Source organism: Sinohyriopsis cumingii, chromosome 6 (assembly GCF_028554795.1).
Source record: "Sinohyriopsis cumingii isolate HCF-2022 chromosome 6, ASM2855479v2, whole genome shotgun sequence".
NCBI classification, from domain to species: Eukaryota; Metazoa; Mollusca; class Bivalvia; order Unionida; family Unionidae; genus Sinohyriopsis; species Sinohyriopsis cumingii.
The window spans coordinates 116749977-116993769 of NC_142966.1; the positions used below are offsets into that span (position 1 = coordinate 116749977).

The 243793-nt window shown below is 35.0% G+C and overlaps 3 protein-coding genes across 12 annotated transcripts; 1 reads left to right on the plus strand and 2 right to left on the minus strand.

Moving 5' to 3' along the window:
• Window positions 1-16372: 16372 nt before the first annotated feature.
• Window positions 16373-44387, minus strand: LOC149797804 (trafficking protein particle complex subunit 2-like). Of its 2 annotated transcripts, XM_089962779.1 has the most exons (6): window positions 44294-44378; window positions 42811-43002; window positions 35899-36013; window positions 35474-35621; window positions 33455-33540; window positions 16373-19311 (listed from the first exon to the last, which is right to left on the minus strand). In XM_089962779.1, the coding sequence occupies exons 3-6, from the start codon at window positions 35992-35994 to the stop codon at window positions 19213-19215; spliced, it is 429 nt and encodes a 142-aa protein (XP_089818905.1). In that variant the 5' UTR covers window positions 35995-36013; window positions 42811-43002; window positions 44294-44378; the 3' UTR covers window positions 16373-19212. The 2 variants fall into 2 exon arrangements, with proteins under 2 accessions (XP_089818905.1, XP_089818904.1); XM_089962778.1 differs by lacking the exon at window positions 42811-43002 and having other exon boundaries at window positions 44294-44387.
• A 197-nt stretch (window positions 44388-44584) lies between these two features.
• LOC149797805 (pericentriolar material 1 protein-like) lies at window positions 44585-179914 on the plus strand. 8 transcript variants are annotated; one of them, XM_089962781.1, is made up of 39 exons: window positions 44585-44720; window positions 48311-48468; window positions 52746-52982; window positions 55843-56028; window positions 56846-56944; window positions 69376-69468; window positions 73948-74043; window positions 82745-82882; window positions 87382-87570; window positions 89846-89950; window positions 93103-93196; window positions 93886-94055; window positions 97766-97973; window positions 98765-98927; window positions 100045-100209; window positions 102501-102698; window positions 111267-111500; window positions 112219-112342; window positions 115755-115875; window positions 117130-117307; window positions 120194-120321; window positions 123189-123377; window positions 125910-126013; window positions 127326-127473; window positions 128972-129635; window positions 134637-134686; window positions 138311-138497; window positions 142419-142653; window positions 146584-146682; window positions 148229-148429; window positions 155054-155230; window positions 156232-156470; window positions 157199-157334; window positions 163735-163872; window positions 164968-165095; window positions 172332-172617; window positions 174379-174447; window positions 177010-177130; window positions 178477-179914. In XM_089962781.1, the coding sequence occupies exons 2-39, from the start codon at window positions 48313-48315 to the stop codon at window positions 178491-178493; spliced, it is 6270 nt and encodes a 2089-aa protein (XP_089818907.1). In that variant the 5' UTR covers window positions 44585-44720; window positions 48311-48312; the 3' UTR covers window positions 178494-179914. The 8 variants fall into 8 exon arrangements, with proteins under 8 accessions (XP_089818907.1, XP_089818909.1, XP_089818910.1 ...); XM_089962783.1 differs by having other exon boundaries at window positions 142422-142653; XM_089962784.1 differs by having other exon boundaries at window positions 55843-55974.
• A 557-nt stretch (window positions 179915-180471) lies between these two features.
• LOC149797806 (serine/threonine-protein kinase PLK4-like) lies at window positions 180472-238718 on the minus strand. 2 transcript variants are annotated; one of them, XM_089962789.1, is made up of 19 exons: window positions 238559-238718; window positions 233400-233495; window positions 231663-231758; window positions 221275-221389; window positions 218644-218756; window positions 217480-217568; window positions 215366-215598; window positions 212985-213046; window positions 211861-212132; window positions 207684-208803; window positions 204544-204683; window positions 200354-200469; window positions 198970-199029; window positions 191789-191922; window positions 190683-190777; window positions 190002-190113; window positions 189179-189424; window positions 187694-187800; window positions 180472-183828 (listed from the first exon to the last, which is right to left on the minus strand). In XM_089962789.1, the coding sequence occupies exons 1-19, from the start codon at window positions 238583-238585 to the stop codon at window positions 183702-183704; spliced, it is 3360 nt and encodes a 1119-aa protein (XP_089818915.1). In that variant the 5' UTR covers window positions 238586-238718; the 3' UTR covers window positions 180472-183701. The 2 variants fall into 2 exon arrangements, with proteins under 2 accessions (XP_089818915.1, XP_089818916.1); XM_089962790.1 differs by lacking the exon at window positions 198970-199029.
• Window positions 238719-243793: the final 5075 nt, after the last annotated feature.

Below are 243793 nucleotides of genomic sequence, written 5' to 3' on the forward strand. Positions count from 1 at the left end.
CTGTCTGTGTTACTCTCACCCCGCTGCGATGGTGCCATCGTCACAGGATTCAACTCACCGTTCTCAAGCATTATCAGATAAAGAGAAGAACCAGCCTTTTAGTTTACTCTTCTTTCTTATTCTGGGCATCGAGAGCTGCTGTCTCTTGTATTGCATCCATGACCGGTTCTTACACGACGCATGTTCCAGGTGCACCTGAAGCTCCACGAGTTTGTGTAGTATACTCATTCTTCCTTTTTGGTCAACGATGGGCAGCCAGACTGAGTCTGACTGATTGAGCATGGATTATAGTAGTTTGCGCTCATTCGGCATGTAGGAATTTTAGTGACCTTGTATGTGTGCTAGACGAGTTGGAATCAATCCACACACGTATTCATCTACAACTAAGTCTCTGTACTGCAGCATACGACGTCTGGCGGGAATAAAATCACACACGTGACGACACCCGGGTTCCGTGCATACACGCTTTTCAGGGCATTTGGTTGCTAGATGAGTGGGAATCGGTCCACACATTCGTCTTTGTGTTTCCGAGAATGAAAGAGAGGAAGAGGACTCGATAAAAGGCTCCAAACTCCAGTTGGAACGTTCCTGGAACGTCCGAGAAGTAATATAAGTCGTATTCTGCTCAGTTATTTAAATCCGGCTATTCCTTAGTGCCAGTTTTGTGTTAAACACATTCGTAAGTCACGCTATGTAGTTGTAAATGTTCCTACGAATTGCATTTTTTAAGTTCGTGTTCAAAGTGTACTTTCCATATTCTGAACATTTTGAAAAATAAAAGGTTTAAGTGACGGATTGAACTTTGTTCAACCATGTTAGGTGGAAAAGAGATTTTAATTTTAAGCGGTGGATAAGGGATCTTTTTTGATTTTGTACAGTTTTATCGAATTTGGGTTTTCAATCTAAGGTGAAGACCCATAATGTAAGAGGCAATTTGATTCATAGCCGTTAAAAGGGCTGAGATTATATCTCTGATAGCGGGAAACGCAACGGCAGCAGGTGTTTAGATTGCATGAACTTCTGTCTCTCCCGTCTCTTGTATTGTGTAAACAAAATGAGGTCTCCCAGGATCATACATTCCCATTGATCATGATGCTTTATTGGTGGTGACTGGATGTTATGGACTTTATAGAGCTCGTTGATCATCAGTACAAGAAGAGGTAATGTGGGTAATTAACGACCCAGTGTACTGATGTTACTCATGTTAATTCTTGCCTGTTTAAATATTATATATTATTTTCCTTCTATTTGCTCATTTTACTCGCATAGCTAATTCTGCTTAATATTTCCAGGATGGTTCTCAAATCGTGTTATGTTGTAGTGTTGTCTCGTAGTCATTTAATAGGGGAGTCAAGCTCCAGTTCTCAATTTGGTGGAAGATGTGATCGACTATAGCTGATCTTTGCTGCATATATACTGCAGTATCATCAATGTTTGTGGGGGACCAATTTTCGTGGTTTTCGTTGTTGCTCCAAACCACGAATTTAAAAACCCAACTCCCAACGAAAAATGAGCCACGTAGGATGATGACCCTCCTCCCGTGTTCATAGTGTTTCATTCCTCGAGATTAACACACCTACTAGTATTTGATAAATCAAGGTGAATACTGTAATCTGGTAATTAAATATTAGCTTTTACATGTGTTTGTTTTATTTTTATTTTAACCTCTTGAAACAAGAATTATAAATCATTTCATATTGTTTCTATGCATACGTTCGATAAGGTATCAGATAGCTGTAATTTTACACTCACTACCTTAAACCAATATGTGAGGTAAGTAAGGATAGAGAGAAATTAGAGAAAAAGCATAAGATATTCAAACAATAATAATACTGAAAATGAAAGAAAAAATAATACAAAATAACAGTATATGAAAATTTAGTTTAATGCTTATTCAATTTGATCCTTCATTCGAGTACAACCTGAAACGTTTAAACCTTTTTGAAAGCACATTTCATTTTATCCATGCATTTTAATGTGAAAGAACATCAATCCTGTAAAATACTATAACTATTTCTTGAAACAGTATTATTAATTAAATGCTATGTATATATACTAATTACAGCAGAGTATTAAAGCTCACACTCCACAGAGTTTTGGACAAAGCCATTGTATCAACATCGTGTCAATCAAGTCTCATGGTACTGTGAGGTTGCAAGGTTTACTAATAACTGTGCACTCACTGATCGTCACCAGTAACATCGTTTTCCGTAATGTCGTCCATTACCTGTTTAGCACACACTCGTGGAAGCGTGACTTTAATTCTTCTTTGTACTTTTTATTTACTGTCAAGTCTAGTGGTTTAAGGCGGTCTGCACAAACATTAGCTGCCTGGTAAGCAAGCGCCTGAGTCGTGTTCGCAGCTTCTGACGGGTTAGGAAGTCCAGGAACCGTGAGGAGGGTCTAAGCTGAATTTTACCACTCTTAAGCCACTGTGTTAACGCTATGATCATCAAAAAGTCCTGATGGTGCAACTTGATGGACAGTCGTTTAAGTAAGAGATCATTCATATGTACTTTAAAAACCGATTAGCCTAGTGTTGTTGGCTGCGTCGACTTTCTTTGAATTTGGACAATGAAACGAAAACATGGCGAAAGTGATTACGCTTGACAGGCGTTTTATTTGTGCTCACAGAGATGAAAATATTGTTTTAGTGTTGTTGGCTGCGTCGGCTTCGACTGGTGTTATTCATTTGGTTGAAAACACGGTGTACGTATTGAACTTGCCAGGTCTTTGATTTGTGCTCATACAGGTGTTAATATTGGTTTAAACATTAAAGTGACCACCGTTTGCGTCGACATAGTTTCAATCTTTTGTATTCTTTAATTTAGATATTTGTAGAGGTTAAACTATAAAATGAAATACCTACTAGCATGCAAACTTTGACAAGCAAACCCACGAATTTAAGTACCCACGAAAATGCCTTTTTTGTACAAAACCGCGAAAATTGAGCCCAACGAAAATAAATGATACTACACACATCCCACTCTTTTTTACTGTGACCCAGGGTTCTAAAGAAATATCCATATAAGACTTTGATTTGAAAGCCTTTCTGGAAGATTGAACAGTTGTCATAAAACTACTGAAAATTCTTTTGTTGACGTTGCTGTCGTTGAACCTATTGCTGTTGTTACTGGTCTCCCTTTTGCTGGTTCTTTTCCTTCTTTTAATGTTGTTTGCTGTTGTTATTATTGTTGAAGCTATTGCATCTGCTGATGTTACTGCTATATTAGGTGATGGATTTCCTTTTTGTGGTTCTTTCTCTATTAATTATTGTTGGTGATGTTGCTATTGATGTTGCTGCTGCTATTTGTGGCGACACTTTTACTAGTTTTGACTCCTTTGTCTTTCCCTGTATCTTGGTTGCCTCTATTGCCGCACATCCCGTTTCATCCTGTTGTTTGATTTTCTTCTCCTCACTGGCCCTTTGATATATCTCCGTATGAGCTACTCACTGTAGAGGTTGATGTTGCTGGCAGTGGTAAAGTGGGACTTGCTTCCGTTGTTATAGTGGTGGCAGAAGGTTGTATATCTCTTGGAGGGGCGATGACAGTGCCGACGTTTGGGGCTGATCGGGTATGCGAAAAGTTCATACGCTCCCTCTGCTGCTCGTCGAATTATTTTCCTTGCGTCTGTCTTCTCTTAGGGGCCGCTTCTCCAGCTATTACTATTTGGACTTGTTTCCCAGATTAAAAAAAGCGTTGTCCGCCTTGCCAGAGTTTATAGGCTCCACCCTGAAGCGACAATGAGGCCTAACCCCATTAACACGTTCAGGGTCTGCTCCAGGATTAGTACTTCCATCTCTGACTATGTTGTGTTGATCGCTACTCTCCTAGTCTGGAACTAAGAAAGACTGGCTGTTTGTCTTTTGGATTAAGGTCGACGGGTAGCGGACGAATTAATGCGGCTACCAGTCACTTTAATGTACGATTAGCGTGCTACTTAGTTTGTCGTCGGGTGGGAAAGATATCCTGGTACTGTGAAAGCACGTACTTCAGGGATATTACGAAATCGTTCCACTCATTCGTTCCTATTTTTCATGTCTGTTCGAGACCCTGGAGGCAAAGTATCAACAAAGTCTTGCGCAATCACAGGTTGGGTCAGCTTCTTCATGGGACCGTGTGGCCTAAATTGTCGCCTTTCACGGAATTTTGAATAGCTAGGACATGTGCTGTTATTATTTTAACTTAATTTAACGAAGAGGTGGTATTCTTTTCCAGCCCCCAATCTGTGCACCTTATCTTAATATGTTTATTATATTATGTGCCACCTTGTGAGGCGGGACCTGATTTAACCACCTTATATTATCTAATAGAGTTTAAGGGGGAAATTAATTGTGCTGTTAATTGGTGCTTGCGTGTTGTACCTTTTATAAACATTACCTGATGGATTGGACGTAAGCCCACCTATTACTATTAATGGAGGAATATATAAGCTATGTTTGTTAATTCAGTAGTTTGTTTCCATAAAGCTGTCACCTTGTGCAGCTGGTCCTGATAACATTGGGTTTTAGACCATCTTATAGCTCCAAGTTTTAGAGTCAAATTTCAACTTTTATCTTTCTAATTTCGTATGTTCCATCTTTACCGCCTTTTGCGGCTGGTCATGATGATCTGAAGCCAGACTGACTAACTTTATTGCATTAATGTCGCTTTCGCCCATGTGGGCATGTATTAGTTGCTAACTCCAGCACCCCTGGATTCTTAATTTATCGCACGGGTTAGATATATATTCTCCTACCAGTGCGCTTTTATGTATGAACTGCATGATAACTATTTAAGAAACGTCAGCCCTTTGCACTAATTAATTACGTGATGGGTGAGCGTTAGTCCACCCAACGGCAACCACAACTCGGCATGCAGCGCATGCTCATTCTGGGATTAAAAATTAATTAAAATTCGTCGTCACTGCGTGAGGAACGGCCAACCACCTAGCGACACACAGTCCAGCGTGAACAAATACGGATCTTGGGCTATTCTTTGTGTGTATCTCACACCACAGGAACAAGGATGTCTGGGACCAGACAGAGAGGGAAAGTCCGGTCGGGAGCCCCAAACGTCCAATCGAACTTTATGAAAAACCAGGCATGAAATATAGTAAAATCTGCCCAGTCTTATTGATTCTGGCGTTCCCTATCAACCAGTTACATGTTAGCCTCATATTTAGTTTGGGCAATACCTTAAGTTAAAAAAATGTTCTAATATTGTCGGTTTAGATTTTTGTGTACACTATTTCATTTTGTTTTTGAAACTACTAAAAATCTAAAGGCCCTTTTGAGTCATGATAAATATTGAGGAAATTTAGACAGGTGGCCTCATGGATCACATTAGAGTTGCAAAACAACATTATCAAAACTGGTTTCCTTGCCAAAATGGAAACATTAAAATATGAGGCAATTTGGTAAGAAGCCATGAGAAAGGCTATTAATTTGGCAAAATAAATGTTATGCGGCGGATCTCCTCTTCCTATATCTACGCTGCACACAAGAATTCTTCAGATAGCTGCTCAGGGAATACTTCGAACCCATATATTTTAGTCAGCTGCTCTGCTGCCTCCACCAGAATAGAAAGGGACTGGTCTTAGTATGCTGACTGAGAGAATTTGCTCAAAATGCGTGCCCCGAACTGCCATTGTTGTAGTCTAGGTTTTCTAGTTTTAAGAGACCTCAAGGCAATGCAATTAGAGGTACTGATGAAATGGATGGCTTGTTTTGAGTCATCAAGTGCCTGTTGGAGCCCTATGTTCAAGAGACATCGTTTGTTTTTATCTGGTTAGCATTCATCTTCCTCCACTTCCTCTGTTTCTTTTTCAGCTAGTTGCTATGCACCATCCTCTTTAGACCGTTGAGATGATTCACTAGCGTGGTATGATGCATTGTCCGGTTGAGATACATCAGTTTATATTTCTTGGTCGATGGTGGTAGTGCGCCGTTGTGTAATGTTGGAATGGATTAAGGAAGTCCTGGTTATAATTGTCGGTTTGGTAACTAAAAATTGGTATCGTTTTATGGTCAGGATCATCTTAGTGGTTCGAAGAGTGTTTGAGAGCTCGTAGTCATGCTTCATTCCTCATCTTTGCTCTTAGCCTATTTTTCCGTGATCTAGACACCTCCCACGTCCCCGCCATTTCTATTCCAGCATCTTCTTCTATTTTGGTGTCCAAAACCAGAAATAATGTTGTTCTATTTTGCCTGTCACCAGGCTCCAGCCGGTAACCAGGGCTATACCTAGGGCCGTAAAGGCACGCATTGGAATTATAGCATTTCTGGTAACCCAAGAGCTACTTCACGTTCATTAGCTATGCTGATTTGCTCTACTCGCTGCATTCACCGCAACTTGAAGATAGACTGATACGTTACGTTGTTGTATTAACGTCGCTTTCACACTTTGTACCTTTTCGACGAGTTTATTCCCAAGTGTCGGGATAATTAATTAATCATGGGGAAGGAGGAAAAAGCATCACACAAGGTGTGCTTTTCAATGAAGTCCGATTTCAGGACCATCAAGTCCCACGGGACATACGATGAGCGGGAATAGTTACTCTTACTCATCCTTGGTAGTCTGTACTGGAAGCGAGGAAGGAACACGGAAGGGGGCGTAAGCTCACCTGTGCATCCTGAAACGCCTAATATCAAATTCTTCTCAGTCCCTAATTTCCTTATACCAATTTTGTGTTAGCCACAATCGTAATTGGAGGCACGCATTAATAGTTGTAAATTTTCATATCTTTTAATTTGGAATTTGGTGTACAAAGTGTACATCCAGATTCGTGAACCGGCGTTTATATTCATGAAACACGGACGTGAAGGAAACATTCCTCACACAAACTACATTTCACAGTTTCTTTTGTACAAAACTATTCTACAACACAAAATATTATATACACATTTAATACTATACTTTTCCAAAGAAAAAGAAAAAAAAAAAGGACATACATCACACAAGCAAGGGCAGCAACTGTTTATAGACACACTACTTTACCCTCACATGCAAACACGCATTAGAGAAGGGAAATCATCTTTTGTATGAGAATAAAGACAAACGCATACAAACACAAATCATTTTTTGTGTGAAAAAAATTAGTATGTTCTAGAGATCTATGTAGCCCTGAAAAGGGTTGTTTTGATTTGACAACCCTTTAATTTATGAGACGACGAGACGTCTTTCTGAAGGCTTTACCACAGTGTAAGGTCTGCTTCTTCGGATGGAGAAAGAGAAATCCTCTGGATCCATGCAACTGTCTACATCATCTCCCTGCTGTTGCTGTTCCCTCTTTTGTTGCAGCTGCTGTATTATCTGCTGCTGATTATGTCTCTCAGTCCACTCTTCTCTGTTCTTGTCGATTTCTTTTACGAAAGACCTCTTCCAAACAGATTTTACGCAGTTTTTTTTAGAACATAGTGTTCTACCTTTCGCTCGGCTTCTGAATTAGGTCTTGTCTGATTCTGTGCAAATGCAAGCTGACCTCATTCAGTTTAGCAGTCTTGGAAAACTTGTTTACTTGTTCAAGGATGAGTAGCAAGACTGTCTGGCTGATATTGGATTATATTCGTGAGCCACCATTTGGGGATGAACGACTTGTTAATGCCCACAGCGTGCGCTACTTAATTTATCATACGAGACGGAATAAGAGCCATACTCCTGTATGGGTTTATGTATACACCGTATACTATTTAATTAGTCGTCTTGAGTGTAAAGGTTCCAACCACATCACGTCACCCAGAATGCAAACGCGGCACCTGTGCTTTTCTTTGAAGATCCATCTCAGTGGCGTTTTGTCGAGGGGCAATAAATCCCCAATCGACTTTGCATGTGTGCTAGACCAACGAGAATCGATCCACACGCACACTCGTCTGCAGTTACGTCTGTACTGTAGCATAAGACGTCTGGTGGGAATATAAACACTCCCCGGTTCCGTGCATATACGCTCTTCAGGCAGTTGGTTACTAGAGGAATGGGAATCAGCCCACACACTCGCCTTTGTGTTTCCGAGAATGAAAGGGGGGGGGGGGAGGGGAGAAGAGGTCTAGGCAGAACGTCAGTTGGAACCTTCCTGAAACACCCGAGAAGTACTAAGAGTCACATTCTGTCCAGTTATCAAGTACGGGCTATTCGCTATTGCCAATATTGTGTTAACCGCATTTGTGATTAGATTCATGCTGTAAAGTTCTCAATTTCTTACGTGTTTTAACTTTGAATTTCGTGTACAGAGTGCGTTCCATGTCCTAATAATAAATTAAAAATAACGGTCTAAGTGTCCAATAGAATACTGTTAAATAACCATGTCCATCTCGGCATCATGCCGGTCTCTTTAACGTTTTCTTCTGTAGTTTTTTCTCTCTTCTTGTTCCGGTTCAAAGACATCCTCGAAACCCATCTCCAAACATGCATCGTATTCCTAAGATGGTTCATATTGTTTCATAGATTCCTATAGTCTAGAGTCACTTCTCTGAAGATGTTGATTTTCAGGGTATTATCAAATTCTGCATACAAGATTACGTTCTGCAAACTAAGACTCCACACGAAGTAGACTGGATTTTATAGGGTGGAAATGTCCCTCGTCGCTGGCTTGGTCTGGATTGAAATCCAAGACCAATAAAGCATATCCTCCTGCATAGTCGTCATACAAAATACCGTGGTTGCTGTTGGTGCCTAACTCCTTCGTGGTATCATACAGGGACAAATAAGATCTTATGTAATGTTTCTAGTCAAAGTTAAGTTCCAAGGGTCTGATATGTAAGGTCTGTACATCTCAGCTGACGTATATCTTGGATACTTTGTAGTGTTTAAACTTGAAAGGATTTTGATCGATAGCTCCGTTCAGGAATGCTTTGCTTTCGACGACAATGAGTAAACGCTTGGATAAGTGTCCTTGGAAAAGATGATTTTCCATCTTGAATAGGAGTCCGGCTGCAATGCTGAAGGTTTACACTTCCACTCGTCGTATCAGATAATTGGCTGTCGCTCTGCTCAAAGTTTGACTGTTGTCGTTTCCCACTTTGGGTATCATTTAAACATGACGCACGTATAGTCGGGCTTCTTCGATGATGGTTTTGTACTCGTTGGCATTAGCTATCAAATAGAAAACAGTACTGTTTCGATTCAGTCGCATGCGTACATCCACACCTTTTAACAGACACTTGTCTTGTAACCACATGTCCAAATTGAAGCGATCCGTCATTTTTAAACTGCGCATTCTTTGATTTTGTTTAAACTGTAGTTAAATCACACATTGTGAGGTTCGTTAGCTTCTGTCAAGGCTGTGTCAATCAAGGCCTTCATGGTGTCAGGTTTCCATACCACGGATGTATCCTGGTGCGTGTTCTTGGCTTCTTTTCCGTATGTCAAGAGATTTTCTAGGAATACTCGGTAAGGGTAAGTATCTAGGCTGCTGCTCAGAGTAGTAAAAGTTTGATTTATTGCTGAATTATGCATTTATATGTGTTCTTTTGTTTTGAAATTCCCTTCACCTGTTCTCGTCACAAGATGTGGACAAACGTAGATTCATCTACTCTCGTATCGTCAATGCTGTTCCGTTAGGTACAAGTAACCGTTATTCAGATCGATGTAATCTTCGGTCTGTTCTTTGATTTCATGTTCGAATGGAGCTGAGATACTCAAAGTCGACAGGCATGAAATGTTAACCTTTGGGGTTACTGCATCATCATCATGGTAAGTGGCATGGCGAACAGATTGAGTTCTGACTTGGAACATTCGCATCTCGGTTCATCATTTTCTGTTAGTAATCAGTTCTGCCTGTTCTTGTTTTCTTAGTCTTTCTCACAACCTGTGGATTTGCTTTGAAGCAGTTTCGACGTCTCTTCCTGTCTTGTCCTTGTTGTAGCATGGAAGATGAAGGAATGCCTTGTCCAGCAGCGTTCAGCGCATTTATAGGGGTCTCGCGACAAACCAAAAAATCTTTTTTTTTTCGGTTTGAAGCAATACTTATTTTACTGCTCTGACCAAGGCTTCTTTGGCGGTTTAAGTGTAGTTTCACCGTGACTTTTCGTTTTTAGCGATTCCACCCAACATGCTATAAAACTCAGGTCAAAAGGTAATGGTCAGGGTTTTTGGTATCTTTAAAATATATGTCCAGATGATGATAAATTTTATGGCATTCGTTTTTGGCAGTTTTGTTCGTTTTCTTCAGGCGTTCGTCGAACTCAGAGGCAATCGTTTCCACCGGATGTTGAGCATTAAAATAATACCTCAGGAATTCTGAAGGTATAGGTAGTGAATTGAGGGTTCTCTGATGATGGTATTTTGAATTCGTACACGAGAGGATCACTTTTGCACGCCAGTCCTTGCACTTGAGGATTTCGAACACAAATGTGTTTTGATTTTCGTTGATATTTAGGACTTGCATGGAATGAATGATTTTTACAAAAGCTACTTCCCAATGCGCTTAGTGACTCCAAGTCAAAGGAAAATGCGTTTTCAACGGTCCCAAAATTAGACTGTTGCTGCTTCTGCTGTTTTGGGGGTAGATGGCTTTGATCGCAACGTTCCCGTTGTTACCGCTGGTAGACTATTTCAAGGAAGGATTGGGAAGAACGTAACCTATGCAACTGCTCAATGAAATATTCCACAACTGTTTGTCTCATTGCTGCAAACTCAAACTGGTGATGGTGGCTCCGATCACAAAACACCACACAGATGTTGCAGGAAAAGACGATTTGCGCTTTAGGCACAAGTTCTCCACACCACACCCATAGAGGCCACGTTTGTAGATCTTGAAAAGAATGAAAAGAAAAACTGTGAGAAGGCGTGGTAGCTGGAGTGTTGAACGGCATGATGGTCACTTCTTTGTATAGTCGATGACTTGCGAAGTGACAATACAAGAATCAAAACTTGGCGAATATTCTTTCCAACGCACTTTCACTTCTTCGACACAGTGTTTGACTACTTTACGAGTTTTTCGATCGAGAATGTATTTTCGATGTCGTACACTTCGTCTTCTGTTTTGGACTCGTTGTAACTCGGGCGAGTAAAACTTTCCTCTCAACAGTTCACCGTTCATGTATTCCAGTTTACAGACGAGGGGATGGCGACCATGTACTCTTCACGTGACATGAACAAATTCGGTGGTTCAGTTAGGTAAATAAATTTTGTTGAAGGTGCGTTTGATTTTCCCAATGCACACACAATGTCCCGTTGTTAACTGTCTGCATTTCTTGGGGGCAGTAATGGATGTGCCAAACAAGCGATCAAACACGGTCACTTTGTAGTGGTGGGTGACTTCTTCAGAGAAGCAACGATGCTCCGATGGCAAGATTGGTTGTAAGCTTTAACCAGACGCGGTAACACGTCAATATACTTGAGTGTGTTGATGTACACAATATTTCCACATGTTCTCTTAAAGTGCGTTGAAAACGATCATTGACGCTGACTTTGGTTTCGGGATTCTTGGAGGTGAAAAAAATGGATGTCTCTTTTCTTCAGTTCCCTTTGGAAAGCTTGGTTCAGAATGTTTTGTCTGTTTGCCACTGGCGAGAGTACAACCGCTTTGTTTTAACATCAGTTTTAAAGTATGCACTAACGGCGCTTGCTTTTGAAGTCAAATGTACGACCCAAGCGAATTTGGAAATAAAATCACGCGTGTGCAGCAATATACACATATCTTTTTGGTTATACAGTAAATCACCCTAAACAAATATGCAGGGATAGTAGAGTTATGAAGATGATAGAGCCTATCCGGTGTATGGGATACTTATGCTGACGATAAAAGAACATCCCTGGTGTATGTTTTAATTATTTACACTGATATTCGTCGTCTGTGATGTCATCCAAATAAGGAAAAGATAATCAATTTGTGATGAATTTTTTCCCCCGGAGCTATCTTCAACTGCTCATAACTTGAAAACTGCCTGATAAATTCTGATAATGTCCTTCACAAAGATACTTAGCTCCCATTTCCTCAGCCAATAATGTGTTCATAGTGCCTTTAATTTTTGTAATTTATCACAGTTCTTAAGTTTCTTTACTTTAGTCGGTATCTTCATGTGTATTTGTTTTTGTTACTGACACATTTAACGAGGCAGTGCATCTGTCAATACACCTCTCAAATATAAAGGGGTCAACATATTTCCATACAATTCAATATTAACTCTAAATAAAAATAAAAATAAAAAACTAACAAAATGGTCTATTTGATTTTGGCTTTAAAAGAAATGACATAGTGTACTTGATTGACTGGATGGCATCATATACTAGTAGTACATTACTCACTAAATCGCAACATTTTATTGCATTGCGACGACTACCTCTTGGAACAGAAATTAGTTTTCATTTATTTTTACCATTCGTTTCGTTATCTTCAACGATGTCCTCGTTTTGCTTTAAGTTGAAATATAGGTTTTTCTTTTAAAAATACCTTGAAAATATGAGATCCTAAGTGTCCTCAGAAATCTGGAGTAAAATATTAATTTGAAAACAAATCGCAAAAGTATATAGCTTGGAAATCTATGAATTACATTGCATTGATAAACATACGAAATCCTCTTAATTTTCCCCATTTATCAAACATAAAAATCACGGTTTATTGTCATTTATGACACGTTCCCATCTGACCAGTAATAATAACGGGTTTCGCTTTGATTTGCCTCGCGCCTGGCGCGCGATTGCTAGAAAAACTGCCCCATGCTGCCCCGCCTACCTCGGATTTATTTGCATACGATTAAGGGAAAAATTTCCCTCGCACAGCACCCGTGGCGATTCATAGATCATGCAGAGAAAAAGAATCAATCATACAAAAAGGAAATTAGAGAAATACTCAAGGGTCACTGAAAGAAGCGATTAATCAAAACGCAGAGCAAAATGGTTGTGTTAAGTTCAATTAGAAATATGCTTCTAACACCTTTTGCCATAAAATTCGTACACTCGTTACTTTCATACCAGCGGCAGTGGAAGTAAAGGTTGTCGACAATTTTTGCACTTGCTTTTAGCACCTTAATGAATAGTCCAAAAAACAAACTGATACTGCATTTTTACCAAATTAAATCCATTGTCTGTTTAAAAGATAATACGAATAAATATATCAATCTTGCACAATAAACAAAGAGAACTTCTCAAGTATGTTGATTTTAAAGTACAGACCTCGCATGGATTCAAAACGAATACTTGACTCAAATTGGCAGCAGCAGCAGTAGTAGTAGTATTAGTAGTTATAAAATAAATCAGTAAAGAAAACATCGTTACCCTAATTCCTCTTGATTACACTAAAAGTGAAACAAATTGTTCAACACATTTCAAAGATTGATAAAGGTCTTTCGACATGTATTTGAACCATACAACTAAAACAATTAAAATGTATGTGATTTTAGAGATATATTTCAAATTCAAGAAGAAATGTTATTTCTTTGGAGAAATAATCACCATTGTTGTAAGCCACACAGTGAAATTGGATCGTGTATGGTTTGCGCCAAATTTCATTTAAACATTTACAAGTTAAAAAGACATTTTAATTTTTGTCGGGTAAAATATATTCCTGACACAAATATTAGACCGCTATCCGTATACAAAAATTCAACCATCGAAACGTAGGTAAAAGTTACATGATATAATTTAGCAACGGTGAGAGAAAGGATGGGGAGGGACCAGTGACGTAACAACTGTGGTAGTAGGTACAGCCGTGATGTGGGCCCCGGCCCAACCATATTTTTTTTAAAGAAAAATGACAGTAAAGGTGGGGGGGCGTACAAAAAGTTTGCTGTGGGTCCGGTGGTGAGATAGTTATGCCGCTACGAGGGACATGTTGAATAACTCAAGTTGCTGCGTAGACGACTAAAACCGATGCACAGGAAACCAGATAGAATAGAATAAAATATAATCAGTCAATAGATCATATATATATATATATATATATATATATATATATATATATATATATATATATATATATATATATATATATATATATATATATATATATATATATATACTGACTGACTTTGATTTAGGAAAAGCATGGAAAGGAATCACCGAGTTTAATATGACCACTATATCTAAAACTTCTAACATGTTTTGATAAAAGGGGCATTAACAAATAAAATTTGTTGTTGCAAGTCAATTTCCCAAAAACTGAGAGCTGATACAGACTCAAAGAGACAAGTAAATGATGACCAACGATTTGTTCCACTGGATATATTAATCAATATTCATCGATACTGTCATATAGTGTGAAATGTACACCTCGCGACTAGGCCCCGGGTTACCGTCCATCTGTGATCAATTATCTGTTACCACTTCGCGAGCCTCAGTAACTGCCAAATGACTATCACCTGGGAAAAGGAAGGTTATTGGATCCACACATGTATTAGAACGAAGAAAGCTGACGGCAGGCCTAGAATTTAACATAAATTTCTTTGTAGCCAGAAGGACTATTACGGTACATAATTTAACTTGTCCTCTTGAATCTTCACTAGTCCTTCCCCATGACTATAACTGGGGAAAATGACGGTTATTGGATCCACACATGAATCAAAACAAAGTAAATTGACTGCAGGCCTAGAATTTTATATCAAAATGTCTGTTAAGCCGGAAGGGCTATTGCGGTACATAATTTAACTATTCCCTTGAATCTTCACTAGTCCTTCCCACAAAAAAAAAAAAAAAATCCAAACACGTATCGAGAATTACTATCCTTGCTTGAAATTGTGAAGAAAAAAATAAGCTATTAGCGGACTACCGTTAATTTTGACACCTGGAAAAATGGTTTCACTAAAGACTTTTAAGTCCCGTTTTTAGAACGGTGTATTATGGATAATACATATATCTTAAACAAGGCTGCTTCCGTCCGGAAATATTTTAAATCCATTATTAAGGTTTCCATACAAAAAGGTTGGAGAGCAGAGAAGCAAACGAAAGAACTGACGTCTGAGCCTAGTGGAACACAATGGAGATAACGCTTGCACTCTCGTGAAAGTAGACCCAGCAGGATCTTGTCCCTTTTCGTCTTGCAAGCAAGAACTTTTGCGAGTCAAAATATAACGAATCGTAAAGCAATCGTGATATCGACTCGGAAAGCTTTTCTTAGCAAGATGGTAAGATACGCAAGATATGCAAGTTATACTACTATGATCTCAAGTTTGCTGTATTGTAACTTGAGGAAAAAGGCAACAAAGGATCATAACAGGCAACTTTGATTTCACTGGAATCCTATGACGGACATGTAGGAAATAATGCGGGAGAACGAAGTGTTACTATTTTAAGATTCAATCTTCAACACCAATAATAGCCACTAAAATTGGTTTTCAAGATCAAGACACCGCTATAAAAAAGAAGGTTCCGACCTTGCGGTAGCCCAGATTTATCAGTCAGTAAGGGAAGTTGCTTCTTATCATGATAAGATTGGCTGTTTGACCAAGTTTCAATTATGTACTTGCACAGCAACTGAGAGGTGAATTGAATAATTATCCATGTCAATTGGCATTAGGCAGTGTCTGTGTACAACTGCGTGGAGGTAACTAGTTAGCCTACAATTCCATGCACAATTATATCCACTATCCAATGATTTCAAGTAGCGCGTGTTCTGATGTTCGTACCTTGCTTGATACAGATTTCATGTACTTGACCCTGACCTATGAACATGTACTTGACCTCCTCCATGCACCACCTACCAATTTAGAATAGCCCTATCAAGCAGTTTCAAAACTTATTTTTTAAAGGAAGGTATTTCTTGTGAAGTCTGGGTGCTAGAGAAGAAAATTTGTAACCATAGTAATTATCTCCCCACATACCCAATCAAGACAGGTTTTCTAGGTGGAATGCACATGCAGAGGATCTTTATTCTACCTTGTTTGACTGTTATTCATTTGACATTATCATTGACATATTATTACAACGGCACGACTAGTAATACCATAATAACCTTGAAAATCTCTCTTCATACATGATATCTACTAAGAACCTCTATAAACAGCATAGAACATCCCCCCTCCTTTTAGAACATTTTGAAGAAGAAAAAAAAAAAAATCTCAAAAAAAAAAACCAAAAAAAAAACCACCAGGCAAATGCAACAAGAAACCAGCGATGTAAAGCAAGCAGGACCGTTCCCGAGCTCTCCTTCTCACTAATGACAGCCAACCATTCAACTGTAGGGACCTTTATGGACCCACAGATTGAGGCCAAACTATCAGGGTTCCTTGAATCCATAAAAGCCTGGGGGAGGTGGCACCATCCCCTTCCCCAGGAACAACTAGCAGGCTGTGGTGCAGTCAGAAAAAAGTGGCACATGCACAATTGTGCAAACACTACTATAATTAAACTCAACAACAAAAAATTACAACAGCATGACTGTTATGCATTATTACATGCATGACATACCATCATCTGCTATTTTCTATCCACTGAATTTAATATTTAAAAAAACAACATTCAATTGTCTGTGATTTAATCTCATTTCTGAATTTACATTAAATGCTTCTGCACAAACTAAATCTTTTACACTCTTTCTAAGATCCAAAATCCAAAAACGGTTTTAGCAATTCATTCTTAAAATTAATGCTTTAACCATATCAACTGGGTTCCATTTTGTTAGAACCCACTTTTGTGACCACTGTATGTGATAAAATTAAGCAATGTATATTGGCATGGGACAGGAAAATCCCCTACTTGTGCTCATGGGCAAGAATTTGACAGAATCTCATATATATATGTGTGTGTGTATATATATATATATATATATATATATATATATATATGTGATAGATTCCATTAGTTTGCCCCCTAGTGTGATGGAGACTAAGAGAATCTATGTTGGGGTTTGCACCAAGACAAGGAAATCACAGTCAAAGGGTTACATTATTTGTCTCCCCAGGAGCCTCTGCCAATGGGGGAGATAAAAAAAAATACAACTCTACAACTGTGATTTCCTTGTCGTGGTATTAACACTGACATAATTATTTTTCTCACCCAATTTTTTCCCCATTTAAATTAATATAACCTTGCACTTTTGCAGTCTAGTTAGCAGATTCAAAACACTGTATTCATTAGGTCCTATTATTGCCCCTCACTCTGATTAAAGGTGATCAGTTTGTATACTCTTTTATGAAATTCGAAATAATTATCTAATTAGAATCTAGTTATTTGTGATTCTTTTGGAAAAGAAAAAAATTCAAGAAAAAAGTTATAATTGATACGTACTGCAATACTGCACCCTGAGCGTCTCGAGCCACATGCTTTTATTTTTGTAAAAGCACATTAATATGATTATGTTAATGAGGGCAATGGGGTGCAAGTCGAGTCTAAGTACACAAGTTCTATGCATCAGAAATTAGAAACATAAAATCAGTTTATGTTATTACTATATTATCACATTTAATTGATGGATGTCATGTGAAAATAACAATATGTAGTTCATATCTTTTATATGGATAACTTTGAACTTTCATCAGTTCTAATTTAGAAAAGTTCTATGGTTGGCAACGGCATGATAAAGTGTGTAAGGATTGTGAGGAGATTTCTAATTCATAATATTCTTGGAAATTTATATTTCTGTCCAAGAAATAAGACAAGTATTGCTATTACTGTTGCAATTATATGCTACATGGAAATTTTTTTGTGGAATTGCATGTGGACTGATGGACGAACCACTCTGTTTTCTACCTGCAAGAGTTTTCATTTGTTTACAATGTTTAAATCAACTGGGGCTTGTTGGGGGTGTTTGACAAAGTTTGAAGAATGCATGTCTGACATAGCACATTTCTGGTTGTTGCCAGCCTTGTGGATGCTCCTGAGAGAATTTGGATTTTTGTATAGACAGTGATGTGTATTGCCTGTATGTCTAGAACAGTGTTATAGTTTGATCAACACAGCATCACAAATGTCATCCTAATTGTAGCTCCGTAAACAAAAATTAAACAATTCATTTCACACAAATTATTTAGAACTAATGACATACTTTTAGCTACAATCAATGATGCTGACCTGAAAATGTACTAAGTTGCAGAGAGGAGAAAATTTACCACGCTGCGTGTAGTTACTAGCATAATACCAAATAACTCAACTTCATGTGCGTGTGTCTTTTTCTCTCAAAATGTTTTGAACAGTGAGTATTCAAAGATGGAGAGACCTTAAGTTGCTTTAGGAGTTAATTTATTTTTGTTGTGTATCTGTATATCTGTTGCTGGATTTTATAACAACTACATCAGCCACAGCAGTAGACAACAAGGGTTTCTTCTTTATAAAAATAGTTTCTAGTGGACACTATGACTGAGATGACCTGAGACAACCTGACTGAGATTTGAAAAGTAACTTTAGCAAAACAGCTAGATTTCTCTGTTGCATGGGTGGGGAAATAGGGATCACACATCATCATGTTGTTTTTGTAGACATCAGATATGATCAAGTTTAATGTTAACCTTAAATGACAAAGTATTTCCACCTTTCATACCATGAATTGTTTATGGTTGGAAAATGTTTGAATTCATGTATTAGGTCAAAAAGGGTGATACCAGATATATGTGTGTGTGTGTGTGTGTGTGTGTTGCACTTCACAAATTTATCAAATAATCCTTTCAGATAAAATGAAGTAAAAACCACAGCATACTGAATGAAAATGGTACATATATAAGTGTATATCAGACACTATATTCTTTGCTTTTAAAAGTATACTTTATCTTAACCATTCAAGTTTCATAGATTAAAAGAAAACCAGGATGTATTTCTTAAATTCTGTCTTAAAAAATGTGCTTCTAACTTGACATTATTCATTATCAACCAGCAAATATGAATAAAATGGATAACCTATGGACATAAAGATGACTAAATTTAGCAATGTTTGGCTTACATGTAATTACATGTCTAGAGTAACCAAAACTCGAGAGGAAAATAAATATTGACAAAAACAGAGTCAAGCCAGGGTTGAGGTGGCTGCCTGATTACTAACATGTTGTTTAAGTTGTTCAGAAGTCTACTAATAGTACATCCTTTACTGTTCTGCTTTTTCTCTCTCGAAACACGACAAAATATATTTCACAAAGGAGAATGAATATATTGCTCATAAAAAGGAAATGTAGTTCTTAAAGCCACCATGATTTCATTTTGAAATTGAAGAATATCAAATAAGTGTCTATTACACTATGTATTTCTTATGCTGATATCTGAAATCATGATACTTTTATCTACAGGGACTGTTTCTTACAACTTTTAATGTACTTAAAAAACATTTGAAAAATGGTCCAACTTTTGTCCATGCGGTTAAATTTCCATCATATCATCCTGTAAGATGTTTCTTTCCAAAGAACTGTGATTTTCTTTCAAATCCTTTGGATACAATAGGCTTGTTAATCTCGTAGAATGGATTCATTGCAAACTGAAAAAAAGTAGTAAGTGCAACTGATTTTACAATCAATATATTTTCTAAGATATGTATATACTAATCTATTGTTGCTACTGCTGAATTGAACATTACTTAATCAAAAAATTTAGCAGCCTTGTTCTCAGCAATCAGTAAATGAACGAAATAAAATGGTCTTTCAACTAAATGCAAGAATATGAAACAAAAGGTTTTTTTTTGTTAAAACATCAATGTATTTATTATATAAAGAGGTTCCATATCTATCATGTAACACTGAAAATTTGGGTAAATAAACAGTGGATGTTTTCATTTCCAACATTATTACTGGATATTGTTAGGCATGATAAACATTTTAACAAGTTACAATGTCTTTTTTGGTGTTATTTTTGCACCGCAAGATGAAGTCTCTCTCTTTCTCTTTATATAAACATATGAAACAAAACTTTTCTTTTTATTATATTCCCAACTTGTTTCCAAAGGAAGCTTTTACAATTAATCCACTCTTCAGCAAGTGTCAGATTGAGTGATACAGCAAACCCGATTTGTTGTATTATTGTCAAAACTGTTAAAGGGACATAACTTTGTAAAGAAGCAAATTAGATATCATAAGCAAAATATAATTTCCATGCTAAAGAAGTAATTCTGTTTTCATTTACTGCTCAAGCTCACAAAATGCTCATTTATCTTGTTGCAGTGTAACTTTATAGGCACACAATCAAGCATCACATCACATGATGGGAAATCATATTTTCGCATGTGAAAATACAAGTATATATTTTTCATATTTGATGATACAGGAATCTGAAGAGTATGAAAAATAATTAATCAATAATTTCTCGATTTCACACTTAAATAAATAATAAAAGAAATAACCACTTGCAAAGTTATGATGTCAAACTGATTACAAAGTTGGCAAGTTGTGACTTATTTACACGAAGAACGGTTTTAAATACAATAGTGCACAAATATTTCATGAAAAGAAAGTCAGGGCCTGTATACTGAACACAAGTGATAAATGTTAACCATTGCATTAATACAAGTTGAGGATAGTGCTGACCACTGCTGTTGCTTGTATTTCAGTAGCATAGGTTCATTAAGAATTAGATGTTTAAACCATGGATGATAACTTCCAGTCTCAGTAAAATCTATTATAAATGGAAGACTACTTTAAATATCTCACTATCCCATTTCACATGTGTTTTGATTAATACATGCATTTTTTGCAACATTTTAGCCTAAGCCAATAAAATGTGAAATACAGGTCAATGTGACCTATTTTTGGTGAATGTAGTATTGCGGAAAATGTCAACATGAAACATTCATTGAAATTTTAAATATAGGTCACAGTCAAAAAATTAAACTACATGTATTAAGATGAGGGTATGCATATTCTCACCAAGTTTCATGACTTGAGGTACAACAGTAGTACACAGTAGATACATGTGGTCATGAGCTAAATGCAAAACTTAATATAATTAGTATGATGTTAAATGTAGGTCACAATGATCTTTTGTTCTAAGGATGTGGTACTAATATGGTTGCATACAATCACCTAGTTTGAAGAATACTGACATGGACAATGCTTGAGACTAAACCAGGGTTCATCATATGGGTCATAGTGAACTACTTTAGTGATACAGATATAGTGCTTGTTAAAATACACTCTTACCAAATCGCATGAACATTGGTATAACAGTATGTAAATAAGGTGCTAAAATACATATCTGGTTATAAGCTACATACAAAACTCCAGCCAAGTGAGTATAATGTAATGTAGGTCACAATGACATTCTTTAGTGGTAAGGGTGTGGTACTAACAGAGATGCATACAATCATCAAATCTAATAATTCAAGCATCGAGACTGAAAAATATACTTAAAACAATTAATTCATTTACCCAACTGCCAATTAAGCACAAAATATAGGTCACAATAACCTACTTCTGTGTTAATAGTGTAGTATTCATCAATATATATGGTCATGGCATTACAAACCCCTACTTCTTATGCTTATCTACACACACACCCTTTACAAAAAAAATGACATCCTTATGCTATAATACAAATTAATATGAAAGAACACAATCAAAATGTTGAATATATTGCATCAGTAAATGTAAATGTATTGTTTTAACCTAAAAACTTAATTTGAAAATTAAAAATTGCTCAATAAAGTAGGAAAGTGAGTGTGAAAATCATGTCCTAATTCAAGTAGTACGAAGACTTCAAAATTACACATGTCATTTTGTGATTTTTTGACCAATGCCTTTTCATAATGCCAATAAATACAATTGTGACATTTTGTCTTGTGACTTTCTATCCTTCACCTCTTCCAAATGAGAACTTTCTGTCAGTGACTTTATGCCCATGACCTTCTGCCATATAATTGCTTGAGGCAAGCCAAAATTTGCAAGAAGGGCAGAGAAATCTTTATTTTGGCTTGTATCCTTCCTTACATGAATACAAAACATATCTGATATATTTTGGAAAAGTAGCTGATAATTTTTAATGGGAGATAACTTCTCCTTGGGAAGCACAGAAAGATGTGGTATTGAAACTTCAACTGTGGGGGATTTCTTTGGATATTGTTCATATGGAAATTGTACATAATCTAAGCTCAGTTAACCAAAATGACTGTTCCCATGTGTGCAAAAAAATCATCCTGAATTAGTCTAAAGTACACTATATTTAGCAGTTATCAAAACAGGGAAAAGAATTTTACCAGACTTGACAATACTGGCTTCGGAAAGTGCAATGAATGAATTATAAAATATATTAAATGGAAAAAAGTTATCAGCTTCTTTTTTCCCTCCAAGTCCAGGATGTGAAAAGTACCAAGTGGAGCTAGCATTTTTTGATAGGTTAACTTATGACATAATACACAGCAGTATACTCTATAACCCAAATTACACCCATCAATCTTACACAACAAAGAGGGAATTAAAACTACTTTAAGCAATAATGAACATATAGTAGGTAATTTTTAAATAGCCAGTGAAAACAGTGAGGAAATCTGGAAAATTCTTTCTCTTAAAATAACTAATCCTATGCAAAATGTGAAACTGTCAAGAACCACCTGAGAGATGAACTCACTTGACTGTGAGGAAACTTTTAATTCTGCTCTTAGACTACCAAAGTGGTAGGCTGTCATGCCAAAGAAATTCTTTAATGAATTTATTCAGAGATGATTCTCCAGAAGGCTTGTTTGATATGAGGAGTGCACATTTTCAACATCTCTGGAATCAGATGGGTTGTCCTAGAAATTTCTAACTAACTACGAGGTGAGTCATCATTAGTTGGCAGTGTGATTCATTCTGTTCTGCAAGACTTGGGAATCTGAGGAATAAGGGGAAAGGTGTGCTTAGCAAGACATTTTAGGAAAAGGACATTAACTACATAGGTTTATGAATCTGCAGCTAGTGAGATGAGGGTCTGAACCATGTTCCACATCAATGCAAATGTGGCCGCAGTGGGCATACATTTGATTTAAGATGAGACTGAAAAAAGCATACAATGTGGTTTGAGGATGCCACTATAAAAAAATTCCAAACATGATTTGATACATAAATATCATTGCCGGTACATAAATTGACGCAACGCAATGTTATGTTTTGCTGATTAAAACAAAAGAAACGTTTGGTCTAAAAATCATCGCCACTAAGTAAATTGATGCACACCAGTATTATGTTTTGCTGATTAACACAAAATAAAGGTTTGTTATAACTACTTTATTGGCTAAATTACAACTCTCCCAAACAGGGAAAAGACACGCACATCAGTTTCTTACGTAATGTTATCATAATACATAGGGTTACAACTGAGTGTGGAGCCTGGAGCTAACCTTATGTGACCTGTAACTGTCACATCATTTGTAACAACAGGATGTTAGAATGGTAAAATCACCACACACAAGAAAGAGGTGGAAAATAAACACATGATTTTAAAGTGATTCTCACGAGAAACTATTATTTTATGTGAATCCTTGTCAGGCAACAAAGCAACAATTTCCATTCGCTCAATTGTTTGCTTTGCGCTGTTCCAAGATACTGTCAGCATTCAAATGAAAATGACGTCCAAGGCAAAAAAATGAAAAAAGTTCCGAAACTAATGTAATTATCATTTGGACCACATTTACAACTGACCAATGATAATATTATTATCGAATCAGTGGAGATTTCTTCATCTAAAGATGAGGTAATGGTTGCTCATAAGATAAAACGTATTTTTGTGCAGCAATAGTTGAAAACATACAACTGGCTATGTTTTCAAAAAGTCAAGTGAAGAACATGACAGTGAAGATGCTTTTATGTTTTACCACATATGTATAAAGGCAAAAAACCCAAATCAATGACCATATGTGCAAAAAGCAATAACTTTCAGAACATCACACTATCAATGCATGCTTGGTTGCCAGAACACAAACTGCTGATTGAAGGTGCCCAACACCAGGCAGATTTGAATGCAGTTTCACAAAAACATTATTCCAAGCAAGACATAGCAGTGAAAGTGCTACTAAAGTGTGTACATTGGCTGAGTGTAGAAGACATCCCATTTTAAAATACAAATCTCTTCTTAATTTAATACATGACTTAATGGCTTAAGAAATGTATGTCATTGGCATTTTGAAGAATTCCACCATTACCTGTTCAGAGTTAGGGTAATCTGGTCATATTGTGATATCGACAACTTCATCATTGAAGATGACTACTGTGTACCTAACTATGATATGAGTAGCAGTCAATAGTGCTTCTTGCAACAAATTTCATTATTCAAAAAGCACATAATTTGAGTTCTTCTTACTGAAAAGTGATTTTATTATGACTATACATGCAGGACGTAAATCCGACCATGTTGAGGCTTATTCCAACCTCTGATATGTGTAATTCCGACCACCATATGTGGACCATACATGTACAAGTTTCATCTATAAAATAGAAATATTTTGTTTATCTTGACAGAATTGAAAGCTTTAAATTTTTGGGTTTTGTTTGGATAGAGAGACAGAAAGTGATACTGTTATATATATAATTGTGGGTGTTGTTATAGAGATAATTGTGGAGAGAATTAAAATGTTATTTTAATTTATATTTACACCTTTAATTTTTTGTATTTATTTATTTTTCATTACATATTTATTCCTGTTTTTTTCTTCACTATTCAATACAAACTAATCATAATTCTACATTTTCTTTAAGCTTGTGGTCTTGGTTGGAACTGCCCTCTTATGATAAAGAACCTGGGGTAAATCCAGCCATTATACAGAACATTGCATACTGTTGTTATTTGTCATAAAACTGGTGTAATTTTTACAGCATTTTTTTAAAGCTATGATAATATAACTAGTATGTTATTGAAAGCTATACAAATATTGGATGATTAATGCCTAACTAGGGTCCTCAATAAATATTTGTTTATGAATGCTACTTCTGAAGTTGCGCAGATGAGAAAATACTGAGGTGATTATGTCATTTCGTCATGCAATGCCATCATCGCCTGGAAACATCTTTGCTAATTTGCATACGCATGTGCACAAAGAAAGACAAAGAACACAGGAAGTAATCTGCATATCTTTGTTGTAAACAGCAAGACATACATCCACAGTTGGAATTACCCTACTGGTTGGCCATTTGAACCTATTGGAGAGCCTATCAAACATTGCTGACAATAGTCCTATATGTGACCTGCAAAATTCATCATTTATGACCACAATGCAGATGAAAGCGCTGACATAGCTAACAATAAATGCCTTGTCATATACGCTCAGATTATATCTGATGACATGAAACCATCAACAAGATGTATTGGCCTTAGTCACATTGTATAAATAATATTTTTGTAGTGTATTTGAACAATATAATTATTTTAACTGCTGAAGACTGATCATTGGCTTGAATACAACTCATAGGTTTGAATTTTGACTCCCTGTTTTTGGGGTTGAGGCAAATGACTTACATGAAGCCATTTGTAGATAAAACACCGGTGTCTGTGCAGATCCTGATGTTTTCAGTGTTTAATCTTTAAGCTAGATACCATGAAAAATGACAGGTCCTCTCAACATCAGTGATGGCATCTCATATAATCCAAAACTCTGATCACTAGGCTTGAAAAGCATAGTTCTGACCACTACTGAAGATTAGGCTTCTGAAATATTGCTATTGATACCCAAACATGCAGCTAATTTTTAGGTTGTTATGTTGAAACAGTTTGCTCAGCCATGTACAAAGAGCAAAGTTTTAACATTCCCTGAATTGCTATTTGATTTTTGACACATCAGACTTCAGTGTAAATGACAAGCATTGCTTCTTTTAAACACTGGGTTAAATTTTATGGGAATCATTGTTGCAAAAAGGTATGTTGACACCTGGGTCTTGAAACTACCTTTCAAAGCAATGCAAAATGTCAGTGACTCAACATAACTGTAGAAAGTGTTTTATAAAAGGATGAACTTATTTTTGTCATGGTTTTATGAGATTGATGGATACAGGAATTTTGTATGAGACGATTGACAAAGCAGGAGACAGGAGACAGAAGCCAAATGACTATTTTTGTCACTGTACAGAAGACTGAGTCTTCAAAGAACAACATCAAATCAAGGAAGGAAGATGGTGCTCATCAGCTCTGTCTTGGATGATGAACAAATCTGCAAATAAATTAAGGATAAAAGTTCGGGGCTGTTACCATGTGTTGGGTACAAGGCCACATTGGAGTCAGCATGGGTGATAGACCTGTCAGCATCATGCTTCCACAGATCCAGTACTTGACAGTGGAGAAAGAACCTTTCTTGGTAGGTGAACCACCTAATCAATCTAGTATCAGCTAATCTGGGCATCCACAATGCAGTTGGGACTGCAGAAGATGTGTCCAGGAACTGGATGCTGTATTTTGGGACTGGGTATACTGGAAAGACAGATCACCATACCCTGTCCCAATGATTGATTGCAAAGATCAAGGGTGTGGTTGCACTGGAGACTATTGTTGGAATGATTACCATAATAGATGCCAGGGTCTATATACCGGTAAGGTAATGGAATGTCCAAACCATACCCTGTCTCGATGGTAGAAGGCAGACTGAAGCTGCAGTGATGCTGGAGAGAATCATCACTATAATCAGCAACAGGGTTGTATAAGGTCAAGGAATGTCTAACCCGTATTATGTCCTGATGGTAGATGGCACAGACTGAGGTTGTTGTGATGCTGGAGACTAATGCAGGAACAAACACCATATTCAGGGTTTGTATAAGGTGATGGAACATCCAGGAATTATTCCAGTAGTATTTGTCAATGTAACAGACAAAGCCAGTGTTTAATTAATCAGGTCTCATGACAGTTTTGAATCTCAAAGTCTATGCAACACATTATATACATGACACTAGCCAGCATGTGCAGATTATCCCTTAAGTTGGAGTTGTTAACACTACACTAGGAAAGGCTATTTTAAATTTAAATGAGAAAAAAATGTAAAATAAAACAAAATGAGAGATCTCTTCCAAGACAGCCTACACCCAAGACCAATATGGAAAATAATGGCAGATCTGCTGACAAGACAGTTGCTGTCCTAATCTCTGATCATATACTGCATTGCTCTATAATTTTCTTGAGCTAGACAGTTGTGAGATGGTTGTCCACATGTCCCCAGATCATCATGAACATGTCACATGCCTGAATTGCATCCTATACAATTGTAACAGATAAAGCAATTGTCTTCAACCAGCTTGAACTGAATGCACCCAAACACTAAATCCATTATTTTGACACATGTAGACTGCAAGAACTGAACGATGGCACATATAGTGAAATCAATCAAGGGTTGCATTGAAATTACTGTGAAGGGAACATTATGAATAACTAGAATAACAGATCGATTACTTTACATAATTTAGGGTTGGTGGTTCTTCCTGGGGGTATTCTGGGTTCTTCCTCCACCAAACATACTGGCTGCCATGCATTGCCTATCATATGCTTAAAAATGGCATTAAACCCACAACAACACAAACAAGGTCAAATAATGTGTTCAACTCACAGTAATAAGGAATATAGGCAGGTGATCAAGATGATCCCAGTAAACTTACTGGATGAAGTTTGACCACTTATGTGCAAAATATGTATCTACAATGAAGACAGTGTGAAACAGACAGCTAGATAGACGGAGTGTACATTCCTGAGGTGAAGAAACTCCAAAGAGTCATTCAAATAATGAAATGGCACAACTGAATTTGGTATTTGCAAGGCCTTGAGAAAGTGTGTGCTTCAAAGTATGAGTGGAAGTGGCAACTGATGATTGGAGGAAGTCCAATCTGGCAAACAGCATTTCTGTCACAAGCCAAAAGACATGGCAAAAACCATAGGTTTAGCCCAAAAGAGTTGGATTTGGATACATAGTGGATGTACTCCTAGCATGCTATTACTGGGTAATGTATCTGAAGATACATGTGGCACACCAATGACAGTGAGAAATAATAATAATAACAATAAGGACTCTGTATAGTGCCTAATCTTTAGAAGTTCTAAGTGCTTTACAACATTAGGCAACACCTATGGCATAAAAAACATATAATGATATGATTACAAACACAAACACCATGAAATTAGAAAACATAGAAGAAAAAAAAACATGCTGAGAATATTTAAGGTAGGAAACATTATTAGGTCTTTAAGTTTGTTATTGCAGTCGAAATAAGTGGGTTTTGAGAGCACTCTTGAATGTGATCACTGTGTCTTTGTGTCTAAATTCAGTGGGCAATTCATTCCACGTTGTTGGGCCCTGCAAAAGAACGCTGTCATATGACTTTGTTTTCATAGTGGGAATAATGAGTATACGATTGTCAGAAAAGGAGCATTAGTATCTTGCTGGTGTGTAAACATGGGTGAGGTCGGATAGGTATGTTGGACTAGAGTCCGTCAGTGAAACGCAGCTCAGAGAACAAATTTTGTGTTTGATTCTGGATTGAATGGATAGCCAGTTTAGGGTACAGAGCAGCGGGCATGTGTGCTCTGATCGTGGTACTCTAAGTATGATCTGAGCAGCTGTGTTTTGAACTTTCTGAAGTTTCTGGAGTAGATATTGAGATGAACCAGACAGAATTTAGTTACAATAGTCCTGTCTTGAAAGTACTAATGAACACACGTGTTTTAGTGGCATCAACTGAAAGATATTTGCAAATGGAACTGATGCATCTCTGCTCAAGATATGCATCCTTGCATGTGTTCATGACATGTTGGTGCAATGTGAGAGTACTGTCCAGAGTAACACCAAGGTTTTGTACTGATTGTGTGAATTTAATTTTGTTGTTGCTGATATTTATTGTTTGAGGTAAAGGATGTGAAAGAGAAAGTTTGTGTTCTAATCAGAATGGCCTCAGTTTTATCATCATTCATCTGCAGATTGTTACATGTCATCCATGATTTCACATCAGTAATGTGCCTCTCTACACCTTGGATGGTAGCATCAACTTCAGTTGGGTGGCTAGATTTGTATATTTGGGTGTCATCAGCGTACAACTGGTGAGATACTGGATGATGACCTATGATACTTGAGAGCGACTGAGTGTACAGAATGAAGACAACGGGTCCAAGAACAGACCCTTGTGGAACACCACAACATAGATCAACTGGGCTGAGTGTATTCCATCTGCAGACACAATTTGTGTCCTGTTGACCAAGTAGGACTTGAACCACAGTAAGGCTGTACCATGAATGCCAAATACATGCTGGAGACGGTGAAGTAATATATCATGGTCTATTGTGCAAAATGCTGCAGACAAATCAAGGAGGGTGAGGACTGTAATCTTTCCACTATCCAAAGCAGAGAGAATGTCAGTAATTACTTTTAGAAGAGTAGTTTCAGTACTGTGGCAAGGGTATATGCAGATTGTACATTGCTAAAAAGACTGTTTGAATTTAGATGAGATACAAGCTAGGATAGAACCTTTTCTAAGATTTTTTATATGAATGGGAGATTAGAAACTGGGCAGTAGTTCTTTAAATCGTTATGGTCTAGTGTTGGTTTCTTCAGCAGAGGCTTTACAATGGCAGTTTTGAAAAATGATTGGAATTCCCCTGATGAGAGAGAGAGAGAGAGGTATTAATAACATCAGTTAGTGAAGGCAATACTGGATCTAAGCATTCAAGCAGCAGTGATGTTGGAATTGGATCAAGTTCACATGACTTTGGTACACTCTTCATCACGACTGTATGTACAAAATCCATAGAGACATGTTCAAATGCTGCTAATGGTTGCCGCTCAAAGTCTGTATCCCAAGTGTATGGTGAAGACGAGTCAATTGAAATTGTGGTGTCAAGCTTATCTCTAATAGTTTGTACTTTCTCACGGAAGAAATTTGCAAACATGTCCGGATGGTCAACTGGAGAGAAGGTAGTTGGAAGTGGTGCACATTTGTTCCTTGACATTAGCTTGTTAGTAATCTCGAACAGCTCTTTGCAGCTGGAACTTTCCATGATCTTAGTAGTGTAGTGGGCTGATTTTGCTGCATGGACTATATTTATGACATTCTTCTTAGCGGCTTGATAGATTTGCTTATGAATAGTGAGTCTGGTGGAAAGCCAAAGCCTCTCAGCTTTACCGCGGTCTCTTTTAGCAGTTTGAAGCGGGTCCCTAACACTGCTATACCAAGGAGAACACTTTTGAATTGATACTCTGCACTTGGTAGCTGGGGCATTTTTGTTGAGCAATGACCACAGGCAGTTATCGAGTTGTTCTGCTGAAGGAGGTAAGCAAGTTGTTAGGTTTGCTTTGATGTCATGCATTAGTTTGGTTCTATTTATCATATGGAGATTTCGCTTAGTAGCAGATAAAGGGTTAGGGACTGATATGTCAAGATGGCATATAATGCAGAGGTGATCTGATGCAAGGTCATGGAATACCAGGGAGGACCGTAGAATGTTATCATCAGGTCTATGAAGAATCCAGTCTAAAATGTGACCATGTTTATGGGTGGGTTGGTTAACGGACTGTTTGAGGTTGAAAACATTAATGGAATCTATGGGTTTTGATGTGTTTGGGTTTTCGTGACAGTCAAAGTGAAAGTTGAAATCTCCAAGAATAATCAGGTTGCTACCTATCGAATTTCCATACTCTAGGAGATTCGGTAACTGCTTCAAAAAGAGAGATTCAGTCAGTTTGTTTTTTCTATTAGGAGGAGGGTGGTATAGGCAGAAAATATGGACTGACCTTTGCTCCAGTGTGAGTACGGTTTGGACTAGTTCAAACGATGTGTGGTCGAAATTGAATGCTGTGGTGTGGTTAAGACGGTTGATCATGGAGTTCTTTGTGATGACAGGAATTCCACCTCTGCGAGAGTTACGGGGGAACGACTCTGATGAAGTAACCAGTGGGTGTTAGATCCGCACACTTGGGCTCATCGCCTGATATTTTTAGCCATGTTTCTGTCACAGAAAAAAATGTCAATATTCTGGTCGTTGATAAAATTAACTATTTCTGTGCGCTTTTCCGGTGGTCCTAATGATTAGGCATTGAATAATGCAATAAGCAGTGGTATCTCTTGGATATTTGACATGAAGGTTGACGAATTAATAGGGATTTGAATTAGGTTATGTAAATTAACGGTCAAATTTTTAAACTGTCGAGCCGGAAAGGGCATAAGGGAGATAACTGGAATTCTTCCTGTTCTACGCTGGCCAGCTTTGAAACATTTCTTTTTTAGCTTCTGTTTACATTTAGGTAATGACGAATGTAGTCCCAGTTCGTTTAGTCTAGAGCAAAATTAAGTGTGGACAGCCAAGGAGTGGTCATTAAAGCAATTAATGAGGTCCATCATGGCATAAATGGGTTGACTGGCAAGTATCATGTGTTGGCGGTTTGTTCAAATGGAAGTTGTAGCAGTGGAGCAAGACAGATGAGAAAAAGTCTAATTGTTCTCATTTCCAAAACATGGAGATGAAGAAACACATACGAACTGAACAACCAATACATAATGAACACAAAAATGTAGACAAAGACAGGCAACAAGCACAAATATCATGAAAACGACACAAAAAATGGAACAGCTTCATTAAGCCAGTTAAGCAATAGCAGCCATATTGTAATCTTGTAGCAGATATTCATCTGGACCAGTTTTCTTGTCTAATGATTTCTTAAAACACATGGACCACTGTTGTGACTGGCTGAGACATGAAGCTGCGACTAAAGCTATACCGATTAATCACCCATACTCCTAATCGGGCCGATTATTAGAACTGTCGATATAATCAGTATCGTCAGAAATAATCGGTGCCAATGTAAACAAATTTCCAAAATATAAATTCAATCATAACATTCATCTTGACATGACTTGAATTTTAAATCAGAATTAAATAGTGGAAATTAAGGAATACAAATTTGATTTGGGGGTTAATTGAAAGACAATATATTCTTAAAAGTAAATACTTTTTAACACACTTGCTGTAAACTACTGCTGATTGTCTGCACACAACAAATTATCAATACCATTGATGCACTCATCCCAATCACAGCAGCCAACCAGCCAATAAGGCCTCGTGTGGCTGTTGAACTTCCAGCACACACATTAGCTGACAGCTAGGTAGATTAAATAGCTAGCAAAATTTCCAACTACTACGAAACTATGATTCACTATAATAGTTAATCTATTCTTTAGCCAGTCCTGCAATACTGCTAATCAAATAACGGTCACACGCTGAAGCAGCTGAATGCTGACATTCAAATATGCGTGTGTGTGTGCAATTTGGATTTTTAATGTAGCTTTACAAAAATTCAGTATATTGCTACGATGTTTGCAGTGTGACAGTTTTTAGTGATGTCTAGCACTGGCGTATCATGCCGCAGCCACGTAGCATGATGTCCCACCCAGTCACATTATCCCGACACCAGGCCCGACCAGTCCTAACACTAAATGCTTAATGCTGAGCACCCAGCCAGTCAGCTGTCAGTACCATTTTTGTAAGTCTTTGGCATGACTCAGCCGGGGATCAAACCCACGACCTCCCTCATCTGAGGCAGACGCTCTAACCACTGGGCCACTGGAGCGGTTGTCAATCACAATACACATTCCAATTCTCATAAACAAGCTCAATGACAATTGACACTCCAATTATGCAGCATTGATACTGGTATGCAGGCACCAGCAACGTTACCTCAGCTGCTGAGCTGCTTCAGTGCGCAACACGCAGCGTGGTTCGTGCATCCAGCCAGCCACATGGACAACTTAGTAGTAACTTACTTGATAAAAATATTATTTTAAAAGCACGAATTGATTGGATTATTAATAATCCCTAGCAATTGTAAACTATTAAATATACTACCAAGCCTATGCATAATGTCGATCTCGAAAGACTCAAGTTTAGTCTGGAATTACTTCAAAGTAAATGCAGTCTTTGATACTTGACATGTATAAGGCAATACAATGCAAGGCGAATGATTTAATTTCTGTCCAGTCTGACCTTAGTTTAATCTCTGATTTAGACCCACTCATCAGCATAGCCTTTTTGAGTCTTGCGGCACACTGGCTAATGGAAGACTTCAGCGGAAATAGGTGATATTAGCAGCAATGCCTCTCAATGAATCACACACAGGAGAATATCTGGCGAGCGAACTGGACAAATTATGCGAAGAATACAACATTCCCAAAACTCATATCTATATTCTTCTGTGTGACGGAGGTGCAAACATGGTTAAAGTAATGCGTTTGGCTGAACTTGACAGCATCAATATTTTTGCACATTCTGAGTGATGACATTCTGTCGCAATAAGCCATCAAAGATGTTCTGGCAATCTCGCAATCCATAGTCAGCAAGTTCCGGCACTCCATTCTGGCACAACAGCAGCTCGAAGCGCATCAGGAAACATTTGGCACTGCCCATAAGAAACTCATCCTGGATGTCCAGACATGCTGAAATTCTGCATACAATATGTTAGTTTCGTTATATGAACAAACACAACTCTTGTAGGCTTACGCTACTCTCTGAGACCTGCCTAGTCTAACCGCCCAACAGTGGGTCTTGATTAACAACATTATGGACATGTTAGGCCCATTCACAGACATTGCCAAGCATCACTATCCTTCATTCTTCCTATGCTGAAAATGCTCTGAATGTTGCTGGCTCAAGAGCATGAGGAGAATCAAAGTATTCAGACAATGCGCCATGATATGTTGATGTGATCTTACCTTAATATATGTTTCATACATTTCAGTGAAAAAATTCTTTATGCCATCTTCATTCTTCACATCATGAAGCATAATGAACCTCATACCTTAGAAATGTTAAAGAAAACAAACAACTTCAACCGTAACCAGATGCATCTTTTCCAGCACTTCAAACATACATGTGTACACACATACATGAATGAAAGCAGTTTCACACAGGCTAGATCTTGAGAAGTAACACATGCATTTTTCACATCTGTTTGCTATCTCTAATAGTCTAAATGCTACTGGGACATGTCTTTTCATTTGGACATGTAATTTCAATGAAATCTGCATTTTCACTGTGACATATTTTCAATGGAATATGTATTTTTCATAACCTGTGTTTTATCTTAACTGCACCTAAAAGGTACAAAATGACAGATTTTCTGATTCTCAGAAAGGCATTTATTATAATCTGTAAATACTGAACTTCTTCAGATTTTTTAAAATTTAAATCATTGTTGCCAAGAAATATACTATTATGCTGATCACGCTCTAAAGAATGAATAAACAAACTCTGCTCCTTTACTTTCTCACTTTTATGGTCTCATTTCCTCTCAATAACCGTATCAACTAAAAATAATACAGATAAAGCGAGTTGTATGATTTATCTATTGTTTATGGAGATCTCATCTTTAAAATCCAACTAGACTGTCAAGTTTGGTCTATTTTTTTATAGTCAGAGGGATATTCATATACTATGAATTCAACACTTTTTTCAGGTATAAATTTGTCATGGATTTTGTTGGGTATAAATTTAAAGCACAGAACTCCTGTCCCAATTCATCAATTTAAGCACCAACAAAATACTGTTAATTTCTAAAAAATATTAAAATCAATACCAGATTATAAAATTGGTACCCAAGTAAATAAATGAATTCACAGTATAAAAAACAGAGTATTTGAAAGAGCATTGAAAATATACTTGGAATTTTCTATCAATTTGGTTCAATCCTTAAGAGTATATTACTCAGGGTACAGACTAAATCCTCCTAGGACGAAATCCCAACAAAATCAAAGTAGGACATAATCCCCTCCCCGAGTCTTAAGTTTTCAAGCAATTTAAAATGTCACAAATATACTGGTCTATTTTGAAATGGGATAAGGAAAAAAGAAGAAATGTCATATATCATCAATATACCCCATATTTAATTTAATTATGGAATTTCATGTTTATCCAATAAAATTATGGCTGAGCTTTTAAGTACTTCCCAAAATATAACAATAATGGTCAAATACATGCAAATAAGTAATTATCAATGCTAGGTGACAAAACACATGTACATGCAATTAGTCCTAAGATCAAAACAATCATTAGGCATCTTAATCTCCTTATCTGTTAAGATCTAACATCTAACCTGCACACTATATGTCTTTTATCTGCTAAAAGGAAAACAACACAAAACTTCATCAAACATAGGATTTTCTTGCTATAATGAATGCAGCTTGAAAGGAAGCAAATATAAAATTGCACATATTAGACATCTGATTGCCTGACATCATTTGTGACACCTTCAAAATGGCATTCCCTGTGTAGGTGATTGTTGTTGTTGTTGTAGGGTTTAATGCCATTTTTCAGCACATGATAGGCTATACATGGCGGCCAGTATCAATGGTGGAGGAAGAACCCGGGAAAGCCCTGGAAAGAACCACTGACCCTCAAGAAGCTACTGGCAAGCTTTCTCACATACTCACATTGGCCGAATCTGAGACTCGAACCCATGCAGACAGAGGTGAGATGGCAGTGATCCGTAACGGAGAGCGCTTTAGACCACTCAGCCCCCCCCCCCCTTGTAGATGAATTATGATCATTTATGTCATCATGTCATAATAACGTTGGAACCTTGTGCCAATCCATTGTCTGTATTTTTACAAAATTATTTCCTTGGAAGAACTAGAGATCAATGTGAAAAACTATTTTCACGATATTGTAAAAAATAGTTTGTAGCTCTGATATTAAAATTTTTAACTATAATTTTAAAAACATTTGAAGGATACGTCCAGCAGTGACAAAGGCAGAGACAAACCATTCATTGAATTTATCCACCACCTTTAGATACATATTATTTGTCAACCACATCTGTTCATCAACAAGATCAAGTGCTTCATGTGCCACAAATTGATTCAGGTGCCGGTGATCCTCTTTCTGAAACAAATCATCAAATCATTTATAATTATGCAGTGAGCTTTTATTTAAAAATCTGATTGTTATATTTTCATGATAAGCAAACAGAAGCTTTTTTTTTTGCTTTTTCTGCAAGAAGATAGATAGATAGATAGATAGATAGATAGATAGATAGATAGATAGATAGATAGATAGACAGACAGACAGACATAGATAGATAGATAGATAGATAGATAGATAGATATATTAAAGAAAATAAGAGTTAAAAAAGAGCAAACTAACTAGCTTTAACATATACCTTTGGATCATTTGTCTTATTCTGGGGAAAGAATTCCATTTCAAATACAGGATTGTCCTGATGGCCTACAATCACAAAATAGTAATTTCCTGACATCTCTGTAGGTAGCTCAGGTCTGTAAAGAAAATGATTTTATAAAGTACTGATAGTATTAAAGTTTAACTAACAAATGCACTGAAATGCATTTACCTTGACAGTACCATAAAAACATTGGAGTTCACTCTTCAAGTCTGATACTGTCTGTAAAGTATTTGCTTATAAAATTAAACGGCTTCATAGACTAACTGACAAAACAAAAGCTGTGTGGAATTATGTCCATCAGTGTTGTTTCAACAAAATTTATTTTGCTGATATTTACTGTGTGAAGCTCACCGTCATGCTATAGACCTTTTTACAATAGGTTTAATCTTAATTCATCACAATGTTTGAACAAATCAGAAGCAATCAGACAATAAAATCAGTTGTAATTAATATCTGCTGCTTTAGTGCTTTTGGTGCACTACACAATTATTGTTTATAATACAATTAGAGACAAGAGTTTTTCATAGAATATGTTTTTCATGATGCCAGTATCCAATATGAAGCATGTTCAAATCAGAACCACTCAGACAAGCAAGAATTTTTGCTCTAAAATTTTATGTATGCAATGTGTTGTGAAAATGATGTAGTTCATTAATAACATTTAAGCAGTAGCTATTATCTTGGCTGCTTTTCTTGTCTGAGTGTCCCTGATATCTTACAACCCTTCGATCAGTTGTTACGATCAGCAGACACAAAAAACAACTATCCAAAAGTCCCATTTATTTCACTTGCTGTGACAGAATGGTGTGCTTTGTGTATAAATTTTTTTAAACTATTTTTAATAAGGAAAAACATTATAGCCCAGAAAGTAAAAACTAGTGAAATTATGAAGAAATTGAGTTTTACAATAGTTTACACTGAAAATAAATGGAACGACTCACACTGGTGCAGTAAGATTTAAACTGGAATATGATTTGTCACAATGTTGGACATTGAATAAAAGGTGCCAATAATTATCCTATACATATATTTGGTCATTATGTTCTTCCAATTGTTTCAACATTCTAAAGCTATTAAGTGTGAGACAAAAGGTGTGAAAGTTTATCACCTACACTTATAAAAAGTCTAAACTTTTTTTCTCTGGGTCTGTACTACACATCAGTCCCTCCCATCTGTGCTTTTTGACTATATTATTTGGTAGTGTGCCCATTACATATCCCACCTTGCGAACAAAATGCATAGCCTGTGCCATAATTAAATGAAAGAAGAAGAAAAAACCAGCAATTACGTTTTATTATCTTTTTCCTGGCCTTTTCTGAGGGCCTAGTGAAATAAAATAACTACAACTGGACATTACTGGAAATGCTTGTTAAGTAAGTGATGAATTTTCAAATCAGCTTCATGTCAATTAACAAAAATAACTGATAAAAAACATAATATTCCTGGGTGAAATTCTATAGGATAGTTTTCTATACAAAAAAACACGATGTGATCAATGATGACTTTGATAACCTAAGTGAAGCTTTTAGTAGTTTTAAAGTTCCCTGATAACTTGTGAATGTAAGTTTCAATATTATCATTATAAATGTGACAAACCCTCTTTTATTTAAATGTGAAAAAGTCATCAGTTACAGCTATGCCACTAGAACTTTCTTGAAATCGTAATTAAGTACAGCTAAGCTCGATTTATTTGAATACAGCTGAGAATTTAATTTTCCTTTGGTATGATAATACAAACTAATTTGCACATTGTCTAAGCCCATTACAAAAGATGTCAACATCTCAGTAACATCTATAAAGCCAGTCTATTTTCTTCTTAAAATCACATGCCGTAGACAACTCCTATGTTGCTACTTTTGCCGTATCGGTCTTGTCATTAGACTCTTTTTCTGACTTGCAGTAATGTATTCGAAAATAAATTTAAAGTTCAAATAACATAAACACATTTTCTGTCTTTCCCATTTCTTTCAGTTAATTTTGTTTCTCCCATCTACCAAATGTTTTAGTGACAAACATAGACATTTACTATCAACAATGTGACATTTAAAATCACTATCTTAGGAAAAACCAGTGCAAACATAATAATGGGTTTGGCGCCATCTGTTTATGAAGCTAATTCTAGCTTTGAAGCTTCATTTTGTTTGTATTTGTTTACACTGAATACACATGCTCTGACCACAAAAGGGAAGCAATTCAAGCATTAATGATATTCAAATTTATGTGTAAAGATGCCAACGGGTATCCAGGTACTCAGGTATCAGTTTCTTGATAATAAATTGGATAATAAAATGAGCCACAGGGTACCCATTTACCACATACAAGTTTTCTGCCAGTGCTTATAAAGGCAGCACTCGCTTTGTTTTCAAGTGGACAATCCTATTGACTGAGCCACAAATGTGTACTTTTTCAGTGCCAAGCAAAGGTCAGCCTCCTCCAGTAAATAACTGAGCTCAAGCCCACAGGTTGTTTTCACATGTGACAACTGTTTGATAGAGCCACGAGTGTGGTACAGTGGCAACTTAGGAGGGTTATTTGATCTTGCTGTGCAAATGACACGAGTTCAGTTGCAACCTTGAATAGATTTCACAAACTGTACGATCAAAATGTTACTTACAAGGCTCAATCTCAGTCTAATAAGCATCTGCAGATGACAGTGAGGCAAAGTATAGTCTGATGATATTTATCAGGGATCGTCCTGGGCTTCGCCAATGTCGCAAATTGCGATTTTTTTTCCTTATTGGCGACGAAAATATCCCATCTGGCGATTTTTTTGGCGACAGACTTTTTGGTTATTTAATTTGTACATACAATCAAGGATTTGGACTGGATACATTAAAAGGGAGAACGAAAGGAAGCCACAAACTTGATTAAGCAATGCATTGAAATCAATCTGTTACACAAACGATCCTTTGTTCGTATTAACAACCCCATCTTTACAGTGTATTGTTACATCATAATCTGCTATGCTGACATCTGGGCTGAGTACTGTATGCTGTGATACTGTCAGTCATGCTACCGAACTATACCTACAACTGACTGACTTCTGAAGACGCGAATAGAACAGATACAATTAATTGAATGGCTAATCCTTCTGTTGCTTTTTTTTTTTTACATATACCAATATAATAGTTTTGCTGAACCTTCATAGAAAACATAACGTTTGAAGTACCGACTACTGCGTATAAATACAAAGCAAATGGAAAAAAATCTCAGTCACAATTATATCTGTCGCCAGTGCAGCATTTTACTCATTGGTCTTTTCCTTTTGCCATCAATCCATGTTACGGCTGCAGAGACTTAAACTCCGCAACAAGAAATAGCACAAAAAAACCAGTTTTGCATAATTAATAACAATTATTTATTTCTCAAAATACAGGAGTGAAAGAATCCCTAAATTGGGTGTGAATTTATGCTTATATATACAGTTTAATATTGCCAGGTGTTGACTCATGTAAGTTTCATTCGTGGGAATGGAGATCATATTTTGCTTGTCGAGAAAATTTATACAGCATTCAGTGATCATTCTTGGGAATTAGGAAGCAATTCACTACAAGCTTTGTGAAGCTAGCCATAAGGGGAGGGGGGCTGCTGAGAGACTACTGGTGTCACCTGTCAGCACTGTAGACTGTGAACGTGGATTCAGTAAGATGAACCTCATAAAAACTAACATCAGAAATAAACTCTGCATCTCATCTCTCGAGAATTTAATGAGAATCAGCATGTACAGGTGTGAAAAATTAGACTTTGAAACTGCCTTCAGCAAGTGGGCAGCCCTATAATCGCGACGGATCTTCATGTAACACTGTGTAACATTTTGTTAATGCTTGTTGTAATTAGAGTATTAACTACACATCTTTTGTAATTTTCATTGCCTGTTACATTAATAGACTAAATTAACACTTGAACAAATGTACACTACTTGATCTGGCGACACTTTTTGAAAATTGGCGACCAAATATTGAGGTTGGCGATATTTTTGGTGACAGCTTTTTAAAAGCCAGGACCATCCCTGTTTATGATGACTAAGCTAAGACAATTTACATGATGACGATTGAGGATTTCAGAACTTTATCAGACAATGAGGATGAATTCTTGCACATTGTACCAGATCATCCAGAAGACATTACAATATTTATAGAATACTGTAAATAAAATAAATTAGGAATTAACTTCAGGTTTGTACACGGTACAATTTCCCTTTGATTGAGTACATGGATAGCCGATTATTAAGATCAATGGGTTCTGGGTAGAAGTTTTCTAAAATTTTGAGCACTGCATGTCAACTAGCTACATTTTAAAAGTCTTCCATCAACTTTTGTACTTTAATTGACTTCTTAAGTTCTAATGATCATAATTTTTAAAATCCATTAAATGAATACTTGTGTAGGACTATTAAAATTGTAAAGTGTGAGTGAAAGTTGCTAGCAATCCATTTTCCCCAAACTGTTACCCAAAGTTTAGTCTCTCATTTCCTAGCACCCTCACCAAAGCATATGCAGTGATCAATGTATACAGACCTGTTGCTCATGGGTTATAGACAGAGAAGTGCACACACATAAAGTATGTATATACATGACTGGGAATCAAACTCATGAGCCTTGGATTAAGTCTAATGCTCAACCTGCTGAACTACCATGACTCCCTAGGATGTACATAACATAGAAGAATCTATGTGGTCTTAAATACAAATTCTTAACCGATGTTAGAAAAGCATAAAATATATGTCATAGTTTCATTGGTTGTAAGAGTGTAGTACTAACAGAGATGCATCCAACTATAATGTTTTAAAAGTGGAACATATAAAACTCCCAATGAATGAACCCTGTGCACATAATTTAATCAAACTCACTGAAACAAGAAATACAGGTCATACAGTTGTATCCCAAAATCCTTAGCCATTATAAATCCATTAGATCAGTAAATAGTTCTACCAGGCACTATCATAAGTTATCAAGTGGTCTTGTATCGGATGTGTCCAATAAAACATAGGATTGTGATCAAAAGCTATATGCAACACCCCAAACCATTAAAATGTGAAATGTAGGTCATAGTGAACTTCTTTTATTGTAATGGGGTTGTACTAGCATAGATACATAAAATCATGTAATCTGAGGATTCTGGCATGACTAAGGTTTGAGACTGAACCCAAATCATAGCTACCAACCCGAGTACAAAAATACTGACCGCTTATGACAAAATACTGATTTTCAGAAACAAATACAGATTTTTAAAACTTTAATGCATATGTAACTATTTACAACATCTACAGCCATCAGTAAAGCAGGAAATTAACATAATTATTTAATGTCAAAGATACATGTGTTTCTTGCACCTTCTGAATAGGCACCCTGTTCCATTCAGAAGGTGCAAGAGTGCGACACACACTCAGACACAGGCTATTTATAGGAACCTTTTCCACACTTTGTTCTTTTTTCCAATCTATATCAATTCCAATGTACCATCTTACCCTGATGATCAGAAATCTGCGTGATTTTCTTGCTGATCTGATTCAAGCACAATTTTTAATGATTGTACTGTCTGGAAAGTATGCAAAATAAATCACCTGCAACATCAGTAATTGAAAGAGGAAGGTTCATTTCTAAAAGAAATTTAGTAAACCAAACTCTGATCGAATTACATTAAGATTCTCTTTGGTATTTATAAACATAGTAAGCTCAGGATGAGTTGTTGATGATGAAGCAGCAAGCTGATGTTTATTAGCTTCATAATGCTACTGTATTGTCATGGGTGCCTGCATGACCAATAGCAAAACTGCATTACACAATTTTCAAAATGCAAAGTTTTCTGCTTTACGTGATGGTTTCACAAATCTAAACATGATGGCATAATTGTCCTTCCAGTTCTATTTTGTTTTCTTCACTGGAGAAAATTCTGAATCATCTGCTTTCCTTGTCAACACGACTAGATGTTGAATATTACAAAGATGAGATACAGTGATAGCCAATCAATATGGTGCTTAAAGACTGACACAGTAGCCTTAATTTCGAATGAACCAAACTCATTTTAGAACTCGATATTCTTATATATGAAATGGAACAAGGTGCCTGTTCTAAACAGAAAATTGCAAGAAAATTTTAATTTTTAAAAATAAAAAACGGATTTTTAACAAGAAAAATATACACCCTTATTCACGTCAAAAATATGTGACAAATATGGGAAAAACAAAGGACACCTGGCAGCTATGCCAAGTTATTGAGTACAGAAATATTGGTCACTTTTCTTAACGAGGTGTAGTATTCAACAAGATGCATCTCTCTACCATGTTTCATGATTCCTGTGAAAATATTACACGATGCACAGTATGAATAAAGATTACTTTATATTGTACCAGAAAACCCTCAAAAACTCATATGCCAGCAAAAACTGGAAGATCTTTCCCTAGATTCATACTGCTTTGTATTCCTTTGATGGTTTAGGTAGGTAGTTTTTAGTCTCAATAAGAGTTCAATGCGCAGAACAAATTTAAAAAATCCACATACCTATTATAATATTACCTATTTTAATATCAAATTAGAAGGTTTAGGCATCATATGCATCTATTATAGACTTCATTGCTTTTCATAAAATAAGCAAATATCTCTCTATTCAACACTTACTCAATAGTATTCTGCCATCCAGGTAACAAGTGATCATATTAAGAAATGCTCAAAACAGCCATTAGGCCTGAAGACTATGTAAACCTAATGTGATGTGATGTGATTTTGATTTTTAACGTAGCTTTAACAATTTTTCAGTCATATCGCTACGATGTCTGCAATGTGGCAGTTTATAGTGATGTCTAGCACTGGGAAATCATGCCGCAGACATGTAGCATGATGCCCCACCCAGTCACATTATCCTGACACCGGGCCGACCAGTCCTAAAACTAACCTCTTAATGCTGTGCACCAAGCGAGGCAGCTGTTAGTACCGTTTTTGTAAGTCTTTGGTATGACTCGGCCGGGGATCGAACCCACGACCTCCCGCATCCAAGGCGGACGCTCTAACCACTAGGCCACCGGGGCAGTACTATGTAAACCTAATGAGGATCAAGTGCACATCTATATGTAACTTCAAGCAAGATCTGAAACAGAAATATGTAGGTGGGTATAATAAAGAGAAAAGACTAAGATCACACTGTGCTTTTGTTTTTATTTTTCTGTGTGGTAAAGTGATTGTAAAAGTTGCTGCACAAGAAACAGTTATCGCACTTGAGCACATCCAACAGATTCTATTCTAAAACTGCAAATTTTCAAAGAGAAATTTGCCACTCAAATTGAAATATATGAAATTTATCAATGAAATAAAGGTAGGGTTTAAAAATATGTTTCATGCACAACTGCTGTCTTTTTGGTGCTAAAAAATGAGAATAACATAGCTGTGCATATTAGAAGACACCCTCCTTTACAACTGTTATTTTTTATTCTGGCTTATTCTTGTTAGTAAGAAAGAAATTTAAATATTAAATTTATTTAAAAAAACAAACCAAAAACAAACAATTTTCAATTTAATGAAGACATTAATAATTTGATTCTGTCTCCATCAAACTGGTGTTTACTTTGCAAATAAATGTCGGAATATATTCTCTCAAGGGGCTTCTATAATTAAGTGACCAAAGAATATCTTCAACTTTAATAATCGAAAATAAGCTGTTTATCTAGCATTTTACAGATTATATGCTCTGATGCAGCATCAACGGATTGCTAAGTTTCACAGCCTATTCTAATTCTTCATTACTTTCTAATTCTTCATTGCTGTTTGTATCAAGGGATCTTTAGATGCCAATGTAAAGAAAAAATGTAGCATTCAAAATTCTGGATCATGTGAGATAAAATATTGTTATTTCTGAGAAAACATATCATATTTTTTTATTGATTTCATGCTGGGTGGGTTCAATGTAAAGTCGCTTAACATTGCTAGGCCCTATTGTAAGCGGTTATCTTATGTGTGGTTTCTGTTAATTCCAGCTCATTAACAGGAATGCGCTGACCTCACAGCCGTCATCATAGCCCTACAATGAAAAACGGTTCCCCTGATAAGTATTTTTTTGGGTCACTGTCCACATAAGGAACACAAGACGAAAAATGTCGGACGCGACTCGTGACCACTCTGACCCATGCAAGTGAACCAGTGTCTTTGATTACCAATCGGATTGGAAACCTTAATTACATATTTGAATAATACACGACAATTATTAAAAAAGGGATACATCCGTAGTTTTGCTTATGAAGGTGCTCCGCTCCGGTTTCCCTTTTATACTAAACTGATTATATGTGGGCTTTAGTGAACTGAAGTCTACATAAGAAAAACACGATTATGATCAGGAATTTAAAATAGCCTGCGATCTTGTTTTAATTCCGTTTGTGTTTTGTTACCATAGCAAACTGTATCGTTAAAATCAAGCAAGGGGTGTTTGGTGTTGGCAGACGATTGTCATCCGGAAATAGCGGGAACCTAGAGAAATATCACAACTTCCGTAAAGCGTCATATATCGCTGAAGAAAACAAATCCATTAGAAATTTTAGATCATGTTAAACGTTTTATTGATTAACCCAAAAATTGTATTCATAAATTTTGATTAAAAATATTTAGAAATCTTGAAAAGAGTTATAAAAATGATTCTTACTTCTATCTGATTATATTTATTTACCTCTTTTTATATTCTTACGCAGCGTCAAAATGGAGGCTACATTTTGATCAGAAAACAAGTCCGAAAAAACTTTATTTCATTTTCGTCAACATAAGTGTATCACGCTTAGTTTAATTATATCAGGAAACTAGGTCAGGATTTTGAAGACGCATGTAAGGTCACAATTATGCATTATCAGTATGGAAGTTTAGCTGCTTATTAGGTGTGTACGTGAAAATTAATCCATCGGATCCCCCTTCTCCCCTTCCCCCCTTAACTACGGTAACATGAGTATATTGTCGTTGAATAGGCAATTGGATGCAAATTGTCAGTTTTCGTTGGGTATCATAACCGTAATGTGCTAAAGATTGCATAATACTGGCGTTTTTTCTGCAGTAATGTAATTGGTATGGTAAGATTTAACCAATAATTTTGACTGATTTCAGTCTGCATAACAATGCGTGTAGTTTTGATTTTGGACGCACGAGACTTCCAATAGTTAATTGCACAGTACTCAGGTTTTTTTTTGGTTTTTTTTTTTGCTTTGTAAGAACTTGTATTTGATCCATTTTTTGCAATGCTAGTATCAATTGTGTAATGTTCATTTGATGGTAAAGGGATTGGATAAAGCCGTATGTGTGCCAATTCTTAGCAAATGAGAAGATTAAAACTGCTGTTAATTGATGGTCGGTACCAAATTATTGTCTTAATCAAAAGTCTAAGGACATGTGTATGTGCTCTGACACTCTGCACACACTTAATCCATCATATTTATATCCTGTGAAGTGAGGAATAATTAGATTTTATTGTAAACTGTATTTAGAAAATAATACCAAGATTTTGGGACTTATTTAATTTGTCATAGGAGTACAAGCATCCATATTGTCATAAGTCATAAAATCAGCTTTTTTGTTTGTTGGTGTAGTGTGCTTAAAATTTTGATTATTATGATGTGTACTTTTTTGATGGCAACTTGAAAATAATGTCTTTGATGTCAAGCAAAAAAGCACCTATAATACAAAACAAGTAAAACAGACTACAGTGGTACATTATGTTATGAAAGTACCTACACCAGTAAAACATTTATCAAGTATACTCTTTGCCAGTTTTGTAGGTTAAAAGAATTTACAAATTTACATTTATAAAGAATAAGCAATAGGTTCACACACCAAGGATGACTCATACTGATTATTACATACTTGGTTACACTTTGTTTTTATAGTTTTAACAAAATTTCACTCTGCACGTATATTGTTTGCTTAAGGTTCAGTCTTTGTTGTTAAATTGGCCAGTGTGGGACCTATTCTTTTACAGCATTGCTATCCAAAATAAAATTCTGTGTCTGTTTAGCTGATGATTTTATCTTTTTTTTAATTGTAAGAATTGTACTGCACCCATGAAGCATGGGAACTAGTAGAAATGCTTCAAAAAGAGTTGAAATCTATATTTTCCCCCTGTTCCCATTCTGACATATTTCTGCAACTACCCTCATATGGAGATTTAAGTTAGTATAATTATTTGCTTTTCTCAAAACAAAATTGAAGAAAATCTAGCTGCTAAATTTGCTTAATTTTACCTTAAGTATTTTTACTTTTTTTCACTTTCAGACTCACATTATCTCGTACCTACTGAAAGCATAAATAAAACAGATTCAGACATGATTCAGTAGATCAAATGACTGGATTCAAATTTTATTTAGAAATGTAACATGGTGCAGAATACAAAACTGGCAGTGGAACGTTTTTATTGTGAATCATTTGCAACTTTTGCAATATCAATTTTAGATCTGTTACATGAAACCGGTGTTGGAATTTTATTATAAAGTGAATGATTATTAAAGTCCCTCTCAGTGACACAGCAAAAATGGTGTCCACTTACCAGTATAGACCACATAGTGCCTGTTCAGTGCTTTTTTTTTTTGTAGCACTGAAATTTGCTTCTACATGTTTTAATTTGCAAATATAAAATAGTAACTTGTTTGATTGATGTATGTCTTATTTATTACTTGACCACATCAGGATTCTGCATAACTTTTGCAATAGTTTTACAGTTATCAATTTCTTCAAAACAATATACTTGAATAAACTAGTAACAGATATCATGAGACAACATAGAAAAATGAACTTGAATTTCAGCAGAATCAGGTACATGGTACTAGTCATTATTACAGTCAGAGTGGGCATTGGCTTGAGACCCAGAGTCACTGCCTGAGCCAGAGTTTGTTAGTATAGCATCAAATGTCAGTTAAGGCTGATCTTTCTCATCGTCAGATGACCGAGTTGGAGGATTGTCATCAGCAGTTGAAAGGACATCAAAGGATTGCTTCATGGGTTCCTTTCTACATCTACATTTCCTTTGTATGTGCCTCACTGTTTTAGCAGAAGACAACTACAGGGTTATGGGGTGGGGTGGTAGGAGCAGGTTCAGAGATATGCACAGAAGTTTGTATATTTGAGGCTCTTATTTGATCAGCCAGTGAATCTTGATTCATATAACATCTGAGCTTTTGTCTTGATCTTCATTCATAACGGAGAAACTTCTCTCACACTTAGCTGTGCTTTGAGACAAGGTAGGCATAATCTCTACCTGAAGTTAAGTATAGTCCAGACTTTCTGGATTAGCCTCTAGCATTGATACATATGGCTTCATGCCTCTCTGTTAAACCCCAGTTTCAACTCCAGCCACTGCTTATGTATTTTCTCAACTCCACAGTATGCTTATGACATAATCATTAGAAGATGTGTTGTGACCTGTAATGTTTGTCCTGTCTTCAAAGTCAACATCACAGGTCTGTATTTTAGCTTTTCCATCACATTTTCTATTTAGTGCCAGTTCAGCTTTAGAGATGAAAGTTTCGATACCGACACATTATCAATAGAATAATTTCATGCACCATATTGAGGGTTGTTTCTTCAAGGTCATAGTCATAGGTCATTATTTTAAATTTTCCCTCATACTTTCCTTATTATAATTAAAGATCTGTTTCAAATTAAGCATTAAAAGTTTGTATACTGACACATCACCATTAACAGGTGTGTTGTATACAACATTGTGGGTCCTATCATCAAAGTCTTAGATGAATGTTGTCAGCTTTCAGTCATACTTTCTTTTACATTGTATAAAATTCATACAAGATTAAGGGATTAAACTTGGTATATTTGTAATGTGTCAAATTGGGCATTCTGCACAAAAGTTTCAGTTTGCTACTACCTTCACCAAAGTTTGTGGTTGACTTGCAAATTTGCTAAGAAAAGAAGCTGATTGATTTTGGGTCAAAGACCAAGGTCACTGTAATTGAAAGAGAAAAAAATGTTTTTGCATACTAACTATAATTCTAGAGCATATACACTGACCAAAGTTTGTGGTGGGCTTGCTCTTAAAAATATTGTAGAGGCCTGTTGATTTTTGGGGAAGGTCAAGGTTACTGGCTCACAAAAAGGGGCTTTGTGAAAATAGATCTCTTTCTTGAGTAAGTTTCTTGACCAACATTTGTGGATGACTTGCAGTTGAGGTAATAATGACATTTATAGATTATATCAGAGGTAAGAGTCATCATCTGATAAGAAAATAATGATTTATATACATTAAGTCATGAATGCTTACCATGACACAAAGTTGGGTCATTGAAACCTGTTGGTCAATAATTTTAAGAGTCAGTGATACGCTACTATAGCCTAAATAGAGGACTGTTAAACACAGGGTGGACATATAATACGCCTTCTCTGTGTTTTTACCTTTTTTGGTTTCTTTCTAATTTTGACAGGTATGATGGCAACCGGGGGTCGTGGTCACTCCAAGCCAAGGACATCGGCCTCTGAGTCACGTCAAAGAAGTAGCTGGCAGAGATCCACCAGTGCATCAGACAAGGAGGACAACCTTAGCATTCATAGCATACCAAATGATCTTAGACCAAATAACTGGGTACAATTCACTGATGTCCTGATAGAAACTATTACATAACAAATTAGTGCCACATTATTTGCATAGATAAAGTAATAGTCTTTATCAGCTTCTTGCCTAATTAAGAGCTGACAAGTGATAACTGTTTTAAATTTTTCAGTCTTTCCTCAGTTGTCTGATGATAAAGAAACATGGCACCATATTTTGGATAATTCACTTTTAAACTAGATTCATATTTCAACTTGAATCTTAATATTTGACATGCATGGATGCCTCAAAGTTCTTTTTTTTAAAAGCTAAATTATTTGTGTTCTGTGTATTCTAGGACTATGTAATTGTGCTTTTAATGTTTTCAAGGGTATCGTATATACTGGCTTATACGTTGAGTCTAAGTGCACACTGCAGAGACCAGATCTATCATCTCATAATGCACCATCTGAGTTTCTGAGTAATCAGTATGAGAAATAACATAGACCCTGATCTTCAGGCAGATTATGTGATAGCAGATCATGGTCTATGTTGTTTGGACTTGGACTAGACTTGTAAGTAATATTTACAGCAACCACACAGAAGCAAAATGTTTAAACTGAATTATCAGGACAACCTGATTTAAAGTTTATCTAACTAGAGATTTTGTCTATTTTAACACCTAGCCTACATTTTACTCTGAAAAAAATGTATACTTTTCATCACTAGCTTTTGTGTAATCTCACCAGTAGTTAATCCTATTTTCAAATATTAACACAGCTCTGCTGTTAATAAATTATCACATATCCAGGATAAAGTTTGTGAGAAAATCTGGGTCCATGATATTCATGAATAGTCAGTATATAAAAAATAAAATAAGACAAAGAATATTACCCAGTGAGTATTCAGAATAAGTGTCATCTACCAACATAGTTTAAGAAAATTTAAATTGTTGATTATTTAAATTAATGTTTTTCTTAGGTAAATAATCATATTAATCACAGCTTGAAAGTTTTCACCAATTAACATATTTTTCTGTTGTGTGCTCATTATCTAACCTAATAAAACAGATTTTGTTGATTGTATAATTTTTGATAAATTGTACAGTATTGACAAATATTTGCATAAAGTTTGCAGTTTTCACTGGATTAAAATTTAAACAGGTCTTGTATAAATTGTAATTTTACAATTTGTTTTACAGAGTGGTACGTGATAATTTTGGTGTGCTGTACTATTAATTTCATCCATGATATACTTTTCTTCCATTGATCCATCATCAAAAGCTTCAAAAACTTTGCAATAGAAGTCTTAGCATATTAGTGTGTACAGTGCTAGTAGTCAACAGTGACCAATGCTTTTACACTTTTTTTTAGATTTCTCCCCAAATTGAGTTTTTTAATATCCTTATGGTATGTAGTATGGCAAAAATTTTACTAATGCTCAATCTGTCTGTCTGTTCTTAAACATTTCTGTTTCCACAGATTAATTCTCAAACCATTCATATTTTTTCAATCAAACTTGGTACACTTGTCAAGCACGTTTTGTCATTGTACCTTTTGATTACTAGAACTGTCCACCGAGTGGCTGAGTGGTCTAAAGCGCTCTCCGTTATGGATAACTGCCATCTCACCTCTGTCTCCGTGGGTTCGAGTCTCAGATTCGGCTAATATGGGTATGTGAGAAAGCTTGCCAGTAGCTTCTCATGGGTCGGTGGTTCTTTCCGTGGTTTTCCTCCACCATTAATACTGGCCACCATGTATAGCCTATCGTGTGCTGAAAATGGTATTAAACCCTACAACAACAACAACAACATGCAACAACAAGAACTGTCCACATTCATTGTTGTTACTATGGAACCAAAGTGTAGCAGAAGTATTAAAATATATTAAGAGTACTACAATATAAGATACTAGTGTAAGTAGCGTACAAATTGAGAGTGATGGATGATAAAATGCTTCAAGTAGGAGTCTATACATAAGATGGGGATGGGAGAAGGATAGATGGCAAATAATATTGTAACTGCAGTGCTTCTGCTTTCCTTACAATGTCCTAGCCGTCCTAGCATCTGTTAAAGGAAAGTGACGATTGAGTAAATGATTAAGGATAGAAGATGCAACAAAGTTTTTGAAAGATGCATTGTATTGATTTGAAAATTAGTAAAATGATCAAATTTCTGATTAATATATGACCTCGGCCTTGTGTAATTTTCGTCAATACAAGAAAATTCTGGGGTCAGTAATTAATCAGATCACAATTTGTGGGGAAAATCTATTAAAAATGTATCAAACCTGGGTATAATGTATTGCCATTTAAGACATTTAGCAGAATCATAATTAATATTCCAGATATTTGATCAGTTACTTATTCATTTTGTAAACTGATCTTTTTTTTGAAGTTTGCCTTAGAATCTCTTGTCATTCATCTTCTAGTAGACATAAAAACAGCATCTCTACATTTTCTCATTTGGTTATAATTTATGAAGTTTGCCTTAGAATCTCTTGTCATTCATCTTCTAGTAGACATAAAAACAGCATCTCTACATTTTCTTATTTGGTTATAATTTATAACTTGATTATTGACTGCAAAATTAATAACTTCATAAAAGATTTTTATTTTGTCAAAATGCATTAATTATACTTGCCTTTTCAATGTATTAGGGCAGAAATAGCCAGACAGATTAATTATTGGTGCTGGATAGTCTTTATATTAACAACATCTTAAGATGCTTTTAAATCAGTAGCGGTTTTAATGAATTCAAGGTGGAGAAGATTCATCTTGTCCCTTTGTTTTTTCTTAGGGAAATTTAACAAAACAAATATGTATATTCTTTGCATATCCAAATACATTACTGTTTTTAAAAAAACCTGGATTTCTTATTTGGATCATATAGGCAAAAGCGCTGTATGCAAGGTTTATTCTGGCATGCTGAACTGCAGAATTCCTGCTAATTCCTGAATCATCTTTTAGTCTGCATTCTTTACAAAAATTATTTCTACATGTGTACATGGTTTACAATAATTGAATGCTGTTTGATCCAAATAATTAGAAACTCAACCATCCTCATCATCTGCTCATAAAGCAGATGATAGCTAATATAATCTGCATACCATACCTTGGTCATCTTGTAATTGTTTCATTTGCTTTACGTCTTTATCTTTTTCTTTTTTTGCTGTAGATTGCATTCAGTTTGTAAGACACATCTTTTTGAATATCTGACATTTAATTAAAATATCACTTGGATTGTCATAATATTGTTTCATAGTGTTACATATGTGTATATGATGAAAAAATTGATAATGAAACTGCAGTAGTGACCCAAAGATGCACTTGGAATGCTTTTGTAGGATCCAAAATGGCTTAGAAATGATGCAGTGGGTTGCAGACCTGAAATTTTAGTTCTTTAAAATAAAATGTTACTAATTGAAGATAGCATATTGATTAAAGTAACTAATGTAGTTTAAAGACATTGTTTTCAGCATCGTCACTACATCAGCCTGTTGTGTAATGTGTGTTATAACAAGTTTGCATCAGTTTTAGCTTTTTATAGCAATGCCACATTAGATACGAATGTCACAGATACACACTTTAAATAAAAGGAATTAACGGAAAAATCAATCAATCTTCGAGGCGGAAATGTGGAAATATATGATTTAATTAGAAAGAGTAGTTCCTGTGTCAGTGACAATCACATGCATGTTTGTTTAACTGTTTACTGATTTTTGAAATGTTTACAGTTACTAAACTAAAGTAAACCATTTGCACATGTAATTGTTGCAGCCTTAATCATCATGCCAAAAATAATCAACCATATGCAAAACAAATCATAAACCTGTTTTATTTTGTTTTGTTAAATCTCTTTTGTATTTAGCCCCCCCCCACCAATTTTTCTTCAAATTATGGTAGGGGTGATTTTCTCCATACATTTTTAGCTCTAGAATAGACTGCTTAGATGATAGGGCTTTATTTTTAGGAGACAAGAATTAGTTTACACTTAATACGTGTTATCCTTATTAAGTCCTGTACTAGGTAACATTTATCTAAAGATAACTCATGCTTATTGATTTGCCATGAAAGCATCTTCATTCCATTACTATTGCAAAACTAGTATTCAAAAAGGATTTCTTGTGTTTTTCTTTCCATCTGTTTTGCAAACACATGCATACCTCATTTTGTCACAGTATTCGTACAAACACATGCACACTTGAATGTGAACCTGAAAGGAGCACGGTTGTGGTAAAGAAGCTTTTGTGGATGGATTGAAAAAGTAATCAAGAAGTGTGCCTTTCCAGTCTCCCCTAACATCTATTGTTCAACCATCACTCATTTGACAGGATTTCTCTGACTGGAGACCCAGTGCTCACTTTGATCAAACTAAGAGGAGAAAGAAAGGAAACCCTGAGTGGGAACGTGAGCAATCCCTTTCTCAAGATTCCCCTCCATCTTCTGAACGTCAGCATGGAACCCCAAGGACTTATCCTCGGACTAAGATCACTCCAAACACTCCCACATCACAAAGAGTAGCTTTAGAAAATCTCAAGCAACATATGACTTTCAGTGATCTTGAAGATGTAAGGAATTCTGTCAGTCATTTTTTTGCACAGTCTTATATGCAATCATGTGTTTTGTTCATGTAATTTGGAATCCTCAGAGTAATGAAAATGCACTTCAATACATAATCCTGTAGTTATCATTAATTCATGGTATATATCAATAATAGAGAGCTTACATTGCCATCCCATGTTGTTTTCATGCACTTGTTGTTACACCCTCATTTTTGTTAAGACTGCCTTGGTGGAAGTTCAGCAATCATTTTGTTATCCACATGTACATAACTGTGTCCATGTGCACGGTATAATAACTTTAATGTTTTTTTAGTTCACCAGGCTGCAAGGCCAAGTAAGCTATGGAATGGTCCAGCATTTGATGCCTGTTGTATGTCCATCAACAGTTGCTTATTACCACTCTGGTGTCCGTATTTCTGATCTGATTTCAGACTTGGAATATGGACTTGTACAGTAGAACCTGTCTTGAAAGACCACCCCTTATTCCTTAAGGTCTCTTTAGACAGACATAAGGTCTCATGATGGGTCATAACTGTGTAATTAATAATCTTTGTATTGAAAATCTGTTCTGTCAGGACTGGTAGTCTTTCACAGCAGTGGTCTTTCAAGACAGGTTTACTGTATCAGCAAAATCAAGGACAAATTTGGTGTAGAGTAAAATTCAGACATATAAATAAGGTGATTAAAAAGGTGATCTTGCAACTGTTTGGCTAACCTTGTTACCATTCTGAAGGCCATATTTCAGGTCCAATTTTGATTGAACTTGAAACATGGGCTTGTATCATTAATATACTAGACATGTTTGATAATAGGTGAGATACATGCATACTAATGAAGTGATTTTACATCTAATGGCTTAGCTTGTGAATACTTCAGAAGTCATATTTCTTAACTGATTTTGATCAGACTTGCATTAGGTTTATATTGTTGAGATCATTAATGGGTTTAATAGTGAGCAAGATCTGTGCATCTTATTGAAGTAATTGTGCATTTTGATTTTTTGAGCTACTTTTCTGATCTGATCTATATATTATAAAACTGTGAATATATGCCTATTTTATCAAGATCTAGGATGTGTTCAGTATTGAGATGTGTGCAAAATAATGAGGTACCTCTGATTTAGCTTGGTTTGTTATCACTTTGGAGGCCCAATTTCTGATCCAGTTTGATTGAACAATATTATTGCTTTAATTTTAGAAATAAATTTTTACTAAGATATAATAAAATAAGTAAAATCAACATGATATAAGTAAAATCCACTTGAATGGGAGTTGGGGTTTTATTTCATCTACAGACTTGCTAAACCGTACGATTTTACTGTAATGCTTATAGACACAACCCTTATATTATGGATTTATGGAACAGTAATCAAAAATATGATCATTGTAGTCAGATCCAGTTATTGGCTTGTCTGGGTTTGCTCCAGATTCATTTGGTTGGTCATTATGTCATTTGAGAGAGAGAGTTTACACAAGTCGTGTTCTTCAGTGCTACATAAACCTGTTTATTGAAACTTTTTGTTTATGTAAGCCAGGTGAGATGTATCAGGCCCACATAGGCCTTTTGTTTTAATTTCCTTTTATGTATGCTTCAAACTAAACACAAGGTGGGCTTAACAAAAAGGAGGTCTCTTGTTATGCTTTTGAAGGGTCGTTAATACATTTTTCCCATGCCAGGACCATATAAAACCCACACATGCATGTCATTAGCTTTGTTGATACAAATTTTGTTCTTCAGTTCCCAGCATAGTTTTGTGTGCTATCATAATTATAAGCACTTGAATGGGAGTTATTTCATTTTATTTCATCTGCAGACTTGCTAAACCGTACGATTTTACTGTAATGCTTATAGACACAACCCTTATATTATGGAGTTATGGAACAGTAATCAAAAATATGATCGTTGTAGTCAGATCCAGCTATTGGCTTGTCTGGGTTTGCTCCAGATTCATTTGGTTGGTCATTATGTCATTTCACTTTGAGAATTGCCCATAGAGTGCGAGATGACTACTTCTGCTACGTAAATTTAAAAAATATAAAGATTTCGTAGGGTTTAGAGATATAGCAGAAGTAATTGACCTCTATGGAGTTATGAACTGCATTTTCTGAAACTGACCTAGACTTCATTAAGGCCCATAAGTACTTCACAAACTTTCTAGTTGAACATAATGTTGCTTTCACTGAATCAGACCACATTTCTCAACTTTTCGAATGCACATTTCATTGCTGACAATAGCAGTATATGATATTTTGATACACCGAAGTGAAACATTGTTGAACTTGTGAAACAAATATTTACTGCCTTACAGATAAGGTCCGTTAAGGGTTGGCAAGTCTGTGTCTGTATCCCACCATATCCTAATACTTTGTTTTCCTGTGACAATTTCTTTACACCTATTTCATAGTATTAACAAATTAATAGTAGTTTTTCACTTTTTTCTGTCTCAACTGCTTATAATATAACAGAAAGTACAGTGATACAATTAAAAATGTATGTGAAATCCAAAAAGTACTTTTTATGGCTCCCTTTTTATCCACTGGTGAGTCTTCACCAGACATGAAGAAATCTCATTATTGATATATAGTAGTAATTAGCTCTGCGTTTTGAGAGAAATTTGACAATATTTTGAGTTTATAGAGTGTTTAATGAATTGCAGAAACAGAAAGACAACACACACTTAGTGACATATCTCTTGATTGTCCAAAACAGAAATAATGTAGTCACCTTTGAAAGAAGCTTCTGCAACATCTATTAATTTTTTGGCAAAGAAACAGTGTCAGACCATATGTGTCCATTTTAGGATGATCATGCCACAGCTGCCGAAAACAAATTCATAAATTCCAGATAGTTTCTCTTCAAATTTCAGCAACTGAGCACAGATGGAGAGAAGAATAATGAAAGGAATGTGGTCATCAAACGGGAGAATCCTCCCAATTACACCCGTCAGGATACATCTAGCCCAGGTGACAGACAGCCCCAGATCATGGCAAATGGCCAGGTAAACAGGAGGAACCGCAATAACAACAGGGAAGAGAATTTAAGAGATGGGGCTGTAAGTGCAGTTGAAGTCTGTGCTAGGATGTTGTTAAAGGTCAAGAAATATTGAATTGGGCCAAGAGGTTATAAATAAAACTTTAAGTTTGAGACTGTACCCTTGCATTTGTAAATGCAGTGTAAATAACAGTATACCTGTCCAAAGTTTAAATCTGTCTGGAAATAAGTGTGTGCATATGTGTGTGTGAAGGGGCAGGAGGATAGCACCTTGCCACATTTCCTGGACACAACCAGTATAAAGGAATTATTTAAAATAGAAAGAAAGAAACAGGAAAATAGGTTCAGATGACACATGCTATAAAACAATTAGTGTGTGTTCCACATGGTTCTGAAAGGCATCAGTGTAACATTCCTAGGAAAATTGATTTGCTGTACCATTTTTTTTCAGAGAGTGAAATCAAAGTTGCATTTTTACACTTAAGTTTGAGAACTACAGGGGAAAATATTTGGATCATTGACAGTGAAAAATACATTAAGTGCAGTTAAAAGATTTTTTAAAAACTGCATTTTACAAACATTTTAACACTAAAGTCACTGTGTGAGGGTATCAGTAATAAGCATTTACCTGGTTAATATTGATAGGCTTGCTGTGAGGCTATTAATAATAAGCATTTATCTGGTTAATATTGACACGCATGCTTGTGAGGCTGTTGGTAAGAAGCATTTACCTGGTTAATATTGACACACATGCTTGTGAGGCTATCAGTAATAAGGTTTTACCTGGTTAATATGATTTAGAAAGATGGTACATGTTGTATTAAACTTGCTGAAGATTTCAGCAGCTTTGACATTTTTTGTACAAATTTATATTTCAGCCTGACTCCAATCAGATTGTGGCACGATTGATGCAGGTTCGTGATTACATCAAACAAGCAACTTCCTTGATGGATTCACTGCAGAAATCAGGGGATCGGGTAGGTTTTTAATTAAATACACATTAGAAGCTTTTATTTTCCCAAATATTTATGATCAGCATTTGAATTTATAATCTTTCTATTATTTTGATATTTATTAAATCTAATTTTTTGAACAACATAGTAGTATAGAATTCTGACACTATACATGGTCTCATTTCAAATGAGATCTAGCTCACCTGGTCTGGCATCTGTCATCCATCCATCAACAGTTTCTTGTTACCACACTGGAAGACATATTTCTCATTTGGTTTTGATCAAGCATGGAATATGGTCTAGTATAACCATTTTCAGAAAGACATTTAATAATGAACGAAATCCAAGCAAATTAAGAATTCAGTATGATCTTGTGTCTGAATTACTGGGTTTGTGATCATTATAGAGGCCATATATTTCATCCGGTTGTGGTCAGACTTGAAATATAGGCTTATATTATCAAGACATCAGGCAAGTTTGATGAGTAAGATCCACACACGTTGAGTAGGTGATCTTGCTTCTGATGGATGGAACTTGTTACCACTCTTGAGGCCATTTTTTTAAAATTCTGTTTTGATTAACTTGGACAGTTTTGATTAACTTGGACTAAAAGCATTAGGATCTTGGAAAAAGTTTGGTAATGATGGAATTTGTACATATATTATTGGCAAGGATGATTCCAACAATAAAATGTTTGACCCTCCATTCTAAGAATTGTGAAGTTTTCATTGCAAAATGATTATTTTGGGGGATTTTGTAATATATAGCTTATGGTTTACTGTTTCTAACCTCCTACCCTCATAACTCATTAAGTTTTGTTGCAATTTTTGTATGTCCCTTTACAGCAGATTAAAAGATTAATATTAAACCAAAAATTATTTGCTTAATTTTGTTATAAGTTGATTATTTAAATAGTAGAATGATTGTTGATATTCTTGAAATAAAAACACAGCCTTTTTATAACAAGTCTTTAATATGAAACATGTCTGTTGATTCCTGTAACATAAAATAAATTTTGACTGCATTATAATAATACCATTTGTAATTGGTGTTGTTTGGAATAAAGGTGCTTTATGATCAGATGGCACCACTAGTTTGTTTCACATCAGGTTAAAGTTCTGCGTTCTAAATGATAGGAATATTGCAGCATATTTACCATCTACACACAAGACAACAATCTAAATACTGACCACTGTTTATAATTCATTACCAGTATGTACATTCAACTATCCAAAGAGGGGAGAAAAAAAACATAATTAAGAAAGGCCGACATATCCATCGTTCTGAAAATGGGGAACTGTCTGCTTCGGTTTTCTTTTCAGCAATGTTGGTGGATCCTATTACTTAGGGCTGTTCCAGTAAAACATATATCCCCCCCCCCCCCCCCCCCCCCCCCCCCCCGGGGACGGCACTTCAAAAAAACTTCTGTAGGAGGTTGTGTTTCGAAGTATTTTAATTCTGACAATGGAAGGTTGGTTAGGAAAATCACTTCTGTTGTGGGTTGTGCTAACAAAATGAGAAATCGCTGGTGGGTTTGTCAGAAAGAAAAAAGAAAAAAAACGAATATATATTTAAAATCGCATCTACCCCCCCCCCCCCATCGGTCTAACGTGAATAAAACATTGGGTCAGAAAATGATGCCAGTACCTACCCCCCCCCCCCCCAATCGGTCTAACGTGAATAAAACAATGGGTCAGAAAATGATGCCAGTACACGCGAGTACACGTACTTTGTACGAATTCGCGTACTTTTAAAGCAGTGATACGCATTCGGCAAATTACGTCAACGCCGCGGATATAAAAAATGTTCTTTGCACAGTATGCAATTTTTATTAAACTTTTAACTTTAACTTAAAAAGTGCATTTCGCGACGTAATTCGCGCTGCCGCAGCTGTCTCACAACGCTTGATGCGACATCCAGATATCAGGATACTTTGGTTCGACATGAATGGCTGTTAAACGAAACTTGATTCGTTCATTGGCCCTGGAACAGGCATTTTATGGAGTTTTAGCCTTACTTTTCATTGTGGAAGTTTTACAAATGCGTGTTTCCAATAAGGGCCACACAGGAAACCAAAATGGTTGAATCACAACACGGTTTGTCTTCAGACGACGTTTTTCAGTCGGCAAATACTGGCTGGTGATAGCTATGATGACAATGAATTTCATGTATATCGGTCTGTTGGACATTGGAAAAATGTCACTGGAAATACCAGTGTGTGATTTTGAGCCCAAAATTGATGTTGAGTGCGAGTCCGATGTACGTGTTGGATGGACAATATGCTGGTTATATTTATTAAATATACCCATGTCTAAACAAGCATACTATGTTGGACTTAAAACCCCAATACAGCATTATGGAAGTGAAAAATCTGGCATAATAGGCAGCAAAACACTGATTCAAGGAAGTGAAACTTTGGCAGGGTTCATGTTAGTGAAAACTGACAGAGGTCTTGGAAACGCTTAAAATCATGCATATCTGGACGCCAATTTTTTTTATTTAGGCGGGTGGTAAAATTCAAATACTTGCCAGTCCTGCTTCAGTCACCTGCATAGTGGAAAAATGTGTTGATCAGTTAGCTGTGATGATATTTACAATGACAGAATTTAGTGGTTGAAAGCCCCCTGTCGTCACCATTATAAGAGTACATCAGAAGAACATGCTGTAATAGCTAAGCGGCGAGATCAAAGGCTTTGACTAGCAGCTGGGTGGGAAAATCTACTGATATTTACAGTGCTTGAATTTAGAGGCAGAAATACCCAGAGATGTACATGTGGTCATTTATAACAGTACATCAAATAAACAACTTTAGCTTTCATTCTAGTGTTCATTTCCGAGTGTAACAGAATAAGCAGTGCACATGACCTCGGAATCATGACATGTTGAGACATAGACTTGAATGAGTATTTTGGGGTTCAACGGCAAACTGACGAAGATTGTGAGATTCAGGAGAGGGCTACAGTTGCTAGAACTGATAATTTGAAAGGGACATTAGCCAAGTGTATGAAAGTGTGTGATACCTAGCTTAGTGCTTTGAATAAGACCTTCCTTGGATCGAAAAAATTCAGACTCACTCTGATGGACAAGCAAGAGCTATGTCAGTGTTATAAATATGTCAGTGTTATAAAGAATGAAGAAATTAAACTCTATGGCAACCAGTAGTTACTATAATTGGCATAGTTTTCTGAGAGGGGACTGCAACTTTTCCTGATGGAACTCATATTTTTACCAAAATGGGAGCCATGGACTCCTAGTTTTAAAATCCTTATGAGACCTCTGGTTCAAAACTTTTCTTTCTGGGACAGAGATATCCAAGAGAGAATACCCATGGGGCCATACATGTGAGATGTTGAAAATTGCACAACAATAAAGAACAGTAACTTGTTCAAGCTAGTTATGCATATGCGTTTCAGACAGCAGGCAATGAAAGGAGTTCACAGCACAGAATAATATTTGTACATCGAGGAGGAGGATCATATTAAATTCAGAAACAATTAACAGATTAATGCTCATAAGGAACATCAGAGAATCCCCATACAACATAATTAAGTGTGTGTAGATCTCAAGTTGGCAGAACCACTGAGCAACAAAAGAATAAAAAGACAAACTTTTGAATCATATGCATATGAATGACCAAATGATGTACATGCTCTCTATGTGCAAAAATTAAATGACATTAAACATGAGAGACTGACTGATCTGTGTAAACTCAAAGCAAGATGGATAAAATTTTACCTGTTTATGTTCGGTTCTTCCATATATATAGATCATGGTGGTATTTTCTGCAGACCTTTTGGCACTTAGTTCCAAGCCATCATTTGGTATTTGTATTGCAAAATGGATAACTAAAGAAGTATATTATCTAGTATAATACATTTTTAAGCAGTATCATTAACTGATGATGAAATTGATGAAAAAATACTTGATGTCATTCTGATATATGGATTTTTTACTACACTACTAATCAGTTCATCCTGATTCTTTTCTTTTTTTTACCAAATCCTTTAGTCTTACTGGTACCAGTGTTTTTAATAAAATTGTAACTTCTATTTTCTTGCAATCTAAATATTTATAATGATGTGTTATTGTCAAAAGGTAAAATCTGCTTAGTGTTGTAAAATCTGAAACTATTAATTAGCAAGGGATTAAAGTAAAAAGTGGACAGAAGTTACTGCCATATTACAGTGCTGTTAGAAACAACAGAATAGTTGTACAAGATGTATTTTGCACAAAGTTGTAGAACTAGTGCTCGTATTGTCACCACATATTCTACTTAAATAATTATATCATTATTTCTGTATATTCCTATCAGTATTTTCCCAGTGGTAGTAGTTTTCTGATCTGATGTTCATTTCTTGGGCAATTTTTACACATCAAGACTTCTCACCGTATCATTAAAAAACAATGTAATCTGCACCAAATTTAGTTGTTTGAGAAGAAATTAATTTTTTTAACCCAAAAATCACTGAAGTTACAAGTTCTTGCATTAAAGTCTCACATTAAATAACATTTGAAGTAACCACAATAGTAGTTTAGGATGCAACTGTATCAATTTCACCTTTGGTATGTCCAAATCTTGAATGTGATGGAGGAAAATAGCTCCAAAATAAACACATCAATATTAGAACCTGTTCACTGACTATGAATCAAGTATCCGAGTCCAACGGAATTGCTAGAAATTTTTTAATTCTTTTGACAACATCATAATTAGCTGTCAAATATGGAGTAAGCCTATAGTCTTTATGCCATCCCAACCATGACCCCACCACAACCGCGTGACCATGCCCAATGACCTCACAGTAATAATCGCTATACAACTAGAGATGACATCTCTTCGAGAATTTTGATTTCGGTAGAGCTGTAACAGAGTGGAACAGTAAGAAAGAGTGACAGATATTTAAGTGTTAGGGAGATATTTAACTGGCTATTCCCACCACCACCACTTCCTCATTGGAGATCACACACACACAAAACTTAGAGTACATCCTGAAATCCTGGCAGCATCCCTGCAGAGGAGATAACTTGACTATTCAATTTTATTGGTCTCTGGTTATCCCATGGTATTTCTGTTACTTGAACATTATCTTACAGTGTGTCCATTCAGCATGGTCGAAAAAGGCTTACAACCATTGAGTTGTTCAAGGACTCTCATTACTACAAATGTGAAAGAACGAGAACCATACTGTAAATCAGTGGAGATAAAGTATATATGTGTTTGACTGTCCCTGATTGGTTGATAATGAAAGTAAGATGTTAGTAAAAACAATCTTTTGAGAGATTGTCCTACTTGTAACTGAAAAAAGTGAGGGACATTGTTTTATTAACATAATTTCCATCCCTTTACAGACCCGAGTTTGGATGACTCATTACTGAAATCAGCAGCTGACTCTTTGGTGCAGTATTGAAAGCACACATTTCAAATTTGTATAGATCCAGAAAATGATGCGGCTGTTATGGGTTTTTTTCTTCACAAAAGCTGTCATTATAGATGTGTTATATTGATATAAATTTGATCATGAGCACTCAGAATTTTAAGTTACTAAATTTTAATATCGTGGTGTTTGCACAAATTTACAGTGGGAACTGAATTAGTGCAGAGTCCTGAACTCTTGAGTTTTGTGCAGAAATATGGAATCCAAGCAGAATATATCCAGAAATGTAGAGGTTTTTAATCTTGAATTTAGTCTCCCCATTGTGTTTCACACTGATATGCATATTCACAGAACATTTGTATAGTAGTAGGAAAAGTAAGTGACAAATTTAGATACATATCATAAACAAGACAAACAGTATGTGGGGGTAGAAGATCATTAGAACAGGCTGGAATGGAGAAGTATAATAAAAACAATAATGAGTAGAAGTGTGCCTCCTTTTTTATGTGTGCAACATTATTTTTTTAGCTTCAGTAAGAAATTTAATCAAAAGGAAGACAATAAATGGTGTACAGTTAACTAAACCAATATGAATTTAGCTACTTAAAAGCTGTATCAAATTGATTTTAACCTTCTGGTCTGTTTCTGTCCATTCTGGTGATATGTCCACTGAATCAGTATGGTTGATAAAAATATTTGGCAAATTTAAAAAATTAAAAATCTTTTGGCAGATTATGATTATACCCTACTTCTGCCCAAGAGATGTGAATAATTTTATTTCTTGGTTTGTTTATTGTAGTTGTTGCTCAATTCAATGCATCACTGAAAAACATTGATGCATTCTCATACTTTTTTTCAAATATTTATTACAGATGCATATCATCAGATATTGGTGAATATAGCTTGAATAAGTTATAACAGTTCTAGTTGGAACAATGAACATTGTTAAGAGAAAATTTAAGTGAGCTAAAATGTAAACTTTTTGGCAGTGTTTGATGCAGGATTGCTCAAGACTTTTCCATCTCGTATTCTCACCATGAAAAATCCATTTGCACCAAATGATGATGACTTTTAGGTAACTGTCAGAAAGGCATAATTGACGATATTCTATAGTCTACAAAAATTACTGGAGTCAAAAGTTGTAAACTCGTACAGCTGTGGCAAAAATGATTGACTAGTACCTTTGCTGCTGTTGCTACGATTGATTAGTTGGTTGATTCAGTGTGGTTTGATTTTCGTTTATTTGGTGATTTTTTTACAGTATATTAGGTGGAGGAAGGACCCCAAAAGACCACCAACCTAAATTGGTTGATCTGTGACACAAACTCACTCTGTGAGATGTTTAAGTGATGTAAAAGCAGGCACCTTAGTACACTTGGGCACATGGAGCCTCTGTTGATTTGACGTTTATCTCCAACAGCTGAAGTCATTTAGACATGAGCTCTCGGGGTTTCAGTAGATCAGTATGGCCTTACACCATTTTCAGATGAAGAGAATCTATATATGGCAACCAATTTTACTGCTGAAGAAAATCCATATCTTTTTGAGACACCAAACACCACTTACGTAGAACCACTGACCTTCCACAAGTAACTGGCAACATTCTTATTTACACATTGGAGGTAAGTAATCACATGACAAGCATCTTGTACCACTGCCATGGAAGCCCCTCAGATCTGTATCACAAGACAAGCATCTTATACCACTCTGCCATGAAAGCCCCTCAGGCCATAGGTATAAGTCTCATATGAAAGACTAGAAGTGGGAGATAGAACCTGTGACAACTGGATTGAAAGTGCATAATGTTACTGCTTGGCAATCAGTGATGATGATGCTGTTGACAATGCAGTTAACTGCAATGACATTGATTTTATGAGTGCTCTGAGAAAAATGATTCCTTGACTTTCATCCATTTTTTTTTAATCTATGATATAAAAATGTTTGACTTGATATATTTTGTTATAACTTTATATTAGTCTTGTAACAAGGCGTAAAAATAAAATAAGACATCGGTAACTGAAAAAGATGTTCTTACAAGAAATGATATAGTGTAAAAGTAGACAAATGGTGCAACATCACTTCCACAGGCATCATTGTTTTTTTTATCTGACAAATCATAAAAGTTTACCAAAACATTTATTGGAAAAAATAATAACAATGAATCATAGAATCTGACCACACATTTAAAGCAATACAAGATTTAACTATTATTCTAATCAAAAGCAGCAAGCCTGAGAACAAAGAAAAATAGCAAGACATATTGATCACTTTAGGAAACACTGAGTTTAGTAAGGATACAAATTCATGATTTCTGTATTAGAATGAAAATATCTATTATAAAATCTGTATTCGTGGATGTTAAATTAGTAGGTATTAAGGGACTGATCAATGACATCTACAAATAATAAGCCACCATGAAAATCTGTGATTTCACAGTGTCAGAGACATACTTGGCTGACAGAAAAACAAACAAAAGGACAAAAGACTGATTATAATGAATGAATATAAATAAAAATATGCAGTGGATTATATGATGTATATGAATTCAATAGATTACCTCCAGCCAGCTGTCATTTAAATCGCTTCTGTCCCCAACCCAATATTAAAATCGCTTCTACCACCCACTAACCCATAGCCAGAAATTAAGTTAAAAAATATACTTCTGTAGGGGGCAGTGATTCTCAATTAAAACACATCTGACGGTGGATCATAATTTTTTTAAATTGCTTCTGTTGTGGGTTGGTTGAATTTGAAAGTGCCTTCCCCCCGGGGGTATATGTTTTACTGGAACAGCTCTTACAGGGTCCATCCTAGAGGTGATTTCAGATGAAATAGTCACTTCAGTGTCTGACATTTCACCTAAACAGGCCCAAGGCGATGTTCATTTTGCTTTGCATTGATTTCATTCTACATTTACCCCATTGATGTTTCAATACAATAAAAGTAAAAGTTGACTATCGTGTCTATTTTCCCTTCAGTGAAGTTGGTAGAAAGAAAGAAAGGTTGTATGTTCTGTACACATTTTTGGTGCTAATTTGATGATCATAAATGACAGAAATTAATATTGCTATGTACATAAATCGTGCCTAAAAGTTATGTATAATCCTTGAAAAACAAGTCAAAAATTGACTTCTGTATCCCAGTTTAAAGCAAACTGAAACTTGGTGGACATATCCAGGTCGGTTACTAACAAAACTAATTATGTTATCCAATATTTTACCATATTGACATATGAAAGGATTTCTGTTGCAGAAAAGGTTGCAAGTTTTCATCTGTAACCTATTTTCAAGGTTGCCATTGTCTGTTATACAGCATATTTGTTGAAACAAAATAAGACAATTTTAATATTTTGACATTTAATATTTCATTTTCATTTTAATAATCTGACAGGAAAATATGCCAAAAAAATACTTTATGGTGACTAAAAACTTTCTTCACCCACTTCTCGCTATTTTATTTGATTTTGCCCTACTGTGGCTGAAGAGGTGTAATTTTGCCCAGATTTTGTATACAGTTTGGGCCTGTAATTAATTTGATAAATGTACTTGAAAGCCATGTCAAGCATTTGTTTGATTAAGATTAAATCTGGTGAGATAAGCTAAAAAATTATGCTTCAGATCTAGTAACACCTGTTACAGATATGAAAGGAATGAGCAGAAAATGTTCCGGCTAGCCAGACTTGCTAACTTTTGATAGGGGTATTTCAAATAAATAATTTTGTGGCCTCCAGAGAAAAGTGGGGCCGCCAGGTGACCATAAGTAATGAATCAGAATTAGATTATTGTGCATCTGTTTGAGCTTCTTTTCACTTATGGGCATGTATGACCTGATTTGGATCATCTTGGTAAATAGACTAATATTAGATGTTTGATGATTTTTTATATATATAATGAAGATGACCTAAGCATATTAATGTGGTGATCTTGCATCTGATTTGCTGAACTTGTTATCACACCACTGTTACCACTCTAGAGGTGATTTTGATCAAAATGATCTCAGGTGAATATGATTATTATCAAAAGTCATGTATATTTATAGGTGATATGCTTGGCTGAACTTGTTAATGTTATAGTAACTTTATTTTCAATAAGATTTTGTTCAGTCTTGTTTAACACTCTTGTGTCATCAAGAGGTTGAATGGGTTTGATTACAAGCAAGATCACTTTATGTTCCTTCATTCCATGTTATACATAAAATTGTCTCATTTGCTAATGAAACTTGAGAATTGAAACTGTGCATTAAATTATACATGCTATTTTTTTGTTGATGGCACAACACATGGTATACATGTTTAAGTGACTATTTCAATTGACTTTGTAATCCACAAATTACAGCTTTACCTGTAAATTTAACTTGAAAGATCTTCACTAACTTTGATTGTAGGCAAGAGACTATATATAACAGGTATGCCTTTATCTTTGCAAAGAATTTTTGTCTGACGATAGTAAAATAGGTAAAACCATGCTATAAAATTTGGGTGATAGTATGCATAGGTTTTGTTCTTCCAGTACTACATCAGCCTGCTTAGTGGTATAGACAACTGATAAATTTCTTTCATCCTTGGGATGGATCAAAGATAGTTTTTTTGCACAACTTGGGTCAAGGTCACAGTCTTGAAAATTTGCATTAATGTTTTAGTTACAGTTTTATATGCGGGTCATAAGATGGAGTGTATTTTGTTGTGATGGTTTGCATTGGTCTAACAGACCATCCACCTATCTGCTGCTCAATAACTAGAGTTGTTTACCATCTACAGGTAGCAGATGTTTTTAATTAGCTTGCACATGGATAAAGAAGAAACATATCAATTTAGTGCACACTGCTTAAAGTCACTGTGACTGAAAGAAGAAAATGTTGTCTGCACAATACCATCTACGGTTAACCAAACTTACGACTGGCTTGTACTTAAGTAAAGAAGAACATGAAGGGTCAGGGTTGGTGTGATGGAAATAATCTGCATGTTTTATTACTCCAAATAATACTCTATTTACATTTTAATTATATTTCCTCAATAAGTAGAATTTTTCACCTGATCATTATTGCATTTGTATGCTGACCCAATAGATTTATTATTTATCTGACTCTCCTAAAGGCATTTAAAATAGTGAACATAGAAGTGTACAACTAATAGATTTATTCCATAACACAAGTGATGTTAGGCAAACAAGGACTTGCTTGTATATATTATGGTTTATTTTTGTATTAGAATATTAGTAGAGATTGTATTGAAGACAATCATAATGTTATGTTATGTATCATTGTACAACATGGTTGTTGATAACCAGGTTTTAGAGGGACAAGACTACCAGGTACTTTTTCATCTGGTGAAGAACAGATTAACTTGTCAGCTCTGACCAGTTTATTTAATTTGTCAGTACCACAACCATTACTCCAACAAACTGGAGAAAATTAAAAGAAGAAGGAAATAAAAGAGGGTCCATTGTCAGTAGAACTGCAATTTAGAAAATAAATCACCAGCATCATGTTCAATGCTTTAGATCCAAACTACATTGGACTTTGGAAAAGGTCTGCTTAGAGGTCATCCTCAGTGATGAATTAAAAATTTTAGGTATATACACAAATAGGTATACTTGCAGGAAATCAAACAAAAACTATGTAGGCCAGAGTTCATTGGCAGGTTTATTATTCACTCTCCCTACTCCAGGATAAAGATGATGTTTGATGGACAATGGTGCAGGAAGACATTAGATTGAAGCATCAATTCCAGGAGTTGAACATTATTGAAAATATATGGAAAACAGTTCAAATCAAACTTGACAGTTCTTGATTTTCATTTTAAACATGTGAAAAACTTACATAAATCAGCTTCACACTTATTTTGAGCTGAAGAATATACAAAGGTAAGATGTGGAGTTTTAGTATCTTAAGAATAATAACTTTAAAATTTCGTATCATGTTAATGACGTGATGCTGACATCTTTAATGAGCACTGTTTTATATCCACACACACTACAGAATTCTTTTTATAGCTTCTATAGGGGTGGAGGTAAATAGGAATCACTGTGTCCATTAGCCTATTACAATCTTGTGAATGCAGAGTTCTTAGTCCCCCAGTTTTTTATGGATTGTCGTGAAAAACATGAATATTATGGTCATTTTTTTCTCTTGTGATTTTTGTAAGAGTTGTTATTTTTTTAAACTTAAAACTCAGTGGAACATTTGATAGAATTTTGTCAAATTTTTTGCAATTATCTGTGGATTGCTGTGAAACTTAGTATATACTGTGGTCATCATCATCATTAGATATGCTTTGTGACATATTGTATTCACAATATTTTCTTGGAAGAGTTTGAAGTACTTTTTACTTTAGACTCATCTCTGTCATTGGGGTAGTGGTATGTTGTGGGCGAGGTAGGGGTTATGTTTTTGTTAGCATTCCTTGTTACAGAATTCATGCATGTCATATTATTTACAATGTAGTCATGATTTTATTGTTTATCCAGTGATATAAATTTGTTCTGTATGATAACATTTCCACATCTGCCTCCTTTTTTTTAAATGTTGATTTAAAAAAAAATCTTTGTAAGATAATAAGGTCACATCTTCACATCTGTTTTTGTAAAATTAATTGGCTGACCTTCTGGTGTAATCATGAGAGAAATACTATAAATTGTTGGCCGTTTGTGTTATTCTCAGACTAGATATATTGGTATACCAGATGTGGATTTTCGCTCTTGCCCATATTCTTTGTAGAGGGCATGAAGTTTGATTTCTGTTCTTCCATCTGATATGTCCTGTATGTCACAAATATTGTTTTTTCTCAACAACTTTCCAAAATTTCCATGGATTGGAAACAAACTTAGCGTAAAGCTTAAAATGAAGACTTGATCAAGTTAAATGTTTAGCTTTTAATATTTGATCAAGTTTTGGCCAATTCTTGAGAACTTTGCCTTTTCGGATCAGAGTTTTTCATATTTTAGTAGGACCATCCCTCTCATATAGATATATTTTTGTCTCGAGTAAATTTTGGTTAAAAGGCAGATGTTTACTTTTAATGTTGAATTTTCAGTTGTTTTGACTTCCAGAGCGTGTCTGTAATACTCTGTTGTTTTCCTGATATAGATGGAGAGAGATAAGTCTTCTAAATTAAAGCAAGTCATACTATCCCTGAAGGAGCAGGAGCAAAATTATCTGGAACTGCTACAGAAACTGTGGGTCAGTGGATTGTTATTTGCATGCCATCTGACTGGTTATATTACATGTAGTTCTGGGATGGATTGTGTAGTAAAACACTCAATTATTGATGAAAAATATTTCGTTTCTGATTTCACCAACATAGGTCTGAAAAATTAGTCTTGACTTGATATCTGATTAGTCAGTTTTAAAAAAGGCCTGAATTTTGGCCAATCAGAGTGTAGGATTCCAGACTTCAAAGTCCAGACTCGATTGTGTTGTTGAAATCTAGGCTTGGTCTGGGTAGTTCATGGTTTGCTTATAATGATAGATCACAACATTTACATTGTCTTGCTGAAAATCAGAACGTTTATATGTAATTCTTTTGCCTGCTGCTGACAATTAATTTTGTCTTTTTTTTCACATCTAGTGCATACCTGCCATATTCCCAGACAATGTTTTTTTTTTCACTCAGTGTCACTCAGTGTTTTGAAGTCCTCTGTGGTCAGTGCATATGACCAAGAAATGCAACATCATCCAATTGAAAATAAGCTATATTTATATATAAGCCTATAGAAAAAGTAATGGAAATTTAGATTTGATCAAAAAGAAAATAACAATGTTTTGTCTGTAGCAGTTAATACACTTAAAAATTAAGCATAGAATATTTAGCATTGTCCAATATCATCACCACACACATACACATATGCACCCACACTAACAGAAACACAACCACACAGACATTAAATAATAAAGAAAAATGCCAAGTTTCTATCTGTTGATATTTGCAATCATTAGAGACTGTGTGATGCTGTTGTTCAGACTTCCTCGAAGATCTTGCTGAATTTTTCTCAGCATAGAAAATGATCTTTCTGCATCTGTTTTGCTGTGAGGTAGTGTCAAATATGCTGTGTGGTGTTGCTGTGTCAATGGATCTTGTACACTCTTGAATGACTAATATTGATATGATGTGTACAGTGTGTGTAAAATATAGAATGCTTCCTGTTGTTGTTGTTGTAGGGTTTAACGCCATTTTGCAGCACACTATACGCTATACATGGCGACCAGTATTAATGGTGGAGGAAGAACCCGGGAAAACCCTGGAAAGAACCACCGACCCACAAGAAGCTACTGGCAAGCTTTCTCACATACCCACATTGGCTGAATCCGAGACTCAAACCCACGCAGACAGGTGAGATGGCAGTGATCCGTAACGGAGAGCACTTTCGGCCACTCGGGGCCCCGAATGCTTCCTGTTGCAGTCCTAGTTTCCTCTGACCCATCCCACCCTATTTTCAGAGAAAACTTGGACTAATCCTTCCCAAATTACAGCTGTGTTTTGAAATAGTGCCATCATAAATATATTGCACCTGTACACCATTACAACTGCGGAAATAATCATGTTTTGCTTTTTAGTTAGAATGAAATTCAGTTTCAAATAAATGTTGTTGCTGATCATGAACTTGTCACTAATGTTGAATGGCTTCAATATTCTCATTCAATGCAGTGATGTGTAATAACTTTTGTTCTTTACTAGGCATCTCTATTATTTACCTAACTTCAAATGAATTGGGTTTCTCCACTTAGTTTACTTTACACAAATTAGTTTTATGGACTTTTCCACTGCAGTGTTCAAAAGACCTGACCGGGCATTTCCCTATCTATTCATGGACAGTTATGTAATTTGTGAAATGTTGATTGCTCATCTCTATCTTACCTTTTAAATGCCCCTGATAATCAGCTGTATAAACTGCCCAGAGGATAGTTTTACATGGGTATTAAGCAGGACAGTTTATTATGTATACTGACTACATGCTGCAGGCATGTATAGTAGTGGTCCAACAATATATCTTTTTTTTTCTCCTTCAGATTATTGAAAATCTTGTTTTTCTAAACAATTGTCAGGTATTTAGGAGTTTTGCCACACATTTTGTTATGGCAGGTATGCTAATGCAGTCTATTTAATGTAGAAGTTATACATTTTTATATGCGAGTATATGCAGTACAACCATGAAATCAGATAATGCTTTAAATCATTATGAAAGTCAAAATGAATGCTTTGGTTTAACAAATTCATCCATTCATATGTTCATTTTGTGTGAGCTATTTCAACAGATGTGACAGAAGTATATTGTTAAGGACAATATAAAAAGGATGATTGTTATGATTCAGTAAGTGGCATCAGTGTTTTGAAGATGAACTTGCTTCAGTACTCTGTCATCCTTTGAAATGGCTTTTTGTTAACTCTGTTGATTGGTGCTCAGAAATATTATCTTTTGCTTGTTTTGTATTTGATACAATGCACGTGTGTGTACTTAGTTTCATATATTATTTTAATGAAAACAGTTTGTGTAGAATGACATTACTTTTTCAGTTCTTTGTAAAATGATATTACATTTTCAAGTGAGAGCATAAACATCGAGTGCAAATAATGCTTATTTTACAAATGAACCTTAGGTCCACCCCACCCCCAAAGTTTTGTGCTTCCGTCAGCCAGCCATCCTTGTTTTTTGTGTGCCTACCCTAGCACTTTTCCCTCCAGGGTAACATACCCTTCCCCCAACAAAACAAATTTAAAAATTGAATATGAATATATATATATATATATATATATATATATATATATATATATATATATATATATATATATACACTTTAAAAATAGCCTTCCTGCTTTAATTTTAAAACCATCGCAATAGGAAACACATTTATTTCTTTGGCCATATTGCAGTGTTAAGATTTAGTCCATTAGCAGAGTTTTTTAAATTTTAAATAAGGTAAAAGCCTAATGAAGATGTCCTGTGATCAGGATTCTTATGATCTTTGGAGGTCTTTGATAGTTTTGAGAAAAATGAGGTAGCATTTTGAAGGCCTTGAAAGTTTTGGGAAAATCAAGCAGATTACCCTGAGGTCTTTAAAAGTCTTTGAAAATGGAAATAAAACCCAAACATTTTAATTTCTTTCCATAATCACAAATCAAATTGTTACAGATTGTTATATTCGGATGTAGTCTAGTTTTCCTGGTTTCTTTTTTTTGATTAATTATAGTTTGAATTTCATCATTAAACCATTAAACAATGTTGTAGTATTTTGCATTTGTTGTTTTCTCATATAACATGACTTGTATACAAAATGTTAGTTAAAATAGGTCTTGGAAATCAATGTTTGTGGTCTTTGGAAGTTTGGGAAAAGTCATTGAATATATCATTCAGAATTCTGTCTGAACCCTGTCATAGCAGCAACTAAAAACAGTCACAATAAGAACAAGTTATAACATTTGTTTTTTTTTTTGGGTAAAGATGATATTGAATTCTGATGTTCAAATGATACAACTTTGAAGCTTTATTTGTATCAGCTGTTCAGGATCTTTACATTATATTTTCTAATGTACATTGAAAGTTATTACAGTATATTCATGTTAATGCAGCGATTATATGATGCTGCATGAGCATACTTATATGCATGTCACATACAAATATTAAGTCTGGTCCAGCTGCAAACAACATAGTCCCAGATCTGCTGATGCATAATTTGTATGCAGATTACGGCCTGTGTTGTTTGTCCAGCCAGTACCCAGATCTGCTGATGCATTTTTTTCCCCATCCTATTTGGATGGAGTTCGCAATGTTGAAGACTTTTCAGGGTTAAAGCTAAAAATAACTGAAAAATGTACTGGAATGTGTAGAGGTGCTGCAGAATTCTTCCTAGTCTAGTAAATAAAATTACCTTTGTTTACTGAAATCCATAATGTTTATTGTTTGCTTTGAAACTATAGAGTTTTAAATGGCATGCAATAATTTACAATGAGAATTTTATGAATATGTATATGAAGTCTGTGCATCATTTGTGTGGATAAGGAATTGCTTTAAACAGCTGGTTCTAGACTGTTTTACAAAGATTTTTAATTATTTATTCAATGCAAATCTACTTGGTGATAATGTAGACACTCTTTTGATACACATTATGAAATTAACAGCAGTATCCCATCACTTTTTGACATGAACAATGTTGATAGTCATCAGAGACAATTTACATAGATGAAATTAATACTTTTGTTATCATAATACACAGCAAATGTCTTGTTACTTGTTAAGAAAGCTTACATGTAGTTTGAATTTCTCTGGGTTTTTTTCCATTTGAGAGATGCTGTAAAACACACTTTCAGATTTGTTGCTTTCAGTACATTGTAGGAATTACAGTCTGGTTGTTTCAACAGGGCTCATATATATTGTCGTACTTGTATAAAACCATTTAAATTGTGCTGACAGGGGTGTATGTAGTTTTTATTTTCTTTCTTTTTTTTCTTCATTATTATTTTTATATCTTTTAATTTGAGTATTCTTCCTTTTGTTGACATTTTGAACATTGATTTCTAGTTACCATTTGGAATTATGTTAGGTCTAATTTGCACAAGACAAAGATTTTCATTATATACATGTAAAGTACTTTTCAGCAGTGAAGTTAATGAATTTTGTTTACATGTTGAATTAATGAATTTGTTTGTAACCCATACCTTTGTAGCCTGGCCCCAGGGATGAAGTAGAGAGATTACAGTCTTTGATTGAGCATCTGAAAGAACAGGAGAAGGGCTATACAGCTCTACTACAGAGAGTTTTGGTAAGTTAAGACAATTAATTTAGAATGGCCCTGATTTTTCAAGGAGACAGACAACCCATAATGGAAAGGCATCTGTAAGCCCTTGTAATGGATAGATGTAGTTGTGTCACAGTGTCTTTGTCTTTTATTTAAACAGTGTGACTACTATTTTTATTGCAGTCTTGACTTCAAAGAACATTAATAAAAAATATTTAAAAAATGAAAATAATTTGGAATGATGTTGTTTCTTTCTTTGTTGGTTTCAAATAATTTGTTAATATTATTATTATTGTTAATTTGTTAATAAAGTTTATATGTAGTCAAGTTTTGTATTCAGTAGCATTTTGTATATTTAGCCAATTTTTCCCCAGATTCTTTGAAGTTGTTCTGTTGAAAATAAATCATTAGAACTGAATAACTTACATTGCATTTTAAATTTAGAATATATGTGAGAATATATGTTACTTAAATATTTTCCCAAAATAATAAATAGTGACCTCCACACGCATTTGTATCCCAATCATGGGAAAATTATTACATATAGTCTTTGTAGGGTTCAAGATTGATTGATTATAAAAGTAAGCAAGCTTATTTCATGATTCATGCTGTAAAAGTTGGAATGGAGCTAAAAAGTCCCCTCCCTTATTTCTAATGAGTTGCCCACTGGGCTTGTAAAGCTGTGTCATCTAATTTTCCAGAAAATATTCTTTAATGCACTAATGATTTGTGGCATTTTCATTTTGAAACTGTTAAGAGACACTGGTAAACTAATGTATGAAACTGAAGCTACTGTTTTTACTGGTTGAGGTCGTCAAAAGACCAGTGCCTTCATTTCTGTTTTCAACTTTGGTTGAGAATATGTGATAATTTTTTCAGCATTCAGACAGGATGCAGAGAAAATATTGATTGTAACAAAATAAAATTAAATAAAAAATTTATAAGACAGTCACAACATTTTTTGTAAATACACCATATTGAGAGGCAGTACACACAGATAATTAGTCAGTTTTATATATTTTAGTTAAAGTATAGTCATTTTAACAGTCAAAACAATAGTACAAAAATATATCCCTGTCTAATAGTTTTTGAAAGCCACTTGACCAAAACCTGTGTCAGAAAAAATTTCATTGAACACTGATAGAGGGCTTGTCTGTTGATATTTGTCACTGTTTTAAATAGTAACCTATTCTATATGTTACCATCTTTTGCAAAACAGTAATAGAACAGTTCTGCTTGATCCAACTAAGAATTTGTCATACATTTTTCTAAAGCTTAATGACTATTTCTTTACTTCTAGCTCACCTCACCATAAGGTAATGTGAGCTCATGGTATGACCATTGTGCAATTGCTTTTTACCACACTGGAGTTCATATTTCTGATCCAGTTTCATTCAGACTTGGAACTTGGGTATATATCATCAAAATCTTTTGACAAGTTTGATGATGAGTGAGATCCATGCATAGTAATGAAGTAATGATTAGTTAACCTTGTTACCATTCTTGAAACCCAATTTCTCTTCTAATTTTGATCAAACTTAGATTGCTTGTGTCATTAAGATCTTGGACAGTTTGACAATAAGCAAGATCTGCACACGCTAATGAGCTGATCTTGCATCTAATGAGCTTGTTAACACTCAGGAGGCCGCATTTCAGATTTAGTTTTAATTAAACTTGGAATATGTACTTATATAGATCTTGGATGAGTTTGACAATGACCGAAATATACACAAATTAATTAGGTGATATCTGACTTGCTGGGCTTGTTTAACCCCTTTGGCAGTCATATTTCTGATCAGATACTTGTCATTCTTGAAATATGGACTTGGATTGATAATGAGTGAGATCAACGTACATTAATGAGGTAATCTTGCATCTGATTGACTGAGATATTTACACTCTAGAAGCCAAATTTAGGATTCAATTTTTATCAAGCTTGGAATAAGTAACCCTCAACAACTTACTTCTGTAATGACCTTTGTGCTGAGATTGTATTAAAACTCAAACAAGTTGCATTGGAATAAATAGTATATTTTGTACTGGTAAAATTACAGTCATTTACAATGTAAACAGTGATCGTATTAACATTAAATATATGAATGATTAAAATTATTAATAAGCAGTCGGATGCTATAAATAAAGGATTTAGATTTTGCTGCCTCAACTTTGTCAATCTTGTGGGAGAACTTTTTCCTAAAGATAATATGGTCTTTTGACAGGTATTTTGTTGATGAAGATAAGCAGTAAATAGAATAGAGTAGTTGTACTTGTTTCTTCTCTTTATTTTGCATCAAAATCGGGTGAGGCATAAAAATAAATAAAATTGATGTAATGCATAGTTTGTGCAGTTGGTCATGCAAGGATTATGTGCTATACTGCCACATTTAAATAATCCAAATTACTTAAAAAGGGACTATAACACAGTTTACTTTAATTATGTGCCTTTGTGTATACAAACACACACACACACCCACACATACACAGAATATGCTATTGGTGTTTTCACTTAAGTTCTCTATGTGTTTAATGTTGCTACTGAAGAGCTCTGGTTCAGATACGATGATTTCTGTTGTATGATACTGAACAGTCTTTTTTGTAGTCAGGTTGATTGAAGTGTTCAGAAGATAGGGTCTCCTTCTTGCAGATACCCTTTTGTTGCTTGACAATTTTTGATAGTATATTTTGTAGTTTCTTGATAGAAAGGGACTAAGTGGGAGTAGCAAACACTTGGCTTGTTGACATTCTCAAACTGTCTCACCCAGTTTTCTTTTTCTGGTGGTGATCAAATTTCTTCATAACTGTTGAGATGGAAAAGCTGGATAGAAGCACTGATACACTTCTGTAGATACATATTAGGGTCTCAGTGGATTTAGGATCGATAAAAATTGTCTTCTCAGAGGGATGCTTTCACTTCTGAGTATGTTACAACTAGAGGAGGGTACTTCACAAATGGATATGGAGTGTTACCTCCCATCTGCAGGGGTATTCTGGTCACCCCTGGTTTCATTATGTTTGTACGTCATCAGAGGAAAAGTTCTCCTTGATTTGTTTTGTTAAACTGAATTAGTCCCTAACACTTTGTGCATTGTAACAATCAGGGAATATGTCAGCACAGATTGGATGTTAAGAGCAAAATGTGTGTGCAGCTTAGGCCCACATTAGATAGAAAAAAGGTACTATTACCAGCAACTAATTTTTAGTATTATCCAACATATATTTGAAAAGCACCATCAAGTTGGTTTTGTGTATTTTCAATCTTGTAAGTTTGGTTGTTCCCAGAAATTAAAAACTTAAAAACAGTTGAGTGACATATAATGCTTTTGTGCATGAAATTCTAGTTTTTGGTTTTATCACACAAAAAATCATTTTAATATTAGTAATAATTACCTACTGTTACTGTGTTGCTATCTTTTCTCATGGCACAAATCGTCAGTCTAAGGTGAAAATTCCATCCAATTAATAAGTGTTGGCATAGAATAGAACAATATAGTCCAGTGCTTTAGTCCCATCCAATCAATCAGAGAATATTGTTCTTCTTTTTCTTGGACTTTAAATATCTAGGCTGCTTGAAATTTTTTTGTCAATCTAAATGTCTTTTGCCATTAATTCACTTAGTAGTATTTTTCTTATTTCAGTTGACCTTTCAAATCCTAAGTCTTTGAGTTTTAATCCATTATCAGTATTGGTTTTGGTCATTTAATAGATTTTGATCTCATCTTCTGCATAAATGTAATCCCAGTTGATAACCAGTGTTATGGATAGTATTACCCTTGACATTTATTCCAGTTTCTTTTGTTTTTTTGACAGTTTCTTTCAACATTTTAGCAATGCTACAGTAAGTTGGTCACAAGAAGGCATTATATAAACCCCCCCCCAGTTTAGTATTTTCTAAGAGGGTAGGGGCCAATTTTTATGTACAAATTTAATGCCGCAGTCAGCGACCTAGTATAAAAAGAAAATCATAAAAAATCAAATACACAAGTGAGTTCAAAAAGGTCCATATTTTTGGATTCCTCTATTAAAACAAAGAATAAGAATATAATCCACTTAACCAAAGAAGTCAATGGCAGTTCATAGCAGAAGAAGTTTATGCACCCCACCCCCAAATTTGTACCTGCAATTTTCATGTCTGAAGGTCATTTTTAACACCATGTGATGCTCACAGTGCAAACACAAGCCCTTTTCCTAGATGACAGTTCTGCAAAACAGTGTGTATTAAACAGGCTGATGCAACTTAAAATGTTGTCATCCAAGCCGTTTTTGAGATATTCTACTTGCCCCAAACCCATGTGTTTACTGCTGTGGAAGGCTAGCTCTTCTTCCATAGCCTTAAGAAATTTGCCATGGGGCCAATTTACGAAACTGGACCCTGCCACCTAAGAGGGAGTGTTTACATGGATGCCGCTTCTGTACCTTGTGGACAGATTATATATTTTGATGTATTAAAATTTAAGAGAAAGCCATTGTTCTAGTTAACAGAAAAAGATTGAAATGTATTCTTTTTTCTCTTCATGGTTGCTTCCATTTCAGAGACTGGTCACTTGCACTTTCTAGGAGGGATCATTGGTACTCTCTAGCAAGTTGCAGTCATTTGAGAAGTCCTGACCTTCTGGCATAAGGAGAGAGTTGTCTTCTTTAGAGTTGCTGATCCAGTCTGTCTAGACCTTGTATTGTTTATAGTTTGGGCATTGGGTATGAGACTTCTCAACAGTTTTCATCGCTGAACCAAACTTTGATTATTGGGCTGGTCTCCAGGTATTAGGTGCCCAGTCAAGCCATTGTGCACAAGGCACTGAGCACTGCTACAGATACTAGTCACTGGGCACTGATCAAAGTGACACATACTAGGTACAAGCCATTGGGCATGATTTACTGGGTGTTGATTAGCAGAGCATCCTACATCCTAGAGGGGAAGGGACCAAGCTGATACCAACCCATTTTCTATATTTCTCTTCAAGCTGTGTGAGGTATGGGTATCCTGACTACTTGTTCGTGAGACTAGATCTTATAATTTAGTTTTTCTTGGCTACATTGGCCAGTGGATAGGGTGGGTTATAGGCCCTCAATGTACCACTTTTCAGCTTCAATGTAGAAGGAAATAGGGTAGGCCCACCACTCATCTTGTAGACTGAGAAGGGATTCCCATTGCACTTCTCTCAGGAGAGAGAGGAGCAGACAGTTTGGTCTTGCACAGATCAGGATGATGAACTGTTCATTTTTAGTTCACTCAAATGAGTTAGAGGAGAAACCATTTGAGTCTCCCAATCTTGATCCCACTTGGGACAAATGAGAGAATATGATGTTTTTACTTTTGACAAGCTGGTCAGTGAAGTTTACTGCATTCTTTCTCTGGAGCGATGTTTGAAAAATTTCCAATCTTCAGACATGAGAATTTATATAGTTTGGAGACACTCTCGTGAACACAAGAAAACTAATCTTATATTTAATCCCCATTTGATGATGGTTTGCTTGGAGGTAGGCACAATGTCATGAAGCAGTCAGAAGGCAGAAGGGTAGATGTCAACAGACTAACTCTTCCAATTTGTCATTTAAGCATCCTGGGCTGGACGTATCTCAGGTGAGTATTTCGATAGGGACCTTTCCTGGCATTCCTGTTAAGATGCTTGAGGTTGTGGAGCTTAAGCCACACACCCTGTTCACCAGAGCTTCACATGCAAACCATTTCTCAATAGCCTCCTTTAACCTTTCACAGCCTTTGTTTTCAGCAACCTTGTAGCTAGCCTTATCCTGAGAAGTTAGTGTTTCCCTAGCTTAAAAGCTTGAAGCAGATGTTCAAATGAAACAACTAGACTCCCTTTAGAACTCTCACCTCTACTTTGAAAAATGGAGCAGTTGTAAGGGCCAGGACATGAAGTCTATGGACACGTTTTCCATTAAGGAGGAAGATATTGTGCACAAGAGAGTCACTTCTATCAATTATCACTTTTTCTGATGTCTCAGTAGGTGCCAGGCTGAGTCACTTTTAAGAGTACTGGTTGGACCTTATGGACAATGCATAGGTCCATGCCTGTCAAGGACCCTCATTTATTTTCACCAGACTGATCTGAAATCTTCAAGGGAGAAGGAGTAAACCCTTGCAAGGAGGGTGTTAGTAAAGGGGATGTTAAGCACTCCAGGTTCAGAATTCCATTTCCAGACCTTCCTGGTTTCCAAGAAAGGGGAAAAAAGCCTACATGCTTTTCATCAATCTTTTCCCCAGTAACAAGTTTATTTGGGAAGAGCTATTTAAGAAGGAGATGGGCAGTCTCCTTTGACCTCCAGGATATATACATTCACTTCCACATCTTTTCATCCTACAAAAAATTCCAGTGGAACTGTCTTGACAAGGATGTTATTAAATTTCAGGCTCTTCTTTTGGTTTAACTTTCTCTAGGGCTGTAGTACAGCCCTCATTAATTCTCTTAACTTTTTGGTGTGTTTATGTATCATGTATTCTCTGGTAGTTATCTAAACCTCCTCCTTTCCTTAACATTGGATTGGAGAAAGAGTATTATATGTAAGATGTATAGGTAGAAGAGGGTTGCCTTCTTTGCAGTGTAGGTACAGCTCAGTCTCTCTTTTTTGCCAATCTGGTTTTGTGGTCTGGAATTTTCTGCATTTGGTTGCTTCCAAACCGATTTAAATATTTAGTCTCAGTTGTGTTTGTGCCATGGATGATCAAGATGGACTTCTTTGTCAGGCGGGAGCTTTGTTTTTTTGTTGTTGTTGCTAAATCAAAAGGAAAAGGAGTGGTAAGAAACATCACTATTTCTCACAAAGGTACTTGTGATGTCCAAGTGGTCACCATTACTAGGAGAATTAGTTTGACTATCAAACATATCAGTCTCTCACTAAGAGAAATCTTTCCTTTTTGAGAATCAATGCCCATGAAGCTCAGGATGTTGCTACATCTTGACATTCCTCTCCAGATGATATTATGAAATTAGCCTTTTGGCATTGTCACTCCACTTTGCCTTTGTTCTACCCACATGAAGATTACATGCAAGCAGTAGGTCTTGTTGTCAGCAAGTCATCTCCTGGTCCGCAGTAGGATCCAGATTGGAGGAGGTAAGTTTTTCCTAACTGCTATTTGGAAGGGGGGTGGCATCAGCCTCCCACAGAAAAAAAGTATTAATAGGTAATGTGTTATTGATATTAATAGGTAATGTATTACTGATGTTAATAGGTAATATATTACTGATATTAATAGGTAGGTAATGTATTACTGATGTTAATAGGTAATATATTACTGATATTAATAGGTAATGTATTACTGATGTTAATAGGTAATGTATTACTGATAATAGGTAATGTATTACTGATGTTAATAGGTAATGTATTACTGATATTAATAGGTAGGTAATGTATTACTGATGTTAGTAGGTAATATATTACTGATATTAATAGGTAGGTAATGTATTACTGATGTTAATAGGTAATATATTACTGATATTAATAGGTAGGTAATGTATTACTGATGTTAATAGGTAATATATTACTGATATTAATAGGTAGGTAATGTATTACTGATGTTAGTAGGTAATATATTACTGATATTAATAGGTAGGTAATGTATTACTGATGTTAATAGGTAATATATTACTGATATTAATAGGTAATGTATTACTGATGTTAATAGGTAATGTATTACTGATAATAGGTAATGTATTACTGATGTTAATAGGTAATGTATTACTGATATTAATAGGTAGGTAATGTATTACTGATGTTAGTAGGTAATATATTACTGATATTAATAGGTAGGTAATGTATTACTGATGTTAATAGGTAATATATTACTGATATTAATAGGTAGGTAATGTATTACTGATGTTAATAGGTAATATATTACTGATATTAATAGGTAATGTATTACTGATATTAATAGGTAGGTAATGTATTACTGATGTTAATAGGTAATATATTACTGATTTTAATAGGTAATGTATTACTGATAAAGAGTAAAATTATGGGGAAACCATTTTTTTAAATTGGTTAATACTTACCTGTTAATATTACCATATTCCTACACCCCTCCATGCACCAAAATCATTTAGTCTTGGTCCAAAGAAAAGAAGGATGATATTTTGATTGATTGGAAGTGACTAAGTCACCCGACTGGAACTGTGTCCTTTTATTCTAGATCTAATTTGAGAAAGGAATTTTCACTTTGGACTGGGAACTAGTGTTATGTTAAAAGATAGCAACATAATTAATAACAGTGGAACTTCATTTTTAATAGTTTTACAGAAAACTATTGTTGTGTAGCATGATCATATTAAAACTGAAGCAACAGCTAATCCATAACTGAAAATGTACACCTAATGATGAAGTAATTAAAAAAATTGTAACAACTTTACAAATGTTTTTATAATACTTTCCACAAATATTTGATTGCTGTGTCAATATTCATGGACAAATGTCAAGAACAATTGGAATTTGGTCATCCCTGATACACAAGAACATGCACACACACACATACGTAAAGCTCCAGTGATTGGGAAAAGTAGATCTCTTTGAAGTTTATTCCATCACATGGTGTAGAGTTTCAATGAAGAACAGTGCAGTCTTGTTAATTCACTGCACACTGTTGCCATGGAAGTCATTGCATGAACTACATATGCAGATTTACATGATTAATTGATGTAGGTTAAAGTTTGAATTTGATGAAAGTGGGACAAGTTAGATGAGACTTCATTGTCTTATGTTTTCTTATATATTAAAGTCCTTTCGAGATGAAGTTCCACATCGTGTGGCAGTGAATGGCATCAACAGTCGTGATCCCACCCCAAATATGGAGTCGGTGGATGACACCCAGTCTCTTGATCTAGATGTCAGGTCAGAAACATCAGAACCAGCCTCAGTAAGTTGTTGCATGAAAACTTTTTAGTAAAGCTGTCTTGTATGGCTTGAAAGGGGCTTTTCATTCCCTGTACTGGTTCAGATTAAATCCATTACTTGTATGCTCAGTAGGTGTTGAGTGGACCCCAGCAAAAAATTAAAGGGAATATAACAAGATGAATGTGGAAAATTGGTGTCATACTGAAATTTGTTAGCTGAGTTGACTGATTATTTTTACAAGCATAGTCAAGCTTCTTTTAATCTCCAAGCTTGAGAAATTCTTCAGCTGAGTTAAGATATTCCTTTGAAACATTATCTAGTTTAATTTAATATCCATGCTTGAAATGAAAATTAAAGGTATACAACTTGGTTTTGCCACTGTTCAGTATGAAGTTAATTGAAGGAGTAGAGATGGTTAAACTCAAATACTTTGCATTTGTTCATTGTTTATTTTTAGTGCTAATTAAAGGTCTTCGTTACTTTTTTAAATGATTCTTTAGTTTATGATTCTCTATGATTCTTTAGTTTGTGAGTCACCATGATTTCAGATGTGTTTGTTAGTTCCATTGCACGTTTTGTTTTGTGGTCTTCATAATGTTATTTTTCTCTTTGCTTACACTTGCTTGCTTCCTTTACATAAGTTTTGAAAAAGTTTTGAATCTGTTCTTGTTAGGACAAGTAAGTTGTGTCCAGTCCAGGTATATAAATAGCTTTTATTGAGAAACTGTTTATTGTGGGTTGAGGCCTCTGTCTTCCATATTTTTTCAAATTGGATAGTTTTTGCTAAGTTCTCCAATAAAAGGCATTTTAGTGTGCATTGTCAAATTCACAGTGGAGCTGAGATGATGCTTCAGTGATGATTAAAAAAAAAATGAATGGTAGAGGATACAGTTCACAGATAATTTTTATTCTGAATATTAGGGAAATAATAAAGAAATGAAGCCAGAAAAGTAAAATAAAATTTTATTGTAAAACTTTTGGTTTCTGTTTTTTTTTGTCTTTTTGACCTTAAACGTTTATATTTTGGAAAGGGTATAAACTTCATATCATATCCATATGAAATGTATTTGATAGCAATAATACATTACTTGTTGTACTTATGTTGCTGTTATCTTTTCCTGTTGCTAGTTTCCAGTTTAAGGAGGTTAATAATCCGAGATCTAGAATTTTGTTAAAAACTTGATTCAATCTTATACCTTAATCAACTTAAGAAAATTGGAATGTCGTTATTCTTTTCCTTGGACTTTGTGAAATTCTTGTATGTCTCTTGGTTGCTCAATGTTTTCATCTGTTGGCCTTTCTACTGTCTATCATATACTTTTCTGAGTTGTATTTGTTAGTTTCTCACAAGTCTTTGTACAGGTTTCATGTACCTGTGTCCCTTTTAATTGAATTTGAGGGTTTTGAGTGCCTCTCTAGCAAAGTGTTGCTTCTTCATTTTCTATGCCTCTGGAAAAATGGAAAAACGGGTATGTTAGTCTCATTCCCCCACCCCACCCCCTTGATGCGCAGAGACAGGATGATGAACCTTAAGTCCCCTTCTCCAGGAAGGAAGATGAGATGGGATGTCTCACCTATGCAACACAGAATTGTACATTTTGCTAACCTTACTTTTCTTATCTCAGGCTGGTTGTCTCAGACAGTTCATCTCAGTCAAGATGTTCATGCTTTAGGAACTACGTTTACAAAAGAAACCCTTGTTTTCTGCTGTGCCTTATGTAGTTGTTCTAAAATACAACAACAACAACAAATATATAAAACAAAAAACCATATAGCAACTTAAGGTCTGTCCATCTTTGAGAACACACCATACAAAACATTTTGATAGAGACCAACACACACACTCACACGTTGTCAAACTATTTGGTAGTATGCTAGAAACTAGTTTGTTCCATTTCAGTTTTATCCTATCATTAGGCCTAATGAAGTAAATTTTCAGGTCAGCATCATTAAATGTAGCTAAAAGTACCTAGCTAGTTTTAAATACTAAAGTCATATTTCCCATCTAACCATATCTCCTTATGGTGCAGATTTCAGCACCATCGGAGTTGATGGAAAAATCATGACTGATTTCTGACTGGAGTTCTGATTCAGCACCAGTACCTCCATCATTTACACCAATGCCTCAATTTCATGCTGTGGTGCTCATATAAAGCCAGAAGGTGTAATCCTGAAGGGCATGTAGTATTGGAAAAATTTGCCTCTCACGTCAACATTTTAGAAATACGTGTTGTTTTTATTGCACTTAAGGATGTGTAAGCTGCATGAGACATTGCTACAACATGGTCACTTTGCACAGCAAATCAGACTTATGATGTCATTGGGGTAATTGTGCCTTTTGCATAACCCTCATCCGTTGGACATATTTGGAATAGATCACTCAAAGAGTCTGCCACATTCCAGGCAAGAGAAGTATTCTGGCAGTTAGCATGTCCAGATAAGGGTGAGCAGTCCCTCATGGAATTGTTTCTGCACAAGTCAGTAGCAGAGACCATTTTTCATCTGTGGGGAAAGGCAGTGATAGACTTCTTCACAACAAGGTTGCACAAGAAGCTTCCTCATTATGTCTCTCCACTGCCAGACCACTGGGCCTGGGCATTGAGTCCTTTCAGTCTTTCAGACTAATTTAAGTGAGTCAGGACAGCCAAGTCAGGGCTCATCCTGGTAGCTCCGATGCCACAACAATCAGTGTTTGTTGATCTCAATCTGTCAACAGCCCCCGAGAATTATTGCTAAGGAGGGATCTCCTGCCGCAGCACAGAGTGAATAGTCTCTTTAGACTTGGAACTTGTGCAAGGAAATATCACAGCAGTGCAATTATAGTAGATATGTATTACATTATTGATGTTTTACCTCTCCCAACTCATCTCACAACCAACTTTATATTTCCAATTATATATGATGGTAGTTTACTCACATAATCAACCATTACAAAATCATAGATAAATAAGCATTTTAATTATGCATAACTGTTACTGTGCAAATAACTTCAAAGTTAAACAGTCTGAAGACAAGATTCCATAAAACTTTGGTAGCTGATCAGAAATTATGTATGATAATCTACACGAATTGCTAGCCCTAGCTCCTAATTGCATCCATAAATGGTATCTCTGTACTGCTATAAGCATATCAACCTGGCTGAGCTAAATCTTGAACAGAAAGAGCAAATTCATAGAAAACCTTTATTATAAAACCTTTATTATAAAACCTGTAGCATTATTAATGGGAGTCATTATATGGTTAGCTTTATTTGTGAGTTTGATCCATTTTGAGTTGTTTAACGTATTTTACTGTAAGCTAATGAAGTGGGGTCCATTACCCTACCTGTATTGAAATCTTTAAACCAGGACCAGAGTTTGATATAATGTGTTTCCATTACAATAGAAACAAGTTTTTTTTATATTATTCTTTGAGGTGTTTAGTATGAGAATAAAAATTAATGCTTTTCAGAGTAAGGTGTTTAGTATGAGAATAACAATTCGTGCTTTTCAGAGTAAAGTGTTTAGTATGAGAATAACAATTCATGCTTTTCAGAGTAAGGTGTTTAGTATGAGAATAACAATTCATGCTTTTCAGAGTAAAGTGTTTAGTATGAGAAAAAAAAATTCATGCTTTTCAGAGTAAGTATTCATCATTAAATTTGTCAGTACCATGCTTGACTTGATTTAATTCAGTTAGAATCTAGAAAATGTGCCAGTCCCCCCACCCCCCTCCAAGAATGATACATACTAAAAGCCAATTCCAGACTGCATGCTTTTGAGTGACATTAAGCAAAAACAATATGCTGATTCAGAAAGGGCATAATACTGGAAAAAGACAGCATCTTTGCATGAAGACCTCTCAAGTTAGTACAGGTGATTCTGATCCACGTGCAAATATGGTTACTGATACTAAAATAAAAATTAAAAATATATTTAAATGACTTCTTTTAAATTGTGGAGTAGAATTTGACCAAACTTACAGCAAATCTTGGCATGAAGACTTTTCAGGTTTGTATAAATGATGTGAATCTGCCATCAGATACAGCTGTGAGTACTCAATCAATCTAGCAAATGAAATAGGGGTGAGGTGCAACAAGGGAGCTTGGAAAAACATTGGGGCAGTCAAGGTTGAGGGCAGAGCACAGTATCCTTCTTTACTGGCCTAGCTGGAACACTGTTTCAAGTTGCTTAAATACTTGGCTCCTGTGTTATCATGCAATGCAAAGCCTTTTTTTGTTTGGCATTTTGGTTTCAGTTTTACCTGTTTACAGTATTGTAACAAGAGAAGCTCACAAGAATTGAATTTCAAAGCCCATGGTAGTTGGAAACATTCTTAATTTAACACTGATATGAAGTAAGTTTAGACAGCCTGTTTAAAGTACTTCTGAATGCAATGCAGATGTTTTGTGGGGTAGTCTTTAAGATGAAGTATACTTGAAAACTAGAGTGAAACCAACGATCTCCAGTATACAGTTGCTTCATCTGGCCTTTTTCAGAATGTTAAGAATCCATGTGAAATTTCTCAAACCCTCTTTTAAAGGAGCGATCTCCCCGTATCTCTCCTCGACCTCGTATTGAGGATAAGCTTGGATTGGATTCTGGTGATGATAATGAAGAGGAGGAAGATAAGGCTGAGTCAGAGAGTTCAGAAGATTCTGAAACAATGGATGATACTGTTGTATCAGGAAGGCGCCAGCCAGAATGGGATTTTGAACTTTCTGAGTCAGAGGTACGTAATGCCTAATACTGTAAATTGCAGCATTTTTATTATATGTTGTGTTATTATTTTTTAGACATTTAGCTTGTATAGTTATTCTTGGATAAATTCTATAATTTTAGCATAAGTTTTACTGCAGAGCTAAGTAAATGAGAACGTGAATAGGAACTGACATATCATCACAGCAGAGACAACTTTGCCATATTAATGGACATGGACATCTCTGTAAAATCAAAGTAGAGCAGAGACATCTATGGCATATTAACTGACATGGACTTTTCTGTAACAATCTTATTTGTTTGTGAAAATTGATGAGAGAAAAAAAGTGTAAAAGCAATGATGGGTAGTACATGTCATATTTTAAAACTACCTGGATCTATGACTATTGGTAATCCACACTTCTAAGAATTTGACAAGCGTAAGACTTGAGTTGTGGTTACATAATGAGTCATACATATCAGTAACTGAGCTTGAAATTGGTTATCAGTCACTTGGATTTTGAATGGACAATATTTGGCTGTTAGCTGATGGAGCTTGTCAGTTCTCTTGCAGACTCTTCAGTGAATTTCAGTGGATTATACATATTGCCTCAGCGTCATGGGAAAACCCTTTATTGGGTATTTTTTACCCAACTTGACAGAAAGCATCCTGGTATGAAGGCTTTTAAAATTAAAATTTGTATAAATTATGCCAATCCCTACCATCAAATATGACTGCCATTATGAAAAATATTTAAAAAATTATCTTTTTCTTAAAAACCAACTTTTAAATTTGCTCAGCCATCAAATAAGGCCACTAGATTTTAAGTGACTTTTCAAAAACCAATGAATAGAATTTGTCCAAACTGGATGGAAAGCATATTTGCATGAAGACCTTTCAAGTTAGTACAGATGATTCTGATCCACATGCAAATATGGTTACTGATACTAAATTGTGGAGTAAAATTTGACCAAACTTACAGCAAATCTTGGCATGAAGACTTTTCAGGTTTGTATAAATGATGTGAATCTGCCATCAGATACAGCTGTGAGTACTAAAAGTTGAACAAAAACTACAATAACTTCTAAATAGTTGCTTAGCAGAATTTGACTAAATTTGACAAAGTGTCTAACTTGAATGCCTTTCAGATTTAAGTAAAAGTTGCCATTCTGTCATTATACATGGCTTCCATCACATAAAGTAGCAGAAAATGTGCACATCTTTTATCAAAAATGAAAATGCTGAACAGAATTTGACCAACATTGACACAAAGCATCATGGCATTGGAATCTTTAAATATTAAACAATTGATGCTGATGTATGATTATATTTGGCTGAAGATGTACAAACTAGAGAAACCTTGAAACATTTGTTTTCATGACGTATAGAATCAACAGCACTGATAAAATGCATTGGTAAAATTTCGACTGAAAGCATCCTTCTGACCCTGATTGTTGTCCAAAATTTTCATGCATATGGCCATTAGGTAGTCATCTTGAAAATCATATTACTACTTATCCAAAATGGAAAATATTTCAACATGGGGATTTCATCAGAAGAGTAATATCTAGTCAGTCAGAAATGAAAATGGTGCCAGTTTGACCCAAAATATGAATGAATATCAGATATACAGTATGGCCACTATTGTTGCCATCTTGAAAATATTCTATAATTGATGGTTGAAATAGGGTTTTCACCAAAGGACTTTTTATGATATCTTGTTGGTCCTAAATGCAAATGGTGCCAATCTTGTATCAAATATAGCTGCCACAATGACCATCTTGAAAATCTTGTTGCTACTCCTGCTGAATGGATGGTCATATTGCCATGTGGTCGTCACCTAATGTCTTCTAATAATATCAGGTCCATTCTAAATGAATATGGTGCTACAGCAGCTAATTTGAAAATCTTATTGCTCAGTAATATCAGAGATGTTCTCAACACTTAGAATTTGGAAAGAAGAAATGGTCTTAATATTGGTGTCCTGTAAATTCTTTTCACCTCAACAAGTGTATTAGAACCAATCAGAAACCAAATGAATCATCTGGACGCTGTGCACTTTAAAAATTGGGGGAAAATTAGTCTCGTTTCTAAAATCATTATATCACCAAGTGTTTGGCCTGCATCACAGAGATTTCTCAAATGAACTGGACAATCTTGGTGGATTTTGGTGGTAAGACAAGTTATTTTCTGTAGTTATAAGCAAAGACCATGCTCGACATATTTAAAATTGTCTTTTTGGGAGGAATGCAGTTATAAAGATTTACTTGGTAGAAGGTTCTTCATTCTGAATTATGCTATATTTTAGATGGATGCTGCTGGCGGTATGCAGAGAGCCGAAGCACTTGACCACTTGGTTGCACTGAGACAGCAACAAGAACTTCTGAAGAAGTTGATAGAGCAGCAAGAGCAGGTATATAGACCAGAGTAGAAATAACCATTCCAAAATAATTAACAAGAGCAGGTAAATTGACCTATCACCAGAGTAGAGATAACCAGTCCCTGCTAACTATCTTAACACATCATTAAAAATTAAAATATTTTATGTTGACACTTAATCAGTATGATACGATAGGCATTAGGCATGAAAGTCTGTGAAGCTGCAAGTGTGACTGGAAATCATATGAAGATCATATCTTTGGCAGAGATATTATTTGTAGGCAGTACATAGGCATAAGGACATGAGAGGGTTTGAGTGACATACAGCAATACATTGATTGTACAATGATACTTGGTAGGCTTTTTTTGTTGGGTTCACATTATTGGTAAGTGAGACATAGCAATCCCTGTTCTGCTGCTGCTTGCATCATCAACATCAGTTAAGCATTTGAAGTTTTTCATTTGCACATATTTCTTAAATCCCTTATGGATTCTTATTTGAGTTGGCATCAGTAATTATGAAGCTAATACAGATCATTGTATGATGTTTGCTCACCTCTTTTGCTCTGGGGCAAGATCAGTTGCATTAAGTTTTTCTATTCCCTTATGTTTCTTTCATTACAGATTTTTTTCATGCATTGGATGAATCATAATGAAATGCAAGACAGTTCTTTCTATGACACACACTTTTGTCTTTTATCCTGGGCTAAAGGTCACAGTCATATAAAATTTGTGTTACGGTTTTGGTTTAAGCTTTTCCATTGTCATATATTTCCTAAATGTATTGATGGATTTTGTTTGGTGAATCTACCCAAACCAACCTTGGGGTTAAGATAACATGTTTTATAGCAGTGTTATGATTGTGGGCTCGACATGCAGGCTTCGTCCTTGTTTATATATTCTTGTTTATTTAGAGATGACCTGATTAGATGTTCAGGCTGTCTTATGGAATTTTTCATTTTTTCTTCTTCTTTCTTCTATTGTTTGCACATTTGTGATCTTTTGAATGTTTTTTTTTTTTTTTTGTGAAAACAGGCAGACAAATAAAATTTGGTGGGCATGTTTATGTGCATATTTGGATGACCTGATTAGATTTCACATCATTGAAGCAATTTTTCACATTTAAAAAAAAAATCTTTTCAAACTTGCACTTCTTGGACTGCAGTGAAAGCAAATGCTTTTCTCCTTTGAATACAGCCGCAAATGCAAATTGACTCTTATAGCCTCTCTTGGGTGGGACAAGTGTTGGGTGAGTGATATGCTTGATCTGGTGATAGATGTTCCCAGCAAAATCACAGGTGTTTGATACATGCATTAACAGGATACTCCTTAATGGTTGGCTCTTGGCTGCTTTATGTGCCCTTTCATTAGATTTTATGCCAGTGTGAATAGGCAGCCAACTGTACAGAACATTTTCCCAGATTGTATGAGAACATCATGTTTCTCTAATATGTAGGATATTAATGGGTTGTTAAATCTAAGATTCTGCAAATGAAAGGGAATCCAAAAAGTTGGTGTAATTTTTTTGTTTTTTGTTTTATGCTTAAAGCTTTAAGTATGACTAATTTCTGCACTACAAATTGAGACGTCATCTGGTAATTGGCTTGCAATGGTGACATGGGGTATTGCTATGACAGTTCCAACTTTGTCTCCATTTTTCAGACCATCTGTATACTGTGTCATATGGCTGCAATAGAGGCTCTAATTTCATTAAACTTACTCAGAAAAAGGTGGGGATATGTGGAAGTCTTATTGAATTTGAAAGCTAAAATTTGTCTTTTTAGGAGATTTTGATAACCATGGTGGTGATTTGGCAATACATAATTTTGCAATATTACCAAGATTATGTTTTGCTGTTTCTATATGTGGATATATTTGTGTGACAAAATGTGGAATGAAGTTTGGTTTCTGAATATGCATGGTTTGGTATTAGGTTCTAGACACTACATGTGAGGTTAGATGGATTAGAACATAGTTTGGTAGCATAATGATGAGCATTACATTTGTCTGAGATAAAGTGATGGTTCATTTGCCTCAACATGGAGGCTTTCTGCATCAGAATTTTTAATTTACTCAGACAGAATCAAAGTCTCTGTGTATCAGATCAATTTTCTAAAGGTATTATTTGCAAGCTGATCTGTACACAGTTGGACCATAGTCAGATTTTGATCTTATAAATAACATATATAGCCAGAGCAAGACCTTCTGAAAACTTCGCAATCTGTGTTTGCCACAACCCAAATTATTAGGGCTTTTTTTTCATTTCTCTAGAAATATTGAATATATTGAAGAAAACTTATGTTCAAAATTAAGGCTTAAAACTTTGTTTTCCTCTACAATAGACTAAAGACAAATGTCAAGATTGAGCTTTGGGATTATCATAAATTTAATGCAGTCAGTAATAATGTGTATAATTACATTTTTTATTTGGAAAATTTTAACGTTATTTTCATCTCGGGTGCATTCATGCATTATAGTAGAGCTTATAATGGTCACAATCAGGATTTATTAGACCTTTTAGCTAATTTTGAATTAAATAGGTCAAAATCTCTTCCCTGTTTCCTAATAGAATTTGTCATCAGTGTTGAGATGGCTCAGAACCTTGTTGAAACATGTTTTCTGATTTCTAATTTTAATGTGATTAAGGAATGTATTCAAATGAAAAAATATTTTTTTGTACTAAATTATGTTTATCCAAGAATACTTACCTTTTCATGTTACTATTCAACTCTCCCACAAGTCCCTGCAAATGAGATTTTTGGTCATTGTTGGATTTGAAAGGTAGCTGAGCTTCTTTCCTAACTTTAATGTGATTGGGTAAATATTTTTGGTGAGACATAATTTACAAACACAAATCTAGCTGGGGTTTTTTAATCAAAGTTTCAAAGTAGGAATATAGAATTTATATGACTTCACTCAATCTCCTGCCATATTCGTTTTAAATAATGTTAATAAAACTGCGTTGGTTTACATGGGTGATAAAAAAATTTGAAACAAATACATCTTGAAATTATATAGTAAATGAGAAGTTTCACAATTTTGAACAGTACCTAATGGTGAGTTACAAAGAAAAATAATCAACCATTTAGTTACATATCTTGGTTTTGAGGATATTCATTCATACTTGAAGGCATATCAAACTGATAAGTGAGAATATAGAAATATAATTTGGTATTATTCTTTCAGATGAGAGCCCTGAAAGGGAGGCAAGCTGCATTGCTTGCATTACAGCAAGATGCAGAAAAGAAGCTTGCAGAGGCAAGAGGCAGGGCCAATCAAGGTGAGAAACTGGGTTGGGTTTATTTTGATAATTAAGTAACAATGATATTTATAATGTTAAATAGTAATAGTACTACTGCAGAAGTCCATATGGTGTTGCTAGATAAGTTCATTGATGCATGTGACAGTATAGTACCTCAAAGATTATTTTTCCTCTAATATCTTTTAGCATTGCTTACTTTGACAATGGGTTTTATTCTGTAGCAAAAATGAAAAAGAGGAGAAAAATTCTGTTCAGCTTAATATAGATCATTATTCTAACCATGACAGAAATCCTTCACCCTGCTTGATTTTTAACAATACATTTTCATAGTTTATTTCATAATGATGGTAACTGGAGTTGAACCCTTCATAGGTCGGTGTGGATTGGATGAATTATTACAAGTTTAAGCATCTTGCATCTCATTTTACTCGTGTTAATTATAAAACCAACCACAAAAATTATAAGCACATATCTGATATCACATAATGCACAGGCAGACCATGTCTTTGTGATTTGCTTAAATTTAGGAGTGTAATAAACAACATAGACCCTAATCATTGAGGACATTTTACAGTGGCATATCTGGGTCTGTTATGTTTGTACTTGGGATGCATTTCATATGAGCTAATATGACACATTTTTATTTTTAGATACTCGATTTGCTCCAATATCATGCCTTTATGTTTTTGTTTTGTTTCTTTCAATAGCACATTCTGAAGTTCTCGCTTGTGAAGAAGGCTCTCAGAGTCTGGTTATGTCAAGAGGATCTGGAAGAAACGAGAGAGAGAATAATGCTCCTGGCCTAATAGAGGGAGCAACAGGGGAGTTATCGGCACTTCGTCAGAGGCTTTTAACCCTGAGAAATGAATTGAAGCAGGTATTCTTTAGATTGCCCAATGTGGTCCAGTAATTAATGGTTTAAGTATTTGCTGTTAGCCCTGTTCACTCCTCATTTGCATAGAAAAATCTGTACTCATTGCACAAAATTGTAAAATATTACAGACATGTCAATACATGTACAAATAAACATCTGAGAAAATTACTTTTTGAGTTACTAAAGATTAAAGTTATATGCTCTCAACATTTTAGTCCACCTTGTGTGAACTTGCTTATCCTACCAAAAATGAACTGTATTATTGAAAACTGTGCAGTAACTTGGTATAGACATGTGGCTTTGTGTATGATTGATGTACATGGTGAAACATTTAATTGAATGCATTGTACATCATGGAAGATGACATGGGACATATCGGTTTGTTCCATTACCTGCATCATCATTGTCCTCTCCTCCAGTAGTGATATCCATCTATCAGTCCATCCATAGACGAGGTGGTTTCTGCAGCACAGCTGTAGTTTGCTGTGGTCTTTAGTGCGTGCACATGCACGCACACACACACACTGCATGATGTGCCCTCTGCCCTCCTGTATAGCATAATGGTTTGGTAGTCTTTACTTGGACAGAGTTACCTCCATGTTGTCCCTGGAACCCAGAGGTGAAAGATCAAGGCCAGAGAAGCTTACATTGTTATTTAGTTTCCACACATAAAGCGTATTTTTCTAAGTTTCCCTGCATTTAGTTTTTATGTTTCATTGCTTCTATATATTTGAGAAAGAACAGCTCCCTATCAGGTGTGCAAGTGATGAATGTCGTCACTACATATGAAATTGCACATTTTTTAATTTTTAATTTTTAATTGCCATACTTAATCAGAGGGATGAGCCATTCATTTGGTGGCAGCTTTTACAATATAAGTCATGAGTCACTAAATATAATGACAGGGCTTTCTTTATCACCAGGGGAAAATTTTGGTGTAAACCCTATTTGTTGAGTCTTTACTTGGTTTGTTTTCTTGATGATATTTTGCAATAGATTGTCATGAGAATTGTTTCCCTTATCCACATAAGGAGTGAAGTCACTGTACCAGTTATCTTGATTCAGATTTAGCTACAATGGTGGGAATTACATATAATTTCCTAATTTTAAGTTGATAATTATTTAGGTTAATGATTTCTTTTATGTACCCATCTTAACTTGGGCATATTATTTTCTATCTGTTCATTTGCCCATCCATCCATTAACATTGCTCTTATTTGGACACATAACTTTATTACAGTTGGAGAGATTTTCATGCAACTTGTTTCAAGTATACATGTAGACTTGATGGTATGTTGCATACTGTATTCATCTTGGACCGCTCTGGTGGCCTGGTGGTTAGAGCTTCCACCTGGGATGCAGGAGGTTGTGGGTTTTAACCCTGGCCTAGTCATACCAAAGACTTGTAAAAATGGTGCTAACAGCTCCCATGCTAAGTGCTCAGCATTAAAAGGTTAGTGTTAGGACTGGTTAGCCTGGTGTCAGGATAATGTGACTGGGTGGGACATCATGCTATATGTCTTCGGCATGATCTGTCAGTGCTAGACATCACTATAAACTGACACATTGCAGACATCATAGCGATATGACTGAAACATTGTTAAAGCTACATTAAAAATCCAAATCACACATGCACCCTACTTCTCCCACTTAAAGCAGTGGTAAAGGTAATTGAAAGACATTATTCTTGCTTGGAAAATAACTTTTGAACCACTAAAGATATTTTAATTAAACTTTATCCATGTGTGTGTGTGTGTGTATATATATATTCATTCTTCATCATATCATGACTAGATAGTGTGTTGCATACCATATCCATGCCACCACTCTGGTGGCCTAGTGGTTAGAGCATCCACCTCGGAAGTGAGTGGTCGTGGGTTTGATCCCTGGCCAAGTCATACCAAAGACTTAAAATAATGGTACTAACAGCTGCCTCGCTAGGCGCTCAGCATTAAGCGGTTAGTGTTATGATTGGGCGGCCTGGTATCAGGATAATGTGATTGGGTGGGACATCATGTTACACGTCTGTGGCATGATGCCCTAGTGCTAGACATCACTATAAACTGCCACACTGTAGATATCATAGCAATATGACTAAAAAATTGTTAAAGCTACATTAAAAATGATAATCACACACACACCATATCCATGCCCACCTCCTCTGGGTCAAGGTTACTGCAAGAGAAGAACGCAGTTTTGTGCATTGTATCCATTTCTTGAGTATAACATTTGAACCACTGAAGTTACTTAAGGAAAATTAACCCAAGTATATATCATTTCAAGACAGAGTTGCCTGTATCATACCCATGCCCTGTTCCTAAAGGTCAAGGTTATGACCAGAGAAAATTTGTCTAGGGCGTAACTTTTGAACCATGGAAGATATTTATGTAATATTTTGCCCAAATATTTATCATCACTTTCCATTGGTTTTATGCTCTAGTCACCAGCTCTGACTAAATTTAAGGTTAGTGTCATGACAGGAAATAAAATATAAATTGTTGACCTCAATCCATATATGGGCATAACTTTTGAATCACTGAAAATGTTCTTATGAAATTTTAGCCTGTTATATATTTTGACTTGACATTTTGTCATGTGTTCTGATGTATCCCCTTGCCACACGGTCAAGGTCACAGCAGTTGATAATGTAAATTAGTGGCCTGTCACCATAGTCTGGCTGTCACTTTTTCCCTTGAGATTATTGATGCAACTACACCCATTATAAATTAGTCACGTTTGGATTTCATCAGTCAAGGTCATTAGTGGGGAAAAGTTAGCTAAATAGGCTTATAATGAGCCATTTTTAGTTCATATTATTTGAAAGGCAGCACAAAAAAGATGATATAAACATAACATTAAGTATGTAAATGCTATATGTCATTAGCATACATCCCATCACATGTTTGTGCTCAACAGGACTCAGTGTACTAATTCAGTTTCCATAGTAAACCTGTGCAGACACCATGATACTAAAAATTCAATAACTTAACATTTTTGAGTGCTTATGATCAAACCAAGATTTATCAGTATAGATGAAACATAGATGTCAGCTTCTTTGTAGATGAAAGGATATGAGCAGCAGCATTTTCTGGCCTTGCATGTGTTTGAAATATGTGCTTTCAATTCTGCACCTAAGAGTCAAATGCTAATTTTAGTAATGAGTGTTCCAAACTCAAAACTGTTAAAGGACTGAAATTCCATCAATAAAACAGTGTCTCTATTTTTTTCACTTACAACTCAGATAAGCTCTCAAAAGATTCTTTTTCCTACAACATAACTTAATTTACCAGTCCTGGTCAGCCTAACCCATATATGCTCTAGTTTACATTCACCCGTTTCCAGGCTGGTTCCCATTTTTCCATACCATTAGTACCGTGTGTCCTTCAGTGGTTACCGTCCTTGTGCAAGGGAGACAACCTTATGGCTTAGTATGCATTCTCTTTGTGTTTATCACCCTTGTTGTTTGATTGCTGTAGGCTCTGACATTACGGGCAGAAATGCTATATTTGCCCAGGTGTAGCTGGTCAGCCATAGGTATGACTTTGGTGTTAATTAACATTGTGAAGGTAAGATTGGGAGATTTTATACGATAGTTGCTAAATTACAACCATTGACTGTCTGCTGGTATTTAAAGTCAAATACAGAGAGTAGATAATGCAGATCGATTATGGGACATAATGTTCATTGTAATATATATTTTTTTATTTCCTCAGACTTCTAATGGGGATGCACAAGAGGAAAGAGCCACAAACAACCAGCAGGGATTCCAGCTGCCTCCCTCTGCATTACAGATGTCACGGGAGCAGCTGAAAAACAAATTACAGGAATTGCAGGAGAAGAAACAACACATGGATGAAATGCTGGAGGAACTTCAGGTCATGCGAATGGATAGAGTGGATGATTTTCTTTCTGCCACAAGAGGTAGAAAGTCAATAAATAAATAAACTTCATTCAGCTAACTTGTATGAAGTTGTTATGGATACACAATTGAACATTTGAAGACTTTATAATGGGACATGCTTCTAATATTTACACATATATTCCATGAAATTATTTAAAGTCAGCATTTATTACTGCTTGATCTCTGAAGCTGCATGAAAATCTGTATATGACTTAAATTATATATTTGCAGTGCTGTTTCTGAAACAATTACAGCAGAATAAATGGCATAGTGTAATATATATATATATATATATATATATATATATATATATATATATATATATATATATATATATATATATATATATAAATAATTTACATTGCTATCTCATGAATAAATTTACCACAATGTATTTCATATTAGCCATCCTCTAAATAATTTGCATGTAACAATATATCTCTATTCCAGGATGTTTGCAATTATGGCATTTATCATCAGCAGTAGTAATTCTTTTTAAAGTATTCATCAATGCGCGATTCACAACCTAGACATAATGCTCCTTGTACTTTCTTCAAGCGTTGGGCAATATTGGGAAATTCCCCATGCCATATATACTCACTTATGAATGAGCATAAACTCATAACTGCTATTGCATAATATGCTCTCAGATTAGGATCTGTGCTGTTTATTCTACTCTTGACCCCTAACAAACTGCGTCGACCTATATCTGCTGGTTCATTTAGTGATGGCAGTTCTAGGTTGGTGCAGTTTGCAGTTGAACTCGACATGTAAGCAAGCATTGTGGTATATTGTTGCCATTATATTTCAGATGCTAGCACAACTTCAGGTCCATCCACAACTGCTCCAAATTCTGCTGCTGGTTTGAACAGACTTGACTTGTATGATGGAGAGGCCGCTATTGCTAGAGCTGAAGAGACAGAGTCCATGGCAAAGGAAACACTGGAACTTCTAGGAGCAAGAGAAAAAATCAGGTCTGGCAGATACTGTCAATTTTCATTGTATCAAATTTTATGCTTTGGCAAAACAAATCATATTTAGTTGGTACTTAAATTTCTGGATTGAGAAAGTGGTCCTGTTGTTTCCATGGAAGAGTATTATTCACTGGGTTGTTCAATTTTTTGGTTTGTAGCAATCAGAGTCCATGAATTCAGAGTGCGAATCATTCTTTTAAACATCTCATTTTATTTCACTAGTCATCACTATGGAATATCAGTTAAACCATCCCAAGCATATCGATCCATGATGATGAAGATATCAAGTGTTAATTTTTAAGCGATTAAATCTTTAATGGTAGCTTTTAGATTTCATTTTCATTTTCAGTGTCTTCTGATTGGTTATTGATTCTTTATTTTAAGTAGTCAGCCATGCTTCAGCAATTGCCTGCATAAAAGAAACATCTTTGTAGAAAGCACGATTCCTATGGTTCAGTTCTGTACATAATTATATACAGATTGCCTTATATATGAAGACCATTTGCTCATTAAAACCAGTTCTAAATGGGCTCATGCATTGTCATTATGCACAGTTTTATTTGTATTGATTTCGTTATCGGTTGTTTGGGCTCTTATTCCAATTGCCTCCAAAAGTTGCATTTTGGGATGAACATGTTTCTGCACCAAAACTAGGTCTTGGGCACATTATTAATATAGTTTCTTCAGACATTCTTTGTATTCTAAGTTGCAGAGAGAATGCAGTTTAAGATGAATATTTTTTTTTATATCATAACATAATCACTATGACCTTCTTTCAAGAGTTAACTGCATATTTTGTGAATCATCTAAACTTGTTGCTTTGAAAAAATCATATGTGCTATACAGGTTCTTACTGACTCATGACACAGAGATGGTGATATCATATGGCTCCTTACTCAGAAATAATTCTCATTTCAGATCATAAGATACTGTAAACTTACATTTTTTGCAGCAGCAACATTCCTTAGATCTACAAAATTAAATAGCTACATATGTTTGTCTTAAGGAAATTAAATGGTCACATAAGATTCATGGAGTTGAGTGGCTGCATTTTTGTTTCACGTCTGGAAAATTGAAAATAATAATAAAATAGTTTCGTTCTTTTGTTTTTTTACAGCAAACTGAATGAGGTGAGGCAGCGGCTCAATCAGCTGAAGTCCCTGATGTCATACTACCAGTCTGCAGATAGTGGCACAGCAGGACCCCAGGAAGAAGAGGAACAGTCCTCCCTTCCAGGGTACAGTGATTATGGGGAAGGGGAGGCAGGGCAGAGAGATAGAGGGTAGGTTTATGTGTACAGATTTTCATACAAATTTTATGGTTTGTGTTATGCATTCCTGGAAGGATAATGCAGGTTTTAAAAATAAAAAAAATTGAGTAAACGAAACTAAGTTCACTTGAGATTAACGTTCATGTTATTGAATTTGTTATGCTTTTATTATCATGTTCAAACTAGTTACAAGGTTAAGAAATATACAGTGCTTAAAAAAGGTCAGCGCTAACTGTCTGATGTATATGCTGCAAATGCACACATGTGTTTACCAAAGTCGAATGACAGATGTTCAGAAACACTTGCATTATCCAAGGCTTGCATCATCTCTTGTGAATTATCATGATACTGTGCTGTTATCTTCATGATCTCTTATGATATATAAATTCTGTCTGAGAGGACAAGTATGACCCTCATCTACAGAAAATAAACCTTAACTTTTTTTAGAAGCACATGTTTTGCCATGACCCTTTTATAACAGTAATGAAATCAGCTCATATTTCTTTCTTCATATGAATGTTCTCAACTGTGATGAGTCTTTAGTCAGATCAGATTTCAGTTGTACAATGTCATATATGCCAACCGTTATGCTTTTGGCATTATCGTTAAAACTCTATTTTTAATGGAATTTTGTCTTATGCTCGCCTGTGTATGGATTACACTTTTCCGGTACATAAGCAAATACAATAAAAATAAATGAGATAAAAGTTGTGTTTTGTCATTTATATTATCATCTCTTTAATTCCATTTATAAAATTTTGAGAATATTCAAAAAAGAATGACTGCATTGTATGAATAGCATAAGAACTAATTTGTCCATTATAAATCTGTATGTACTTATAGCAACTGTATATGACCCATTTCTAAGAAAATATATGGGTTTCTTTAATTTGCAACATTTCCTTGCAGATTTATTATATTGGTAATTTAGATGGATAGTGAACCAGTCTGTACTTTAAAAGGACAAAAGAACACCGCTTCACAAATTTGAAAAGAAGAATATGAGATTTATGCAATACAGCACTTGGATTGAGACTTTACGTTCTTTGCAGAATGCATGCACTTCACAATCATTTGGTAAAAGTTAGACATGCAGACTAGTTAAAGTGAGTGTTGATTATAAATAATACAGTGTACTATAGTTATGGCATGTAATATATTAGGTGTGATGTTCTAGCCTCAACAAAGTAGGGTTACTAACATTTGTACTAGTAATTTATAGATTACACTTTTTATTTTCAGATTATGCTTTATTGCCACATATTAGCAAAATTTATTAAAATACCTCATGGGATTGGCATGTATGCAGCCTAGACCCTGGTAGCACTAGCAAAATGTGGTCTGGGCTGTTTGCATTAATATGGTCTGGGTTGTTTGCAGAATGTGGTCTGGGCTGTTTGAATAATGTGGTCTCAGCTGTTTGCATAATGTGATGTGGTCTGGACTGTTTGTATAATGTGGGCTGGGTTGTTTGCATAATGTGGTATGGGCTGTTTGCATAATGTAGTCGGGGTTGTTTGCATAATGTGGTATGGGCCATTTATATAATGTGATGTGTTATGAGTTGTTAGCATAATGTGGTCTGGGCTGTTTGCAGTTACCTCTGTGTTGTATACAAGTAGTTGTGATGCATGTCCTGTTTGCTAATAACTAGAAATTGTGGTGACAAAACAATGAAACACAGCATATGAAAGAAAAAGAAAAATTGTAAACTCTATTCTTGAGTAATTGTCACATCAGAAATTAGAAATGTTTCTTACAATCATTCCTTAATATGTAAAGAGGATATGTTACAGCACAAGCAGCCCCTGTCAAGTACTGTGAGGTAAATTTGCATGAAATTCAAGACTAGTATGTAGGGGTTGAAAGTAGTTTCCAGGTTGCTGTCAAAATAAGCAGTTTTTATGTAGAACTCTTAATATTCAGTCTGTCTTTCTAAACTGCCAAGTAAAACAGTTTTTAATCCAATGTATTTAGTTTCTTTGGAAGTTTACTATAATGGACAGTACTTAAAAATATTAAACTCTGAAGGATTCTGGATGGTCATGCTGCAGTCCTAGTGGGATTGAAATGTAGCTGATTCATTATTTTGGTTGACTCATCATGTCTGGTTTTTCTGTTGTTTTCCTTAAGTTTTCTCAACCTCTCAAACGCAATTTGTACCAAGTAGGTTTAGAAGTTTGTTGGATCACTTCTCATGAACCTACCCACTGGGGGAAATTAAAACCTTGGTTTTTGATGCATCCATTTCAGATGATTTTACATTTCACTTTGTTTTTGATGAAGTTGCTATCCTCTTCCAGCTCTCTTAGAATGCCAGCAGAAAGAGACATTCCAGCAGCACAGGGGTCTGGGGGAGGAGCCAAGATGGATAACCAGTCTCGGTTGTCTCTGCAGCCTCAACATGATGACAATAGTTCCCAGAGTTCATCAGACACTGAGTCACAGCTCTCAAGTTTGGGACCATGGGGAGATGATCCAGAAATACAAGAGAAAGTCAGGTACGTTTATAGTTATTACTGTTTATTGAATAAGATTAATCAAACCTGCTGTAGCAACCACCAGTCTCTACTAAACATTGGACTTATCTTGTACAAAAATTAATAGATATTTACCCATATAGATAAACAACCTGTTGAAAATGACTGCTAATAGCTGGTTTTTGGGTAGTCATTATACACAGCTTTAGATGTAGCTGATGCCAAACAATCAGAATTACAGAAATATGATCACTGCAATTAAATCTGGATACTGATTTGTCTTTGTTTGATCCGAATGTGGATTTTATATGAGATTCAGTGGAATTTGTCAGGGAAGCAGTCAAACTGTACAGGAGTACCTCAGATGCTTTAAACTTCACATATTTTTCATGCAAAACTCCTCCATTATCAAGCACATGAAGTGGTCTGAAAGGTTAATTAAGATCACTGACCAAAAATAGGTAGTCTGTTCAGAAGTATTTGTTTTGGGTATTTTCAAGGATGAGAATGGCATGTGAAACAATACTAAGTCTATGTCTGTAATCTGCATACTGGAAATACAACCGCAATATCAACACATATAAAATGGCACCACACTAACATTGACAGACCTTCAAAAAAATGAAAAGACTGTCTAGTAGATATTGTGTATTGATAATGTAACAATCAGTGTATGGCGATTTTGAACGGGTGAACAGCACATAAGTCAACAGTTCTTACACCAATGGCATCCTACAAACCACTATGATACCAGTACTTGGTGAACCAGCATTACTTTTATTGCCTTCTAGCCCAGTTCAAGCTACAGCACCAGACCAGCATTCCCCAGACACAGAGTATACAACAGGAGGACAACCTCTTTGTTGATGAGGGTGCAACACAGATTTGCCATAGCATTGTGATATAACCATGGAATAGATGGAATTCATTGTTAAGGCAGTAATTGAAGGGATATACAGAAATTTTGCCTCAGTTGGAATGCCCTATCCACTGGCGGTTAATATTACATGCAAGGTCATAGCCTCAGTAGAATTGATGAAGACAACGAATATCCATATTTCAGAATTGACCTATGACCGCTTGTCAATCAACCAATCAGCAAGTGTAAATTAAACATTGCTTACATCTTCCATTTTCCTCCAACAACTTGCTTTTGGCAACAATCGATTATAATAAGTATTGACAAATTTTGCAATGATTTGTTGATTTCTCAATTGATAACAGTGAAAAGACATAAGTGGGAGCCTTGTAATTCTGACAGTCGATATCCAGATTGCCTAAATGGAGGAATTAGATTTATTCTTTTCCTGAAACATAGACCACTTCAATGAATAAACACTTGTGATCACATGTATGATCAACTAAATATAAACACAATTGTTGGCAATTACAATATGTTTGTTTTGCATAAAAGTATATAGAAAAGCATGTCCCATCAACAGCTGGAAAAAAAACAGAAATTGACGTTGAATATATGTATATATAAAATATTTCTAGAATATGGGTGGAGAACCCCAACCTTTGGACTTTGATGAATATTATTTTCTCTTGTATAGTAAGCACTGAACCCAGACTGCATTAATTTGAAGATTGAAAATTTACACTTTGATGTTGGCTTGTCCCAAAAATAATGATTTATTGTTTTGATCTTTCAGATACTTGGGTGACTCCTTACTTTCTCATTGGGCTAAAGGAGGGATGGGGGTACAAAGATGTAATTAATAATAAATAATACAAAATTAATGGTTTAGATCATTTTCTTTTGATATATTAAGCATGCATTTACATGTTTACATCAGGGCCCCGAGTGTCTGAGTGGTCTAAAGAGCTCACCGTTACATATCATTACCATCTCACCTCTGTCTGCTTGGGTTCGGCCAATGTGGGTCTGTGAGAAAGCTTGCCAGTAGCTTATTTGTTGTTGGTTCTTTCCAGGGTTTTCCCAGGTTCTTCCTTCACTATTTATACTGGCCGCCATGTATAGCCTATCTTGTACTGAAAAATATTGTTAAACCCTAGAACAACAACGTGTATACATCAGCATACATCACTGATCAAAATTCCATCTGACAAACATATTAGAATTTTAAAATTATTATGTATAATAGTATACTTCTAAACAGTAATAATTTACAATTTTGTTATTAATTTTTAATTCATTTGCTTCCAAGGCAGCATAAACTTAAGCCAGATAAAATTAGTAAGTATAACATTATATGCTATATACTTTAGCATCTTTTGGAGAGAATTTCCATTTACATGAATAAGTTCTTGAGCAGCTTCAAAATTGATTTTTTATTATTTACTGAAAAATAAAACACTTAGGTTCAGATGGGACAGATTCAGGTTCATCGATCTGCTCATCAGATGTACCCAAGAAAATAATTGCACTCCCATGCTGCTCATGCAGGCAAGGTCACCAGTATTCCATCCATATCCAGAGAAAACTCTTTCTTCATACATTGCTTTTGTTGTGTGAAAGACGTTCTACACTTTGCAACAGCTAGAATGCTCTCCTCTTTGAAGGCACATGAGGGATTCCATGATCTCTGGTTCGGACGTCATGGAAGGAACAGTAATGACTACAACAAGGACCTTTCCGATTTGTTGTCTAGTTATGACATGTCCAGGCCCTACTGGCACACTTTGTTCCCAAAATGGAACCTCTCCTTGGTTCTGACATGGTTCAGTTTATCTGAGTATGAGCCCATGTCTTCTGCATTGCTGAAGTTGTTATCTTGCAAGAATTACTTCCTGGTAGTGCAGGCTTCAGTGAGTTGCATGCACTGTCCATAGATCCAAACTCTTTGTAGTTCTGTTCGAAGCGCTCATTTATACTAGTGTCTCAGCCCAGTTTCGTTTACCATTGATAGGCAACCAAAAAATAACTATCTGCTCTCTCTCTCTTTTAAATTCCCCATCGTAATTAGTGAAGCTGCAGGATATGGTACATGCCCTCAGAGGCACATGGGAAATGTTTGCAGCAGCCATCACAGGCTCTTCCTTCTGTTAAGGCAGGAAAGCAAGAAACAACCCAACAGATGCTGGCTGCTTTTCTAAAGGGGGTTAATGGATCTGCATATTCTGAACTCTCACATTATCCGGTACAACTTGCCAAGATTTCAGATCATGAAATGTGGGTGATTTCCATGTGCCTGACCTAGATGTAATGCCTCAGTTGGAGACAGTAGTGTCTATAGGCATGTTCAGTTTACTTTATCTAGTTTTGTATGCATAACATTGCCTTGCAGAGGGCAGAGTTGAATCTTGTCTGGATACTGGTTGCAGCCCAGGCAGTTCTATGTTCCATTCCATTCAGCACAACCTCAATCCTGGGCTTTTATTGTGACTATTGCAGGATTCACCTTGGCAGTAGCCAAGTGTGGGTTCCTGTACAATTTTTGGTTGTGCTAACTTCATATTAAAGGTTCATCTTTTCATTAGGTTAGTTGTTGTTTAACTACAGAATGATGTGTGTAGTGATTGGATGCTTAAGCATTTCCTCCTCGTACTTATTCTAATAATGTGATTGTATAATGTATTTCATGAATTTCAAAAAAGGAAACATTTTTTAGTAAATTAAATGTCTCTGAAAACACTTACCTAATCAGGTTACTATCAAGCCTACCCACCATCCTCAGCAAATGTGAGCATTATGTTACAGGTTTCACGCAGGCTTGTTAAACATCAAGGATAGAACTGATCACCTAGTGAAACAAGGGGCATTAATATGTAAGAGTTACTTCCCATCATCTATATGATATGTAGATGGAAAGATTGGTGGGTTTTTTCATCTTTCAGAGAGGGCTGGATTCAGAGTTAACTTTAGAGTATTTTCCAAATGTTAATGTAATCAGGCAGTTATTTTCAGAGTAATGATACTATATTTACTACAATATATCCTTTCTTGAAAACTGCGTTTGTCATGAAATCACAACCATCTCCATTTTGAAAAGACCAGGTGATGAACTTCACACAGTGCAGTCTTCCGGTAGCCGTTCACAGGCAGTAAATATTTTGGTAATTAGGAGAGTTAGCTCTTTGATAGAGGCAAATTATATGAATACATATTCCTGGAAAATTTGAAGTCTGGTCATTTAAAGGTAGTTCCTTTTGAAGAGAGATAACCATTAGGTGAAACTACACTTGCAGCCATCAGATCTGCTCTCAGTGTGAAAATATATATTATATAGATTTGCTGAATCCCATGGGAGTTGATGAAGCTTGAAACTGAAGAGTAAGGGTTGGAACATCCCCATTACATTTGGCATATGTTAATACTAAAGGAAAAAATGTGTAATGATTGCTGCTCAAGCATAGAAATGAAATAAAAGAAAATTAAAACTTTCAGGTAAAATGTACAGTTTCCTTGGTAAAGATGCCAAGCTTGTTAACTTGCATTTCTTAATCTTTTTCCTCAGCAAATTGATTGGCAGAGTATCTGTTGCTTTAGGGGAATAAAGCATCTAGCAAATATTTGTCATTTAATTATAGGTAGTTATAGATTCTGACTCAAATTTTAATTGGTATGCACTTGAGAATAGTGTGGTTGATAGGGAAAGTTCTGGTTACAGTGGAATAGAGAAGTTTAAAAATCCTCTGCATTCTTTAGTTTGAGTGAATAAGGTGTAGTGGGAAGGAAGATCACTTCTTATAATATGTCTTGTTTTCTTAGAGACCTGAGAACATAACATGATTTATTATATGCTCATTTTTTTCCCCGTTAACTTTACATTGTCAGAATCGTTCAGTATTCCACGACACTGAATGCGCACGACAATACACATATAGCATTCACGTGAATAAAGGAACTACTTTCTTTTGTAAACAAACAATGGACTCAGACGCCAGCACTTTTGATTTGTAAACAAATCATGTACACTCGCGTAAGAGGCTCTTTACATTGTGGTTGTTTAAATTTGTTTCTGAATGAACTAAAACATGTTTCATGGACTGCAAAAAAAACCAGCTATTTTGGCACATTCTGCATTGATACAATGTTTCGGATTTAGGCTAGCTACATTATATAAATGATGGAAGATTAGGTCCTCACAAATAATATACAAGTGACAAGGCATATACTGTTTTCTTTAGCTGGTGATAAGAATGGCAAAATAAAATATACTTACAGTTTTACATCCTGAATTTCCTCAAAATATATTTTCTTAATTCTGCAAATCCGAATTACATGAGCCATGTCATCGGTTTTCAATCTGAATTACACATTTCGAAATTGTGCTGTAATTTCGATGATAAGTACAGTTGCATCCTCCTTATTGCACTCAAAATGAAATAAGCATTAAATTCCATAGCGTCTTTTTGATAATTGCAATTGAAAGACTTCATATTTTTCCCACATTATGATTTCAAACATTCAGTGACAGAAACAGACACATTTGTAGACATAAACATGCTTCTCCCGCACCACTTCAATCCAATGTATTTCATGTATAATTTGCACAGATGAATCCAGTCCAAAATCACAAACTTTCGTCGAATCGAAACAAAATACCAAAGTATATTCATTCCAAATCAAATGGAAAAGTTGTTGCAATGCGCATTCATTCACAATATGACTGTAAATTTCAATTTTAACTAGACACGCCATTTTCTTTCGAAAGTTATGTTGAGCGCATGACTAAGTTCAAATTTATCTGGGCGGAATTATGTGAGTAATAATAATGATGTCATTGTGTAATGACAAATCTGCGCTTGTGTATTTAGTTTGGAATACGGCATTCATTCATTTACGTTGTTTCTTGTAGTGTATTTTGTTTATATAATTAAACCTTAGGTAGAATAAAAAAATGAGCATATAATAAAAAGGTTACTGCATTTGTATGGGAAAATATGAACTCATTTTGTCGGAAGGATATGCTGCACTCACAAGTTCGTGCAGTGTTCCATCCAAAAAACTCGTTCATATTTTCCCATACAAATGCAGTAACCTATAAATATTACACAAATATGGATGCAGAATCCTATTTGTTTTTGGTGTGGCCAGGATTAAAGATAATTATAAAACACGTGCATGTGTGAAATCAATTGTTGATTCATGGATGCAACGACATTTTTACAACCCATCATTCCATACTGCACATACATTTTCATGTGAGAATTGACCTTGAATTTTAATGCATGAAATTTTTAGTCAGAGAAGGAAAAATGGTTGCCAAACCTTATGATATTGGTCTAAAATTAAATGCAAGTGTCAGACACAGAGCTCACCAGATTGACAGTATTTTGGGCTTGTGTCAATACATACCTTGGAAACTAAGAGATTGCACATCATCTGGCAATCCCATTGTATCTGATAGGTTTGAAAATCAATCCTTTATTCTACAGATTGCATGGGATGTGTCTGTGATCAATGGTTCCAGTCCTTATTATTCCTAAAACTTTAAAGACTGAAAATGAAAATTTAATTTAAGTTTTGAAATGAAAATAACTTGCATGCATTTTTTAGGCTATGCTTCTGTTCACCTTGAAACTGTTTCTAATACTTTTGAAAGTTCTAACTTTAGTGAAACTTAACTTACTTACAGTTGAATGTTGGATAAAATTCTGTCTTTTACTTGAAGTTTTATGAAGTTCAAACCATGCCTAGTGTTTGAATATCATGGATTTTACAATTATTTTCATCAAACATGTCTTTGTTAGCCAGATATTTAGTAGAACCTTTATATAACAATCTTGGATGTAGAAATTTTTTACATGCAAGTCTCAGCCTGAGATTATTATGTTATGGCATTGTTAATATTTGTTTTTGTTGCCCATAACGTTACAATTGGTGGATAGAGTTTCAGAATCTTTGCCCAATCACATATCATGATTAAGTCATGTGCCAAATACCATAGACAAGACCTATGTCTGTAGGTCAAGGCATTAGCAAGGTAATTATGTGACTTGTCCGGGGTCAAACCACAGAAGATATTTTAATTTTGCTTAGCATATTCATGAGTAGACAGTGTTTCAAATACAATAGCCATTCTTCTGCATCAAGGTTAAGGTCATTGAAAAGAGAAAATATAATTGTGTGACTTACATTCTTGTCCAGAATACGGCTCTTCAACCACTGATATTTTATCAAAACTTTGTCTTACTCATGACCAGACAGTGTGTCAGATCCTGAAGTCATATGCTCAACCTCAAGCTTATGGTCATGGCAAGGGAAAATGTTAAGTGATTTGTATTCTTGTTGGGAGTGTAATTTTTTAATCATTGAAGATATTTTAATTAAACTTTTGCCAGTTATATACTGTGTAACATTAGTGTGTCACATTCTATATCCATGCCCCAGCCTGAATAGAGATGTCTTTTTAAATTTCCCTTCCATTTTCTGCCTGCAGGCATCAGATCAAAGTCTTTTATATCAACACCAACAAGATTGATTCTCATAACATAGCCATGAATGTCAGTACATTGCCTGCACTGCAGCTTTGTTTTCATCAAATTCTGGTGCATAAATATGTGCTCACACTTTATGCTTGTATACGTATCAAATGAATAACATTCGGCTACTGTGATTCATTGAAACTGTTTTTCAGTAAATCATCAGTCCTCTAAAAAGTTTGTCAACGAGGTACTTGAGAACTCATCACTTGTTCGGCACTGATTGCGTAACTTTTCTTTCTTAGTTGACCATAATGAGTGATCAAAGTGCCCATGTGATTATTAATAAACTCTGGCTGCCATGAACATTTTCAGGGAAGGTGTTTGGCTCAAATACCATGAAAATCTTGTGGTTAAGGAATCATATAATGTATGTTTGGCTGGCAAGTCATCGTCTTGTGATGAACACATCTGTTCTATCCCTTTGAAGTGATCATTGTCACATGTTGCTATAAGAAACTCATTGCAGAGAGGATCACGTGGGGTGTATCTCAGCGGTACTCAGTTTGAAGCCATGTCAAAAATACATCAAAATGTTATTTTATGGTAATGTCTGACAAATCTCTTGTCTGCCAACAAATTTCCATCATTATTATACTTATGTTTTGACATAGTAGTACTCTCACAAACAGTAAAACTAGGACTGATACTTAATCATTGTCTCATCTAGGCATATTTAAGTCTGCCAATTTACAAAAACCAAAAATACTTTTAAAATAACCAACATTTTTACTCTGAAGCGTATCTTCGCAATTTATTCCTTTTTGTTCAACAGTAGATCAAGTTGCCTAGCTGTGCCTCAATTTAACCAGCTATCTGAACTGTATAACCTTTAGGCGATTGAGCTGTAACATGCATATATGGCAACACATAAATTGATTGCATGACAAAGAAACAGTTTGTGCACCAGACTTAGTGACCTTTGAAGTATACTTCATTAAGGTCTTTATTTTAGAGTTTTATGGATAAACAAATTTAAGACAGTTTTATATAATTATATTTAGGAATATCCTATGACCAATGTCCATTTGCTTAGAGCATATGCAGTCAAATCCTTCAAACTGCCAAATATGGGGATTTAAGGAAGCCTGAATGATACATCATGCTATTTACTGTTCACAGTTAAAATGAGTGCATTATACACAAGTATAAATGGCAATCAGATATAAAAATAAGCTTTTCTTGTGTACAATTTAGGAAACTGAAAGCTGCTAAGGAAAAACTGAAGAGACTGCAGAGCCTGGTGGCTATGGTACAGCAGACACCCGAGGTAGTTGGAGACCTGCCAGATAACATTGCAGAGATTGCAGCGAGCCTTGAAGAAGTTGAATCTCAGTTAACACAGGCTGATGATCGAAACAATGCATCCGTCAGTGAGGGTGAGGTACAACTCAACACACAGCAGCCACTCAGCCTGCAGACTGCTGAAAGGTTAGTACTAAAAGGAGGAATGTTCTTTACACATTTTATTGTCTTGTCTGCTTTTGCATTGGAGAGACAGATTGATCATTTAGGAACGGGCCCCCAAATTTTGTTGCTGAAATCAATTCTGTAAATGTCACTTGGTTTAAAGTTTATTCTGGGATATGCTAGGAGTTCCTGTCTTGTCTGCATAGCTGCCAAGAGTCCAATTTTTTCTGTTTATTGGAATTGAAATATCAGATTCAGTCGAGTTTTGCCTTTTGCTTTTTGGGAATTATTCAGTTTCAATGATACACAGAAAAATGCATTCTGATTGGTACTTGTGTTGTTACACCTCCATATGTAACTAGAACCAACAATGACTGTGATCAAATTAAAAACAAATGCACACATAGTGCCTATCAGTTCCCATTATACTCTGTTAATAGTATCTTCCTGTATATGAAATATTTGACAAACCTTCTGTCTTCTTACAGACATCATGACAGGGCATGGGATAGTACACTATTGTCTTTTTATTGGAACAAAAATGTAATGACTTTTCTGTTTTTACTCTTGTCTGTTTGTGACTTCCTAAGAATACATCACCTAAGTCAGTGAATAAGTGTTGATGGAAAATAACAGAAAGAGAAAACAGAAACACAGTTTTCCAAAGATGACTCATGAAAGGTTAGGCTTTTGTCATCATTTTATGTATATTTACCTACAGTCCATTTTTATATGACAGGAACAAATTCTATGAAAACAAGATGCGGGAGCAACTGCAAGAGCTTCAACAGTTGAAGGAAGAAAAGGAAAGACTCCTTTCAATCCAACAGCAGCTCCAGAAATTACATGGGAGATTTCAAACTGTGAGTCTTTTTGTGTATTTAATTCCAAGATTATTTTTTTATAATTCTGAAACATTATTTTATTGTATACTCGAAACTACAACCTCTTTCTTTCTTGCTTACTGTCCAGGAAATAATTTTTGTTTCTTTTTATGTACAAAATCAATATTACTCCATACACTAGAACAAATTAAGAAATAGTTATAGTATATGTGAGATAAGCCATTTCTGGCATCTTTCTGTGCAAATTTTGCTATGGGGAAATTATTCAGAAAAAAATCATGCCCTAATTAAATACAGCATGCATTATTTTCACAAAGTTATAACTTGTAGATGCTTAGTTTAATATCACAAACAGCATCTGGTTGTCTCCACAGTGGTAACAGAGACAGTCAGCAGCGAGTTTTGCTGTCATTTATTTTAGACTGATTCTGTTCATGCTGTTTGTTTCTAGTCTTTTTGCAAAAAAATATATAACATTATATTCTTGTTTCTGCCCATCCATTTGCCCATCCAACTTTGAAATGTTAACTTCTTTGTGATTTAATTATAACACATTCACATACAAAGTTAAGAAATAATACAAAGAAAACAAGCATTTCTTTAAATGAATGAATAATTGTTTCCACTTTGTAAGTCTCAAACTGTTTGAGAGTAAGGGATGAAATGTATTCTTGTACAGAAGGTGTGTTATGTACCACATTAGGTTTTCTATTAAGTTTTCCATCTTCATTTCTCTTCTATTCTAGCTTCAGTTTCTTTTGAGATATGGGATGAAATTTTTTATACTTAAATAAAATCACTAGAAGGTGTGAACCACTTTGGGAATCCTATGTTCAAGTCAAGGTCATAAAGATCATACTTCAGTATTTTAGTTTTCATGACACTTTCCTTTAGGCTCTGTAACTTGGTATATCTATATATGATCACTAGAAATTTTGTCATTTACCTTATTGGGGATCCTATTGTCAGGGTCGTGGTTTAATATTTTGTTTTCCACAACAGTTTCTTTTCTACTTTTGAACATTAGAGGCATTTGAGATTAAGGGATTGAACTTTACTATAGAAAGACCTGTGCACCCTCCATATTTTTCCATATTTTATATGGAGAAAATAGCAAATATGGAAATATGACTTTCAAGTGCCAAATCTGATGATGTGCAAGGTAAAAATACAGAAAGTTTGTTTTTAGCAAGTACAAAAATAAAGCAGTAGCAATCCACCTTAGTTCTAAATTAAAAAGAAAGGTTGTATGCAAAATGCCCTGTAATTGTACATGTGTAAGGTTTATTTGTCTTCTGTCCATGGTGTAAACAGTATCATGGCTGAGCAGGGTTTGGAAAATTAATCTGAAATGACATCTATCAGGAAGAGAGTGGCTGAAGAACAATCAACTTAAGCCAGAGATACTAAGAGACGAGTATAGCAGTTTATCACATAATACAGCAAGACCTTGCTGTTTATTTCTGCTTGCAGAAAGGGCGATAGTTATGCCATCCGCCAGCTGTGTGAAACCAATACATCAGTTGGGAATGGTGGCAGGAATGACATCTCTTGCCACATAAAATCATGCAATATTTTACATCATTTTTCTTTGCATTGAGAATTTGGTTACAAGATGGAATAAAGGTGCGATGGTAACTTTGTGTGTTACTAATGGTATGCACTTGTCAGGAATACTGAAAGTTGACATGAAATACCAAAAATGGCCCAGAAAATACTAAAAAACATTTTGAAGGGGTGCACAGGTCTGTAGATACCATATTTAGAAGGTGTGCTGAGTTTCACATCTGGTAACCCTGTCATCAAGTTCACAAATCACTATTTAGGTTTCAGTAACATTTTCTCATATTCTCTTTAACTTAAGAGCTGTTTTAGATAAAAGGATGAACTTGATATATTTATTAGTTGTATTGGTCAGAAATCAGAAAAAGTTAAGTGGTCTGCTGTCCACTCTCTTTCAGTCTGTTACAACAATTTTGTCATCACTATGTCTCCTGAACTACATGGAGGATTGCCATAAAACTTGACAAACATATTCTCAAGACCTTGCTGCTGATAAATGAAAATGGTGATGCTCAAATATCTTGAAAATTTTCTTATCCCTACTCCTACTGAATGGATGGTCATATCATACTAGGGTTTTCACTGAAACATTTTTTTATATGTCTAGTTGATCCCAAATGTTAATGATGGTGATTCAACATCCAGTACTACTGGCCTGGCAGCTATCTTAAAAATCTTGTTATTGCTACTCCTTATGAACAAAAAGTAATACAGTGATGCCCCTCTTATAAGGCCACCCCTTCCGCTGCAGGATAGTGGTCTTATGAGAGGGGTGGCCCTTCTTGTGAGTGATTACACAGATGTGAAAAATAACTACATATGAAGTATGAAGAACGTAACTAATGTTTATATATTTAATATTTTGATTTAGAAATCACAGGAAAATTATCAGGTTATGGATTATGTGATTAAGATCAATGTTTTTTGGGGTTTTTTAAAAACATATATGAATAATCATCGGTCATAGTGCAAAACTACCTTGTCAGTTAAATCTGGTCAAAATTTTTTTATTTAACTATCTCTGTATGTCTGTTGATTCTTTTTACTCATTCACTGCAGTTGAACATATATTGACAATGTTTATTTGAATCTTTCTGATATCAGATTTCACTTTAGTGAACAAAGGACTCTCCATCTTTTTTATTTATTCTCATGGCTTTCACATTTTATTTGAAACTGAGAATGCCTGACAACATTTTGCACTTTTGTGACAATTTATTTCTTCGTGGGCAATATGTACTTTTTAGAAGAAGTGCTCAGTATTGATAAAGGATGTGAGCTTATAAAGTGATTGACTTTTTTAAAACTATTTTCCCTCCCATCTGGCCAGTTTTTTCATTTCGTAATCTGTGAGTGGGAATTCAGAAAACATAACATACCATTTTACTGTCAGGCGACCGGATCTCACTGTGCCTTTCAGCGACTAGCTTTCGTGTTTTTTTGTTATAATGATTGGTGCATGTTATACTGGCTGACATGTATAGCCTCATGTGCTAAAATATGGCATTAAACCCAAAACGGGCACAACTGATGTACCTTCAGATATGAATGAAAATTAAAAAATAAAGAACCTTTGAAACATTTGTTTTTTTAACTTGTGCTGTCATTTGCATTGGACAAATTTCTGTAGAAAGCATTCTGCTGACTCCACTTTCTTGAACAATTGCTCTTGCAAGTGGCCATTAGGCTGATGTCAACCAGTGAGCAATCTCAGGCCTGCTTCGCTCTCTTGTTGAGGAAGAAAAGGTCAGAGAACCCAGAAAGAAACCACATGTAACAAGTCAATATCAAACCAGACAGTACAGAGTGGGCAGATAAGTTTTGTGCTATCATAACACAATGTAATAATGTGATTCCTTTTTCTTAGGCAAATCAAACTGAGGATGAGACTGATGCTGCAGCCCCCAAACCTAGCTCCACCAGCCAGAATCCTCCATCAGAGCCCCAGGTACCACAAGCACAACAGCAGTCAGGTCCAAGTGTCAAATGTAAGCATTTTACATAGATTTATTTTATTGTGACCTTGAATAACCACTCCAAAAGGACAGTAGAGCTCCAAAAGTGATAACTCAGTATTATTAAAAAGATAGTGTCAGAATATGCTATTTATTTATTTTTAGTCATTTTTTTATCCCCTTCCAATGATGTCAAAAGAATATATACAGTAAAATGAGGGACATAGATTTTGTCCTAATAATCAGTTGTCCAGATGACCAAATCTTGATCAAAGAGTAAAACTTAAAGAAAGTACGGCAAATTTGTCATTGGTAGCCATCCATGACTCGGGGAAAAACAGAATGACCAGACACCTGCACCTGGTTGTATTTTTCCAGATACAGGGAACAGCAAGTTATAAATATTTCCAAGTAGAGTAATTTTTAATAATTTGCAAGCTTGCTTACTTGTATAAGAATAGCAGAAATTTTATGTCTCAACAGATTAAAATGAAAAAGAAAATAATTTATTTGTCACATTGATCCATATTTTGAGCAAGAAAGTTGCCTTTGCAGAACTGAACTGATAGAATATGCGTTTTCTTTTTTTCTTTTTTTTTTAAACCCCAGCAAATAGATTTAACATTGTTATGGTTGACATTATGACATTACTTGTACTGAACTGAGTGCACTCCAAGATTGCTTACTCAGTGGTAGTTGTTTATTGCAAAAGAGCACAAGATGATCGGTTTTATTGGCTGACAACTGTCCTACTGGTTTTGTTTAGTTTGGACAACAATGGAGAATACATGTTCGGTGATCAGGATAGAAAATGTAAAGAAGAGAAGATGATATCTTCAGCAGAAATACTACTGTGTGTATTTACAAAGTAGTGTGGAAAAATGTATGCTTAAATGTCCAAAATAAATTTTAGAAGAGACTGATTACCCAAGCTTGAGGAATTCAACTCCCAGTATGGAAGGCCCACAGTAAGGGAGGTTGATAATTGTGTTTGAATATTCTCAAGTGAACCAAATCCATTGTTTCTAAATGATTCCACTTTTTGACCTGGTAGGGGCCCTTGAGGCCCACTTTTTCCATTTCAAGAATGAACACTCAGAGAGAAGTAAGCCAACATTAGCAGTTTATACCTATCTGAAATGATATGTAAGATAATTTCAATCTCAATGGATGTCATTCAGAATTTAGCGTTGACAAACACCAGATAAGAATTGAAGAGCCACTCAAGATTTGTTCATTTAAAGCATTCTGTCTGTAAATCATTTGTCATCTTTAATATTCTTCTAGTTTCATCCAATGAAGAAGTGTATGATAAGATGAGAAAGCAGCGCATGTTACGAGAGGAACTTCGTGATAAAAAGAAACAGCTAGAGTCCATAATGAAGAAAGATCGCAACAAGCGCAGCTACTACAAGAACCAAGATAATCAGAGTGATTCTGTCTCTTACTCTACCGATGCATATGGGTAAGTATTAAAGGGCATTTTGATACTTAAAATTGTTACCTTTTTATTTATATTATCTTAAGTCGGATGCCTTAGTCATAGAAGTATCTCTCAGCTAATCAACATTTGCTTTTCTGGTCCATAATTTGTAATGGTTGGCAATGTTGTACTTTGTGCAAGTCCCTGCAAAGTTCTCTTGTCTTCCTATCAGCACCAAGGTGCAACACTGATGGTTGTAGAGATTTTCATGCCACTTTGCTGAAGTGTATAGAATTACTGGACAGTGTATGGCATGCAATACATTTGCCCAATCTCAAGGTGAGGGTGGCAGCATGGGAAAAATGTGGTTTTTTGTGATTTGTCTCTTTGTCTAGAGCAGGGTTGGGCAAACTACGGCCCGTGGGCCGCATGTGGCCCACCAAGGGCTTTCATGTGGCCTGCCAAGGGTTTTCATGTGGCCTAGGAACAAGTCATCATTCGCACTGACTCTGTTTATGTTACTCTGTTTATCAAATAAATGTGCTTCTTTTGACGTTTAAGTTTTCAAATATTAACAACATATTAACAACTGAAGATTAATTATGATGTTATTTAGAAAAACCTTTTGTTTTTGCTATTTCAAATATTAATTATTTTACTTAATGAACTATGCGGCATGCGACAAGGTGTAAATTTGTGTATGCGGCACTTGCACTGGAAAGTTTGCCCACCTCTGGTCTAGAGAATAATTTTGGCACCACTGAAGATATTTTAATGAAATTGTTTTAGCCAGTTATGCATCATGTGTAAAATGTGCCACATAAAAATAACCAAGGAACCTTGTCCAACTTGTGACAGTGGACACTATACCATATGTACTTGCATATAAGCCTTTTCATGCCGACCTCTCAAATTGAATAGATACATTTTTAAAAGTGCAGCTGTATTAAAAAATAGTGTTAATGATTTTAAAATTTTAAAATTGACTTAAAAGTCTTGAAAAAATCTTTAAGTTTTGTTATTATAACCATTTTAGTTGGAACCAGTAACCTGACTGCTGATTTTAGTTTTGGAGAAATTTAGTATACATATTTGAACCTCTTTGGGAGTTACTGTCAGTTCTGGAAATTTTTATTTTTGGTCCAGAAAAGGATGGGAATCTTTTTTTTTTTTTTAATTTTATAGCAGGAACCCTGATTACAGCCTTTCCTGGGGGTTCAGGTTAGGTATATGATCTGTTCTTCAGATATCTGCATTAACAATATATACTGGCAGTCCACAAGAAAACTTTAAAATGTTCCAATTTAGACCTTGTTGCATGGATAAAAAAGTCTACCTCCCTTCTTCCAGACTTTTATTTTTTTTATAAATTATTTGGCTTATATGCAAGTATGTACAGTAATTCCATGACTGGTATCCTTGGCCAGAGGATAACCTTTAAATCATAGAGATATTTTGATGAAACTTTGCCCAAGTATATTGGCTGGATGGTTTGTTGCATCCTATAGTAAAACCAAACATTCAGGTCATGGCCGAGTGGTCCAAAGCGCTCTCCGTTACGGATCACTGCCATCTCACCTTTGTCTGCATGGGTTCGAGTCTCGGATTCGGCTAATGTGGGTATGTGAGAAAGTTTGCCAGTAGCTTCTTGTGGGTCGGTGGTTCTTTCTGGGGTTATCTCGGTTTCTTCCTCCACCATTAATAGTGGCTGCCATGTATAGCCTATCTTGTGCTGAAAAATGGTGTTAAACCCTACAACAACAACAACAACAACAGTCAGGTCATAACACTGTTGTATGAATAAGTAGAAAATTGGTATTTGAATATTCATTTGTTTACCTAGTAAGTTTGTAAAAGGAACAAACAAGGAGAAATAATTTCAAAAATATCACCAAAGTCCAGACTACATCTTACAAGGCAATCATAATGCCAAAATTCTGAATAGTTACATTGTTCACATCATCATCATTTCTGTTCATTGTCATTTGGACACTCTTTAAAAGTTAATGTGCAGTTTGGAGATGCAATCAATGTATTTAAATGTAATTTAGTTACATATTCCTCCTGTATATGCAATTTTGACTGAACAGATCACTTCCTTGTGATATTTAAGCTCTTCTGGACATAGACAGAAAAGCTTATGCTATTGCCTGTTGTTGGAAGTTTGTCTATCCATTAGATCCATGACTGACATTTACAAAAATATGACTCGAGTTTACAGTATTTTCAATGCAGCTTGGCAGGGAGTGGGTAGTGTCAGTAAATATCAAAGTAGACAAAGAAAGGGAGATGTATTTGATACCTTTAACAAATATTCAAATCCCGTCTTAATATATTCAGTTAATGTAAAATATAGTATCCATTTCAGCTCAACTTTGTGATCAAGGTCATGGCAAAGAAAATGTAATTCTGTGACGTTTATCTTTGTCAGGAATATAACTTTTGAAGTTGATGAAAACATCTTAATAAAACTTGAACCAGTTAGATATATCATGATTAAACAGTGTCATGTACCATAGCCATGCCCATTGACTCAAATTTAAGGTCATGACAAGAGAAAATTTAAATCCATGAGCTCCATCCATCCATGTATGAATAAAACTTCGTACGAATGTACAGATGTACTAGTAAATATGAATGGTTTCAGTACTATAACTTAAGTTTTCCAGTGGTTACTGAGCTTTGTGGATAGCTTGCACTTAATTTGGGAGTCAATAGGTCAAAAGTCAAGATCATTATGACTGAGGGATGAAAATGGTTTCTACATGCAAATTTAAGTTATCTACATAGATGACCGTTGTCATGGGACTAGATATAATGTGCCATTTACAGTACTTTTGTTAGCTTATATGTATTTCACCTCACAAACATTTTGAGTAATTTACGTTTTATTATATTTGTATAAATAAAATGATAAATGTATTTCAGTGCCACTGCAAGTATTGATGCCACCATGGCCACTTGGGGTGGTTCTACAGTGGATGCCCTAGAAAGCATCACAGAAGATGGTGCAGTAGACCATCAAGACAATGAAGGGGATGAAGGAGTAGATGATGGTATGAGGCTTTATCAACCTTGCTTAGTTTTTAATTTGTATGGTATGGCCCTGTGTGCATCATATGTTGTCTCTCTGTCTCTCCATCAGATATTGCTTGTAATCAGTCTCGAGTCCAAATTTCTGATCAGATTTGGAATGTGGGATTTTATTATATACTTAAGTGTGAAATATAAAAAAATTAATAGGTGAAATAATTTTCATATTTTTTCATTTCTGTACTTAAAGTGAAAAATATATCCTTATATTTTCACATGTGAAAATAACAGTTTCCCATCATGCCATAAAAAATGTGATTATGTATGCCTACAGACATTATCCCATCAGCTAGAAAATCCAACACTTTGTGAGCTAAAACAAATAAAAAGAAATTGTTACTTTTCAGACATGGGTATTTTTTTTTGCTGAAGAAATTTGATTCTGTGCCAATTACATCTTTATGAAGTTATTTCACTTTGACAACTATGATGCACTGCTAAATTGGACTTTTTTGTGTTCAGATAGAGTAAAATGTCAAAAAATGTAATTTACTGTAAGAGATTCATGCTTTGTTATGAGATGACCTTGCATCTAATTGGTTGAGATTATTACAAGTCTGGAAGCCATAATTTTGATCTGATTTGAACTTTTTGATACACTGAATGTAACTTGTAGTTCAAAATTCTTGATTGAAGTGAACATTTTATTTTAAAATATAGCTTGCCTGCATTCCTTTTGCTTTGAGTATTTTTAACCAATATTTGCACTGTTAATTTATCTTTTATTGTCTAATTACCCTTTATATATACCATTTACATTCCCTTTTGATCAGGAACCTTCATATATTTTCATCATATTATTGTTGTGTTTTTGTACTTTTATCACTCTGGCAATAAACTTTTTTGATACATACTGTTTTATTATATAACCTTTAATGTAGCACTCTATAGCCTTATGGCAATGATGCATCTTAAAATCCACAATAAATCAATCAATTAATCTGATCTGATTTCTGTCAGCTTGGAATATGAATTTATCTTCATGATCTTGAATAAGTTTCATAATGAGGAAGATGTAAGTATATTATTCCTTTTATCATCAAGATCTTGGACAGTTTCTGTTGGAAGCAGAATCCATACATATTATTCAAGTGATCTTGCATGTGATTTGAGTTTTATACCACTCTACAGACAATTTCTTATCCTTTTTTTATCATTCATGGTAAATATAATTAAATCATTCACCTCTTTGCTGAATACTGTTATGAAAACAGGATCCCTGCATATTATGAGGTGAATATGCATCTGATTGGTTGAGCTTGTCAATAATTTTGCAGCTCTATTTCAGGTGATATTTTTTCCAAACATTTATAATCAGATTTGGTAAATTGGCTAATATGATCAAGATGTTGGATGAATTTTATTATGAGCAAGACCTATGCATTTATCTTAAAGGTTGCCATGCATCTAATGCAAAGATTGTTCTAACCACAGTAGTGACTGTATTTTTTATATGATTCTGATCAAGCTTGTTAAAGAATTTTTATTAAGCTTGGCAAATTAACCAGTGTCATGAAAATCTTGCCAGACTTTTGCTTATGGTTGAAATTCACACACATTAATGATGTGATCTTGCATCTAATTAGCTGAACTTGTCAACAATCTAGCCACTGTATTCCTGATCAATTTTTAAACAAATTTGTTAAAAAGTCTTATATTATTAAGATGTTGGTTGAGTTTGATTAGGAGCAAGATCAATGTGTATTGATGAGGAAGTCTAATATGTGATGTGCTGTGCTTATTACCAATTGGAGACCAAATTCCAAGCAGACTTTGCTCGACCTTAAGGGTTTTTGGACAAGTTCTGTATTAGGTGCATATTAATGAGGTACATTGCATGTAATCGACAGCTTATTACCTGTCAGTATTTTTCATCTAATTTCTATAAAACTTGGTATATGAATTTTATATTATAAAGATCTTGTGTGACTTTGATTATGATCAGGAGACCAGGTGTAGTATTGCACATGTATGTTTGGAACCAAGTTTTAGCAGTAAGTAGTTCACTACATAAAAGTCAACATCCAACATAGTTTGTGAGGTAGTTTACATTGGTTGCGTTCTTATAATACTGCATAAGCTTGCTTAGTAAAATTGTCAACTGTTCAGTTATATAAGCTAAATGAGCAATGCCATTTATTTTGAAAGTTGAGACTTGTATTATAATAATTCTGAAACAAATTCTGGTGAAATCAACAGCTTGGATGGGTGACTACCTACCCTTACATTTATCACAGTTGTGGTTAGACCTGGGTGGCACAGCTTTGCAGTCATTGCATTGGAACCTTAAATAATGTGAATATTAATTGTGTCATAATGTTCTAGCTGGATGATTAAAATATATTTAATACAAAGACCTCAGTAATTTGAATTTTCATAAACCCATATCCTTGGCATCACTAGAACGACTTTACAAGTCCTGGCACATGGGGTTCTCTCATGCCTGTTACCTTGAAAACATTTCATAAAGCAGTATCATGCCTGCAACACTGAAAACTTGACATAAAATGTTTTTTTTTGCTGCTACCTTGAAAACGTAGCATTCAATTTTCATATGCCTTGTAACTTGGAATCTTAAAGAACCAAAAAGGGAAACAAAATATTTTGCATCCGAAATACTTTGATTTTGCATAGATTGTTTAAATTCAAATTCAGATTATCAGAAAATACAATCATTTGGCTTCATGTAACCATTTTCTTTAGTATATTTACATCTTGAAACATTAGGAATGGCACATAACTTATTTAAGCATTTTAGCATACAGCCCTTTGGACAGAATGTTGTTTTTTTTTAAATAGCAAAATAAACATTTAAAGCAATTGTTTGCAGCCTACCCCAGTGATGGCATTGTACAGGTGGAAGAGGAAGAGGAGGAAAATGACTCGGATAATGAGACATACACAATAGAAGAAGATGTGAGACAGAGGCGCAGAGCCAGGGCCAGTCAAATGCAGGCCAGTAAACAGAATAAAAACAAAAACAGAAGATCCTTTCCCAGAGCCAGTGATCAGAACCAAGGTCAGTAGTTTTCGCACATGTCTTTGTAGATAACAAGATATATGCATCCCTAAAGACATATGTCATCATTAGCAGTGACATTTTGAGCAGAGGTTTTCAAATGCCAGCAGTTCATTCTGGTTGGAGAGAAACATTGATTAATAAATCTTTTACTGTAGATGAATGTTTAAATGACTTCATTACTATCATTATGACCAACAGGCACAAAACTGTGCAGGGAATTTGTAAAATTCTCTTCATGTGCCTGTCATAAGGAGGAACATATTATCTAATGATAACTGTCTCTAATAATTTTTATTTCTGTGTAACTCCAGTTATTCAACATTACCAGACTTTCAGGGCTTGTGTTTTGACTAGTGCAATCACTCTCACATGCCATCATGCTCCTTAAATTGCTTCACCAATGTTATTGTTCAAGACAAAGATTTCCAGATGTATTTTGAGTGAACTTCTCAACTTTTGTCCTAGATTTCATGGTAGTTGTCTATCACAAATATTGATATGTTTATAGGTTCTGCCATTTTGATATATGATAACATGTGCTGTAAACGATGATGTTTTAAATATTTGAGGAGAGTGAATAACTCTCCTCAAAACTACCAGGAGAGATGCAAACAGATCTTCTGCATTTTACAAAACGCAAGTCATGAACTTTGTGGATGGCTTGCATTTGGAGTAAGGAAGAGGACTTAATTTCAGGGTCAAAACATCACTTTGAAAGAAGACTGTATTTCACATAATTACTCAATTTGCCTCCATCTGCAGTTACCAGATTTTGTTGATAGTGAACTTAGTACATGGAATAAGCCTATACATTTTAAGGTCAAAGGTCAGCATCATGGACTAAGAGAAGGAAGTGTCCTGCCAAACAAAATTCAGAATATTTTACCAAAGTTTGTGGACAATTTACACACGGGGTAAAAAAAAAGGTATATTGATATTTGGGTCCAAAATTAAAAGGATAGGGTCTGTGAGACAAAGAATAAAGATGGTTTCTGTAAACAAAAAGATTCAGCTATCAACTGTGTACGTTAACCAAAGATTGTGGAGGACTCTAAATTGTTTTAAAAAGAAGTCTTTTGATGTTTGAGTGAAAGTTCAAGATAACTAGCTTTACTAAATGGTTTTTGCTTAATATGTTTTGTTATAGACCATGTACCTTAGGCCAAGTTTATGGAGTTCTTGCACTAAAAATAGCCAAGAGGCTTAATGATTTTAAGGTTTAAAAAAAAGGTCAACAGTCAAAGTCTTATGTGGCTGTAAGAAAAATTGTGCTCAATAACCTTTGCTCTAGTGTAAGTTCCTTGACCAAATGTTTTGGATAGCTTACACTTAGAGTAATAAAGAAGCATATAGTTTTGAGGCTCTAAAGGTCGGGGGCCACATTTATGGTAAGTCTGCATTTATGGTAAGTCTGATAAGAAAATAGTGTTTTCTGCATATTAATTCAAGAATTCACTGTGACCAAATTTCAAGGTCATTAAGATTCATTTGTCAGTAATTTTAAGTCAGCCACTCCTTACCAGTGTCTACACCGAGGACTATTAAACATAGGGCAAATATATGATATGCCATTCAGGATACTCTTGTTGTGACCTATTTTCATTTTTATTCACTCCTCAATTTAAAATTCCATTACTTTACATTGCACAAATTTAGACAGGTTGTTTTCCAGGGTTTGTCAACACATAACAAAATGGCCATTGCCATATATGTTGACAAATGCAACTGTTTCTTCTTCGAATACAATGGATCATTATACTTTAGATGGAGTACATGAACAACATTGCATATCCAGCCCTCCCAAGGTAAAAAGTTGTTCACCATGTCTTTTGGGATTTTTTGCTACAAATGTGTTAAAATATGATCTGCTAGCCTAAATGGAAGTCAGATGAATGGACTTCATAAGAATAGAGAAATTGACATTGAATCCTGTCATTTACTATATTTGCATGTACGTGCTCAGCAAGCTCTTACAAGAGCCGTCGCATGTGCTGTCCACTTTATGCGATGGAATTTGTTTATACAAGCATTCTTTAACCATTATCTATATATATATATATAATTTTGTGAAGTTGCCTCTATGAAACTGATGTAAGCCTACCTTATACTAGTCCATTTTAAGTAAGGTTGTGTCCCCTACATCCCTTGTTATTCATCTATTTTATCCAAAAGCTTTATTTTTCATATTTAAGAAAGTAACCAAGATGTACTTACCCTATCAATTCATCCAAATGGTTATTTATCATTCTTATAGGTTCTTTCTTGAACTGTAACAGAGGCATATTTGTATGCGTGTGTTGTAGCTATGTTCATAAAAGTTTTTACTGATTTAACCTTGTGATTATAAGTTTCATGGAAGGACTGTTTGTTCTATTAAATTCAATAAAATTTGTAAATAGGACATAATTTTACCATGAAGTTTTTTTCTTTAGTTTATCAAGTGAATATGGTGTAGATCTATTGGTAAGACTAAGAAGAATAAATGATCAGTGAAATTGATATATAGATATTTTTTTAATTTTTTAATAGGTGGTGCCCGACCAAAAGAAAGAAATACATGGAATCCCAAACAACAGCCCTCATTTTCCAAATGGTCCAGAAGCAACAAAAACAAAGGACATTCAAAACAAGAGGTATGGTTCCAGCTCAGAACTTTTGTCTCAGTAGGAAAACAAGGACATATATTTACAGTACTCTTTTAAGGCTGTAAATATTTGTTTCCTCTCCAAAAAGACAAGATTATTAAATTTTTGTACATCTCTTTGCAGTCATGAACACATGTAAACCAAGAAATATCCAGATAAGAAAGTTACACTGGGATATTGCTCACACCAGTTCTGAAATTGGAAGTTTATTTTGTCTATTTTTGGGAATGATGCATTACATATTTTATATGCCTGGTATAATGTTATGGCGTCACTGCCCAATATATATCATAACTGTATAGTGTGTGTGATATCATAACCATAACCACTGACTCTGGGTCAAAGTCATGCAAGGGAAAGTGTAATTTTTCAAATGTATCTTTGTAGTATATATTCTTGAGCCACTTAAAGATATTTTATATTTTAATGAAACTTTCCTCTAGTTTATATATATAGTCATAGTCATACACCTTCAGGTGAAGGTCACAGCAAGCAAAAAATTGACTTGTTTCCTAGTGTGAAGCACAACTTTTGAACCAATGAAGATATTGTAATGACACTTGAATCAGGACTTGACTGTGTATCACATACCACAGCCATGGCCCTGTCTCCGTGACAAAGTCAAAGCAAGGGAAATAATATATCAGTGACCATCTATTCATGCACTGATATATCTTTTAGGGGAAGGTCATCAGGAAGGTGTATCATATGTTGTTTGTGGTTCTATTTTTGTTTTATTGGAACATTTGCCTAATGTATATCTTGACTTGACTGTATTTTAGTTATGTATCTTCCCTCAAAGTCATGATGATGTACATCTTTAATTATTGAGACTGTCAGTTTTCAACCCCTACAAATAATTTCATGGAATTCTACCAAGGTTTGCAACTTGGCCTGCAGTAGAGAATCCCCTAGCTTAAAGGTTAAGGCCATAAGTAGAGGAAAGGTCATCAGAAAGGTGTATCATATGTTGTTTGTGGTTCTCTTTGTGTTTTAATTGTTCAGTTTTATTTATGTGGAAAGAAAGTTGACCACAGGATGCTTGCTTAATTTTAGATGAATCTGGTATACTGCTGCATATATTTCATTGCAGGTGTAAGTGCTTTATCTGTGCTAGTATTTTAGAGTTCAGATGGTTTTAAAAATGGATACTGGAGATAAATATTACAGAAGAATAGCCAGACTTATTCCAGAGTGCTAGGGTGTATATGTACATTTTAAAGAGAGACAAAATCATGCAAGAGACAGCTTTGATGCAGAGTTCAAATAGCATAAGAAATGTTTATTTTCTCTATTGAAGAACTATCGATCAGCTGAAGAGATAGTAGAAGAGGATGAGCAAAATGGTGGACCAGTTGCTCCCAATTCCATGGAGGCATTGCAACAACAGCTGGAACAGACTGCACGCATGTGTCAGACCATCCTGGGCAACAGCCCTTCCACTACAGGTATAGGTCAACAGTACATCGTGTGCCAGTGTTGATAAATATGATGAAGAGAATTAAAAGTTGTGGATTTGGTGGAAGAAACAAGCCTCAGACATAATTTATAAAATGTCATTTATCATCTTAAAAATAAAAAATGAGAATTTTGCCATTATTCCATACAAAAATATTTCTTATTAATAACAATAAGGTATGTCACAAGCAGTAAGTAAATTCATAATATGATAAGTACTTTGAAGTGCATATCACAAGCAGTAAGTAAATTCATAATATGATAAGTACTTTGAAGTGCATGTCATTTTAGTGACATAGTAAAATTATTGTTTGGATAATATGAATTTTTCATTACCTGTCATGTCTTCACAAAAAAATCCTCCCCCCCCCCCAAGCAAACCCCCAACTTTTTGTTTTGCATTACCAGAACAAGTACAACGTGTTTGGTCTAGTGCTGTATCAGTTTCATTTACTTTAGTTTGCTTATTAAGGCATTCTAGTTCTCCACCATTCCACAGCCCACAACTCTTCTTTCAGCAAATGTTATATTGTGCTGATTGTTTCATTTACTTTGACCTGTATTATTCCATACTTCCCATTCTGAAACTTAATGAAGTAGCTGTAGTTTTTCTTAATTAACAAATATCATTATCGGGTTAATGTAATCAGTGTTATATATAGTATTCATTTTCATGATTATGTTTTACAGTAGTAACTGTCATGATTATATTTTACAATATTGACTAATGATTTTGATTGACAGTATCAACTGCCATGATTATGTTTTGAAGTATTAACTGTAATGATTTTGGTTAACAATATTAACTGTCATGATTATATTTATTAACTACAATGATTTTGATTGACAATATCAACTGCCATAATTATGTTTTACAGTATTAACTGTAATGATTTTGATTCACAATATCAACTGTCATAATTATGTTTTACAGTATTAACTGTAATGATTTTGATTCACAATATCAACTGTCATGGTTATATTTTACAGTATTAACTGTAATGATTTTGTTTAATAATATTTACTATAATGATTATGTTTTAAAGTGTTAACCATCTTGATTACGTGGATATGTTTTACATTGTTAACTGTCTTGATTATGTTTTACAGTATTAACAGTCATGGATATGTTTTGCATTGTTAACTGTCTTGATTATGTTTTACAGTATTAACAGTCATGGATATGTTTTACATTGTTAACTGTCTTGATTATGTTTTACAGTATTAACAGTCATGGATATGTTTTACATTGTTAACTGTCTTGATTATGTTTTACAGTATTAACAGTCATGGATATGTTTTACATTGTTAACTGTCTTGATTATGTTTTACAGTATTAACAGTCATGGATATGTTTTACAGTGTTAACTGTCTTGATTATGTTTTACATTATTAACTGTCACGAATATGTTGTACAGTGTTAACTGTCTTGATTATTATCATCATGAACATCACCACCAATATTAGTGTCATATTATATTATTACAGGTAGCTACAGTCAGCCAAGAGGCCCATCTGGAGTGACTCAGGATTTTCAGCAACTGATGCAGCAGCAACAGATGATCATTACAATGAACCAGTGTTACCAGCAAATGGCTCTACAACAAATGGAAATACAGACCCTGCAGCGACAGTTCCAAGGTCTATTGTCACAAATGCCAGAAATGGGAGACATAGAAAATCAAAATGAGTCTTGTCTCTCCCGAGAATCACGTCTCAGATCATTGACTTCACTGCAAAGCCCAGGAATGAATCGATTTTCCCCTCTTCTCTTGCAGCCAAACTTCAACTTTCAGCCCCAGTTGTCAGAAGGTTTACTCTCTAATGGTTTTAGACGAAGCACAGACAACTTGTATCCAGGTAGCAATGCAGAAGTCAATATGTTTGGAACAGATAGAAGTAGGAATCAAAGACAGATGCCTGTGAGGTCTGAGCAGAATGATCAAAATGCAGAGTTATCCTTTCAGAAAAGTAAACGCAAATCTTCAAAAAGTCAGAAAGAGAGTGCTGGCCAACAAGGAATAAATTCACTGCCACCAAGGTACAATACTGTTGGATCACAGACCATATTACCTGTGGAAACACAGTTCAGAGAGCAAGAGGAGACAGAAGTACCTCGGCTGAATATAGAACAAATAGAAAAGAGAAGAAGGTAGTGTTGTTTTTTTGCTTCGATAGCACACATTATATATTGTCTTAATGATTGTTAAAATTGGTCTTGTTATGCAAAGACTTATCTTTTCACAAAAATTTTCCACCAGTTCATGCATTACTCTTAATGTAGGGACATTTTTTTTTATATCCCAGTACTAAAATCCTCATGAAATATTTTTTTTTGTTCAAATTCTTCTTTAAGTATAAATTATTCATTAAACCTGAGCCCCTCTACTCTGAACACCCAAGCAACGTTTACGTGCCATATCTCATTGATACACTTAAACAAATACCATAAAACCAAAACTTGCACAAGTCATTGCCTATTTAGCCTGTCACCAGTGGTCCAAAAATAGGTTAAGGTCATGCATGAAGTTAAATGAAGCCCAGCATACACACACCAGTACAGTGTAAAGAATAAGATAATCAGTAGTCTTCAGACTGGACTTGATCTTTGTAATTTAGTGCCAGTAGTTGTGCAAAACAAAGAAGTTTATATTTATTGCCATTATCTGATTTTGATACAATACAGCTAGATTATCCTTAATCTACTCCCTTTTGAACTTATCATAATTTCAAAATGGTCACGTTGTATCAAATTGTGTAAATTTTCATAACAATATGAATCCAAGAAGACATGGATAATTTGAAAATTGTATTATTACAATGCCAAGCTATGCTTGTCAGCTCTTTCTGTCTAGAGAGTAACAGCTTAAATTGTATTGGGAGATGATCCAATTTTATACCTCTTGACCAGTTTGACAGGGCATGTTATAGAGTTAAAAGATGAGGGAAGATTGGTATATTCTGAAGACTTGATATAAACTGTTATCAGATAGTATTAAATACAAAACATGACTTGGTGGAAGTTTTCATGCAAATCAAATGTAATAGTAATGAAGTTATCATATTGATGTTTTTTTCCTTTACTTCAAATACATTCCCTGATCACATTAATCATGGGAATACTAGCTTGTTACTTACCAAATCCAGGCTCCAAAAAGACGAAAAACGTCTTATCGGTCTGTATTGTATAGACAAAGAATGATGACTTTTGCTAGTTATAAAATTTTAAGTTTCAGGTTTTAACTGTTGATATGTAATCATTATGCAGAGATATCTCAAAAATGCACTTAGATATACTTATGCATTTTAAACATACATTATGAAATTTTGATATTTTATGCATAACACCACAAGTGGTGTACATTATTTTTCAGTTTCAATGTGAAAGTGTTTCATTTGCAGATTTTGCTATTTCAGACCATGTGTCTGAACTGAGTATAATTGTTGCATATTGTGATTCACATTAGTCATGTTCTGTTTGTATGCTTGCTTACTTTGTTGGCAATGTATTAACACATTTTGTGTTTATTTTATTATTGATCTTCATTACTCATCTATTTCAGAAATCAAAGAATAGTGCCTGAATGTCCTGAATGCACAAAATTCAAAGCTTACAAAGACAATCATGACTTGTGCCTCACTTGCACTAAGTAAACTTCTTCCACTTCTTTAGGAAATCCAACGTTTGTGAAACTTGGTTACCTAGTTCATTGTTGGAGCTGGTGCAGGAGTTGACACCGTTTCACAATTCAGAGCAAATATTGCTTCTAACTCTCTCTCATTCCTCAACTATAATTTGGGCCTGTCAGTCAGGGTGTGTGTGGTATAGCATGGATCTTTAATTATCCATCAATTAAGAAAAGGACAATACCATCCAGTTTATTGACCAAGCCATCTATCCATCTGTCCAGTCATACACTATGCTTTTTAAATGTTGATTGTTCAGGTTTGAAAACTGTGCCAGGCCAATGTGTCTGTACAATACTGAACTGTCCATAGATCTTAGTGACAGATTCATCTGTCTTTCTACCCATATAGTTCAGTCCGTGCCAGAATATTACTGGGATCTTAGTGACAGATCCATCTGTCTTTCTACCCATATAGTTCAATCCATGCCAGAATATTACTGGGATCTTGGTGACAGATTCGTCTGTCTTTCTACCCATATATTTCAGTCCGTGCCAGAATATTACTGGGATCTTAGTGACAGATCCATCTGTCTTTCTACCCATATAGTTCAGTCCGTGCCAGAATATTACTGGGATCTTAGTGACAGATCCATCTGTCTTTCTACCCATATAGTTCAATCCATCCCAGAATATTACTGGGATCTTAGTGACAGATCCATCTGTCTTTCTACCCATATAGTTCAGTCTGTGCCAGAATATTACTGGGTATTAGTGATAGATCCATCTGCTTTACCACTTGTATGGCGAGGCCCGTATTGGAGCTGTATGAGTATCAAAGTGCAAGATCCATTTGTTTCTCCACTACTGTGACACGGCTGGTACTAGACCTGTACAGGATCAGGATGTTAAGGAAAGATCAGTCCTACCACTATTTAGGTGGTACAACTGATTCAAACTGAGCTATCCAAATAGTCCTTTTGCATGGTCCACACCAGTACCATCCATGCATTTGGTGAACCAGCTGTGAATACAAGTCTATCAGACAGTTATGGCCTCTCATTTGTTTATGGCCTACGCATTGGTTTAGGTACTGGTACTCATATAATGAAGATGGCATTGCCTCTTCCATTTTGCCAGGCATGTTTTTATTATTCCGAGGGGGAGATAGAGGTAGACCAGGATATCCCACACCCTTCCAATGATCTATCCTACTCTGACTGAACTATAAGGAGGACGGAATTGAGTTTCAAGGCTGTTGTGGAAGAGATTTATTGGGTGTTGCAAGCCTCCAAATGACTCAAACCTCCTATCACCATGCAGGCCTATAAGGTCATGGCCTCAGTGGTCTTGGAAGAGGAGGAAGATTGTCCTACCTTTCATCTTCTGCCAGTCTTTAAAAATCAAAGAAATCACAGACAGCCTTTCCAGCAAAATAAGCGATCCAGCTTTTTGGAAAGTAAGCTACCAGCTGTATTTTTTTCCTACTATAGTCTGACTCTACATCCCCGTTTGTTTGTACCACCCCTACCGATTTCAAAAATGAGAACGTTTAATGTGATAAAAAGTGCACAGAACTAAGTCAATTGAATCATTGATTTATCATTACTAACCTGACTGTGACCAGAATGGCACTAATGCTGGCATCCCCTGCATCATTTCATGCTTAATGGACTTTCCATACTAACATGGCGCCATATTGTGTACACTATAGGCTAATTTATTTCCATCAGATAACATAATGACGTAGTTCACCCTGTTCGGCAGTGCTGAATAATTGCATAAATTGCATAACATTGAGAGTTTGGAATTATATCCCTCTGCATACATGAACATAGAAATTAAACCACTTGTTAAATCCACATGAAAAGCGTAGTTGTCATTTTCCTTTGCTTGATTCGACATTGTAAATATCGGAAGCAGACAACTTATGTCTGTACATCTGTAGTCGTGATACACCCCATTGCTGAAAATGGACTTGTCCAGAAACTGGAAATGGATCCGAGCATGTCCGTCTATTGCACTGAAAACTTCTGTTAAGCATGAAACGCGCATAAGATGACGGTGTTAGGGCCACTCTACTCAGAGTCAGGTTAGAAACTATAAATCAATGAATGAATTGACTAAGTTCCTTGCACTTTTTATCACATTAAAGGTTTCCATTATTTAAATTGGTAGGGGGGTACAAACAAACGGGTTTGTATTATCAGACTATAGTACCCAACACAGCTGCTTTTCAGATAGAGCTTCTGGATCTTGATAAGAATTTAGAGGCTGTCAATATAACTTTTGCCTACTTTCTATAAGGTGGACAAAATTACTTCCACTTAACATCAAAGCTGGTTCAGAATATTGTTGCCACTTCTTTGAAAATAGATCTTGCATCATTGGCGATTTTCCACCTCACAGAGAAATTATGTAATGATCATGCATGGGAGATCACGGACTGAATTGCCAGAGTCATTAACAGAGCAGCAAACCATTCCATGGCAAATGCCCTTACTTCTTATGCTAATCTTGACCTCATGCAATGAGATACTTGTTTGCATACAGCAGCTCTCAAAGTGCACTATGCCCTGACATTGAGTGTAACACTGTTTGGGTAACTCCTGCTCTTTTTATCAAGCAAGATAGAGAAGTTAGGAGATAGTACAAGAACTGCCCCTCCAACTTTCAGCTCAGCTTCCACAACCATGCAGACCCAATCAGCCTCAATGGGATGACGAATTGTGTTCTGGACAAACACAGAACCAATCACAACCCAACTCTAATGTCAGGAGGTAGCATCCCACTCAGTTTGGGAGGCAACATTAGGCTGGGGGAAGAAACAAGGTTTCTTACAACCCACACCTAGAGCCTTCTAAATCCAACAATTGACTTACCACCACCACTACCTGCAAACAACCAGATGGTGGGTACCAAACTCCTGCACATCAATTTTTGTCATTTCAAGGGGGTTATGATATCATTTAGCCTACCCCCTCCTCTCTCATTTCCGCAAATTATGGAACTCCTATCACAGCCAGAGAAGGCTGAAATCATGCAGTAGGAATGTAGCTGTCAATTGGAAAGCATGAAGTTTTAGATTGTTCGCAAACCAAAAACTACAGGGTTCTAGTCTGTGCTCTTTGATGTAAAAAAATGTCAGTGGCAAGCTCAGGTTGATTATCGACCTGAGTCAGCTTAATATATATCCCCACCACAATTCAAGATGGAGATGGCTTGATCAATCCGACTCTTTATCAGAAGGGACAAGTTTACCATCTGTTGCAAAATGGCTGATACATATTTGCACATCTCAATATATTTGGCATCATGGAAATATTTTGATTTGCCTATTGCAGAACTATTTATCAGTTGCATGGTAAGGGGTAAATGTTATTGCTCTTTTCTACATGATATAAACAGAAAAGATGTTTTTCATTTTTTTGGATTCAGGTGGTAGCAAGCAGATATATTTAACATTAATGGGATCATTTAAGTATTTTAGAGGAAACATGATTTACTTTAAATATTTGATTTTACAGGGAGCTCTTGCAGTCAGCTGGTCTTAGAAGCTTGTTTGTGTCTGAGCCAGGTAACACACACACACAGAGACAGAGACACAAACACACATATTTTCACATAAAAAGTTTTGTGAACTTTTCAGTAAGATTGTCCCATCAGTAGCAATTTCAAATTGCTTCATAACTTAATGCATTATGATCATTAATCCAATTTTTGGGACATCATAATTACTTGTTGCTGCCTTGTGCCTGAATAATTCTTGTGCAAATGAATATATTATTATTTCCCAAATGTCTTATCAGGCAATTTAATATCACTATTGTGTTCTGATGTTCCCAGTACATTGAGTCACCATTGCTAGTCAGAAGTGCAACAACAACAAACTCTGCATTTTTCCCTTATCTCATTCCCTCTCTTTAATCTGTAAATGTAATGCAGTTAATAGTGTATATTTTTCAAATACGTATTTCCAAATCTTTGATATTACAGTTGAATCTGTATATTTATTATATGGAATTCCATCATTATTTAAAAAATGTGATGAAGTTACATTTTTATAAACAAATGAACATTTATTCTTCATATTGACATGAACAGGTCAGACATGAATTTCACCAATAATACCTCATTTTTCATGTACTTCAAAAGTCAGCTTCTGATGTTGAAATTAATTTATGACACTCTAAAATAGTAGATTGCAGCACAAGTGATGACTTCTAGTCTGGGTTGGGTGTATTAAGTTATATTGCTTGTCCAGTCATCAATTTGGAGCTGCAGGTTGAATATCTACCCAAACCAGCCTGGGTCAGCTGCTTTGGTATATCCTTGCGAAAGTCAGTTGGCTCCCATGTCCAGGACATGATATAGCCAATAATGTGCTGAAAGTGTCATCAACCTGACAAAAACAAAAATAAAACTGCTGTCAGATAACATTTTCTTTTCCAAGCTATAATTTTTGTAAGTCTTGGAGAGATTTTGAGACTTTGAACTTTGCTTATGTGTACAAATGCTGAGGATATTTAAGTTAAACATTTTCAAGCTATATACTGTGACTAGTTGGCGTGTCATGCACCACAGCTGCAAGGTCAATGTCACAGCAAAGGAAAATCTTAATAGTGACTTTCATCATTGTTTGAGTACAAGTTAGTAACTACTGAGAATAATTAAATAAAAGTTTTACCACATTTCATAACTAGATGGTTTGTTGCATTCTACAGTCACATCCCTTGTCTCAAGGTCAAGGGCACATCAGTGTAAGATATAAATCAGATCCTTGCATTCTCTTCAGGGTATAAACTTTGAATCACTGAAAATATTTTAACGAAATTTGGTTATTTGTATATAATTAGATGCAATGACACAAAAATTGCAATCATGATCCTCATGTCAAAGTTGATGCGACCTTCATCTAGGTCAGGGTCACGTAAAAAGCAAATAAACTCTTATATTGAGTCTGATCTTTTCTGATGTTGACAATATTGCAAGTGAAACTCTGGAACATACTATTTAGACCACATTTAAGATTGATTTCTCTTCCAAATACAGAGTCTTAAGTTAGGTTACTCTCCTTTGTCTCCTTCATGATGAATCCTTAAACATTCATTCCATCCTATCTTTTTATGCCCCAGCCATTCATATTCAGTGAAGACAGCATACATTCTTAACTATGTACTGTCTGTCAGCAAGTTTCTTCCAACTTATAACATTTGAAGACCTTCGTTGATTAAAAGAAAATATTGTAGAAACTATACAATACAGATGAACATAATGTTAATTGCTCATATTGTTTAACTAAACAGACTTGATGTTCATCTATCACTGTCACAAACTTCATACACCCTCAGCAATCATGAGCCTTACAGAAGCAAAATTGATTGAACTTTTCTGCTACATCAGAATTTCAGTTATGGCCTTTGCTCAATTTTAACATTTTGATTAGTATCTAAGTCAGTTTCTTTAGTTTTATTACATACTTTCTAGGAAAATAATTAATAACTTGCTTGACACTACAGCTCCCCATGTTGTGACTAAAATTAACAATTCAGATTTGGCAAGTGAAAATGGTAAACTTGGGACCTTTACAATCTTAACAATTGCGGCAACTAGAAAATGATATAAGTACTTTTTAATGACAGAGATATACCATATTTTATGCTAGAAACATTTGGCAAATGAAGTTTAATGTGAGTTTATACATAAAGTCACCACCTTTATGTGTGACTTGTTTGGCTTCAAGCCTGTGTAAAGTGACCAGTCAAATACAAAGTCTGAGCAGTTAGCATCAGTTAAACTTTACAGATCCCAGCAAATTTGGAAATAGATACAAATTTAGTTGGCAGTAAACTTAATGTCGGTACAGTTACCATAAACTTGGATGTTGCTAAAGCTTTTATAATATGAATAATCATCAGAAGAAAATAAAAGTGAATGCCTTTATAAGTGAATTTGAAACCAGGCAGTATGTAGAAAATAATTTATGAAAATCCCAGTAGTGAATTTTTAATAGCTGACATGAGGTTGACATAGATGATAACTGTTGACAGTTGTAGGACAGATTTGAGTTCTATTCAAAATAACCATGTGCTTTTATATAATTGCTATTAAATTTGCATTAAGTAAAACCTTCACTGTTTGTCACATTCTACCATTAAATCCATACTCAATGGATTTATTCTGAATATCCTGGGTAACCAGATTATTAGGACTTAATGAATTACAATTTGAAATGGCCACTGAAGTTTTCCAAAGTAAATGTTTAATAAGTATTTGAGCATCATGTGTCACAGATTCAACACAATTTGTATTTTAAATACTGGATACAGATATAAATATTACACTAACGACAGACAAAATTTTAGATTTGATTCAAGTATCTATAATGTTTATTCATTATACTAATTAAAGGCTTTTCATTGTTGACCCTCATTTTGTACAGTATATAATAATTTACATACGCGTTGTCAAACACAGATTCTCCAAGCCAGATTCAGTTACTGCAGTTTTCACCACCTCTTGAAAATGCATGTACATACACCACATCCAGTAATTACTCCACACAATCCAACTTTGTCATGATGGGCATATCATATACTGCATGTGCTTGTTATAAATGATGCTTGTAGGCCAGCACCCATTTTCTCAAATAAAAGTAAGTACAATAATTTCATGCTCAGTTTGAATAACTGTGATTATTACCCTTTACCTGATAGTGTCTTTTACTGTGTAGGCTGTCAATATACATGTGCCAAAGCCTCAGAGTACAGTGTGCTGTAAATAGAACAATTGTTACTCAAACCGATCAAATCAAATAGGCCTGCCTGTAAAATTTATAGCTGTGTTATACATGTTAAGTTCAAAATAAATTTTAACCAATATCCCTTTTGGTATGTATTTTTTTTCTGTAGGTAGGTTTAAGAGTGTAATCTGATTTTGATAGTTGTATAATTATGTTTCACAGAAGAATTTTTTATATGCTTTAAAATCTTGAGTGAACTCATTCACTGTCCAGTCAGTGAAGCTGTTTTACCAACTATAGCTGACCTTTCCCAACCTATAAATCTGCCAGTTCACTATGTCTATATCAATCATTCATCTTAATTTGGTATATCTGTGTTGCCTATACACACACAATTTTCTTTTTCTTTTATTTGTTTCTTTGTATGTATTTGATTGTGTTGTATGCAATGCTATTTAGGTAATCGAGGGCAGGAAAGAAGTAGCAAAACAAAGTCTGCACCACTGCGTCCAGGATTAAGTGGAGGGATTAGTGGGGCTGGCTACATGGAGAGCATGAGTGTCACTAGCAGTATCTTGTCCAGTCAGATGGCTGGTGCTCAAGGCACACAGGGGGACCAGGAACAGCAGGGGTATGAGGGAGCAAGGTAAGAAACTTTTCCAAATTTTGTTAATGCCTGTGATTAAAAAAATTGCAAGTAATCAAAATTTAAAGAAAGAAAAAAAAAATACTTGCTTTAGTCAATGGAACTTGTTGTGATATTTGTTTTCGGAGTAAGTTTCCATTCAACTTAAGCTCAGTGGTAATGTGGGTTGTTTTTTTCTCCACCTAACTAGAATTAAGATCTGAGGATTGATTTATTTGATTGGGTACCTAAACAGATACATACATACAGACAGACAGACAGACATATATACACACACACACACACACACACACACACATACATATGGCTTTCATTGGTATTTATATATTCATAGATTAGGGATGGATCCCACAGTTTTACATTTGTGGTTTTTAGCAACCATGACCTCTGTGGAATTTGAGATCCCATGAAAATAGTTATTAACAGTATATTGGTGGTCAAATTTGTTTTTAATTTCATCTTTAGAATATACTTGAACATTTCTGTCAAATGCGTTAGCCAGTCACATTAACATTAGGATTATTCTCTCTTACCTCCAAATCCTGCCATCCAGCAAATAGATGAAGAATAGAAACTTTTACAGGCTAACTCCCCATTATTTGTGCGAGGTGGATACTGATATCCTGGATGGTACCAGTTTCATCTTTACTTAAATTTTAAACAGTACCTCCTAGAATCCATTTAAATTTCCCTTTGACCAACCACCGTTTCTTTCAGTTGCTTACAACATTTATGTGATTTCCAGTGAATGTTTTGTACTTTTGCAATTTTTAAACTGTTTTTTATTTTGTGATTTTGATTGATAACACCAGTTTCACTGGTGAAATTGTTGTGCACTGTTACTGTTCAATTTCTTGCACTTAAAGTTCTCTTAGTAACACAAATTCACTTTTATTGCAACAATTTGTATATTTGTTGTATGCATGTATTTGGGGATTTTATTTTCCTTCATTACAGAAATGGCAGTAAAGTGCAGATGATTTAAAATTGTAGAGGATAATCACATGACCAGTTTGTTCTGCATCAAGTGCTCATATTTATGAACATGTAATCTGGATTCATTCTTGGCATAAGACCTCTGGTCCACTGTTTAACATAGGCTGCTCTCAAAGGCCAAGAAAAGCTTGTATGCAAAAAAGCATCAGTGCATGAAAATTCACACCACATCAGAATCTTTTATGAGGTTTATGAGAAATGTGAAGATGCCAATTGCATCCCAAAGGAAGAGACCAAAAACTACTGGCAGACTTTTACGATTGCAGACCCAATAAGTCCTACAACAATTGATTCCAATCTCGTATTGGAATTGTGAATAATTCATATTTTACAAGCATTATTGTTGAAGCAGTCAATGAGCCAGTTTGATGAAAATATAAATTGGCATCCACTGGGTATATGTCTCTTTCCCTGCCTTTGCATGGATTTGAAAATTTTGAAGCAGGGCATTTGTGACTAACATTCAGTGTCTTTGATGTTTGGACTGGCCTGTAAGTCATTTATCATCCCAACTTCCAACCAACTGGCCCAACCATCCAGACAATTCATGTGCAGATTTAGTGGTCATGCTTCTGTTATCTTGGTCAAGTAAGCCAGCTGACCACATCTCTAGACAGTAGCAAGAGTGATGGCCCAGCAGATGGCACTGATGATGCAGATGATACTATGTGATCATTGCATTATGGTATCTTAGATCCTGTGACATGGAGTGTACAGGAGGAGAACAATCCCCCTATATATAACAATGATAAGACATACATGCCTAAACATTTTAATTTGACCATGGAATTTACAGAATTTAGCTTCACTGCACTGTTTGAAGAAAATTACAGGATTTAGCTTCCATCATAATGCCCTCTTCCACCTTCAGTAAATCCTACCTATGAAGTCAATGCCCCTGTGGACATGGACAGTGGTGATGACAGCCCATCATTCAGAATCCTGCTGTAATCATCAAAGATTGCAGAAATAACCAGGCATCACTTGGATAAAACTTGCAACCATGGTAACTCCAGAGTTTTCTTTCCAGTGAGTCATTTGCCTCAACTTTCTTCACCTCACTGGTACAAATCACATACTGATGGATGAATGTTCGTCCATCGGTGTCTGTCATGAACACAGCTGATGCATATTATCCAGGTGTACCTATTGTGAACAAAGACATTTCTGTCATCATTGTGTCTGTAGCACTGTGTCACAGAGTGGACAGATGTGTTAAATGCCATGTAAGAAAGTCAGGAACATTGTGACAGCTTTCTACCTACTTGAACTTGGATCTCATTAGATCTTTTGCCTGGACAAAAAGGCCAGACATGAGCATGCTTGGCATTGGGTAGGCCTTATCACAAAGATAGTCAGTAGCTCACCACATCATGGTGAATGCCCTTATGGCCTCTTATAATACTGATTTGATTAGAAGAAATGTATTCCTGCACTATTTCATTCACTGACCCAGTGCTCCGTCCCTTTTGGTTCTTCCCTACTCTTCAGAGGTTGAATTGTGTAGGTGAGAATGCAAGAGGCACAAAAGTTAACATTCAGCTATAAGTTCAAGTCTGTATATATGCACAACCCCCTCAGGAAATATACAAGATTGGGCAATTGATGCTAGAGAGATTGCAGGAGTGGTCTCTCCCCAACATATGGAAATGTTGGGGACCACATGGTAAAGAAAAATTACTGGTGGCATGGAGAGGGGAGAAAAAACAAAGTTTCTCCTCCCCTAGGCATCCTGCCAACTGTTCATCCCACTTGTTGTTGAGTTACCTGTGGGCATCAGACTTGGATCAGTCTGTTCCTGGAAAACGATTGAGTGATCTAAGTCATTCCAGTGGGTCTCCAGATCTTGTTCTCCACTTAGGTCATCCAAATTCATGTTGGAAGTCCCAAGCGATCCTATGAAGGTGCACTTTCAGCAGATGGAAATGATTTTTTGCATGTAAAAACAGGCAGTAGAAAACAACAGACCCCAGCCCAGGTCTCTACTCCAAAATCTCTTTGGTAACGAAATCCAACAGCTTAAGCAGGTTCAGTCACTTTATTTCTTCCACAAAATTCAAGACGAAGTTAGCAAAAGTTTATCTGCCATTCAGTGCAGTGCAATAAGTACATGGTCAACCATGATCTGCCTGATGCCAATACATCATGATATCTTCACTTCACATACCATGTGATAGTATACCAATTCTGTGCCCTTCCATTGTGCCTCAGTTTGAGTCCTTGGGCCTTTGGCAAGATATTGGAGTGTTATAACTCTGTTTGGTACTTTGACCTCCACATTGATCCTACAAGGGATATATCTTGCATGTGTGCTAAACCAACGTTAGGAGAAGTTTTTTCTGTCAGTACAGCAATTATTCTCCAATAAGATGACACTGGCGAAGGTTGGAAGATCAGCATTTCCACCTGCACTTACCTGTTTCCTTAATGTTAATGTGTTCACATAATGTATATGACAAGAAGGAATTTTTTAAAGTAAATTATGTTTCTCCAATATTTCTTAACTGATTGCATTCCTAAAATTCCCTAATGCCCTTCTCCACAATGTAAACATCCTGTTAAAGATTTGCTATAGTTTAAATTAGTTACATCTTGGATTTCACTAGCAGGAATATAGGGGAGTTAACCTGTAAGAGTTGCTTGCCTTTGTCTATATTTCATAAAGGCATTTCTTTGGAGAATTTTTTTTTTGTCTTTAAGGGAGGGCTGAATTTGGAGGTAGCAGAGAGTAATCCTAATGTAGCGTGATCAGGTAAGTATTACTGGAGAATGATTATTTACTTAAACGTGTTGCTTTTTAGTACCAGATCAAAGTTTTCAAGGGGGTGGAATTTTTATGGATTTTATTGTTCATTTTTTTTGGGGGGGGGGGGGAATTTTTCATTAGACTGTTTTTTTATGACAGTGTCTTTGTTTCTTTTTTAGCAGAGAATCAGATGATCCAAATGAGCTGTCCCTGTTTGAAGCTTTAAGGGAGACAATTTACTCTGAAGTAGCCACCTTGATATCCCAGAATGAAAACCGTCCACATTATTTGATTGAATTGTTTCGTGAGTTGCAGAGATTGTCAACAGATTACCTGAGGCAGAGAGCATTGTATGACATTAAAGATCTTGTGTCAAAATATCTTGTTGATGAGGGAACAGATTCAGTGACAGCGGTGAGTGCTGTTGTTGTTCCATAAAATCTAATAGTGTTTTAATCCAAATTTTGTGAATTTCTAAGAATAAAGTCAATGTTATACTAGATCTGACATTTATAGCAAGATTCATTTGATGAAAAATATGGAAATGATTGGCATACTATAGCATTTTGATTAGGCCATAAGAAAGTGGTTTCCAGTCTCACTGTTTCTCATTGCCAACCCTAGCACTTTTTCCCCATGGTTGAAAGAAATAAATGTAAAAACAAAACCCCTAAATTCCCAGAATGGATTTGTGCATCTAATTGAGCCAGTTGTGCACAGTATTTTGAAGCACTTAGGACATTATATATACTAATCATTATAATATGTGTATAATTAAAACCAATGCAACTGGAAACGCATATTTTTTGTCCATAGCATAAATTTATGTGATTGACTTGTACATTATTATTATACTTGTGATGGCTGTGAGACTAAATTTATTGGCCTATTTTATATGAGGACTCTTACTTTGGTTTTCATTGGGAAAAGAAACATCTGCACATGAGGAAAGAATGAACATAAAATGATGTATTAGGAATTTGAGGTGCAGTTTTAGAACATCTTTCTTTCTTTTTTAGTGGCTGAATAAGTTGCTTATATTTTATAAGCACTTTTTTCTCAAATGGACTTTTTAGTGACAGGTAGCCAATAGAACTATATAGCAAACCTTGTCAGTGTTTACCTTGTCAGTGTTTACAAGGGCAAATAACTGATGAATCTTCAGAAAGCTGTAATACTACCAATTGCAGAAAAATCACTTGTATATCTGGATTGACATTGTAATCAGTCGTAACTAATTTTGCTGTAATACACCCGTCCCATGATAACTTGCACCCTGATAACTTGTGAACCCACTTTAATGCAAGGTCAGGCTTGGATCCCTTTTTTTTAATGCAGAAAATACCACAAAATTGATTCCTGTTTGTTGAACTGGGAGAATGTGTGTGTGTGTGTGTGTGTGTGTGTGTGATTTGGATTTTTAGCATAGCTTTAACAGTATTTCAGTCATATTGCTACGATGTCTGCAGTGTGGCAGTTTATAGTGATGCCTAGCACTAGGGCATCATATTGCAGACATGTAGCATGATGTCCCACCAAGTCACATTATCCTAACACCAGGCCGACCAGTCCTAACACTAACCTTGTAATGCTGAGTGCCAAGGGAGGCAGCTGTTAGCACTATTTTTGTAAGTCTTTGGTATGACTCAACCGAGGATCAAATCCACGACCTCCCGCATCTGAGGCAGACACCCTAACCACTAGGCCACTGCAGCATTTTTTTTTTTCCAAACGACATTCCTACTACACCCCATTTAACGATATATAAGGAAATTTTGATCAATGAAAATGTCACTTATGCCAATTGGAGGCAGTACTTTAATAAATAAATACAAATTAAATAATTTCTTTATCAACTGAAATTTGTGTTCTAGTTCTATCTTTTAGTTCCTTTTAAGTGTAATCATCATAAATGCAATGTGGCCTCTTGTAATTAAACGTAAAATGCATCAATCTACCGTAACAGCTACGTCCACGAGCATTTCTCTGAGAACCTAATTAAGTGCCGACCATCTTTTGATAAGTGACATCCAGAAGTATTTGTTGTATTGTTGCACTGAATTAAAAGCTGGCTTCCTTTGTATTATCAAGTTAATTATGTCTTTCGAATCAAATAAAGGAGGTGGAATAAAGAAAAGTTAAAAAGAACGAAAATCCTAAAAAAAATTCAAATCTAGCGGCCCAAGTTGTACGTCGGGTGAACTCACCTCATTTGATTAAACAAAACTTATAAATGTCATTGTATTTGTAACATAAACTACCTTAAATTAACCAACTCTTTCATAACTGTGATCAAAGATAACAAGGCAGCCAAGCGAAATGAATACATCTTAAAATAAAGAGCTTGATTTCACAGATGTGGACTATTGTGGGCAAGCGAGTTTCAGAGAATTCTTGAACTGGACCTTAGAGATATCCTCAAGGATGATAAGAAGTTTCAATTAATACTTCCAATGAAATCACGACATCAATATTGTACTAATTGAGCAATACAATAATTGAGTTTCGACATAGACGATTGTCTCACGAAATAAATGTCGCGTGTTTAAGGGGAAGAAAGGAATCTTGTTTGTTGGTGTATCCGCAGTTAGTCTAGTACCTGCTCTGTGGACTCCTGATTTGGCAGGATATTAAAAACCATACGGGAACCAGACTCATCAAGAAAACAGAAAGCAGTGATGTAATTCAATTTTTTTTTGCGTACATGTGATGGTTGTTGAATCCAGTTGGAATGATCTTTCATATGTGGGACATTTTGAAAATAAATGTTATTTAAACAGAATAATGAACAACTTCATTAGAAAAAGCATGTTATTAAAAATTATTATCGACATGATTGTAAAATGAGGATTCAGTCAATAAAAAGCCCAGTTTCCTAATGCTGCTTGCCCCCTCACGGTTTTCTCTATGTCAAAGCGATTTTTTAAAAAAAATTTGCATTCCTAACTCGCACCTTGCTTATAGTGTGTTCTATGTTTGTGGACCCCGTTGTGTGCAAGTTGTCGAGGGAGAGGTGTATTTTGTTCTGTACTGTTAGGAGTATAGGAAAATATCTCGGATTTTGTTTGTATGTGCATATCTGTATGGGTGGATGTTTAGGTCTTGTCTGCTCAGTAAACTCAGGGGAGGCTACTTTGGGAATTTTTGTTAATGTTCTTGTCCGAGCCTGCACATTTTGCTGCCATACTTTTCTGGTTTGTCTCAGTTCAAAGAATGGTTTAATTTCATTTTCAACAGACACAGTACCAAAATGCTGGGCAAATGTCACTTCATATTCTTCTGGCTTTTCAGCAGAAAGTACCACTAGTGGATTTACAAAGATTCTTTGTAAAAAAATGAAAGCATTTGGAAGACATGCAAGTTAAAGGATCCAGAGTGGAAGGGAAGTTGCCATGAGGAGAAAATGCAGCTGCTAAAATCAACTAAAATTTGTTATGCTCATTTGTCCTGGACTTATCTCTTGTAACTCCATAATGCTGTTGTTTCAGAATACTTTTACTAGTTTTAGCTTCCATGTGCAGTGAACCTAAGAAGTTTATGACTTGTTCTGATTCCATGAACGTTTTTGGATGAGGTCGTTAAATGTCCCTAAAAAGTCCTTTGATTTTGGCCCTCCAAGGCTTTATGAACCATGCTTCCAGTACCCTTCCATGCTAAGTTCACCCCAGGGAGGAAATTCCCGAGTTGGACTAAACATATTCCTGAGTCTGATATTTGTTATCCAGTAGTGTTTTAGCATTCAGAGAAAGATGCAGTTTGATATGAAGCATGGATAAAACTGCCATTTTAAAAACAAATTTAAATCTTTTATTTTTCAGAAGTTGTAGATTTCAGCTTTGATAAAGGGTATGTGCAGTAGATGGCCTTTAAAACGGTATTTTTTTAACTTCTGGTAGAATCACATGCATGGGAATGAATCAGTTGATACTTGTGTTAGAGCTGTTTCATATTATTCAGTGTCTTTGGATACTTACCAAAGTGACAGTTTACTGTATGGACCATTCTCATACCATTCACCACTTCTGAAATAGAGCTTAGCCTGCATTCCAACCTGCATTTGAATGAAGCTATTCAAGATTACAAGAAGGCATTTTGGGGAGTTCCAAATTTCTTTGGGGCATTTGCATTGGTAGTGTTTAAATCAAGATGTAGAAAGTCATTTTAAAAATTCAAAGAAATGACTAATTTCACGCAAATTTTAGCAATGCTACATCGGATATAGATAGGGGTACATGCCACAGAAAAGACTATAGACAACTTGAATAAAGTTGTTTTTGTTTAATTCACCCAAATTTTCTGCTCATGAAAGTATTTTGATCAACAAAATTTTTATTAATGTTTTAGCCTCCTCCACCATGGCTGAATCCTAACTGTAATAATTTTACAGTCTCAGAACTGACACCCAGTGAAAGCATAGTCACCTCCGATGAAGAGGAAGTCAGAGTGAGTGTTTTTGTCGTGCCAGTGAATGGCATTGAATGTTGAGACATAGGTATCGCATTCCTGGCTTTGACTATCTGGGCATCTTCATTATCAATGTGAAAATGCTGTTTCAAAGTTTTAGAAGCTGTTTTTTTTTCTATATTATTGGCTGTATTCAACTAAAACTTTGCATAATGTTATCTTATATGTTAAGATTTCCTATCTTGTTTGTGTAAGCAGAAAGGTGGTGGAATTATGATGTCAACAATAGTAATCAGAAACTTGGAAATAATATTGCTATGTGTCTCAAGTTTGTACCTTGATATGCTAAGATATTCTGTCTCATCATCATAACACCATTCACAGGCAGAAAAGACACTGTTCTGCAGAAGTTTTTGTGTGTGTTTGTCTTATCTGTTTGTATTTTATTTTATTGTACTCAGCCTGGGGACCCCCTGTATGTTCAGGATATGGAATAGGCCGAGTGTGCTTTTCTGAATGTTGTACAAGGCAGCTGCGGGAGGTTGTAGTCACAGTGGCTTAGTAGTGAGCATGATGAACTCTGACCAGAATGTTGTAGGTTTGGATCACACCATCTGATTAGCCTGGGTCGGCAAACATGATGTCTCCTTCGGAAAGACACTTTGCTCTAGTTGCCTCAACACTAAATGATCCATGTTTTGTTGCAGTGCCATGAAATACTAGGCTGATCAGTTTGTGGGAAATAATATAGCGCCTATTAGTTCATTTGAATTTCAGGCATTCAGTGCAACTGTTTTGATAATATTTTGATCAAGCATCAAGACAATCTACTTTTTACAATCTGTATTTGTAAACCTTATAATTAAAAATAAAAGGGTATGGGTGGTGGGGGCATAACAACAATTTGAAGGTTACGTCACTGGGGGCAAATAAAGTCCTTTGCCCAAAGACATACATGGTAGCCATTTGGGGCTTATCTGGTGGTAGAAAATAAGAAACTTCATTTTTGAATAATGTTGACCATAGTAATATGCACACCTTGATATTCCTATTCATTTGTTCTTTGCAGACTTAATTAAAAATTAATTATATTCTCAGTCACATGCTGCACTTTGGAGGCATTGTGTACGGTCAGCATAAGCTGTCAAAAAGAGGAGATGCAGTAGAGGAATTCAGTTAAAAATCATATCCATTTCTCAGACAGGTTAATTAGTTTGACAATTTTGATTGCTTTATCTTGTTTCAAAACAATTAGATTTGAAATTATTTCCAAGTCATTTGTAATTTTGTCGTTACATACAAAATGTTTTTGTTGTTTTGGGTTTAATACCATTTTGCAGCACAAGATAGGCTATAAATGGTGACCAGTATAACTAGTGGAGGAAGAACCCAGGAAAACTTTGGTAAGAACCACCAACCCACAAGAAGTTACTGGCAACTTTCTCACAGTTCCATATTTGTTGAACTGGAGACTTGAACCTATTTAGACAGGTGAGATGGCAGTGATTGGTAAATGTAAGCGCTTTAGACCACTCAACCATCTGGGGCCCCTTACGTGAAATGTCATTTGAATATTTATTTTCAGGCCAAACTAAGAGAGAAAGTGTCTGCTGTTGAAAAGAGGAAACTTTCTAAATTACCCAGAAGTAACTCGATGAAAAGTGACCAATATGACTATCAAGAGGAGGCAGAAATCACAAGTTCTGTCTCTACACCCTCCACAGCTTACTGGGAATCTCCATTTGCCCATGAGTCCCTAGGAGAAACAGTCATAAATCTAGATAAGGTATGTCCATGAATTTCCTCATTGTTGCTAGCCAAGGGTTGTCATTCCACTTCATTCCAAATGAACCCTTTGCATATGTATCTAGCTGCAACAGTTCTATTATCTTATTGGATGCAGCTGAAAGAACCTGATCCAGTTGGAAAACTTGTTACATTTATCAAGTAAGATAGTTGGGAATATATCAGAGGCCTCGTTAGAAAACAATTGTCACAAGTTTATTCTTCACTTCTTCACATACATTATCCAATCATATCATATCATACACTTGGTTTCATAAGCACTACCTTACAAAACAAGCTACTCTCCACCCCCAAGCTTGTTGGTAGCAAGAAAAGAGCTTACAGTTGTGTGCCCACTAAAGTGGAAGTTGGAAAAGAGTGTCCTCCCTTTGTGTCGAGGAATTGATGCCATTTCCCTTCCATATGATAGTTACTACTTTTCTTACGGAAGCAGCCTTCTTTTGAGACCACACAAAACTTAAAACCATTTGTGACTTTTTTGTATTGTCTCAACATGAGGTAAAGTGTATATTATAGTATCTGACTGTCCATCTGTTACCCATTTGGTTTCTGCAAAGTAACTAAAGTTGTCTGCCATTACAGTTACCAGTCATTATGAATAGCTTGCATTTGGTGAAAAAAATAACTAAAGCTGTACTGATTAATCAGCCATATTCATAATCGGGCTGATTATTGGAACAATCAGTATAATCGGTATCGGCAGAAATAATCGGTGCCAGTGTAAACAAATTTCCAAAATATAAATTCAGTCATAACATTCATCTTGACATGACTTGAATTTTAAATCAGAATTAAATAATGGAAATTAAGGAATAAACATTTGATTTGGGGGTTAATTGAAAAGTATATATTCTTAATATATATATATATTAAAAGTATATATTCTTAATATATATATATATATTTCAATATTCTTAAAAGTAAATACTTTTTGACACGCTTGTTGTGAACTACCGCTGATTGTCTCCTCACAACAAATTATCAATACCATGCATGCACTCATCCCAATCACAGCAGCCAACCAGCCAAATTAGGCTTCATGTGGCCCTTGAACTTCCAGCATACACATTACAGAGATGATCCTGGCTTTTAAAAAGTTGTCACAGAAATAAAATCACCAATCTCAATATTTTGTTGCCAATTTTCAAAAAATGTTGCCAGAATAAGTAGTGAATATTTTTCCAAGACTATTAATGTAATAGGCAATGAAAATTGAAAAAGATGGGATAGTTATTACTTTATTGACAACAAGCGATACAGCCATAATATTACAAAATAAATAATTGCATGACTGTTTTGCACTACTTCCCATGGTCTTTGCATTGTGCATCACCGTTAGTACATATGTCTAACTGTTGTCACCTGAAATAAATTCATTATCAAATGTAAAATATCTACTTTCCTACAGCCTCTCATTTTTTAATAGAAACATCAGGTAGTAAGCAAATCTATATTATGTATATTATTTTCCAAATAATAGTTTTGTAAGAAATTATATTTAGATAAGGACATTTTAATACTAAAACCCTATGATCGTACTTTGCAATGTAAGATAAGTGACGTATAATGCGACTGTCGATTTCACGCAATCAGGAATTAAATGCCCCCCCCACCACCACCAAATGGCTAGCTTCAGAGAGTACATCTCCGTCAACTATGAGTTTAGAAAATTATTTTTGCCGTGTTTTACATGCTTTGCTTGTTGGTGAACTGCTTCCTAAATCCCAGGAATGATCACTGAATGCTGTAGATTTTTTCTTGACAAGCAAATTATGATCTCCATTCCCACCAGTGAAACTTACCCGAGTCAACTTGACCTGGCATTACTGTACCGTATATATAAGCATTGATTACCATCATTAAATTAAAAGAAGGAATGAAGAAACATATGACAGAGCATATGTGCCTCCAAAAAAACTAATTCAGAATAAATATGTTATTTCGTCAAGAGTTTTATTTGCATATATGAGTTAACAATAAGAAATAAGGTGGGATATAAAATGTGGGAAATAGTTATCACATGTATGGTAGCTTGAGACCACATTTGAACTGTTAACATAAATCCGCACCCATTTTAGGCATTGTTTACTAGTCAATCAAATGCTAGTGCTTTCACTAACTGTAGAACAGGCAGTTTCTTGAAATAATCAGTCTCATAATTGGTATCAGCAATTTTAATAATCGGCTATACATGGTATTGGCATAATCGGCAAAAAGTGACATCGGTACAGCTTTAAAAATAACCCTATCATTTGTGGACTCTAAAGATCAAAGGTCATAGTCATTGTGACCGAAACAAAACAAATGGTTTCTGCACAGTAAGTTGAGTTTTCTACCATCAACAGGTGCCATATTTTGACGATAACTTGCACTTGGGGTAAGAAAGTATCCTATTGATTTCAGGGTTACAGGGTGAAAGGTCAAGACCACTGACAGAATGTAGAGCCATAGTTTCTTTGCCATCTTCTGTTGGAAACGTATGTCACTAGCTTGCATTTTGGGTATGGAAAACCCTATGGATTTCAGGCTCCAAAGATCAAGGTCACAATGACTGAAAAAAGAAAAATTATTTCCAAACAGTTGCTCAGATTCGCTGTCATATACAATTAAAAACTCTGGGGATAGTTTGATAAACTCTATTGATCATGGGTTCAAAATGTCAACATTAAAAGCCATCATGACTGAAAGAAGAAAAATGAGTTCAGCACAAATATTTTGAGCTCTATACCAAACTTTGTGACCGCTCTGGTGGCCTAGTGGTAAGAGTGTCCGCCTTGGATGTGGGAGGTCACAGGTTCAACCCAGGCTGAGTCATACCAAAGACTTAAAAAAAATAGTGCTGGCAGCTGCATCACTTGGCACTCAGCATTAAGAGGTTAGTGCTAGGACTTGTTGGCCTGGTGTCAGGATAATGTGATTGAGTGGGACATGATGCCACCTGCCTGTGCCATGATGCCCCAGTGCTAGGCATCACTATAAACTATCATACTGCAGGCATTGTTAAAGCTAAGTTAAAAATCCAAATCACACACACACACACCAAACTTGGTATGCTCATTCCAGACTTCAAAACACAGGTAGCACACATCACCTGGTCATGACATTTCCGGCTTTTACCAAGACAGGTGACATAGTGGCTCGGTAGTTAGCATACTGAACTTGAAACAAAAAGGGTTGAGGTTCAGAGTTTACCTTCAGATCAGCCTGGATTAGCTACTTTGGTATGTCATTGTGTTGCATTGGCAATAGAGGTCCTGCTTGGTTGCTCTGTCATTTATATCGAGTATTCAGCACAGAAAACGGGCAATGGAATTATTCTTCTCAGTATAGCGAAACGTTAAGTCACAGTGTATGGGCATTTATGGGCACCAAGTCAATACAGTTCTAGCACTGGCTCTGAGCCAATTCCAATCATATCAAGTATTTATCACCAGAATTGGGTTTGGTGATAGATTTTTCTGGTATACCCATATGTGTTAGCCACCTGGAAGGGAGTCTTTTTCCTCCCAAGAGGAGGGTTATCTCCTGTTCCTCCTATCAAGCATTGAAATCTCTCGCATTCGCAAAATTATTATTAAAAAATTCTGAAACTTCATTTTTCCCTTTTTTTGTTTCTTTTATGCTATTCTTCCAATGGAGTATATATACGGTAAAGACTTCATGTGATCACTTGACTATGAATGGGTTTATGGAGGGTGATCATGACACTTTAAGTCATAAATCAATAGACAATAACCTAAACAGTCAGTAGTAATTTGGAAAGGATTAAAGACATCACTGGAATATGTTTGGATCACTAAAGAGCTCAGGCAGTATAAAACAATTAACATTACTTAGATTCTTCAGCTGGTCATTTTGGCTTTGGTATTTGTAGATCATAGATTGTACATTGTGTTATCAAAAGTAATTCAGAAATGGATTATGGTGGGATTAGTCATTATTGAAAAACTCAAGTGGTATAAAACAGATCAATTTGGTTTCAGTTTTTAAGTTTGTTGAGATGATGCTAAAATACCAAAATCTAAGTAACCAACATAGCACATGAATTCAATAATTTCTGGAAAAATTAATTTCAGTGGTTGGAATCAAGTTCAGAGGGATTTGAACATGTACTCTGCTATCACTGCAAAGTTGACTTTAAAAATAACTTTCCCAGTTCAACAAAGATAGCACCAATCTTGAACAGCTCTGGTGGCAGGTTATCAGCAACCTGAATCTACCCACAAACATGAAGCAATTTAAATTTCTTGTTGGACTTAGTAGAGTTGTACTAACATTGCAACATTACAATGCAGACATTGAAAATAAATTATTATATTTGGAGGAAAATTTAGGCTGATTCCATCATCTCAGTATTATTGAGATCAGCATTGATAAGGACTGCAGCAAATATAGTCCAGGTACAAGTCAGCTAAGAATTATAAAGATGTTTGTAATGATGATATGAAAGGCATGAAGTTAATGTGAAATGACTGATGTGATGAGATTATGTGCATGACTGGAACCAGAATCAGCGAACCACCTTACACTACTAAGTACTGGGCTCATGGAAGCGTAGTGGATCATCACCAGACAGTTCTTTCACCAGTCTTCACGTAGTCTTGACCCAGCACCAGCTACAAGGACATGCCATTCCCAGACACACATTAGCAGCCTCAGACTATCCATGATACACTAGGGAACACAGGAGATAATTGTTTTCAGGCAGATTTTCATTTGTACTTGTAGAGAACAGAGTTTCCCACATAACCTGTTTTGCCAGGTCCATCATTGTATCAGATATCACCATGACAAAGATTCATGCTCACAAATGCCATCATCCTTTTTTTTGTCCACTTCCGTGCAGGGATTGACAGATTTTTCTGGATGTGTCCAAATCTTTGAAAATCTCTTAGAAATTGGCAACATCTGTTGGTCTCTTAGGAAAGATCAGCCATTCTGGTCAAGTTGCTAACATACTTCATTGCAAGACCAGGTGTCAGTGGTCCTTTTGTTATGCCTAGCAACATCCAACAATTTCAGCTAAGTGTGCTGTTCGGTACAGCTCTGGACCTTTCTCTCTTTAATCCCAGCTGTCAACAAGGACATGGTGAGCCAGTGATTGTGACAACTGCTTGAAACTGTCATAGATAGCAATATGACATATGTTCAACTTTTTTCCATGGTAATTCTTTTCAGCAATTTGAGCATAGTTTTAACACTTATATCAAGAACTCTGCTAACATTTCTTCTTGGGAGTACTTCTTAACGTGGCTCATGCAGTAACAGAACAGCTCAATGCTTATTGACCTAATGTTCAAGCTGCATCTATTATGCTTTACCTGGTAGAAAGATGTGCATTTCTTTCCACATCAGCCATCTGGGCAATCATCATATAGCCATTTTCTTAAATCTCTTCAGGACACCAAAGTGGCAAATCTTGCTGGCCTTTGCATTGACCCAGAGAGTTGCCCTCCTTTAGAGGAAGAGATTAGACATGGTTATGCTTCCTTTATAACATCCTTGTGAGGGATTTCAGTTTTTCCATGAAACAGAAGACACTTCCCCTATGACAAGAATGATATAAGTTGCTTTGGAGGGTTTCCAGACCATGTTCTGTGCCCCTACCCCATCTTAAATTTTGTCATTCATTACAGATGACTCAAGAGACCTGTATACTACAGTGACAATCTTGAAAATCTTGTTATCACTGCTCTTCCCGAATGGATGTTAATATCAGCTTAAAAGAAGAAAGGGTTCAGTCTTGGACTGCCAGAAACTTTGGGGGTGGGGGGGTGAGGGGGCTGGTAGATGGACTCTTGTTATGTGACAGCTATTCTGACAACAAATAAATCATTTTGTAACAATCATTCAGTAATCCAGAGCATCTGAAAAAGATGTAATCTTTCAAGCTTGTGTAGATAGAGGATTTTTGACCACTCCAGTGGTCAAAATGGTAAGAATGTCGTCTTTGAACGTGGGAGGTCGTTAGCTTCAAGCCCTGGCTGAATCATACCAAAGGCGTATAAAAATGGTACTAGCAGTTGCCTTGCTTGGTACTGATCATTAAGAGGTTAGTGTTAGGACTGGCCAACCTGTTGATGGGATAATGTGACTGGGGGGGACATGATGCCACATGTCTGCGGCATGATGTTCCTTTACAAGACATTACTATAAACTGCCACGCTGCAGACATCACAGTGAACACACACACACACACATACATGGATTTACTAGCTATTCATTACTTTTAGATTTTTGTATGCCAGGAATAGGTAAATTCATTGTCATGTGATAATATGATGTATTTATTATTTTATTGTATCAAAGCATATTTTGTTGTAAATACACTTAAACATAGAGGAACACACACAGACACATGCACACACACACACTGTATAGTGCATTGTGATTTTCACCAGTAACAATTGAAAATATGACTACTATTTATTTTTCTAGCATTGTAAATTTTACATATCTTCCTATGTTTATTGTCAGATAATTTGGAAGAGTTTATTTATAATACCAGTTCTTGAATGTAATTACAAAAAGAAGCTAATCCAGAACAAGACAGACAAAATGTTAAATGTATTCTTGTACCTTTACTTTGATTTTTGCTTGATAGACCTTGAAGAAGATGAGGGAGTATGAGAAAAGGATGGCAGAGCAGGAATCTGAAGCTAAAGCCGAGAGGGACATGGCTGGAGGGAGTAACAATGGCAGAGTAGAAAGATCTAATGAAGCCTGCAGTAGTTCAGCTATGGACCAGGGCAGTGAGAGCTCAGCCACTTCAGATGTACCAGTAATTAATTCTTTTATGTCATGCCTAATACTTTACATATTCTTGTTCATTACAAGTCCACAGACACAAGATTTCATATAAATAGTCATCTTGGGTCGAAATTTATCAGTTAAGGTTGACCAAATTTAACAGAGCATCCTATCATAAAAATTATTTAGATTTGTTTCATTAGTTTTCCCCTTCCATTAGATAAAGCTTTTATAACAAAGAACAGATAAACCTATTGAAGACTGGATGATTAATGTTGATACACCTTCATATTATGATGTTTTCTGTCCATCTGTATGTATGTCGATCTCTCTTTTACCAATTTCTCTTCTGCACAACAACTCATATTGTCGAGCATCAACATTTACCAAAACTTGGGGATGGCTTGCACAAGCACAAACCCTATTGATTTCAGGATCACAATCACAAAGCTCAAGGTCATTGTCACTGCAAGAAAAGAAAAAAAAAGAAATATTTTTCTACAGAATAAAATGAGTTCTGATCCATTTGCAGCTGCCAAACACCTGTGAATGGTTTGCCTGTAGGGCTAGGGGGTGAGGGTAACTGTGACTGAAAGAAGAAAAGTAGTTCTTGCACAATGATTTAGTTTCTACACCATCTACAGTTATCAGTGCTTGTTCTGGAAGTAAGACATCACACCAAAAAAGAACAAATAAAAGGGTGGATGTATTTCATTTTAGGATTTGTGTATGATGTACTGTTCATGGTGCTTTTGATACTAAATTTGATGATTATCATTCTGGGATGAATTGTTTCCAAGCCAGATCAACTATTCAGTTTCTGTTACATATTACATCTATACCTTAATAAGTCAGTGAACAATCTCAGGCCCACTGAAACCAATTGTTGAATTTGCCAGATTTAAAATTAACAGAAGTTATTCTTGAATTACTTTGGATTTGATGAGATAAATGTCTTTTCTCCATAATCTGTGATTTCATTTTATGTCCACACAAGTTTTTATTGTTCATATTTTTGTGTTTTCATTTCAGTATCCAAGAATCAATACCCAGCTTCTTGACCGTCACATTAAGACCATCATGAAGGAGGTTATGCCAGTTATTAAAGAACACATGGACAACACATGCTCACCACAACTGCTGGCTTACATAAAAAACTTGGCTCTCTCCCTCACCCGGCAGTATGATAGTGGGCAGGAGTTCTCCAAATTCTTCCATAGACAGCTGGGAACTGTGCTTCAGGATTCTCTTGCAAAGTTTGAAGGGAAAAAGTGAGTGGCATTTATGGGGCACAGACAGCTCTTTCATTTCCCATATATCATAACGTATGTTTGGCCAGATTAATATATTTTTGTGGTAAGACACACAAATCACACATGTATCCTATTAACAATCAAGAGGAAACTTTTAAAACATAGAATATGATGCTGCATGGCTTGTTTTTGAGATAAATTCTCTTGTAGATTCCCACTATGAATATACAGCCCATGCAATCTCCCCATTGACATCCGATAATGCCAGCATCTCAAGAGCTGTAAAATGGTATTTGTTAAAGCAATACGATTGTGCACAATTTACCCATATGTAGGCTTCTGAAAAATTGTTCTTTTTTCTTCTTCTGGTAATTACTTTCAGTAAAGCTTTCAAGGAGCAACTTTCATTCTTGTAAATACAGTATTTAATACAGCACCACTTGCAGGATGTTTCTTTAGCTTATGAAGAATTTTGTTGGCTGTGACCCAAAATGTCAGACTGACAATGACATAGTTTCCATACACTTTTTAAAATCCAACCCTGTGCTGAAAACTCAAATATTAAAAGTTGTACCCATAGGTTTTTAATATCATTGAAATTTTGCAGATTATATAGTGATACAAAGTATTTGATATTTTCTGTCTTTGCACCTAGTCTCCCAACTTTTTGATGAATCAACCTGAAATTTGGCAATCATTACTGTCAAATTAGGCTTAAGTGTTACTAATGATTTCCTCTGTTTCAGGATGAGAGAATGCGGTGAAGACCTAGTTGTGGACATTTCAGAAGTTCTTTTCAATGAGCTGGCATTCTTCAGACTGATGCAGGATCTGGATGATCCAATGGTTGTGGACAAAATCAAAGCTGGGTCATGGCCAGAGGTGATAATGTTGTGATGTTGAAATGAATATTTTCATGATTCTTGAAGCTCACCATCAATTGTCAGTCTGTCTATAACAGCATAGCTTCTTAAACTTCTTTTCTGTTTGAAAAAATGCTAGATTACAATTAATTCTGGCATGTAGAGAAACTCTGGATAAAAAAAAAGAGTTTTTAACATGCTTGTAGAAAGTCAAGGAAACATTTACTACCTTTGGCACCAGCATCTGTACATATGAAGGCTGTACATATCTACAACCTCTCTGCATATCAACCATTCTTTCATCCTAGCTTGTAGACACAATTTTCGTGGCTCTTACTTCCTGGGGAGGGAGTTGAGGGTGATGCCTGTGTTTATACTGTGCATTTACATTATTTGTACAATCTTGTCAAAACATTGTTTTTGTCATATCTACATAGGTTTGTTTGCACCCAATATGCATGATTTTATATCAGGAACCATAAAACTTGGCAAGGGGATGCATCTTAGTAAGTACTATACCCTTGTTACAGAAGTAGATTACTGTGACCCATATTTCAAATTTTATTGACATCAGCTAAATTTTTTGTTATTTTATTTCTCAAGCACAAGTCATGCTACTATCATTAAACTAGTTTGTTGTATGCATCTCTATTAGTACAGCTCCCTTACAACAAAAGATCATCACACTGACTTAAAATTTACACTTTACTGTCTTGGATGAAGATTTTGCATCTAGCTCATGACCATGTAGTTCTTCCATTCTATGTACATATTATCCTTCCTAGAATCATGAACTTAATGAGAGGATGCATCTTGATGAGCACTACACTGGGAATGGCAAACTTTGGTCACTGTGACCCATATTTCATGCTGACTGACTTTGGTTAAATTTTGTGAAATTCATTTATTGGGCACTTTTCATGCTTGAGTATGAAACTTGATGATATTGTTATGTATCTGTATTGTATGCTTCAGTTTTGTCCATGATTGAGGGTAATACCTACCTGATTTTTGTCATGATTCTATGAAGTAAGCAAGATGTTTACTTGAATTTGAGTTCAAGACCTGGTTGTTTCCTTAGGAAATCCTATTGCATCTTAGGTCAAGTGAAATTAGTATATACAGGATTTGGTAAACAGTTATTCGTTCCAGTTTAATATCAGTCTTTGGGAATCTGTGATCAAAGTTTGTAGTTGTATTCAGAATAAGTTTGACAGGAATTATTTATTTAATTTTTTTTTTTGAATTACAAAGAGCTCATTTACTTTTTGGACTAAAACACTACTTTGGGATCATTGAGAACTTGTTTGAAAACATTCTGGATTATATCATTGTGGTACATCAAAACATTAAAGACTGGTACATCAGGAAATTCAAGATTATTGGAATTAATTTGGAACATTCTTTACTTTTGGACTTGTGAAAGTGTGTGTATGGGATTTGGAATTTTAACATAGCTTTAACAATTTTTCAGTTATATTGCTATGATGTCTGCAGTGCAACAGTTTATAGTGATGTTTAGCATTGAGGCATCAAGCCGCAGACATGTAGCATGATGTCCCACCCAGTCACATTATCCTGACACTAGGCTGACCAGTCCTAACACTAACCCCTAATGCTGAGCACCAAGTGAGGCAGCTGTTAGTAGCATTTTCATAAGTCTTTGATATGACTCAGTCGGGGATCGAACCCAGGACCTCCACATCCGAAGTGGATGCGCTAACCACTAGGCCATTGGAGCGGTTGACTTATGAAAGAATATTTAGGATGATTTGGGATTTAATTCACAATGCTATAAGTGTCTTTTGAATTTTCACTTTGCATGGTAGGGAAGTAAATCATTTGTTGGTTTCACTTTCTTTCTGTTACATAGTTTAACATCTAGAGTATTTATATTTAGCTCTTGACTATTAGGCATTTTTGTCTTGTGTATGCATTCTATCATAAAATCATGAAACTTGTTGAGCATATGCATATTGTTCAGTATTACACCCTGATTACAATAGATGCCGCTGTGACATGTATTTCATGATTCAATGACATTGTTGAAATTTTGTTTTCAGGTTCATTTTCTGGGTACTGTTCATGTTCAAGTCATGAAACTTGATAACTTGATGTATTCATGTTAGTATCACACCCTTACCACACCTGCCAACTCTTAAGAAAATTGCCCTTAAAATACGGACTTATGGCATAAAAGTAATAAAACTGCGGAAAAATTATCATTGCTGAAAAATCTGGAAAATTTGTTTCATATTAAAAGTAGTGAAATTAGTTAGGAACCAGACTAACTTTACAGCATCACATTAGACACTTTAAACTGCACCTATTTGTTCATGTGAAGTGTCTGCATGATCAAACTGTTGATCATAGAATTTTTTTTGAATGGTGTCCAGCAAGCGATGCATGTTTAAGCCGAAAGGGAAAATAAGCCTCTTGAAAAGTGTTAATAATCAACACAAAAAATAAAAAGGAAGAATTAGATTCCTGTGAAAAAAAGCTGGAAGGGACATCGTCATGTGAATAGAATAAGACTTTCCAAGAATTATGTCAAGTTGAGAGACAGATGTTGAACTGCATAGGGTTTGGAACTAAAATTTATGCAACTGTACTAGTGGTAAATAAAGTCTGTGCATACTTTACAAACTTTTCAGTTGAACATAATGTTTATTGTTGCTGCACGTTCCAAATACCGAACCTTTAATTACGTTTTCCAGCTTTACAATAGCAGTTTATGATATTTTGTTACACCTTACTGAAAACTGGTCAGACTTGCAGAAAAAAATCATCTGCTTTACTGAGATGGACTTGTCAGGGTTGGCAGGTCTGCATTACAACCAAAAAGGTCACTTTGTCCTCCCAACTTGGGTTAAATATTTGTATTTAGCTCATGACCACATAGATTTATTCATGTTAACATTCACAGAAGGCACTTTCTGACAGTTCTGTAGAAGCTAGGAATAAACTTGTGTATTGAGTGCGTTTCATGTCAGGCCCCAGGTGTAGTGGCTAATCATGGTAATTACTGATGCGTAAATTATGTTTGTACGGATCTTGAAATAGTTATTTTATCAAATCTGTAGTTTGCTTGTGTTTCATTTGCACTTCATTTTTATTTACAAAAAGAGGTCTTTGTGATGTATTGCGTTCCAGTCATGCTTGCCAGTGCTCCCACTAGCAGTTGCATATTAGGAATCAGACCAAAAATGTCAGATCCAGGAGTCATGTTCTGACATTTTGGAGTCAGTGCTGATGGTTGATGCTAATTAAGGATCATACTAGCTTCCTTTGAATTTGGTAGGACACAGAACAAAGTGGTCCAACCTTACTTCTGGTTTACTTCCTGCCTTACAAACAACAAAGAACCAAATTGCATCTTCATCTCGCTTTAAAAATGATCACTCTTGTGGATCATGGATGTTGTCTTTGCTTAAAGATGAATTTTAATTATTAAACACTGGGGTGCTTAGTTATCTGGGTGAAAGAAGTTAGTATTTTGATAAGCAAATACTAAGCATAATCTTCATCGAAAATGGAGAAAAAAAATCACATATTCACATATCTGCATAAAAAAGTAAAATAGAATACATATTCACAAAATTACCTATATGGTTCTTTTCAGTAATTATTATTTTTGGACATTTATTTAACTAAAATTATCAACTCTGTGTGCCATTCAGCAATGTGTTGTGAAGAATTCTATAGATATTTAGTGGGTGTGGTAATTTAGTCTCTAAATGTGCCTTACTTTTCAAAAAACTATTCAACTATTCCTTTTCAGTCAAATCTTTTCCTTTTCAATTAGATGTTTTTCTTATTTTTTTGCATTTTTGTCTCTAAAGTATCAACTATAAAGTATCAAACACTGATAAAAGTGATCAAGTGATGGTTTGCTAGTGACTACATATTCAAATAAAGAGATCTTGATTGCTGACACATTCACATTTGTTTTTACAACTAGACCATCTGCAAAACTTTAATGCTATAAATGTCTGATTGTTGATTAGAATGCAGGAGTGTTTTTATCGATCTGCATGTCGATTTCCCATCACAAGTTAAATCAAAACACTAACTGTGCATTCCCAGCAAAAAACCTGTTCAGAAATATTTTATTTTTATATATGTAGGTATTAATTTTCATGTTTATGTGAAAATAAAATTTTTTGTTGGCTATTGAATTTGTGGATTTGCAAAGGAGTTTTATAAAATGAAAATTGATACCCCACAGAAAATAGTGAATTCACAATACACCTCTCCAAAAATATAGGCTGCACTGTAAGCAAGGGTAAGAGTTACTGGATGACCTCAAAAAGTTAAGAAGAGGATGTGATCCATGCTGGACATTAAGAAAGCTCGGGTGTGGGAGGAAAAAAGGATCTGTTTAATGGCTGCAAACTTGATTAAAATTGCATTGCATTGGTTGTGGAATTTAAAGGAGATTATTTGTCGATTGTCTATGCTTGATACTCTGCATGCAAATGAGCCTCAGTCAAGTGACGTTTAAGCTTAAAACAAGGCTCATGCCCTCACCTTTGACATTTTAGCTGACGAAGACCAGCAGAAGAATTTTGCAACAATTTCTCATATTTATTAGCTACCAGTAGTGATGTTTTACTGAGTTGGCATGAATTTACATAAAAGTACAAGTGCATGTGTTGAAATAAAATTCATGTAAATACTTAATGGTAACCGGTCATACTCAAACATTTTTCTTTTTACATCAGATTTGCATTACATAATTAAAAGTAGTTATAGTCGCTCAAAAAGGAAAACAAATTATCAAGTGTTAAGAATAAATAATTTAATTACTCAAAATTGAAGTATACAATGCAGTTACTTCCCCTTAGCCACGATTTCCCACCTATAAAGGATGCCATCTGGAAATGACTTACATTTATTCCCACGAGAGAAAGTACATGCTTTTTGTTGTCAAAAAATAAAAAAAACTATAAACTTTGGATAGGGAACATTTAGATGAAACTGTCAAAAACTAATTTACTGTTCAGCCTTATATCGATATGCGTGCATGCCACACTAGATTGTGTTGCTTTCAAAACTGTTCCATTGTTTGAATTTATTTTCAAAATTCCCATTAATAAAGGTAAAAAGGAATCAATGCTGGCTTCCCTATATTGGCTGACTTTGTTTAACAAAATAAATGAGCACACTTTAAAGAATGCAAAGGAACCAAAGTTGGCTTCCTTATATCAGCCAACTTCATTAAAAAAAAATCGGTGCACTTAAAAGAATCCAAAATCAGTTTCCGCGGTTGACTTGCTTTGTAATAAAATAACCTTTGTATTTGATATCCTGTAGTTAAGTTTAAGCAATGAGTTTATTGCTTGCTGCCAGTTGTGTTTATTCATCACCCAGGCTTCTATTTGTTTGGTATATGTAATCATATTTGATACAAATGGGCATTGATGTTTGTGGGATAAATACACAGCAATAACTTGCTTTAATAATACTTTTGTAACCCATGCTAGCAAAAAGATTTTGCACTCACAGTGAATGTATTTTCAAATAATGATTTTTATTCGCCAGATACCGTCATATAGTTAACCTGGATACAATACGGTCTTAGTCATTTTGCACCTTATAACGTATTATGCATGAATGGCAGGTGCCTTAAAACGTAGGGTGATATTGCGATTTTGTTATCTGACATAAGTGATATACATTTCAGTAAGGATGCATATGCCAGTCAGCATCTGCTACATATACGGAGTTCATGGATATATTTTTTTTTCATTAATAAATTTTGCATGATAAATAAAGAAGGAAAAAATGATAACAATGCAAGGTCAGTTTCATTCATTTTATTTTTCATGTAAGTGTTTTGTTTATCTATTTTATTGTACCATGCAGTGGGGGGGGGGGCACAAATTCAACACAAAATTATTTCGTTTCTTAAGTATTGGGACATATACCTTGATGAAAAAAAGTTTCACCATAAGTTTCTGGGAAAGGAAAAAAAGAAGTATTTCATCTTGTCCTGATATATACAGTAAATAAGGTATATATATATATTTCATTTAATGATCTCGTTCTTCGTGACATTTATTGACCCAGATGAAGTTAGGTACATTAGATATATGCTGAAAACTCAGTCAGTCTACCTTAACCTCTGGTGAAACATCACTGGCAAGTAGTACTTTCTGAGGTTCTTATTTTCATTTCTCTAATATTCGGACAGCTTGTTTCCTTAATTTCATTCATCCTTGCAGAAGATTACATGCGTCAGTGTCATTCAGTTTCTATCCTACAAAAATTATGATAGGAACATGTTGTGTTAGCCATTGATCATATCTTGGTGAAGTTTTGTGTTCAGGTCAGTTTCTTAGGTACTGTAGTGGGGCATTCATATTACATATACACATTCTATGATAGCTAAGTATACCATGTTTTTGATTTTTTAGTTTTCTGACAGAAAGAGAACTGATGACCAGTCTGAAGAGTCTGACACAACAGAGAGCTCAACAGCTCAGGCAAGTGACAATGAGCAGGAAGAGGCTAGTTTAAAGGCAAGCCCTCGGGAGATGGAAGACCTAGGAAAGGTGAGTAGATCATAACATGACCTGCTGAAAGGTAGATACATGTATATTTTCTGTGTATTAATTGTATCCAGTTGCAAATGACAAAGACACAGATCTGCTGTGGTATAATATGCCAGCAGATGAAGGTCTGTGCTGTTTTCTTTCAATCACAGATGGAACAAACTACCAAGACTCCAGCATGCTGGTACATTTAGCTGCTGGTTGTACACAAATTAAAATGGTATTGTTTCATCAGATAAAATAGCACAATGTTCATCTTTTTCTGGTGTCTTTTTGGGGTTCACATGAACTTGTGCTGAGAAAATCAAAATTTTCTTTTGAATACATTCTCTGATCACATTGATATTAAGAAGAGGCTCCACTACCTCTCAAATACACCAACTGCAGAAAGACATTTTAACAATCTTGTTATCATTCAAGAATATCACAAATGGTTTTGATACTTGACGGTTAAAATGAAAAATGGTCTTATCTTGAATTCCAGGAAATTCATTTTGCCCAGTATTGTGAGTGATGTAAAATCAAGCCTGTTTCCTGATAGTGCATACAAACACCATATTGTGTATTTAATGATGTGAAATCGCATTATAATTCGTTCTCAATAGCCATGAACTGAAATGAAATAATTCAAGGAATAGTTTCAAAATGAACTATTTATTTGCATAGAGTTGGATAGGCATGGGGTAGCGGCTTGTTTTGTTTGATTTTACACTTTTATAAAAGTGATTAAGAGATTCTTCAGTGTTTATATCAAATCCACACATTAAATATAATAACAACAGTGTATGAATTTCATTGATTAATGTTTACATTTTGCATTAGATTCTTTTTCCAACACTGAGGAACTGCTTTTATGAAAATGTAAGTTCAAAATTGTAAAAATTCCCCTTCCTTTTCATTCAGTTTGAATGGCACATCATTACAACAAAAACATTGAATACTGAAGCAGTAGGAGTAATGTGTCTTCCCTAAGGCACGCCAAGGAATTCAGCTTGGGTTTGTTTGGACAAGATTCAAACTTGTCACCCACTGATTATAAGCAGGACATGCTAACCGCTCGGCTGCCAGGGTTTAAGTATATGATCTCTATTTCAGGCCCGTGACGATGAGATGGCCAGTCAGGTTCACATTCAAGAGATGGAGGACAAAGATGATGAGCTGGATTTGAAGTATGATGCTGTACAGATTGAGCTGTCTATCAGTGAAACTAAACCATTCACAAGGTAATATACTTTGCCAAAATTTCACATATTAATGTATGCCCTCTTGAACTTGTTGTCCATGCTGTAACAAAATGTCAGTTGATTTATTCATTTAAAATTTTGTCATGTATCAGCTTCAAGAACCCCATTAAAATGAAATAAAATAAAAAACAAAGGGACAGAAAACTTACAAGTCATTAAGTGGGATTGATTTGCAATTCAGAGTCTACTCAATTCTTTAAAATTTCAGGTTCACATTTTTCAGGTATTGAAAAATAATGGTTCACAAATTGCTTAATCTCCAGTGAAATGATTAGATTTCAGTTCTGTGTTCTTCTTTTTTTAAATTTGAAATGGTGTTATAGCCCCCTCAATCATAAAATGTTACTCAGCATCTAGAGTAATAAATATTACTACAAACAGGAAGACCTTCTCAAAATTGACAAATGCAGCAGTTTCATTGGTCAGAATCTTGTTGAGTATGATTTGGAGTCGAGAAAGGTTTTATAGACTGGATGGTATTTTTGGTTAAACTACCCCAATGATCTTGCTGAGTGTTCAGCATCTGCCTCAGTGCAAGAGGGTGTTGCTATGTCAGTGGCTGTTGTATAATGTTGATATGGCTTTTGCTGTTTATGAAAAGTTTAAATACTCCTCATTTCTGCTGAGTTTCTCAGAGTTAAACTGCATCAACCAGGATTTCTAAAAGCTAGCTTTCATGGTTTTGCTCATTTCACAGATGGTTTATCCTTTCCTGAATCCCAGCTGTATTTCAGCATTTGCCTTCAGAAATGAATTTCACTTACACACAGTTAGCTTTACCATTCCTGCTACTGAAACAATTGCATTTTCATTTTGGAACATTTATGTTCTGTTTGTTCAGTGGAATTGTGAATAGCACTTGTGATCAACAAAATTAAAAATATGGTGAGTACATTTTTATTCATGAAATGACTAATAGATAAGGTAACTGCTTTTGCATCGATAGATCTTTCAGCATTTAACAATGTCTAACAGTAGACAATGCAGAACTTTTGTGATCTGTTTTATGTTGCATTTTTCATGGATAAATGGTGGCTTATCTTATTTAAGGGTATTCATGCTTAAATAAAAAGTGCAAACTGTGGTCAACATTTATTTTTCTTGCACTCAACTGCTTTCACATTTCTCAGATATTTCCAAATTTAATTGGTTTGCATAAGGTTTTAGTGGGTATTATGTAATAAAAATATATATAATATATGCTTTGGAAGCAAAGAATGACACAGTCCATGATTTTGCATATATTACAAGATAGAATCATTAGAATAGTCCAGGCACAGGCTGTTATTCTAGAAGTCATCACACTTGTGCATTTATTGCTAAATGAGTCATGCACCAGTACGTTTTATGAGAAAGAGTCATTACACTAATACAGGAATAAACTGTGGTATATTAGATAGTCATTACACTAGTGAATTTATTACTAGCTAGAGTCATTACAATAGGGCATTTTTTATTAGAGTCATTACACAGTGCATTTTTACTAGTTATTAAACTAGTGCTGACATAAACAGTTGTATAATAGATAGTCAGACTAGATAGAGTCATTACACTTGTGCATTTGTTACTAGTCATTACACTAGTGCATTTATTACTAGTCATTAAAGCGGTAGCATAAACAGTGGTCGACAAGATAGTCATTACACTTGTGCATTTTTTACTAGTCATTAAACTTGTGTTTGCGTAAACAGTGGTAGAATTGATTGAGACATTACACTAGTACATTTATTACTAAACAGAGTCATTACACTAGTGCATTTATTACTAGATAGTGAATTTTTACTAGTCATTAAACTAGTACTCATATAAATAGTGGTAGACGAGAGTCATTACACTAGTGCATTTATTAAGAGATAAAGTCATTACACTGGTGCATTTTTTACTAGATTTATTTCTAGATAGAGTCATTACACTAGTGCATTTATTACTAGATAGTGAATTTTTACTAGTGTCATTGTACTAGTGCTGGCATGAACAGTGGTAGAATAGGTAGAGACATTACACTAGTGCTGGCACAAAATGTGGCATTCTAGAAAGAGTAAGTACTCTAGTGCAGAACTTTCAAGTTCATACAATTTTGCATGCCAAGTCCCATAATTATATATTTTGTACACTATACATTTGTTATATTGTGAGCACGAATAAATTATCTGTAATAAATTAATCATTATATTTGGGTTGTGACCATATATGAAAAAGAAGGGGATTGGAAATAAAATACTTACTTTACTTTTTGACCTAACCATTGTGGTGTTAACATTTGTTTTTACAATTTGTTGTCTCATTTTGCTCATACATGCCTTGATTCCTATAAATAACATGTTTTTTAAAAGCAAATAATAAATCAAGAATGAATAATAACTAACAGGATGACCAAAATTACCTGCTACCTGTATTCTTAAAACAACATTAATGTAATAAATCAAACTGCAGTAAAGTAAAAAAAAATATTAATAAAACAAAAACACAAAAACTTTGGTTTTGAGTGAATATATATATGTGTGTGTGTGAGAAAGAGAGAGAGATGGAGATGGGATGTAACAACAATGTGCTAGTGTGTGTAAGGTTGTTATGGTGCAGTTCATTGGCAATTGTATGTAGTAAGAGAAAGAGAGAGGGGGATTGCATGGTGATAGTGATCTTCCTTGTTTTGTTACATTCTTGTACAGTTACATGGTGATTGTGATCTTCCTTGTTTTGTTACATTCTTGTACAGTTGCATGGTGATTGTGATCTTCCTTGTTTTGTTACATTCTTGTACAGTTATATGGTAATTGTGTACAAAGGCACACTTATTTTGATGAGGACAATTAACATCTTTAAACAAATAATTCATTCCTGTTTTAATTGCATGAGGAATTGTCACATCATGCCAAAAAAAACCCACCTTGTTGTTCAGAATTATTAAAATTTAATGAAATTGTTCTTGGAGATCTGACTGCAACCAAGTTTCTAGATCAATGATTCATGAGGAGATTTACTATCCAGGTAAATATGGAGCAATCCATGCATGAATGGGTGCTAGAGACCCACAGATGGGATCAGATTTGTAAGGATATCGGTTAGGAAATGAACAAATCAACAATTTGGTTGAAGAACATTAGTGGTAAGGTGCCATCCATTTAGTATGTACACATGGAGGGGGAGGGGAGTAACCCAAATGCATATGCTTGCATATGGGTTGGGTGTGTCTGCTGACAATGTACGTATGCATAGGAAATGGGGAGGGTGAAACTGTGATAATAATTTGTCTAATATGTAACCTGTTCGACTGGGTTCAGTTGGCATTTGAATTTTTGTGGACACTAGACAGACTTTATAAAGTTATGCAGCTTATTTCTTTGATGCAGTCATTCAACATCGGTGGACTATCTGTTTTATTAAACACGTTAATATTATTAATCCTTGATAGTTTCTGCATGTATTAAATATAGGCCATTCTATAGAATTCAAAGGGGGGGGGGGGCATCAAGCATAGGTATGCAGGTGGGTGGGTGTAAAAAAAAGTATGCTTGTGTATGGGGGGAGGGGTCAAGCTTTGCCAGATTTTTGCATACATACTAAATGGATGGCCCCTAAATGCGTTTAATAGCCAGTGCCTGAACAAAAAGTTGGAGGTGCATGTGTATAGAAATAAAAAGATTCTTTCTCTTACAACATCAGTTTGATTCTCAGTTGTAATACTTCTCACTAGCAAATCTATGACAGTAGACAGCTTGGTAAAGAATGCTCATTAGCCATGATTGTTTCAGGATTAAGAGCCGTAAGGGCAATTGTCCTTCTGTTAATGAATAGCATTAGATATTGTCATGACAACAAGTAGTCACTTGTTATTCATTCTCAAAGGTAAAGGTAACAATGTAAGTGTGATTAAAAAAATAAGGATAGATTTGAGCAAACAATGAGGCGATATCCTTTCAAAAAGCGATGGACAAAGTCTTTCTGCATGAGGCATTCTATTTAAATGATGGTTAGTTTGTTTATTTTTAATTTTCTGTTGAATTATGTTGTAAGAGATTAAAACCACAATACAGTGGAATACATGTTATACAGCTGACTCCCGACTTTGCACAAAATTTGTGTTCCCATGAGCGGTCATGCAACTTTAATTGTTTTTGTTTCACTGCCATTATTTTTCATGGAATTTTTATATATTTCAGTTAACTTTAATTCCATTGACTTTAGCCATTTATGAATCATAATTTGTTTTGTTTTAGACAAATAATTTCATTTTTGTTTTGATTTCATTGTTAAGAATACTGCAAAAAATTTATATGAAATTGCATTAAGGCAAAATTGGCTTAAGTCTGAATTGCATATGTCAGTGGATACCTGTGCTAGTAATGTACATCATTCAGCATGGAATATTTTAAAGTTGACTTTCTATGTAGTTAACATGAATTAAAACAATTATTGCTTGAATTTTCAATTGTGAGGATGTGTCAGCATAAATATGGTAATGTTTAATACATGACAATATCAGTAATAACAAGGATAACATTGACAACAACAAGCCAGATGTATAGCATGGTAATCCAAAAAAATCTGCAGTACAGTCTTACCTGTTTATCATGATGTCTTCAAGCCTGAGGTAATACTGTCGACATAAGCAGCTGTCAGGATAAGGTTGGGGAGGGGGCTGATAAAAAATCAGTATTCAGCAGAGAAGTGAAATTTATCTGTAAAGGGTAACTGGTCATGATTGTGTAGGTTTTACACTTTGAGAACATAAACAATGTCAGTTTTGCTTAAATGAAGACAATAGACAAATGCAGTTTGAAATACACTTGTACATTGACAGCTTACATTTATGTTACCTTTGTGTTATACAATCCATAATGTGTGAATTACAGTACATGTACATACACATGAAAAATCCATGAATTTGGGTATAAGTCACATGTTAAAAAATTCCTGTATATGTCATATCCGATTAAACAATGTATAAACAGATGTATGAAAAAAATGGTTGTCTCCTTTTATGTACTGTACAATCCATTGTCAGTCAACACATGTAACTGAACAATTAACTACAGTATATGCATTGTCACCAGCAGCATGTGGCTGTTTAGTAGTTACAGTATTTACATGTTACATATACTTAAAGTGGTCTAGATTTTGGGCTACCAGAAAGAACAAACGTAAACTTCTTAATGAGGCTAAGGGAAAAGGACTACTCATAGGGAAGTGAAAACTTGTCACCAAGTTTTGAATTAATCAAGCTTAAGTAAAACTTGTACTTTTGTAAAACACTCACAAAGATGGAAACAGTAATACATATAATTAAGATTTTCTCCTTCGAATACACTCCCCAATCCCATTACGCAAAAACCTAGCGATACCTGGTGGTGCCAAGGGGACGTAATGAGCAAGAGTTATTGCCATTTGTCTATTGATATAGACACGGAAAGATGATTTTTCATCTTTTAGTTGGGCTAGACTCGTGAGATAGCAGGCTAATATTCCTAACATAATGAGATTAAGTATTCTTGGAGAAACATAATTTTCTTAACAATGTGTTTTCTATATTAAAATCAATATATGCATTAAAATGGAATTTAATTAAAATTTGAATTAATTAAAATTAAATGCTTTTGCAGAATGGGTGCTGATAGGGCATAACAAGAGCTCTGAATTTATATAAGCTTCTATTTTAGCCTCCTTCACAACAAATTTAGCAGTCTTCTAGCGCAGTTGCCTTCAATATAGTACTTTTTTTTATTGACTCAGCAGCTTTCAGCCATCCTATGTAAGTGAAATTTTTCACACAAATTTGCTAGCTGCCCCACCTTCAATCTCCTTAACGACAGATATTTAGTTTCAGGAGATTGTAAATTTAATTTGTGTTTTATGTTAGCCATTGTAAACATAATAAAGTTACATTTTTTCCTGGAGAAAATGAAACTCACACATCACAATAAATTTGTTCCCATCACCTGATAACTTTGGAAAATGCAAACATCGATCAGTTTTGATAGCCTCTAGACAAGTTTGGTGCCAGCTTCTTTTGATGAAAGGTGATTGTACCTGGATTGTTTGATGAATCGTGCATGTGTTATTGAAGTTGCCACGTAAACCAAATTCCAAGGACCAAACATATGCCCATTTGGTAATGCAACTGCAGCATTAAAGTCTAGTGGTGACATCAAATAATTGCAATTTGTTGACATAAGCAATAAGAAAACAAAGAATTTGTTCAATATGGGACCGAGGGCTTCTTTCGACTTGTACATTTTTTTATATCTCGAACTTGACGTAAGCATGACAAATTTGGTAGTACATGTAATAATAGACCATGAGATGAGGACTTTGTATTTTTGTTGACATTGGTGGCTTGTTGACATAATGTAGATACAAGTGGGTAGCACTGTATTAGCAGCAATGAAAATATATTTTCTTGTTTCTTATGTTTCATCCCTCAATTAAATATTTAACACAAATTAACAGAAACTTACACTTTTCAGATGAAGATTTGATTAAACATACTTAACAAGCAATGAATTTGGTCATTTGTAATTTCTAAATCATACAGCAGTAAAAAAATTAAAGTCAGTTGAAATCTGAACTCAAGTATAAAACACCATAATATGAGGAAAAAATTAAAAAATAAAGAACAAAGGACAGAACAGTGTGTTCATTACACATTATTTAATCTCTTTTTTTTATAGGTAAAATATGGTGGTTTTGTAAAATCTTTGGCAGATCATTCTTTTTTTAACTTTTTCAAATGAAATTTTAATGAATTTAAAAAAGAATATCTATGAAAAAATACAAATTTTATTAATTATGATATTTATGGATGTGTACAAAAAATTTTGAGAGTACAGGACTTGCCATAAATGGTTATCATTTTCTGTTTTCAGATTTTTCATAAGTATATAATAATTTTATATATATATATATATATATATATATATATATATATATATATATATATATATATATATTTCTTGGCACTGTAAATACATTCAGTATTGAACAAGCAAGTGATGCTTTTCTGTTGTATATGGAAGGGGATGGGTGCTTTGACTTTCATAATAATCCCCACAAACTTGTTGCCCCATGAATAATATCATGGAATTTCTTAGCACAGTAAAGAAGCTTTGCTGGTTGGAAAGGATCTTTTTACAAAGGGCAGATTTATGATTGTAGTTCTTTCTATTTCATTAACATGGCAAAGTATATGCTACATACATATCTTGTGTTGACTTTAAGGATTGGCAGTGATGAGGATGACGAGGATGAGGATGCAGATGAATCTCAGAGCAATGAAGACCCATCTGAGACGGCAGTATCACGGGATTATAGGCTAGAGGATGCCTCATGGGAAGAAGATGGGGAGGAGATCATTAATGGAGACGATAACTCTGCTTTTATGGCCCCTTCCCACCCAGCTGGTGTGGTTTCGGCTGAAGGAGACCAAAATGATGCAGATCAGGGGGCCGAGAATTCAGAGGCAGATCCTAATATGACCAATGGGGCTTCACATTTTAATGGAGATGTGAGTTCATCAGCTAACTGACTCAACCATGATCTGTATAAAAGTATATATTGAGTTGCATGTGTTTGTATATTTCAACCATGTCTCGACAACTTGTTCAGTTGTTTAGGTAACAAAACGTATACACTGACAGTTGTTAATTACTCTTAGGATGGGTTGTTTACAGAGGATTAAAGAATTTGGTCGCACAAGGTTTTCAGATATAAAGAAAAGTATATCTGCTATTCTTAAAAATTGGGTAGACTGCTCAAACAGGCATCTACTGATACTATGTTAGAGGTACCTCTTCAAGTTTTTTTTAGTTGTGACTGTGACAGATGTACACCTAAATGAAAATTTGTCTGTTCTGAATCCAGCAATTCATATTGGTTGTCAGCTCCACAGTATTTACCTATCACTGGAGGAGAAGCTGTTAGATCTGCCTGCATTAGCTTTCCCAAAAGCTTCATGGCTCCATTGTATTCAAATCATTGATTGGTTTGGAAAGAAGGAAACTTGTTATTTGCCAAATGAAATGGAAGGGGAAGTTAGTCAGGTAATCTATTTAAAGTGGGAATATTCATGTAATGGTTAAGCAATATGAGATTTAGATTTAGAGAGACTACTTATTGCTGGCCAGTGGAGGAGACAGTGACCTACTTTTCATACTCTGTTGAACATAGGAACATCTTTCGGATTCAAGATGGAAATGTTATAATTAGTTCAGTTTGCATTCAGAGGAACAATTTATCAATGTTGTGCTTTACCTTGATAACTAAATCTCAGCCTATGATGTTTATAAAAAGTCGACTGCATCATCTCCTTGTTCAAGAACTCGTCAACAGGTTAATCTCAAACAGTAAGGCTTGGCTTGCTAAATGCAGTAGCAGATTTTATGAGGTGAGAGAACCTGTGCAGGAAAGTGGGTCTAGTAATGTTGGTTGTTGTTGTTGTAGGGTTTAACGCCATTTTTCAGCACATGATAGGCTATACATGGCAGCCAGTATTAATGGTGGAGGAAGAACCCGGGAAAACCCTGGAAAGAACCACTGACCCTCGAGAAGATACTGGCAAGCTTTCTCACATACCCACATTGACCGAATCCGAGACTCGAACCTACGCAGACAGAGGTGAGATGGCAGTGATCCGTAACGGAGAGCGCTTTAGACCACTTGGCCACTCGGGGCCCCTCTAGTAATGTTGGACATTTTTGTAAAATTGGAATCTTATTCAGAGCCTCTTCGAAGCTGCTATCTTACAATACATGCTTTCTGCATGCACTAACATCAGCATGCATTGTGGGTGAGTTGCAGGCCCTTTTACTTGACCTGAACTATCCCCAGTTCAGATCAGATGGGTCTGTGGTGTTAATGACACAACCAGAATTCATTGCTAAGAATCAGTTACCATCAGTAGGTAATTAGAAGGGTGTTATCCAGTCCATCTAATCTATTAATATATTGAGAGAGGTAGCTAAGAAAGACCCAGCTCGTGCTATCAGACCTTATTTAAAATGCATGGAGATTTATTTTGTTGGTTTTAATGGTACTTTAAACAGGGTATTGGCTATATCATGTAAAGGAAATGTTAGCAAAGTGGTTGTACTACCATCATATTAGGATAGTGGTTTATCCTTTTTTATAGGGAATTCAGACATTCTTCCTTAAGAGGAGGCTAATGATAAAGATACAAGGTATATAAATATATTCCATGAAATTTAGTCCTGTCCATAATCTTTATATGTCTGCTATTAGATTTGAATATATCTTACCTTGTTTTCAGCTTTTAAATGGTGATATTGAAGTCATTACAATGGATGACCTTCCTCCAGCACTTCAGGTTATGTCAAAGGTATGTTTATATACTATATTTATAACATTTGAAGTACTCTATTGTTGTTTAGATCACCTGACCTTAAGGCTAGGTGAGCTTATGGTATGGTCCTTTGTCAGTTGTGCATCATCCAGCATCTGTTGAACAATTGATATTTTCAATTCTCACTCTCCATATACAACCAAACTTGCAACAGAGCATACTGGCATGAAGGCCTCTCAGTTTTCTCGAAATGATGCTGATCCACTATCAAATATGATTCTCATTACCACAGATAGAAAAATCTTTCCATAATCCATCAACAGTTGCTATTTTCAACTTCTCTGTTAAGCCTTGACCAATTTCAACTGAATCTGGCATAAAGGCCAACTAGTAGACACATTGCCAATCTGCTACTAATAGTAGAAAACTTTCTGGTGACTTTTTCTAAAACAAGTTTTTCCTCCATCAGTTTTACAGGCCGCCAAGTATAGCCTTATCTTGCACTGATAAATAAGGTTGGACCCAAAACAGCAACAATAATTATCCAAAACTGCTGAATAGAATTTTCCCTAGCTTGACAGCAGGCATCTTGGCATAAAAAAAACTTAAATATTTGTACAGATTATGCTGATCTATCATCATCAGGATGGCCACCATTACTAAGAGTGGAACATGCCTTGAAATGTAATCCACCATCCAGTGTGGCCACTGTTACTACAGATTTAAACTACTCCAAAATCACTGAATAGGGATTGACCAAACTTGACTGGAAGTGTCTTGGGATGAAGATACCACATTTATACAAATGATCTATCATCCAGTATCGATGCCATTACTAAAGTAGACAATCTTCAGTACCTACTCAATAACTGCTTAACACATTTTGACAATAGTATCTTAGCTTGAATATATGGTAAAAGATACTGTTCCACCATCAGGGAGTAGAAAAACGATTACACTATGACGTCTTTCCAAACAATGTTGAACTGAATTTGACTTTGACACAAAACGTCCTGGCATGGGAACATTCAGAATATTGGAAAGGCGGTTTGTGAAAGGAGGTATTTAGCATTTTGAACATGGTATTGGTTATATTATGAAGTAGAAATATGAGCTAAGTGCCTTTCCCAATTACACACCAAGGCAGCCAACCTAGGCTGGCCTTTGTGGCTAATGAAACTGCAACCCTTGGATTGCAAGTTGAACACTATACAAATGTGCAGTCAAGTATGGATGAAGATAATAACAAAAGCCAGAGAAACCTTGAAATTCTCGTTTTTATAACATGGATAATCACTAGATCTGGAGAAATTTCATCATATAGCATACTTCTGACCCAGATTTCTTGGCCAGCTGCTCTTTTATTGGCTATTAAGCAGATGTCAGCCAAGTGAGCAATCTCAGGCATGCATTGGTCCCATTTTTGTTTCTGACTTTCAAAGTAAAAATTGTTCTGCTTTTTTCTATATTTAATGAATCTAAGTGTTCATTCAGCTGTACCAGCATAGTACTCATTGTTATGAATTTGATATGGAATGTAATTTAATTTGCTATTAGTCTTATATAAGTTTCAGTTCAGGACCACACACAAAGTGACGTTGGTTTTATTGGATCAGTTAATATTTAGGACTAACTTACTCTTTTATCTGCAGCTGGAATACATGGCTGCTTTAACTATCTGGAAAATTACAATTAAGATTTGTTCTTTCTCATCTATTTTCATTTTTTTATTTAGTGACAAATTTTTTCACCAATCCAAGTTAGATTTATGCAGATTTTCATGGACATGAGATTAAAATAGTGATCATGTAACTTTTTTTTATGGGGAAAGGAAATTCTATAGTAAATTATGTTTTTCTGAGAATACTTACCTGATCACATTACTCCTAAACCCTCCCAGAAATGTGAGATTCTTTGTTATTGTTGAACTCCAGCTGCAGCTAGATCACATCCAGGAGACAATTGGCCACCAGGCAGTAGCAAGGGAAAGTTTTAATAATATCCCCGCATAGAAACTAATTTTGGCATATGTGTTGTGTATAGACAAGGAAGATGCATTTTTTCTTCATTCTGGGAGTGCAAGATTAGGAAAGTAGTTTAGTTACCTAACTTTAATATAAATGGATAAATATTCTTTGAGAATTTGCTTTAAAAATTTCCTCTCATGTTGATGTTTTTGCAAGTCAGTGACATCTGGAACATACTATATATACTCACATATATGTAGAGTCCAACTGCAAACTGCACAGACCCAGATCTGCCATTGCATAATTCACCAGCAGATCTTAGTCTGTGGGATTTGTTATGAGTAATCAGTAGAACAAACAACATTGATCCTGATCTGCAGACACATGAAGCTACATCAAATCATGATCTTTGTTGTTTGCAGTTTGACTTGACTTATGAGTATGGATGGTACATCATTGCACAAGTTATAGGTGATACTGTGCTCCACAGTACATCTGGTACATTTGTCTGATATTTCCTTATTGTGGGGAAAAGTGGGCATTTTGGAATTTCATAATTTAGCAAATTCAAGTGGAAATTGTTGTAAACATCTTATGTGCTATGTGTGCTGATGTGTTCTCCCACTGACAGGAGGACCTGCAAGCTAGGATAATGGAAGAACAAGAGAGTACATCAGGAACAGCGGGGATCCTGGCCAGCATGGAAGGGGAGACGGAGCTAGCAGGGGATGGAGAGTTTCTTAAGGACCCAGGTAGGTCAGAGCTACAGCTTTCTTGTATCCTGCATTTGGCTAACAGGGTTTCCAAATGGAAGTTCAAGAACTGGAACTAGCTTATAATGTATTCTACAGTAAACCCATCTTGAGATCACCCCATTTGCCAGCATATAGCGTTTCAATACAGTTGGTTTCATTCAAGGTTATCCAAGTATGTAGCTAAATAGATAAATGCATTAAAAATATGGTCTTAAATGACAGATGCCTTCTAAAAACAAGGGATCTTTCAGGACTGGTTTTACATAACCTACCTTTTAAAGAACTTGGTTGCTGGGCCATAGGGTACTAGCATTAAGTAGTATACAAAATCAGTAATTCTGGGCCATAAGGTACTAGCATTAAGTAGTATACAAATCAATAATGATGGGTCATAGGTAATAGCATTAAGCAGTATACAAAACCATTAATACTGGGCCATGGGGTACTTGCATTAAGCAGTATATAAATCAGTAATACTGGGCCATGATGTGCTTGCATTTATTAGTATACAAATCAATAATGATGGGTCATGATGTGCTTGCATTTATTAGTATACAAATCATAATTCTGGGCCACGGGGTACTAGCATTAAGTAGTATACAAATGAGCAATACTGGGTTATGGGGTACTAGCATTAAGTAGTATATAAATCAATAATGCTGGGCCATGGGGTACTAGCATTAAGTAGTATACAAATTAGCAATACTGGGCCATGGGGTACTAGCATTAAGTAGTATACAAATCATTATTGTTGGGCTTTAGGGTAATAGCATTAAGTATTATACGAATCAATAATTCTGGGCCTTGGGTGCTAGCATTTAGTAATATACAAATCAATAATACTGGGCCATGGGATACTATAATTAAATTGTATACAAAATCAATAATGCCCAATACAAATCAATAATGCTGGGCCAAAGGATACTTTTAGTGGATAGGAAATGTATCATCTACATATGACTAATTTTTTATATGCAGGCATCATTTACGAAGTTATAAATAGTAAATATATTTAGTCCAGAAATTGGTTGTTTCACAAAGTTTCAAAAGTCATTAAGGTTGAACATAGTAAAAATCTCCGGGGGGGTGGGGAAGGAATTGATGGTTTACAAATGGAAAATAAAGTTTTGAAGTCAAGCATGTCACATAGATTTTAGATGTATTATGACATTACAAAACAATAGGGATATTGTTAAGTGGGCTTTTGTTTCATTGAAACTACTTAGTGCCATCACAGAAAATAATATGCAGTATTTACGGTTTTGGAATTGGAAAAGCAGTAAATGTTTGCAAGTTTATTTATGCAAAATCTTATCTTTTCATTTATTTTTATATTTTTACAGATGGAGCTAGCGGTTGAAGTGGAACAGCTTATAGACTTCATATATTCTGGGTTGTGTGGAGTTTTAGTTACTTCAGAATCATTCCTGTTCATAGGTTTTATTTAATGTTGCTTATTCAGTAAAATCTGGACTTAATGGTTTTAGTTGCATTGTATTGTATTACAGATATTTTGTATTCTATATGTTCAGTAATGCTATGCAAAGTATTACAGATGTTATCATTACACTGCTGATTATACAGTTAAAATTATTCTTTGTTGCAATTTTATCAAAAATGCATGGTGGAACAAAGAACGAATAGCAGTAGTAGAATTGTCTGGTTTCCTTCACAGTGTAATAAGGTGGCTTTGAAAACAGCTGGACAAGTTGTTGTATTTGCAGTAATATATATGAATACATGTCTAAGTAAAATGCCATACAAATATGGTTTGAATTATATGTTTAGCTTTGCATTGTTGTGTATACTACAGATTCATGACTGGAAAAGTACCAGTAACAGCACTGTTTTTGAAGAAAAGATGATGAAGATCAGTCTGCAGGACAACAGATTCGCATTAATGAATCAATCTAGTTTTTGTCCAGCTTGTGCTGTATTTAACTGATGCCAAAACATGAGAGATCCTTGCTACCTAATAGCTACCCATGTACAGTAAAACAGGTTCATCACTTTTCTAGCAGTGGTGTTAAAATTCTGTATAAAAGTTCGTGAAATTCATACATCTTCCACAATGGTTGATGTATTTAGCTAATTACAGACTTGTATAATGTTATGCTATGTTTATAATATGTACCCTGATATGCTTTGAATTTGTTTTTTGTTGCACCTATTTAAACAAAATGTTAATCATCACAATACAGTTCACAGGCAAGATTCTGCATCCCGCAGAATCCGTGTGTGACCAATAATGTTATTTATATTCTGCGACAATTAAACAAAAGTAGCAATTATTGAAAAAGTTTAATGAAAATATTTGAATAGAATGAACAATTATGTAATCATAATATGGTTCAAATTATCTCTTAAAATTGAGCCAAGAAATTCTGAGAAAGAAATATAATCTCAATAAAAGCATGTAAATTTGACATTTACAAGATATAGATTGTGATAACCTTGAATCTCCACAAGTTATCAGACCCAGTTTTCTATCAAATTTGTTTTGGGATTTTTTTTTCCTCCATAATTTTTTATTAGAATCTTGAGTGTCTATTTCTTTGAGGAAATAAATCTCTAGCCGCAGTTTGTCAAATATTGACAAAAAAATTCTTACCCAAAAATATTTAATGGTAATGTTTTTATTATGTTTCTTAATGTACATTAACATTAAAACTAGTTTTGATATCATGTACAGGTGATGACATTATTTAGCATTGTAAACATTTTCACAGAAGTACTTATTTTTAAGTGTTTGACAACTTGGAAATAAAAGTTTCACTTGAACTTCACTGCCTTAATAGTTTTCCTGTACAAATTGCTCAATCTGCCTCCTCCATCGATAAAGACAGAGGAAGAAAAAAAAGCAGATAGCAATGATTGCCTTTACTGATTTTGAGGTTATATCATAAATCCACTTAAGAATGCTTAAAATGATCTTGCAAGTTTTCACTCAAAGGCTCAGGATAAAGAAAGAAGACCTACCTAGTTTGCTACAGAAAACAAAACAAAAAAGCAAATGTTTCTATTTATTTATTTCAGTTAAGTAGAAGATCTTCTATTTAGAGTTAGTTCGGAATAACATATACTAATTGATGTACGTTATTATATAATAGGAACTCAAAAATATAATCATTCTTTAGACACAAAAAATAACTCCACACTGTCTGTAGCCAAATATTAGGCAGGTATACATGCATGTGTCATACATACAACAAAACTTAATATTTGTGAAAAATCTTTTCATCCAAATTTCTGAAATCTGTGATGCAACAAAAATTGTCAACAATTTGTGGCAGGTATAAATAGTAATTTGGTTTGTTAAAAATGAGACAGAAGAAAAGATTAAATAATCAAGAAGTAAAATGGAAAACATACATTCAAACAAAAGAGCAGAATGTATGAAAAGCTGTGAATATGAAAAAAGGACATTTGTCAGTAAATTTATTACAATGTGCAGGATAGAATAAATATGAAATGGAAATGGAGATTTTTCTTTTTATCCTTTGACAACAAAGTTTCTTTTTGTGAATCATCCAAAGGCAGTCATTTCATTTAACTAAACGGGGGAAAATGGATAGATAAAAAGCTGGATATACTGTACCCCAAAAATGCCAAAAATAAAATTTTGTTTTCTTGCATGGTGATTGTTTTTCTCCTTCCAAAGTCATAAGCCAAAGGAGGTCATAAATGATTATGTAACACCATTGTTAAACTGTAAATAGCATATATTATGTATATCTCTTCCCCAATAAATATATGGGGATTTATTAAATTTATGGGGACACGGGGAAAATGTACCATGGATTTACTCCTGATGCAAGACTGCATTGCATATTTATAGAAATAGTGTTTGTATTGTTTGATATTGTGAACAAGACAAGGCAAGCTTATTATATAGAAATATATTGGATCATCCTATACAATGCATCTGAATAGTAGGTCATACAAGGGACATCCAATAAAGATGTTTATTAAACTTCTAAAGCATAAAAAAACTAGTCTTATCCTGTATAACAATTTTGAAATACAAAGTAAACCAAGCAACTTTTAAAATAAAATTTTAAAAATAGTATAGAAACCAACAAATTTTTAAATCGTAAATGAAGTGGTTGGTTGGTTTTTAACGCCAATTTCAACACATTATTGGCTAAATCATGTAGATGAAATGACAGCTAAGTGACATTCCCAAGAAGAAATCAAGGCAGCCGATTGGGCTAGTAAGTTAAAGAGTTACCATGGCTTCCTGAATTTATATTTCTTGGAAGCTGACTTGGATTAAGATGTTAATTTGTCTCAAAATAATTTCTTGAGATGGAAAAAAACACCCACTGGATCAAATTCATTAACAGCTATAAGGTTATACTGACTGGATATTTTACTGATGTTTTGAGAAAGTATGATCCAAGGTACACATGCAGATACTTTGCTTGTTAAGGTACAACAATTAACCAAAATATGCATGCAAAATATTTGAGTGAATTCAACAATGTTCTCTGAATTTACTAAGTGATTAATTTAAAATGTAACTCTTATTCACATAAGACATAAGATGCAACAAGAACATTTTTACAGAAAACTTGTAAATGTTGAAATGTTTTTATCTTCTGTCAATAAATGATTGCATTTTAAACCTATTTCATTCTCAATTCATAGAACATTTTATAACTTACTCAATAATTCCTAAATCTGTTCTGCATAATTTTACTGATTCACAAAGAAAAAATTCAATTTGGGGTGCTACTCTCCCTTTACTTCAACATGAAATGGCACCAACATGCCCAAGTTCCCTTCTAAAAATCTACATGGTCACAAGATTTTTCAACATATTCTCAATAAAGAAATATGTATAACTTGTTTGAGTGTAGCTGCCACAAAAAGAAATTGAGAATTAAAATTCTGAAAAAAAAGATATTGACAAAGATATATAAAAACTTAATAAATAGCTTTATCTCTGTACAAGCATGTAATATACAAAATCTTATGTACATGTACATCAGGTAACCTGTCAGGTGATAAAAATTTTACACTTGATATGGAATTTATATATCTGTACATATACACACATTTTCTTATACACACTTTCTAAACACTACAACTAAAAAGACATTTGTAGAGTTAATGCCCATGGCACAATAAAATCCTATCACAAACTTCTTTGTTAATTAGATGTAATTTTTCATTAAACTTATGTAATTTTTACCAAAATGTGTTGGATGCACAACTTTGTCGATATCAACAACACATATATGTAAATTGTTTATTTTATTCATGCACAATAATAGGTTAATATCTAATGGCATGCTCAAGTTTTGTACTTCCAGAGAAGAGTTTAATGTGTAAAATCACTATTTTAATAAGGTAATGACAAGATCTCAAGAATTTTACATTAAGTCTTTAGACTTGGAAAGAGCATTAAAAGTATTAACTTGGATAAAGGTATTCAAACGGATGGACAGAAAAATAATAGATTACATGTTCATTTCTTAATGGAAATGTTGTGTTGCATTAGGGTTGTTCCAGTAAAATATACTTGGTACCCAGGAAAGGCACTTTTAATGTGGGGTTGTCTCCCATGGATGCAATTTAAAACTGAGTAACCAGAGTACCCTGGCATATATATTTTAAAATGTACCTTCCTGCATATCATCTAGATTTAAATGGAACAGCCCTTACCTGCTTATCCCTAACTGATCCTTAATTTTCAATCGCTGCCAAAATCTGAATAATTTGAGGAGTTTTTAGTGAACAGGCAGGACTAGTAATATAAACTTTTAAAAAATACCCTTACATTTGTCTTCACTTTTAAGTTTGCAAGTTCAAATACATATGCAAACATGAAATACTGAACCTTTCGAGTTGTATACTTAAAACCATTCAAATCAGAACTAAAATTTTTAAAATGTAATACTTTAATAAAAAAAGAACCTAACAAAAGCTCTAACAAAAGTATGCAACAAACATTTTACAGCTAAAAATGAAATGATTTATTTCATAAAAATCTTCCTAACAAAATATCAAGCTTTATGAACAACTAATCTATTACTACCAAAAATGCATACAGAATGGTTTATGAGAAGACCAATGAATGCTCAGGTCTTGTAAATGAGAATATTTTATTGTGAAAATATTTTAAGTTTAAGAAATTTTAAAAGTACATAAGAAGCTGTTTGTGTATCTATTTCAATACCTCATTGAAAAAGAAACCAGTTATCTGCAAGAGTGTGGTACAGTGAGGCACCATTATTGATTTATGAAAACTATTTCCCACTTCCATCCCCAGTAAGTGAATTTTAATGTTTTAGCTGTTGTACACATATGAAATATATGTCTAGAATGCAATAATAATAATAATAATGCGGATTTTTATAATGACAAGAAATCAATTACTGCCTTGGTGAATTACTTCATTGTATCCAAGATAACTTTGGGTAGACTTCATTTCCCTGATTATATATTCACTAATTGCTTCTTCCTTGACATTACATCCACTTCAGTATTGTTTTGATACTGTATCAGTATCGTTAAGATAGTAGCACCTTGTAGCATCTCTCTCTCACTCCCACACAAACGTTCACTGAGAAGACTGCCTAGCTAGCAAAAGTTGAGACTGGGAGTCTTGCAATAATTGTTCCAGAACAAGTGGTACTTTCTCCAAACATTTCTTAACAACTGGAGGCAGTACATCAGACCTTTGAAACCTGAAAATAAATAGCAAATAAAAAATATAAACCTGAAAGATACAAGTACCTCCAAGTGACATTCTTTACCAGCCAGAAAGTCCTTGTAGGAGTTCATGGAAAGTCTGTTTCTTCCATCCATTATATTTAGTTTTTTTACTGCAGAGTACTGAAATTACTTAAGATATTCTTGAAAAACTCGAACATAACCGTATTTAGTAATACAAATATTTTCTTATATATCTGAGTTTTGTTCACAAGTGGAGAACAAAAACTTTTGGTTCTGGCATTGGATTTTAAACCTGGTATCAATAAACTTGTCTGATTTGCATTCAGAGTCATCTACATGTCATAAAAGGTCTTTTAATGAAAACCCCATCCGTTCAGGAGATAAAGCATATCATTTTTATAGTTTGGGAAGGGGGAAACTAATTTATGTAATAATTGTCTGTCACTATTGCCTTGCTTTCCATTGTGGGACTTTAGTCCCAAGTCCAAGCTAATTATTCCCCCCTTCTCCAATTAGTATCAGAGAGCCAGAATTGAAAAGATCATGATCCCAGTCTGACTCCTTAGTCACAGCCAACATACAGACCTGGTCATAGAGTGCAGGATATCAGAGCAGGTGAGAAGAGGGAATCAAGGTGCTAATAGCAGGTCAGCATTACAAAACTAAAATTAGTTCCCCCCCACCCACCCATTCCTTTTAATTGGAGTAATATATTACCTGCTGCTGTCAACTGCAAAATTTACCAGTTAAGAGGGACACTATTGGCTTCAACACTTATTTTTGTTTTCAAAAATAAATATTTACTTTTATGTTAGAAGTGTTCACTACTGTAAGCTGGTAGAAGGCTGGGCCATCACCCCAGGGCTGAACAAAACAAATGATCCTTCACCCTGATTCTCCAAAGATCTTAGGTAAATGGAGAAGGTAGGGTGAGACCGGCAGAAGGCAACTCTCATTATGTCATCCAAAGACGAGTGATCAAATAGGCACTGAGGTAGTTGTCTCCATCTTGAAGTGTTCTTTCCAAAGAAATTTGTTTAAGGCAGAGCTGAAACTTTCCACCTTATTTAACACTATAAAGATCATGGTTTAGATAGCCAAAGTCAAGTAATTTTTCACCCTCTCATTATCCCCCTTCCACAGAAGGCTGTGTACCTCTTCCCTTAAATTAAGGCAGCTTGGACTGGTGAAAGAAGATGGTAGCTGCCCTTTAAGATGGAATGGACCATACATTATCTATGATGCCTGATCCAACCCCTTGAAGAAATTGCAAAACAAGCTCCCGTTGGGATGATGGGAAGAGGGAGACACCATAGGTAAGGGTGCAACTCACTAGGGCAGATTCCTTCTCCTATGTTTCATCTAGTGAATGATGGGCAAAAGGGAGTTTTGAACAGAGGCTACTTCTGAGACTGATGAAGCTACACCTGCTGGAAGAACTTGAGAAAAAGTCTCATGGGGTGGTCAGGGTGGACACACTTTTTTGCCAGTTTTCAAAGTCTCTGAGCTGCTGCCAGCATGGTTCCCATGCTTTTCTAAATATAAATTTCCAGGTCTTTTCCAGATGGAAATTAATTTTTTCAAGGTTAACAAATGACCATTGCTGAATGGAATTAAAGAACTTTTTGGATTATAAAACATGCATTTTCCAAATCTGAAGATGTTTCTCTTTCAAGACTCAAGAAAACATATATGTCAGAAAAGATGATCAAGTACAAAACCACAAAATGAGTCACACAAAACAAATCTGACTATTCATATAAATTGGCATTTAAAACCATTTCAATGTACAGAATACGAATCATAACTTTACTTTTCTGACCTACATTATGTTGCTACATGGAAACAACATAATGAGCATAAATTATTTTGTTTCCTTTCAAACTTTTATTTAATTCTAAAGCAATATAACATATACAAAGTAAACATTCCCTATCAAAGGATAGAGGAAAAAAACAATAAATGCAAATTATTAGAATCTTATCTTGCAATGAAAAGAGTTTAACCCTGAATTTTAACTTGTGCCAATAAACTTGAACAATTTTTCAACCAACCTAAACTCCTTAAGACGATTTGGTTAAAAATTCCATCATTTAAAGATATTTACAAAAGGATTGATTTAAATTTTGACAAAAGACCTTCAAAATTATATATTGCTGTATAAACAAGGACTGAATTTTCTGTAAAATCAACTTGTCTTCTTGTAGTTCAATAAACCAGTCCCAAAACCTGTATTGATACATGGGCTCTTATTGTTTCTTAATTTATAAGAAAAGTGATAACAATTTCCCATTTCTCCCGCATTCTATTTAAGAACTGAAACCAATGCTTCAAGCTATATGTCCCTGTGTAATAGTTTCATGCCAAAGTTCAGCTCAGAGATTCGACATTTTACTAAACCGGGTTTCCTCTGAATATTCCAATCCCATTTTTCACATTTGGACATTTAGAATGGATTGTGAGTTCAGAGCAATTACATGCAAAAAAATTTGGAATCTGCCACCACCGTAAGATAGCTTACCAGTGGACCTAGCAAATTTAAACTATGTTAAATCGACTTATAACTTGAAATTGATAGGAATATTATTTATTTTCTCAAAAATGTGAAGTATTATATTCGTTATGTCTTTAATCCACTGATAGACTAGACGAAACTTGGCATAGATGAAACCTGACTTGGTACTAGCCATTTGCGTTAATAGTCACAACTCTCAAACAACGACATTGGAAGTCCAATAGTCAAGTGATAACTCCTTTTTAATGTTGTTGTCCATAAATTCAGTTAAATTAAATTCTGATATCTTTTGTAAAAACCAAAAAGAACATATAATTCTCAACATATTTATTTAGAGAACAACTACAAGAAACTTGGCTAGTCTGATTCATCAAGCATAGTAGTCTGGTTCCCTGCTTCATATGCTCCCTCCATGAGAGAGCACATGTCAACGTGGTAGTCATGTGATACAACAAAACTCCGAAAGTAGGTCTCGGAATAAATATAGAGAATTTTGTGCTCTTTCATTTTTGTATTTTTTTTACAACCAGTATACGACTTTCATTTAATATATTTTTCTACAATATTTGAAAATGTGAGATTCTGTGTGCTCGTGTGACTAGCAACTGAAATCGCTAGTACCAGCTCAAATTTCATCAATGCATTAGTTTTATCGTCTTTCAGCAGATGAAAGACATAATGATTTTAATACTCACAATTTCTGAGAAAATAAATAATTTTGATATCGATTTTATGCAGGTATAACTCAATTTAACAACATTTAAGTTTGCCTGCCCTTCTGCTAAGCGGCTATGCTTTAACGACACCATGACCTCCTCTTGTAATGCTGGACAGGTTTTCATATCTTCCTTATAAAAATTGTAAAAAAGATACGGATATCGAACTGTGTGTGAAACAAAAAGTCTACTAGACAAATCTAATCCATTGAGCATTTGGATTGTCTCAACAAATATATTTATGGCAAGCACCCAAATGATCCATACTGCAAACTCCTAATACTCTGGTAAAACTCGATAAATGTAACTCACGATCAGTTCAGTTATGACTCATTTATGTAATTGTTTCGGGCATCAAGTTGCGGAGGAAAATTCCCGGGTTTTTCCAGACTTTCATCAGTATTTGCAAAATTCAAAAAATTTTCATGGTCAGGGAAAAAATAATGAATAAACCATACATAGAGATGTACCTGATTACCTCCATTTTTGTCCCTACCTGGGCGAATTGAATAAATTCTGAATAATCCATAACTCTAATAGAACAAAGAAGGAGAAAAAAAGGAATACCCAGAACATCTTGCATTTTAACTTGAACTATAAATTTGTTTCACTACACAGTCACCATGCTACTTGTATCTGTCATACCTGGACAATTTTCCTGCTGGATCAATGTACTTGACAGTTGTGGTAGTAGACTTGACACCTATTTGGTTACCATCAAAAAACTTCACCCAGATTTCACCATTTAAATGCTGCAAATAAAATGAAACTGTAAAGAACATTGTATGTGACCAACACGTGTACCTGGCTATATAGAAAAATTTCTCATTCTTTAATTATTAAGAGCATAGCTTTTCACTCTGAAATTAATGCCTAAATTTTTTTACAATGTATATTATTATTTTTACTATCTGCACCTATTATGTTAAAACTCTACCAAATAAACCAAAATGTTGTTGGTTGAAGTCACAAAAGTGTGTGTGTGTGTGTGTGTGTGTATATATATATATATATATATATATATATATATATATATATATATACACACACACACAAACACACACACACACACACATAGAATTACACTGCTGTATAATTGTTATACCACAATATGTATATATACATTTTTCATTTAAAGGAAACTAGGCTTCTATAGGAGGTTTTTTAGTTGGAAATTTTATGTCCAAAAATTTTCAAAAGTATGTTAAATGTCTAGACAATTCACTGTTGTGGCTAGAACATCTACATGTAAATACAAACATACCTTCCCAATTTCAATAGTCTACCTCATGTGGGTTTTGCTTAATCATATTAACACAGTTTTTGTATAAAAGATATAATCAAACTTCAAAACTATATAAACAATGAAAAATGGCTTATATGACACGAAAATCTAATAAGCATAACAAGTTCTGTGTTACTGACAGATGGAGGGATATGGCCAAGCCGTGATGCTACCATTGCAAGCCAAACACTAAAACAAAATCTATCCAAATTAAACAAGGTTAAAGTGAAAAAAGAAAGCTATTCACCTTGCCATTTGACCAGTAGCCATGCTTTAGGAGATCAAAAGAACAGTTTCAAATTATTCTGGATTACTTTCCAATGTCTTCAAATCATGTCCATTAAATTTATCAAAGAATGAATTTAAGCATAAGCTATTTTTCAACATTTCTGTTGATATAGATGTAAAATAATTTATTTTCTAATTAATATTTCTTGGCTATCAGCATCTAGTTACAACAAAATTCAATCAAAACTATAAATATTTCTGCAAGGTTACATTTATGTAGCATTCCATATTCAGCACCTTTCCTGGGCATTAAATTGTGGCTTCAACAAGGAACAAATAAACAGACATGAACATACAATTGAAACCTTCTTCATTATCCATTAATTGTGCAGAAATTTTTAAAATCACCAAAGTTGGCTTCAGTGTCTGAAAGATGGCTACAGCCATGCCATTTTCATCTATTTCCATTCATTTTAAGGACATCAATGACTTCAAAAGTTTCAAAACTGCTTTAGCCTACAAAAGTCACCAGAGTTTCACAGAAAATTCAAGGAGTGTTGAAACCCATTAGAAACTATTAGGCCCCATTTTGCTTACAGATGGGTATAAAAACATACCTGTGATGCCCGTCCGACATCTTTAATTAGCACCTGTCGAACAACATCCTTTGTGGTTAGTTTTTGAACTTGACTATTAGTAGGAGATGGGTTTGTCCCCATTGTTGTCATGATAGCACTCTCTGTTACTGTGGAATGGGCCCGAAGTGTGATGTCATGAGAATCATTCCCTTCAGCCCCTCTAGATCCAGATTTATCCACATAATCTGTAACATTGCTTACCACGGTCCCATCAAAAGAGGTCATCTGAGAGAGAAATCAATTGTTATTTTTGAGAGAATCAATAATTTAATTTTACATGCCAAATAAATTAGATGCAAATTTAAGATGCCTGATGATCAAGTATATTCTCTACTGAAACAAAAGATATGTCACTAAAGGTATATAATTTATAAAATTAAAAAGGTTTCATACTCTACTTCAAAATATAAGAAACTGGTAAACAAATTGTTTTTTTTTCTTTGTAAAGTATCTCAGTATTTAAAAAAACAATAAAAACAATCATATGACTTGAAAAGTCATGATAGAAAACTGATAGGAATACAGCAGTCAGCTTTAAATATCTCTGCATTTGATTTTTCATGACTGTCAATTTATTGACTTTGTAGATATTTGTTTTCAAGCTTCTACATAAAACATATTTCAGTTTGTATTTAAATTTGTGGATATGGGAAGGGAAGGTCCTATTGTTCCATGGAGGAATCATTCTTCTTTGTTCATAGCAGCTATGAAATCCATGAAAACGGCATTTATTAAATCTTTTAGACTATTTTCATTTGGAAATCAAACTGAGGATAATTGACATATAGAAAGTTTAACTTACGGTGGGAGGTGGATTTCCGTTAGAAGAGGGGTTACTACTATTATGTTCACTGCTTGTTCCATCACTGGCTGAACTAAACTTGCCAGAGTCGTTAAGGTTGGAGTTTGGCCTCCTGTAATGCACAAAATCATGTAGTTTATATTGAATAGTATCTTTATAACTTCAATAATTATAAATTTGTAAAATAAAAAAGAGACTATCTCTCTCATTTAAATTTAGGGTGTTCATTCCACCAAAGTTTATTTATTTGACAAAAATGGATTATGTGCATTTTCTACTGTTATTAAATTCAAAATAAAGTTTTATTTTATGAAATACATCTGCAGCAAAGCAGCATAATCACAATGCATTTCCAACCCAATACATATATTCACAAGCATACACACACCCACAGATGCATTATCCCAATGCTTTTCCAACCCAATACATATATTCACAAGCATACACACACCCACAGATGCATAATCCCAATGCTTTTCCAACCCAATACATATATTCACAAGCACACCCACACCCACAGATGCATAATCCCAATGCTTTCCCAATAAATATATTCACAAGTATATCCAACTTTTAAAAACTTGAACATGAAATTTTAACATTGACAAAATCTATGGCCATCATTGCTGGAAAAATTATACCAGTATCCTACCATAGTACAGATGATACAAAAAATCATACCTTCCAATAATTATTGGGAAAAACTCTTCCTTAAGAGAGCATCTTTGCTGGACAGCAGTGACCACACTCTCTATTTCCAAACACTGTTGTCGACACTGTGAGAAAAAAAATCTGGATTATTTTCATTGATATTGCAAGCACACGCATAGGTAGACTATTAATCAAACCTTATTTTTTTAACTACAACCTGTCATCAAAAGTTTTATTCTTGAAAATGATTCAAAGCTAATCAACTGTTTGATGGAAATGATCATTTCTTTTGTTTATGTTATATTAGCAAAATCTGTTCCATGGTTAATAAAACTGACTTTAATGGGAGTTCACCAAGCTTGTTACAAGTCCAAATGGTCTGACCAGTGGAAGATCAAAACAAAAGACATAAATGCAATGAGCATCCAATCCGATTCTGATATGGGTTTGTATGCACTATAGAAGCCACCATCCAATCCAATTCTGACATGGATTTGTATACACTACAGAGGACACAATCCAGCCCAATTCTGACATGGATCTGTATACACTACAGAAGCCACCATCCAATCCAGTTCTGACATTGATTTGTATACACTACAGAAGCCACCATCCAATCCAATTCTGACATGGATTTGTATACACTACAGAAGCCACCATCCAATCCAATTCTGACATGGATTTGTATACACTACAGAAGCCACCATCCAATCCAATTCTGACATGGATTTGTATACACTACAGAAGCCACCATCCAATCCAATTCTGACATGGATTTGTATACACTACAGAAGCCACCATCCAATCCAATTCTGACATGGATCTGTATACACTACAGAAGCCACCATCCAATCCAATTCTGACATGGATCTGTATACACTACAGAAGCCACCATCCAATCCAATTCTGACATGGATCTGTATACACTACAGAAGCCACCATCCAATCCAGTTCTGACATGGATTTGTATACACTACAGAATACACCATCCAACCCAATTCTGACATGGATTTGTATACACTATAGATGACACCATCCAAATTAGTTTGACACCCTTGATTTAACCTAACCAATGAAATACATGCAGTTATGGAAACTGAGCCATAACTTATATACTTTTGTGTCCAGTAACTGACCTGTTTGACATACTCCAACAGTTTCTGTGTTTCCTGCGTTAGGTGTTGTTCCATGTCAGCTGACTCAAGTACAAGGGATGTCCCAGTTTTTTCAATGATTCTCATTCCTCGGGAACTAGAGGTAAATTTGGCACCTGTAACAAATAGTAGATGTTAAGATGTACTTTTTGGAGGATTAAAGTTAAAGATCAGTGTTTTTTACTTGACACAACAAAAACATATTTCTGTCAACTGTTTCATGTTCAACTTTAAGTAATGGTAATTCTACATTTTGCTGTATATTCCCATTTATATACTAAATGTCATCTGTTCTACTGGGTACAAAATGCTGTATGTTGTACTGGGTACTAAATGGTATACTAAATGGCATGTGTTCTACTTGATATTAAATGTTGCATGTTGTACTGGGTACTAAATGGTATGTGGTCTATTGGATACTAAATGTCATGTATATGGATACAAAATGTTGTGTTCTACTGGATACTAAATGTCACCTGTTGTACTGTGATAGTAAATGACATGTTTTACTGGCCACTAAATGTCACATGTTTTGCTGGATACTTAATGTAATGATTCGTACTAGGTACTGAATGGAATGTGTTGCACTGGATACTAAATGATGTGTTCTAATGGCCACTAAATGTCACATGTTCTGCTGGATACTTAATGTAATGTGTTGTACTAGGTACTGAATGGCATGTGTTGCACTGGATACTAAATGTAGCATGTTGTACTGGGTACCAAATGGCATGTGCATACTATATGTTTTATGTCTTCTACTGGATACTGTCATGTGTTCTACTGGACACTAAATGTCATGTGTTATACTGGATACTAAATATAACGTGTTGTACTAGGTACTGAATGGCATGTGTTGCACTGGATGCTAAATGGCATGTGTTGTAATGTGATATAAATGATGTGTTCTAATGGCCACTAAAAATGTCACATATTCTGTTGGATACTAAATGTTGCATGTTACACTAGGTACCAAATGGCATGTGTTGTACTGGGTACTAAATGTCACATGTTGTACTGTGATAGTAAATGATGTGTTCTAATGGCCACTAAATGTCACATGTTCTGTTGGATACTAAATGTAATGTGTTGTACTAGGTACTGAATGGAATGTGTTGCACTGGATACTAAATGTAGCATGTTGTACTGGGTACTAAATGGCATGTGCTGTACTGGGTACTATAAGTTTTATGTCTTCTACTGGATACTGTAATGTATTCTACTGGACATTAAATGTCATGTGTTCTACTGGATATTAAATGTCATGTTTTGTACTGGATACTAAATGTTACATTTGGTACTGAGTACTAAATGTCATGTTTTGTAATGGGTACTAAATGTCATGTGTTCTACTGGATACTAAATGACATTTGTTGTACTGAATACTAAATTTCATGTGCATGGATCCTACATTCAATTCTACCAAATATGTGAAAGTCCCAAACACTCCAATTGGTCCAACTTTGAAACTTTAAAATCACTATGTGGCTACAAGTATCAGCGGTAATGATGACACCAAATTGTCACTGTAACGATGACACCAAATTGTCATTGTAATGATGACACCAAATTGTCATTGTAATGATGACACCAAATTGTCATTGTAACGATGACACCAAATTGTCATTGTAACGATGACACCAAATTGTCATTGTAATGATGACACCAAATTGTCATTGTAATCTGTTTCATGTACAAGCCCAGAAAATGATCTTTTCAATATTTTCAACACCATCTTCACTCTGCATAAAAAACGGTAAAATCAGCATAAAACAATCTTGTATTTGAAGGTTTGGTTATGTAGGTGGTGGTCTCAACATCCTAAATATCTGTCAGAAATGGATAGTCAGCAAAACCAAAATCAAAATTCTGATAAAAGTTACTCAGTTCCAGTCTATTTTTGTAAATCAAGATCATTTCCCTCTTAACAACCTTGTAACTAGTATATTGCAAATGACACATGATATGCCTCTCTCATAACCATTTCTCTGCTAATGACCATATAACCAGTGTATTGCAAATAACACATGATATGCTTGTCTCATGAATAATTGAACATTTCCCTACTAATGAACTTGTAACAAGTGTAATGCAAATGACACACGATATGCCTGTCTCAAGACTAATTCCCTGCTAATGACCTTGTAACTAGTGTATTGCAAATGACAAATGATAAGCCTGTTGCATGACCTTTCCTAAGTGATGATCTTAACCTTCTGAAGAAGAGACTTACCTACTGTATGACAAAGTGCAAATCTGGGGGTAGTTTCATCGAAATATATGTAAGCTCTAAAAAGTTGTTGTTGCTGTAGGGTTTAACGCCATTTTTCAGCACACAATAGGCTATGCATGGCAGCCAGTATTAATAGTGGAGGAAGAACCCAGGAAAACCCCGGAAAGAACCACCGTCCCTCGAGAAGCTACTGGCAAGCTTTCTCACATACCCACACTGGCCAAATCCTAGACTCAAACCCACACAGACAGAGGTGAGATGGCAGTGATCCATAATGGATAGCGCTTTAGTAACAGCTTGGATAATGAAACACAGAACTGATCAGTGCAAAAACGAACACCAAATTTTCCCATTTAAATATTTGTGGATCTGTTCTGACAGAATTTATATATATTCATTGATGTTAATAAATCTCTCAAATTATCATTTTTCATCTTTTTGGGTCCACCTTGGTATATATCAACAACCCCACTGCCCATGCCCTCCCCCTGGTCCATCCCTACCACCATGCTGTATTGCAACAACTGCATACCCAGTTATCTAAACATTTAAATCTAATTAAATAAATTTTAGTCTTTCATAAAAACTTTTTGCAATTCTGAATAATTTAATAAATGTTAGATGTTAATTTCCATATTTATCATTAAACTCAGTATTGCCTGAAATGATAATTACCAAATTTTATTGTATGCATAACTTGATAACCTTGATTTATTTTTGGTACATATTGCCAGTTTATAAATGACTTATTCATGATAATGACCAGCAAGGGAGGTACTGATGGCATGGTAGTCTGATGTTATGTAATACTTATATAGGGGTGTTCTACATGTACATTGAAATTGGGAGGTAGACTAAGACTCAAGCAAGAAGCTATTAATAACCTGTTAAGTTGCTGTTTACATGGATGATCATCGTTATGTTATACTTGATACATTCGGGTTGACCCTAAGAAAATTCATTCTGCTCAGTGACAGTTATGTACATACATTTAGTGTCATGTGCTTCTTTTGACACCATTCTTTCCAAATGAACTTTCACATCAAAACTGGCACCCTCCTGGGGGTTTTCATTTAATAGAATTTACTATCAAATTCATTTTGGTATTGTCCCAAATCAGATACTCACATGGTATACTAATAACATAAAGGTCATACCTGTTTAATACAGTTCTCATACAATTTTTAATAGGAAAAAAATAAGAATATTTTCTTCATCTTGGGATCAACCTAGTTAACTTCACTAACCTGGAATGAACCTAGTTAATTCCACTAACCTGGGATCAACCTAGTTAATTCCACTAACCTGGGATCAACCCAGAAAACACTTATGCAGGATTCAGTCTAGTATAGATTAGTTAACATGATATAAGCAAACTGAGGTAATCTTTATAAAAAGGTACATATATTTAACTGTGTAAGGCACATAACCAGCATCTATTCACATAACTGTTATATATTCATGAAGGAATGGTGATACCAAAGGCTAAAATTCTGAGTATAGATAGACTAAGATCATAACTGATCTATTATAGTTTTGTGTTTTGGCCAGACAAAATCATAATTTTTCACACACTGGAAAGCTGCTTGTTTCAATGTTTCCTTTGTTTATAATTGGCAGACTTTTGTTTTCTGAAAGCAATCCAGGTTAGTTATCATTAAAACCCTGAAACTGGTTAGAGTTAAGAGGAAATGTTGTCGGGTGGCTAAACCAGTACTCTGATGTATAATTGTCTTTTACTCCGTAAAATTAGCACAGTTACCATTGCTGTGTGAAACCATGAGTAAGGTCGCTTATATAAAAAACTACAACTCAGTTTTTACATTATTTCAGTTCCAACCTTCAGTGGCACCATTATGTAAATTTGCTCACTAGCCTAAATGTGAGCATTGAACTAAACCATATTGTTGTTTGTTGTAGTCATACTGGGATCACATTTTAATGAGTTATGTATTTATAATTTCAAGCAAAATAAAAACACAATTACTGGTGCACTGTTACAAAATTCTAATGCAAGAATTCATAAACAAACAATAATTAACTAGAGACAAAAGGGAGAGGTACTGCTTACAGCAACCAGCGAAAGCTCAATTCTTGTCATCTTCCAATCAAATTATACACAAATCTGATTTAGGCAGAAACAATAAAACAGAAAATTAAATAAATTTGCTAATTAAGTTTGACTAAATAAATGCATTTAGAACTTACCACATGCATCTTTTGATGTCATCTGGAACTTGTGGATTGGGTTATGCATGGATCATGCACTTTTTAATGTTTTTACCTACTCAGTTGGGGGGGTGGGGAATCAGCTTATATGCGAGTATATATGGCAGTAAATGAGTCATTTTAAGAGGACTGGGAGAAGTCGATGGAGTGGGTGTTATTTATGGTTTTCTATTTTTATTACTGATAGAAAGGACTGGTCAAACACAGATGAGTGATAAATCTGGGTTTAGGTGTTGCTATTCAATAGGAAAACAAACCAATATTTAAATACTCATTTTCTATTGGTTTCAGCTCTACATGACTAACATTATCCACTGTTGTGACACTTACCTTGATACAAGGGTTTTGACTCAATACAGCAGAAAATATTAAATCAAGATATATTAAAGGTTAAAGCTTCATTAAAACATCTTCATCAGTTCGAAGTTATACACACATACATGGATACAGGTCACTGTTTAAATTTCCCTAAGCATGACTTTAATCTGGGAAAGGGGATGTGGCTATGTCATGAAACACAGTCTAGTTATTATACAACTAGTTCAGGTTTTATTAAAATATCTAATCCCAGACATGGATACAAGTTACATTTCCATTGTTGTGAACTTCACCCTCAGGCTGTGGGCTTGGCAATGATGTGTTATACTGTGTATACATGATAAACAATTGGCAAAACACTAATAAAATATCTTCAGTAGATCAAAAGTTATTCACCATACAAGGATACAAGTCAGTTACTTTTCACTTGATGTAACCTTCGCAGTGAGGCAAGGTGGTATGACTAAAGTATGTCTTGTGTGTGTGATTTGGATTTTTAACGTAGCTTTAACAATTTTTCAGTCATATCGCTACGATGTCTGCAATGTGGCAGTTTATAGTGATGTCTAGCACTGAGGCATCATGCCACAGACATACAGCACGATGTCCCATCCATTCACATTATCCTGACACCAGGCTGACCAGTTCTAACACTAACCTCTTAATGCTGAGCGCCAAGTGAGGCAGCTGTTAGTACCATTTCTGTAAGTCTTTGGTATGACTCAGCCGGAAATCAGACCTACGACCTCCCGCATCCTAGGCGAACGCTCTAACTACTAGGCCACCAGAGTGGTCTGCAAACCATGCAGAAAGTTCATTAACTGTAGATGATGAGGACGAAATTTACCTCAAATGCAAGCCATGGATATTTGGACATGCATACAGATGGATGGACACCATAATATACTCTACCTCATAGTTGGAATATTCAAATTCTATAAAGGCACAGAAATCTAATCAGATCATCAACATAGGCATACAAACATGCAAACCAAATTTATTTTGTGTATCTCACAAACAAATCAGGTTTTTTGTCATCAGCAAGGGTAAGATACGTTTTCAAAGTTATGCAGCATACCTTATAGTGCTATTTACATGTGAGACATATATTTAACATGAAGTATTCTGTGGGGCCCTTGCTTTGGAATACAGGGTTGGGTGTGCATATAGTATTTACCCAACAAGTCATTGCTTAATGATAAGCACACATTTCTGCTAAATTTTTGCAGAGATTTACTAATGATAAATTTATCTGATAAAAGGGCCACCCACCAGTTTTCTTGAAATAATTAAGACACTAGCTCCCATTTGAGAAACAATAAAAGTGTTTACTCGAGACATGTGCACAAGTTAGTTAATAGAATAAATGTAGTATGGTGTTCCTGATGGACAAGTATGGGTAAAGTCTATTTTTAACATGAGTGTGACAATAAAGGCAGATGCTAAAAACAAGAACAAGCATTCAAACTAAGCATGGGGCCACAACCATTAAAAATTGGTTCCCGATACATATCTTTTTCATACCACATTTCACAATGACCATTCCATGCAATGGGTTATTACAGCACTTTAAGAAAAAAAAACAAAATTGCAGAAATTAAGCCACAACCATGGTGGTGCAGAAGCATTCCTAATGACCACTGTGTGCATTCCAAACTGAAGCATTCCTAATGACCACTGTGTGCATTCCAAACTGAAAACCCAACATGTTTTAAATTACAAAGGTGACAATTTGTCTATTCCATACCAATGGTGTAATGACATATTGGTCTTGCTTTACTGTTAAACAAGACAATTTTCTGAGAATAATTTCCTGATGAAATAACAATTATCTCACCAACTTATAAAACAAAGGTCAGTATTTTCATATAATTCTAACATAAAAGCTGGAAAGTATGTCAAAGTAACCCAACTTTTCTGCATCATATGTATTTATCCTGAGATGTACCCACATTGCAACATTAATTACAACTGAAGAAGAGTCATAAGCATTCAAACCATGACATAATTTCAAAACCATGCTTAATAAATCACAGACAGCCATAGGGACCCAGCCTCATCCCAAAATGTATATGTACTTTAAACATTTTCCCAGTACATGTACTGAAAAAGTCATACCATGTGACAGGTAGGACAGAGAAATCCATGATAGATGGACAAAATGGATTTATTGAAATGACCTAGTACAATGTCAATCCACATGTACAAACCCAGCCTCAATCTTACTTTGTGGTGTACATGATTTTTGAATAAAAAATGCATTGAGGTATTTATAGAAAGTGATAAGACAGTGGTCATCAGGAATGGCATGAGAGACTGAGTATGCAATTCACAACACACATGGACAAATGCTAATATAAGCATGGTGTATGTATCTACTTACTCCAGCTAATTTTATCTAATGAATCATCTTCCTCCCCATTTCCACTTTCTGTAGATTTGCCTTTGAAAGCAACAAATAGAGTTCGGATTGCTTTTAAGACACCATTGGTAAAAAAAAATTTTTAATGTATTATACCAGTATTTATACTCCAATGTTGATACTTAAATATGAAATTCCCCACCACCCCAGTAAGCGAACATTCTTGAGTTAGAAAATTTCTCCTATTTCAAATCCTGGTTTTTAATTTGGAAAATCTTGGTGATGGCAAAATTAGACCTGCATGAATGTCAGCAGCAAATTTTGTGGGCAGTATGGTGAGGTTATTTATAAAAAAAAATTAAAAAGTGTTTTTGCCAAGCATTCAATTAGCAAGCCAGCAAAAGTGGCTCTTTTACAAGCAACAATGTCTATATTTAAATTTTTCTCACTTTTAAATTTTATATTTTAATTTGTTTTAAATTCATTTGAGTTTTCAAATCTAGCAAACATCAGATAAGTAGCACTCGTTACAAAAAAAGGCATTATACACAACAATGGTATTTATACATGGCAAAAGTGAGAAAAAAGAATCACATTTGTATCAGTATGCCTGTGATTGTAGATCTCCATTTATCGTAAAGTTCTTTAAGATGCACAGCTTTCTTGTTTTTCATCCTTTCTTTCTATCTTTTTCAGTAAATTCTAAGAATTCTAAACTTAATCAAGACAAAGCCAATTCTACAAGTCTCGTTAGGATCATTAAGAAATTAAGTCAATGCTAATTTGAGGAAGATAAAAAAAGTACAAGGTCCATTAGAACTAAAGTCCTGATCACTGATTATCTGTTAACAAAGGCACAATGACTACCATATATATTCACTTATAAGTCAAGTCCAAGTGCAAACTGCACAGACCCAGATTTGCTGTCACATAATGCACCAACAGATCTGTGTGCAGTTTATTAGGAGTAATCAGTAAAACAAACATAGACCCTGATCTGAAGGTGCAATGGTCCATGGCAGATCAATTTCTTTGTTGTTTTCAGTTTGACTCAACTTTGAAATGAGTATATACAGTACCTGCACTTTTTTTGTATCAAAAAATGTTTAAATAATACCAGTAAATACAAGAAAAATTATAGAAGACAATCTGTGTGTGTTATGTACATTAAAATTTAGCAAAAATTATATCAAAATACATATGTATTGTAATGAAAATTCGAATTTTGCAAATATATATCGCTATAAATGAGTGTGAAAATATGAAATTTCTGATATATATGGATACAAATGAGTCAAAAAAGCTGCTTGTGTTAAAATATACATTAATACAAATTATATCAGTAAAATACATGCATATGTGCAGACAACGCTAAATGTACCAGATCGGAGTAAATGACACATACCATCATAAAAGACAGCTTCAAAGTCTGCATCTGGACCATTCTCCATCAACATACATTTCGCCCTCTGGGTATACAAAGTTACTTTTGGAGTTTTTGACCTTACTAATTTCACAAATCTGAAAAATGAATAAATTGTTCCATGTAAGTTGATTGGTTCAACCTTGTAAATATGTTTATTACTGAAATGATAAGTACAAAAATTTGTTCTGCTATGATGGCAAATTTCTTTTCTTACAAATCAGCTAAACATTAAAACCTTGGTTGGGCTTTGCCTGCGTATACAGGGTAACACAAAATGACAAAATTGGGCCATACTCTTGAGCCTGTTCTGGATTTAACCAACAATTCTGGACTGGACTGAAACTTTATTCTACAATCCTGTTATCTGATTGGTTAAAATTCTGAATCCAACATGAAACTGACCAATCAAATGTATTTCTATCTCCAGATCTAACTTTAAGACTTATGTTGGAAATCCATGGATGACTCATCTTCATCCGCCAAATTTTCAATTTGTACCAGGTTATTCCATGGTGAATCAGTTAACTACTCTAGTGATATCTACTGCATTTTGCAAGTTGTCTCTTTTAAAAACATGACAACCCAACCAACAGAATAGTAACAAAAGGGTTGACATTTGAAAGGAAGCTACAGTAATTTGGATTGAATAAAGTAATTTGTAGCTGCATTCAATAAAATTTCAGCAAGGTGTGGAGATGCATATAATTATGTGAGACCATTTGCAGCTTACCTGTCCACCAACGGTGTAGAGATGGGTACCATTGGACAGGCTTAAACTGACCAAACAAAACTGTTTTTCTTACCATACAAAGGCTTGCTATCATCAGCTCACTGCCAATATGACATACATCATGATGAACAAAATCCAATAGGCAATATGTATAAATGACATATCAAATGCTATTGAAGTATATTAACCCATAAACTGTTGTTTTTGCTGCCATATTAAACTGAAATGTTTCAATAAAAAAGGATATGAGAGCACATCTAGCTGCATCACTGTTTCTGTTGAAAGATACAAAACTAAGACAAACATCTCTAAATGTTTGATTTTGGATACTTCCTGTAGTATGTGACTGAGACATACCAAAAATGCTGTTTTCCTCGTTTATTCCATTTACTATTCATGTCTGATGATGAGGAAAGCATTTATTGGAATTTTATGAATTTGTTTTCCCAAACCACTACAATTAAGAATAGTAAATATTTACCATATTAGTGTGCATTTTTTATATATACCTGATTATAGGTATACTGTTCAAGCCCTTTAGTAGACACAATGGTTGGGGTCCACAAAATGCCGTCATATTACATATCATGCAGTATCCAGAAAAATCCGCTAACTGAAGAAAATATTACATGTATGTCTGCTTGACTGTACAGGCTGATAGTTGGGGGTGGGGCAGAATGTACAACTATAGACTTCAGTTACTAATTTAAATTGGTACATATTAAGCTAGAAATATTTATAAAAAAAATTATTACATATTTAAAATTTATTCTGGTGGGCAGAGAACCCATGAACTCACAGTCTAACCAATATTACTCATCCTGCCTAAATTTCACTAATTCTGCTAAAATTAAACAAATCAACAACCCACCCCACCCCATCATACACTAAAACATTACCTTCAGTTCAAATCACTCAAGATATAAACACAGACCACGTATCATTGTAATGCAAAAGTTAAATGTACACATGTATTGTTGTTGAACAATGACTGGAACAGAACTATTTAAGTTGTAGGGATGGAGAGATCTGCTGTTGTAATCAAACATACTACTCCCAGTTTTTACTCTGTAATAGTGCAAAGTAATAGTTACCAATGTTGACTTCTTTTATTAATTTCTGACTGTCATTTAGAGCATGATGTCAATTGTTGTTTCGGAGATCACTTTTTACCCCACCCCCAATTTGAATGGTTTACTTTCAAACTTGGTTGAGCCAGTTTTGTACCTGATGAATTGATCATCTCATGTATATTACAAGGTCAATACCCATGTACAAATTTCAGTTTAAAATTTTTTTAAGCCTAAGCATTAGTTTCTTTTTTTAAAAACCTAATGTCTGATTTATGCATTTTATTGTGGGTAAGTAATAAATCTGAGACTTTAGAATATATGAATGCACTATTTCACAAGTTAATGTGAGTGTATGAGCTAGAAATTAAATATTAAGATTTTAATGGAATCTAGCAGAAAAATTCTAGAAATTATTTTTTGTGTGCACATTTTAAATTCAAATACTATTATGAATACAATGAGATTGGCTGGTGAGTACGCGTACTCTGTTTACACTATTCAGTTGCCAAGTTTCTTATACATGTATATGTATATACCAACATAGCTTGAAATTTACACTAATCTGTTATCTTGCAGTTTGGTGGTTTTGTTAATGGATCCCTAAAACCCAACTGTCACTAATCCAGTAGGGCAGTGAAAATTACTGTCAGTTGCTATTATAACACTAAAACCCAACCATCACTAATCCAGTAGGGTAGTGAAAATTACTGTCAGTTGCTATTATAACACTAAACCCCAACCATCACTAATCCAGTAGGGCACTGAAAATTACTGTCAGTTGCTATTATAACACTAAACCACAACCATCACTAATCCAGTAGGGAACTGAAAATTACTGTCAGTTGCTATTATAACACTAAAACCCAACCATCACTAATCCAGTAGGGCACTGAAAATTACTGTCAGTTGCTATTATAACACTAAAACCCAACCATCACTAATCCAGTAGGGCACTGAAAATTACTGTCAGTTGCTATTATAACACTAAAACCCAACCATCACTAATCCAGTTGGGCACTGAAAATTACTGTCAGTTGCTATTATAACACTAAAACCCAACCATCACTAATCCAGTAGGGCACTGAAAATTACTGTCAGTTGCTATTATAACACTAAAACCCAACCATCACTAATCCAGTAGGGCATTGAAAATTATTGTCAGTCACTATTATAACAGTTAAGAATAATTGTGAGGTAGCATTCCCTTTAATGGTTAACTGATCCGTTTATTGTGCTAACTGAGTATCTACCATCATCTGGCACTTGACGAGATACAATACTTGCAGCTCAAATGGACAGGTATTAGTCCACTCATTCCCTCAACAAGTAAATTAGTGTCAATATTGTCACAACAGCAGACTGTGGCAACTTTCGCTGTGCAGACAAAGTGGCTTAAGATAAAATGTGTGAGATAGGTTCTAATTATTTGCTTTCAGAAAGCTAGACTTGTGTAATTTTGCAATTTAAGGATTATTTACGTGACGAATATTTGGGAGTCCCTGAAGACTTGATTGTCAATGTTTACTGTTTTAATGGGGGGGGGGGTTAACCCTAAAAACAATGAAGTGTGAGCTTTAGTAGTGCTGCAATTAGTATATAAAGTGTTTGTGTATACACTGTGTTTAATTAGTGTACACAATTTAATTAGTGTATATACAGTTTTTAATTAAGTCTCATTATTCTGTTTCATTTTTGGTATAATTAATACCTAAATACTTTGTTTTTTGTTTTCTTTCTCTCCTTATCTCATCAATTTAACATAGAGTTGAAAAGACAGACAGTGTTTACTGTATGCAAACATGTGCAATGAAAAAGAGAAAGCATTTTATAATACTTTTCTTTCAAAATGGAATAGAAGAAGAAAAAAATACAGAAGACAATATTTCATTACAGTAATGAAGTTGAATGATTAAACAGCTGAGCTATCTTGATCATTAGGAATGTAACAGTTAAGAAAACCAAGGTGTGCAGGGGAAGCATTTTGCATGTGGCCGATTTTGGTTGGATTTATAATTCCTTGACTGAAAACAAAACATCCACCAAAACTGGTACCCCACAAATATTCACAAAACTACAGTGCTTGAGTGGGACAGATAGTTTTTTCTTACTCCAGACATCAGAAAATATACATCATGATCCAGCTAATCACCACGAGTTTACATATATTATGTATCAATAAGGACCATCTTTGTTTCCATAAGGAATAATTTACAAGTCACAAAAGTAAAACAAATTAAAATGTGAAACTGTTTTACATTATTTTTTCTTAATTTCATTTTGTGAAATAGTATTCTTGGTCTGTAAAGTGTTTTGCACAAATACGTTGTCTTCAGAAATATACTCTACAGATTTTTTACAACATTTACCTGGCAGCGTACTGATACTTCTTCCAGTATTTTTCTGGCAGTTCTTCATATGTATAGGACTTGACTGGGATACTGGGTGGTGTAATGGGTCTGTCTTTCACAGGCTCTCCCTTACCATTGTTAGGCTGGTATACGTTTATCTGCAATGGTAAATAAATCTCTATGATCAAATGCACATGAGTGTGTAAACCATGTTGCATTTTTTACTAGCATGAAGTGCTGCAGAATGTAGCAGTGTTGTTCCAAACTTTCCAAAAAAATGGATCCCGTAGTGCCCCCTTAGGACAAATTTATCGGGAAACTTTCAGGGGATACTGCCTATTATTTGACTATTTATTCTGAACTTACTGCTTGCTTAATACATTACCATAATTTTCGACCTTAACTTCTTTTAAATTGCTGCTTATATTGCAAAGGTTTATATGCACCTTTTATGATGCAGTGTAAAGGTCTACATGTGCCTTTTATAATGCACTGTAAAGGTGTACATGTGCCTTTTATGATGCACTGTAAAGGTCTACATGTGCCTTTTACAGTGCATCATAAAAGGTGCATGTAGACCTTTACAGTGCATCATAAAAGGCACATGTACACCTTTACACTGCATCATAAAAGGCACATGTAGACCTTTACAGTGCATCATAAAAGGTGCATGTAGACCTTTACAGTGCATCATAAAAGGCACATGTAGACCTCTTATGATGCAGTGTAAAGGTCTACATGTGTCTTTTATGATGCACTGTAAAGGTCTACATGCACCTTTTATGATGCACTGTAAAGGTCTACATGTGCCTTTTATGATGCACTGTAAAGGTCTATATGTGTCTTTTATGATGCACTATAAAGGTCTACATGCACCTTTTATGATGCACTGTAAAGGTCTACATGTGCCTTTTATGATGCACTGTAAAGGTCTACATGTGCCTTTTATGATGCACTGTAAAGGTCTACATGTGCCTTTTATGATGCAGTGTAAAGGTCTACATGTGTCTTTTATGATGCGCCTTTTATGATGCAGTGTAAAGGTCTACATGTGTCTTTTATGATGCACTGTAAAGGTCTACATGTGCCTTTTATGATGCAGTGTAAAGGTCTACATGTGCCTTTTATGATGCACTGTAAAGGTCTACATGTGCCTTTTATGATGCACTGTAAAGGTCTACTTGTGCCTTTTATGATGCACTATAAAGGTCTACATGCACCTTTTATGATGCACTGTAAAGGTCTACATGTGCCTTTTATCATGCATTGCAAAGGTTTATATTCACTTATATGATGCACTGCAGAGGTTTATATTTACTTTTATGATGCATTGCAAAGGTCTGATGCACTGCAAAGGTTTATATTCACTTTTATTATGCATTGCAAAGATGTGGGCCCATGATTTTGGAGGAAAAATCAGATAAATTGGGAATTACAACTGTAATAATTACCAATGAAAAAAAAACATCACTGGGAGGTGGAAGCTATCAGAAATATGAGGACCTTTTTTAAAGTTTGCTTGCCCACCACCCACACACCAAAGATTAAAAAGCTATATTGTTCTATATTCATCGAACTGAGGAACTGATGCCAAATATGAGCATCCTCCATCATGTTGATGGAGTTCAGTTGCAAGGAAGAGTCTACTGTAGCTATGAAAATGTAACCTTTAAAATGCCACTCAAAAGGACAACATAGTGATGAGGGATTGACTGATGCAGTTTTGTGCAATGTCAAAATTGTTACTGTAGTAAGAACTGTCATCAACTGTCTGCATCATGACAGTATTTGCATTTCATGCCTTTTTTTCTCATAAATCCAGCAAAATCTGAAAATATCATGATTGCCTTTTTTGTTTCCTGTCAGAAGACTCAACTGAATTATCCAGTGAAACTTCTTTTTTCAAAGAGCACACTTACTCATCAATAACTGCAACACGTTCACGGTCACTAACCCATTTACCAAAGTACGTATCAAAGTGTCTTAGAGCATATGTTTTGCCATGCTGTTTCTTGTTGTAGACGAGTCAATGATAAACTGTAATAATATATGCAGCAACTCAAACTTTCAAACATTTGAAAAACTGTACCATTCTAGCAATTCATTATTTGACTCTGTCACTATACTGATTCCTAGTGCAATTATGTGGCACTATTGATGGATGCATGAACTGACGAATGGATTGACATGACATCAGAAAATATCAGTGAAAGCATGGATTTAGTAATAATCAGCAAAATAATTCCATTCTGGTGAGATCTAAAGTGAACAAAAATTCTTAACTGTTTTTCTTTACCAACTTGCCATTTCATCAATTACAGCATGGTTAAGTTCACATTGTAAGTCTGAAAATGTCAATTTTTTAAACCTAGGGAATAATATGAATATTCTAATGATTCTTGACGTCGATTTTTCTTAATAACTGTGACTATTACACTCATTCTGCAAGGACACAATTATCTTGGATGCAAAGTAATGATAATATACTGATATCTAACAAAAAGGATGCTTACCTCCAATTAAAATGTTTACATAAAATCTGGCTGTGATACAGGTGTTGGTATCTAAGCAAGCTGATCTCATACTGTATGATTCAAATTTCCATGTGATTCACAATTCTTTGCAATTCATATTTCTAAATGAAGGCCACAGCATCTATGTTGCATTCTGCTCCAATCACTATTGCAAAGCTTGTAGCCTTGACCCAAAATCAATGACATGAGTGTACATGTTGTAGCCTTGACCCAAAATCAATGACATGAGTGTACATGTTGCTGAATGAATTGCCCTTAATTCAAAAAGAAAAGTTCCATAAATGAACAAAATCCCTAAACCGGTTCTGAAAATAAAATTAAATTAAAAATTTAACACAAAACATTTAATAACAAAAGAACCCTTTGTATCTAGTTTCTTTTTTAAGTTAGTTCAAAACTTCAACACTGAGGTAAATTTAGTTTGTGGACTAACAAACAGATGGACATGACTGCCGACTCGTAGTATACATTGCAGTGCTCAGCACTGCCAAGGAAGGCTCAACAAAAAACCTGTTTAAGAAGATAGTTCTGTTGGAAAAGAAACTTATTTTTCACTTTTCCACAAACCTGGGCTTGACAAATATTCAAATCATAAAGGATAAAAACCATGTATAATGTACTAACCTGATTTCCATCAGAAGAAATCATAAACACTTCAACAACTTTCTCCTCTTTATGTTTCTGCTTCAAAAATTCTAAACAAACTTCCCCATGATCAAGAATATTCACAATGGCATTTCGTGTTCTTTGTCTAATTGATCGTAACCGCCTTGAACAAAGAGGTGAAACTGCCCTTTGAATCCCTTCTACAGATCTTTCCTCTTGTTTTCTACTCCCTAAAGATGCACCTTCTAAATGTAAAGAACCCTTTTTGGAATTACAACCAAGTTTTACAGCACAGAGATTAGAATTATTCACAGTTGCATCAGCATTTTGAAGCATTTCTTTTGATTGAAAATGCTGGGGTTGACTGTCGTGTAAATCGTCTAGATCATCAGCTGAGCTACTCCTTGCTGTTCGGAGCTTCCACTGCCGATTATCAATATTTAGCTCCTCTACGGAATTAGATCGATCATACTGGGCCCGATGTTTAGCCCAGCTACCATCACTGTAGTTTTGAAGAGTCTGATGATAAGCATGATCATGTTCCGGAAATTCTGCTGGTCGTGAATACTTTTCCGTCAGACTATGTGGCCGGGATGACAGTTCTCCCTCAAAATGTAGCACCTTTTTTGTATTCTGTAAACTGAATTCATCCTGAGATGACACATCTGATGCTGTACTAATGGATGGCTGTTTGAGACTGTTCATTAACTCAACAGCACTGCCATCTGACAGACACTGACCCGAAATTGTTAGACCTTTTTGGTCATTACTGTGAAAAGAAGCACTACATGACCAGCCAGATGAATTAGAACCTGAAGGTGTTTGAGAACGTTCCTGATATTTGGCTGGATCAAACTGAAGAGTCCGCAAATCTCCTTGTCTAAAATTATTCCCTAAACTTCGATAGTCTTCACTGTCATTATAATTAGAACCTTTGCTACCATACCCAGTGTCAGAAGAATGTGAACCCCTATGAACAAGGTCTGGAGTCTGTGGGACAGTTTTGAAAGTATTATCCACAAACTTTTGATTCTCAGGAAAAATTCTATCTGAACTTTCTGTCCTTGGTGATTGTGCAAAATCTTCACATTTCCCATTTGCTCTGTTTATCATTTTCTGCCTTGCCATTTCCCTCTCACTGGAAAATAAACAGTATAAAATTAATCAGGTTATCTGATAGAAATCTAGGGGATAACAACTCCAATGCCCAACCGCAAACCTGCCAACCCTAACAAGACCTTTTCAGTAAGGCAGTCACTATTTTTCCATAAGCTAAACCAATTTCATGTAAGGTTTAATGAAATATCATGTATGGCTATTGTCAACTTGGAAAACATACATTTGAAAAGTTCAGAAGTGTGTTGTGATGCACTGAAAGCAAATATTAGTTTCAACTAAAGATTTGGTAAAGTAAACTTGGACCTTAATTACATCCAACTGTTTCAGAAGCTGCAGTTCCAAACCAATGGAGCTCAACGGCTTCTTGCTAAATCCAGACCTGCCAACCCCAGCAAGTCTTTCTCAGTAAGGTATTCAATAAGTTGGACAACTTTTCAGTAAGGTGTAACAAAATATCATGCACTGTTATTGTCAATCTGGAAAACATGCATTTAAAAGAAGTGTGCTTCAAGATTCATGCAACAATGTAAATGTTGTGTTCAACTCAGAGGTTTGTAAAGTTAACTTGAACCTTAATTACCTCAATAGTTTCACAAACTGCATTTTCAAACCCTACAGAGCTCAATGGCTTCTTGATACCTCTCAATCTGATGTATTCCTTAAAAAGAAAAAATTTCACATGGGCCATGGCAATGGCTAAAAGTTAACTTGAACCTTAATTACTTCTAGTAGTTTCACAAACTGCATTTTCAAATCCCATGGAGCTCTATGGCTTTTTGACGTCTCTCAATTTGATGTATTCCTTAAAAAGAAAAACTTTCACATGGGCCATGGCAATGGCAATCATATTCCTGACATGTGGCGTACTTAAATCAACATATGGTGTCCACCAAATATATTTGTTGCCCTTCCTGACCTTTACCCCCAAAAATCTGAATATTCCCTTTAATTCTGCTGTACTATTAAAACTTTTTAAGAGCTTTATGGTCCTTTTCATCCTAACATGTCTCTTGTTGGATGCCATTTTGAAAACAAAATAAATAAGCAACAGCTTGATCATGCAGATGTTTATCATCACAAAATACACTGAGTTTAAAGTATGTGCGGTACTCTGGTAAAGTCAGCCAGTTCCCTGACCAATTCCACTGAATCTTATATGAAACTCTGATCCAAATCAAACACAGACAAACCAGATTTTACTGCAAACAATCTCATTTCTGTAATTTGTGCTTTTATTCCGTAAGTCTGTATTTTATGGGTGATTTCTGTAAGACTTACGGCAAAATAGTAAGGGTTGGCAGGTTGGTAAATCACTCAAATGAATTGCTGGGGATTTTTAATTTTCATATGGTGATGTCAATCATTTCTCCTGCCTAAGACATAATCAATTCAACATACATGATGTCCAATAAATGACACTGTTGACTTTCCTGTTTTTCCCCAAAGAATCTGAATATTCCTCTTTTATAATTCTGCACAGATAGTCTGAACTTTTAATGAGGCTGACTGGTCCTTCTGCCTTCAAGCAATATGTAAAGTAGCTTTTAAAAGAGCAGATACACAGGCCCAGTCTTTCAAACCCGAGATTTTTTCAATTGTTGAATGATATTTCGAGAAATGCTATAAGATAAAGCTTGACCATATTAGCATTTTGCATGAAAAACAGAGGCTGATTAAAGCGTCAGAAGTACTCCTGTAATGTCTGGTTCCCTAATCTACTGAATCTAATATAAAACCTGGACAGGCCAATATCAGGATCTGACAAAAGTGATTGTATTGTCATACACTAAGATCACAGATTTATACTTTCCCTGGCTGTGACTCTATAGTATGTGTCACTGCCTAGTTATATATATATATATATATTCTTCAAGTTTCATTTAGCTCTCTTCAGTGGTTCAAAAGTTCAACCACAGACAACAATATAATCCCTTGCTTTGAGCTTCACCATAAGGCAAATGGGGACTAAGTGAGTGGGTGGGGGAAGCTATGGTATGTTATACAGTTTATAAATTATATATATTTGTTTAGTTACAATATCTTTTGTTGATCAAAAGTTATACTCCATACAAGTCACAGAACTACATTTTTTCTTGACATTACCTTGTCCTGGAGGCACAAAGCATGACAATCATGCAACACGCTATGCTATACATTACTAAGTTATGAGTCTAGGCATGTAAATGTTGACAGACAGACAACGCCATTGCAAAAATACCAGACATAAAATGGGTGTATATAATCATTCTTGGCCTTGTAAACTTGTGTGTAACTAGATGAATCTTTGCATTTAAAACAAATGCCTAATTTGGAGATGACTTTCCATGCAACATTTGTTCTGACCTAAGGGGTCACTACTTGAATTGTCACTCCCTGAATAAAAATGATTAACACAAAAATATTTTCAACCAAGTCTGCAAGACATGTTCAAACTCTATGCATAATTTACACCATAAAATCCCAAAACTGAAAATGACACTGAAATCTTAAATACAACTAAAACTGTATTCATGGAACACAAATGACCTGCCATTCCTAAGTTTTAAAATTATAAAATACAGACTACAGGAACCAATTTGGGCAATGGAGTGTTGAATTCAGTATTGAAGATCCAAGTTCATGAACCTGTTACCAAATGTAACCATGGTACATACATATGCAATAGTTCACAAACCTCCAGCCAAATGTACACTAAAAGCTGACTTAGCAAACATCTTATCAACATATATTAATGATAATCTATCATGAGGGAATATAATCTGGGACAAGGCCTGCCAAGTCCTTTGCACAAATCTTGCATTCCATGTTAGTTAGATTTCCTCAACTACAGCACATACACTGAGACCATTTATCTCACATACATTGAGACCATTTTTCTCACATATGATGTCATTATCTATAGCACTTAAAATTACCTACATCAAACACCAGACCAAGACAGACTTCTCAAGCCTGAGGCACTCTCAGATGAACTCTTTCCAGGAGGTGAAAAAGAAATATTTAACTATGTGGGATAACATTTACATTATCTGTAAGGGGATCAGCTTTCAGTATCTTTAAAACAACACAATCTTACCTATCTCTTAATCTGACTGGTGGGGAGGGAGGATGTCTGACCATAGGGCTGGACATGAGAGGGGGACCTTTCCTTGGCATTACAAACTGATTTTCCTCCCCTGACCTGTCACTATCCCCATAACTTCTCTCCTGATCCTCAGGAATTTTCAGTGACTTCAGATGCAGTGCAGGCATGGGACGTGGTCTGAATCCACTTGTAATCCTAGAGTTCAAAGTTGTCACAGTTGACATGGTCCCTCTTCCACTGTCTATGGAGACTTCTGTCAGATTCTGAAATTTGAACAAGTAATTTCTAATTACAACAACTTTTCTTTCTAATATTTGCACACACTGAAAATGTGTTTAGCAAGGCATTGAAAGATTTTGTTCCCCAACTTCTAAGCAGTAACAAGTCCAACATAACAAAGCAATTAATGAAAGGTATAACCTGGAGAAAAAAAAGGTAGTTTGTTTTCCCAAACTAACAAAATTTAATGTTCTAAACTAGTTGATGAAAATTTAGCAAACACTGACACACTGAAATGTATCTGGGTCTATAGCTATATATTTTTCCACAAAACGCACTCAAATATCTACAGGATTTTGTTGCACACAAAATTGGACAGGCTTTTTCAAGTTACAAATGCTCATTTTAACCCATACAACATGTTAATATACCAATGCAGATTATATTTTGTTTTCTTCTAAACTTTATTAAACAGAGACAGAAAAATCCAATGCCAATGCAGTCAATGACATCCAGGTTTTAGCTTTGAGCAACCAAGTATATCAGTCATACAGATCAGTTCAGCATATAGAATTGTTAAAATTTATTATTAATTTTTTTTACTATGATAAAAAATCAATTAAATGTACTTCTACCATGAAAAAGCATGTATAAATTCATGTATCATCAATGTATCAATACTAAGATTTCCTATTTATGACAGCATTAAACTTTGATAAGCCAAACATTTGTCACTGAAATTCTCTGCCTCACCCAAATGATTCCTTCATGTGTATAGCATACACGTGTGTATGACATTTACAAACTGGAAACAACCAAACGGCCTCCAGCAAAAAGATCATGTCACAGGGCACTTTAGTTTTCAAAGTTCTACTGTATTCAATACAATGACCAACCTGATTTGAGCTCTTCCTGTAACCCATTTCTCCCTTCAACATGAATGGATGATTAAGAACCTCTGAAAAATAAAAAATAAATTAAAAAGAGATGCGGTGAACTCCAATAAGGATACTGTGATACCTTCCATCTGTGCATCAGTCTATAAAAAAAACCTCCTAAAGCACTTAGTGGAAATTCTGCGGGGCCCCGAGTGGTCTAAAGCGCTCACCGTTCCGGATCACTGCCATCTCACCTCTGGCTGCGTGGGTTCGAGTCCAAGGCTCGGCTAACGTGAGTACATGGGAAAGCCTGCCAGTAGCTTCTCGTGGGTCGGTGGTTCTTCCCTGGATTTGCCAGGGTTCTTCCTCCACCAGTTATACTGGCCGACATGTATAGCCTATCTTGTGCTGAAAAATGGCGTTAAACCCTAGAACAACAACAACAAGAAGTGGAAATTCTGCAAATTCCGTACATACATTTCCTATGTAACAACCATCTGGGAGAAGTGTACACTATGTACATCTGAGGTCAACGATCAAATATCAATGATTGGGGTTGGAACAGTGCCAATTTTGAACGTTTAACAACCAAACTTTTAACATCATACCACACAGTGAAGACATGCAATATTTGTGAAAGATTTTATTTGGTTTACAACCACTGGGTCAAGCACTGAAAGGGTGAGAAGATATGAAAGACAAGAATTCCATGGGTTGATATACAGCATGATCCACTGTGGCACAATCTAAAATGAGATGGCACATTATACACAAATCACATGTTTAATAGTTCTCAATGTAGATAACTAAAATAACTGTGTACAAGCCACTTCTCTTCTTTCAGTTACAGTGACCTTGACCTTAATAGGCTTCTTTTTGCCCCAGGTGCAAACTATCCACAAAGTTTGGTCCATGTATGTGATCTAGAACTAATATAATTATACAAAAAACTATTGTTCTTCTTTCAGTCACAGTGACCTTGACCTGTGAACAAGAAATCAACAAGGTTTTTTCATACATCAAATGTGTGGCATCCACTTAATATATAAAGGGTGGATAACTCAAATTAGTACGAAGAAACAAAATTGGATAGAGTCAGACTGGGATAAGTATGGATAGACATCATAACATGGCAGGTGTATAAAAGCTTTGTAAGTCACTTGAGCATGAAAAGTGGGTTACTTTTGTCCATGGTGAGTACTATCCCCAAAATGAATACAACCATCAAGTTTCGTGACTATACATACTACAGTGTCAGAGAAATTGCACTAAATGCAATACTTTGATATAACCACAGAAGCATAAAGAAGTCAAATTGCATATCAGAACCAACAAGACCATGGAATGAATGTGTGTGGAAAGTTTCTTAACAATCCTCCAAGCAGTTTAGGCAGATTAGCAACAACAAACTTCAGATATCCCAGAAAGCTCTCCAAGTCATTGACCAGTACAGTTAAAAATTAATATTAGTCACTGATGCATTAAAAGGAGGCCACTGTGACCCACTTTTGCACATGGTGAGTAGTATACACCAAGATGAACAAACACATCTAGTTTCATGACTACACACAAAAGTGAGAAACTGAGATAAATGCAAACACTTAATGTGACCATTGGAAAAATAAGCCCTGTCTCCAGAGATGCCAACCCCTACAACAGCTAATAGGAATGTGGGTGTTGTATAATAATAATAATAATAATAATAATAATAATGAGGACTTTGTGTAGCGCCTAATCTTTAGAAGCTCTAAGCGCTTTACAACATTAGACAACACCTATAAGATAAAAAACACATAATGATATGATTACAAAAACAAACACCATGAAATTAGAAAACATTAAAAAAACATGCTGAGAATATTTAAGGTAGGAAATATTATTAGGTCTTTAGGTATAATGAGAATGATGGGCATCTGTGTCTCACCTAATGCTTTGCTGGTGAGAAGAATAGCATCAGGAATAGACTCACCGTTTAAGAAATTCTGATATTTAATATAACCTAAGAAAAATTAACACTAAAATTCTCAGATCTCTGCCGGTCATCACTTTGCCTATTCTGATTCCATTGTATAATTTTTAAACAAAACTAGAATTTCTTCATATATAATAGTTGCTCTTACAGAAATGAAGGAAGTATTGTTACTGATTCTTAATCACTTTACTTCCTATAATTTATGCAAAGTCTGAAAGTGGGAAAAACTGCAACTTAATCTCAAAATAAAACTTAATAAATGGATATAATTACACGCCATGTAATTTAATTATAATAACACAACATCTAATTTAATTATAATAACACACCATGTAATTTAATTATAATAACACATGCAATTTAATTATAATAACACATGTAATTTAATTATAATAACACAACATCTAATTTAATTATAATAACACACCATGTAATTTAATCCTTTCCTTAGGATTTTTCTTCAGAATGCATTCTATCAGATCCTTGGCTTCTGATGACAGGTGATCGGGGAGCAGGAAATCTCCATTTATGACTCGATTTAATGTACTTTTAACTGCATCAGTGTCAAAGGGAGGCTTGCCCACAAGAAATGTATAGAGCATGCAGCCCAGTGACCAGACGTCTGCCTCTAAACCATGTGCAGATCTTGTTGCAACTTCACTGAAAAAGTATAAAAAATTTAATCATTAAAGTGCAGGGGTGGATAATTTTGCTGCTGGCAGCTCAGTATAACTAAATATTACATTTTGGCAACCAAGTGTCTCACAGCCCTGTCAGGCAACTTGATTTTGATAGCTACAGATTGTTATAACTTTGATTAAAGCAAAAACAATTAAATGAGTCCCACATGTTTGTTTGCTGTTATGCACACTCAAATCCAAATAATGATTTGTTGTGTGTCATTAGTAACTGAAATTTAATAAAATAAAATAGTATTCAACAACATTTGTAAGCCTGGCATGGTGGCAACCAGTCTGCTTTTTACTAAATATCCAAAATTGAACTAAGTTTGCAATTAAGATGAGTAGTTCCATGAAACTGAATCCGATATATAATAATCCCCATACAAAATGTCAGCCAGTGATTCACAGCAGACTAATGATCCCCATGAGGTATATATTTACTTGATTATGCATATTAGTGCACTGTAAAACAATTGCTCAATAAAAAGACAGGTGCCTGGAATATATCTTAACACAGAGAATCACATTATATATTGTCAAATTAAACAAAATGAATAATTTGATTTTACATTGGGCAACATAATCAATTTAAATGTAATTGGAATTAAGATTAAACAACCGTGCACTGAACATTTTTTAAACCTACTAGTCCAAGCAATACAAAATCAGTTAAAAATGTATATTTAAAAACTACTTCTCCATGCAATACATAAGCTGTTAAAAATGCATATTAAGCAATACAAAATCAGTTAAAAATGTATATTTTAAAAACCTTTCATCCAAGTAATACAAAATCAGATAAAAACTATATTGGGTGGTGTGCATTTTCTTGTGCTATTCTTAGCTGAATATCATATCTGCACTGTCTCTGGATGATACTTATTGTTAAAGGATTAAATCACAATTTCAGAATCACAATCAATGTCCTGCTTACCTTTAAATATCTCACCATTTTTAAATCTAATCAAATTTCCTTTTCAAAACATTGGAACATGTTTTGAATCTGATCATACATCTTATAACGTGGGCCTCTCTTTCAAAGAAGTTTAATTTATAGCCTTGGTAAGAATTCAAATTTTTGGATTATCTCTTACCATTAATAATTTTTATAGTTTCCAAACACACTTCTTATTTTATCACTATGCCAAAATAATTGTGCACATGTGTGTACCATCAGTAAAATATTAGTGTTCCATGGGTTTTAAGTTGCAAGTAAAGGAACTCCATTTTGGGTTAGTGTTTTCATGGTTATGTTTGTTAAGTTTTGCACATGAAGATATTGCTGTAATTATGTGAATCTCTTTTCTTGAATGTATTTGTCCTTTACAGCTGTTTTCACTTTTGATGCAAGATTAAAACGAATGCTCATTTTTATACAAGCACAAGCTTAAAGAATAAATAACATTTACTTCCATAATTATTGACAGCATATTTTTGTTTTGTAATTTCATGGTATTTGTTTTCTGTGATCTTGTCATTGTATATATTTGTATGTGTTATGTAATACTGTAAAGTGCTTAGAGCTTCTACAGATTAGACAATACACAAAGTCCATATTATTATTGTTATTATTATCTGTTTTGGATGATAAGATTTAAAGTTGAGATAGTTTACTGTATCAGTTAATTATTTATTCATTATTATTTGAGCTATTATATATGAGTTGTTTTTGTGCAGTTGTGCTAACTAGCTTCCTGTAAAAGAAAATCTGTGACATACAGAAGGGGTCAAACCAAGATGTCCCCCAAGGCATCTGCACCATAATAAGTCAATCTTTGATCAACATAAAAAATAGGACAATCTTTTGAATCATTTACAGTAAAGTTAGCTGTATTTTAAAACATCAGAATTTACTTACGGAGATATATAATTGGGTGTGCCACACATGGTGAAATGTTTCTCATCTGGGACATTCAGCTGGGTTGCCAGACCAAAGTCTGCAATTTTCTGTCAGAAAACAAAGAAAAAATTAAATAAGACTAAATCCATTCCATATCCAAATTTTAAAAATATAACAAGTGTGTTCTGTGTAGTTAAATATTCCTATCTGTATTGTCATTGGCAACATTCATATCCGTATTGTTAATAGATTATATTCCTATCTGTACTGTTCATAGATTATATTCATATCCATATTGTTAATGGATTATATTCATATCCATATTGTTAATGGATTATATTCCTATCTGTATTGTTGATGGATTATATTCCTATCTGTATTGTTGATGGATTATATTCCTATCTGTATTGTTAATGGATTATATTCATATCCATATTGTTAATGGATTATATTCATATCCATATTGTTAATGGATTATATTCATATCCATATTGTTAATGGATTATATTCATATCCATATTGTTAATGGATTATATTCATATCCATATTGTTGATGGATTATATTCATATCCATATTGTTAATGGATTATATTCCTATCTGTATTGTTGATGGATTATATTCCTATCTGTATTGTTAATGGATTATATTCCTATCTGTATTGTTGATGGATTATATTCCTATCTGTATTGTTAATGGATTATATTCCTATCTGTATTGTTGATGGATTATATTCCTATCTGTATTGTTGATGGATTATATTCCTATCTGTATTGTTAATGGATTATACTCCTATCTGTATTGTTAATGGATTATATTCCTATCTGTATTGTTAATGGATTATATTCCTATCTGTATTGTTAATGGATTATTCTCCTATCCATATTGTTAATGGATTATATTCCTATCTGTATTGTTAATGGATTATACTCCTATCTGTATTGTTAATGGATTATACTCCTATCCATATTGCTAATGGATTATATTCCTATCTGTATTGTTGATGGATTATTCTCCTATCCATATTGTTAATGGATTATATTCCTATCTGTATTGTTAATGGATTATATTCCTATCTGTATTGTTAATGGATTATATTCTTTTTTTTTACTTATTCATCTGAAAAAGAAGAAAAAAAAACTATATAAAAAAGTTATTTAATTTCTTCTTATTTTAAAACATACCACATTCATGTCCTTGGTGAGAAGGAGATTTGCTAATGTTAAGTCTCGATGAAGGATGCCGTAGGAATGAAGGTACAGCATGCCCTCCACAATCTGCTTCATAAAATGGCAGGCTGAAAATAGAAAAATAAACCAGATCTCTCGTACTTAAATAATTCAGTCTTTTACTCCACAGATATATGCATTCAAGTGTTATTCTTTTATGACAGTCTGGTTTTCAGCCTTCTTAATAAATGGAATTTTGTGATGCAATCCATACTAATTGAAATCTGTGTTAGCCGCTCTAATAGTTTTTGCAGTGTGTGATTGCAAAAATTCCCTTTTGTAATGATCTAGTTTATTGATATTTTATATATGGTAATTAGTAACTGATGATGTATGAATAACAATCACACACGGTTTCCTGCATGCAAACTTATTTACTCAGAGTATCTTGAAAATATTTTGCATCCAGAGGATCCAGCTCTTCTCCCTATGCCACTGTAAACTGTTTCACTTCTATACTACAGTACATCATCGTGATGTTAAAGAACACGGTGTTGTCTTGATGCTGTAATGTGGTTGTTGTTGTTGTTGTTGTTGCAGGGTTTAACGCCGTTTTTCAGCACATGATAGGCTATACATGATGGCCAGTATTAATGGTGGAGGAAGAACCTGGGAAAACCCAGAAAGAACCACCGACCCACGAGAAGTTAATGGCAAGCTTTCTCACATACCCACATCGGCTGAATCAGAGACTTGAACCCATGCAGACAGGTGAGATGGCAATGATCCATAACGGACAGCGCTTTAGAGCACTCAGCCACTTGGGGCCCCTTGTAATGTGGTAGTGACAGAATATGCACAATTAATGAGAATCCAACATATCCCATAAAATGTTTGGCACTCAACAGCAAACTGTGTCAACTCAAATATGTCACTGCATTCCATGATTTGTCAACAGATCAGATTTGACACTGATAATATGATGTAGAATTTCAAGCAAACAGATTAGACCCTGACCTGCTGCCACATTATGTGATGGTAGATCTTGATCTATATTCATAACTGCATTGCCATTAACATGAAAAATTTTGATTCTTCCTAAGTTTTTCCCCTCAAAATCCACAGAAACAAATCTGAAGCCTTTAACATTTGGTATTTCATGAAATTCTCTGCTGAAATCAACAAATATAAACACTGATGGCCCTTACTAATTGCTTCTCAGTACAAAGTATCCATGATAATTATTATGTAGAAAGAGATTAAAAGCTATTTCCTCCACTAATCCAATGAAAGTAATGATCTTTGTACACAGAAAAGTAATTGTTCTTAGTAAGAGTACATGTATCACTTTAATGAAGGAATGAAATGAAAAAGCACACAAGTATGGAGCAGTTGTCAATTTCTGACAAACTGTACATTAGCAAATTAATTCCCTGCCAGACAAAGTCTCAAATTCTTTCCAGCACATGCGATCACAGAGTTGCAGTAAAAACTAATAATGGATGCAGATTCACCTTCACCACTTCTCATGTATTGATCAAAATTAGTTAATTAACTGTGGCCATGTATAATGATGATTCATTTTCCATTCCTGATAGCCAATTGTTTAATTTCTGGCTTAACATATCTTGTATGTGGCACAATTAGATATAACCAGAAATGTGTCCATACAACACAGATGCATTGCTCCATTCACCACCATCACAAATGGTGCAAAATCTATAAATAGCAGAATGCAACACACGTGTTTTCAAATGCTGATATTTCAGTAGCTATATACATCTCAACTGCCTCTGTGTGTCATCGACAATGACAACCAGTCCATGTCAACTGCCTACATGAGTTCTTGAGAAAAAAGGCAACCAGCTAATGTCAACTACCTCAGTGTCCTTGAGAAAAAAGGCAACCAGCTAATGTCAAATACCTCAATGTCCTTGAAAAAGGCAACCAGCTAATGTCAACTACCTCAGTGTCCTTGAGAAAAAAGGCAACCAGCTAATGTCAACTACCTCAGTGTCCTTGAGAAAAAAGGCAACCAGCTAATGTCAACTACCTCAGTGTCCTTGAAAAAGGCAACCAGCTAATGTCAACTACCTCAGTGTCCTTGAGAAAAAAGGCAACCAGCTAATGTCAAATACCTCAATGTCCTTGAAAAAGGCAACCAGTCCATGTCATCTACCTCAATGCCCTTTAAAAAGGCAATCTGCCTCAGTGCGTCTTGTAGAAAGGCAACCAGACTATGTCAACTACCTCAGTGTGTCCTTGACAAATGCAACCATGTCCTTTGCATGATAAAGTCAATACAGTCCTTAAATTATCATTAACAACCAATCAACACAAGAATCTCAAGATGAATGCACCTATGAAATGTCATGACTGTACATGTATAAACTTAAAACAACGAAATCTTAAGAAGTGTAGATTAACAAAACTATGCCTCGTTATGTTTTTGCTTTAGATTATTTAAAATCCTAATTCTATTCATATTGTATTATTCTAAAAGCAGGAAGTCCCAAGCGAATATTCACGCAATATCTCACAATGGTTTCAAAGCAAAAACCCTGCACACTATCTCCTTATGCAGGTAAGAAAAAAACTCCCATACTTGTGTGAAAACTACTTTCTGAAACAACAAGTTCTGCTTACCTTCATCTTCTGACAGAACTTTGCAGTTGGTTCGCAGGTACCGCTGAAGTTCTCCATTATGGCAGAACTCCAACACCAAGTACACATAATTTGAGTCCTCAAAGTAATTGTACAACTGAAAAGAGGGAGAAAAAAATTAAAAAGAAGAAAAATATAAACATAAATGAACAAATACAAAACATGTACACTTTCACTTAACCTCTTTGTGAGGTACCAATTTTTCCCATCAGCAAAATCATATAATGGCTAAAACAATGTCATTTTTTTAAAAAACATAAAAATTAATACCAACAAAGATAAATCAATTTATAGTAATCAAAATATATCATTTCAGGGAATTTTCTAAATAAAGCATTGTTTTGTAGCCTTTACCCAACCAAAACCATTCCATAAATAAAGCGCAAAATATGTAACATGTGTACATTAACAAAAAATTTTACATGGTGCCAAATAAAAGCAAAGCTCTAAAAATAAAGAAAAGAAATAATGATGAAATGCAGAAAAACTTTCAAATTTAAACACGAAGCACAAGATAAAAAAGTAGATGGCAAAGTTGTTAAAATCTGCAGTCTTAAAAAAAAAAAAAAATACACAAAATGAAAAGGCAAACAATATATAATATTAAAAATAAAATTTTTTATTTCATTATCTGCATTTTCCTATAAAGCCCAAGATTTTTTCTAGTGGTAAATGATCATAAATGTTTTTCATCAAGCTTTTCACACCAAAAACATCTGTCTCACAGGGTCGAAGTTGACACGCAAATAAGAATGTGTTCCAATGTCAGTGGACATTAGCAGGGTGTGCAGTCTGGTTGAGGTTAACCATTCTGGAGGTATGGATGAATCAAGCATGTGTGTCCAATACGTAATAGGCACAATGCCACTTGTACTCTGTGATTTATTCTTTATGATGGATGCCACTCTGCAAAAATGGGTCTGATGTTCTGAATGCCTGATTTGTAGAATTTTTATTCCACATATTGTGCCAAGTATGAAGAATATGTCAATTTCTATATATATATATACATGATGCATTATGATACCCAGGGGTTAGAATATGGAATCTTCCATTAAGAAATAGGTGACTGAAGGACAGCTTTTAACTTTTAATTGCAATAACCTTAAGTCAGTCACAAACCATTTTTTTGGTAAAATACTGTTAGTAGTCATCTTCCGAAATTAATACTACCTTAAAATAATGACCAGTTGTCTGAATGTTGAGGTTGGTTATACTTTTAAAATTTATTTTCCCATACGTGTGCAAACACGAAGTAAAATGTTTTCAAAAAATCAAGCACAACCTTCAGACATGTAAATGGCTTAGTTTAGTTTACTTCCTTGAAACACATACAAAACTAGTAACTGTATTGTCAAACATCTGGTGTTATCCAACGCACATACCCAGACAGTATTTATAGGTTACTGCATTTGTATGGGAAAGTATGAACGAGTTTTTTTGGATGTAAATACTGCACGACCTTGGGAGTGCAGTATATCCTTCCGACAAAACGAGTTCATATTTTCCCATACAAATGCAGTAACCTTTTTATGATATGCTAATTTTTTTAATTCTACCTAATGCTTGATTATATAAATAAAAAATACACAACAAGAAACAAAATAACTGAATGTATGCCATATTCCAAACTAAATACACAAGTGCAGATTCATCATTACACAATAACAATATTAATGCGCACATAACTCCAACCAGATAAATTTCAGCTTGCGCACATGCCATAACTTTTGAAAGAAAATGGTATGTCAGGTTAAAATTGAAATTTGGAGTCATATTGTGAATGAATGCGCATTGCAACAACTTTTCCATCTGATCTGGAATGAATATATATTTTTATTATTTTCACATGAAAAACATCAAATTTAAGAAGCAAGGAAGAAGCGTGTTGACATCTGCAAATGTGTTTCTGTTTCTGTCATTGAATGCTTGAAATCAAAATGTGGGAAAAATATGAAGTCTTTCAATTTCGATTAACAAAAAGAGTGCAGTAAGGAGGCTGTAATTGCACTTATATTCGAAATTACAGTACAATTTTGAAATGTGTAATCAAGATTGAGAACCTATGACATGGCTAATGTAATTCAGATTTGCAGAACTAAGAAAGCACATTTTGAGGAAATTCAGGATGTAAAACTGTAAGTGTAGTTTTTGCCATTCTAATCACCAGCTAAAGACAGTTTATATCTCAACACTTGTATGTTATTTGTAAGGACCCTTTCTTGCGTCTATTGTATATCTAGCCTAAATCCGAAACATTATATCAAAAAGTTAACGTGGAATGTGCCAAAGCAACTGGTATGTGGCAGTCCATGAAACAAATGCTTTACTTCATTCAGAAACAAATGTAAACAACCACAACTTAAAACGCCTATTATACAAGTGTACATGATTTGTTTACAAATCAAAAGTGTTAGCATCTGATTCCATTGTTTGTTTACAATAGAAAGTAGTTCTTTTATGCACATGAATGGAATATGAAGGTGTGCAATATCGTAAAATACTGAATGATTCTGATAACATAAAGTTAACGGAGAATAAAATGAGCATATAATAAGTCGGGTTGTGTTATTTTCTTCATCACATACAAAATAATTGTATGAAATAATATCATATACAAATAACAGTATGAAACAATATCACATGCATATAACAGTATGAAACAATATTACAAATAACAGTATGAAACAATATCATATGCATATGACAGTATGAAACAATATCACATACAAACAGTAGGGTGAAATAATATCACATATAAATAATAGCATGAAATAATATCACATACAAATAACAGTACAAAACAATATCGCAAGGCTTCTATCAAGGATGTTCTATTAAAATTGTCAGATACAGGTATATTCAACAAAGATGTGCCATACCAACCAAATCCTTTCATAATAAGAGCTATGCAACATACAGCAAATGAAACAATCACAAGCTGAGCAAGACATGGCAAGAACATTGTCGAAAGCTTTCACAAAAACAGCTGTCGATGTGCAAATCGAGGGAAAAGTTGAGTTTGAATCAGTTCAATTAAACAGCCTCATTTTGGTTATTGTATACTATATACATGATTTTGTTAATGTTGTTGACATATAATAGAAATAAAATACACGTTGAATTAATTTATTTTCATTGTTACTTAAATTCATGGATTGTGGTGTTGTTGTTTCCAAAGAAGGACCATTGTTTATTGAGACTTTAAATTCATGGGTGTCTTAAACCCTGCAATCCATGATAATTGGTCCTACACACAAAATTAATCAATTCACCGTAACATATATGCTTACTTTTTAAATCAGGTCCAACTGCAAACAGCACAGACCCAGATCTGCCATTACATAATGTGAAGGCAGATCTGAGTCTGGGCATATAGTTAGGAGTAATCAGTAGAACAAACAAATCCAGGTATATTTTTGCACTGGACTTGACTTACAAGTATGTATATATACATGTGTTAAAGTCATGCCAGATTGTTACATAAACTAATACAGTCACTTTTCTCACCTCTTGTTTTTAAAACATTTTAATTTTTGTTTAAATATATAATATAGCAAATTGTTTGTTGACTGCAGACCTATTAAAACAGATTGTCTGCCTTTGTATTTCTGAACAAACATGTAAGGTATTCTAATTTTCAACATTCTTTGGCAACACAAATATTTTTCTTCATACTTTCCGGACAAATAACAAAATTCATGCCATAGCAAATTTACATAAATATAACAAAATTGGCTAACACAAATCTTCATAACCCAAATGTCAATCAAATTTAGTTTTAATTAATGATAATTAAGTCATTTTAATTATTACTGATCTGAAGAATGTATATATAGTACATTGTTTTTATACACGTCATTCCTTTACCACAAGTAAAAGTTTATACCTGACAAAAAAAGGCTTTATTAAATTTATTAAAGAAATTATGTACAAATTGAAGATGAAATGCAAAACCTGCCATTCCAGCATATTTATACACATGAAAAAATAAACTTACATGTAGCAAGACATGTTTACAAAGTGAAAGCTAATTTATTCTAACAAATTTGACTCATGCATGCAACATGTACCAGTTTTACTTTCTTTAATCTCAAAAGTTTTTCTTTCTCAATCATTCAAGTCTATTTCTACAGTAGTTCTCAACAGTTCACTGTATTAATTTACCAATGGAGTGTTTTATCATGAAATGTACAGCTTATATTGACAGGAAGTTTGATGAAATGGACATGTCTAGACAAAGAACCTTCTTTACATTCATCAATACACACTTAATCCTCTCCCAAAGTCCAAACACACCTTTATCATTTGAAATAAATATGCCCACACAAGATAAATTCCACCAATAAAATCAATAATATTGAATGGTCTATTGGTGAACATAAATACCTACATGTAGTCAATCAGACGACCTGATTCAAGAACATGAATTAATAATAGCTAAACTTTAGATCAACTGCAGTCACAGTACAAAACTGTCTGATGTACATTTGTTCCTTCAAATATTGTCAGTGGTGTGCCTAGAGAATGGAAATTCCCAAATTTTATTTAACAATTGTCCCTTTACTAAAATGAATCTTTCCAACTATCATTATTGTTATTTAGTTTCAATTAAAGAGCAAATCTTCACTTCTGTTGACTTTCTCTTTGTCACCTGTTAGGGAAAATGTACATCAGCTGGATTCTGAGTTTCAGTAAACTGAAGAGCCAGAAGTAATTCATGGGGGTCTACAGGATGTACAGTCTTTGGAATATTAAGGGTTCAAGACCAATGCCTGAAGGTCCAGGACAAGCTGGATGGGTTTACAAAGTGACTTCCATATTTTAAAACCTACAGTGTACTCCGTGGACAGTGTATTATTTTCTTAATATAGCCTACCTCACTATAAGGCCTTTCAGTACAACACTGTTCCTGTTATCTGGCAGTATGGTCCTAAATCCCATTTCAGTATGTAGTAAAAAAATTATATCTATCACGTGCTTTGTTATCAGGCAATTGACTCTACACAGTAGAAATTGTTTGAAAATGTATGGTTGTTCCTGGGTAAACAACTTTCCAAAAACTGGTTGCATAGCAGATCTTTTTGGCTGCCCAGTAAATTACTGCAACTGCCTCAAAATTGCTGATATTAAATTATATGACTTTGGTCATATATATATATATATACACTTGTCACTGACTGTGACACACATGTTGACACAGAAATTTAATGTCTGAGATCAGCAATAAATGAGAACTCAATATTTCTGAAGATCCAATAAATCAGCCCCAAGCCTATATTGGTACTGATGGGTAACCAGACCCAGTGTCTTGTTCTCTGTTAACTTTATATTGGTTAGGCACCTCCAACCAAAAACTTATTTATTTACTGTTCATTTTAATGGGAAAGCTTACTACTAAATCACAGGCATTCAGTGTCAAGTGGAAGGTGAAAGATACCACTACCACATGTTGGTGTGTTGACAAACGATTCCCTTGGAGGTTTTTTAAGGGTTCACTCGGAGGGGCAAGGGGTATAGAAAGTGATTATTTCAACACACAAAGAGGGGCAGACACATGTGGATTAGTGCACCTTCTTATGAACCGAAATCTCCCATCACTGAAATTATATGGAAATAATTTGGGAGCACTGTTAAAGATTCCCAGAGGGTCAATTTAAAGCTACTTGCTGGAACAAATTTATGATTTCATTATAATTTTTAAAATTATCATTTTTCAATTCTTTTTAGGGTTGCAAAGCCAGGTTTTCTCAATAGGACAAAAAATGGTTGCCTGGTATTAATAGCCCCTATGGAAAGTAGTAGAAAGGTGAAATGGGGCAAAGAATACATTTTTTTCCACATTAATTGCTACTTCTGCCTTTATAGCCAAGAAAAATGTTGCACCGAAATATGTAGCAATCCTGAGGCGACAGCTTTTATGTATTTAAGACAACTTATGCAGACTATGTTGCGAAACAAATGTTATACATATGATGGACAGTTCATATTTTCAGGTAATCAATTATAAAGTTAACAGCAAATCTGCATAGGTAACATCTTTTCTAAGTCACGTCAAAAGCTGAAAATTTGGTTCATGATCCCTGCATTCTGAATTGATGGATCAAATTTATGTTAGATGCAATGTTATGGAACCTGGGTGCAAATATTTCCCTAAGACACACCAAGACCACAGTACTGAATCTACTATTCTGTGTAGTACTCAGTTACATTGGTAAATATGTTAACCAGCTAGATCTGCAAACTGTTTCTGTCTATATCTTCATCTACATGGTTCAAAATACATGCTTGGAGAAAAAAATGTCAGCCAGACTTTGGATTAGGGGAGGTCAAATCGCCTGATCCAAAAGTCAAAACAATGGGTTATGGACCACGGACTAGGGGGAATTTTTAGCATGTGCATTTTAAGCTCCACCATGTAACAGGGTTTTCTGGGGCACTGAACTCAGTATAAACGTACACATATTTTTATTTTCGGATAAAGGAAAACTGCGATAGTAAAGTGTCCTGTACATAAATTGTTCTGCAAACTTTTCTGTTCTGTGAACTGTTTCTACAAAGCAAGCATTATTCCTTAAGTGTCCTGGCTATCAAAGAGACAGAAGAAGTTGAATAGTCCAAATCTTGATGGATGAGATCACACTTTTAGTGAGTGTTAATTAATCAATAGACCAATGCCAAGTGCATGTTCTAACACCTTGTTTCAAAAGCATCACGGCAGAACACTTGAAACTGTCAAACCTGAAATCCAACCAGGATGTCTGGAACTCCTGCATTATATCGTACAACATGTTTAGAAAAATATTAACCAAGATTTTGGGACTTCTTAATATTTGGCCAAGAAAATAATTGATTTATTTTGTGTATTGGAGTAACAAAAGCCCCATGTTAATCCTCCTAAAATAAGCTGGGTTATTTTTGGTGGCATGTGAAGATACACCCTTTTTTTCATCCAATACATACTTTTCTGATAGCTACTTGATATCCTTTCTGTGGCAACAAGTTTAAGCGCAGGCTTTACAGCTTTAGCTACGTTGTTGCTGGTTTCTTTTATAACATCAGTGGCATATAGAGCAAGGCTTCTCATCACACAAACACATTAAGACAATGGACCAGAGATGTTTGAGAGATGAAACAGTAACGAAATTGATGAGAGTGATGAAGGAAGGCCTAAACCTAAGGAGTTTTGATCCAAAACTGTCAATGAAACAGTTTGTCGAAATTCGTTTCAGGAAAAAGTGAATATGGTATATTCTTTTACATAATAATGAAATGGAGGCAAGTGAATGGAATAAGATATCCTAGAATTAAGCTGACTGTCATAATTAAATACAATAATATAGAAAATAAAATTTAATCTCTTCAATGATTCCTTCGGGCTTCACATAAAATTATAGAACAGTAAAGTAAAATCACTGAGAATTCTTACAGCTGTAATATCACAATCACCATTATGATGGTTAGGGCATAACCGACTTTTGATCCGGAAATCGGATTCCACCGGATAGTATGAACTTCCGATTAATCGGAGTCGGACAAGGCAGGAACGACCGATTCGGATAATAAAAATAATAAAGTTGAATTTCTATAGCACCGTGTCTAACACTGCGTGTCATTCGATAGTGCGTTAATAAAGTTAAATAAGAAGTCAGAAAAGTCCAATATGGTCAACACAACGGGGTGAAACGATAATACTTGAGTTAGACTGAAAGATTTAAATTTATTAAAATATATAATACAGTCCTACCCGTTTATGTCAACATCCTCAATAATGAAGGCATAATATTGAATACATTGACACATGCTAATGAGGTATTAAAAGAAAATGATTCCGCAAGAGGCCAACTTTATAGGACCAAACAAAAGCCTGTTTTATTTTTATTTGACCGCGACATTAAAGCATGGCGGCAAGATCAACTAATTGTTGAATAAAGTACAGGATGGAACTGGCCGCTTGCCGACATAAATGATTAAGGCGGGAAAATAAAAGCCTGGCGGCAAGATCAACTAATTGTTGAACAAAGAATGGGTCGGAACTGGCAAAAGAATAAAAAATTTCATGGATTCTTTGTGGCTTTGAACTTTGTTGCATTTTGCTATAGTCCTGCCATATCCTTCCCCTTGTGACATCGGTGTGATATGCAAAACGTGTGTAACACGGTTTAAAAAGTTAATTTGAAAAACCTTTTAATTTAGCATTTCCGATTAATTGAATCGTATCCGGAATCGGAAAAATTTCATGCCCAAAATCCGGAATCGGAAATCAGTAGAAAAATGCTAATCGGTTATGCCCTAATGATGGTCTCAACTGCCTTACAAGGAAAATGGTCTTATGACTGGGATTCATTTGGGCTGGGACTACAACTGTTTTCAAGCAAGGGGTCCTGACTCTCACATACAACATCCCAAGGAGAACCCTGATAACATCACCACCTACCTCTCCCGTCCATGTCCTATTCCAAGCAATGCTTAGCGAATGTAGAACAGGCCCAACATTGTTACTCTTAAATTAATCTACATTAAAGGTCAATTTTTCTCATGCCTCCAGTATTTTATAATTAAAAGCAATTTAAGGAAAGGACAGGATACTGTGAGAACTAGAGTGTGCAAGGAAGCCATTGTTCCATTCCATTCATCTGCTACTCTTTTTGCACTCATTTATGTACCACCTGGATTCACACAACAGTAGGATTAAGATATAATTTTTTTGGCAAGCCCAGAGATCTCGATAGGATTTTAAAACTAGGAGTCCAGGACTCCCATTTTGGTAAAAATAGGAGTCCTACCATCAAAAGTTGCAGTCCCTTCTTTCCTACAGAATCAACACAGACGTGAGTGTATCTATTTTTAGATGGAGAGGTTTTCGTAATGTAATCACTCACTATAATATAGCTTCATTACAACAGTCCATTGACAGGATCGCAAACTTATAGTTTATTTATTTGTATACATACTTGTAGTAATTTTAGGCAAATAAATAGTATCTGATTTGCGGTCTTTTCCCGTATTTTTGCAAATACATGTAAAGTCACTAAACAGCTTAGACTTTAAAGCACATCTCGCGAATTCCACAACATAGCATTGTCCCATACGTTTCTGACCTACATAATTTGCATTTTAAAGTTAAATCTTTAATAAAATAATACCTACGCTTTGGTTTCAATTTCAATGATTTGTATTTTTTTTTTCCTGAATATATCTGCCCCATGATTTAAGAAAACAGACGATCTAGTAAACTGGTACATCCCAAACTCCGCCATTATTTCCCGTTAGGCCTATGGGTTCACTTATAGTTTCAAACTAACTTTATGATGAAATAGTGTATAAGAGGCAGTTAATATATATCCAGATCACCAATTATTATCTTAAAACACAAGTCTGTATGTTTTACCATCAAAGGATAGCATGCAGGAAATTGATAGTTGCTACCTTACTCGGAAAAAGGTTAATGGTCAATCAGCTATCAAAACATAATGCTTGTGAATGGGCAAGAGTTTGTTTGTCAACGTAATTGATATAAAAACTAGGCCTAGCTAATGATGCCTTGATGAATACATTTCGCTACAACACTAGAACTAACCGGGCTAAGGCGAGGGGCATTAAAAAAATATATAGTATGGTCAGTCAATGTACCGCTTAAATAATCACAGGGCAAAGTCATTTTTGCTTTCCTAACAGAAGAAGGCGAAGTTTAAGTTTTCTGGCAACTTGTCATCCACTTACAAATGGCATTTTGTTTAAGTCTCAACATGTCTTGAATCTGAGGTCATGTGCACTGCTTATTCCGCTACATTCGGAAATGAACACAATAACGAAAGCTAAAGTTGTTTATTTGATGTACTTTTACAAATGACCACACGTACATCTCTGGGTCTTTCTGCCTCTGAATTCAATCACTGTAAATATCAGTGCATTTTCCCACCAGGCCGCCAGTCAAAGCCTCTGAACTTACTGCCCAGCTATTGCATGTTCTTTTTTATGTACTCTTATAAAATGACAACATGTATGTATCGAGGGGTCTTTCAGTCACTGAATTCTGTCATTGTAAATATCAGCACAGCTAATTGATCAACACATTTTCCCACAAAGCAGGTGGTTGAAGCAGGACTGGTAAGTCTTTGAATTTTGCTGCACACCTATTACATGCGTATGGAGGACTCCCGCCTCAGTGATTTTCTGTGTCCCAGATCACAAATTGGCATCCAAATACGCGTAATTAAGCATTTCCGAGATCTCTGAAGCCACAAGACTATACAACTCATAAAGTAAATAGCTGATCAGAAATATAATTGTCTTTACTTTTACATGAAAACCACTTTAATATGAAAACTACAAGAAAGAAAAAAAGAAAAGGAAAAAAGAAAAAGCACCTCTAAAATGGATGGATGCTTCAACTGGGAGTGGATTTCAACCTCCTTCTTGACCCTCATCACCATATTGGCTGCCTTCATAAGCTTCTTATCAATCTGTCAAAAGCAATTAAAAATCATTTAAAAAAAAAAAGATATATTCACACATGCATCAGTACCTTATTAAACATTTCAAATTTAAGAGACATATATAAGCATGCTTCTAATAACTCCCGTTTCTAGACCATCGAGTGTGATCTGTTCCTTACAGACTTCCTAATTACACGTATTTAAAACAAACAACAACAAAAAATTTGCTGCTACTGGACTTCCAAGGAAGGCTGCACTGGTTACACATGTAAAAGGCTTAGTTCAATTAACTATGTGAAATCTGTTATAAAATCAGCAGAAGAATAAAAACGGCTGTCAGTGATGCAGGAACTACCAGTTCCAATTAAATTATATATACATCTCTGCTTCAGAGAAATATTTTTGCATAACTTTATGTTAATTTTTTTCGTAATATACATTTGATTGTCACATTCAATGTTGCATCATTGGGAAAAAAACAAAGTTGATGCGCATTAGTTGTACTCACATTACACTAGTTTATTTTACTGACAATACCGTATTGTAGTGGGTTTTTAGTATCATCGTCACAAAAACAGAAGGTAAAAAAATCTATCATCATCAGTTAACTGCTATATTTATGTGGATTGTGGCCATGCTATTGGAAATTCATGTGTCAATCAATAATGATTTTCAGCCCACTGTGGCATAACATGCGGCTGCCAAACTGAAGCAGTTACTTGCTTAACTCTCACCTTGGAGTTTCAATGTTAAGCTGGCACAATGGTTGGAGAAAGAAAAAAAATCGCAATAAGTGTTTTCTTCTTTACAACTGTCTACAAACTATTAGGCCAAAAATAAAAACAAACAAAATATGAGTTTCCTATTTCACTGGTTTTAGAATTAGGGTAGGAAGGTCAGGTTTCCTTTTTATCTAAACAAGAACAAAATGGTGCTGGCATGTCTCATAGGACAAAACTGTTATTCAAAGAAAAAACAGAAAAACTTTTGTCTAAGAAAAAAAGAGACAGGAATAGTCAGAAATATGGACAGAGAAAAGTTCTGTTATGTGCAAACTCGTTCAACGTTCTCTGCAGTGTGGAAAATATTGTGTACATAGGATTTCGTGACGTCTTTAAAAACAATGCTTTCTAACACAAGTGAAAGAAGTAACTAGAGTACGAAAAGGATCTGTTACCAACCCCTACAACAATGGGCAGATCACTCCAGTTAAAATCCCACATACAGTGGCAGACAACAGCTTTTTTGGTGTAGCTAACAGTTAGCTCAGGTTGGCTGGATGTGCAAGGTAGAGGGCATACTCCCTAAGGTATATTGATCTGGTAATGTATTTGAAAAAGAAATATTGTAATAAGCAGGGGTTTTTTCTGAACCAATGTTAGACAGGGAACCAGTTTCAGCATAAAACTGCTATGACCATGTTTTGACCTACAACAACTGTTGCAGGACATGCTAAAAAGTAGTATCAAGAAAAATTCATCCATCCATTTTTCCTAATGTGTGATGAATTTGAATAACACACTTCTTCCAAAAACAAACGGAAACAAATTAGTTGCATTCAAATTTTTTGGCTAGCTGAATCAGTAGCAACTTTAAATTGGGGGTGGGGGTGGGTAGAGATGCAACAGAGGAATTAATTATAAATGAAACACTTAAGAATGTGTTTACCATCTTAATGGCCACGTCCATTCCTGACTTCCTATGGCAGGCCCTGTAAACATTGGCAAACCCACCCTTTCCAAGGAGGTTGCGCACACTGTAGTCCTGAAAATAAAAACAAAAAAAAAATGAACAAATATCTCATGAATATCAACGCTAAACAACTGTTCCTGGGGAAACAATTTTAATTTCTCTGAACTAGCCCTGCAAGGAAGATTCAGGGAAAATGACTTAAAATGTGAATTGGTCTTATTTTCGCTGTGTAAAATTTGGGCTCCTGGTGCAAAAATGCACATGTCTAACAACAATTTACATACCTAACAATAATTTTTTTTAATTATGCTGGTGTCTTTCCCATGGCATGACAATGAATCAATAAGCCTACAAAGTCTTTAAAATAACTGAGCTGGGATGAACGTTACACTGTCTAACTGGACCAAAAACTGCAGAATCCTGAATTCTCAAGCTCTTTGCTTTTCATTGATCTAACACATACAGGGATGGTCCTGGCTTTTAAAAAGCTGTCGCCAAAAAAATCGCCAACCTCAGTATTTTGTCGCCAATTTTCAAAAAGTGTCGCCAAAAAAAGTAGTGTACATTTTTCCAAGTGTTAATTTTGTCTATTAATGTAACAGGCAATGAAAATGACAAAAGATGGATTAGTTAATACTTTAATTACAAGAAGCATTAACAAAATGTTACAAAGTGTTACATGATGATCCGTCGCGATTTTAGGGCTGCCCACTTGTTGAATGCAGTTTCAAAGTCTAATTTTTCACATCTGTACATGCTGATTCTCATTAAATTCTCGAGAGATGAGATGCAGAGCTTATTTCTGATGTCAGTTTTTATGAAGTTCATCTTACTGAATCCACGTTCACAGTGTACAGTGCTGACAGGTGACACCAGTAGTCTCTCAGCAGCCTCCCCCACCTTATGGCTAGCTTCACAAAGCTTGTAGCGAATTGCTTCCTAAATCCCAAGAATGATCACTGAATGCTGTATAAATTTTCTCGACAAGAAAAATAGGATCTCCATTCCCACGAATGAAACTTACACGAGTCAACACCTGGCAATATTGGACCGTATATATAAGCATAAATTCACACCCAATTTAGGGATTCTTTCACTCCTGTATTTTGAGAAACAAATAATTATTATTAATTATGCAAAACTGTTTTTTTTTTTGTTTTTTTTTGCTATTTCTTGTTGCGGAGTTTAAGTCTCTGCAGCCGTAACACAGGACTGATGGCAAAAGGAAAAGATCAATGAGTAAAATGCTGCACTGGCGACAGATGTAATTGTGATTTAGATTGTTTCCATTTGCTTTGTATTTATACTTCAAAGCTTATCAGTTTTCTATGAAGGTTCAGCAAAACTATTGTATTGGTATATGTATAAAAAAAACAGAAGGATTAGCCATACAATTAATTGTATCTGTTCTATTCGCGTCTTCAGAAGTCGGTCAGTTGTAGGTATAGTGCGGTAGCATGACTGACTGTATCGCAGCATACAGTACTCAGCCCAGATGTCAGCATAAGCAGATTATGATGTAACAATGCACTGTAAAGATGGGGTTGTCAATAAGAACAAAGGATTGTTTGTGTAACAGATTGATACCAATGCATTGCTTAGTCAAGTTTGTGGCTTCCTTTTTTCGTTCTGCCTTTTAATTTATCCAGTCCAAATCCACGATTGTATGTACAAATTAAATAACCAAAAAGTATGTCGCCAAAAAAATCGCCAGATGGGATATTTTTGTCGCCAATAAGGAAAAAAAATCGCAATTTGCGACATTGGCGAAGCCCAGGACGATCCCTGACATACAAATGTGTGTATATACAGTGAAAAAGAAAATTTCTCTACATTAAAATGGAACACAAATTCCCAAAAATAAATATTTAAACTTCATAAGGATATTTCAAAGAGAATAACATAAAAATGTGGTACAGCAGAGCCTGTCCTGAAAGACCACCACTCCTGCCAAAACATTATGCTTGCAAGACAGGTGATCTTTCACAAAAGGTCTTAACATTATATAATAATAAAATACATGCACTGATAATCTGGACCCTCATAGCATGGGACTTCAGTGATAGATTTTATGGCAGATTTTACTGTATTAGTTACAAGAACAAAAGTAAATTAACCAAACGACCTTATTGTGGCTCTACAGTTCTAAAAGTTATGTGAAACTTACATGTGTAAAACATAGTAAAGGACCAATATGCTGATAAAATCAGACTTCGAATGAACGACACAGATCTGTTATGTATGCCATCAGGAAACTAAGGCCTACAGGGGAAACAGCAATTTCTCAAGTGGCAATTTATTATTACATATTTATCCAGGTGGCAGTTTATTCTTACATATTTGTCCAAGTGGCCATGTATTATTACATATTTATGAAAGCGACCATGTATTATTACATCAAGTGGCAGTTTATTCTTACATATTTATCCAGGTAGCCATGTATTATTAAATATTTATCCAAGTGGCAATGTACTATTACATATTAATCAAGGTATCCATGCATTAGTACATATTTATCCAAGTGGCAATGTATTATTACATATTTATGAAAGCGACCATGTATTATTACATATTTATCCAGGCAGCCATGTATTATTAAATATTTATCCAAGTGGCAATGTATTATTACATATTAATCCAGGTAGCCATGTATCATTACATATTCATCCAAGTGGCAATGTATTATCAAATATTTATCCAAGTGGCAATGTTATTACATATTAATACAGGTAGCCATGTATTATTACACATTTATCCAAGTAGCAACTTATTATAATGTTTCCTACCTGAAATATTCTCAGCATGTGTTTTATTTTTTAATGTTTTTCTAATTTCATGTTGTTTGTTTTTGTAATAATATTATTATGTTTCTTATCTTATAGGTGTTGTCTAATGTTGTAAAGTGCTTAGAGCTTCTAAAGATTAGGCGCTATACAAAGTCCTCATTATTATTATTATTATTATAATATATTTATCCATGTGGCCCGAATGAAACATTTTTTAAACCATAAGTCTTCATATAGAAAATGTTTTCAAGACATGGACCCATCTTATTATCAAGCTTGCATAGCATATATGTCTTATTTTAGTAATAGTATAAATCATGGACATATATGTCTTATTTTAGTAATAGTATAAGACATGGTCATATATGTCTTATTTTGGTAACAGTATAAGACATGGTCATATATGTCTTATTTTGGTAATAGTATAAGACATGGTCATATATGTCTTATTTTAGTAATAGTATAAGACATGGTCATATATGTCTTATTTTAGTAATAGTATAAGACATGGTCATGTATGTCTTATTTTAGTAATAGTATAAGACATGGTCAATTTTTTTAGTGTTCAAAAAACAATTCTCCATGATCCACAAACAGTGCTTGAAAATGTAATTCATTCAATTTTTGGTATACTGGTAATTAGAAATTAGTGTAAATTCCACAATCACACATCTTTAAAAAAAAACTATTTGCATATAGTGTTTCCCCCCCCAATCTAAAAAGGGCATGGTAATTATCCTCACAAAAGAACATTAAATGGAAATGATCCCATGATAAAAAAGCATCATGAATTTTATTCTTTTTTTCCACAAGCTGCAAAGACAATTCATATTAGACAAAATAAGCCCTTAACCACATCTACTCAAATGCAAATCACAATGTGGTCTGGTAGGTTCCAGTAAACAATGCTCTCTCATAAGACCACCCTTCTGCAGTTCAAGTGATGTTATAGAGAGAATTGTTTTTTTTACAGGGGGTTCATACATACAAGCAGTACATATGAAGTAGGAAGGTCATACTATTCTAAAACATTTAATCTTTTTTATATATCTGAAAATCACATGCATGTTGTGGAACTAATGTGGTACCTACTATTGTTATTTTAATATTCTGAATAATCCTCAACATGTTCTTACAGTTGTATCACAATATTGTTGCCTTTTATTGCATATATATATATATATATATATATATATATATATATATATATATATATATATATATATATATATTCTTTGGTGAAAACTGTAGTATTATTACTATATTAGTCATATTTATCTGACAATGTTTTAACTGTTCAATCACATATATAAACGACCACTCCTTTGGCCTAGTGGTTAAAGCATCCACCTCAGATGCAGAAAGTTATAGGTTTGATCCCTGGCCAAGTCATACCAAAGACTTATCAAAATAGAACTAACAGCTGCCTCGCTTGGCGCTCAGCAAGTTATGGGGTAGGTAATATACAAAATACACATACTTAAGCTATATAGTTTAAAGTGAGTGGGTGGGACATCATGATACATGTCTGCGACATGATGTCCCAGTGCTAGACATCTCTATAAATGGCCACAATGCAGACATCATAGCAATATGACTGAATTTTTTTTTAAAAGCTACCTTAAAAATCTACATCACACACACACAAACTGTATAGAGAAAGCTAACCTGAATCTACATACATGTACAGCATATCTGGACCAATCTGTTAATATCGCCTATCATTCCACAGAGTGATGTTGACAGTCGGTAGAGATTAAATTAGCCTGCTGATGAAGTCTTTAGTGTGAGGACGAAAGTTTCAGGTTAGTCTTCTCAATATTGTTTGTGTATGTGATTGAACAGTTACAAAATTGTCAAATATATATGTGTGTGTGTGTGTGTGATATTGAGGCATCAAAAAGGATTTTACTGTCATTTTTAATGACTTTAGGTCAATAAAGTTCTGTTGTGTGCATACAAGTTGTCTGATCATATTGAAGAATGAGATTAAAGTAATTAAATCAATCAACAGAGCAAAGATCAACTTGAACTTATTTCCGTCATTTGTTATAAAACATAGTAAAAAACACGAAAACTTGTGTCTGGTATTCTACAGGCGGGGGGGGGGGGGGAGGGTGAAGGGTTCCAACTGTATCACATATCACTGACAAGCGTCTGAATCAAGACAATTTGAAACTATTCATATAGAACAGTATCAATCGGTGAAACAAGTTACGTTTCGAATTCACAGATCAGGTATAAAAAATGATCGGACATGATTAAGTTTTAGGCGGTAATGACTGACAGAAGATCATAATACACAATTTGAATCATTCAGAATATATGGTCATTTTTTCGACTACTTACATCTATAGTTTCGCACATATCCACCATTTTAAACCATTTTATACTTTTTCTTCTTCATTTAGTAATCCTTAAAATAAATGATCCAATGGATAGCGAATCTAACACATGAGCTTTCATGTTTCCACAGTTATTTTGTACATGTTTGAAACTCGCAACGCGCCTCGACTTGAACGGTTACTAAAAATAAATGGTCTTACCTAACTACTGAACCGGAAAGGATTTTTCCTTTGGTTACGGAAAAAATAGCATGCTAAAACAAATCGGAATGTTGATATTCCGGTAATCGATCATTTATTCAAACCGCTAAATATTCTAAATATTAGCATTAAATATACACATTGCATGTTTATGATTTAATATTTCCATATTGAAACAAATGATGTTGGGTCTTTACGTCCAGCACACAAAACACGTGACATTTGACCTCAAGGTCAATATGTTTAGCGAGAATAATAGCAGGGTTTGAGGTTGACTCGAAATTCCGGACTAGCTGGTTTAAATGCCCACGAAGTAAGGTAAGCTATGACATCTTGATTTGTTTTGCTTGACCTTTTTATTACATAATCACGTATGTAAACTGTTGTCGTCTTAGGAAAATAAATTATGACATATATATACAAAAGTTTAAGCATGTTATGTTTTATATTGGCGAGCTGCAAGCAATATTAATTTGTATTATTCGAAAGCTCGGATATTTCAGAGGATAATCTCAATGATAATCTATTATAGAGAAACTGTCTGCAGCTCCTTCAATGCCAGTTAACTGTTGCTTAAACATCATTAATATCAGTATTACTAATCTAACATATACGGTACAAACGCTTGACGCAGCTAATAAAAACTGTGTACGGTCAATTTAAACAAAAAATAATTAAATAGTAAAATAGCTGCTGCAACAGGAATAATTAATGGGGGGGGGGGAGCATAAAATGGTATAAAATTTGCATGAAACAACCATCTTTTCAAATTATTAAATTTCAGTGGGTGTTATGAAGGAGAAACCATGGAAGAATTACAGCGGAAAACTGCAGAATGAAATGAAAAGAGATCTAAGACAATGTATTACTTTAAAGAAAATACTCACAGAATTAGGTCTGGTGACATTTAATATCATTACGATGCTTTTGCACTGTATGCATGTGATCAATATGAAACTATTGCTTGCCCAGAAAACAATGTAAAACGTGAACAACAAGTACAATATCAACTGAATGATGTCTCTAAACCCTCTACGACTACATATTCAATGTACTAGTAATATGTGTGTGTGGTTATTGTTTTCAAAATTCTTTCATTTCCCCCCTCTGTAATGCAGAATTCACTTGTACTTTTAAGTACGATAAATGACAAAATGGCAATGTACTGTAAATGCTTGATTTCCCACCGCAAAGATACTGCAATAAATTAAACATGCAAGTCCACCACATAACTGTATCATATACACAACGAGCAATACGAAACCTGAAGTTTACATATAAGAATTCCAAAGTGAAGCCAAAAATCATGTTGCCACTAAATAGTTTATTCATGTTGTTTAATATGAAGGTGAAAGGAGATACTAATAGCCCCATGATAAGCAGTGTGGGTAGAAAAACACCATATCGTATGGAAGCGATGACCTTGTTAAGATGAATGATTGCAACATCTTCATTGTATGAAAAGATATATGTTTACTTGTTTCGGTTACGACAGCTAGAATTAAACAAGGTATTATCAATGAGGAATTGAAAACTGTAAGTTATGGGGTAGGTAATATACAAATACACATACTTAAGCTATATAGTTTCAAGTTTATGGAAAGCAAATTGAATACTGACAGATCATTTATCCTTATGCTTTTCCTCAGGATTGCAGAAGCGTTTGAATTCAGTGAGGGTCATAACCAATACTATGCATAGGAATAATAATAGAGCAATAAAAAAGGTGATTATTCAAAGATTAAAGGTGATAGTGTTATATCCAGACAATAAATTAGACATGTTGTTGGAGGTAACAGTTTAGTGAATATCGAGGAAACATTACCTTGTTGATGGCTGATAACTAATTTGTAACAATGTACAGCTCTTTCAGTGGTGGTCAGAAGAAACGCTTCTAAGATAGCAGCAGAGAAGGTGAACCCACCTCGTTTTAGAAGGTCCATTTTGGAAAACTAAAGCTTTTACAAAAATGAAAACAATTACGCCGATAACGTGAAACCGAAACTTCTAACTTTCCAAGAGTTTCTCCGGGGTGTCTCCAAGAGTCTGTCTTACGGGTTAGTTATTTTTTTTACTTTTTTTCGCGTTAGCGTTTTTTCAAGTATGCGCGTGCGTTTTACTGCGTTGACGCCTCATTGAGGTTGCACCCTCTCTGCTGCTGTCTCTCATCCAAAAATGTTATCAATGCCTATACAATAACGTGATCGGGGGTCATGTAAGTTTATTGTTATAAATCCATGCTGGGTTGACTGTGCCCGTGAAAAGAAATTTTTAAAAAGATTATATCACATATCACCGCTACACCAAGTCTGATGAATATTTCTTAGCGTATGTGTATCAGCTCCATTAAATAAAGCAAGAATATTACAGTTATCCCTGATCACTTTAGGTATTTGTGTGTATCGCTGAGTAACATAGATCACTTCTGTGTTTTTATGTCTTCCCCGCGAGAATATCCGAGCTGGATTTGACTGTTTGTCTAGCATTACATCGTCGTATACAACTTAATTATTAATAAACCCATCAAGGTCATCTACGGACGGTGGTTCACCGATATCAGTAATAAATTCAAAAACGTCTTCATTTAACAATCTTGCATTTTCATTCAAATCTTTAAGTACTTCGTAGCATCGTTGACTACAAACTGACGGAGGAACTAAGTACAGTTTATCCCATTTGATCCCCCTCATTATCAAATTAAGTTACAGTTGTGTTTTACGAGACGCGGACGGCCCAGTTATAATCAGTCGGACAGAATTTGGTAGCGCTGCATGATGTTTAACCGGTTCCCGCGCTTTTGTTGCCGAAAAATCAATTACATCCATATACTTATAATATGGACTTATATTGTGTGAAATGCAAGGTGCGTTCCCGCACAAGTGAACTAGCAACTACAACTACAAAAAATAAACGACAAGCACTTACGGGCAAGTGTGAACGATGTGGTAAAAAAAATGTAAGTTTATTTCCACTGATAAATCAACAGGCAAAGTTTTCATTAAAAACGGGAGGTGATATTGCCTCGCAGTTAACACAATTACCAGGAACTCCGTATGCTAAATATCCAGGAGAAAAACATCTTCCAGGATATAACTACTGCGGTCCTGGTACCAGACTTGATATCATACTTGATAACCAAGATCAGCCAATGCCTGGTGAGTATCCAGTAAACGCTATTGATAAAGCGTGTCACGCTCATTGTGTAGCTTATACAAGTAAAGATATTCAGCAGCGAAATATTGCAGATGTGAAATTAATTCATGCGTTAAATTCAATAAAAAATAATTCTTTCAAAGAATCATTAGCTAATTGATTGGTAAGATCTGCAATGAAAGGTAAACTAGCATTATGAGTCGGTAATTAATCAACCGATTATTATTATAAATTAATAGATTTATTATAGTCCAAGGGGATATTGGAAAGGTAGAGCAGCAATTAATAAGCTCGCTGAAGCAGCAAATGCTACACGTGTTGCTGCTGAAAAATGGTTAGCACGACAGGCAATGTGGTAATTTTAGCTACCACAACCTAAAACAATTCAACATGCACATTTTGATGTCAGCGTGCCAAATGAAGTTCATCAAGCAGATATTCTATTTTTACCACATGATACTATTAAAATTGGAAGACGTCAGTTAACATACAAATACGCGTTGACTGTCGTTGACGTTGCAAGTAGATACAAGGAAGCAGAGCCATTATCAACTAAAACAGCTGCTGAAGTTGTATCTGCTTTTGAGCGAATTTATCAACGAGGACCCTTACGATAGCCACAACTATTACAGGTTAATCCTGGCCAAGAATTTCATTGTGCAGTATCATCGCTGATGAAGCAACATAACGTCAAAATGCGACGAGGACGTACTGCAGTTCATCGTGACCAGGCTATGGTTGAACGATTTAATCGAACGCTTGCTGAGCGGTTATTTGGATATCAATACGCAAAGGAAATAATTCAAGATACGAGATATCGCGAATGTGTTGCAAGATTACCAAGTGGCATAGCTGCATTAAATCATGAAATTACTCGAACAACTAACATGAAACCTATTAGCGCGATCACAAAATAAAAGCAAACATATACCTGTAAAATGACATGACTTTTCAAAACAACCATCATTGCGTAATGTTATTGTAAGATATTTATATGAACCTGGTGAACTTGTAGGCAGTAAAAAAGAGCAACTGAGCCTATTTGGAGTATTACAACGCATACAATTTCTAGCGTGGTAAGATCCACGGGTAGAACTGCAATCTACCGATTAGATTCAACTGGTCCTCAACGTGGATTTACAAGTGAACAATTACAAGTAATTCCTGAAGACACACAATTATCACCGCGATCACTTAACTATCACCCCTACGTCGATTACACTCAAGACAAGTCAGCATCACATTTTTGCGCGTATGACCAAGACTATTATCTTTTCTATCCACAGTAAATTGTCTTGGATTACTACTGTGTTACAGCTCGTACAATAATTATTTTGCTGCTGTCTCAGCGCCATGACAAATTCAACATCGAGATCAAAGTCTCTTTTTTTTTGTCACATTGTTTATAACCAACAATTTTTTTTCTTACTACGTCGCTGTCAGTAACATCATCAATGGTTTCTGTAACGTCTATGATAATTCTACGCAGCTGAGATATTCTTCTGACTCGAGACACTGCGAGATAAACTAAGTTTGACCACTCGATACGATCATCGACAATCCAAACAACTGTATCAGAAATAGTTAACCCCTGAGACGAATGAATTGTCATTGTATATCCCAATGTCCATGGAGTCTTGTTCGCGCTCAACGCATCCTCAACAACACTAATATCAACTACGACAACATCATTTAATACGATATTCTGTTTCTCAGTCTGTCCTGGTATATCAACGTCGACATTTTGCCGTGGTGTATCAACTGGTCTGTAACACAATGGTACACGTAGATCTGAAAACTTTTCTTTATGCAACTGAAATAACTGCTGTTGAAGTGTATCACGAACTATCTTTCTACCTGCCACTATTAAATCATTTGGTCTCCA

Bases quoted from the DNA above. Each gene is read 5' to 3' on its own strand.
- LOC149797806 (XM_089962789.1), bottom strand. From the start codon at position 238,585: ATGGTGGATATGTGCGAAACTATAGAT. The intron at 233,496-238,558 runs GTAAGTAGTCGA...TTTTATTTTCAG, and splicing joins ATATGTGCGAAACTATAGAT to GACTACAGTGTGCGCAACCT. The intron at 208,804-211,860 runs GTAAGATTGTGT...TTTATTTTCCAG, and splicing joins CCAGTCAGATTAAGAGATAG to TGAGAGGGAAATGGCAAGGC.
- LOC149797805 (XM_089962781.1), top strand. From the start codon at position 48,313: ATGATGGCAACCGGGGGTCGTGGTCACTCCAAGCCAAGGACATCGGCC. The intron at 56,029-56,845 runs GTAAGTGCAGTT...TTTATATTTCAG, and splicing joins AGAATTTAAGAGATGGGGCT to CCTGACTCCAATCAGATTGT. The intron at 74,044-82,744 runs GTAAGTTAAGAC...TATATATTAAAG, and splicing joins CTCTACTACAGAGAGTTTTG to TCCTTTCGAGATGAAGTTCC.
- LOC149797804 (XM_089962778.1), bottom strand. From the start codon at position 35,994: ATGTCAGGAAATTACTATTTTGTGATTGTAGGCCATCAGGACAATCCT. The intron at 35,622-35,898 runs GTATATGTTAAA...GATTTGTTTCAG, and splicing joins ATAAGACAAATGATCCAAAG to AAAGAGGATCACCGGCACCT. The intron at 19,312-33,454 runs GTAAGATCACAT...ACTTTTTTTCAG, and splicing joins TGTATGAAACATATATTAAG to TTTGCAATGAATCCATTCTA.